The sequence below is a fragment of the Lepidochelys kempii genome, chromosome 4, assembly GCF_965140265.1.
Source record: "Lepidochelys kempii isolate rLepKem1 chromosome 4, rLepKem1.hap2, whole genome shotgun sequence".
NCBI lineage: Eukaryota > Metazoa > Chordata > Testudines > Cheloniidae > Lepidochelys > Lepidochelys kempii.
Genome location: NC_133259.1, coordinates 118306904 through 118551899, shown reverse-complemented (window position 1 = coordinate 118551899; position 244996 = coordinate 118306904). Strand labels below are relative to the sequence as shown.

At 41.5% G+C, this 244996-nt stretch overlaps 1 protein-coding gene across 14 annotated transcripts; it reads left to right on the top strand.

The window, feature by feature from the left end:
• The first annotated feature begins 26989 nt into the window (after positions 1-26989).
• ABLIM2 (actin binding LIM protein family member 2) lies at positions 26990-244234 on the top strand. Of its 14 annotated transcripts, none has more exons than XR_012158735.1 (22): positions 26990-27379; positions 81815-81958; positions 101167-101350; positions 111124-111239; positions 123164-123290; positions 127427-127520; positions 160134-160221; positions 162951-163009; positions 172269-172346; positions 177051-177197; positions 185145-185286; positions 187717-187815; positions 193733-193834; positions 194480-194533; positions 204139-204188; positions 204858-205005; positions 210876-210934; positions 217192-217246; positions 219608-219672; positions 219830-219910; positions 234221-234423; positions 242459-242525. XR_012158735.1 is itself a non-coding variant. In XM_073342614.1 (22 exons), the coding sequence occupies exons 1-22, from the start codon at positions 27364-27366 to the stop codon at positions 242570-242572; spliced, it is 2034 nt and encodes a 677-aa protein (XP_073198715.1). In that variant the 5' UTR covers positions 26992-27363; the 3' UTR covers positions 242573-244234. The 14 variants fall into 14 exon arrangements, 13 of the variants coding, with proteins under 13 accessions (XP_073198713.1, XP_073198707.1, XP_073198715.1 ...); XM_073342614.1 differs by lacking the exon at positions 234221-234423 and adding an exon at positions 181814-181846 and having other exon boundaries at positions 26992-27379; positions 185166-185286; positions 242459-244234; XM_073342606.1 differs by lacking the exons at positions 234221-234423; positions 242459-242525 and adding an exon at positions 235176-235850 and having other exon boundaries at positions 26991-27379.
• Positions 244235-244996: the final 762 nt, after the last annotated feature.

Genomic DNA, 244996 nt, shown 5'->3' with positions numbered 1-244996 from the left:
GCAGATGTGACAAAAAGCCAATAAAGTACCAATGTGAGATTTCTAAAGATAGCTACAGCACTCGTCCCAAGGTTTAAGAATCTGAAGTGCCTTCCAAAATCTGAGAGGGCAAGTTGTGGAGCATGCTTTCAGAAGTCTTAAAAGAGCAACACTCCCATGCGGAAACTACAGAACCGGAACCACCAAAAAAGAAAATAAACCTTCTGCTGGTGGCATGATGAAAATGAAGATGCGTTGGTCTGCACTGCTTTGGATTGTTATCGAGCAGAACCCATCATCATCACGTCCTCTGGAATGATGGTTGAAGCATGAAGGGACATATGAATCTTTAGCTCATCTGGCACTTAAATATCGTACAACACTGGCTACAACTGTGCCATGTGAACACCTGTTCTCACTTTCAGGTGACATTGTAAACAAGAAGTGGCAGCGTTATCTCCTGCAAATGTAAACAAACTTGTATGTCTGAGCAATTGGCTGAACAAGAAGTAGGACTGAATGGACTTGTAGGCGCTAAAGTTTTACATTTTTTACATTTTTGAATGCAGTTATTTTTTGTACATAATTCTACATTTGGAAGTTCAACTTTCATGATAAAAAGATTGCACTACGGTACTTGTATTAAGTGAATTGAAAAATACTATTTCTTTTATTTTTACAGTGCAAATATTTATAATAAAAAATATAAAGTGAGCACTGTACACTTTGTATTCTGTGTTGTAATTGAAATCAATATATTTGAAAATGTGGAAAACATCCAAAAATATTTATATAAATAGTATTCTATTATTGTTTAACAGCACATTAATTGCACAATTAATCATGATTAATTATTTTAATCGCTTGACTGCCCTAAGTATTAGCCTACTTGAAATTCTTCCAGTTACAAAATGGCTCAAAATCAGACCTTGTATATTTTCCACATTTTCCTTTTAGCTCCAGTGGTTTTAAAATGTAAAAGTAGAGACTCAAGTTCATTTAATACCCATTATTTATTTATTTATTTGTAGTGTTCACACCCTAGACATGGACCATTGCATACCCCAGTGTGCTAGGTGGTATACAAACACGGGGGGAAAAACCCCAAAATACTAAACCATCTTTGTTATGATACTTACTAATATCTGTTATTAAGAAGCTAACATTTTCTTCAGAACTTTGTAAGCTAGCTACAGCAGCAACATATAAATGAGTTATTTTTATTGTTATATACTGTGATAGTGTGCATTATAAACATTGTTATAATATGATAACAATAGGCATCTATATTCTGACCTTGCAATATGCTGAATATCCTCCATTCCCAGTGAAATCAGTGGAACTGGAAGCGACTTAAATCCTTGCACAGTCAAGACTACCATTCACCTGATAGTCTTTTCCATCAATAATGTCACTGTATGATATTGCATAATAATATAATATGAGATTGCATAACACACGTTGTGCTAAAGGCATTACATTTTAAATTAACTTGTAGCACTGTTGTGCTTTTTAGCAGGAAATAATATATTTTAAACTAACCATTTTCCCTTCAATTTTGTAAATATTTAAGCTTGTTGGCACATTTTTGTTTTCTTTGAAGATTTGGGAGCAGTTTCTCCCCTAATTTCAAGTCACATTATTGGGGATTCTAGGAAAGGACTGAAGAGATAATTGGTTCCTTTATTTGGATTAAATGTATCGTTTTCTTTTGTAACTGTGCAAATCTAATCCAAATTCAAATTTGTGACTGTTCTGTGAGTAACAGAAAAGTCTCTCACTCTCTTTCTAGGTTTCTTTTATGGCTCCAATCACTGTAGTATCTGAGCATCTCGTAAATTTATCCTCACAACACCATTGTGAAGTAGGCAACTATTATTATCCCTATTTCACAGACAGGGAAACTAAGGCAGGGATTAAATTACTTGCCAGATTTCACACAGAAAGTCTATGACAGAACCAGGAATTGAACCCAAATCACCTTAGTCCCAGTCCAGCATCAGAATCACCATTTTCTTCAGCCTTTCTTGTGGTTTATAGCCTAGAAGATAGTACCATTATAGTTCATGTACATGCCTGTAATTGTTCTTAGATTCCTTTGGGTGGACACCCTACATTGTGGTATTCTCAATGGAATTTAACCAGTGCCTTTTCACTCAAGATGCGCATCTGGAGGGACGTGGGGAAATGGAAAGGTTTGTGCCTAGGGAATGAACACATCTCAAACTGGCCCTGGCCCTTGACCTTCTGTAGCCTTTTTAAAACACCACTACACAAAGACAATTCAATACCTCTACACTGTGGACACCTGCCCTCATTAAATAACCCCAGAGACCAATGCACTGTAACAAACAGGAAAAAGCACAACTCGGGTACATTGTGGATACCACATTAGGAATTCCATATTCCCTTATGTTCCAGCTTGAAAGTCCTAGGAATTTGGTGCTGCATGACTTGCAGAAACTATTCAGATTCCTTCACATTGGGGCATAGATTCTGTTGGTGCTTTGATCTCTCTCATAACTATGAAAATAATTAGACGCAAATGAGATGAGAAAAAACCACTGTTTTTGTCTAGCTGTCCTGGATCTTTTCAGGATGATTGAAAGAAGCTGCCAGGAAGTTGAAAGACGTCTCATATGAAAACAAGATATTTCCTTTTATTTCCATTGTCTTTCTCTGGCATTGCTATTCAGCATCCTGTTTGCATGCTTCAATGCAGCTGCGCGTTTGGCTGAAGGCTTTAGGGTTTTCTTCAGCAGTGCCTCTCAAATATTATATAACGTGTTAATATTTAAAGAGCAAGTTCTACCCCAAATTACACCCAGGCAGTCCCACTGAAATTGGTGAGATATATATATAGGAGGGCAGGTTTTGGCCTTAAGAGCCCAATTTAAACCGTGAGAAGAAAGGATATTTTGAGTTAAGGACTCCGTGGGATATATAACAGCTGAGAACCTTTAACGCAAGTGCCAATCCTGGAGCTTCGGAACTGGGACTAAGGGGGCTTCTCCTGCCTGCCTTGTGTATGTTCTAATTTGCAGGGAAATGTGTGCGGTTCTAAACACCAATCTCACGGTATCTGCAGTCTCCAGACTGAACTTTGTCTGCCCCCAATGCACTGTGTAGTTAAATGAGAAATGTCATTTTAACGTGGCAGTCATGCTAGTTCTTTATATATATATATGCTGGACACGGTAGGTTTTGAAATGGGCTTAAGACGGTTTTGTATTCTTGCACAGTTTTGGTCTGATTAGTCCCTCAGATGCGTAATCCCCCAAAATACTGTAATCTGGATTGTAAACATTCATTAGCTAATATGCGTATAATGCTTTGAAGATGTGACATATTGCACAACTGCTAAAGACATGTCTATATAACAACAGTTGTGCATGGACTAACCTCTGAACAAGCCTGAATCCAGCTAACACGGATAATAACAGAAGCGGGGGCTTCAGTACAGGCTAGTGAGCAGAGTACATACCCAAGGTCTGTGCCAGGCTTAAACTACTTGTACTGAAGCCCTCATTGCACTTGTCTTTACTACTGTCATTATGTGCACTAGCTAGAGTCAAGCTAGCTCAGGTAGGCTGGCCTGTGCACAACTTTTACTGTTTCAGAGTAACAGCCGTGTTAGTCTGTATTCGCAAAAAGAAAAGGAGTACTTGTGGCACCTTAGAGACTAACCAATTTATTTGAGCATGAGCTTTCGTGAGCTACAGCTCACTTCATCGGATGCATACCGTGGAAACTGCAGCAGATATTATATACACACAGAGATCATGAAACAATACCTCCTCCCACCCCACTGTCCTGCTGGTAATAGCTTATCTAAAGTGATCATCAAGTTGGGCCATTTCCAGCACAAATCCAGGTTTTCTCACCCTCCACCCCCCTACACACAAACTCACTCTCCTGCTGGTAATAGCCCATCCAAAGTGACAACTCTCTTTACTGTGTAGACATACCCTAAGCATGCACCTGATCCTACAGCCTTTTATTCAGTGACTCACCTAAATAATTGCATTGATTTCAGTAGGATTCCTGGCACGCAGAAAGGTCTGCAGGATCATGGTCCTAGATTATCATTTTTACACTGGGATTACTCTAAATTTAAATTCCACTTTTTGAGAAGATTAGATTCCAGACTGTGCTTCACTCTAACAAGCATGTTACACCTGAACAGAAACTCCCAGTAAAATCAGCTCAGGGGTTAAAATCTTTTGGCATCAAATTGTGTCAGCATTTCCTCTTCCTTGTCGGAATCAAGATAGCCTAGCTTCCCCCAGCTCTTGCAAAATGAAAAACTGGCTCTGCAATCTGGGTCAGAATGTAAAAACAGAAAACACCAAGAGAAAAATATACTCTGGTCCAGTTCTAAGGAAATGCAGTCGCCCTGTAGTCTGCAGGGAAACGCTGACTCAAAGCACCCAGCTGTGACAATACATTGCTGTTGCTCTGAAGATGTTTACCTAGCTTTATCAATAATAGTTACATTTACTTGAGATTACTAGTGTTGCTGATGTATGTTGTTAGGCAGCTTGTTATTTCTCAGCAGGAAAGGCAACATGCTGTATGTCTCACAAAGCTTCCTGCTAGCTATTATGGACCCATACGGCTCACTTTTAGCACTTCCAGCCCCAAGAAGGCAATGAGTTCAAGTTGAATGCTAGGATTCAGGATCAGAGTCCAATTCTAACAAAGCAACACAGTACTAATAGAAGCCTGCATTGTTAGAGGTGCTAATATTCAGCTGACATTAAAATAGGGTTACAACCCTACCCAGGGTTTCTATTGTATTAGAATGGGTGAAGCCAGCTCAAGTAGCCTCAACTGACAAAGCTCAGGATGAAAATGAATGGTAGAGACTTACCCTTTGGAAGATGTAATGTCTTTTTTCCCCCTTTTGCTGCTCAGCAAAATTGTTGTCTGCTTGCTTTCTGGTATACTCCTTTCCTTTCCAAGGGGGATAACCTCCTTCTTTAAATAAACATGAATTCTTGGGTGGTACAAATAGAGAAAAATCTTTTATCTTTGGATTTTAGTGGAAAAGGAGGGAGGCTCAGTGTACTTGGGGGTTTTAATCTACAAAAAATAGTTGAGACATTCAGTTTTCCCCAGCTCCTGTAAAGCTGGAAACCACTGGGAGGAAGCTAAACCCCTTGTATCTTCTGGAAACTGGGATTATAAAGCCACCCAATGAAGCAGGAGTTTGGATTTATAGCATAGAGGGATGAAGCACAGTAAAACATTGGGCCAGTACTTCTCTGTTTAGAATAACAGAGCTCGTATAAATGGCTTTGGTGAAATAACAAAGGCCTTTCAAGAGAGGGCCAAACCATTCAGTATGGGAGGGGAGATACTATGAAATGTCTAAACACAGTTTGGTAGAAGTTTAAATGCTGCCATAATGACTGGTGGAACAATTTAAATACTTTTCCCCCAGTAGGAATCACTGTATAGTTTGTCATTATGTTTTATGTGGTTTAGGAAATGTAAGAGTCCATGGGGGTGAGGTAGTCATGTGACTTAGCTCTCCATTTAAAAGCTCAGCTTCTCAGCAGGCTTGACAATAAGGAAAGGATTTTAATGAAAGCACCTGCTTGGGAGTACTAATGGAGACTTCTAGCTAGTGGGGGTATATACCATTTTGGTTGAAGATTGTTTGGTTTGTTGTGTTTCTCAAATAAGCTTGGTATGCGAGTATCAAATTTATTGTTGTGAGAAATATGATTTAATTCCTGTATCCTCATTTTAAAAAGGGATGTTAACCAAGGCTCTTCCCTCAATAAGGCCTTTCATCTGGGCAATTTTCTTCAGCTCCCCAGAGTGTAGGGACTCGGTGTCCACCTGTGCCTGAGTGATGAATTGATAGGGCTGAAAATAGAAATAGAGAAGAGCTGGGTTCTGAGCACAGGGTGACCTTTTCTAGAATTTCATGGCTGCTTGATAAAAAGCAGCAGCCACTTAGCTCTGTGTCTAACTCTTCCTTCATATTGACAGTATTAGGCAAAATGTACTGTATTCTAGATTGTATTTTCCTTGTTAATGTGTTTTCTCCCAGAAGCAGTAGCTACCAACAGTCTGAACCTTGTAGGCACAAAGAGGTTCTGACATATACAGTACAGTGAGACCCATGCTGTGACCTCAAATGAGAAAATGTGGGTGGGATCCATGAAGGGACTTAAGCATTGTGTCACTCCGAGTGGCAATGCGCCAACTTCTAAGTGCTTAGACAATCCCAGGAACAACACTGTGATTCTCAAAACCTGAGTTAAAGTGCTTAGGCTCCCTATACAATGAATGGGGAGAGATAGGTGCCTTAGAATGCCATCCATAAAAGCCAGCATGCTAGGTGGGGAACGATCTAAGCTAGGTAATGGGAATGGGTGACAGGCCTCTCCCCTCTCTTGGAGTTGGGTACCTATTTCCTCTAGCAATGCACAAATGGGAACAAGCAGCCTGGAGCTAGGCAGCTTAGGTACTTAAGGCTGGCACCTGCTTTGCTTCACACAAAAAGGCTGGAGAAGGAGGAGGAAGTGGTGGTGGCAGGGCCACATAGAGGCTTTTGGGGACCTGGAGAAAAATCTGAAACTAAGGTTCCCCCATACTCTTCCCCAAAAAAATTATCACTGAGTGGAGTCTGAGGGTGGGTGGGAGACTAAGCATGCACCATACTCACCCCATAGCAGCAACTCCTGTCCCCATTCTGGCTGTTGTGGCCTGGCGTGCAGGGTTGCAGTGCTTCTCAGGGTTAGGCCGGCCAGCAGCCCTTCCATCATGATTGGGGGTAGGGGGGAATAATGGGCCAAATTTCAGTGAGTGGTGGTGACTGTTTCATTGTGGATAAATACTTAAATAGTCACTGGGCCAGAGAAAGAGAGAGCATGTGAAAGTCACTCTGTAGGTCAATGGTTAGGACACACAACTGGGTGGTGAGAGACCCAGGATCCAGTCCCCCTGCTTCAGTCACTGTCATTATTTATTCACAGTGGAACAGCTTCAGCAGAGTACAGTGAGGGAGCCCTGTAACGATGCTAGTTCTGGCGGGACCCAACTGAGAGTGTCAATTCAGGACAAATTGCTTAAAGCAGCCCAGTTACAGCCCAAGGCTGGGGTTTCTTGCACACCAAGGCAAACCAAACAGAGAAGACTTTGTTTTTACCCCACTGGCTAACCATAAGTCACACAAGCAATTCCCTTAGACTCTCCAGTTTCCCAGTATCACCACCAGTGCCACTCGTTATGGGGATGAATAGTTATGAAAACCAATACCCCTGTAAAAGAAAAGAGGTTCTCTCGATCCCAAAGGACCAAGCCCCAGACCCAGGTCAATATACAAATCAGATCTTACTCACAAATCACGCTATTGCCAATCCTTTAGAATCTAAAATCTAAAGGTTTATTCATAAAAGGAAAAATATATAGATGAGAGCTGGAATTGGTTAAATGGAATCAATTACATACAGTAATGGCAAAGTTCTTGGTTCAGGCTTGTAGCAGTGATAGAATAAACTGCAGGTTCAAATCAAGTCTCTGGAGTACATCCACAGCTGGTATGGGTCTTTCAGTCCTTGGTTCAAAGCTTCAGTGTAGCAAACTTCCTCCAGAGGTAAGAAGCAGGACTGAAGACAAGATGGAGGAGCTCCAGCAGCTTTTTATATTCTCTTGCCATGTGGTCTTTCTTTCTTTGTTTCAAAGACAAGCTGTCCATCACATGGCATGGAAAAACCTCAGAGTTCTGTCCATAGGTATGTTCCTGCATACCTTGCTGAGTTACAAGGTGTGTCTGCCTTCTCTCAATGGGTCAGTTGTATAGCTGATGGTCCTTAATGGCCCATCAAGCAGGCTAGGCAGAGCTGACACCAACTTGTCTGGGGTGTCACCCAGAAGCATAGCATAAGTTTGAAATACAGACAGTATAGAGCCAATATTCATAACTTTAAACACAAATATGGTACATGCATACAGATCGCATAATCATAACCAGCAAACCATAACCTTGTCTTAGACACCTTATTTGACCCCATTTATACAAGATTTGGTGCCACGACAGGACCTTGGTTGCAACAATGATCTATACGGTCCCAGATTATGTCAATAACATCATAAGCCCTATCTCAGAATATCCCATAGCTCTGTGGTTAGAGTGCTCTTCTGAGAGGTCAGAGATCCCTGTCCTTTCTCCTCCTCTAGCAGAGTTGTGGGGGATTAACCCTGGGTCTCCCACATGCTAGGTGTGTGCTCTAACCATTGGGATAAAAGTTTATAAGGTAGACACCTCCATCCCAGGCTGGATTTTGAATGGGCTCAGGTGCTCCAAGGTCGCCTACCAGATTGGGCCCCACACCTGCCTTCCCCTGGTTTGTGATTTATTCTGTGACTTAGGTGTCCATACCATACCTGCTTCAGGCTTTTGTAAGATTCCTTAGGCTCTCTGTACTGCCTTTGAAACATTGGGGGTGAAATCCGGCTCCATTGATGTCAATGTCAGAATGGGAATTCTGCCTTCAATAGGGCCAGGATTTCACCACAGGGCTTTTGGCATCACCATGGCTGTGCTTACCAGGACCCCAGGTGCCACAGGAATGGAAGTGATGTTGAACAGAGAAAAAGATCCTGTCTGGACAAGCCCCAAGGAAGGCTGTTCTTGAGCCCCACCATGGTTAAAATTCATTTAACATGGAAGACATCTTTCCCCTTTTTAAAAAAATTAAATTTTATGGCAACTGGCTTTTGTTGAGAAATCTCTGAGGCAAAATAAGTGATAGGATTGTGCACATGTGTGCATATGCATCATTGCAATCACCTCTGGGGAAGAGCAAAGTAGCTGTTGAACAATGAATCATAGAATATCAGGGTTGGAAAGGACTTCAGAAGGTCATCTAGTCCAACCTCCTGCTCAAAGCAGGACCAATCCCCAACTAAATCATCCCAGCCAGGGCTTTGTCAAGCCTGACCTTAAAAACCTCAACAGAAGGAGATTCCACCACCTCCGTAGGTAACCCATTCCAGTGCTTCATCACCCTCCTAGTGAAAAAGTTTTTCCTAATATCCAACCTAATCCTCCCCCACTGCAACTTGAGACCACTACTCCTTGTTCTATCATCTGGTACCACTGAGAACAGTCTAGATCCATCCTCTTTGGAACCCCCTTTCAGGTAATTGAAAGCAGCTATCAAATCCCCCCTCATTCTTCTCTTCTGCAGGCTAAACAATCCCAGTTCCCTCAGCTTCTCCCCATAAGTCATGTGCCCCAGTCCCCTAATCATTTTTGTTGCCCTCCGCTGGACACTTTCCAGTTTTTCCACATGGGAATGCAACCCAACCAATGCATGGGAATGCTATCCAACCCTTTTTCACAGAAAGCAGATAGTACTTTAGCCATTTAAAACTAAAGGGAGAGTTTCTATGTAGGAAGACTGCAATTACCGACATTGAAATTTGGCCACAATACTATGGTTTACACTCCTGTTCTTATGATCAGAATCTTTAATAACTAGAAATTGTCAATACCTCCTGTTTGCATCCTCTCCAGTAGCACAGTCCACCCAGCACTATGTTTGGGTATTGGTTCACTAAGTGACACAGACAGAAGAGTGACACCAACTAAATCGTCAGCACGACTTCCCGCAGCACTTGAGTTTTTTGTGTGAGCCTTGGTTCAATTCTATTTTTCATATGAGATCTGATAAGATCACAGTTTATGGTATTGCAGCAGATGTACTGCAAGTATCCTTCATTCAGGTGTTAATGAATCCTGGAGGAATAATGAATAGCTATTGTCAGTATTTTCCACCATGCATGAGTGTAATTTTTTCCATGTTGGTCAGAGAGAACATTTCAGCCGATCTATTTAGAGCATCTAACATAGTGTAGAACTTACGTCAAGGTATGGCCTATCCTGTTGTATCCAAAGATTGTACCAACAACTTCTTTCTAATTTTAGAAAAACACTGGAAGGATTATAATGAGAAAGAAAATCTTAATCCATAGTAGCATTTTCTGGGCTGTTTAATTAAGGGTATGCTAACATAACACTAGAATTACCTTTCACAACATGAAGATTGCTCATTCTTGCTTTGTGGTCCAATCATACAGAGGAATCTTAGTCTCCCTTTCTTTAAATGCACTCTTGAGGCTAAACTTTGTGTCCAATTTATTCTAGTGACCATAAAAGTATCTTCCCTTTGTGTTTCTTAGCTGTGTTCACTGGGAGGTTTTTCTGCAATATGTCTCATACACTCTTATTCAGAATTGCCCCTTCTCAGCCCAGTACACAGTCTGGTCCTCTTCTGATGTTGTAAAGCTGCTGATGGAATTGCCTAGAATTTGGATGATTGTCTAGCCACATATAACATTTTAGATGATGACTGAACCCTGAATTGAGCAACAGACACAGAAACTGACCCTCTACCCCATTACACCATTGTTTTTAATGAAGTTAAAATGGTCTAAAACTGGCGTAACGGGGTGGAGGATTGAGCCCACAGTATTCAGTTTGAGTTGCACAGGGATATGAGCTGATGTGCCAAAGTACTGTCCAAGCCTTTACTCTCTTAAAATTTATGTTCCTGATCCTGTCTCCTTCTGCACTGATGTGCAAGGTGGAGGTTGTGGAAAAAATGACTTAATGAGCCTTTAACTCCTTGGCCTGGGTAATCTCTATGCTCTGTTGGATAGATGCAGTTAAGTGTTTCTCACAGTACAGTGCCATGGCCAGTACAATTCTCTCAGACAATGAACTGGGTAGTGTGTCTGCTCCCCTTCTTTGCCTGGACCAAGCCAGCATTTAGGCCCATGTTCTATCCAGACCACCATTGTCTCTGAATGTTTGAGGTTTGTAAGATGTTTCCATAACTGGCTGCTGCAATTTAATTTGGACATATTTTCCTGAGTTGAGCTGCCTATTTTTTTAACTTAATCTAAATAATAGATAAGATTTCTTCTTTCTCTCATGGTGATAGCTTGGGTCACCCTGTCTTTTGTACTTTTTGACATTGCCCAATATATTTAGATTGAAAGTATACAAAGAGGAGGCTCTGGGTGTCATGTATTTCTATACCAGATATGGACTGGTCATAAAGCTAGCTTATGCACACCAGATATGTTCGCCATAAGATCCTTTAATGCTCTACCCCGGTATGGCTGTTGTGAATTTGAAAAAGGACTAACAAATTTATTTGAGCATAAGTTTTCGTGAGCTGTAGCTCACGAAAGCTTATGCTCGCATCCGATGAAGTGAGCTGTAGCTCACGAAAACTTATGCTCAAATAAATTTGTTAATCTCTAAGGTGCCACAAGTACTCCTGTTCTTTTTGCGGATACAGACTACTCTGCTACTCTGAAACCTAAAAAAGGAATGTTACACGCAGTGCCACCTAGTGGCTGAGCTATATAATACAGTTTGGCATTCCTTTACACTAGGGGCCTGACGAAATAGTACAAAGAGAAAAGGTGGGTGAGGTAATAGCTTTTATTGGACCAACTTGTGCTGGTGAGAGAGAAAAGCTTTCAAGCAACACAGAGCTCTTCTTCAGATCTGGGAAAGGTATTCAGAGTGTCAGAGGTAAATACCCCCCCCCCCCCGTAGTCGTAGTGACTACACTACCCCTCCATTTGGTCCTATGACTACATGAGTGTTAATGGACCACTTCACCTTGAATGGTCCCTAAGAATATGTGCTAAATACTGTTTGATCTTGTATTTAGCTTTAATGCTCTGAGATATTACCGCACCCACCTTGTCTCTCGAATATGCTGGGACTGACATAGCTACAAAGATTACTGCTTACAAAATAGTATGAATAGAGTCTTGAAACAACCAAGATCAGCAACAGATCCCACCAACCCTTCCACAGTAAACAAAACAAAAATCCCCATCCTTCTGTCCCGCCCTCCAAAAATACCCACCCCACCCTCCTCAGCCCTCTCCAAATGCCTGTTTTTAAAAATGTGCTATGCTGAGTACTTGAAGGGTCACCAGACAAAGACTCATTTGGACTGGGGGGCAGTCAGCGCCAAACTCTCTGGCATCTCATGGAGAACGCCCTGCCAGCAGCTCCCTCTCTTATAAACCATAGAAGCTCAAACCCCTCCATGATTTTATAGAGAATGCCGCTCACTTTGTTACCCAGGGACCCCTAGAGGCCAAATGGCAGAAGGCACAGGAAGTGCCTAGGGTTTTACAGGGATTCCTTGTGTCAGATATCTGCACAATAGTTTACCAAAGGATGGCATGTGAGTTCTGTGTCGAAATCCAGTAGCCACTGGTCAACATAATCATTACAAACTGTGTGTACAGATAAGATTTAAAGAGTTATGCATCTATACTAAAAATTATGGTCTTAAGGACTTGGAGTTAGGGCAGGTCTAGAGCAGGTGACATACAGTACTTTGAAAATGTTCCTTTCAGGCAGCAGGTAACAGACATCTAACCATTGTTCCGGCTAAGCTGTGCATGTGTGCACACAGATCCTAAACCCCGCACACACAGCAAAACACCACACGCACAACAATTTGCACAGAAGAAATTTTTTGCTCACACGGCCTGTCAAAAATTAGAGGGAACATTGCACCTAACTCCCTGTCTGGCCATTTGTGTACTGTGCGTTGTATGCCTCAGTGTATGGCTATTGGCATGCTGAGTCAGGTGCAGACAGAGATTGAAAAAACTACAAAAGAGGAAATCTAGACTACAGGAATAAACAAACAGCGGGGTGGGGTGTGTCCTGTTTATGAATAATGGCAAAGAATTGCTCTTGTATATCGTGGAGTGTAAAGCAACACACCGATTCCTTCACCAAGGAGGCAAACTGACAGCATAGCATGTTTGTCTCATGAGAGCGGGGTCACAGCCAGCCTGGATTTTGGGTGAGCAATACTCTACAAGACATGAGTATCTTGTTAATTAAATTTAGGCTCTAGAATGCATGTTATGATTTTATTTTATATGTAACCATTTGTTTCCAATACTACTTACTACTACTTGAATTTCTGTGCTTTGTTCAGTAAACTTAGATATGTTTATAGTAAAATCAAGTATAAGCGCTGTGTGTAAAACAGAGCTGTGATCTGAGATGGAATTGGTACACTGGGTGCACGGTTTCTTTGGAAGCAGCAAATCTGAGTGTCCAATGATCCAGATGCTGGGCGCTCCAGGGAGATGCTCAGAGGGCTCGGGACTTGGAGTGTCCCTATGGTTAACCTGCAGGGTGACAGCAAGGCCTAAACAGAGTTCCTGGTCTAATATTGCTTCATTGTTTCTTTGTGCTCCCCTATTAGGGTGACCAGATGTCCTTATTTTATAGGGACAGTCCAGATTTTGGGGTCTTTTTCTCACATAGACAACTATTACCCCCCACCTCCTGTCCTGATTTTTGACACTTGCTATCTGGTCAGCCTATCCCCCATTTATCTGTCTGTATCCACCCATCCGTTGTCTCTTATCTTATACTTGGATTGTAAGCTCTTTGGGGAAGGGGCCAACTTTTTATTCTGCGTTTGTACAGCACCTAGCACAACAAGGTCCTGGTCCATGACTGGGGCTCCTAGATACTCCCACAATAGCAATAAATAATAATCCTCATGTGACATAAGCCTATTCCATGAATATTATTATAAAAAGATTGGAAAAAATTAGGTTAATCAATTATTTTTATTTGTTTGACAATTGTACTGGTAGTGCCTAGAGACCTCATTACAATTGTTCAGTAAATGGCCATCTCTGGCCCAAAGTTGCTTAATCAGATTGAGATCATAGCATGGACTTTGTTTTTGCTCTTGTTTAGCTGTTTCTGCAAGTTTTCTTTGCTGCTGATTCACTTTTGTTGAACTAGATGAGAATTGACTGCCTTGTTGCAACAGTGTCTCTTTCTCTTTGTCAAAAAAATGCAGCTGCTCTTCCTCATCTTCACAATTACATTCATGAGTGTGTGCAGGTAAATGTTATCGAGACAGAGAAAGAGACGAGCCATAGACTCACACCTGTCTTCATGCTCCAAGGAGTTTTGCATTATCACATGCATTCGTCATTTGTTCCACCTTTGCTGATTACCACAAAGGGTGCCATTGCTCTGTCATATCTCAGAGTTTTGCTGGCAGTTGCTGCTGCCCTTGTCTAAAACAAGTCATAGCCCTTCTGAATGTTTCTCCTTGTTCTTATCACTTCCATGGTAAATTCTCAAATGAATATTATTTGATGTTGAATCTCACTAATATCTGCCTTTGGTGCCTCTTAGACACTTTAACGTGATGTACAGGGATTTAGGCATGTAAATCCCCACACTTAGAGATGAGGGTATAACTGTCTGTCTTGTAGAGTCTGCAGATTTATCTTGATCTGGGCATTAATGACAGTCATCTAAGTCAGTTTCAACAATGTAACAAGTGTGAGAGTTCTTTGTAGGGTGTTGGCATTTTGACTTATTAGAACAAGATCCATTTCAGTGCTGACACAGATTTCATACCCTAGAGTCACAAGGAGGGTTATTGTGGGAGCCTGGATGGAAAGGATAAAATTGACAGGAGGTGAAAAGCTTATCCAGATTTGCTTCATGGTTGTTCACTTTCTTGGGTGTGTAAATGAGCTGCCAGTAACTCAAAGGTTAATCTGTCAGGTCTAGACCTTTCATGTAAACCATGAAAAGTAAATTGCTGATGGCACATCAGATGGCTTCAGTCCTCAAAGTCTGTGCAAAAAACTGATTTTTGTCTTCATCAATATATGTCCTCAGAGATCAGGCTGCTGATGAAGTAGGGTTATCTCCAGAAGATGTTATGTAGAGTGATATATAGCAGGTTGGTAAGCCTGACTTAAGTACTAGACAAACTGGTTGAAACTATAGTTAAGAACAAAATTGTCAGACACATAGATTAACATAATTTGTTGGGGAAGAGTCAACATGTTTTTTGTAAAGAGAAATAATGACTTCCCAATCTACTAGAATTCTTTGAGGGGGTCAACAAGCATGTGGACAAGGGGGATCCAGTGGATATAGTGCACTTGGATTTTCAGAAAGCCTTTGACAAGGTCCCTCACCAAAGGCTCTTAAGCAAAGTAAGCTGTCATGGGATAAGAGGGAAGCTCCTCTCATGGATTGGTAACTGGTTAAAAGATTGGAAACAAGGGGTAAGAATAAATGGTCAGTTTTCAGAATGGAGAGAGGTAAATAGTGGTGTCCCTCAGGGGTCTGTACTGGGACCAGTCCTATTCAACATATTCATAAATGATCTGGAAAAAGGGGTAGACAGTGAAGTGGCAACATTTGCAGATGATACAAAACTACTCAAGATAGGTAAGTCCCAAGCAGACTGCAAAGAGCTAAAAAAGGATCCTGGGTGACAGGGCAACAAAATGGCAAATGAAATTCAATGTTGATAAATGCAAAGTAATGCACATTGGGAAACAATCCCAACTATACATATAAAACGATGGGATCTAAATTAGCTGTTACGTCTCAAAAAAAGAGAGTTCTCTGAAAACATCCACTCAGTGTGCAGCGGCAGTCAAAAAAGCAAACAGAATGTTGGGCATCATTAAGAAAGGGATAGATAATGAGACAGAAAATATTTTATTGCCTCAATATAATTCCATGGCACGCCCACATTATGAATACTGCGTGCAGATGTGGGTGCCCTATCTCAAAAAAGATATATTGGAATTAGAAAAGGTTCAGAAAAGGGGAACAAAAATTATTAGGGGTATGGAACGGCTGCCATATGAAGAGAGATTAATAAGACGGGGACTTTTCAGCTTGGAAAAGGGACGACTAAGGGCTATGATAGATGGCTATAAAATCATGACTGGTGTGGAGAAAGTAAATAAAGAAGTGTTATTTATTCCTTCTCATAACATAAGAACTAGGGGTCACCAAATGAAATAATAGGCAGCAGATTTAAAACAAACAAAAGGAAGTATTTTTCCATAATGCACAGTCAACTTGTGGAACTCCCTGCTAGAGGATGTTGTGAAGGCCAAGACTATAACAGGGTTCAAAAAAGAACTAGATAAGTTGATGGAGGATAGATCCATCAATGGCTATTAGCTAGGATGGGCAGGGATGGTGTCCTTAGCCTCTGTTTGCCAGAAGCTGGGAATGGGCTACAGGGGATGGATTACTTGATCATTACCTGTTCTATTCATTCCCTCTGGAGCACCTGGCTTTGGCAACTGTTGGAAGACAGGATACTGGGCTAGATGGACCTTTGGTCTGACCCAGCATGGCCATTCTTATGTTCTTATGTGATACTTTCTCAGACAAGTGTTGTTTCTCTGATAGACAACCTTGGAGACAAATGCCCACACTTACTTTCCTCTCTTGAATTACTTCCAGATAGGAGAACTAAGGGCTTATAGTTAAAGCACTGGACTGGGACAGAGGAGATCCAGGTTGAATTTCTGGCTCTGCTACAGACTTCCTGTGTAACTTTGAGCAAGCTTCTGAACTTCTCTGTTTGAGAAGCAAGCTTCTTAACATAAATTCTATAAAATGGGTATAGTTTTTCCTCCCCTGCTTCTTTGTCTTATCTATTTAGATTACAAATTCTCCAGTGAAGAGATTTTGTCTTGTACAATGTACAGTCTAGAAATAGTTGGCCAGATTTACTGCTGGCTTAATTGCATTGTCTTCAGTGGAGTTACACTTCTTTCAGGCCAATATTGAATTTGACTCGTGCAAATAATGAATTCTTGCAAAGCTTCATAGGATATCTGGCTTGTCAATGGGCATGAAAGGTCCCAGAAGTCTACCTTCCCATTATCATACGATGATTTTTATCAGCTCACTAAAAATGCCTACTTCTCTCATTCAGGAGATACTGTAATATTTAATGCAACATTTAATTTTTCTACATTTAGTAAAAGTTGAATGACTGTAAATTATGGTGGTGAGGGTGTCATGTAATCTTTCATGATGGCTCAGAATAATGTTCTCTTACTTTAAATCTGGTTTAACATCTCTATGGTCAACTAAATTTCCAATAGTAAAGACACTACCTTTCCTTAGTAACTTTGACTTCACCAAACACAGCGGACAACTCAGTCCTTTAAAACATTTCTCTGCAAGTCTGCACTTGAATGGAATAATTCCAGCCTGTTACTGACCTCTAGTTGAAACTGCAAGAAAATAAAAGTATTGCAATAAACGTAGCAGGTCTTATGCTTCAATACTCTGCCCTGCGTCTTCCCGGAAGGTCTCATAAAATATTTCTAAGGGGAAGAAAACTAAAAAAAAGATGATGCAGTCTAAAGTTATGTGAAATTGAACAGTGGTGGTGCAGAATAATTGCCTTGCCTGTTAATTCCCTCAAAGACATCAGTAGGACGAGTAAACATATCATCTTCCAAAAACATCAGAAAAAACTAGCTGGCCATGAGATCTCCACATCTTCCTTTCTTGCATAGACAATGCCACTTTGTGCAGTAGGTTTGATGGGGGTTCTGTCTCAGGGGTCTTAAGCAGAAGAATTCTGGGGTGGGTGGAAGACTGCAAGGTCCAGGAAGGGCATCCATAAGTATGGATACTTTAGAGAAGCATCCAAATTGTTGGACACAGATTTGAACTCCAGTTCTGGAGCTCTTTATCACTAGATTTATACGGATTTTTTTGCTCGGGTGGAAGCTGGTTTATTCTAGTATGTAGCTTGTTGTTGTGAGGCTGAAACTGCATAATTCTTATTTCCTTTAGCCCTATAAACAGGGCAAGAATTAGGTAAATGTGTGTATGTCACTTGTGCATAAATCAGACCTAGTAATGCATTCCACATGTATGAACAGTAATAGGAAGGGATCCTGGTGGGGAACCACTTATATTTTTTATCTCATTCCTGAAACTCTCTAATCTTGGCAGTCTGTTGTCTGAGAATCATAGAATATCAGGGTTGGAAGGGACCTCAGGAGGTCATCTAGCCCAACCCCCTGCTCAAAGCAGGACCAATCTCCAATTTTTGCCCCAGATCCCTAAATGGCCCCCTCAAGGATTGAACTCACAACCCTGGGTTTAGTAGGCCAATGCTCAAACCACTGAGCTATCCCTCCCCCCCAATCAGTAATGGTTGGGATTCATTGTGGAGATCAGGATAGCTTATTTGCTGTTGAGGCTCAAGATTGTTCCCTGTATGAAATTGCTTCCCTCTTTCACAACAGTGTTTAGGATCTTTTCTCATATTTTATAATCTTCAATTCTATAATCCCTTATGTCAGTCATTTGATATGGTATTGTACTCGACTTCTACTGAAGAACTCTTTGCGGCCATGATACATGGAATGGATCCAGTTCTGCACTTGAACAAAAGGGGGAAAGAGTGGCTGGTCTAATGGCTAAGACCCTGGTCTGGAGTGTAGGAGCTGTGGGTTCAGCTCTGCCTTTAGACTTTTATAATCTCTCTCTGCCTAAATTTGCCATCTGTAAAATGGGAGGATATTTCCTTTCTCTCACCCTGTCTTTGAATATAATCTTTTTGGGGTACCACACCTACTGTAGTGGGGGATAATCATTTTTGTAATACAATTTTGTGTTCTGTTAGAGCAGTGTAAATTTGGAGTGTTGTAACTCCATTGCCTGTAATTGAGCTACTCCAGATTTGCACCAGCTCCCATTGGCCTGGAGCAGCGAATCGCGGCCACTGGGAGCCGTGATCAGCCGAACCTGCGGATGCAGCAGGTAAATAAACCAGCCCGGCCTGCCAGGGGCTTTCCCCACACAAACGGCGGAACAGGTTTGGGAACCACTGAATTTTAGGTAAATCACAAAGGAATTAATTTAGTTGCTTTCAACCCTTCACTCCCACCCCCACCAATTTTAATGTGTTGTTATAGTGCAGTGAATGAAGTAATACTAGTAATTGTAGAATAGATAAAGTATCATAATTGTACCAAGGTTCTTATACTGCCTTCACCCCTGTAGTGCCTGACCACCTTCCAGTAGTTCATTAAGTGAGGTAAGTAAAATTCAATCTCTCCTCATCTCTCAAGGTGGAGGGCTCAGTGTGCAGTGTAATGTTTAGGTTTGGAAGTGGTTGTGTTTGGGTTTGGTATTTATTTTTTTATATATCTGCATGTTGACAGTTACTGGAGACAGGACAAAGAAGTGCATCATGCACTTGGAGAGGACGGGGGCAAGGTATGTGATGGTCTTCAGTTCCTGTGACAGTTCATTCCACAGTCTGGGAGCAGCCCCTGAGAAAGCTCTGTTTCCCACACAGATGAGCTTTACCCTTGTGGTAGAAAGTTCCATTGTGCCTGAGGAGCAGAGCTGTTGCCTACAGTATTCACTCTAGAGTTTTAGGAGATCTTTTAGAAAGCCTTGTCCCGGGCCCACTGAGAATGTTGAAGATAAAGACCAAGACCTTCCAGGTGAGTCTTTAATCTATGGGAAGCTAGTGTAAGGAGCAGAGGACAGGTTTAATGTGCTCACAGTAGCCCATGATGTGGAGGGGGTGCACTACAGCATTCTGTTTTGGTTGGATTATCCAAAGAACTGAGGTCTTCATGCCTTGGCATACTGTAGTCTAGCCAGTGGCGGATTAGCCACTGGGCCAATAGGGCCGGAGCCCAGGGGCCCCGGCCAATTGGAGAATCCCTGGAAAAATGGGTGCCCCCGAGCTTCGACCCACTCTCCTTACTCAGCGCTCTAAGCCCGCTTCCCGGCAGGAGCACCAGGTGGGGCAGGGAAAGTCCCTGTGCCCCAACCCTGCTCCCTGGCAGGAGCACCAGGCAGGGAGGGGAAGGCCCTTGTGCCCTGACCCCATTTCCCCAGCAGGAGCGCCGGGGGAGAGGGGCAGGAGGGGCTGCAGTGGAAGGGGTGGGGAGGGGCCCCCCACTTGCTTAGGGCCCCCCACTTGGTCTTGCTCAGGGCCCCACAAACCCCTAATCTGCCTCTGAGTCTAGCCAGGAGGCAATGAGAGCATGTATAACTGAGGCCAGGACCTCATCTGCTCAAATAAGGTAGCATCTACTAGCCTTAGGTTGGACAGTGCTATGTGAGAACCTAGCATCAGCAAAGAATCTAGGATCTGCTAAATATGGTAACCAGAGTGATGCCAGATACAGAGTATAGGCTAAACAAGAGGAAATTAGGACACCTGTGTAGGGAAATGTAGAGTTAAACCTTCTGGTACAATGAAAGTCCAATAGACTATATTCCTATCCATTGGCTAAAGAAAATTATGGCTTCATATAAAGAGCAGTTTTCTAGTGAGTCATATTTAAGGGAGGTTGCAATATATTTACATCACACACACACACAAGGGACAGCAATGCAATTATAGGGTGGTATTTACTATAGAAAGCACAAAATTGCAATACCATAGTTAGTATGATAGTCACAAACATTTATTGACTGACTGTATTAAGCATTTGCTAAAGTTTTGCACTATCTTGTCATTGCCCTGTCTCGTCTACCATTACATTTATTCAAATCTCATTTTTTTCCCCAACATATGATGTTTGGCTGTGCTTCGCGGACCAGCCATTTGTGAGGTTGCTCATGTTCTTACTGGTATTCCCCACAGGTGAGTCAGTGGTTTTATTTTTCTTTGCATTTCTATTGGTCTTTCTTGCTTACTGTTCTTTCTTGTGTATAATTTATACATAGCTATTGGTTAATACCTGTTATGCTTCATGTCACATTAAGCAACTGCTTTGCAGATATTAAGGTTGGTTTGTTTTGACCAACTTTCTTAAAGCTGACTATTGACAAGATTGAATAAATCCTGAGTGTCCCCTTCTAACAAAGATTTATTTTATTCTCCTTAGTTGTTCCCTTTGATGTTGTTTTCATTCTTTCTGTTTTCAAAGTTTGCTTTGGAATTGTATTATGAGCTATAGGTCAAACATATTTAGATGCCTAAAAGGTAATTACGGCAGCTGGACAATGTCTTAAACTTATAACTGCTGCTGTAATATTTATATATGAATCACAGAAAGAGACGTGCTTAACAAAAGTTTATCACACAGATGCACTCTCCTTAATATTACACTCTGGTACTATTTCAGTGTTACTGTAATGTAGCCATAACGATGTAACTGTAGCTCATGAAAGCTTATGCTCAAATAAATTGGTTAGTCTCTATGGTGCCACAAGTCCTCCTTTTCTCTTTGCGGATACAGACTAACACGGCTGCTACTCTGAAACCTGTATAATGAAATAATAACTCATTATTCATAGACAAATTGATAAATTGTTGGAAATTTGTTGCCATATCCAGAAGCTTACAGCAATTAAGATCTTTGGCATGTTATTCTTTTGAGAGCAGTCTTATAATTTTGTTGATTATATTAACATCCAAAAGCTTCAAGAAGGATCAGAGCTCCATAATCCAAGATGTTAGACAGAAGGGCAGGTACTGCCTCTTCCCCAAAGAGCTTACAATTGAAGGCATTGTGTCCATTGGGAATTTGCTCTGATTCCAGCAGTTGATGGCCATTTTCCAATGTAGCTGCCTGGGATTTGTAATGGTGCAGCTACATTGGTTGCTGCTTATTGATTACTGGAATCAGAGTGAATTACCTCTATAGTCAAGGCCTATAAAGATAAGCAACACATGACTGGGGGAGAGTAAGACAAATATATTCAACATATGTCTTTTCAGGGAGATTTCTTCATGCAAAAGGAGAGATGTGGAAGAAAGCACAGATATTTGTGGAAGGTTCAGACAAGTAAGTGTCCAATCACTGATAGGGAGGAAGAGCTGGAGCCTGATGGCTTCAGATTTTCAGACCCAATCATAGGGTCTTTATACAAATAAAACTCTCATTCCACTAAGCCACGAGATTCTTTTACATAAATGGCATTGCAATAGTTCTAAAAACATACCTTTTGTGTTCACACTGCTGCAAGCACATTTTTCATTCTGTCTCTGACGGCCTATTTGTTTAAGTCAAAAATGTCATTTGGATATGAATTCTGTACTGGCGTTCTTTTGCTAAATCCATCCCCAATTTCTCTACCATCAGTTTATGAGAATGAAGATTTCATTCTAAGCTTCATAAAAAGGTTCAAATATTAGGGAAAAGCAGGTAGATACATTCCAGGCCCAATACGAACTCTCCCCCCACCCACCCCTTATGTTTAATAGTACTTTGCTGGACTCCTGCCCAAAGAACTTCAGCATATGCTTAACTCTAAGGATGTAAATAGTCTCACTGATTTAGACAGGCATATTTGTGGGGTAAAATATCACTCAAATTGAGTAAGGCTGGTAGAATTCAATGACAAATATAAAAAATTGAACTTTATTAGGTTTAAAACAAAATAGTTTTCAAGTGATAATATTTACAACTCAGAGAATGTCAGTCAAGCTGAAAATAAAGAAGCTTTAAATAGAGATCTTTCAGTAACAGAAAAATTATATTGTTGTTGAATTGAACATAAATGGAGCAGTATCTCATTCTAAGCTCCGAATAGTTGTGATACAAAAGAATAATTGCCTTTCATAAAGAAATGAGAAAGTGATGATGCAGAAATTAAAAAATACATTAAAGGAATGGAGACAGATATGGAGAATGGGTTTCTCATCTAAATTACATTTTGTCACAAAAGGAAATGATTACAAACCACTGAATCAATAGTATCTTTATAAAGATGTACTAGTTGGAAAGGGGAAACAACTGGAGAGAATGTGAGGTGGGGATTTCAGGTAAAATTTTCTAAAGCACCTAAGTTCCATTTTCAAAAGTCACTTTTGCAAATGGGATGTGGGCTTCTAAATCACTTAGGCACTTTTGAAAATTTGACCTTTGATACGTATTTGGTAATGACCTAAACTGGAAACATTTTTTGAAACAAACATGCTAACAAGTAAAAGAAATACAAATTTTATTTTACCAATGGATTTATTGGCAAGACTGTTGGGCTTTTTATATTTCAAATAAATATTGTTGATTTTTCTATCAAGAAATAATATCCCCCTTATTAGTTGCAGCTAGCTTTTCTATAGCAAATCAATGGAAGGAAAAACAACCATCCAACATCTTTCTAGTTCACTATAATTTAGAAGTTTTGGTGATGGAAAAATTCATTAAACAAACAAAAGGGAAACCAAATTTCAAGACACTTTGATTGAATTCATGGGGGGGAAATAACTTTCCAGGAGCCTAACACACAGAGTTATGCCAGCTTCTCTGAAGCAGTTATGTTTGGTCAATGCAGAAATCTACAACCCACCTATTGGAGAGCAGAGCTGGATAAGTAACTGATTTTTCAGTTTGCTGGCAGTTCTGAAAAATTGACAGAAACAAAATGGGTTTGGTGCAAACAAACTGAAATACTGACAAATTTTGGTGAATCAAAAAAGTCAACATTTCTTTTTGAGTTGAACAAAAATGTTTTGCTTAATGTTGGTCACTTTTCAAAATTAAAGCAAAGGAAAAGGCTATATTCACAAATCAGGAGGAAGAGGTGATAAGTCCCTTTTAACCTTTAGCCCAACAGCTATAGCTCTTAGCCAAGATGTATTAGACCTATCTGTGTTCACTTCTCCCCTCTGCTTGATGAAGAGCAGGAATTTGAACTTGCATTCTCCTACATGGTAGGGAAGGGTCCTATGATTAGGGGGCTGGGGCATATTACTTATGAGGAGAGGCTGGGGGAACTGGGATTATTTAGTCTGCAGAAGAGAAGAGTGAGGGGGGATTTGATAGTAGCCTTCAACTACCTGAAGAGGGGTTCCAAAGAGGATGGAACTAGGCTGTTCTCAGTGGTGGAAAATGACAGAACAAGGAGCAAAGGTCTCAAGTGGCAGTGTGGGAGGTCTAGGTTGGATATTAGGAAAAAATATTTCACTAGGAGGGTGATGAAGCACTGGAATGGGTTACCTAAGGAAGTAGTGGAATCTCCATCCTTAGAGGTTTTTAAGGCCCGGCTTGACAAAGCCCTGGCTGGGATGATTTAGTTGGGATTGGTCCTGCTTTGAGCAGGAGGTTGGACTAGATTACCTCCTGAGGTCTCTTCCAACCCTAATCTTCTATGATTCTATCCACTGGGCTATGGGATATCCTGGGCCAGAGGTCTCGTGAACTGTTATAAAGGAGGAGCTCCCTCATCCTCCTGCTGTCATTTTGTGAATGACTCCTAAGCCTGAGGGGAAACATTGAGACCAAAACTATTTGGTGAACTTCTGTCAAATTTGCAAAAGGTTTTGGGTTGACCAGAACTTCATTTTTTGGCAAATAAACTATTTATCTGATACTTTTTGTCCAGCCCTAATAGAGAGATTAACTTTTCCCTGTATGATACTGCCACAGTTGCAACAACAGAGATTCTTGGAGTCCCTTTCCTTTAAACAAAATGGTGTGGATGGTGCAGCCTTCTCTTTGAGGGGCCCTCTGGTTTGGCAGTTACTTCCCCCTTTGCCCAAAATAGCTTAAATCTGTTGACCTTTAAGTCATGTTACAAGGTCCATTTTTCTGTATTAGCCATTGAGTAGGGAAGGGAAGGTTAATGTTTAGAGAGACTTTGGTTGGGGGTTGTGAGTTACCCGTTGCTCTTAGCTGGATTATTTTTCTAAATAATAGTCAAAGGGTCCTGGAGTAATAGGCACTTTATTGAGAGAGAGAGAGAGAGAGAGAGAGATTCTTTTGTATGCTCCAGCTTCTGTGTGTGTCTCCAGTAATGCAGAGCCAGCCAAAACCAAATTTAGTACATCTTTGTGTCACTGGAGCAGTGCTGAGCAGCCAGAGTGTAATGCTGAATCTGACCATTTGAATTTTTTGTTATAAAATCTAAATCGTTTTTGCTTTAGCATGATGTGGTCTTAATATATTCAATACAGTTAGTTGCAATGAGCTATTAACATGTCTTAGTCACAAATATGAAAGATTAGTCAGCAGGGTTCATCTACTTGTGGGAGAGGTTCTGACCTCCTCCACCTAATATGGAAACTTCGCTGCCTGAGATCTCTAACTCAAAGCAGGTGCTGGGTTTCAAGAAGCCACACTAATATAATTACAGGTTTCAGAGTAACAGCCGTGTTAGTCTGTATTCGCAAAAAGAAAAGGAGTACTTGTGGCACCTTAGAGACTAACCAATTTATTTGAGCATGAGCTTTCGTGAGCTACAGCTCACTTCATCGGATGCATGTGATGCACTTCATCCGATGAAGTAAGCTGTAGCTCACGAAAGCTCATGCTCAAATAAATTGGTTAGTCTCTAAGGTGCCACAAGTACTCCTTTTCTTTTTACTAACATAATTGAGTTGGTAAATAGTGTAAACTTGGTCGTTTTCCTTTACTGTGTTTTTATTACAGAAATGTGAAAGTGGTACATTAAAACAGTAAGAACTCTGCATTTTCTTAGCAGCTTTCATGTGAATATCTCAGAGGTGCACGTACATTAACTAACAGAGCCTAGTAGGAAAGGGCTATAGAGAGGGACCACAATATGTGTCACTGGAATGCAGTAGCAGCTGTTTAAACTCTACAAAACATCCGAGGGGGAAAAATTGAAGAACAAACCATGCCCACCTAAAATAAGAGGGGGATTTAGAGCCCAGTTCTGCAATGTGCTGAGTGCCCTCAACTGCCTGAAGCGTTCTGTGTGGCTCGAAAGCTTGTCTCTCTCACCAACAGAAGCTGGTCCAATAAAAGATATTACCTCACCTACCTTGTCTCTTTAATCTCCTGGGACATACATAGCTACAACTACATTGCATATGATGAATCCAGTGGGAGTTAAGGATACTTAGCACCTTGCAAGTTCAAACACTGGGGGAGACAGAATCTTTTATCCGTTAGAAATTGGAGTGATCAGTGAGTTAACACTACTATTCTACAAAATGTGCAATGGATGTCTGAGGGCTTGCTCCTGGGAGGTGTTGAGCACCCTTAGCTTCTATTGATTTCAGGGCGAGGTAAGGGCACTTAGCACATCACAGGATTTGAGGCCCCTGTTGATCAAAAATAAGGGTCAGTACCTGGGTTGTATGAGCTATCCAAAAGATAAATTCTGCTCACTGTTACGCAAGTGTCCATGAGTAACTCTACCTAAAAATGGAGTTACTCTGGAATGATAGTGGTGTAACAGGGAGAAGAATTTGGCTCAGAAGGTAGAATGTTTTGCCTTCCTATTATTTTTCCCCTGTGGTGGTAGTGTTTTTTTCATTGTTTACATTATAAATGAAGCACCCCTTAACAGTGTATTGAATCTTTCATACAAGCCATGTTCCAAGAGGCTTCTCAGGCTTGCTCTATACTACACTGTTAGGTTGACATGAGCTGCTTTGCGTGCAAGTGTCTTCACTGAAATTTGGCTCCCACTGCTGTAAGTGCCTCTATGACAACTGAAAAACACCACCTTCCCCAAGGGATGATAGAGTGGTGGTTGATGTAATGAGGTCGACACCATGTCAGTGTGGCCACTGCATTCCATTGACTATTCCTGCCTTTCAGGAGCTGTCCCACGCTAAGAAAACAATCGCTGCAAATGTTCCAGGGGAGGACGAGAACTGCCAACGTCAAGAGCCAAGTGTGCGCACCCACAAGCGATTGAATAACTGCTGCGGCTGTTTGCCCCCCTAAGGTAAGTCGACATAATTTTGTAGTGTAGACCTGGCTTCAGACGTGCTGAGCATAAATAAAGAGGACCAGCTTCCCAGCGCTTGGTGTCTACATCGTTTGCTGAGGTATCAGCCGCTGAAGCAGAGAGAGGGGTGCTCCCGGCATCCCTTCCACTCGCTCCCCCTGGAGTTTACAAGCTAGGTATTTTTATTTACTAGGCGGGATGCCGGATTAAAGCATGGGGGCTCTTAAACGGTGCTGACCATCGCTGCGGCTGCTTCTCTTAGAGGGTGTGGCCTTGGCAGAGAAGCCCAGTTCCCAGCGCGGCTCGGGTGTGCATCACAGAAGTTGGCATCGCAACAGGGCACAAGCCCACCAGCTGCCCCACCCGCTCCTTCTTGGGGCTCGCTGGCGCAAAGCATTGCGGGGGATGTAGTCCCTCGCCGCGCCTTAGGCGGCTGCTCTCTGGCGGAGCAGCCTACACTTCCCAGGGCCCCCCCCCGCCCCTCTCCCTCTGCGCCAGAGCTTCAGAGAGCCGCGGTGGTCACCTGGCCGGGGGGCAGGAGCGGGAGCCGCACGGCGGGGCAGGGCTGCGCCGCGCCGGGCTTGCGCTCTGCCTTGCGCCGCGCGCGGGGCGTTTGCAGGGCAGCTGCGGGGCCGGGACGCCGCCGCTCTCGGGCAGTCGGGGATGCGCCACCAGGGAGCGGGGCGTTGAATGAGGCTGCGCTGCCTGGGGAGGCGGCGGCGGCGGCGGCGGCTCAGGGGCGCTTCTGATGTGCACCGGGGGCAGGTGGCTCGGCCCGCCCCTGGCGCTGCGCGCACCATCCGCCCGGGCCGGAGCGGGGACTTGCGGCTCCCGGGGCGGCTGAGAGCAGCTCGCGCGGCCAGACCATGAGCACCGGCACAGGTAGGCGCGCGCCGGGGGGGCTGGCGTGCTCGGGGGCTCGCGGGGCAGGGTGGCTCTTGCTGCCAGCGTTTGGCAGAGTTGTCCCATGTTTATGCGAGAGGTAGACGAGCCCCCGGGGTTCTGGGAGTAGCGTGCAGGAGAGGGGGGCATCATGCGGCTAATTTCCTCCTCCCCCCCCCGCAGCCTGGAGGTTTGAACGCCAGGAGGCTGGGTGGGGGGAAGGGGTGCAGGGCATTAATTGCGGCTGCTTCCAGTCGTTTCATTAAGCTACTGAAAAAAGCTTCTGCATCATTTATGTTTTTTAGGCGGAGATTTCCCTCCCTTTCGGCAGGTTCAGTCACGTTACAATGCAGCTTTTCTTCGCGGGGGGGGGGGGGAAGCTGGTGCTGAAAAATATTCCCAACCGATTCCCCCCTCCAAACATCAAATGCGGGCATCCTCTTGCAAGCAGCCGGGTGAGGGTGGGAGCTTCTGCTGCGTCCAGTGCTGGATGCAAGGCGGGTTGCAGAGCCCAGCCGGCGCTGCGCTTCCTAGCGTGCTGGCAGCCTTGGTGTTCATCCACCCGCCGCCAGCCCTCGTGTGGGGGGCTCGTGAGGACTGAATCCCAGAGGTCTAGGTGCGAATCGAACTTTTTAAGGTGTGGTTTTGCTTTTTTTTGCGGTCACGATTAAAAGCAGGGTCTGTAAACTTTTGGCCAGCGGATACCGCAGTGTTGCTGGGAGAGGAGAGCAGCGCAGCCCCCTGGATAGATGGGCAGTGCGCTCAAACACACACACGCCCCTTGTCAGAGGCCAGTAATAAGGAGCCAGCCGTACGTGTGTAAAGCCTGCTTGTTGTGAAGAAGAAAAAATCCGTGTCAAAAGAGCGTCCCCGTTCCTCCTACGTGCAGCTGCTTTCTGCAGCAGAAATATGGGTCAGATCTATTGCTGCAAACTCGCTGCCTACCTTCCCACCCTGCAAGTTGCTTCTGGAAAGTGAACACATATTTGCAAAGGGAAATGTATGGGTTTAAATTCTCAGCCTTTGCAGACCTGGCCCAGACTATATGGTAGTGCACAAGATGAAAATTGGAATGTCTTCTTGGGATCCACAGAATTATATAGAAGTCTGGGTAGCATTCTGTCTCATTCCATGCAATGAAGAAATAAATTGCAATGCATTATATTCACACATGACACCTGTTTAAAATAATATATGCAGCTTCAAATATAGTCAGATATTTGTGTGGAAGAATTTAATTTGGGAGTCCACTTGAAATGTTATTTTAAAAAGATTAAGCATTCACCTGCTTTGCATGGCACTGAAGTACGGGTTAGTCTGGAGCAGAGTTGATTGCAAAATGTTACACAGCTTTACCAGAAAATGTAGGTTTGCAGGGGGGAAAAAACCTTTAAGAGTTGATTGGGGGTATTTCACTCCTGAGGATAGCAATGACTGCTAAATATACATTTTTCCCCCCACAATAATTATATGTTGAATAGTTACAATTAGATGGTGACTCTGTATGTCAACAGCTGAGTCTAAAGAGGAAGGATGGTGTAGTGGTTAGAGCACATGTCTAGGCATTGGGTGACCTGAGTTCAAACCGCTTTGGGGAAGTCACTTAGCTACTCTGTACCTCAGTTCCTCATACGTAAATTGTGGATGATTCTTTCCTATAGGGGTAATGTGAAGATAAATACGTTAAAGAGTGTGAGGTACTACAGGAATGGGGTCAGGTAGGTACCTAAAATTCACAGAGAATACTACGGAATTCAAGGGATGTCTTTCCAGTTATATTAGTTGGTTTTGGATCAAGGGCACAATTTCATCTTTATAATTTTAATATAAATTGAATATAATGATAAACAAGTTTTATATATATACCTACGTGTGTGTGTGTGTATACACACACACACACACATAACACTGCAGAAATGTCAGTGGACAGCAGCCTGGTGCAGATTAAATCTCAAAAATGTGTATCCCAGCCATATTGAAACAAACAAATTTCCTTAGTTATATTTAAAAAATCCCCAAACAAAAACAACCCTCCCAAAACTGACAGAATTTTAAAAAAACATTTTTCCCCCTGCATTTCTCTGTCTGGACATGAAAACAAACAAGCAAGCTTATAATCAGTTTCTACTAATAATTACATTTCAAGCCCAAACTTTTCTCCACTGAAGTCAATTGTTTTTTTTTTACACAGGTATTAATAATAATCATAATCTATTTTTATAGAAGGGGAAAATGCTGCTTAAAGCATCTGCCCCCTAGCCACTACCCTGCTTCACAAAGGGGACAGAGATAAGAGTGGAAACAACTTCCATTGCTTTGTTTGCTCCCCTTGCTTATTTCTACAGGATTAAGGTGCTCAGCAAAGGGGAGTATATATGCCTTTATGTTGTTGGACAATTTGTATGCACCCCTCAACACATCCTTTTGGGTGGATACTACCGAATTTCGTTTCTTCCCTATGTCAAGATGTATTAGCATTGTGTCAAGGCATTTAACTATTGTTCTTTGAAATGCTGGAATAGTTTTGTCACAACCTGTCAGTTGATATTCATGCTGTGAAATGTAGACAGAATATTTGTTTTGGATAAAGCACACTTATTTGTTGTTACATGTTTTAGAAAAGGGCATGAGATGAAAATTTGTATTGAACAAATGAAGGTTTTTATCATGATTTTTAGAATCGTTTCCATCTTCTGAAGAGCAAATGTTTCTTTCACTGGTATTAGAAACCACATTGGTGCATCCATTTGGGAGACTATCATAATTTCATATTTCAAGTCCTTTTATGTGTAGAGAAGGAATAAAAATCTAAAATGCAACCAAGTTTGCTCCAAGGAAACATGAAACTGCTGAATTAATTGAGAGGATATGATTCCTGATGTGTAATAAAAAGTATCATTTTAAAAACACTTTATGGATTTTTTTGTATGGATTTTTTCACTATTTAGAAGCTGTTAATTTTAGACTCAAGCACAGTGGTGGCCATTAAACAGTCAATATTTGGTAACATGTGTCTCATGAGACGTGTTAAGTATCTGAAACACCATTGTGTGATGCCTGTTGGCAGATGCTGAGGTTTCAGTGGTGACCCTCCTGCCTCCCAGGACCTAGTTACTTTTGTTGACAAGATGAAGATGTGGTCAATCTTTATGTATTTTCAGTAGATGAACTAGAGGTGGTTATGTAGTGAAAATCCTGATTTATGGTTTCAGTTGGGGGGGAAGGGAGGGTACAGTTTCATTGGATCTCATTACACACCAAAAGAAAAATTCACCCCTGTGCAGAGCACCAGCTTAAGGCATATGCATCATTTAACTCTTCAGAATAGGAGGAGGTAAGTAGTTCATTGCACGAAGTCCTGGCCCATTGCACCAGGGTGAATTTTATCCTATTTGCAAGAATTTGGATATTCATGGCTGTAATCAAGAATTCCAAACTTTAGCATGCATTATTTTGTCGTCCTCTTGTTGTATTTTTAAAAGTTTTGGCTATGCAATTTGAAAGGCTAAATACCATGTGAAGTCGATGACAACACAAATAACAGGTAGCAAACAGGTAAAGTGAACAGCTCAGAAAACCCACAGACTGAAAATCATTTGGTGCATACTTCTGAATAATGAAAATAATTAGCAGAAGTTGGGATCCATTTACAAACTATTAGCTAATGCCCAATGGGGCTAAATTAGCGATGAATATTATTTGTAATGATTGACTAATTCATGCACTTCTAATATGGACACAGATTATTTGGGTGTTTTTCTTTGACCATTGTCTGAAAGGTTTGAGAGATTAGAGCTTTCTAAACTCCTGCAAGTATTGCACTTATGCTAAGATGGTCTGGAAGTCATAAAAATGACTTTTAGGGTTTCATCTTTATTTTTTCAGTTTACTTACACTGTTAATTTTGCTCAGTTTACAAGCAAATCTACAAGTTGAGTAGATTTTTTTCCCCCCCTCCTACTATGGTTCCCAGCACTGCAAACTCAGCCTGGGATCTGAAAATGAAATTGAGGGTTTTTTTCTGCACCCTACATCCTGCTTAGTAATAAAGTTTCTTGCATGGGAGCTTAGCTGATATCTTTGATGTTGTGTGAAGTCAGATTCTTCACAGCTTATACCACCATGGCTTTGGTTTTTCAATACTAGCAGCTGTAAAAAACTCATTGGTAAAGTAATTAACTATAACTCAGCTGCAAAGGGTCAAATTGTGTAGACTATTTACAGAGCTGTATGAGGCACATTGTTAGCCTTCTTGGATTCTGGTCTCATTATACCCTAAGGAGATTACTGCACCCCTGGGGCTGCAATAAGCCCTGTAGACTTGCTGCAGAGGGATAGCAAGTACCAGTCTAGAGTCCCTTGCATGACACTGTTTCCCATTCAGTCTCCTTGGTTGTGATTCAGCATTACCTTCCCATCTCAGGATGCTGGAGATGCACTGCTTCCTTTGCTCCATATGTGGAAGTTATGAGCTTAGCCATGGCCACAGCTTATGGGGAAGGGGCAGAGTTGGTCAGTCACAAAGTTGTTTCACAGTGGCCCCTAGGGCAGTTACCCCTCTCCACTTGGAGTACGGGGTAGAGCTGTATAGTCAGTGAGCCCATACATGATGTGTGACTTCCACTCTACACCGAGGGGCAGGTGTAGATAACCTTCCTGAATGTAGACATTAATCTCTTGGCGACTTCCACCTTTATGTTCTACCCATGATTATTTTCAGACTGGGAGATCCACAAGCTCCTAGGCCAAGATTGTTAAAAATGGGTGTCTAAAATTAGGCTCCTAAATAACTAGCCTGATTTTCAAAGGTGCTGAGCACCCACTATCTCCCACTGAAGTGACTGGGGGCTGCTCATTGTGCAGCACCATTGGAAATCAGGCTAATTATTTAGGTGCCCTTGTATGAATTTGGGTGCCTAACTTTATGCACCCATTTCCTTAAAATCTTCGTCCTAATATCTATAGCTTTTGTGGTATAATAACACAGTAAAATTAATCTGGAAGACCACTGGGATTTTTTAATGGGTCACATGTCTGTAACAACCATCACCACTCTCCCAAGGCCTTTTGTTAGGTTTTATCTGCAGATGGCATTCAAAATATACCACTTGATCTTTCCTAAAGTGCGCCCCCCCAAAAGAAGTATTGTGACGAGTGGCCCAGTGCTCCTGTTCAAGTGAATGTCTTTGAAATACAGTTTCACTACCTTGGGACCCAGTCCTGATTGTTTTGAAGTCAGTAGAAGTTTTGCCATTGACTTCAACAGGAGCAGAATTGGGCCCTTGTTCTCTTGGCAGAAGTTATATGTTGAATAGTTTTATTTAAGACAGCTGGAGTTTCCTTTTGAAGTAGAATGATTTCCATGTGAGATTTGCTCCATAAACAGGATTATAATAGACAGCATTCCATACCAAACATGAGACATTTAGTAACAGGCATTAACATTTTAGTTGCAGTTTGTCATGCTTATTTTCTACTCAATAATTTTGCTTTTGTTTTAGTGGGCCAGGGTTCCATGTATAGTCCCGGGGAAATATACAGGTAAAATACCAGTTAGCATTATATCCACTAGTAAAACTCAATATGGTTTGGTGTGCTTCCCAGTGTGAATGAAAATTATGTCTACAAAACTATTCTGAAAAGCAATTACGTTGCTGTTCAGTGCCACATTTTATTTTCTTACTGATGGTCTTCAAGTTAAATGAACTAAGACATGATCCTGGGAAGTGCTGAGCTTCTCCAGCTCCCACTGACTTCAAAGGCAGTAGGATCAAACCATGACTCCTTTTTAAAATGAAATAATTGGCTAGTTATGTGCTTCATGGAGGAAAAAAAATAGTAGAAGTGATTTGTTCCAAGTTCATATTAATTAGCTGTAAATTTCAGTGAGTAGGAGCAGGCGCAGGATTAGGCTCATGCTGCTAATCCAAAGGTATTTTAGATTACACAAACTTTTTGCCTGAATATTTACTTGATCCCAGATTTATCTGACCTATTTTAAAGTGAAAAATAAAATTCTCAAAGTCTATAAATACATACTATGTAGATTAGTGCAAGTGTCACTTACTGGTCAGTGAGTGTTACTGCCCCCCACTGGGCCAATCCATGGGGGATATGGGGCTGTCATCTCCTATGTGACAGGCAGGGATACTTACCCCATCCCTAGCAGGGGCCGTGGTAAACTCATGTCCGCTGTGGTTTGGACATAGATGGGGCCTGAAACACACTCCCACCTGTAGATTACACAAGTTGTTAATTTTGGAAACATAGTGTTCAAATGTTAAAGACTGCTTCAGGGCCAGTCATTTTGGTCTTGTATGAGTCTTTAGTACATATTGAAACAAAACATCATAACAGCACTAAAGGTGGTTTAAACGTTCTAATAAATGTTTCCAAAATTGATATTTGCATTAAAATATGCATCTTCTTGATAACACATTGCAGTCTGCCAGGTAAATATAAGTACAGTAGAACCTCAGAGTCATGAACACCTTGGGAATGGAGGTTGTTCGTAACTCTGAACAAAACATTATGGTTGTTCTTTCAAAAGTTTAAACTGACCATTGACTTAATACAGCTTTGAAACTTTATTATGCAGAAGAAAAATGCTGCCCATAACCATCTTAACTAAAATGGAACAAGCACAGAAACAGGTTCCTTATCAAATCTTTTTTTTAATTTTCCCTTTATTTTTAGTAGTTTATGTTTAACACAGTGTTTGTTTGTTTTTGTCTCTGCTGCTGCCTGATTGCATACTTCCTGTTCCAAATGAGGTGTGTGACTGACTGGGCAATTTATAACTCTGGTGTTTGTCACTCTGAAGTTCTACTGTAATCCACAAAACTAAAGAGTCTCATCTTTCTGATTCCATGTTTACAGCCAATTTTTGGATGTGTATATCAAACCCTTCACAAATTTCAGTTCTGAGACTCAGCCCCATCTTCGTTGTGGAAAAACAGTGCCAGTCACTTGGTTGAATAATGTTACCCCTTTTGACCTGAGCAGTTAACCAAAGTTTCGGACTGTGCAGGTTGTTAGGAGGAGAAATTGATGACAGAGTCAAGCATCTTTGATGCAGTCTTGTTTGTTTACAAGGAATGTACAAAGTCCCGTTTCCCTGAACAAAGGAGCAATCCAGCAGAAGGAGCTCAGAGCTCTAGGCCCGTTCCCTCAAAAGCTCCCTCTGTAAGGATTTCTCACATTGCTGGTTCAGCCTGTGTTTGGCTTTCTGCTCCTTCTCTATCTCTGTTTTTGTGCATTTCTTTTGCTTCTTTCTGACTCTCACACACGTGTACATCTCTGCTAAAAGCCATACCCAGCCAAGTCCTTCTCCCTCATCATTCAAATTCCTGAGCAGCCTCACCTGTGCTTTATTTTGCATGGTGACATGTGCCTATGTTTGGGGGTGTAGGCTGTTATTGTTTCACAAAGGACCTTAAGTGTTTCTTACTGGTATCTTAAATGAAGGGCAGTGATTATATTTCCCCCCCCCACACCATTTTCAATGAGGTTTAGTCCAACCTATAACAATAGTATGTACTGCTTCACTTTTGCTAAAACATTTCCTTTTCCTTCCCAGAAATATCAATAAATCTGCAAATATAAACAAAAATCTGTTGACACAGTATTATGCTATTGTGAGCCCAATACTGCACTGAATCTGAGCGTTACCCATCCCACAGAAGCTACATTTTCAAGGTCGAAAGTATTAAGGACGTTAATAGTCACTGACCAAAAAAGAGGTCATTGCACCTATTGTATTCCTTGATGGTGCAGAAGATATCCAACAACCCTATTACTCAGCATTTGTTGCAGGGTTAAGGTTTAGCATTCATTCACTGAATCTTCTGGCTTTTTTTAGAGTAATGCCTCACTATTTTCCAGTAGTGTGACAGCATTGATTTGTCAAATGTTAGACACAACTGTCGGGTTGAAATACCAAATAGCTTGCTTCATATAACAAATCTGCGACTGCTAATCTTGCATATTTTAATAATGTCCAAGTCTTATGGCTGTTTGTGAACTCTAAAAGTTACACTTATGGAAAAGAGGCATCAAGATAAGCCATAAAATTCTTTCATGCCCTCCACCTACTCCGTCTCCATAGTGTTGTCTCCAGGACTCCTCCTCTGTAAATCAGTGTCAGGAGTCTGCACCCAGCCTCTGATTTTGTTGTCCTAATTTCATTCTCCCCTCTACAAATTAGTCCAGAAAAGAGACTCATTCCTAAAGGCCTGTAAAACCTAGTCATGTCCTTAAGGAATTATTAACAAAATACCCAATAAACTCAAATACCCCCCCATTAACAAAAATTGTGCAGTTAATAAGATGGCTGTTAACATCATCTGCGTGTGGTCCATTTAGTCTGTAAACTTTTAGGGACATGGATATTGCCTTTCTCTTCATCTGTGAATCTGGTGCGTTATAAACAATAATACTGTTATGTTTATCCCCGAACAAAACCCCCCCTAAGATAGAACTTTCTGTATGGAAATCCCTGCTATACTTTGCAAAATTTGCTATATTTTGCTACTCTTCTCCCACTAAAACTCTAAAAAATAAAGTCTGGCCCATAATATGACCAAAAAAAAAAAAATGGTGCACACAAACGAGCAGTAAATGTGAAGAGTTTACTGCTGTAAAATCAATGGAGGAATCCTGGCAAATCTAGATATTCCACCCAAGGAGTTTAGTTTCCTTTCTGGATCCTATCTATGATGCTATTTCATTCCAAATAGAAGTCAAGATTGTATCTAATGTTACCAGTTAGGTAAGGGGGGGTTACAGATTTGAAATATAAACAGAAGCCCCAGGAAAATGCTTATATTTTTATATGGTATAAAAAGTTACATGTACAAGTGTGCGCTATCTGCAACAATGCAGCCCCGCCAAGGAATCTCTGTTTAACATATATTAAAGCTCTCCCCATCAGACCTCAGCCAGCAGCTGTTACTGTCAATTGGGGAGTTGTTTAAAGTGGTATGTGACCTAATGGTCCAAAAAGACAACAAGGGACTCGGTCATTCTAGAAGCACTGACTGGGGCATGTTCTCAAAAATGCAAAAAGGCAATATTTACATATTTTAAACAAGGCTTTCTAGTACTAGATGGACGTGTTATTGCCCCACTCCCTGAGCACCACCCACATTTATAACTATGTGGGAAAGTAGGGGTCCAGGCCAATAAACTGGTTGAGTAGCCACAGAAGCATTCCTCATTCCCAATATCATGGTGACTAAGGATTAGCAGTAAAAGAGAGGTGAAGCCAGGGCTCTGCTGCCTGGTGCTGCATATCTTAAGGGCTTTATTGATCCAACTGAAATCAGTGGCCAGCTATCGAACCAGTTGCTGTGTATTTTACAACTCTGATATCTGCAATATCTAACATGGAAAATATTTCTGATAGATTCCAGGCCTGACTAAATAATGCTCCCACTTCTGCAGCCCTCAGTGTGCGTCAGCAATGTGAAAGCTTGGCAATGCTTTATTGGTGCGAAAATCATCCCAGACCTGGGGGCCTGCACACAGGTTCAGTGTACATATTATTTGTTAATTAATTTTGACTTGCTACATTGGTCAGTTGGTCAAGACACACTGGTCATCTTTGTTACAAACCCATAGAAATAACTAGATCCAATCTCTGAAAGATAAAATCTCCATTTTTTGGTCCCTCGTTGGCATCTCCCTCTTGAATAACCATGGGAGCACAGGTCAGCTTTACAGCTTGATATGAGGGTCCCCACTGATTCTGCAATGGAGGAAGTGAATGTCATGCTTAAGAACCCTCTACTGAATGAGGAGATTGCCAGAGTACCTCACTTGAGCTTTACTGCCACCGTTTCTCACACATTGTTATTCTATGTATTGTTGGTAGCTCGTATAAAGTTCTGGCTTATGAACCTCTCCCTAATGACTGACAGTTTCATGATTCCAGAGGAACATAGCTGTGGATGGAGGTTGTGGCTGTGGAGGGAGACCTAAGCTCTGTGAGGAAGGGGAGGTGGCTAGGCCCTGTCAAATGAAGGGCATGACGTTTCAGATTTGGACCAGGCTCTTTAGCCGCAGGGGAGCCAACACAAAGCAGAGTACCCGGGTAATGTATTCAGAGACCTGTGTTGCTGAGCAGACATTCTTCTGTATTGTGTGTCAGCTGAAGATTTTTCTGGTTATTAGGTTTTGCTCCTAGATAGGAGTTGCAACAATCGAGTGTGGAGGTCACAAATGTGTGGATTCCTGCATCTGATACAAATGGGGTGCTGTCATTTGGCCATTCGTAAATGAAGAGGGTGTTTTTTATAACTTTTGACATTTGGGCATCCCAATGCAGGGGAGAATCCAGGAGTCCTTTTCCCTAACTAGTGCTCATTCATCTCTCTCTCTCTCTCTCCCAGGTTTATTTTCCATATCACTGGGGTTCTCAAGCTTTTCATAGTGTGGCTCACATCTCCACCTATTTGCGTTAGTGGAGACCGTTTCCCCTCCCATTGGGTGATGAAATGGCATTCTTCTGGCAACTACAGCAGGTGCTTACACAGAAAAGGGATATTGGTAAAGTATTTAATTTAGGTATAGTTTCTTTTAATTGCAAATGAAAACGAGGAGGAGGAGACAGCAGTATAAGAGCAGCCAGCTATGCGTTGGTCTCAGATAGTTTGTGGTTTGGGAGCCGTTACTTATCATATCCACTCTCAGTCCATTTTCTCCCACTTAGCTTCCTTTGGTTCCCTCTCAGCCCCAATACCCCATCACAGTACCTCTGGTGCAGGGGAGATGAGCGGAAACACGGACATCAGCTTCCAATCTGGGCCAGTAGCCAACTGCATGCAGCTACAGCTGAGCTGGCCTTGATTCTGTGGGTTGGGTTGAGGTGAGAGCTCACTAGGACACTTCATGGGAGGAGGGGCAGAGGAGCAACCACATTATATGACAGGCCTGGGAGCTGTACTTGAGCTCACTCAGTCTGATGTCAATTTCATCAGCTCTGTTGCTTGATAGTTCCTTCCGCTGCCAGTCTACTGGGTTGTGTAAAACCCAGACAAAACACTATTTTCTGTTTTGTTTTTAAAGGGGGCGGGGGGAGGGGGAATATGGACAATCCCTGAAAACAGCTTTCAGGGAATCGCAGTGACTCTGTTCATTTATTATAGTGAGATTGTGGTGTTTGTTCACATTGATGCACAGTGGGATGTAGGCAAGTTGGTTAATTTTTTTTGTGGGGACAGGTAATAGAATAGGATGAAAACATTCATGGAAAATATTTTACTGGCTTGGCAAAAAAATGCTATAGGGATGTGTCCATAATAATTTACATGGTTAATTTATTTCCATCTACATTGGTACTATTGATCAATTTTGAAGACAGAAAGCTTGTTCTGATCTTACTTATACTAGTGTCAGTCAGGAGTAACCCAGCTGAATTCATGAGTTAGACTGGTGCAAAATTGCTGTGACGGACAATGGAATCTGGTGTCAGTGAAAATCAGGGCCAGTTTTGTTTTAATAAATATATTTCAAATAAACTGTAATTCTGCAGGCTTCATTAGAGACTTACTATCCCTCATACTAAACGATAGTTGAATTTCAGTGAGAACATAAGTGTAATTTTCAAAACAGATGTCTTGTAGCATTTCTTGTCTCTAAAACACAGTTTAATGCATCCGATGAAGTGAGCTGTAGCTCACGAAAGCTTATGCTCAAATACATTTGTTAGTTTCTAAGGTGCCACAAGTCCTCCTTTTTTTTTTTTCAGTTTAAACTCAGTTTATGTTAAGAAAGTCTTGAAAGTTATTTTCAGAACTGTAGTAGTGAACTCACTGATGAAGCACTTAGCAGCTAGTCTTAAATCCTATGATCCCCATAGGGAATGCCTGTTATAATACACTTTGGCAGAGCTTCAGAATTAAGCTTTGACAAGCTAAATTTATCTTGCGCATGTCCAGAGACCCTTGGGGAAACACAAGTGCGAATGATATGGAGGCCAACTTATCCAAGAAATTCAGCTACACACAAGAAGATTAATTTGACTAATACATGCTTATATTCCATCAACCTAAGGAAGCTCCTCAAAAATTTGATGAAGAGTGACAGCTGAGTTTGATTTAATAGCTATAATGATATAAGTTTACTTTTGAAATAAACATGTCCTGTTTAATGACATTGAAGCTGTTTGCCTTTGGGCCTGACTCATTCAAGGAGGTCTGACTAATATTACCAGTGTGATTCTAAAACAACTTACAGGAACCAATCCTGTAAACCTTTAATACTTGATGTAGTGCTTTCCATCATGAATAATCCCACTGATGTTCATGGGACTACTCGCTTCATGATAAACATGAAGTCCCAGCTACAGCAGCAAGCTCTGCTTGGGGCAGAGCCCCATTAAAGTCAGTGGAGCTCAGTATGGGGCAGAGGTCTACCCATATAGAACTCATTGCAGGATGGAGACCTAGCGTGATAGCAACTGTTTGCTGGATCAGGCCCCGAACGATTTTATCCCCAGCAAAGGAACCTAATTGCACCTAATTTCAAGCACCTAACTGCATTGTGGGTGATTATTTAAAATATATAAAAAATAAAATCTCTTTACCAATTTTTGATTGGTACTATACATAAATAAATAGTACTTAGTGTAAACCAGTTAAAGTCAATGCTGATAAATAAATAAATAATAACTGTGACAGGATCGGGCCAGATGGTTATAGGAGAGTAATAGAAAGCAGATATATTAGCCCCAGGCTAAGTAGGTCCCTTTTTCCTGGGTAAGGTAACAGGGAAGGTTCCAGAACAATCAGGAACCTTCTGGAGATAATTAAGACAGGCTGATTAGAACACCTGCAGCCAATCAAGAAGCTGCTAGAATCAATTAAGGCAGGCTAATCAGGGCACCTGGGTTTTAAAAAGGAGCTCACTTCAGTTTATGGTGTGCGTGTGAGGAGCTGGGAGCAAGAGGCACTAGGAGCTGAGAGTGAGAACGCAGACTGTTGGAGGACTGAGGTGTACAAGCATTATCAGACACCAGGAGGGAGGTCCTATGTTGAGGATAAAGAAGGTGTTGGGAGGAGGCCATGGAGAAGTAGCTCAGGGAGTTGTAGCTGTCGCACAGCTGTTCCAGGAGACACTCTAGACAGCTGCATTCCACAGGGCCCTGGACTGGAACCCGGAGTAGAGGGCAGGCCCGGGTTCCCCCCAAATCCTCCCAACTCCTGGTCAGACACAGGAGGAGTCAACCAGGACTGTGTCTTCAGAAAAACGGCCAAGCTGAGGGTTGCCGTGAAGCTCCAAGGCGAGCAAATCCACCAATAAGCGCAAGACCCACCAAGGTAGAGCGGGAACTTTGTCACATAACATAAAATAAATACTAAGATAAATGCAGATAAATCACAGATAAATACGACCCATTACACCTCAGTATTTTCACCTAGAAACTTGTAAAAATAGCAAATATTTTTGTGAAACTTTATGAAATAATTTTTGCAATTTCATTCCAAATCATTTTTTAGGCTACACATTTTATTTTTTTCTGTGAATTTTTTGCAAAATGGTAACTTCCGAAACTACTTTATGCATTGAAACATGTAGAAATGCAGGTGTTTCCATGCAAAAATTTAGCTTTAGCTAAAATTTCAAAAAGTTATATTTTTTTAAGAAGTTGAAAATAGGATCCTTTTAAAATGAAATGAGCCCATTATCATACAAAAGGTCCTGTTTTTAGTTTTAAAAACTGAACTTTTTGAAGTTTTTCACAAAATTTGACCAGTTTGGTTGAGCCAAACATGTATATCTCAGATTTCAAAGCTTGTTGTATTTTTAATGTAACCCACAAACTTATTTCGGATATTACTTTGGACAACATTCTCTTACAGAGATAAGCAAATATTACAATAATTTCCTGTAAATTTCACTGAAAATAACTCATTGCTCAGCAGCAATGCAGCAAATTATTCAATAGAGTGTATTCTAAATATTTACTGCTGTTTGTGTCATTTAATGTAAACTAAGCTAAAATATGCTGGAAAATTAAGTATTTTAAGTATTCATTTGAGATAGTTGGGTTGTACTTACTCAGCATCAGGAGACTGAAGATAAGGATTGGGGTATTTAAAATAAATGCTATGTATGAAAAGCAGAGAAACAGAAGGCTTCAGCTCCCATCTAGAGTAAATTCTATATGCTAAATTGGAGTAGACTATAATTAAAAGGACTGCTTTAGTGTTCTCAAGTAGTAGTTCTCAATGCATCTGATGAAGTGAGTTGTAGCTCCTGAAAGCTTATGCTCAAATAAATTTTGCTAGTCTCTAAGGTGCCACAAGTCCTCCTTTTCTTTTTTAAAGTAGTAGAGTAACATACTTAACTGTTTTGAGTATACCACATTTTCCACATCAGAATAAAAGAAATATCAGTTCAATGAACTAAGTCATTTCAGTAACTAAGTACTATAACAGTACATTGTATTAGTAGGTGAGGGAACCCAGGGCTTAATAATGGATTGAACAACCCATGTTCTGGGTCATTAGAGGCTAGATGCATGGAACAGGTGACCTAATATGCAACAGTTACTCTTCACATCTGTTTTTTTTTTCCTTCTGCGTCTAGGTTACTGCAGTGACTGGTGCTATATAAATACCTTGGTTAGATATTGTAGCTCCTCTAGATGTCTCAAAAAGGTTCATTGTTGTTTAAACAAAACGTGTGTCTGTCATTCTCAGCATGGACTCAAGGTGCTTTAATAGTATCTATAGGGACCTGACAGGAGTTTTTAAAATAATTATGATTTAATTTTATTTGTGCTCTACAAATGGGTATGAAGGCATGCACTCTGCCCCAGAGACCAGGACAATGTGCAATTGAAGAAGGGGAATGGGAGACCGTGCCAGTGAGTGTGCAAAATGTAGGACAGGTCTTGGTAGTTGCACAGGTATGACTACAGAAGAACCCCTAATAAAGTAACAGTTTCAAGTTGTCTAGTATGTTCCATGTCTCAACCACCATTTCCTCAAAAGTCTGGGAGAACAGCAAGGCCTTTCAACGTGCCCCGGTCAAGAAGCTCTGAATCTGTCTGACCAAGGGCACAAGAGTATTGCAGAGATGAGGGCTCCTTGCTGAGAATGCCTAGCCAGCAGTCCACTTCATATAAACACGTTGATGTGCCTCAACTGATCTCAACTGCAGGGAGACTTGGTTTCTCAGGACTCAAACCATTTAGAGCCATTCATGCTCTCAGAGGACAGGAGTAAGGTAGAAAGGCCTTTTTAGAAGAAGCCTGTTTCAGTGGCAGTGAAAGAAAGGGTGAGTGTGAAGGCTTCACAGAGGAGGGCCAAGAAGGTCATCCATGTATAGGGGGTACACATGGAAAACTATCTGGAGCAAGAGTGTGAGAAAGACACAACATTGTAAGCTAGCCTTGAGCCTCAGGAGGAGCAATGGAGCAACATGGGAAGTTGAGAGAGAGAGAGAGAGAGATCAGAGGGGAATATCAGAGGCAGGTTGTGTAAGGTCGCAGTCGCAGCTGTCAGCATCTTTATTTCCATTTATTTAGAGTAGAAAATACCTTGGAAACTAGCAGAACTAATTCCAGGAGACAGCCCCCTGTAATAAATAACCACTTAAAAGTCTCTGTAAGGTATTCAGTGGGCTGTTAGCTGAACACTGCTTCTGCACTAAAGACAATATACATAATAAAAGAGATCTGAGTTGCACATACCCAAAACACTGGATACCAGGGATAAAATCATGCCCCTATTGAAGTAAATGGGAGTTTCATCATTGATTTCAAAGGTGCCAGGATCTCATCCCCAATATTTTAGGGTATTGAGAATATGAACATCCAATAAACATTACCATTCAACCTTAGATACTGGTTACATTGCCCAGGACATCATCTTTCCAGCAGTACACTGCATAGAACATAGTAGGACAATATGATTTATTTAGTGGCTGGAGGAAAGCATCAAAACAGTTTAAAACAAGAGCTGAAACATTTTAAAAGCTACACATGACAGACTGTTCTGGCTCAGTGAACTGCAAGCAATGTTCTGCCCATCATTTCCTCATGATGGGGAGAGGCTGACTGTTTTTACCGATATTTGTTACATATCTAAACCTAGAAATATTCCAAATTATGCAACACAGAAATTAGAGTAAAAGGGCCACATTATCACTGGTTTAAAGAGGCACAACTCTATTTAAATCTGCTTATGCTAATAATGAATTTGCCCCTGTAATAGTAGCGCACATTTGGCTTTATTTTCTAGTCTACTTTCATGGGAGCCGGAGGGACTGAATTTCAAATACTGTAGTGGAGAAGCACCAGGACTCCCCTCAGAAGACTAAGTGGGGCTAGGAAGAAGACAGGATGGAATACAGTGCATAGGTCCATATAGCGCATTATGTAGGTCAATCACTGATTAGGGCACAACATTAGTCGCATATTTTATATCAGAAAAGTTAAAATATTTCAATCATTTTATTGTTGGTACTTGTATTTTTTACAGATTTGTACATTTTTCCTCAAGATTTGTCACTCTCCTGTGTAGTGTGAGGACATAAACCTTTGGAAACAGACAGCCTGCTCAACAAGAGAGAGTGAGAAAAGCTGTGGCTGCAGTGTAAAAATAAAGGGCTAGATCCTCTGCTGGGATAAATCAATCCATGGAAATCAATGCTCACCCCACCTAACAATCTGTTCTTTGACAAACTTTGTATCCCATGACCCATATGTGACAGAGCGCTGGCTGTAGCACCCTGGTCACTGAGATTACTGCCCCACAGAAAAGGCTGCAGGCTCAACTGGGAGCAACTGAACATTTCTGCTGGGGGATTATGAACACCTGGGTGGTAATTGCTGGGCTAAATGATACATTAGTAGTAATTAGGAGGATCAGAGGGGGAGAGTTCAGAGGGTGAGCTGGGCAGAAAAGTCTCCTCAGGTAGTATACACGTGTCATGTCTGTTTGCAGGAGAACCGAGGAATACCAGTACATGTGACGAAAGGGACACAGCCTGGGGGTGTTTATCACCGTGAGGTGACAGAAACAGGCAAGGCAGCGCAGCACACCGGGTAACCGAAGAAGCACTCTGTAATGCAACACTAATAAGATGACTGTGTCAGAATTGCCTATTTAAAATCTCAAAAAATCGTCTGTCAGACCATCCCCCAAAATCATGAAAAATCATGAGATTTTAAAAATGTAATAGGTTTGGGGTGTTTTTATTTACCCTCTGGTTTTTGAACTTTTAAGGGGCGGGGGGGGGATGTCACATTTTCAAGCTTTTCTGGGCAAACATGAGAGCTGGAAACATCACTTTCATGTAAAAAAATGAGTCTCCTGTGCTTTGGCTAACGAGAGATAGGTGAACTTTAAATAAAACACCAAATATTGCAAGACTCACCATATAATTGTGAGAACTGATAACACTACTGTATTTCAAAGAGTCACAAACTCCTGTTTGTGGAAGAGTCAGACAAGTTTCAAAATTCACCCAGGCTAACAGTGATAGTCAGTTTCCTTGTTGTTTAAATTGTGAGGCATCTACACAGTCTGTCAAGACTGGAAACTGGATATCCATACAGTAATGTACGTGCCTGAGAATCTGACTCATAGGACATGTGGATGAGTAGGATTGGCATTTACTCATGACAGAGTGTCAGCATGCAACTTTACTAAGATTAGGCTCTGAATGTTGTATATGCAGGATATGTATGTATGTTTACATAGGAGCCCTTCTTTCTGTGAAATTTTATGGAATATCAAGCTCATGCCAATTTACTCCTGGTACTTTATTTGTGGACTTACAGTAAAATCTCTATTGAAAAATAGAAATAGTCAAATTGAACTGTACTTCTCAACTCTTGACATGCTCCCTGCAGCAAAGAGATTGAAAATTCAAGGGAAAAATGTTTAAGTGGAAATAGGCACGTTTGGTATTTTGTCATGATTGGCAGCACAGCAGGGGCACAAAATAGCTCTTGATCCCTGACAATATTTGCAACAAAGAAACAAAAACTTAGTTTTATCTACTCAGGCCAACATTTTCCAACATGGTTTCCTAAAATTAGGTGCCTACATGGGGAATCTAGGAGTCTAAAATAAGTCTCTCTCTTCAGAAATGAAAACCATCCAGCAGCTCCTGAAATGACTGTCACTCTTGCCAACTGCAGAATCCATCTCTTCAGCTTAGCTTTTCCACAATTTCAGTTATGCCAGTATCCTCACCCCAGGCACGTACTACCACCCGTGCTGCTGATGCTACACTATATTTTTAGCGCAATAGCTTGATCAGAGCTAACATGGTTATGTCTCCTCAAACAGAGAATCGCACCCCCAGCTCCAAGTGTAGACAAAAGGATTTTTAGGTTCCGAGCCACATGATGGCTTTTAAAGTCCCAGCTAGATCGCTGGGTGTAGGGAGCAGAAGTGCACTTTGGCAGTGGCTGGACTTAATTCCATGTGTCATGAATTCATCAAACAGATTCAAGACTTTTCCACTTGCCTTTTTATAACAGATAATTAAAAAATCTAATCTCTTGTACAGCTGGCTTGAAAATAAGGCCAGTGCATTTCTGGGATTCTTTGTGTCTTTTGCAAACCAGAGTACACAGCAGCTTAGTTTTTGTTTAATATGTCATAATTACAAGTAAGCCAATTTTAACATGGTTTCTTTATTTAAAGTTTAAATGCGGAACTCTTATGAATTGGGAATAAAATGATATTTAGTTACCTAATAGATGTCTGTATATAACAATTCAGATAAAATATCATTAATATGACCTGTAGGAAAGTAATTGTCTGTAAAAAGATAATGCAGGAAAGAAGCTAATATATTGTTTCTTAAGATCCACTAGTTTCTTCCAGTTTCTGATAAGAAGGTTTATCTTTTGAAAATATTTATTTTTATTATATGCAAATATAATTAAAAGTCAGGATACCTTCCAAATAGTGGGGAATAGGATAAGCATAGAATCGTGACAATTTAAAAACAGATCTGGAAGAGCCTAGACTTTTTTTTGGTGTACAGTCACCTTTAAAAATAAATATATTTACAGTGGTGTATTAATTTTAAACTGATGGTTCTTAGTCTACTCTTTGTTATACAGATGTAACCTCACTGATTTAAGTGGGATTGCAGTTGTGTGAATGAAAGAAGACTTTGGCTCAATAGATCTAAAATCAATTAAAAGTTAATTTCTTTTTACATCTTTTTGCCTGTTTCTAAAAATTACTATACTTATTTTATGACCAGTTTTTTCCCCCTCTTCTCCTTGCCACTGCTGTTCTGACCTTCTGAAATATTAGGCTTCTGGTTCTATTCCTTCTGTAGGGCTCTAGCAGCGCAAAAGGGATGGCGAGCCACCTTAGCAGGGCAGCTGGGGATGCAGTTGATGTAGGGGACATTTGAAGGTAGTGCAGAAATATCGTAGTTGGGTCTATGCCACACTCTCTGCTCCCACTTCAGGCTGTAAGGGGCATTGTTGGATAGGCCAGAAGTCACGCGGGGTTGGGGAGCCAAACTACATTGCACTCCTCAGCAGGTGGAATGGTTCCTAGAGGACTGTTCTATCCAGAGCAACTTTGAGCAGCTAGGGTATTTGTTAGGAGAGCAGAAAGATGACTTGCAGCCACTTTCCTTCGCCGCCGCCAGAAACCACCACGAAGCAGAACTCAACTGGACTGATGGAATTGGCCAATAACTTTGTAAAACTTTGTTGCTGACATCATTATAGGCCTAATCCTGCTAGCTTTCCATGAGTAGTCAGACTAATCGTGTGAGTGAGGTGAGCAGGGTTTGACCCGCCCTTTGGTAAGAGCTCCATGTATGGAGCTGCACAGAAGAAGCGATTTGTATGTCACAAGAAGTAGTATTGGTCCTAGAAACCCAGGAACTGTGCTACATATTCTTGAGCACCATCTACTGGCATATTACCTATTAACTAAGTTTGTACATATGTAGACAACTCTTATTTATAGACCACTTCTTTGACACTATCTTGCCATAAGAATGACTACTACAAATACTTCTAGGTATAAGGAAAAGATGGATGACAATACAGAATGACTCTTACAGTGTATACCATTGTCCCTTTTTGCTCGAGTGACTATCCAATATTTGGAGACTTGTGAGTTGTTTCCATTAGGAGAAGAAATTGATGAGTTAGGAATTTCTTTGGTGCAACTTGTTTATTTACAAAAAATGTATACACAGTCCTGTTTCCCTTAACACAGTAGGAACAAACAACAAGAGGCAGTTTCCTTGTTCAGATATCCAAGCCTGTTTTCAGCCATCATTGCACAAATGAAGCTTTCTTTCAGGGTTTTAGTTTACTACCTGTGTGTCTCTGATTTTAGTCCTGGCTTTTCTGTCTGCTTTCTGTTGGCTTTTTTCTTCTCCCACACACAGCTGAAATCCAATCAATGCCACAGCCCCTGCATTTGTAATCAGTTGTCAGGGAAATCCCTCTTATTCTCCCGGAGTTAATTCTTGCACAGGCCTTCCATGTGGCCAGTGCTTTGTGTGGTGGCATCTGTTGTTCCATCTATCTTCAGAAAGCACCTTAATTGTTTCTCCCATTTAGCCAAAATAATGGGTTTCTAGCATGCTCACAAGCTTCAACAAAGTCAAAGATTGCCTATAGGTCAAGACATGCCTACTGACAACAACCATCAACCCCCAGCAGAACCATACAAAAACACGATGATGTGACTAATCTATGCTGTATTTATTCAGATGTTTAGATAGCTGAAATGCTTTGGAGGTTCAATTTAATATGACATTTATAAAGTAAATTGCTGTACTACACCACTAATTATCGCTAAACAGAAGGGGAGCTTTCCATTTGTTCAGATCAAACACATTCTGCTCTATTTCACTGTTCATTTTAATAACTAAAGAAAGTGTTTTGAAATGTAAATGGTCAGTCTTTTCATAAATGTTTTCTGTAATCTTATTCTCATTATAAAAGTAAACCCTTTAGGTTCCTAAAAGATGAATGAATCAGTCATCTGATTTTATATTTCAATTACAGGCCTGTCACAGGGCGTGGCTTCTCTACTGCCCTCTTTGCCTTCGCCAAACCCTTTTAAGTTCCCTCCAACATTTCCCCAACAATCCCTGTGTAACAGTCTATATATACAGCACCACCATGATTTTTGGCCTTCTCCCCAGGACCTAAGGGGAAAAGAGGTTTTCTTCCCCTGAGTCCTCCGTGTAACTGGGCTCAACTAGCTCTGGTCCCCCCTCCCTCTCCTCTTGCCACTTTCTTCCTGCTTCTTTATCAGCCTTGGGCAGATAAGGTAATTGGTTCCTTATTTCATCCAGCTGGCCAGCCTGATTGTCTAATTACCCTGTCAGCTTTCTCAAGGGGAGCTAATTAATATTTGAGAGATCAGAGTGCAGGCTCACTGTTCATCCCCTGCACTTAGTCACAAGGCCCTAAATGTTGTGTGAAGTAAATGTTGAACACTGTCATATCCATCTGTCATAGGTACTTACATAGCCCCATCACCATAGTATCTGAGCACCCAGTATCTGAGCATCCCATAGTCTTTATTTATCCTCACCACGCTCCTGTGAGCTGGGGAAGTGCTGCTGTTCCCATTTTACAGATGGGGAGCTGAGGCACAGAGAGACAATAGGTAGGATTCACAAGGGGGGACTTAGGTGCTGCAATGCTGTCACTTTTTAGGCGTTCTGCCACCTCATGGAATTCACGACCCTGAGTTAGGGGCGTGGGCTCCCTATACAATGCATGGGGAGAGTTAGGTGCCTAAGAATGGGATGCACAGAAGCCAGCAATTTGGGCGGGGAGTTGCCTATGCTAGCCAGTAGGAAAAGCCATGGGGAGGAGTGTGCCCGCCCCTCAGAGGGACTTAGTCACCTAACTCCAGACTGAGGCCATGTCTACACTACAGATTTATGTCAGCATACAGCCACTGCAGTTACTACATTGCTTGTGCATGTGCTCACCTGGCTCCTTGTGCTGGCCCTGCACCTTGTCAGGAGCACTTGTACTGATGCAGAGTGCAGTGCACCATTGGTAGCTATCCCACTGCGCAACTCGCCACTTCCCAGCGTAGGGTCTTTTGGAAAGTTTTTGCAGTGCCTGATGGGGCTGAAATGAGTTGCGCAACGGGGACTGGGAGCAGGGGTCAACTTCCCATAATGCATTGTTCTCCGTACCATAATTGCATCAGCATAATTTCCACACTTTTGTTTTTTTCCAAAATCCCGCAAACCTGCCTGTCCCTCCTCGCTGTCCGCCATCTCTGACGGAAGCATGGAGCTTGCACAACTCTGCACTATTGTCACGTGTGGTGCAAGCACAGGGTGTGATCCTGCAGTATTTATAGAGCTACAAGAGAAGCTGCAGGAAACATGATGATTCCTTGGAGGCTAGATTGCTCTGGGACATGGGAAAAAAAATCAAGGTTGTTGATGGTGTTCACAGAGCAGCTGGAGATAGTGGAATGCTAGTTTTGGGTCTGAGAAACAAGCACTGACTGGTGGGATCGCATCGTCATGCAGGTTTGGGACAATGAGCTGTGGCTGCAGAACTTTCGGATGAGCCAGGCGCCACTCCTGAATCTGAGCAGGGTGATCAGACAGTAAATGTGAAAAATCGGGACAGGGGGTGGAGGGTAATAGGAGCCTATGTAAGAAAAAGACCCAAAAATGGGGACTGTCCCTATAAAATTGGGACATCTGGTCACCCTAAATCTGAGTGCTGAACTTGCCCCAGCCCTTCAGCACAGGGACACTAAAATGAGAGCTTCACTGACAGTTGAGAAGTGAGTAGCGATCGCTGTGTGGAAACTTGCAACACCGGATTGCTACCAGTCAGTCAGGAATCAGTATGGAATCGGGAAACCCACCGCAGGCGCCATTAATCATCTCCTTCTACACAGGGCTGCGACTCTCAGCAATGTGCAGAACACAGTGGATAATTTTGCACCAGTGAGTTACTGAACTGCAGTGGAACACACACATCCGTATTTTGGCCCAGATCACCTTGACACGGAAGACATCAACAGAAAGGGTTACTTTTCTATGGTCATGCAAGTGCTGGTGATCACCGGGAATACTTTACTGACATCACTTTGGGCTGGTCAGGGAAGGTACATGATGGGTGAATCTTTAAGAACACAGGACTGTTGAGAAAGCTGCAAGCAGGGACTTTCTTTCCCAGGCAGTGGATTACCATTGGTAATGTTGAAATGCCACTAGTGATCCTGAGCAACCCAGCCTACCCCTTGCTCCCATGTGTCATAAAGCCATACACCAGCCACCTCAACAGCACCAAGGAGTGCTTCAACTACAAGCTCAGCAGGTGCAGAATGACCGTTGAATGTGCCTTTGGTCATTTGAAGGGTCACTGGCATTGTTTACTTACAAGATTGGACCTCAGTGAGAAAAATATCCCAGTGGTTATAGCTGCCTGCTGTGTCCTGCATAATATCTGTGACGCAAAGGGGGAAAAGTTTCTGTCAGGGTGGAGGTGGACTGACTGACTGCTGAATTTGACCAGCCACACACAAGAGCTATTAGAAGAGCTCAGCGTGGAGCTATATGGCTCAGGGAGGCTTTGAAAGACTATTTTAATAGTGAGCCAGAATAGTGTGTTTGCTGTAGTGTGCTCTACCTGGCCTTGCTCTTTTGCGGTCCAGTATGAATCTTGTAGTGATTGCTGCGTACGTTGGTGTATGTAACATTGTCAGTGCACCTATTAATATTGTCTGTGAATTATGTTCTGGGTTGTGTGACTCAATGCAGTAACAGGTAGTTGATCTCTGTCAGGCCCTCTCATCACCAGCCAGCATATGTTGTGAACTAATAAAGATGAATTATCTTCCAAAAAATAGAATTTTATTCTGTAACATGAAACAGAGAATTAAATAGAACATTTAAAACTTAATTTATTAAGGGAACAGAACTTATGAAGGGGAAAGAACAGACATTTCCATTTCAGGCACACATACACCAACCAGGGCTTTCACAGGTCAGTGTGCGTGATGCTATAATTGTCTTTAATGTCCCCCGGGGTGGACAAAAAAGTGAAGGAGGGGACTGAGGTTGGGGTGGGGAAAGGGAAGGAAAAAGGCAGAGAGCTGAGGGGGAATGGAAGTCTGGCATTATTTGGACCATCTCAGCATTCTTTATCCAAGTGTGTCAAGAAATAGAGTTCAAATTTCTTTGAATTCATATAATTTCTTTCTACGTTGATCAGCTATTTTTTGTTTTGTGGCTAACTTAGGACAGGCATACGCCTACTCCTCCATTTTTGACACATCATGTGCTTGATAATCATTGCAACCCTCAAGAACCAAAGTCTTTGTGGTGGAGTTAAACTCAGCATAGTAGGTACCTAACCTAGGATGTAATTTTCAGCTGCTGAAGTCAGGCACTATTTTCACCCCCTCTTTCCGTAGTTTGTGCCCCTTCTTTCCATAGCTGCCTGACTGTTGGACAGTATATGCACCAGGGTTCCCTTTTCTTTATTTCTGCACAAACAAACAAGCAGAGGACAACACCCTCATCTTGCACAACCTCTGTGGCATCCAGTACATTTTAAAATTAATCTTTTGCTGTATCAAATGTATCCTGAGATCCACAGAAGCATTTTTAACATTCCGTAATATGCTCTGCCATTGGGTTCTTTTATGGGCTATGATAACCCATGCCCCTTCCTGCACTTTCATGCAGAACTCCAAACCCAGTGAAGTTCATCGTCCTTAGTAAAGTATATATAATGGGCATGGGGAGTTTATGAAGCATTTCCAAGGTCCCCACAGTAGCTCTGGGACCTCTGGCAATATTAGGGCATCAGGACCAAACTGATATGTTAGTAGGTGTTTTAGTTGTAAGTACTGCCACTCTGCTGAAGGAGACAGGTGATATCATTGTTTTAGTATTAGAAAAGAGACAAAACCCTCATCCTTGACTAATTTAGAAATCCATAGGATGCCCCATCTCAGCCAGGTCTTCCAAATTATAGGGTTTTTTTCCGCAATTTGCAAGTCTGGATTGCCCCAGTGTTGGATCATATTAAAGAAGTTCTGTATTAAAATCACAAATGAGTTTGATTCCCCATAGTTTAAATTCCAGGGTATTACTAATTAAGAGGTCTCTTGGTTTTTGGTACTGTTTCTCTCCCTCTATGTGTGAAACTTGCAAGCTGCTAATTGTGTTAGTACATTCTAAGACAGAGTCTGTTCTCAAAGCAATTCACAGAGAGAGAGACTCAAAGCAATACTCTAACAACAGAAACAGCACCCAGAGACTCCCTGCCCTTTTGTTGTATTAACAATTGTGATTAAAATAGAGATAGAGGATGTATGTGGATGGATGCTTGGTGTGGATAATAACTGAATGATCAGGGAGGTGCCAGCCTAAGAATCCAGTGTCCATCGGCTGAAGAAGGCGTCAAGTGGAAATAACCAGAGGACCCCCGGAGGGCAGACTGGAATCCACCCAACAGCCGCAAGAATGGGAGAACCAAAGAACAAGATAACATCTAGCAGCACGGAGCCGTCAGGAATGTGCTATCTGCTGATTGATTCAGAAACAGCATGATGAAGCAATTCCCATAGACTGGCATAGGAAGAAATTCCTATAAAAATAGACTCTAAAAAGTGAGAACTTCGGGGTCTGATTCTGCAAACCAACTTCCAGGAGCATCAGATGAGCATCTGACAAAGCTCTGCTCCCTCCTCATGTCCAGGCCACCTGGCCAGTGGCTTGGCATGAGCAACTCTAAGGCTGGTAACTATGATAACAACCTTGCAGACAACCTGTGTGTGTGTGTTTGTATGAATGAATGTGTGAATAAATATGAGATTGAGTGGAATGTTATAGCTATCATAGAATATCAGGGTTGGAAGGGACCTTAGGAGGTCATCTAGTCCAACCCCCTGTTCAAAGCAGGACCAATCCCCAATTAAATCATCCCAGCCAGGGCTTTGTCAAGCCTGACCTTAAAAATATCTAAGGAAGGAGATACTACCACCTCCCTAGGTAACGCATTCCAGTGTTTCACCACCCTCCTAGTGAAAAAGTTTTTCCTAATATCCAACCTAAACCTCCCCCACTGCAACTTGAGACCATTACTCCTTGTCCTGTCCTCTTCTACCACTGAGAATAGTCTAGAACCATCCTCTCTGGAACCACCTCTCAGGTAGTTGAAAGCAGCTATCAAATCCCCCCTCATTCTTCTCTTCCGCAGACTAAACAATCCCAGTTCCCTCAGCCTCTCCTCATAAGTCATGTGTTCCAGACCCCTAATCATTTTTGTTGCCCTTCGCTGGACTCTTTCCAATTTTTCCACATCCTTCTTGTAGTGTGGGGCCCAAAACTGGACACAGAACTCCAGATGAGGCCTCACCAATGTCGAATAGAGGGGAACGATCACGTCCCTCGATCTGCTCGCTATGCCCCTACTTATACATCCCAAAATGCCATTGGCCTTCTTGGCATCAAGGGCACACTGCTGACTCATATCCAGCCTCTCGTCCACTGTCACCCCCAGGTCCTTTTCCGCAGAACTGCTGCCTAGCCATTCGGTCCCTAGTCTGTAGCTGTGCATTGGGTTCTTCCATCCTAAGTGCAGGACCCTGCACTTATCCTTATTGAACCTCATCAGATTTCTTTTGGCCCACTCCTCCAATTTGTTTAGGTCCCTCTGTATCCTATCCCTGCCCTCCAGCGTATCTACCACTCCTCCCAGTTTAGTATCATCCGCAAATTTGCTGAGAGTGCAATCCACACCATCCTCCAGATCATTTATGAAGATATTGAACAAAACCGGCCCCAGGACCTACCCCTGGGGCACTCCACTTGACACCGGCTGCCAACTAGACATGGAGCCATTGATCACTACCCGTTGAGCCCGACAATCTAGCCAACTTTCTACCCACCTTATAGTGCATTCATCCAACCCATACTTCTTTAACTTGCTGACAAGAATACTGTGGGAGAGCATGTCAAAAGCTTTGCTAAAGTCAAGAAACAAGACATCCACTGCTTTCCCTTCATCCACAGAACCAGTAATCTCATCATAGAAGGCGATTAGATTAGTCAGGCATGACCTTCCCTTGGTGAATCCTTGCTGACTGTTCCTGATCACTTTCCTCTCATGTAAGTGCTTCAGGATTGATTCTTTGAGGACCTGCTCCATGATTTTTCCGGGGACTGAGGTGAGGTGAAGTAAACTATAACTAACTGCTTACTATGATTCTTTCTGTATTCACAATAAATGTGGTATTTTGCCTTTTTCCCTTTAATAAAGATCCTGCTCATTTTTATTTTATTGGTATAACACAAGCTAGGTGCTTTTGCATGAGGGTGAAGAAGAAATTAGTACCTCTTAACTAGAATAGCCCAGACCCTTCACGCAGCCACCACCATAGATACCTTATTTTTCTCCATCAGACAGAATGAAATCCCAAGGAGACCCATAGTGGGAATTGGATGTGTTAATACTCATAAATTTTCCACCATGTGAACATAAGGGTGTTAGCATGCTGGAACCAGTTTGATATCTGTGACATGATAAAAGTGTAATAGTAATTGTCTAGGTCTGGGAGCCAAAGCCCCCTTGGCTGTAGGTGGTTGGAGTTTTTTAAGAGATAGTCATGGGCATTGACGAGGGTCCCACAGAAGTTTCTTAAAATCAGATACAGGCTGCTTAGAATATAGAGGAGCCTAGGCAGAATATTCATTTTTATTGTATTAACCTTCCCCCACAGAATAAGGGAGAAAGAATGTATCACTAGTTATTTGAGAGAGTACAGGATCTAAATTTATCTTCATTGGTTTGTTAATTGGTCTTGGAACTTTTATACCCAGGTCCTTAACTGCATCTGTTTGCTGATGGAAAGTCCATTGAGAAAAAGCCCCCCTACATGAAAACTGGGAGATTTCCTCTAGTTCTGATTTTTCCCAATTTATTTTGTAACCAGAGATTGCTCTGAATTTTAGAATTAGTGACAGGAGGGCTGGAATGGTGGTTTCTTGTTTGGACATATTAAAAAGGGCATTGTCTGCATATAACATCAATGTATACATCCTGGAACCAAGTTGTATGCCTCAGCTATCTGGATGAGCTGTTGCCAGAGGCTAAAGATCCAAATAAAAAAGTAATGGTGTGAGAGGCCACCCTTGCCTAGATAGGCAGAAGGTATCCGAAGTCACATTGCTGGTGGTGATGTGAAAGTTTAGGTGGGAATATAGTAATTGGGTTCAAGAACTAAATATGGATCCAAATCTAAATTTTTGCAAAGTATAAAAGATATACATCCAGCCCAGTCTATCAAAACCTTTTGCCTTGCTTATTTCTAGAATTAAGAGTCTAAAAAGGCATGTTATAACCCTGCTACATGATTTTTAAATCTTTGTCCAAGATTCATTCTTGAATCCTACAAGTATGATATATGTACCATAGTTCCATTTGACATGGTTTAGCTAGATGTTTGAATTGTTTGAAAATAATTTACCTTGTTACCCGTGTTTTGTGTTTACTGTGCGATAGTAGCAATAGTAGGCAGTAGTATTTAGGCAAAAGTGTGTTAACCACCATACAGACCCACAAAAGTAGACACTATCCCTACTCCAGAAAGTTTTTACAGTTTGAGCCTACAAACACCTATGCAGGTATTTAACTTTACCCAATCAATTGATTTCAATGTTACTGAAACATAGATCCCATACTGGCACAGATCACAAACTATAGTAAGAGACTTAGGTCTTCAGTGTGTAGAATTGAGAAGAGAAAGTCCAAAAGGATGAAACATAGTCTGGCTAAGGCACAGTTAAGAGAGTTAACTATCTACAGATACTTGACATATAGCATGGAGGGAAAGAATTATATAAGTTGCTACAGGGAAGTAAAGCTTGAAGTAATGGGTTAAAGTTAGTAAAGGAAAATATACATTAAATTTCAGGGGAAATGTTGTGAGTGCTGTATTTAACAAAGCCTGTGATTTTCATATATTCGTGTTACTCCTGCAGCTGTGACTTGAAGACAAACTCACAACGAAAATCGTAAGAGTTGACAATAGTGTGACAATAGCGTGACAGCGAGATCTGTAAGATTGTGGAATGGTCTAACATGGGAAATAATGAAACCCTCAACCCAGACGACTTTTGAAACCTAGTACAAAAAACGGAACTGTAGGGAACAATTGCACACAGGCTGTCAAATGGACCAAATTATTTGATAACTTTGCCCAACTTGTGTTCATATTTGTATGAAACCTGTATTCTCCTATGGTAAAGAATGAAAACCCATTTTTATTGTCACACCTAGATAACTCAGCTGCGGCTTTGATGATGTCAGGGCAGGACTCATGGTAATTAGTTAATGTTTGTACAGTATTTTGAAACTGCAAAGCACTCTGTAAGTGTTGAGAATTATTATCAAGTGAACTCAAGCCTCAGGTGCATAAAGTCAAAACTTACCTGCCTCCAAGCAACAGTGTTTTTTCACCCTGATGTAATTGTGACAAGGCGCATTTTACAAAGCCAGCTGCCCTGGGGTACAACTTAGTGAATTCAGCTTCAAAACGTGAATTAGGGCCTGCCAGCCTATTTAAGCCAGTGGAATCAGACACTTAGTCCCTGGGATCAGCACGGGAAGAGGTGTTAAAAGAGATGGAAAATGGGATTCATAGGAGCCAGTGATCCACAAAAGGGGTCTTGTGTGCTTTCTCCTCTTACACAAGAGGAACTGTTTTCCTGGGAGTGTGGCTGGTCAGTCAGTTACATTCCATCGTTTTCCACACCCTCAGAGGACCTCAAAGGATGTTATGTTTTCAATAGGAAATTGAATATTCTCTTCTTACAGAAAGTTAGAGCAGTTGATTGAACGTTAGACAATGTGCGTTTCTTAAAGAGCTTTTTTATGATTAGGTCCATGTCCAAGTTTTAAAAAAGCACAGAAAGAAAAATGACCTTTTGGAAGTTCAGATCTTTTCCTACAGTAAGACTAATGGGGGGGGGGGGGAAGGGAACGGCAAGATAGAGGCATCAACAGTGCTTAGCAGTGCAGAAAAAATTCCCTGGGCGACAGTGAATGTTGATTTCATTCATTGCAAAGCAGAACCATTGCAGCACTTTTCAATCAGTGAGAGCAACAGTGTCACTCTAAATAATGGAGAGAAACAGGATGCCAGAGCATGGAATTTAGCATCTGAGTCACCATGTACTTTATGAATGTTTGGATGGGGAGAAGAATTGTCTTTGATTACTTTCTATTTTAGAAATAAATACTGGAAACATGCTGCTGTGGGTGTAGATTGCTAAGCTTTTTGTTTATTGTCTCTATCAAAAATTATGGCTAATTCTTATTAAAGCCAATACCTTTGTGAGATATTTTATGAGAAAGACACCTTAGAAATATCTAAAGGCCAGATCATGTCCTACTGCTCCCTGGGTCCATGGTCTGGATGGGGGTAGGGTATAAGGAGTTCCCCTCCTGTACCCCTACAAAGCAGTCAGGCATGGTTGCTTCCTCCTGGGGCACATAGCACACCAAAGTGGGCAGGGAGGAGACAGAGCCATGGCTGTTCAGAGGGAGGAACTCCGTCCCCGGAAAGGAGTATAGCATTGGGTGAACTAACTTTGGGGTCCTGTGGCTTCACACTTCCCCAGATGTGGAGCTGTGTCCCTAGTGGTCAGATTGAACCACAAAATAGAGAGGAAGCATTTTGCCATATTTTATTTTTGAATTTTATGAAGCACATCTTGTAAGATTGGATTATTTGCGCAGAAGACTGATAAATTCTGACTGTCAGATTGGTATTTACTTATCAGCCATTCATGCCAACAGTGAAAAGATAATGAAGAAGGAAGGTTGAAATAGCGGAGGAAGGATGGACTTGAATTGGAAAGTCTTGCTGTCGGCCACAAATCCAGCAATAAATAGATTCATTGAGACAAGCTCAGGCAGGGAATTGCATACACTGGCTCCTTGAACTAAGCAGGCCCCATCAAGATCGGATCTTAGATGGAGAGCAAGAAAAGGTTGGCTGATTCCAGCTGTCTTGGTAGGACAAAAGTCAAGGACTAGGATGATCCGAGGAATGGAAAACTTGTTTTATGAAAGGAGACTCAGGGAGCTTGGCTTGTTTAGCCTAACTAAAAGAAGGTTGAGGGGAGATATGATTGCTCTCTATAAATATATCAGAGGGATAAATACCAGAGAGGGAGAGGAATTATTTAAGCTCAGTACCAATGTGGACACAAGAACAAATGGATATAAACTGGCCACTAGGAAATTTAGACTAGAAATTAGACGAAGGTTCTAACTATCAGAGGAGTGAAGTTTTGGAATAGCCTTCCAAGGGAAGGAGTGGGGGCAAAAGATCTATCTGGCTTTAAGATTAAACTCAATAAGTTTATGGAGGAGATGTTATGATGGGATAACATGGTTTTGGTAATTAAATATTCATGGTAAATAGGCCCAATGGCCTGTGATGGGCTATTAGATGGGGTGAGATCCGAGTTACCCAGGAAAGAATTTTCTGTAGTATCTGGCTGATGAATCTTGCCCATATGCTCAGGGTTTAGCTGATCGCCATATTTGGGGTCGGGAAGGAATTTTCCTCCAGGGCAGATTGGAAGAGGCCCTGGAGGTTTTTCGCCTTCCTCTGTAGCATGGGGCACGGGTCACTTGCTAGAGGATTCTCTGCTCCTTGAAGTCTTTAAACTACGATTTGAGGACTTCAATAGCACAGATATAGGCGTGAGGTTTTTTTTGTAGGAGTGGTGGGTGAAATTCTGTGGCCTGCGTTGTGCAGGAGGTCAGACTAGATGATCATAATGGTCCCTTCTGACCTAAATATCTCTGAATCTATGAATAGTCACTCATATTTCCTAGCCATAAGTTATTGTGAGCTTAATATGCTGCTACCAAAATATTGAATCAGATCTGTAGGCTTATTGGCAACTGGCACAGAATGAAGGAGTCTGGAACTTCCTTGCCCTTTACACAAAATAGTGATGACCTTTATCTGTCTATATGATCTATGTATATCAGACTATCAAAACTTATATAGAGGATAAGAACAACCTGCAGCATAAGAAAAACTGGTTAGCTGAAGCCCTCTGGGTGCTATTGTAATAGAAATAAAAAGAGAAGCTTCTGTGGTGGGTGGAAAAAAACTTTGTTCTCAAAGACAAACCACTGAAATGGCACAGGTTAGGCTCACTGTATTTTTTCCATGTGATGATAGTGCTAATCTGATTCAGTCTCAGTGAAACTAAATGCCATTTAGATTTTTCAAGAAGGGTCCCTAAAATAGAATACCCTTTCCTTGTGTTCGGACTTTATTTTCTTTTAATACTTATTTGGTCTTATAAAACTGTCTCAAATACCAGCTCCTCTTTCCACCAACCATATGTTACAATGTTCCCTCCTGGTGAACAAAATGCAAAATATATTCTTTCTGAACAGCGTTTATCAGTGTTCTTCCTGAAATATATCATGCACATAAACATTTTTTCAGTGAATCCGATAAAGTTGGTATAATAGTAATTCATTTCTGTTTTTAATGTCACGGAAATAAGTAGAGTTACAATAATATAGAATTTGGTCTAGGATTTTGATCTAATCCTGCAACAGACAGAAATGGAGCAGTATTAAAATATCACTCATATATATGAAAAATAGTGTGTATCTTGTTATTATTAGGCTAAATCTGCTTATTCCTGGGCTTTCTGCTAAGGGTTAATATGAAGTTTCTTTCTGTCTAGAGTTATTCTGGTCTGACCTGAAATTGATTCAGCTTTTGAAGAGGATGTCAGGTTGCAAAGTGAACAGAGCAAAATTCTTTCCCATCTGTTCAAAGAATTTGCTGTCTGGGCAGTTTTAAATGTTATCTGCTGCAGATAAATGGAGGTTTTGGTTACGGAGATCTGCAGAAAGTAGCACAGGAGTTCCAGGTTCAGATCTGATGCTTATGTGAATATTACACATTTCTCTGATGAAAGTACTTTTGAAGGACAGTTGATTCCTGAAATTGTATAGCCTGTATGTGAAAATGAAAACTGTGTGCTGATGTGTTCTATAGGGATAAACAATAGCTTCATTTGTACATATATAATAAAATTATAAGTGTGTATTGCTCCTGGTTGTATGCAGTCACAATTTCATTGAAATCAATTAATTTGTACCCACTTATCGCAAGGCTCAATTTATTTCCAACATGTTTGCAAGTCCAAGACAAGCAAGCAATTGAAGTGACTAAGTGAATGCAACAAAACAATGGTTAATCCCTTCATTTATGTCAGAATTAAACACAGAAATAAAACCTAGGAAAAGATCAGACCCACATTCTTGACTTTTTTTTTCCAAACTTTTTCACTGCAAACTGTAAAAAAAGGGCACACACTTCTGGAAGATGAGATTAATGTTTGTAGTGCCTGCTGGTGCAGCATAAATCTGACATTTTATACGGGTTTAGTGGCAGATTAGCAAATGTTTAAATAGTGTTTGGGGCAGTTCATCATGATTTAGCTAGCAGTATAAAAACATTCTTCAACTTGATTTTATTTCTCTTTTGCTTTTGGAGTTACTATAACACATAGGCAGTATTATTGTTTTGTTTTCAGCTGGGAGAGGATGAAGAGCTTAGCCATGGAAATTCCCTCTAAACTATTTTTTTTTTCCCCTGGCTCTAAATGTTTGTTCGGTTCCTAGCCAGGGAATGTGTTTTTTTCCCCCTCTGTTGTCTGACCTCCATTCAGTAAGACAGATGGGAGCAAATACACATAATTAGCATGAAAACAGGGCCAGGACTGAAGATTAGAGGAAAGAGAAATGAGGCACACAGCCCTTTTTTCCCAAGCTGGAATCAGTCCTCCACATAAGCAAAGGACATTTTCATGGAGAGGCTGAGGTGAAGTGCAAACTATCCAGGCACCATGTTCCCAACACAATTTAAGGCAGCATTAATTTCTGCTCCATGGCATATACTGCTCTCTGTATGTGTAGGTTAGTGTGCTTACCGTGCAGCAGAACAGAGAACCAACAAGAGAGTGACCACCAAGTCAGCTGTGCTGCTAGGAGCTACATGTCTTAGGACAGCAAGGAGTCTGCTGGCACCTTAAAGACTAACAGATTTATTTGGGCATAAACTTTCATGGGTAAAACACCACTTCTTCAGATGCATGGAATGAAAATTATAGATGCAGGCATTATATAATGACACATGAAGGGAAGGGAGTTACCTCACAGTGGAGAACCAATTTTGACAGGGCCAGTTTGATCAGGGTGGATGTAGTCCACTTCCAATAATAGATGAGGAGGTGTCAATTCCAGGAGAGGCAAAGCTGTTTTTGTAGTGAGCCAACCACTCCCAGTCCCTGTTCAAGCCCAAATTAATGGTGTTAAATTTGCAAATGAATTTTAGTTCTGCTGTTTCTCTTTGAAGTCTGTTTTTGAAGTTTTTTTGTTGAAGTAAAGCTACTTTTAAATCTGTTATAGAATGTCCAGAAAGATTGAAGTGTTCTCCTACTGGCTTTTGAATGTTACCATTCCTGATGTCCGATTTGTGTCCATTTATTCTTTTATGTAGGGACTGTTCGGTTTGGCCAATGTACATGGCAGAGGGGCATTGCTGGCACATGATGGCATATATAACATTAGTAGATGTGCAGGTGAATGAGCCCCTGATGGTATGGCTCATGTGGTTGAGTCCTCTGATGGTGTCACTAGAGTAGATATGGGGACAGAGTAGGCAATGAGGTTTGCTACAGGGATTGGTTCCTGGGTTAGTGTTTCTGTGGTGTGGTATGTAGTTGCTTGTGAGTATTTGCTTCAAGTTGGGGGGCTGTCTATAAGTGAGGACTGGCCTGCCTCCCAAGGTCTGTGAGAGTGAGGGATTGTTTTCCAGAATAGGTTGTAGATTGTTGATAATGTGCTGGAGAGGTTTTAGCTGGGGGCTGTACGTGATGACCAGTGGCGTTCTGTTATTTTCCTTGTTGGGCCTGTCCTGTAGTAGGTGATTTCTGGGTACCTGTCTCGCTCTGTCAGTCTGTTTCCTCACTTCCCCAGGTGGGTATTGTAGTTTTAAGAATGCTTGATAAAGATCTTGTAGGTGTTTGTCTCTGTCTGAGGGATTGGAGCAAATTGCATTAGGGACTGGGAGTGGCTGGCTCATTACAAAAACAGCTTTGCCTCTCCTGGAATTGACCCCTCCTCATCTATTATTGGGAGTGGACTACATCCACCCTGATCAAATTGGCCCTGTCAACACTGGTTCTCCACTTGTGAGGTAACTCCCTTCCCTTCATGTGTCATTATATAATGCCTGTATCTGTAATTTTCACTCCATGCATCTGAAGAAGTGGAGTTTTACCCACGAAAGCTTATGCCCAAATAAATCCGTTAGTCTTTAAGGTGCCACCAGAGTCCTTGTTGTTTTTGTGGATACAGACTAACACGGCTATGCCCTGATACTTGACACCATGCAGGGCCTTAGGACGGATATGCAGATGACCAGTAATCTATAAAGTTGGGTCACAGTTCCCAAGTCCCTCAAGCTCCATGCAGTTCCATGCCATGACCATCTCTTTCCACAAGACCACTGAGCAGAGAGTGAGTCAGCATTTCCACACCTTTATCCTGGGACTCCAATTACATAACTTTTGTACTTTTGCCATGGAAAGGAGTTATTTGATTCCACATTTTTATGTGGTTTGCATTGTTAGCATTTGCTATATTAGGACATATTGCAAATGTTAGTCTGTAGCTTCAGGGCTTTGTGTGGCTTCCACATAGGCTTTTACAGACAAATTACTGGATGGTATTAGTATCTTTCTGTAGTTCTAATATTTTGATTATTTCAGGTTCACCTTGACCTCTGTGGAGACACCAATTAGTAATTTAAAGAGATCATGCCATTTTACCTCTATTTCTAATTGGTTCCTAAAAAGGGAGAGCTAATAATTCCAGAAACTAGTCTGTTTGAAACTCATGCTTATACGGCTGGAATACTGCTTTATTTAAACAGCTATGAGGACAAATATTTCTAGATTTTGTTTCTTTGTACTTTAGTGTGCCCATAGGCATTATTTCACTTAAGATGGAGCTGAGGGAAAATAGTAGCCACGGCAAAATAGGGAACAGTTTAAACTTTGTAGCAAAGTAATAAGAAAATACAACTACTGAGATCAGAAATGGTTTATATTTTAAAAATTATTAGGGCGTGGAGTTGCTCCCATTGGAACAATGAGATTTTTGCCATTGATTTCAATGGGAGCAGACTTGAGTCTGCCCAACATACATACTTGGCCATTTCCTCAACTAGAGTAAATCAGTGTTGCTTCAGTTACACAAATTGAGGATCTGGCCTGCTGTTTTTCACATCCGATGAAGTGAGCTGTAGCTCACGAAAGCTTATGCTCAAATAAATTGGTTAGTCTCTAAGGTGCCACAAGTACTCCTTTTCTTTTTGTTTTTCAGCTGTATCCCTTTATAAAGAAAGAAGTTTTGCAAAACAAGCAGTGTGCTGTGTCCTGACTTTGCATTTGTCACCAGGTCTCTTAATCCACAATTTTTCTGATTTATTGATTGATTTGTGTGCTCTCTTAAATTAGTTTCTAGAAAAAACCCTTGAGGGGGACAATGCAATTAGATGCTTTTTGTCTGTAGAATCTGGTACTTACGAGCATCTGCTATTCTTGGGGCATGGGTAGCTCAAAACAGCAGAATTACAGGAATATCTACATAACATTCAAGGACAGAAGAAGGCTGCAAAGTTTATTTAAGTCCATCTGATTAGTTAGCTAGTACCTTGTTTTTTATTGTCTATTTAAGGGTCCTGACTTGCCATTGACTTTTTTTTCAAAGGCAAAACTCCAGTTGACTTAATGTGTGTGGACCAATGGAGAGCTAGCATCTAGTTCTTTATGAATAATCACATTTGCTTCTTCAACCGTACCCTTTAACCATCTATTCTGCACATTAATTTCCCTCCATGTAAAAAACATTCTCAAAATAGTCTTACTGTTTTTACAGAGCCTGCCACCTTTTCTACACCCTTCATGATCACATATATACCAAAGTCATACTGGTTTTTAACGGATGCAGATTCCTAAATTCTTTGCTTACTGTGTAGAACTTTGAACATCCCAGCTGACTGCCCATGTGCTCACTCTGGCTCTTCACTATCTCGCTTATAAAATGGAATCGAAGTCTGTGCTCATAACTATAGATATTATTGCACCAGTGCTTTGAACAGTGCCATTGCAATCACTTATGTTATGCCTTCCATTAACACATTACATCCCATTAGCCTGTTAGCTTTGCTGATTTACTGCCAGATATTCAGCAGATGGGTTTAGTTTCTCTCCTGCTATTGCTGTCAAATCCTTTCCCTGATTAGTGTCTCGTAGTGCCTGACCTTTTAGGAAATAATCTCTTTTGTTAATTGTTTCCCTTATCCTCATTACTTGGCACTAAATTGCTCTTGTCAGCCCATAACCCCATTTGACCAGGTCTCCTTTGATCCAATCTCTTTCCTATTTTGTACTGACTATCCTTCTCAGTTTCATAGGTTCAGCAAATTTCTCCTTGCAGCATGTGCATTTGTGAGGGTTGTTGATATGCTGTATGTAGCATCAAAATAAAAGGCTCTCTAAAGGCTAAGCACGCCGTAACTTCACCCTATCATTTCTTCCTACTGAATCACTTTTAAGCTAGGTTGTTTTCTTATCCTATTTAGCCACTCAGTTGAGTAAAAGGGCATTCAACTCTCCCCTCCTTCACTCAGCCAAGTAAGACCTTCTTGGGTAAAGTGTGGAGAACCACTCCTCCTCTCTGTTTACTTCCCTCTGCACGTGAGTGGGAGTTGGGAGTTCGCAGAGTATTGGCTCCATCCACCCTGCTTGCCAGCAGAGAAGGGTCCACATAATGGGCAAGGTAAACTGCACCCTTAGGGGAACTGCAGTAGGTTCCTTTTTCCCCAACAGTAATTGCGGATCAGGTAAGGAATTGTGACCTGCTGAGTCACAATTACTTCTGAGGTCAGCACAGCCCCTTACTCAGGGCAGAGAGTAAACTCTCAATCTAGTCCCAGATTTTAAGATCTACTGCTTCATAAAATTATGATGCAAACTATGGTATACTTACACTGGGCCCCCATATTGCAAAAGCCACAGGTGATTTCAGTTTTCTGTAGATGAGTGGTATGCAAATTATAATTAACACAGTTCCCATATGTTTCATTGTCGTGTACATGACGAGGAATGCTTCTCTGCAGGTGAATTTTCAGAGCTTACCTATTTGGACAATCACAGATGCATTTTTCCCTTCAGCATGAGTGCTCTCTTCTGTGCAGACTGGCTTTTGACAGGGTCTAATTGTTCTGCTATGGTATTTTCAACCTACTCTAGAATGACTAGTAACTTTCAGATGTAAACTTTCTTGGCCTAGTCTTCAAGGGACACTGTTACTATTGTTGGACCTAACATATGACTTGCAAGACTTTTACAGTCAGTCCATGTGGGTGGGCTTTTAGCTTGTATGCCTAAGGACTAAGCTTATTGGCAAGGTTGAACACCACTTTGCAAGTATGGTAGGATAACCAAATGGATCTAAGCTCCAGAATAAATAAGATCCTTGTCTGATGCCCTCAAGAGAGAAAGTATAGTCTAATAGATAAGTCACTGGGAGTCAGGAGACCAGATTGTGTTCCTGGTTCTGCCACTTACCTATTCTGAGACGTTAGGCAAGTCACTTACCCTCTCTATGGCTGTGTTTTCTCTACCACAATTGTCCATCTTGTAAGCTCCTTCTGTCTCCTGTGTGTGCACATGTCTAGAACAATGGGACCCCAGTTACTGAATGGTAACTATAACAATGATAACTAAAGAGGAAAGATCTTACATTCCAGTAAATCAAATTGAAGATGGGAACAGGAACCAGCATAAAATGATTAAAGAATTAGAAAACATGCAATAAACTCCAGGAATTCAATCTGTTTAGCATAACAAAGACAAGGTTAAGGGGTGACTTGATCACAATCTATAAGTACCTACATGGGGAAAAATATTTTGATAAAACAGGCCTTGTCAGTCTAGCAGACAAAGGTATAACAAGATCTAATGAGTGGAAGTTGAAGCTACCCAAATTCAGATTAATAGAGGTAATTAACCAATGGAACAATTCACTATTGGGTGTGGTTGATTTTCCATCCTTGGCAATTCTTAAATGAAGATTATTTTTTTTTTATCAGGGATAGGGCATGTTCACATATGCACACATACATACACACACACACAGAGGCAGGCCTATGACACTTCTATTCATTTATTTAAGTGTCAGATTATCTTTAATGCAAGAAAAGAGCAAGGGAAGTAAAACTCAAAATGATAGTGAATCTGAAGCAGTGCAGTGACTATGGAGGGAAATGACTTAAAGAGCACAGAGAGAAACACCTAATAAATACAGCTTCAATGTGTTCTCCAGCTGATACAGGGTGAAATTCACCCCAGAGCTGAGGCTCTGTGAAAGGCACCATCAAGATCTGTGGAAGAAGTAGCTGCATCTGGTGGGAGGGACTCTGCAACAGTGTGCTGTGTAAAGAGTATACACACCAGTTTTGAATAGGCTGGAGAGCTAAGGAAGTTCATGAAATCCACGGCTACACAGACTCAGCTGCTTAAAAAGACACAGCCTCCTGCATAAGAGGACATGGGGGCTATTTATTGCAGAGGTGCTATGACTTAGCTCTGTTCAAAAATACCTGATAGAATTTCTTTTATTTCTTTTACAGTGGGGAAAACAAGCTTACTTGTTTCGCTCTCCCCCAGCTCAAGTGGTGAAGGAAGTTTGCTTTAGTGTAAAATAACTAAGCAGGGGCCAAGGATGGAAAACTTCAGTTCACAAATGGATATTGCAGAAAGCTCTGAACATGTGAACACAGGGTTACATTATATTTTGAAACCTTAATTATTCCCTATTTTTGTTGAGATGGGGAATTGCATGTGGTGAGTGTGAAAGATATAATTTATTCAGAGGTGAAAGTAATAATAAATTCTTACTGGCACGGGGTCCGGCTCCTTGGGCGGAAGGGGCAGGGCTGGGGGGGCACTTTAACATCATTCCCCTTTTGGCTCACCCGTCGGCAGCCCGACCGGTAGGGTCCCTGCCGACAGAGCTGCCAACGAGGGTGGGGAAGGGGCAGCACTTTAACCTTGGTGCCCCTTCTCCTCTCCCACCCCCCCGTCGGCCATCCTGCCGGTATGGACCCTACCAGCAGGGCTGCCGACGGGTGAGCCAAAAGACCGGCAGCACTTTACCATGGGCTGCATACGGGTCAGTACCGGCTTCTTACCGGTACACTGTACCGGCCCGTACTGGCTCACTTTCACCCCTGAATTGATTTCAGAACAGACTTAAAAAAACCCCTACATCATTTAAAACCACTGCTGCCATGACAAGGAGTTCCCATCAGTCAATTGCATTTCAGTGTCCTAAATTCATTGCTAAACTGTCTACTGATACTTTTGCAAAAAAAGAAAATTAAGGCAACGAACTGAGCAATGTAACCTTGGTTAAGTGAATCCTGCAACAAAGATGGGTAAGGGATACAGCGAGGCCATTACTGCAGTGCCCAGGATTTGACTGCAAATTGGAAAATGAACTGAGTTGATTGTCCTTTTTTGCAGTGTTGATTATATGGCAGGTGTTCATCATACCTGTAAGTTGCTATCATTTTTAATGTCAGGATGTTAAAAGTGTCTGGCTTGGTTGGTTTGAAAAAGTCTTTTCAATGAGTGAAATCAGTCTAAGTTCATAACCCTGACTGCTTGCTTTTATGGTTCATCAAATGCAGGAATGTTGTCCCTGTGTCTTGAAGAACTTTCTTGTTTGTGTCGTTGGCACTGTTCTTTCCTATCAAGTTCAGCTGAGTCAGTGGCACATCTGCCACACCTGTGCTCCTGGAGAGTAATAACTTCTGTGGCATCGCTTTCCTGAAACCGCACTGACAGCCCTAAAGCTCTTGAAGTATGATTTGCCTTTGCAATAGCCACACTGTGAGATTGCGGGGGAGGCTCCAAGATTACATACATTAAATGCTGTTGTAAGTAGAATTGTAAATACAAATTAGCTCATTATTTGACTGCACCATACATAGTATAATATCTAAATACAGGTTATTTACTTACAGTTCAGACTTTTGATAGAGAATGAAGCTGACAGCAGAGGGAAGAGCTGTGATTTTTTTCCTGAAAGCTCATACACGTTTTCTGCTTATTAATTTTTGTTCTTTTGAGTGTTGCTCTTTAGCAGAGTGATTTCTGCCAAACTGAAAGTGTCTCAGGGAAAACTGAATGGGCCAAATCCTGGAACCCTCTGCAGTGTCCAACCAGAGTGTCTTCAAAGTGACTTCAAAGGGACTACTCATGTGAGTAATGGGAGGAAGGATATGGTCCAGTGCCGGTAGCACATAAATATTTAACACAATAAAGTCATACTGCCTTAGAATTTTAAAGTCAATTACATCAGCTGCATTTACTACCTGCTAGTGTGTATATAACTGGAAATTATAGTTTAGAAATTGAATAATTCTAAAACCAAAGAGATGAGGTAAATTATAAATGTCATTCAGCTGTTCCTGGCAGTGAGTTCAGTTACTCGCTGTGTCAATCAGAAGCAGAAGTGGTCTCAAGCTACAGCATTCTGATCTGGTCCTGAATCTGGATTTTGAACACCCAAAAATTCTGGGTAGGAGGTGGGATTTTTGGATCTGCTGCTCTGGTTTCAGCCCATTGTCAGTCAGAGGCTGGCTCAAGTTACAGATGACAGGTCAGTCTTGTTTCAGTTTACTGAAGTGTTCACCACTGAGAGATTGATTTACAGCAAGACTTTCTTTATCATTATTGTAAAAGGAAGCTTACAAGAAGTGGAAGCTTGGACAGATGACTAAGGAGGAGTATAAAATTATCGATTGAGCATGCAGGGGTGTAATCAGGAAGGCCAAAGCACAATTGGAGTTGTGGCTCGCAAAGGATGTGAAATGGTAACAAGAAGGTCAGGGAAAGTGTGGGACCCTTACTGAAAGGGGGAGGTAATCTAGTAACAGATGATGTGGAAAAAGCTGAAGTACTCAATGCTTTTTTTGCCTTGGTCTTCACAGACAAGGTCAGTTCCCAGACTGCTGCACTGGGCAGCACAGTATGGGGAGGAGGTGAGCAGCCCTCAGTGGTGAAGAACAGGTTAAGGACTATTTAGAAAACTGGACATGCACAAATCCATGGGGCTGGGGGATGCATTGGTCCTGAGGGAGTTGGCTGATGTGATTGCAGAGCCATTAGCCATTATCTTTGAAAACTCGTGGTGGTTGGTGGAGGTCCCGGATGACTAGAAAAAGGCAAATATGGTGCCTGTCTTTAAAAAAGGGAAGAAGGAGAATCCGGGGAACTACAGACCTGTCAACCTCACCTCAGTCCCCGGAAAAATCATGGAGCAGGTCCTCAAGGAATCCACTGTGGAGCACTTGGAGGAGAAGAAGGTGATCAGGAACAGTGAGCATGGATTTACAAAGGGCAAGTCATGCCTGACCAACCTGATTGGCTCTGTGGATATGGGAAAAGCGATGGACATGATATATCTTGACTTCAGCAAAGCTTTTGATATGATTTCCCACAGTATTCTTTCCAGCAAGTTAAAAAAGTATGGATTGGATGAATGGACTATACAGTGGATAGAAAGCTGGTGAGATCGTTGGGCTCAACGGGTAGTGATCAACGGCTTGATGTTTAGTTAACAGCCGGTGTAAAGCGGTGTGCCCCAGGGGTCAGTCCTGGGGCCAGTTTTGTTCAACATCTTCATTAATGATCTGGATGATGGGATGGATTGCACTCTCAGCAAGTTTGTGGGTGACACTAAGCTGGGGGAGAGGTAGATATGCTGGAGGGTAGGGATAGGGTCCAGAGTGACCTAGACAAATTGGAGGAGTGGGCCAAAAGAAAGCTGATGAGGTTCAACAAGGACAAGTGCAGAATCCTGCACTTAGGATGGAAGAATCCCATGCACTGCTACAGGCTGGGGACCGACTGGCTAAGTGGCAGCTCCGCAGAAAAGGACCTGGGGATTACAGTGGACAAGAAGCTGGATATGAGTCAACAGTATGCCCATTTTGCCAAGAAGGCTAATGGCATATTGGGCTGCATTAGTAGAAGCATTGCCAGCAGATCGAGGGAAGTGATTATTCCCCCTATATGGCACTGGTGAGGCCACATCTGGAGTATTGCGTCTAGTTTTGGGCCCCCCACTACAGAAAGGATGTGGACAAATTGAAGAGAGTCCAGTGGAGGGCAACAAAAATGATTAGGGGGCTGGGGCCTATGACTTATGAGGAGAGGATGAGGAAACTGGGCTTATTTAGTCTGCAGAAGAGAAAATTGAGGGGGGGATTTGATAGCAGCCTTCAACTACCTGAACGGGGGTTCCAAGGAAGATGGAGCTAGGTTGTTCTCAGTGGTAGCAGACGACAAAACAAGGAGCCAGGAACCCTGGCCGGGATGATTTAGTTGGGGTTGGTCCTGCTTTGAGCATAGGGTTGGACTAGATGATTGCCTTCGGCCTCTTCCAACCCTAATCTTCTGTGATTCTGTGATAACAGTTGTTCTATTCCCTGCAGTCAGTATTGGACTAACAAAACAATATGCTTTACTCTGTTTCCATTAATAACTGATGAAATCATGGATATTTCCTGTAAATAATATATCAAAGGGAAACATTTTCAAGGGGCTTCTCCCTTTGTTAGAATTTCTCATTTCCATCTAGTGCACTGGGATTTCTGCAGTATCTAAGAACTATCAGCTGTTCCTACCAGGACGTCAAGAAATGTCCTTTTTCTCGATCACACATTCATAGATTAAAAGTCCAGAAGGGACCACTGGGATAATCTCGTCTGACCTCCTGTATTACAAGTCATAGGATTTCCCTGAATTAATTTTTGTTTGAACTAGAACATGTTTTTAAGAATAACATCTAATCTTGATTTTAAAATTGTCAGTGATGAAGAATCCACCACAACCATTGGTAATTTATTCCCAGTGGTTAATCATAATTATGTAGGTACTGTGTATATATGAAGGATGGGGGTGTTGTTTTGTTTTTAGGTTTTTTTTTAAAGGCTATTCATTCATTCATTGATAAAATAATGTCTAGAAACTTACCAAGACAGATTGACCTAAATAATAATGGCATATATTTTGTCCTCTGGAATGTCCTCTGGAATGGTGGTTGAAGCATGAAGAGACCTATGAATCTTTAGCGCATCTGGCACGTAAATATCTTGTGATGCCACCTACAACGGTGCCCTGTGAATGCCTGTTCTCACTTTCAGGTGACATCGTAAATAAGAAGCAGGCAGCAATATCTCCCGTAAATGTAAACAAACTTTTTTTGTCTTGGCGATCGGCTGAACAAGAAATAGGACTGAGTGGACTTGTAGGCCCTAACGTTTTACATTGGCTTGTTTTTGAGTGCAGTTATGTAACAACAAAAATCTACATTTGCAAGTTACACTTTCACGATAAAGAGATTACACTACAGTACTTGTATGAATTGAAAAATACTATTTCTATAGTACTATTTCACACATAGTACTATCGATTTCTGGTTGCCAGACGATTTTTGAACACAACCTCCCTCTAGAATTCTAGGAATTATAAAGAAAAAGCAACCTTTACGGCAAGATGCCACCACTATGCTAATATTCAGTAGTTAGTTACTCCGCTAGCAGCTCCATTTATTTCAGAGGGACTACTCATGAAGTAAGGTACTGCTCATCATGAGTAAGGGTGTCTGGTGTGTGTGTGTGTGTGTGTGTGTGTGTAGAGAAAAGGGAGTTCTACCAGCTTCCCTAGCAGGCCCTTTATACCAGGTGGCTCCCTAAAGAGTCTGCTGGAATGGAATGGCACGGAGTACTGCTTGAAGAGTTAGTTATGCATCCTGCCCCCTGAGTACATTAGGGTGGTTCCTACTGGGTGTTGGGAGGTAGATGTGTACATGTTTGGAAGAGGCAGGGATACTGGCTAACAGGAGAGGTTTTGCAGGTTTCCCATTCATGCCAACAACCACAGCCCATGTTGTCTTTGTGGCCATGAATTTCACAAACACAACCAGTCCCAAGCTCAAGTTGATTAGAGGTTTAGTCCAAGTGTTCTGCTCCTCTCTTTTTACTTGGAGCTCATTATCCTTGTTGTTCTTTGTCTGCTGTAGAGAGTGATCTTGGTGGATACGCACAGTACTATGGTTTGCATAATGCTGTGCTGTTATGAGTTGGGTGAAAGCTTCTTAGTGGTCAAGTTAAAACCTTGCTGAGTTTGATGAGGGTGTATGTACCCTTCAGTTAACTGTAGGAACAAGTTAGTCACAGGCCCCCACCTGAGACAAAAGGGTTATGTGAATGCACTGAAGAGTTTTGGACTGTGTGGACGGAAAGGCTTTGCTGCGTATTGTTTTGGATCAGGGTGGGTAGGTGTGTGTATGTGTGGATAAAAGGTAGACCATGGAGGGCAGGGAGTAACACAGACAGCCTGAAGGAGCAGCTGTAAGCATGATGTATGGGCCGGGGTGCAGGCGAAAAAGTATATATATTTTTGGTGCTGTGAGCAAAAGAAGCTGTTTCCTGCTCTTTGATTCCTTCTGTGTTCAGAGACACAGGACTTTGTACATTCTTTGTCAGTAAGCAAAACTGCATCAAAGAAATACCTGACTGTCACCAATTTCTCCTCCTAACTGGAATGACCAACTAGATCCTGAATTTTTGGGTCAAAAAAGGATAACAACACTAAGGCCAATGTATATTTGGGCCTGTTTGTAAGAGATGGATGTCCTGTGAATGTGGGAATTTTGAGGTCTCTGTAGAGTTCTGTTTTTACTAGGCAGTAAGTTCTTGGCTATAATCCTGTTTATGTGTGGGAGCTGCAGGAGTCAGATGACCCTTGCCACATTTCTCTCAGGAAGGAGCTCCAGTGGGAGAGCCCAGCTGCAGTTTCACTCGGCTGTTGAAGTACTCTTCAAATTCACGTGTTCAACAGCTGCTTTAACTGTGCTCCTTGCAGATTATAGGTACTTGGAGTGGTGATATGCCTGGCAGTAGTTCTTGTGTCACCGACTGAATTAATGCTGGAATGCCGGATGATACAGGTACAGTGTGACGACTCCACATTTGGGGGATTTACACAAGAAATGACTCGCCTCTCATATGGAATTTTCTGTGATTAAATTGTTAAGTGGATTGTCATCAGAATGTACTATTGCATGTAAGTGTTGCAGAGTGCAGAAGGATGGTTAAATGTGAACTGCTTTATTTTAAATTGTACTAAGTATTCTTGTTAATTGGAAAAATACTGAGTTACAAATTAGCATGACTGTCATTCTGTTAACTACGTTTCATGTTGGTAGTTGAATGGGTGATCCATTTTAAAACTCCATGGCTTTAACATATTAGATGTTTTTAAATCTCATATTAAATCCTATTGATGAAAAGTGTTGTACTTTATGCAGCTACATTGGGAGTGCTGTTCAGTATCCTTATGCAGTGCAAACTCACTAAAATGTACAAATCCACAATTTATGTTGAAAACTAGCAGAGGGTCGGTCATATGAACTGAAATGATGAATGTTAAAGACATTTATTTAATCATAAATATAACAGGCTTGCTTGCACTAGCCTCCTTGCAGTGTCTTGTGTATCTTGCATGTGAACATATTGGCAGATTTGAAACTGTTTGGCACTGAGCACTTTGCATTGTATCTGTGTCTTACTGTGTGTGTTTGCACGAGCCTATTTTGCATTGTGCAAGGTAACCTCTCTCCCTTTTTTCTGCCATCTCCCGTGCAAGGTATTCAGGAATCAGTAGTAGTGTCACATGGTGTTTCAGGCTTACAGTTTTAAGAATCTGGTCTCCTATGCCAGACAACACTGTAAATCTACGACTTGATTTTGATCCTTCGGCAGTACGGAATGAGACTTCAAAACCTTCTGTTAGTGCCTTTGGAAGAGATACTACAGTCAATTATTAATAATAAATATTTAATATATCTACATAGTGCAAAGATAAAAGATTGCTAATCTGGACTCTTGGATTAATACATTAAATTACTGTATTTTAGTTTTAGAAAAGAATTGGAGACTTCATTGAACATGAAGTTTGTTTGGGCTTTTTTCTACGTAATTCATTGGACTGCAAAGAAATATGTCAGATAAACTGCAAAACAAAGGATAATGCTGCTTGCTTCACTGCGGTGCAGTGTAGGAACAACTGACAAGAATTCCTTGGAAGAACTGTACCCAGCACTTCAGAAAGTACACTACTTGAACGTCAGTATAAAAGATCTCTTTAGGAAGTCAGTAGTTAGTATGCAGCAAAGTAGTCAGATTTCAAACCCCCGGAGAACTGGATGCAATTTTGAGGTCTTTTTGTGGATGGGTCATTGCCAAGTGGACAAACTTCTCTAACCCTTTATTTTACTGTCAAATTTAAGATGAAAAGATCTTTTGAGGGGTCAGTTAACATGAGAGGGTTATCTTGAAAAAGACTGTGAACATAAACCTCTAGCTGATGGATATGTTCTGGGGCTTGAAGGGGAGGGATGGCGAGGCCTGGAGGAGTCACCACTCTGTGATCCCTTAGCCCTTCTGTCTTCCTCCTCCCTTCAGTGGAGAGGGAAAGGAATCACAAGGGCGATGAAGGCTGGAGGAGCATCTATGCAGGGGCTCTGCTCTGCAGCCCCCTGCAGGAAAGTTAGAGGGACATCCCCAGTACCCAGCAAAGTTCCAGAGGGTCTCAAGGATTTTTAAAGGAAAAATCTATTTTGGGTGCTTATCTGGCCGCCATTACCAGAGTATGCACCTCACAGTCTCTAATGTATTTATCCTCACAACCCTCTGATGAGGTAGGGAAGTACTGTGTAGTACTTTGCTTTGCAGATGTGAAATTAAGGCAGAGAGAGGCTAAGAGCCAGATTTCCAAAGGTAATTTACATGTCTAAAGATGCAGATAGGCACCTAGTGGGATTTTCAAAAGTGCAAGGTGTTTACTTTCCATTGGTTTTTGTTTTGTTTTTTGGTGTTTAAGACACCTAAATAACTTTTGAAAATCTGGACCTAAGGAACGTGCCCAAAGTCACACAGGAAGTCTCTGGCAGAGCTAGCAATTGATCTGAGGTCTCTCACGTCCTAGGCTAGGGCCCTAAGACATTTGTCCTTCTAACGTTTAATGAATGACTGGCATTCCCATCTCTCATTTATCTGCTTTGCACTTTCTATGCGTCCAGGCGTGTGCAGTAGTAGTCCTCACTAGAGCTGCTCATTGGTGTTCAAAGCTGGGAGTGCCGTCTGTGTCTGTTTTGTTGTTCATATATGAACTAGGGAATGGCCATTGATTCTTTCAGACCTCGGTCATTGCTTTGCCAGATTATCCCATATCCCCTCAGCTGTGGCTCAGCCATATTGTAAATCAGTACCTCAACTGCTCTAACAACGTACTTCCTCCTGTTCATCTTTATATTTCCAGTATTGAGGTGTGCACAACTCAGTGCAGTATTCCAGGGTCAGCCTTATCAGGGCCATATAGATGGTCATCATATTAATAGTTGTATGTGAGTGAAAATCTTACTTCTTTTCAATGAGTCACTGCTAATTCAATAAACCTTATTTAATACTAGAATTAATTGGAGCATCACCTCACTCCTGCTGGGTGCTCAGTAGGTAACCTGTGATTCCTCTGGCTGTCTTGAGTTTTCGTATCAGAAATATGTTGATACTGGATTGTCACAGGACATCTCCATTGCTACCCAGTGAACCTCACTGTCTGGCCAGTTCAGATGGTTTTCCAGTCACAAATACGCACACTAGGCTGTTTATCTTACACCAATGTGTATATTTATTTCCCTCTTACATAGTAATACTTGTGCAATACACGCTTACAGCAAGGTAGGCTTCCTTACAGCCCTCACTTCCGAATCCAAGGTTCTCTCTGAGCTTCCTCCTGAGCTCCTCTTGAGCTCCCCTTGCTTCCTGTTTCCTCCCCCTCATATTTTCCCCAGTTACCTTGTTAGCCCAGTGATTGCCACCCAGGTGCTCACAATCCACCCCCCCGAAAATGTATAATTGTCCTCAGCCTTCCCCAGGCTGCAGCACTGTCAGTGATCAAGGTGTCCTGTCACATGGATATTTAGCAAGAATATCAGCAATAAAGTTCCCGACACCAGATAGTGCCCATGTGGCAATGCTATGGAAATGTGTCCTACTCTTACTCATTTCTTTATAATCTGTTGTTTTTCTTGTGGGAACATACATGCAATAAATTCTTCGTTGGGCTTTGAAGAAGCAAGTAAGGATGCAGGAACCTTCAGTGACTTTCTAATATGGGTAGTTATAATCTGCTTCCTCATCCAGACCTGTGGAGGTACCAGATCCAGGCACAGCAGAACATCAGCAAGATTTTGGGCTCCATGCATGCTATCGTCACCAACACAACAAGGGCTCCCTCTATATTTCCATTCAGCAGAGGCTATTTTCAGTGTAGAGTAAATAAAGGCGAATTTCAAATTTCATTCAGTTCAGTAATCTAAGAAAAGTATGTGATCACTCAAACTTTAAATGAGAACTTTAATCAGGACGATACTACGCCAAATGCCCTAATATACTGTATAATCATTAAATTCCACAAAGGATGACAGCATATTGCTAGCAAAATATGTTGATATTTTGAAGCTAAACTTTGACACATAAAGACAAAAGTAAAATGATCAGAATTACTATATAAAGAGACTAGATTCAAAATGTTATTGAAATGCATGTAAGTTAAAAATGTATTAGGACTTGAATAAAAGAAGCGTTCTCTAGTCTGAAGGAGTTATTTCTCATGTTCTATCATTATGGTATTCCAGATGAAAGAGACAGTGTTTAAACTATATGAAGAAACATAAAAGCGGCAAAGAGTCCTGTGGCACCTTATAGACTAACAGATGTGTTGGAGCATAAGTTTTTGTGGGTGAATACCCACTTCGTCGGATGTATTCACCCATGAAAGTTTAGGCTCCAATACATCTGTTAGTCTGTAAGGTGCCACAGGACCCTTTGCCGCTTTTACAGATCCAGACTAATCCGGCTACTCCTCTGGTACATGAAGAAACATAGTTTTATTATGACCTCACAGAGGTTACATTTCTACTCTGATCCACAGAGAATGTTGGGTGAAACACTGATCAGTTTTAATGTAGTAAATTAATTAATTCCTTTTGAATTGAGAGGAAAATAAAGCACCCTGTTAGTTTTTGTTGTTTGTTCATTCATGCTTGTTTAACATGGTTATTTTTGAATGTCAAATGCATCCTTGTGAGATTTAAAAAATGGAACGCAAGCAAAAAGTTATAGTTGTTGTACAGTTTGTTGCATATCTGTGCTTTAGGCTAAATATAATTCTTTACTTTTCATTTCCACTCATGGCTTGGAAACTGTTGTTAAACAAGATATGCTAAGACATCAAAAAGATGGCAAGAACATGCCAGATAGGTTCCCCCCGCGCCTTTTTTTTTGAGTCCTACTGTAACAAAAAAGGCTTCTGTGTTGATTTCCAGATACATTGCAGGTTAGGTATTACAGGGAGCTATGCAGAGCCCTTGGCCCTAATGCACGTTTCTGAATCAATGCTAGCATTCAAGGGAAACCATCTGCATGCAGTAAGTCTTGCTGCCCCGAAGGAGGTGGGACTGTAAGCATGGGTGCAGTTGACAACAACCTTTCCATAGTGTTTCTTTTTAACAAACATGACATGAAATTTCCGTGTAAGCATCCAGAGTTCAAGCAACAGCTACAGCCAATTCCAAATGAGGAAACCCTTTCATAAAAATCTATAGTTATTTATGAGACAAGATGTTCATAATTTTCACGCAGAGGAAACATCTGCATGGTTGGCTGCATTAATGTCTTTCTGCTCTGAAAAACTGCTACATAAAAAGTTACTTGCACAAATATTTGGAGGATCGGAGCATTAGAGTAAATACAGGGAGACAACTTTTAGCCCTGAAATAGTTATAAAGGAAAATTAAGGGGTAATTGGCTGATAGCACTTTTACTAAATCTCTAAAAGGAAATACACCAAATTCCCTTTCACAGTTAATTTATTGGTCAATCTGAGAGGACATAACACCACTGATTTATTTTTATTTTTAAGTTGCATTTGTTTTCTTCTTGTGAGACTGTACGGAAACCGGAAACCTTTTTAAAGCTGATTTGGAATCACTTTGGGGGAAAAAACCGCAACTTTAGAATGATGTGCTGAATCCCCCGAGTAAGAAGAGGGACATTCAGTATGTAGTTTACTCTCCCTTGTTCACTCTATTAGTTCCCTGTATTAATCTGTTGCTGGGTGGAAAAGCTACTATGGGTGTGGCGAGTCATGATTCAAGCCTGTTACAATTTGATTTAATAATTCAGCCCAAAGACACTGTTACCTAACATATTAAAAAGTAAAAATAAAAAATGTACTGTAGCAAAATAACAAGAACTAGAAAGTTTGTGTTCAACATTTCATACAATACTTTGGAATGCCTTTTTGCATAAACAACCTAATAGGTGAGGTGCAATTTCTATTTTATATCACAAGATGGCAGCAAATTTTTAATTTGCTCGATATTTTGCTAGCCTAAATGAGCTCAGTTCTGCAGCCTTCATATACTTGCATCTCTTGTGGAAGTCAATAGGCATTTGCTTGCAGAAGGACAGCAGGATTAGAGCCTTTATTTGTTACCATGATGCACAGGATAAAGACCCTTAGAATACCTTTTTGACACTAACCTAGCAACTCTTTTTAACCTGGAACATACACAGAATAAAGAGTGGGTGGGGAGTTGCTTTTGGGGGGTGGGGTGTTTGTTTTTATCACAATAAGATTTTACTTAGTTTAAAATGACATTTACCTTCAGTGCTGACAATCTTGAAAGTTCCCAATGTGCTATTTACTAAACGTAATAAAAAATATCTTTGGCTGGAAGTCACAAAACGTAGAAAAACGAAGTTTGTGCATGCATCCCTAGCATATTACACATGATTTCTTTTAGATGTAAACTTAAAGCTTGATCATGAACATCCTTACTCAAGTGAGTAGTCCTTACATGAATACTTGTGTGAGGCTTTGGCTTTTAGAGTTGGCAGGCTTTGGCTTTTAGAGATTAGAAATAGAAAACACCTGTTAGATCATCTCTCTTCCAGTGCAGGATCCTTCCTCCAGTATTAAGTATTTGCAGTACAAATGGCTAGTCGGTTGCATGTTTCATAATAAATGCCCTGCTCAACATTTTGATATATACTGCTGGGAAAGCACAACAACATCTTACCTTTGTTTTTCCTATTCTAAAAGGGTGACTGTGTCTGGGAGTCTGAAGAAAGTGCCTGGATAGGTTGTTTAGCATAGAATCTGATTTGTAAGATTACATGATACTTTATATGAGAATAAGTATTTTAACCATCCTGGATCAATTCCAACATAAGTGGTTGTAATCTTGCTTGCCAGAAATTCTGCCATAGGTTCAGTTGGCTAAGTCCCATTAACTTTTCATGAGACGTAGGCCCCGAGAGAGTTAGGCACTTGTGAAAATTTTATCCTGGTCTTTATTTTGGCAAATTTTGTGATAGAAGAATCCATATTTGTTGTATGTGGCTATGATGAGCAAAGTTACTATGTAACTGTCTTACTTTTCTGCCACAGAGTTGTCAATGAAGTTCTGATTGGAGACTCTTTATCACTAATGATGATGTAAGGGGCAAATTGCACTGTGATTTTCCTCCCCACACCCCATTTCAATTTGAGTTTGCAAACTATTGGTCAGAAGCAGTCATATTTTGACTTCTCAGCTGAGAACATTTGCTCTGGATGTCAATAAGTGAGATCAGAGCTCCACTCACCAAGTCATATTTATTATAGTTATTCCTTTAGTGGCTTCAAATGCATTTTAATGTAGTAATAAATTAATCACTATCTTGGTGCTTCAGTGCCACATACAGAAGAAAGCGTCTGCTGACTAAGCACAGTTATATAAGTACCAAGGTTACCAAGCATGTACCAGACCAGAACTCTGTAGTAATGTCATAGTGCTTAACATTCTTTAAAATTCCCAAAACTTTCTGTGTCTCCTGGCTGGAAATTTGCGATATACAGTATATTGGTGTTTTCCAAACTGTGGGATTAACATGGGCGAAGGACTAGCTGGGAGCACAGGCCTCTTAGTTCTTCTCCAGATTCTCAGCCTTAGTTTGAAAAAAGTCTGTCATGGTTACAAAGAAACCTTCAAACATAAAGTGCCACTGATGTAGAGACATCTCTCTGAGTTTGCAGAACCCACGAAAAATAGCTGTGAGCCCATTCATAGCAATGGGTGCTAATGTTGATGCTAATGATGGTGCTTTATATGTCAACATTTTAAGCTATTTCAATTCTCATCAAAGCATGTAACAAAGGGGAGGAAGGGTCATCTGAAGATCTATGTCAGTGTTTTCCAAAGAGTTGTGTTTAGGGGGATGTGGAGGGAAGACTAGCCATGAGAGGGAACATGGAGGATGTATAATTAATATGTGTAAGCTTTTAACAGCGCATGGTGAGGTTGCAGGAAAAGGAGGAGTGCATTTGGTTTTATTTTGCTGAGGAGGAGCTCAGCATTCAAAAGTTAGAGAAACCTTACAATATCTTTGTAATATCTTCAGTATCTTTCATTGCATAATAATATTGTAATAAAAGTGGAACCAGAACTTAGATCCTCTGGTTCTAAAAGCATAATCACTTACCAGTTGAGCTAAAGGAAAATCTTTTGTAATTTCTTACAGTCTGGGGTGGAATCAGGTGCTTGAGATCCTATGAGACATTAGTTTCAGCAAATAATTTGTAACTAGAGCTGGTTGATTTGATTTTTTTTGTTTTTTGAAATTGACAGAATGTTTAAACTTGTAATTAAACAGTGTGATGCAAACTGTTGAAAAAAAAAAAGGCAGTTGAATTTTCAAAAAAAAGTTTTACCATTTTTTTGTACAGTTCTCTTTATACAACCCTTGATCCAAAATGTTTTTGTTCAAGTTGGTTGTGAAATTCATAAGCCATGTACAATTCTTTTGCATTATTGCAGTGGTAACCTATATGGAAATGAAAATCAGCAGCGATGCTTACATTTGTGAGCAGACTGTTTACACTGACATATAACTCTAAAGGGAATTCAATTAAAATAAAGTTTTAAAAGACCACATCAGGAGCTGGCCAATACCAGAAAGTGAGACCATTTTGGCCCAGGTGTCATGTTCATGGCATGTTTTGACTGAAATGTCAATTTTCATTATTTGTTTCTCTGACAAGATTATCATTTTATCTAATTTGTCCACCAGAAGTTTTTAATCTACTGTATGTTCTTATACAACTTGTCTTTCTTTTCAGTTTCTCAACCACAGGCTGTACATAGCAACCTGGACAAACCATCAGGTACAGCAATTCTCTGCAATAACTGTGGAAACCCATGCAAAGGGGAAGTTTTGAGAGTTCAGAACAAATATTTTCATATTAAGTGCTTTGTTTGTAAAGGTAAGTGTTTACTATTTATTACTGCTGTTATTGATTTTATATATATATATATATATATATATATATATATATATATATATATATATATATATATATATATATATATATATATATAAAAGGATACAGTAACTCCCTGGAGATTGTGGCCCCATTGTTTTGGAAATGGCACAGAACTATAGTACAAGACAGTCCTCACATCAAAGAGTTTATGGTCCTAAGACCCTGACATGCAGTGAGTTCCAAGTGCAAGGGTTCACCCAGATGGAGCTTTTTGTAAGACTGGGGCCTAAATAGGGACAAGATGGGAGAGGAACACAGCGTAGGGGGAGGAAGTCAAGGGTAACAACAAAGAAACACAAGATTCCATAGATTAGCTATGTCCAATTTGCAGGATAACTTTGTAGACTTTATGGGTCTGTTTTGTTTTAAACATATAAGTGAACAAATTGATAATTAATCTTTAATAGGCCATTTGCCTAGCTATTGCCAGTCAGCAGTTTACTGCAACTTTACTTCCAAACACCACATACAAAACAGGTGCTCTATTCTTTAGGCTGTAAGTTATAGAGGCCCCAACTTAGATCTGAAACCCACTGTGCAAGGCAATGTACAAACTCATTGTAAAAGACTATCTTCCTAGAAGAGCTGACAGATTTAGGGTGAAAGGGGAAATCAAAACACAGAAAGATGAAGTGAATTGCTAAAGGTCACATGCTGGTTAAAGGCAGAGCCAGGCTCAGAACTCAGGTCTCCTAACTCCTAGACCAATTCTTTATCCACTAGGCTATGTGTGCAGTTTGTTTAATTTTTAATTCTGCTCAAAATATAGATGAGCGCATTTCAAGGGCCCATTAAATGAGTATCTCCTTCATATTGTTCCCTCTGTCAAATACAATTACGTCTTTACTAATCCTGTGGAACAAAACTTACAGCATGTAATATTCAATACCTGGATGAATCTTTAATGAAATAGTGAGAGTATTAGATATTATAATGTGACTTAATTCAGTTTGATGATATATCACTCTGTGGAGGGATTATACAGGAAGACATGTAAGCAATAATACAGTGTTCTAAATGGAACAAATATTTTAGTTACATACTCAGAGCTAGAGGAATAAAGGTCAGAACTTAAAGTATTTAAATTGGACTAAAATCGGTACATAATTTTCCACGTTAATATAATTATAATATGCATTAAATAGTAATACTACTATGATAAATTTCACTTTCAAAACACTTTTCAGGCATTAACTAATAAGTAGGCTTAGAATAGTTGTTGTTCAGAGTGAAATTCTTGCCTCTTACATAAAGCCTCAGTAATGTATGTGCTCTACACTGATGAAATCCAAGGCCTTACCCTGGAGGCCCCAGTGCTGCAGTAGGGAATCACAGCAGACCTTCACAATCACAACTCGAGCAGAAAGAAGAACCAGTAGTGATTGCTATTGCTCAGTGTCTTCATTGCACAGGCGATTTCCATGTAATTTCCATGGATCTACTGACACTTCCACCTGCCTGTTCCTAATGCTCTCCTCAATCAGTTCATAGCTAGTGCAGAACCCATGTCTCAGTGGGATGCTGAGACCCCCTTACATGGCCACCTACATCCCTAATCCCACCTCATGCAAGTGTAACGCCAACAGACCTTGGTCGTCATCGGGCAGGATTGAACCGGGGAACTCTGAAGCTTAGTCCTGGTCTACACGAGGACTTTAGGTCAAATTTAGCAGCGTTAAATCAATGTAAACCTGCACCCGTCCACATGATGAAGCCCTTTTTTTTGACTTAAAGGGCTCTTAAAATCGATTTCCTTACTCCACCCCTGAGAAGTGGATTAGCGCTTAAATCGGCCTTGCCGGCTCGAATTTGGGATACTGTGGACACAATTCGACGGTATTGGCCTCCGGGAGCTATCCCAGAGTGCTCCATTGTGACCACTCTGGACAACACTCTCAACTCAGATGCACTGGCCAGGTAGACAGGAAAAGAACCGTGAATGCGGTGCTTGTTTCCTGAGCCCAGAATCGGCATTCCACAGCATGAACCTGCCCCATTAGCACCATGATGCATGCATTGGCAGGGCCCATGCTTTGAGAGAAATCTGTGTCCATGTCCTGATCACTCACGTGACCGCGCTGACGTTGCCTCCTCGCCCGGTATCGCTCTGCCAGGTTCTGGTGCTGCATATACTGCTGGATAATGCGTGTGGTGTTTAATGTGCTCCTAATTGTCAAAGTGAGCTGAGCGGCCTCCATGCTTGCCGTGGTGTGGCATCCCCACAGAAAAAAGGCGCGGAACGATTGTCTGCCATTGCTCTGATGGAGGGAGGGGCGACTGACGACATGGCTTACAGGGTTGGCTTACAGGGAATTAAAATCAACAAAGGGGGTGGCTTTACATCAATGAGTATTTCAGGCAGGACTTCACGGAGGGTTCCAATAAGAAATGGTGCACCTAAGTAATTGTTCTTATTGGAACAAGCAGGTTAGTCTGGCCTCTGATTGATACGTGGCTAGATTTACCTCGCTGCACCTTCTCTGTGACGGACTGCAGTGTGACCTAGAGAAATAAGTGCCCTGATGCGGGAGGGGGGGAAGCAAATGAGTACAAAACAAATCTGGTCTATTTCTTGTTTTGATCCATTCCATCTATCTTTTACATCTTTGGCTGGCAGCAGACGGTGCAGAAGGACTGCAAGCCATCCACATCTCATGGCTGCTCGGCAGAAGATGGTGCAGTAGGACTGCTAGCCATCCTCATCTCTTGCCTGCCTGGCAGAAGATGGTACAGTAGAACTGCTAGCAATCCGTATTGCCTGCCTGCTCACCATAAGACAGTTCAATAGGACTGACTGCAGGACTAAAGAGAATGACCTGGTCAAGTCACTTCTAATGTAGTCCCTGCACCCATGTCTGCCCAGGCGCTCCTGGCCGACGTGGCCGGGAGCACCTTGGACATGATGATGACAGCTACCAGTCGTACTGCACCGTCTGCTGCCACAAGGCAAGGGGCTGCTGCTGCTGTGTAGCAATGCAGTACCACGTCTGCCAGCACCCAGGAGACATACGGTGACGGTTACCTGAGCGGGCTCCATGCTTGCCATGGTATGGCATCTGCACAGGTAACTCAAGAAAAAAGGCGCGAAACAATTGTCTGCTGCTGCTTTCACGGAGGGAGAGAAGGAACGGCGGCCTGACGATATGTACCCAGGACCACCTGCGACAATGTTTTAGCCCCAGCAGGCATTGGGATCTCAACCCAGAATTCCAATGGGCAGCGGAGACTGCGGGAACTGTGGGATAGCTACCCACAGTGCAACGCTCCGGAAGTCGACGCTTGCCTTGGTACTGTGGAAGCACTCCACTGAGTTAATGCACTTAGAGCATTTTCTGTGGGGACACACACACTCGAATATATAAAAACTATTTCTAAAACACCAACTTCTATAAATTCGACCTAATTTCATAGTGTAGACATACCCTTAGTGCATGAGCCTCTACTACATCAGCTTAAAGCTGGCTGGCTGGCTGTAGAGCAGACCTCACACACACACACACACGTCTCGGTGTCACTAGATGGGTCAGAATACCACACCCAAAAGGTGTGTGAGTTATACAAGGTTACTGTGAGTGTTTTGTGGTGTATGTAGGCGACCTTCTGCCAATGGGTGAATTTCACCATAGGTGATTTATCGCATTGCTAGAGTGTCCTGAAATCAGAAGAAAACATGTAATGGTACCTTATGACTGGAGTATTTCAGATGTCATGTACAATTCAGAAAACTCTCAACTAACAGACATTGCTGCTGAATTGTAACTAAATTATAGTTGAAATAAACTGATTAGAGAACAGAACACATGAACCTGGGCTGAACCAATTGCCAAAACCACCCTAAACTGGCAGTTTTCCTTGTGGACAGACCTTCAGCTGGTTTAAATTATCATAACACCAGTGAAGACAATGGAGGTATGACACTTTACTCCAGCTGATAACCAGTCCCTTGGTGTTTAGACCCTTCAAATACTTGTAGACATTTATCATATTTTACCTTAGTCATCATTTAGCCCAGCTTATATCTATTTAGGTCTTTTAATCTTTCCTCATAAATCAAATTTCATGATAATTTTGTTGCTTGTTTGTGAACTCCTTCCAATTCATTGACATCTTTCTGGTGTCTAGTTTTTCAGAACTGTAGACAGTATTCTAATGCAGACTTACCACTTCAGTATGGGATGGAAGGTAAAGGAACCGTTGGCTATAGGTAGCACAGGCTAAATAAATAAATAAATAAATAAACTTTACACAAGTTGTTAGGCCAACTTCGAGTGGTCATTTTTAATAACGTGACAAACTCAGTGGATGAAGGGAACACAATAGACTTGTTAGGATTTAATAAAGCATCTGATAACATTACTCACAAAATCATACCTGAAAAAGCTCATTCAGGTAGCTTTGGACACGAACACTGTCATGAAGATTGTAAACTAGCTAAAAGCCCACGAACAAAGGGTATAACTGAATCTATACTGAGTTTAGGGGAGGTGTGCAATGAGGTACAGCATGGTCTTATCGAACTACTTTTTTTAATGGCAGATGATGTTACATTGGGAGGAGTTACAGTTACTTGTGAGCACATAAGTGATATATAGAACCAATGTATTTGATAGAGTGTTAGTTGTGGGCAAGGGAGGGTAGGAGGTTTGAGTGGGGTGGAATGAGGTATATTCTGCTGCCTGGCTTACTAGCTATCAAAACAATTGAATGTAGTATCATATTGCTACATGTTATCCTTATGTGGATTGTGAGTTTCATAAATTATCCAGGTGCCAACAGCTTGCTTATAGACGTCTTTTGTTTGAAATGACACATATAAATATATAAAAATAATAAAACTGGCACCAAAGGTTCAAAGTCCCACCCTGTCTCTGTCAAGTTCCCCAGATAAAGCTCCGCTATGTTCCAAAACAGAGAGAAGTGTCAAGAAGATAGGGTGGAAAAGCTAATAATCAGTTAATGATTTCTCCGACTTAAAACTGTGAGGAAACAGATCCAGGTTAAAGATAATAACAACAATGCTATGAATGCCAGGAACTCTCAGTAAAATCAGTGGTGTCAGTAATATGTTCCAGACTGATGTACTGAAGATGCAGCAGCATCTTTTGTAGACCAAGTAAAAAATCTAATTTCTGCAACTCAGCCTATCAGTCTGGAACTACGGAACATCTGTCTACATGTCCCTTGCACTGGGCCCAGTACCTAAGTCTTTACTCTGTTTTTACTCCGACAGAGTCCCATTCAAGTCAGTTTTAATAAAAGGATAATCATAACAGGATTTAAACTTTGTGCCATTGAAATATAAGGCAATGCTGTTTTCTTTAGGCTGTAAATCCTTTGGTTAACAGCTATGAGAATGCTGTTTTATTTTTTTCATTAAAGCAGTAGAAAAATATGAAAGAGAACGACAAAACATGATAAAATATTGACTATTACGGCTATATCCGTTTTCTGGTTCACTCCTAGGGCATCTGTCACAATAGCTTTTCATACGGTATGTGATGTTAGAGAAATTCTGGTCCTCTGGGCCAACTGCAGGACAGATTGTTAAAGAACAGGGCACAGACACCAAATTGGTTTTGAGTTCTAACACTTAGATTTCACCAACCAACTGTACCAAGTGCAAACTCCTGAAGCACTTTAACAGCCTTAACATGGAGTCACAGACAGTCCCCTTGGGTACTCCAGTCTGTCTTGCCCCCGGGGTGAGTGTATCTCTGTGGTAGGTGATCCCTTACACCAAGAATCACAGCAATATTCAGGTTACTCCTAATCCCAAAGGACCAGTCACTTACTGCAGGTCAGTTGCATTTCAGGTCTCACACCAGAGACAATGCTTTTAGCCAATTCTATGATACACTATATGAAGATTTATTAAATAGGAAAAGGAAATTAGAGAGTTATTTACAAGGTTAAAGCAAGCAAACACAGATACACAATTGAGTTACAGTCTTAGGTTTTCAAACGTCTATCGGCTTCTATAATCATCAAGCTCTATTTGTCTTTTTGGGCTAACCCAGGCTAAGCAGCTGGGGAATCTCTTGTTTATGCCTAGAAGCAGCTTGCTGACCCAGCATCTCCAAGCAGCACAGAGATACCTAGTTGCATTTTATCCCCCTCCTGCTATGTGATGTGAGGTGCAAACTCATCTGATGGGATGAGTTCACTTGCATGACTCCTGTTTACAGGGAGCAGAGCAGAACAACAATAAGTTTTAAGTCCTTTTGTTGACAATTCCTCAATCCAGATGTGGGGATTTCCAGCTGTAAGAACCACTCATAGCCTGTCTGGTATTGATGGGTCTCCTCCTTCAGAAGGGGCATAATTTCTGTTGAAGAGCAGCTCTTCACACTAATTAATATCCCTCTTCAGTATGGCGATTCACACAGTCACAAAGGCTCACAATACAACCGTTCAAATATTACATTACAACATGGAGCACAGATATTACAAGTAGGATTAAAGCATGCAGCATCTCACGAGCATTCAAATGAATCTAAACACTAAATTCTTTCTCATAATTCTAATACCTATTTTATCAATATCCACCCACAAGTGAGCCAGACAAATGACAGCTATGTATCTGTTTGTGTCCAGCTGAGACACGGGGACCTTGGCATGAGCTGGCACTTGGCCTGCCAGTGTCATGGTGCCATTACAGTACCCCGGACAACTTAAGTTTGATCCCATACAGATAATAAAGATAGGGATCATCTTTATTTTGGCTCTCAATGTTTATGGTATGATATCTTTCTAACAATTACAGCATAACATTGAACTGCATCAAGCATTACTATTTAGGAAATTGTTCAGGTGCATATACAAGCCCAATGTATCCGTGGTGCACAGAAAATTTGGTGATGACTGGCATAGATTTGACTATAAATTAAAAAGAAACAGAGGGCGTGACTCTTCTGCTTTAAATGATCAGCTCTAGCATGCTGTGGAAGGAACAAATCCACACAACTTCCATGAACGCTGCTCTGTAAACTTACAGTGGCTGTGTGTGGAGTCCTGCCGTTTCCCTACCAAATAAATAGGGCCATGCAAAACCCTACTATAAAGTTACACAGATGTAAGTGGAATGTGCTGTGCATTGTTTCGCTGTCCTTAGCCAGGTTTCAGTCAAAGACAAGGCAGTGAGCTTCCAGCCTGAACCTCAGATGTGGAAAAACAAGGCTGCTATACAGGATCAGCTTTACCATATATCCACCCATCTTTTCTTTAGGTCTTGCTGCTCAATCTTTAATCAAAACCTATTGGACCCTGGATTGCTGTCGTGCTGTATGTGCCTTGGAAACAGTAGCTCTGCTCCTCCATGGTGAAATAGTCCGCTCTTTTGTATATGCATCCTCCTAGGTATTTATCCTTGCACGCTGGGTTTAACTGATCAAAGTGGGTTAGATCGTCAACTTGTGTAAATTGGTGTAGCTCTGTAAGCCAGTGTGCCTGTTTCACATTTGCACTAATGCCTCCTTTATACAACTGTGGCAGTGAAAAGGGGGTCTTGGAGTGGGTATTCATTACAGCTTCACCCATGTTAAGGCCCCTTTAACGTGACTGGAGTGATGGAAAGCACCCTTAGTGTAAATGGGAATTGGAGCCAATGATTTTAACTGCATTGGATTCAGATGAGAAGATGGGCAGAGCTAGGATAGAGAGTATTCACTAGAGAAGGAAATAATTAGAAGGTATCTGTAACTTGGTAACAGGGCGTAGTTTGTTTATGACATCAAACCCATCTGCTGGGCTATAAATAAGCATGTTAAAAGCTCCCATGTGAAATGTGAGGGATTTGCATTTGAACATAGTGTAAAACCAAAGAGTCTCAGGTTGCAGGAGAGGAGCCATTTACAAAAAACTTGAAAGTAAGATTAAAGCCCAAAACAAAGTTAACAAAGCAGGTGTGGTTCATTACCTTGCATTCTTGGTGACTGCCATGGAATATCCGTAACTGCTGTTGTTCCATAGACAACACCAGCAGTATGTTCATCACTGGCTAAATCCTTCGGGCCCTGTAGGGCCCCGAACGTGTTAAATAGATATACCAGGAATAAGTGAGCAGTGGACATGGCACTCTCACAATCTGTCTTGAAGAGTTTAGTGGCTTTGGGCCTGATTTACCACTCTGTCGCACCAGATTTACAGTGGTGTGACTCTGTTAATTGATTTCATTGGAGTCATGCCAGTGTAAAACTGATGTAATACAGTGGTCAATCAGATCCTGTGCTGGGATTTTCAGATCATTTTTAGACCATAGCTTTTTAAAAATTCTATAATGTATATCAGGCTGAAAGCTTATTTATTTCTCTGATTTGCCTTGTTTCTTTCCTACCTTCACCTTCTTTGTCATAAGTTTTCTTTACTAGTGCACAAGTAATTGTTGATGATGATTAGGTACAGCGTTCAATATAGAGCCCAGCAAATTCTAGTCATTACTCAAGTAATATCACAAAACTCCTGATCTGCCAAGCACTTAAGCATTTGCTTAACTTTTAACACATAAATAGTCCAATTCAAATCCAACTGAAAATTAAACACATGCTTCAGTGGCTTGCTGGACTGGGACAATGGACTATGTGTAAAACTTTCATAGGTAAATACATAAAAAAATAAGAATGTCCATACTAGGTCAGACCAATGGTCCATTTAGCCCAGTATGCTGTCTTCTGACAGTGGCCAATGCCAGATGGTTCAGAGGAAGTGAACAAAACAGGGCAATTTATCGAGTGATCTGTCCCCTGTCATCCAGTCCCAGCTTCTAGCTGTCAGAGGTTTAGGAACATCCAGAGCAAGGGGTTGCGTCCGTGACCGTCTTGGCTGATAGCCATTGATGGACCTATCCTCCATGACTTATTTAATCCTTTTTTAAACCCAAGTATACTTTTAGCCTTCAACATCCCCTGGCAATGAGTTCCGCAGGTTGACTGTGCATTGTCTGAAGAAGTGCTTCCTTGTGTTTGTTTTAAGCCTACTGCCTATTAATTTCAATGGGTGACTCCTAGTTCTTGTGTTATATGAAGGGGTAAATAGCACTTTTTCTCCACACCATTCATGATTTTATAGTCCTCCATCATATCCCTCCACAGTAGTCATTTTCCAAGCTGAACAGTCTGTCTTTTTAGTCTCCCTTCATACAGAAGCTGTTCCATAACCCTAATCACTTTTGTTGCCCTTCTCTGTCCTTTTTCCAATTCTGATGTATCTTTTTTGAGATGGGGCAACCAGAACTGTAGACAGTATTAAAGGTGTGGGCATACCATGGATTATTATAGTGGCATTATGATATTTTCTGTCTTATTATCTATCCCTTACCTAATGCTTCGTAATATTCTGTTAGCGTTTTGACTGCTGGCCCTTTGAGCAGATGTTTTCAAAGAACTGTCCACTTATGTGTCTCTTCATTCTATTCCTTACTACAGTTTCAATTTGCCTAATACTAAAGTTAGGTTTACTGGCCTGTAATTGTCAGGATCATGTCTGGAGCCTTTTTAAAAAATCTGTGTCACATTAGCTATCCTCCAGTCATCTGGAATGGAGGCTGATTTTAATTAATAGGTTGCATACCACAATTAGCAGTTCTGCAATTTCATATCTGAGTTCCTTGAGAACTCTAGGGTGAATACCGTCAGGCCTGGGTGGCGGTATCAAAGGCAAGGGAAGGCTCAGCCTACCCAAACTGCCTGCGTGGCCCTGGCCACGCTCCACCTCCAGACCCCCTCCTCTTCCCGCCATGGTTCTTCTTTCCCATGTGGCGAGCCCTGGGCCAGTGGCACCAGAACATGGGGAAGGGCCAGGGGGCCATAGCCCTCCTACTTTTTGAAAGTGAAGAGGCCTGACCTGTCCACTTTTCGTCGGGGCAGACCCCGCCCGCTTCCCCTTCTCTTCCCCCTGAGGGCTCACCCCCAGGCCAGGCCAGCATGGAGCCTGGCTGGGGAGCCTGGGCAGCTTTGGGGAGCCGCGGCGGACCCTCCACCTGCCCAGGGTGTGGGGGGGCTGAAAGCAGCCCCTTGCTCATGTCCCCACCCCTTGGATTCCCCAGTCTCCTGGGGCAGGAGGAGGGTCTGTGACTCCATGCCAGCTGTCCATGCAGCTCTTCCCGACCTCGCTCCGGCCGGGGGGAAGGGCCTCGGAGCTACAGCCCGGTGATGGTAAGAGCCGTGCAGTTGTGGGACATGGGACGGGGGCTGCTCTGGCCCCCCACATCGCGGGCAGGTGGAGGGTCTGCGGTGGTTCCCCACAGCTGCCCACCTGGCTCTTACCATGGCTGGGCGGTGGAGCCGGGTCAGGAGAGCTGCATTGGCAGCTGTGGGGAGCCTGGGTCCCTCCACCTGCTGTGGGGGGGGGGGGACCTGGGACACGGGCAGTGGGCTACCTTTGCCTCCACCTCTGGTGGGGGCCCCCTGCTCCTCCCCACTTTTGGGAGGGTTCTGGCACCCTTCCCCTGGGCTGGGGCTAGTGGGGGCCGGCCTGCAGCCAGGAGCTCTCGGCGGTTGAAACCGGTGCTTGCGCTGCCCGCCCACCTGGCGCACCGGGGCTGGGGGCCGTGCTGCCCACCCACCCGGCACTCCGGGGTTGGGGCGGGTGCACTGCGGTGCTGGGGGAGGCTCTGGGCTCCAGCCGGGGAAGGGGGGCAGGAGGGGTAGGGCCCTGGGCTGAAGGTGTGGGCCAGCCAGGAGCTAGCCTCCCCAAGACTGCTGGTCACTCACTGCCCATGCCATCAGGTTCTGGTGATATATTACTGTTTAATTTATCAGTTTGTTACAAAGCCTCTACTATTGGCACCTCAATCTGGGACAGTTCCTCTGACCTGTCACCTAAGAAGAATGACTCAGGTGTGGGAATCTCCCTTGTATCCTCTGCAGTGAAGATCGATGTAAAGAATTCATGTAGCTTCTCTGCAACAGCCTTGTCTTTCCTGGTCGCTCCTTTAGCATCTCAATCATCTAATGACCCCACTGATTATTTGGCCCATGTGCTTGAGGGCCAGATTTTTAAAGGTAGTTAGTTTCCTAAAAATGCAGGTAGGTGCCTAGTGGGGTTTTCAAGAGCATCTAACCTTGTTTGCAAGGGGAGTTAGGTGCCTAGCCTGTGTAGGAGCTCTTGAATATCCAATAGGTATCTATCTGCATCTTTAGGTGTCTACATCCCTTTGCAAATCTGGCCTTTAGTCCCTGAGGGTGGATCTACACTGGAAAAAATATACCCTACAGTTGCGAGTCTCAGAATCTGAGTCAATTGACTCAGGCTTGCGGGCTTGTGTTACGGGGCTAAAAATAGCAGGGTAGAATTTACTACTCAGGCTGGATGCTGGCCTCTGAGACCTTCCTCCATCACCAGCTTTCAGAGCCTAATTTAACTCGAGGAGGAACATGTACATTACTACGTTTAGCCCCATAGTGTGAGCCTGAGACAGTTGACCTGGACTCTAAGACTCACTGCCAAAGCGGGGGTTTGGCAGTGAGTCACTTCAAAATGAAAAGTCCAAGATTGTTTTTTGAGCTGGCTGGTTTGTAAAAAAACAGAGAGGAATAGCGAGAGGAATGGATATCTGTTATAATCCCCAACCAGTCCCTCGTTGCCGACCCCACAATTTGCCCGCCTGGTTTTGACCTGCCCTGTCGCCAATGGTCCCTGTCGAACAGGTTCCGGACCTGGCAAGGTCTCTGTGCAGTCAACCAGTATCGCTGGGGCCTTCGTGACAGCCCTTTGTGCAGCTGCGGTGCAACACAGCCGATGACATACATTGTCAAGGAATGCCTGCTAACTAGGGTCAGCGGTGGCCTAGAAGAACTGCACCACACCAATGAAGATGCCATCGTTTGGCTAGACAACTATGCACACGAAAAATAAATGTAAAAAAAAACTATAATGAGAAATGTTGCTATGTTTTTACCAACATTTGACAAGCATTGACCGGTGGTTGATGTTTTTTGAAAATACATATTCATATTTTGACCAGTGCTAATAGGTTTCTTGTTGGAGGTCATTTTATCTGAAGTTAAAAGATCCTGTGGTACCATGGAAGTTTTACTAGACTTGGAGCTGAAGTACTGTGTATAAATAGCTCGTAAATGACAAGATACCAGAATTAATGTTTCCATTCACTAGGAGGTGAAGAATCTTCGTGTGGCTGACAATATATTCCTTAGAGAACCCCCCGGTCATTAAATTATTTTTAATTTTTCTTCTACATTTATCGTCTTCTCTAATTAGTCTCCTCTGTTGTTTGGGGGCATAAAGAACATTCTGCAACTTCTCAAATGTCTTGATCAAATATCACTTATCATATAGCTATTCTAGCTGGCGCTTTGTTAAAGGGGGCATACACTTCACCTAGAGTCTGCTGGATTGAATTTTAAGAACACCTGCTGCATAAATTTGTGTGATTAATAAAATGCAAAGGGGAGGGTGGGGCTTGCAGTGTAACTATATGTGGGAAAAGACTATCTGCTTGAAAGCAGAATCCAAACATTTTATTCTTTGAAATTCACAAATGGATTAGTTTAATTTTAAGAGGTAAAGTTTCTGTTTTGATAGGGTTTTTCTTATAACTTCCTTAGTTTCCTGTTAAATGTGCATCAAAAGGTGTATAGCAAAACTACGGTTGCTTAATGTAGTCTTCTAAACTTCTACACACTTCATAAAATGAGAAGCATACACATCTCTCCTTAATCTTTCACTGTCTAGCTTTTAGCTTATGTTACATCTTCTTGGTCCATGATGGAGGTTTGAACCTTCATTATAGTAAATTAAACACATATAGAACAGTGGGTGGGATTTTCAAAAGAACTCAGACTTGGCCCAACTCTTCTCCCATTGGAATCAATGGTGTAAAACTCACTGACTTTGTGGGAAGTAGAATCATAGAATCATAGAATAACAGAGTTGGAAGGGACCTCAGGAGGTCGTCTAGTCCAACTCCCTGTTCAAAGCAGGACCAATCCCCAACTAAATCATCCCAGCTGGGGCTTTGTCAAGCCTGACCTTAAAAATATCTAAGGAAGGAGATTCCACTACCTCCCTAGGTAAAGCATTCCAGTGTTTCACCACCCTCCTAGTGAAAAAGTTTTTCCTAATATCCAACCTAAACCTCCCCCACTGCAACTTGAGACCATTACTCCTTGTTCTGTCATTAGCTACCACTGAGAACAGGCTAGATCCATCCTCTTTGGAACCCCCTTTCAGGTAGTTGAAAGCAGCTATCAAATCCCCCCTCATTCTTTTCTTCCGCAGACTAAACAATCCCAGTTCCCTCAGCCTCTCCTCATAAGTCATGTGTTCCAGTCCCCTAATCATTTTTGTTGCCCTCCACTGGACGTTTTCCAGTTTTTCCACATCCTTCTTGTAGTGTGGGGCCCAAAACTGGACACAGTACTCCAGATGAGGCCTCACCAGTGTTGAATAGAGGGGAATGATCACGTCCCTCGATCTGCTGGCAATGCCCCCACGTATACATCCCAAAATGCCATTGGCCTTCTTGGCAACAAGGGCACACTGTTAACTCATATCCAGCTTCTCGTCCACTGTAACCCCTAGGTCCTTTTCTGCAGAACTGCTGCCTAGCCATTCGGTCCCTAGTCTGTAGCGGTTCATGGGATTCTTCCATCCTAAATGCAGGACTCTGCACTTCTCCTTGTTGAACCTCATCAGATTTCTTTTGGCCCAATCCTCTAATTTGTCTAGGTCCCTCTGTATCCTATCCCTACCCTCCAGCGTATCTACCTCTACTCACAGTTTAGTGTCATCTGCAAACTTGCTGAGGGTGCAATCCACACCATCCTCCAGATCATTTATGAAGATATTGAACAAAACCGGCCCCAGAACCGACCCTTGGGACACTCCACTTGATACCAGCTGCCAGCTAGACATGCAGCCATTGATCACTACCCGTTGAGCCTGACAATCTAGCCAACTTTCTATTCACCTTATAGTCCATTCATCTAGCCCATACTTCTTTAACTTGCTGGCAAGAATACTGTGGGAGACCATGTCAAAAGCTTTGCTAAAGTCAAGGAACAACACATCCACTGCTTTCCCCTCATCTACAGAGCCAGTTATCTCGTCATAGAAGGCAATTAGATTAGTCAGGCATGACTTGCCTTTGGTGAATCCATGCTGACTGTTCCTGATCACTTTCCTCTCCTCTAAGTGCTTCAGAATTGAAGTAGTTAGGATAGTGGTGAGTTCTTTTAAATATCACACCCATTATTGCTAAGTAATGATAAGAGTTGGGTGGAAATGCACAAATTCAAAGACATTAAAATTTCTTGCTGATCTAAGATAAGCTTTAAATACACAGGGCCAAATTTAGCCCTCAGTTAGATGTGTGCAATCCCACTGAAATTAGGTCCCTTGGTTCAGATGAATCATTCAAGTTCTGCTTTTGAGAGTCAGATTTTCCAATCAGCTAAGGCCACTTTAGATTCTATTGAATGCTTGTGAGTTGCTGCCTGCTCTAATCTTACTTGTCATGTCTGTTCCATGTTGTACTGTAATATTTGAGCGGTTGTGTTGTGATCCTCTGTGATTGTGTAAATTGCCATGCAGAAGAGGGATATTAGTGTGAAGAGCTGCTCTTCTACAGAAATTGGTACACCCCTTCTGACCCATCAATGCCAGAGATAGCCAATTCTGTTTATATACAGCTTAACTCTCTGCCTACATCAGGTTTCTCCTCCCAGCCATATCCCTATAGCTTGGGGCAGAGTGTGATTGGGTCTATGGGGAAGGGGCGTGATAGAGTGAAGAAAGAAGGCGATGAGAGAACTGCTCAACAAAAGCCACCACCTCTCAGTAGATCCATTATTTGCCACTTTTTTCTGGGAATCATTGACACAATGGACCATCTGTCATGTCAGTGTATAGTTAGAGCGAGTCTTTAGTTTGCAGATCTTTTACTGTGTTGTAACTGGGTACACAAAACTTCTTTCATGAAAAATTAATCTGTGGAATGGTATATGACTGCAATATTTCCTTTCTAAAGGCTAAAACCATGATTAGATTACAGAACTGTAAAATTCAACACCTGGACGCACAACACTTTGTTTTTAAATTCTTTTTAGCTCCTTTGTAAATTACAAATTGCCATTGTTTGTTTTGGTTTTAAAGCAAGAAAGCAATCCTGAATGGAGGCCAGATTTTTATATTTTTTCCCCAGTGGGCTGTTGCAGCAGCCTAGAATAGTCAGTGTGCAATGTGCTCTGACTACATGCTCTCCCCGCTTCCCTTCCAATATACCCAGTGTGCTGCATGGGAGGGGCTTGTGTAGGGCTATAACACTGTCCTTGAGCCACTGGGAAATCCTCTTTGTTCTGGGGGAAATTTTGCAGTGCCGTTCAATAGAGCCGGCCTACAAGGTACACAGGAAACACACAAATCAGCTCTCAGAGTAACAGCCGTGTTAGTCTGTATTCGCAAAAAGAAAAGGAGGACTTGTGGCACCTTAGAGACTAACCAATTTATTAGAGCATAAGCTTTTGTGAGCTACAGCTCACTTCTTCAGATGCATATCGTGGAAACTGCAGCAGGCTTTATATATACACAGAGAATATGAAACAATACCTATTCCCACCCCACTGTCCTGCTGGTAATAGCTTATCTAAAGTGATTTCCAGCACAAATCCAGGTTTTCTCACCCTCCACCCCCCCACACAAATTCACTCTCCTGCTGGTGATAGCCCATCCAAAGTGATAACTCTTTACACAATGTGCATGACAATTAAGCTGGGCTATTTCCTGCATAAATCCAGGTTCTCACATCCCCCCCACCCCCATACACACACAAACTCACTCTCCTGCTGGTAATAGCTCATCCAAACTGACCACTCTTCAAGTTAAAATCCAAGTTAAACCAGAACATCTGGGGGGGGAGGGTAGGAAAAAACAAGAGGAAACAGGCTACCTTGCATAATGACTTAGCCACTCCAAGTCTCTATTTAAGCCTAAATTAATAGTATCCAATTTGCAAATGAATTCCAATTCAGCAGTTTCTCGCTGGAGTCTGGATTTGAAGTTTTTTTGTTTTAAGATAGCGACCTTCATGTCTGTGATCGTGTGACCAGAGAGATTGAAGTGTTCTCCGACTGGTTTATGAATGTTATAATTCTTGACATCTGATTTGTGTCCATTTATTCTTTTACGTAGAGACTGTCCAGTTTGACCAATGTACATGGCAGAGGGGCATTGCTGGCACATGATGGCATATATCACATTGGTGGATGTGCAGGTGAACGAGCCTCTGATAGTGTGGCTGATGTTATTAGGCCCTGTGATGGTGTCCCCTGAATAGATATGTGGGCACAGTTGGCAACGGGCTTTGTTGCAAGGATAAGTTCCTGGGTTAGTGGTTCTGTTGTGTGGTATGTGGTTGTTGGTGAGTATTTGCTTCAGGTTGCGGGGCTGTCTGTAGGCAAGGACTGGCCTGTCTCCCAAGATTTGTGAGAGTGTTGGGTCATCCTTTAGGATAGGTTGTAGATCCTTAATAATGCGTTGGAGGGGTTTTAGTTGGGGGCTGAAGGTGACGGCTAGTGGCGTTCTGTTATTTTCTTTGTTAGGCCTGTCCTGTAGTAGGTAACTTCTGGGAACTCTTCTGGCTCTATCAATCTGTTTCTTTACTTCTGCAGGTGGGTATTGTAGTTGTAAGAAAGCTTGACAGAGATCTTGTAGGTGTTTGTCTCTGTCTGAGGGGTTGGAGCAAATGCGGTTGTATCGCAGAGCTTGGCTGTAGACGATGGATCGTGTGGTGTGGTCAGGGTGAAAGCTGGAGGCATGCAGGTAGGAATAGCGGTCAGTAGGTTTCCGGTATAGGGTGGTATTTATGTGACCATTGTTTATTAGCACTGTAGTGTCCAGGAAGTGGACAAATCAGCTCTTCTTTTACACTAGGGCACCTGAGTCTTAGACTCTTTGTGAATTTCACAAGACCTTCCTCAACCACTAAGATAAGGTATTGAGGGAAGAGTAGCAGCCGTGTTAGTCTGTATCCACAAAAAGAAAAGGAGTACTTGTAGCACCATAAATAACAAATTTATTTGAGCATAAGCTTTCGTGAGCTACAGCTCACTTCATCTTCTAGCAATTTTAAAATGTAACATTAGCGTCATTAATTTAAAAAAGTCCAGAACGGCAGTTCCTATTCACACCTTTAAATCCGTATTTGATTTATGCTTCTGTCACGCTACTGTATACATAACAGAAAGCTGATGTGTAGCTAGCCATGCGCTATTGCTCAAAAAATATGTTCAGGAGTGATACATACTTCTGAATGAACTTAAAAGTTAGAATGAGGATTTCATTGTTGACCTTAAGTGAGACAAAGAACAAGGCTAATGTAAATCAATCAATATACTGTAAATGCTGACTTAAAAATTAAGCCACACTGGATAGCTCTGCTGTTAATATTACATGCACACAACTCAGTGAAGTTTATGAGCATCACCTGCACTTTCCTTCTGTGGGCTGTGTGACTGGTAGCATTGCCTGGGTGACACACTTACCTCTTCCATCCTTCTTACATCTTGAATTTCAGCCTAATTTGACCTTGAACATTGTAGGTTATTGCAGGTACTGCTCCTAAAAGTAGTTCTTCCAGAAGTGGCATCAGAGCACGTGACAACAAGGATGCTGCGGTGACTCAAGATAGGTCTGACAGTCCTCCTAGCATAAGAACCAATTTGAACATCTCCCCTTTCTCTCAACCAAATCCAAGCCTTTTTGAAGGTTCAGAGCAGACATTCCTCTCTTCCTGTGATTTCAAGCAGACAGCTTTTGGCTCTCTCCTTCCCCTCCTCCCCTGTAACCTCAAAACATGATCCTGGCTCCGTCCCTGTTTGTACTGATGAACTGGCGGGAGCTCCTGAGGTTGCACATGCTTTTTGTTAGCAGGGCCAGCCTTAGGCTTTGCGAAGGAGAATCTCAGCTTGTTTTGTTTTTTTAAAAATGCCAGTCTCTAATCCTTTTCCCATGCAGTCGTAGCCATGGAAAGCTGAACTGATTGCTAGAGTTGCAAAAAAACAATCGGCTGGGCTCCACTTCTGCCGCAGGCGGTTTGGGGAAGGCTGGCCCTAAAGATCCCTCTCACGCACACGCTTTGTATGTAGTGTGTATCAGTTACATTGAGAGTGCCTTCCCAAGACGTCATCTTGCTCACTCTCCCCAATGTCCTTACACCATCCTTGTACACAGGAACACAGGAATTGCCGTACCACAGCAGACCAGTCGTCTATCCAGGTTGCTGTTCTGTCTCCGTCATTTGCCAGTACTGGATGCCTCATAGGAATCCTGTAATGGGCAGTTATGGAATAAACAATAGGAAAAGTTTCTAATCTCTAAATTACTGACTGGTTTTTGCTTTGGAGAATGAGGGTTTAAATCCCTTCCTTTTGTAAATCTTGTTGACGGCAATGGTGGGTGTTGCATGTGGTGGTCAAGGGGCATCTCCTAACAGCATCCCAAAGTAGCCCCTCATCTAGAGGCTTATCTCTCTGCACTCAGGCCATGTTTATGCTACAAAATTATGTTGACCTAATTTATGTCTGCATACAGCCACTGCAGTTATTAAACCACTTGTGTGTGGGCACAGTTGGCTCCTTGTGTTGGTGGTGCGTGTCCTCACCAGGAGTGCTTGCATCAGTTGTATTGTCAGTGTGGGGCATTGTGGGATGTCTCCTGAAAGTCAGTAACAGTTGATGTAAAAGTGCAGTGCCTACCATGACTCAACACCGCTCGGGGAGGTGCTGATACCAAATGGGCATAGAGAGGCATTTATGTCAGCAGAAGCCAAATTTAAGCGAAGACACTTCCACAGGTAGGTCAACACAAGGCAGCTTACATCGACCTAAACCTGGAGTGTAGACCAGGCCTCAGGCTCTCTGCTGTGATGTTAGTTTTTCTATATGGAATAAAACAAGCTTATTTAATGTAGATCACAGATGAAAACCATAAGCGTAGCAACCTTCTGACTCATTGGTGTCTTGTGTTCAGGAGCCCCAAATATTAAGATGCCTGTGCTTGAAGATCTGATATATATATATATATATAATATATATATATATATATATATGTGCTGATCGTGAATGAAGATTCATCTTATTATAGATACAGTTCCACTCTTTCAGTCCTCTAAATCTTTTCCATTTCTCTCCATGTAGCTTGTGGATGTGACCTGGCTCAAGGAGGATTTTTTGTGAGACAGGGAGACTACATCTGTACTTTGGACTATCAAAGACTCTATGGCACACGGTGCATCAGCTGTGATGAATTCATTGAGGGGGAAGTGGTTTCAGCACTGGGGAAAACCTACCACCCAGCCTGTTTTGTGTGTGCTCTTTGCAGGTATGTGTTCCAAATAAAAAAAATTATTTTTAGACTATAAAAAAGTATATTTTGAAAGAGACAAAAGCCAGGAATCCACGGGGAGGCTCATAAGCAAAACATCTTCCATAGGCCATCAAGGAGGTACCCCTCTTATTCATTTGGTTCTACCATTCTGCCCCCGTTACATTTATGGGGTTTTGAACTGAAATAGTTCAGCTTTTCTACACCATCTACTAGTGCTACTTAATAATTACTTAATTAATTATTGCAGCGACACTTTTAGAAGTGTTTACTAATTCCATGTGCCACAGTGTATCCAACTTTGAGATATCTTATTCCCAGTTTGCTGAGGTACTTGGGATCTGCAGCTGCTGTTGTAGTCAGACCTCTTTTCCCCAGACACGACTGCTGCCTGACCTCTCTGGTGTCCACTGGACTGCCCTAGAATGTCACTCTGCTGCAGTTACAGTTAACAGACTGTGAAAATCAATACATTAAAACGTATTTACGAAAGCAGATGAATACTCTCAGAAAATATGGAAATCAAAAATACACAGTGAAGTCTTGATCCTGCACACATTTAAACATGAGAGTAACGTTAAAAACGTGGGGTTCATATACCTGTGAGCAGAGAACAAGCACTGGTCTGTGTACCACCAGAACCTCCAAAATAGATGTTCAGTTGAACTTCAGTAGCCAAAAGGCCTAGTGCTGGCCCTCTTCGCAGTAGTGAGTTTTACTCATGAGTTCCATTGAGTTCAATGAGACTATCCACATGCATGTATTTGCAGGATCGGGACCTAACCCTGTAACTGAAGTTTTTTGTGGGCGGTGCTAGAGTAAGACTGATACTGAATTGTAGCTTGATTCCCTTTTGTGCAAATAACTAGATGCCTATATATCAATGGTTTAAGACTTTAGTGAGAACTTGTAAGAAATACCGTTTTATAATAACAATTCAAAGTAAATGGAAATACAGTATTATTCTTTACAACTAATTATGAACATTTACTGATAAGATAAGAACAGAGAAAGCCTTATGAAGAGAAAAAACAGAGAAAACCAGAACAAAAACAGGCAATAATATCAATCCAGAGATAACTGAGCGGACAGATTAAAGCGAAGTCACTTTTAAAACCCTCCTTCCATTGAATCCTGTCTCTTTAGATTTATCTCATTTATCCCAAACCATATTCTCTTTGGAGACTGTAAATAAAAAGGACAAAAGGGAAAAAGAAAAACATCAGAAAAACTTAGAAAGAAACAATTTGTATCTCCAGTCTATTATTAGTAACATAAATAAGTTCAAAGGGTGGATGGAGGATATCACACATTTGCCCTGAGCCTTCTCAGTCTACACATACATTAATGGCTCCATCTATAAACAAACCTACTAGATACCAAATTTCTGGTGCCTTTCTTCTTGGCACCAGTGTTATTCAGACCCAGAGTCAATTAAGAAAAGAAGAAAAATTCCTTGAGATTATTTTCTCATCAAGTAGGATTGACTTCTGAATTAGGATTTTGTTAGGATTTTGTTTATAATTGAAACCTAAATTATTTACCAAGCTGTACTTAGCCCTTTATTGTGGTCTGGATATTTACGGTTCCAGCTGAAACAATTCCCTGAAAGTTCAGAATAAGCTTCTACAATGAGTAAACTACTTAACTTCTTGCTCCCTAACAAAGCAAACTGAACCACAGCACTGAGAAAACCATAAATATAATCTGCTACATAGATTACTATTAAATGCAGACATTCAAAAGTGGAATTGCTCTTTAAAACATCAGATCTCTACACGACAGTACTTCACCCAAATAAATTCTGTCAACCTCCCTGCTCAGTTCTTTATCTAGCATACCAAATGGTTGGATTAAAAAGGAGTCAAGGCAAAACGTTTATTTGGCTGAGCCTCCCAACTGCTATTGTCTCAACAACAGCGCAAGCTTGCTATAGTCTTCCCCTAGGATGGCACTTCACCTCATGTTGCCTCCATCCAATTCAGCCCTCCAAGTTGCAAGCAGGAATCAATTAGCCTTCACCGGCAAGGTTCTAGCATCTGCTTATCAAGTCGGCCAACAGAAGAACCCTGTCGTCCTGTTACATTAGAAATACCAGGCCAGATCCTCAGCTGGTGTAAATCAACATAGCTCCATATGGCCCAGTCTTTGCAAACCAGGCATGCTTTATACTTCCTGTAAGAAAGAGTGTCTTTATCAAAACACCAGGAGACTTTCTTCATCAATATTTGATTTTCTACTAAAGCTCAGTGAAAGTAATATGAAGTAGGCAATAAGTATAGTATATTCAAATAAAGATGGGTTTTGGTGTAAAAGAAAATGGCTGGAAATAGAATAATTTTTCAACAAGTTGATTCAGGGCCAGGATTTTAAAGTCATCTTTACCTTCAGAAAATCAGATCTCTTTTTAGAAGTCTGATTTTGAGGGCACGCTGCACTCCTTCAAGATGTGTTCAGCACATTCCAGGATTAGTCATCAAATAAACAGCTTTATAATCTGTGCTCTCTGTAACTGCTAAAGTGACACATATTGTTTTAATTGTTAATACGTTGAATAGCAAACCAATGATTTTTGAACCAACACTTCTAATAGTGGCACTTCCAACAGTGTTTTCTCAGCTTCAGAAAAGACAAGATTATAATAGCAAGCAGTGGGATGTGGAAGCATTTCACTCAAATATTTCTCTCAAATAGTAAAAGCAGGTAGTAAACCAAAGCAGATGTAAATCAGAGCAAGGAAAACAAAAAGCAACGGACAAAAAATTTGGTCATATGCTTTTTCTGGCCCTGTTGACAATGCTGCTATTGGAATATCTTGTCACTGGATGTCCCAGAACAGGGGCTGGATTATCTGTTGCTCCCCACTTTTGTGTTGATAAGCCTTGGCTTCTCTATAAAGCAGGCATGTCAGTAAACTAAGTCTTTCATGAGGTATCCAACTGGGATTAGTATGTCACTACCATGGAGTGCTGGTACTTCAGTGAGTAGAATAAAATGAAGTAACAGACATTGTATATGTGAAAAGTGAGAATTAAACCTGAAATAGTGCAGTAGGTAATACATTGGCATGTTAGGGCTTTGAGGACATTTAAAGGTTGTAGATTTGGGTCCTTCCAGGCTCAGGTTTTTTACTTGGTCCTTCCATAATGAAAAACAGTATAATGGAATTAATGTCTTGCATCCTTGTTTCCTTATATCTTGCTCTGACCACATGGCTCTTAATTACACAAATGCAGGTTCTAAATTGCATATTTTCTCTGACTGCAAAAAATGATGGCTTATGCTATTGCTATAGTCCAGTCCAACTATTCCCTGCTGATGTTATTGCCTATAACTAGGAATGAATGGAAGAGTAAGAGAATAAATTCAAACATTTGCAGAACAACTGATTCCATTGAATTCCAATGGTGTCTGAGCAGCTTTATTTTTATGGCTGCTCTGATAAATATATCTGGCTCCAATCAGTAGCTCTCAATTCACTTTACAATCTTTTAAGGTATTTATCCTCTCAACCACCCATGTGAGGTTGGGAAGTACTGTTATCCCAATTTTACAGGTGGGGACCTGAGGCACAGGGAGGCTAAGTAAATTTTTCAAGATTGCACAAGAAGTCTGTGGCGGACCAGCGAATAGAACCCAAGTCCTAAGCTAGTGCCCTAACCATTGGCCCATCCTTCTTTCCATTAGAAGGGGCTGTAGGCCACTGAAGCTCCCAAAGACATTTCCCCTGAGGGGAGGAGGCAGGGCATCAAGCTGTTAACAGTCCATAGTAAAAGCTATGTCATCTGTGCCACTAGAGGTTGAGATTTAGTGAAGCCGTTCAAAAGATTGCTGTGGGGCAGGGCTGTGAGACAGAGCATTGAGAGAGGCCCCCAGGGGGAGGGGATCCCAAAGACTTATCTCAACCTCTGCCCCTAGAAAAGAAAGACAAAAACACTACCTGTGGTGATCTGTATTCTCTCTGTGAAGACTATATGTATATAGTCACACTTCCTCCATAAATACTAGTAACTAAAGTCGTGGAAGACAATGCTTTCTGTGGAGAGAAAAGAAGCAGTTAACTTGCCCTTAATTGGAGGATAAACTATGGTGCAGAGACCCAGGTGCAAAGACAAAGACAAACAATTCCATGTATGGTTTATAGGACTCTGAATTCTGAGTCTTCACATCTCATCAAAGATTAGGAAGCCCCTCTGTAGGTGTATAATAACAACAGAAATGGAACAAAGCCACTGTGGAAATGAATAGAGCCAATGTTCGAGATGGGCCAGATGTGCAGTCACTCATTAATCATTATTATTAGTGCCAATCCAAATGTAAAGCAAAAAAGAGGTTTCCTTTGTAAATTAAGTAAAGAATGCCCTCCCTGAATTAAGCTGTTAGACTAATACTACCTTCTCCGCCTTCAAATTTCTCCTCAAGACCCACTTTTACTTCTAATACCTACAAGAAATTAACCAACTCACCATGAGTAGGCAGAGGGGCAGTTAGACATACACAATTAGGCAGCAGTGCACCTTGTAGAATGGAGTCGCTTGTTTTTGTTCATAGAAAATGAGTGAACCAACCTGGGGCAGGGGAGTTGGCATGGGCCTTGTTTATAATGTTCTGCTGTTTCTAGGAAAAGCCAATTCTTTTTTTATGGGAGCAGGAGACCATGGGAGGTTTGAAGTCAAAACTGAAGCTATCCGGAGCATAAAACGTGCTCATCGTGCCAAAATCATACTGAATTGTAAAAGGGCTTAGCTCCCATTCAGGAAGCTCCCAGCTGCTGAACACTTTTACAGATCTGGCTTCTTAATTTGGGTGTCTGCATAGAAGCTGTTGGATGCACTCTTGGAAAATCTGGCCATTAGTTTTTGTATGGGCATTGCCCATATTTCTTACAGAAATAAAGATTTTTCTGGAGTTCAGGAAGCAAAGGACTTGTGTATTTGGTGTGTGTAGTGAAACACCCAGATATTTAATTAGTTTCCCTATAAACTACTTGCGTGATGCATGCTAAGAAATAAATATTATTGTTTGCTGTGCCTCTTGGGGAGAAGCAAGAAGCCTCTGTCACTTGCATAAACTGTGTACCCCTAGGTACTCAGGCTAAATATGCCCAGCCACAACTGGCTTGATGGCTTAGGGGTCAGCTTCAGTGCCGGACACTAGCGGTGCCCTGCCAATGGGGGAACTATGACTCCTTTAATTCTGAGGTCAGACTATATGATCACGTTGGTCCTTTCTGACTTTATAATCTATGAATATCTGGATACCTGGTGCATCCTGTGTCAGGCAGTCTTCGCTGCGTTCTCATAGTTCCTTTCAATCAGCCTGTCTAGGATTTAATAATGTACAGAGGCCTGTAGCAAGCAATGTTTGCCTCATTCGTTCCCAGTATTCAATACCCTGGGCCAAATTCTGCCCTGACTAACATCCTGTGCAACAGCTTTCATGTCTGTGTGGTTGTACAAGGCATAAATCAGCACAGGATTTGATCCCTGGAGTCTTACTTACTATTAAGCCTCCATCAGAAATGTACGTTGAGCAGTGCTTGAGTTTGTGTTGAGGGGGAAAATAGAATAATCTATGAAGTTGGTTTAAAACCAAAATCCATTGGTAAGGAAAGTGACAGTGATAAAATATGCTAATAAAAGACACTACAAGTCATCTCAGAGTGTTGCATGGACCAAATCAAGAATCATTGGCTTAAAAATATATTTAACCCCTTGCCTCACCATGAAATCACACTGAATGCTTAAGTGCGAATAACTAATGAAATCCTGTAGCCAAAGGCATTTGGTAGGTAAGAGTTGTGTGGAACTGTCAAGAAACAGCATATCTGCATTTGTGCATAACCTACAGTTCTGTACATGTTGCGGACTTTAAGCTAAAGAGCTCAAAAACTAAAACGTTGCTAACTGACCTTTATCTCTTTCTCATGAACTATCATGCTTGCTGGCTTGTAAATCCATGAGCCTAGTTGCTTGTGAAAGAAAAAAGATAGTCAGGTATTAAAGGGATACTGTCAAAGATGGTAGATATCAAATTTGGGCTCCAATTCAGCAAGGTACGTAAGCAAATGCCCAAGTTTAAGCAAGTGAGTTTTGTCCCATTGAAGGCAAGAGCCTTACTGAATCAGGGCCTTGCTGCCCACCTTTTCCCCTTTATATCTGCAAACTCCTTTTTATGTCTTCTCTCAACTTTCAAACAATTTTGAAGGCTTTTTTTTTTTTTTTTTTGGACGGAAAAAAAATGGCTTTCTGTATCTTTGTCAAAATCCTACAGAGCTTCGTTGTTTCCTGCTTTTCAACCCCACCCTTGAAGTCCCGTTGCTTGTCCACCATCCTTCGGCTCTGAAGAAATGAATGAAACTTCTTTTGGAGATTGTCCTCACCCCTCTTTAAAGGAAGCCTGCTGTCATTAGTTACTGCACTTTAGAAAGTTTATAAATATTTACTAAATTAGAAAAAAAATATATATATATATATATATATGGAGTGTTTCTTTGTAGGAATTTTTCAAACCAATTTATTTATTATACATGCCTGCTACTACCTCCATAACTGTAACTGGTGCTGATGCCACTCAGAGAGACCTGCCATTTTACTGAAACTCCCAAGCAGAAAGTTCAGTTAGATGATTTAACTTTGTTTATGGTGTGAAATCATGATCTCCTTAAGTCAATGGCAAAGCTCCCATTGTCTCCAATGGGGCCATGATTTTGCCCCGAAAATGTAGCTGTTCATATGAATGCAAGAATAAGACAGAAAATTTTTTGTGTAATTGTAAAATGGGTTCTGTTATCTTTGTTTGTTTGTAAGGGTGGGGGGTTAATTTGGAGCAGATTACCAAGGACTGTAATAAATTCTCCTTTATACAGAGTCTATAAATCAAGCTTGGATGTCTTCCTAAACAATATGGTCTACCTCAGCTAGAAGCTAGTGAGTTTGATGCAGAAAATCTGGGCGAAATTCTTTGATCTTCGTTTTACAGGAAATTTAATTAGAAGATCAACATGCTGACTTCTGGCCTTAATGTCTGCTATTTTATTAAAATAATAAAATTATATAGTGGATTTCACATTTACAATGGTACTGCAGCTCAGTATTTGAATTAAACTAAGGTACATCATTTTACAATTAAGATGGCACCTTTTTTGTAATTAGTCATTCCTTTGCATTATATGTAAAACATGGAGATGTGGTTAGTGATTTCTCTTCCTATTAGATGCACTGTTTACAATATTTTCTTATTATTTCATATTGGTATTGCAGCACGTCCTAGGAACCCCAGCTAAGATCATAGCCCCACTGTGTTATACATACTATACAAACACATAGTAAGAAACATTCCCTGCCCCCCAAGAAGGTTTTTATACTACTCTGGGAGCAAACCAATCTGTCTACTGTACTTAGCAAGGAGTGTATATAAAGCCTTTATATGGAAAAAAATCTTTCAGAGAGCCTTTTATATTCTGTTTCATAATTTGTAAAAAAAATTTGGGGTGGTGGTGAATATAATGCAGAATTTTCTTAATTATATTTCAGTGAAATACACCCCTCAGATGGAATTCACCACTGGGCAGAAGGTATGCATTATGCCGATGCACCACTTAATACCCACTACAGTTATATTTTGATGTTTCATTTGGGATTTAGTGGTACATAAGCCTTCTATGAGGTGAATTTCACCCTGATAGAAATGTGTTATAAGCCCTCTTCATCATTCCCTGCAGTATAAAGTGATTTTCCCAGCTCTTCCTTCCCAAACCTCTCTAGTTTCTGTGCACAAGCAATTTCTAACAAAGGTAGCCTTTTAGTTGACAGGTTTCAGAGTAGCAGCCGTGTTAGTCTGTATTCGCAAAAAGAAAAGGAGTACTTGTGGCACCTTAGAGACTAACCAATTTATTAAAGCATAAGCTTTCGTGAGCTACAGCTCACTTCATCGGATGTATAGAATGGAACATATAGTAAGATAGATATAGATATATACATACAGATAAGGTGGAAATTACCATACAAACTGTAAGAGGTTAATTAATTAAGATGAGCTATTATCAGCAGGAGAAAAAAACTTTTGTAGGGATAATCAAGATGGCCCATTTAGACAGTTGACAAGAAGGTGTGAGGATACTTAACATAGGGAAATAGATTCAATATGTGTAATGACCCAGCCACTCCCAGTCTCTGTTCAAACCCAAATTAATGGTATCTAGTTTGCATATTAATTCAAGCTCAGCAGTTTCTCGTTGGAGTCTCTTTTTGAAGCTTTTCTGTTGCAAAATTGCCACCCTTAAATCTTTTACTGAGTGGCCACAGAAGTTGAAGTTTCAGAGTAGCAGTGTTAGTCTGTATTCGCAAAAAGAAAAGGAGTACTTGTGGCACCTTAGAGACTAACAAATTTATTTGAGCATAAGCTTTCGTGAGCTACAGCTCCTACCGGTGGACATCAGGAATCAAGGAATCATAACATTCAAAAACCGGTAGGAGAACACTTCAACCTCTGTGGCCACTCAGTAAAAGATTTAAGGGTGGCAATTTTGCAACAGAAAAACTTCAAAAACAGACTCCAAGGAGAAACCGTTGAGCTTGAATTAATATGCAAACTAGATATCATTAACTTGGGTTTGAATAGAGACTGGGAGTGGCTGGGTCATTACACATATTGAATCTACTTCCTTAAGCTAAGTATCCTCACACCTTCTTTCAGAGTAACAGCCGTGTTAGTCTGTATTCGCAAAAAGAAAAGGAGTACTTGTGGCACCTTAGAGACTAACCAATTTATGTAGCTCACGAAAGCTCATGCTCAAATAAATTGGTTAGTCTCTAAGGTGCCACAAGTACTCCTTTTCTTTTCACACCTTCTTGTTAACTGTCTGAATGGGCCATCTTGATTACCACTACAAAAGTTTTTTTTCTCCTGCTGATAATAGCTCATCTTAACTAATTAGCCTCTCACAGTTTGTAACTTCCAAGGTATCTGTATATGTGTGTGTGTGTGTGTGTGTATAATATGTTCCATTCTGTGCATCTGGTGAAGTGAGCTTTAGCTCACGAAAGCTTATGCTCTAATAAATTTGCTTTTAGTTGAGAAGATGTTAATAGGTGGAACCATTTAATTAAATGTAAAGAGAGCTCTAGTTCAATGGAAAAGAAACTTTATGCACTTGCATCCGGTTCTTTAATTGTGGTATATTTCCTCCAAGGAGTATTTGCAAGCATTTGATTTCTGAATAAATCGATTCAGCGGAGAACTTTGATATGATCAGAGCTGGTCAGGATTACATTTTTCAAAAGTTTTTTTCAAAAAGAAAACTCATAGCTTTCTTCAACATTTTAACAGCCTGGTGTAGTCCTGCAAAAGCAATTACACTTGTATATATTTAAAAACAAATGATTCTAGCTCTCCCTCAATTCCAAGACTGATATTGGTGGTTATCAGTCACCAGTCACCGCGTTTCCAGGAAACACCGGACTTTGCCTTGGCTTCTGAGTATTTTCTCCTGTCTTGGGCAAGTTTTCTCTGCGTAGCTTTAGCTTATGCATCGAAGTTGCCAGTTTGCTACTTACCTTTGATATTTTAGCCTCCCGGTGATGATGATTGGATGTGTGAACGAAAAGTATGTGTGAATGAAAAGTATTGGATACGTGAATGAAAAGACACACACACCCAGCTCCCTCCCCACCAAAAAATGATTGGTTCCTGTAAGGAAAGTGATGTCTGACCTCAGTAAGGGAAGTGAGGATTTTCTGTTTGTCATGTTTTCATTTTTCCTGCTGCAGGCTGCCTTTTCCTCCTGGGGACCGGGTGACTTTCAATGGGAAAGAGTGTGTCTGCCAGAAGTGTTCACTGCCCCCTGCTGGCAGCAATAGCACTTTCCTCGTCCAGGCCCTGCGAAGTAAGTAGTTCTTTTTAGAAACAATCTATTTGTCGTTTAGTGAATAAAGCCACGTGGCTGTACAATTCCCTTAACTTACAGCCTGTAAGGAGTTACAGGTAGGAACCTGCCCTGGGAAGAAGCTATAAAAGCAAAAGGGAATCTACCATACTGGTGGATACCTAGGGGAAAGGGCTTATTGTATCCCCTCCCAACTAGCTGGAAGCTGGGAAACCTCTTTTGGTTGTTACCAGTGACCTTTGTTACTTTGATCCTGTCTTAAAATCTTTATATTACTAAAGTTGACTTGGAGGAAAGAGAATTGAACTGAACTAAAGTTCACTGTCATGGGCCCTGACATAAGTTGGCTGAAGTCATTGTAAACCAGGAGTGAATCTAGCCCATCTTTTCTACAGTTCTCATTAAAGATAATTGGAAGACACACATTTAGTGAATGGGAGTTGGATCGGGCCCAAGATGCCTGGCAGAACAAGTTCATTTAATTATCTATAAATAAGTCAACATGATTGAATCTACCATGCTGTACATGTCATTGAGAAAATCTCTTAGGGGCCAGCCCTTACACAGTGCTCACTGTACTGTCATGAGTAGGCCAAAACACTGCTCGATTATAAGGGTTTGCAGGATTGAGCATGAGAAACAGTGTCTTTTTGATGCAGTCTGGATTTGCCTTTTTACTTTTCAGACAAACTGGTTTTGCAGTATGCCTGCCTGCAGAAGGGGTTCACTATTGCCATTTGCAGGATATTATGCAGATCTCAACAAACGTGATGTCTGTAAATGCAATAGGCCAGCCAGCAGTCCTGAGCGTTCCATGCTGGTTATTTGTGAAACCTTAAGTATATCGCTTTTCTGTGCAATTGGGAATTTTGCCAAATCCTGCCTCAGTGACCGTTTACCTGATTTTGCCCACTGTGGTTATTTCTGTATTGTTTTAAAAGGCACAGACCATCAAAGCATATTCTCTTTTGATATTAAATCTTTCCTATTGAATTGCCTTTGTATTTTGATTTTTCTCAATGTTTTTGCCCAAGGCTGACCCTCGGGGTACTATGTGTGTGGCATGGATCTATGATTGCATTAAAATACTGCTGTTTTCAGATCTTTTCATTTCCATTTCCTTTATGACCATTTATCTTTATGTAAAGCATATTTCATATGCTGCTGTCAAATTACCCTCAAAACCATATTTTAATAGGTGACATATGGTAGATGCAGTTGCATAAACTTGCATCGCTTACTACTTTTTATTTGTTCTGAGCTTCATTTCGTTTACCATAAATCCTGTAGCATTTTACTGAGCAGTGACATCAGCTGAACACAGTGTGCTGAGTGACTTTTACTCAGGATGCTGTGATTCTCAGCAAACCTCCTTGGCAATATATTCTGGGCCAGACCCTCTGCTTGCAGAAATCAGCACAGTGCCATTGATTTCAGTGGAATTTTCTGCTTGTAGAAACTTGGTGAAAGGGATGTCCACCATTCCTCTGAGTACTTTTCCAAATCCCTATGTGGACAGTGGTGGTCTCCTCCTGCTCCAAATAAAATCTACCCAGGCTGTGTAAAGTCAAATTTACCCCCTTTCCTGCTGTTTGGCTTTTCTGGTAACTCAAATTATAACAGAACATAAATTTTAGCCAAAGCTTATTCCCCAGAATTGGCTGTTCCTAGTATTTACTGCAGGGTCTGTCCATTCTTGTTTCTAGTTCCCTCTGACCGGAGCGTCGTCTCTCCTTTCCATATCTTGATGGAGTTCAACATGCCATGTCTTTCTCAATAAGCCACCAGAATTTGCATAGCAGTTTTTAGTAGGGGTCTAGCTCTTGCTGAAAGGGTTGATTGACAGAACAACCCTAATCCCCTAGGGTTCATAAATCCTGCCACCCTTCTCCTCCTTTTCACTCAGAATTCATGTTTTACTTCCCGTTTTATTGAAATTGCTTCATGTTCCATAAACTGAGTGTTTTACAGTAATTGTTGAGGTTTAGGACTGTGTTGTACCTTTGACGTCCATGGATCCTAGGAGCAAATTCCGGGGAAAATTTGGCCTTTAAAAACAAAAGTGTCCTTTCCTTGACTATATCCTCAAACATGTGCAAGTATTAAATATCCAAATATAGGCCTGAGCCAGCTCCCATTAAAGTCAATGGGAGTCTTTCCACGAACTTGACTTTGGGAGTTGGATCAGGCCCTATATGTTCAAATTTTCAGACATTCTCTATCGCAGGGAGTTGGTCTTAGACCCCAGTGGATACTGTGAGGCCAGGGATCAGGTGATACCTTGAAGATCACCTGGTCTTCATAAGAGCCAGTAAGTACATTAGTTGTTAGTGAAAAATTCAGGGAATAGGAAGGCTCCTGCAGGAGTCCCTGGATCAGGGGACAGAACCCATTTCATATGTGACTCTCAGGTAGATGGAGTGTAAGAGCTGCAGGGAAATAGAGCTTCTGGAGTGAAACCTTCAGGGAGCAGGCTAGGATGGAGTGTAAGAGCTGCAGGGAATAGACAGGCTTCTGCAGAAGACCCTGGGTCCGGGGAAGAAACATGAGTGAGATGCTGAACTTGTGTTAAACAGTTTTATTTAAAGAAATAAAACTGAAGTTCTGAAGGAAAGAAATTGAAATCCTGTGGCTGGAGAGTGTACTTTTGTGCACAAGCTGGTGAGGTAGCCTGCTGGCTTTCATTGCCCCTCACAAGATCTATTACACACCAGTCATTTTGAGAGTAACAAAATTGGAAAGAAACAACTAGGGAAAACCACAAAAACAACAAAAGTTTGAAAGTTTTATAATCCCATGTGTTACTTTCATATCCTCCACTTGATCTTATAGTTCATATTGTAGGGAAATACAATCTAGGATGGAGATACTATACGGTGGGTGTATAACTGGTTGGAAAACCATTCCCAGAGAGTAGTTATCAGTGGTTCACAGTCAAGCTGGAAGGGCATATTGAGTGGGGTCCCGTAGGGATCAGTTCTGGGTCGGGTTCTGTTCAATATCTTCATCAATGATTTAGATAATGGCATAGAGAGCACACTTATAAAGTTTGCAGACGATACCTAGCTGGGAGGTGTTGCAAGTACTTTGGAGAATAGGATTAAAATTCAAACTGATCTGGATGGTCTGAAGAAAATAGGATGAAATTCAGTAAAAAGAAATGCAAAATACTCCACTTAGGGAGGAACAATCAGTTGCAGACATACAAAATGGGAAATGACTGCCTAGGAAGGAGTGTTGCAGAAAGGGATCTGGGGGTTGTACTGGATCACAAGCTAAATATGAGTCAACGTTGTAACACTGTTACAAAAAAGGAAACATAATTCTGGGATGTATTAGCAGGAGTCTAAGCAAGACATGAGAAGTTCTGCTCCATTAGGCCTCAAGTGGGCCAAAAGAAATCTGATGAGGTTCAATAAGGATAAGTGCAGGGTCCTGCACTTAGGACGGAAGAACCCAATGCACAGCTACAGACTAGGGACCGAATGGCTAGGCAGCAGTTCTGCGGAAAAGGACCTAGGGGTGACAGTGGACGAGAAGCTGGATATGAGCCAGCAGAGTGCCCTTGTTGCCAAGAAGGCCAATGGCATTTTGGGATGTATAAGTAGGGGCATAGCAAGCAGATCGAGGGACGTGATCGTCCCCCTCTATTCGACATTGGTGAGGCCTCATCTGGAGTACTGTGTCCAGTTTTGGGCCCCACACTACAAGAAGGATGTGGACAAATTGGAGAAAGTCCAGAGAAGAGCAACAAAAATGATTAAAGGTCTAGAAAACATGACCTCTGAGGGAAGATTGAAAAAATTCGGTGTATTTAGTCTGGAGAAGAGAAGAATGAGAGGGGACATGATAACAGTTTTCAAGTACATAAAAGGTTGTTACAACCAGGAGGGAGAAAAATTGTTCTCCTTAACCTCTGAGGATAGGACAAGAAGCAATGGGCTTAAATTACAGCAAGAGCGGTTTAGGTTGGACATTAGGAAAAATTTCCTAACTGTCAGGGTGGGTAAGCACTGGAATAAATTGCCTAGGGAGGTTGTGGAATCTCCATCATTGGAGATTTTTAAGAGCAGGTTAGACAAACACCTGTCAAGGATGGTCTAGATAATACTTATTCCTGCCATGAGTGCAGGGGACTGGAGTAGATGACCTGATAGGAAAACAGCTCAACATCTGCTGTAATAAAGATGTGTATATATATAACTGAAAAGGAAAAACAACAGGAACTTAGTCAAAAGTCTGATAACAAATATTATAAAGACAACCACTAGATCAAGTAGTAATAGAGAGATTGTAAAAAATAACTTGGAAAATCTGAGCGAGAAAGAAGGCAGCATGCCATTTGCTTTAGCTACTTCTCCAGCATTTAGTAAATATCAGGAAGGAGCGATTCTTTCCAAAATGGCAGAAATGGACAAACATATTCAGAAATCTGTTAGCTGAATTTGAAACTGAAAGTCCAAAATGACAAATTGTAGTTATGCTTCATAAGGCAATAAATGGCACTTAGGATTCACTGTCTAAAAAACAACTGAAAGAGTTTCACCATGAAAAAGGCTTAGTGTTTTAACATAAGAATGGCCATAGTGGGTCAGACCAAAGATCCATCTAGCCCAGTATCCTGTCTTCCAACAGTGGCCAATGCCAGGTGCCCCAGAGGGAATGAACAGAACAGGGAATCATCAAGTGATTCATCCCCTGTTGCCCATTCCCAGCTTCTGGCAAACAGAGGCTAGGTACCCCATCCCCGCCCATCCTGGCTAATAGCCATTGATGGACCTATCCTCCATTAATTTATCTAGTTCTTATTTGAACTCTGTTATAGTCTTGGCCTTCACAGCATCCTCTGGCAAGGAGTTCCACAGGTTGACTCTGCATTGTGTGGAAAAAATACTTCCTTTTGTTCATTTTAAATCTGCTGCCGATTAATTTAATTTGGTGGCCCCTAGTTCTTGTGTTATGAGGAGTAAATAACACTTCCTTATTTACTTTCTCCACACTACTCTTGATTTTATAGATCTCTATCATATCCCCCCTTAGTTGTCCCTTTTCCAAGCTGAAAAGTCCCCGTCTTATTAATCTCTCCTCATACAGCAGCCGTTCCTACCTGTAATAATTTTTGTTGCCCTTTTCTGAACCTTTTCCAAGTCCAATATATCTTTTTTGAGATGGGGTAACCACATTTACTCATAGTATTCAATATGTGGGCGTACCATGGATTTATATAGAGGCAATATGATATTTTCTGTCTTATTATCTATCCCTTTCTTAATGATTCCTAACATTTTGTTAGCTTTTTTGACTGTCACTGCACGTTGAGTGGATGTTTTTAGAGAACTCTTCACAATGACTCCAAGATCTCTTTCTTGAGTTGGAACAGCTAATTTAGACCCTATCATTTGATATGTATAGTTGGAATTATGTTTTCCAATGTGCACTAGTTTGCATTTATCAACATTGATTTTCATCTGCCATTTTGTTGCCCAGTCACCCAGTTTTGAGAGATCCTTTTGTAGCTCTTCGCAGTCTGCCTGGGACTTAACTATCTTGAGTAGTTTTGTATCATCTGCAAATTTTGACACTTTACTGTTTACCTCTTTTTCCAGATCATTTATGAATATATTGAATAGGTCTGGTTCCAGTATAGACCCCTGGGGGACACCACTATTTACCTCTCTCCATTCTGAAAACTGACCATTTATTTATTCCTACCCTCTGTTTTCTATCTTTTAATCAGTTACCACTCCATGAGAGGAGCTTCCCTCTTATCCCATGACAGCTTACTTTGCTTAAGAGCCTTTGATGAAGGACCTTGTCAAAGGCTTTCTGAAAATGTAAGCACACTATATCCACTGGATCCCCCTTGTCCACATGCTTGTTGACCCCCTTAAAGAATTCTAGTAGATTGATGAGGCATGATTTCCCTTTACAAAAACCATGTTGACTCTTCCCCAACAAATTATGTTCGTCTATGTGTCTGACAATTTTGTTCTTTATTGTAGTTTCAACCAGTTTGCCCGGTACTGAAGTCAGGTTTACTAGCCTGTAATTGCCAAGGTCACTGCTGTAGCCCTTTTTAAAAATTGGCATCACATTAGCTATCCTCCAGTCACTTGGTACAGAAGCTGATTTAAATGATAGGTTACAGATGACAGTTAGTAGTCCTGCAATTTCACATTTGAGTTCCTTCATCACTCTTGGGCGAATACCATCTGGTCCTGGTGACTTATTACTGTTTAGTTTATCAGTTTGTTCCAACAACTCCTCTAATGACACCCCAATCTGCGACAGTTCCTCAGATTTGTCACCTAAAAAGAATGACTCAGGTTTGGGAATCTCCCTCACATCCTCAGCCGTGAAGATCGATGCAAATAATTCATTTAGTTTCTCCACAATGGCCTTATTGTCCTTGAGTGCTCCTTTAGCATCTTGATCATCCAGTGGCCCCACTGGCTTCCTGCTTCTGATGTACTTAAAACATTTTTTGCTATTACTTTTTGAGTCTTTGGCTAGCTGTTCTTCAAATTCTTTTTTGGCCTTACTAATTATATTTTTACACTTCATTTGCCAGAGTTTATGCTCCTTTCTATTTTCCTCATTAGGATTTAACTTCCATTTTTTAAAGGATGCCTTTTCGCCTCTCAGTGCTTTCTTTACTTTGTTGTTTAGCCATGGTGGCCTTTTTTTTTTTTGGTTCTCTTACTATGTTTTTTAATGTAGGGTATACATTTAATTTGAGCCTCTATTATGATGTCTTTTAAAAGTTTCCATGCGGCTTGCAGGATTTTACTTTTGGTGCTGTACCTTTGAATTTCTGTTTAACTAACCTCCACATTTTTGTGTAGTTCCCCTTTCTGAAATTAAATGCTACAGTGTTGGTAGTTACAGCCGCTGAGGTGTTTTCCCCACCACAGGGGAGTTAATTATATTATGGTCAGTTATTACCAAGCGGTCCAGCTATATTCACCTCTCAGACCTGATTCTGTGCTCCACTGAGGACTAAATCAAGAACTGCCTCTCCTCTTGTGGGTTCCAGGACTAGTTGCTCCAAGCAAGTGTCATTTAAGGTGTCAAGAAACTTTATCTCTGCCATCCCTTCGTGAGGTGATATGTATCCAGTTAATATGGGGATAGTTGAAATCCCCTGTTATTATTGAGTTTTTTATTTTAATAGCCATTTTATTTTGACTGAGCACTTCTCTCCATAAAAGAAAATGGTGTATGAAACATTTGTTTCTAGGCAAGTGAGACAAGGACCAGGGAAAATGCTGACCAATTTTTATTCCAGGTTACCCCATCTAGCACAATGACGTGAGTTTGACTTGGCTCTAGGACCAACATGCCAACTGTGCAGCCTTATTCATCAGTCTATTCATCTCTGAATCCAGCTTAGGGATGCTCTGTTTTCTTTCAGGAAATCTCTGTGGACTTGCTGAACTCTAATTCTCTGACACTGTATCTACTAGTATCCCTATGTGTTCACTTAAGTTCTGGCCTCCTCTCCTTCTCTATTCAGTCCCCTCCCCCCGACACTTAATGATCTGGAGGAAAAACGGGAATCTCCCTTCTCTCTCTCTCTGCTCCCATCCTGAGCCACTGCATCTTTAATTGTTATATGAATAAACATCTTCCTTTTCTCTTTAGTTTCTGGTGGACTCTCTCTGTAAAACTTTCTGACAATGTGTATTAAGGTGAATATATCAAAATATATCAGAAAATTCATTTGTATCCTACACAGACCTATTGGTTGAAGAGAAATGAGTCAGCGAAGGATGTTTCCTCAGAGACAAGTAGACAAGGACTTACATAAACAGGCATAGTTGGCATAGCAACTGCAGTATTTGTTTTTAATTGTCCAAAATTTAATAGGAAAAAGAGCTGTTAAAAGAAATACACCAAAAATGCTTCACAGCCAGCCAAAAGCTCAAATAAGATGTAGAGTGAATGACAACCAAATACACTGTATTGTACTAAGTCTGTAAAAATAAAACTCTACAGATGAGATCAAATTAGATTACCAAATAAAACTCCTGGCACATGGAGGTTCCCAAACAGATTACTGCTTTCTATTAGGAGAACCTATACTGAGGTGTGTAGTGTCTTGTGGGAGTAGGTCTGGGCACATACCCAAGTGTGGGATTAATTTATTAGCAGAGGTCCAGCAATCTGCTTCAGACTGCAAAGGCTTTTGCCCTAGGCTGATTTCCAGCTCTGCTGGGGTTCAGCATAATGGTCTTAAAGAGACACATTATAACTTCCCTCACGCTTCACAAATCCACCAAAAGCAAACAAACGTCACCTGCTATAATTCTGTGCTCATTAACATGCTGGTACTGTTACACTTCTTTAGGCTATCATATTTGTAGTCTTATTAATACCACATTTAAGAAACTAAATGCACCTTTTATTTTAAACAGAAATTACGCTAAAGAAGTCAGTTTTTCAGAAATTTATAATGGACTCCTCTGATTTGGAATCACTTTACCAGCAATAATAATCTTGGATCTTGTGTGGCTTTGTGCATCTTTTTTCCTCCTCCTTAAAGGACTTGTTTGTTTTCCTTTCTGGCGTCTCTAAATGACTCTGGATGTCTCAGTGTTCCTGGTTCTGTCTTTTCTCCATCAAACTGTCATTATGCCTCCAGAGTTCTTCCGATAATAATGGAGCTCAGATAGAAGAGAAGAGAGATGACTGTGACTCTGATGCTAGTATCACTTTGTTTATAACTAGATTGTTGCTTTTTCTCACAATCTCTGCATATTTTAACACCTTTTTAAGCTTCTCTTTTGAAAATACATCAATATATTCTTGTTCCTTCTTGACTTATTTTCAGATCCTTCCTTTTTAGACTGCAAATGCTTAAAGACTTGAGTCTGTCATTACACCCTGGATTTTATGCATTCTTCTTTCTCATTAATATATCCCAGATAATACTGCTGGTAAACCTCCAGATCTCCCTTCTTTATTTTTCCTTCCAGTTCTGCTTTCAAGGCACTGCAGGTTTGACAGGCTATAGTAGGCCATCATTTAATCAAGGAGATTTGTGCAGCTCCTGAGTCACTGTTGATTGTCTTCTTTTATAGTGGTTACTTAACCAGACTGATTCTTGCTACTTAGTTGGAGGTCTCTCTTGTCATTATTGATCTAGCTGATCAAAACATGGGAGTGGTGGGGGAGGGGAGCCGGAATTGTGAAAATATTTGCCACTTTTTCTTCACTGAAATACAAAATTTGCATTACAGTTTTAAATATTTGACACATTTTGACCTACCTGGATTATTGTGCAGTAGCACCTGTAGACCCCAGTCAGGATGATAACCCTTTTGTGCTGAATACTATGCAAACACAGACAAAGATACAGTCCCTACACAGAAGAGACATTGTGAATGGCTTTTTCTTTTAGTGTCCTGAGTTTGAATTCTGTCATCAGTGATGGGCGTTGTTGCAGGAATAGTTTAACTTAGAAACGCAGGCATCTTTTCTCCAACCCACATGATCTGACCTTCCTGTAGCACAGCCAGCAGTAGTAACCACTGTGAAAATACCTTTAATTGAATTCATGTCTTTTTTTTTAAGTTGGTGTACTAGGGCTTGAATCCAGCATTATGTGAACTGTCACAGTATGACTCTGAGTGCCAACCTCATGGAAATCTTCCTAAACCCAGTGGAGCACCCAGAGAGGATAGGACTGGGAGCTGTGAACTTCTGTCTCTGAGGCTTTGGGAAAGACCTTTTCACCTTTCTGCCTAGTGATAATTGCCTATTGCCTACAGCACAAGGATGGTGTTATGCATTAACTGATGAATGTTTGTAAAGTGCTATGTGACAGCCACCATCTTGGCCAACATGCTGGGGATTGAACTGGGGACCTTCACAACTAAATGAAGGAGCCACTACAGCTTTAGCTGAAGCTCCATAACTGGGGAATGTAACAACTCGTGTTGTCTGTGGGTTGGCACCAAGAGGGACTTGTAACACACACTTACCAGTGGGTTACACTTCAAAGATGAGACATGTTCTATGAGCATACTGTTATAAGTATTATTGTGATCCCAGAACTAAGCACGAGCATTACGCTTTGGGTATATTGGAGTCCTGTTACCACACTCTCAACCGTGAAAGTAGTCCCCTCTGAAAATAAAAACACACCACTCATGTATCTTCTCTGCCTCTTAAAAAATTCTACTCTGAGCACCACTGCTTCTTGAATCCATTTAAATCCATAGAGACATTAGTGTTTTAATAGTACTGACCTGAATACAAGATAACTGGGAACATCTAGTCCTCTTTTAATTTATTGCACTCCTAAGCAATGGAAGCTTTCATTAGTTTGAGACTTTTATGGGACTCTGAAAGTAGTGAATGAGGAAGAGTACCTTGTATTTTGCATGCTAATTAGAAGTGACGGTGTTTTTCTAGGTTGGTATCATTCATGAGATTTGCCCTGGGAAGAGCTGAGAGTGCTCTCCAAGGCAACATGTTTGCCCAGTTCCATTCTTTCGCAAATTGTTTTTCTTTTATACAGCTCTTCATAGTGATTATCTACTTATATGTATGTTGTTGCTTTTAAACTTTTATGGCAAGTTTCATCTGCTCCTAGGGACTTAAAGCAAAGTTTTTCTTATTTACTCAGTGTTCAAACTGAGCTGGTAATATCAGAAGAGGGCTGATTCAATATAAATCTTCTTACTACTTCACTTAGGGTTTGTCTACACATATAATGCTGCAGCGGTGCAGCTGCACCGATACAGCTGTGCTGCTGTAGCACTCAGTGCAGAAGCTACCTATGCCGTTGCCGTAGGTACTCCACCTCCCTGAGAGGCGGTAGCTATGTCAACAGGAGAAGCCCTCCCATCGACTCTGGTGGTTAGGTCAGTATAACGGCATCACTGTGGATTTTGCACACTCCCAAGCAACGTAGTTATACCGACGTAAGTCTGTAGTGTAGACCAAGCCTCAGACAAAAAAAAATGCTTCGTATTTTTCTTCCAAATTTGAGTGATGAATTTGCTTAGTGGGAATTCAGTGGGAGCAGCTGGATACTCCGCACTTAAGTAAATCAGATTATTTAGGTGCCTAAATAAGGCCTTGGAAGCTTTAAAAACCAACTTTTGAAGTCTTACCTGAATCTTTGTGCTGGAATGAATGAGTGTAGGTGGGGTATGGTACTACTTGGACATAGTCTATTTTGCTAATATTAATAAGTTGTGTGAGGCTGTAATTTTTGTATATGTGCTTAGAACTTTGTTATTGTTGGTAAGTGCATTTTATAAATAAGTAAAAAAATATGTAGTTAGTGATTAACTTTTACATGTGGTACATTCTGTGTTACCAACCCTCATGTTTTGTTAGTGAGCCTTATGAAACTTGGTGTTTTTTCTTAAAACCCCAGCTCCTGGAGGCAAGCTATTACATGAAACTTTCAGCTTTCCTATTCTAAATAAGTTTCTGACCCTCATGGTTGCAGAAAAAAGCCTGAAAACATGACCCGAGTGTAACCTAAACACTCAAAAAACAGGGCAAATAATAAGAACCTGAAATTTATTATTTTTAAAAATTGGATTGTTTTTCGGACAATTTCATGACTTTGAGGGGACCTGACTTAGAAGTTTTGAAAAGCTTGGAGTTGGCAATACTGCATATTGTATACATACACTGCAAATGTATTAAAGTACCTTCAAAATCCACCTCATTAGAAAAACTAATGTTTCTTTTAAGTAGTCACCCTGTCAGTGATATTATATCTATCCAACTTGCCACCCCAGAATGAAGCACACATGGGTGGGCAGCAGGTAATGAGATTCAAAATTTCCTGTGAGAACACTAATGGATATTTGTCTTGCAGTAACCTGTACTATTGCACACTCATGATCAGTTACGCATAAAGCATATGATTAATTTTACAGAGGATTTTTCTTTTACAGATTGTGGGGGCTGTGGTTCAGAAATAAGAAATGGACAGTCGTTGGTAGCTTTGGACAAATATTGGCATTTGGGCTGTTTTAAATGCAAGACATGTGGCAAACTTCTGAGTGCAGAGTACATCAGCAAGTAAGTTGGAATGAGAGAAGCCAACCAATCCTTGTACTCTCTGGCAAATTTTCAGCATTTGTTAGCAAAAAGGTGTTTGTTTAGCCTGTGGTTGCATGTTCTTAAGACTGTACTTGCATTCTTTGGTAATAATAAAAGCATAGATTTTTCTTTCTCAAATTTTCAAATTGTTAGTGAAAGTGAAGAAATAATACTGCTAGCTTCAGCCAGGCATACTGGAGAAAGGGTAAGTGAAATCTTCTACCCAAAACTTTGCCTATGCACCTAAGTGATTTAGGACCACAATATTTAGGACCACAATATTCATGGGTCTTATGCTGCTATGTTACTTTGGTGCTATTGCAAATCCAGCCCCTCAGTCCTTACCTAGACCAGTCCTGCTCTTCTAGTCCTGGCCCTCTTTTCAGCAGACTCTGCTATCCATGTTTGACAAATTATGCTTGTGCTGGGATGTGAACAAAAAGATTGTCCCTTCCCACAGTGTTTCCTACTAGGAAGAATATCCTAAAAATGTTCATTAAGGTGATACATTTCTGGTTTATCTTGAGTTATGAGGAGAGGCTGAGGGAGCTGGGATTGTTTAGCCTGCAGAAGAGAAGAATGAGGGGGGATTTGATAGCTGCTTTCAACTACCTGAAAGGGGGTTCCAAAGAGGATGGCTCTAGACTGTTCTCAATGGTAGCAGATGACAGAACGAGGAGTAATGGTCTCAAGTTGCAGTGGGGGAGGTTTAGATTGGATATTAGGAAAAACTTTTTCACTAAGAGGGTGGTGAAACACTGGAATGCGTTCCCTAGGGAGGTGGTAGAATCTCCTTCCTTAGAGGTTTTTAAGGTCAGGCTTGACAAAGCCCTGGCTGGGATGATTTAACTGGGAATTGGTCCTGCTTTGAGCAGGGGGTTGGACTAGATGACCTTCTGGGGTCCCTTCCAACCCTGATATTCTATGATTCTATGATTCTATGGTCTTTGTGTCACTCCAAATCCTTGTGATCACAGAGGATTTGACTGCTTATACTGAATTTAACAGCTATGCTGAGAGGCATCTCAAAGCCAGTTCAAGTTCCACTGAGGCCCTGTTTTGAGGGCTTAAGTGGGACATAGTTCTTTTACTGGTCTTCAGAAGAGGGGTTAATTTCTCCCTAAGAGACTGAGGTACATAATGAAATGATTTGCCCAAGGTTACCTGGGATGTCTGTGGTAAGCTTGGGCAAGTCACTTACCTATGTGTTTCAATTTCTCCATCCGTTAAAATGGTAGGAAATATTTGCTGCATCACCTGTGTTAGGGGATTAATTTGCTAATGTTTATAAAGCATTCTGAGCTTCTTGGAAGGAATTTAGGTACATGACTATCCTTTCCCCTCAACATGACTAACTTATAGTGCAGAGGTAAATTAGGAGGTTAGAAGAGGGTGACATTTACCTAACTCCATAGTTAAAATGAAGCAAGATTACTGTAGGACTAATTCTTTCTAATATTTTCTGTTCACCAAGTCAAAAATAGTTTTTTGAAATACGCAAATGAACAGTAATTTTGGAATGTGTTTATTCGATAAACAAGAAAGGCTTCTGGTGAGATTAATTGCTAAAAGTCTAGTAGTAATATGAAATGACTTTTTCCTGCCGTATGGACACATAAAATATGCAGGGGGTGGGTTTGAGCAGGCTGTATTCTACCATTCCGACTCATAAATACCAGAAATATGTTCACCTCTCAGGGTTTATCTTTATTTAATAAGAGAAAAGGGCCAGACCCAAGTTGACTAGTGATTAAGTATTTCGTGTCCCCTTTTATCAAAAATTCCAATGAGAGTGGGTTGAAATATGGAGGGTAAATTGTAAAAGTGTATCCTTTTCTTGTCAAAAATCTTTAAGTTTTGTAATTTTTTGAATAGCTCTAATTCCAATTCGGGTGTCATAAAGTTTGCATATGTCAGAATGCAGCTTGTTGTTTTTACTGTAAGGAGCAAGGTGAAATGTAGTCATGGGTTGAGCTAAAACCCCACTGAGATTGATAGGTGTGAGCTCACCCTTCAGTTAACATAACTAACTATGCATAACTGTAACTATGCATCTGATGAAATGGGCTGTAGCCCACGAAAGCTTATGCTCAAATAAATGTGTTAGTCTCTAAGGTGCCACAAGTACTCCTGTTCTTATAACTATAAGCAGAAGCCCCTACCTAAGACAAAAAATGAGTGTGAACCTGTCCAGGAGCTTTTGGCTGAGAATTGTTTTGGGTAGAGGAGGGTAAAGGGACAAAAAGACTGAAAAAGACAAGAACAGCGAGAGAGAGAGAGAGAGAGAGCGCAAAAATCATAGAAGCCTACTGTGCCCACAGTGTGAACCTGGAAAAGCTAGACAGCTTTTGGGTCAGTTGCCTAAAGAGGCTTGGGCCTGTAAGTTAAGAAACTGCTCCTGTTGTTCTTTGTTTCTCCTGCATTTGTAGAAGGAGGATTTTTTTATATTCCTTGTAAACTAATATGATTGCATCAAAGAAAATACCAGACTCCATCAATTTCTGTTTCCAAGGGGAACATCCCCAGCGCCCTGAACTTTGACTAGGCGCTCAGGTCTAAAAGGGGCAAAATTGCTGCAGTTTAGCTCCATGCATGCCTCCCCTAAATTAATTGATTTTTTCCTCCTCTTACCTACATTCTGGGTATGTCTACACAGGAAAGAAAAACCCATGGCTGAGTCAGGCTCACGGGGCTCGGGCTCTGGGGCTGTTTCATTTCCCTTCTGGACTGAGGCTGGAGCCTGGGTGCCAGCCCGAGCTCGGAAGTCTACACAGCAATGAAACAGCCTCAGAGCCTGAGCCCTGCAAGGCTGAGTTGGCTGGCACTGGCTATTCGGGGGGGGGGGGGGTTCTTTGCTGTGTAGACATACTCTCTGGGGCTAAAACTCTTCCCTTATCCATGCCATTCTTCATTTGGTATGGATTTTGCACTATATGTTTGACAGAGAAGAACATCTTAAGCAATTAGTGTAAGGCCCGTAGGCTGTGGAGGAACCTTCAGGGATTTGTCTCCAAACTTGCTATGGGGATGAGAAAGTAGGAAGCACAAAGAGTAATAAAATAATATCTGCCTACCTTACAGGGGTTTGGCGAGAACAAATGTAAAATGCATTGAAAATGAAAGGAGCTTTGTGTTACCTCATGACATTGTATTGTATAAAATAGCTTCTATATATTTCACACACAAACACTCCCTAACCTGTGAAAATAAGGCTGTTTGGTCTTAGTTTAGGTGTAGCACAATGGATGGAAATGATCCAGAGATTTGCCTCTTGTATGAGGTTATTTTAAACAGTGGTTGGCACTCTTTACTGTAGATCAGTTAGGATCCAAGTAGATTTCTGTTGAGTTATTTGCAGTGTAATATAATCGGTTTTCATTAATTAGGGTAACATAAATGGCTAAGATTTATTTAGAGCCAAAAGCTGAGATTAGAGCTCCCATTGCATGTCTTTGTAAGTTTGGATTGTTCATAATTTTAAATCCTGCAAATAAAACCACCCAAAAATCTGCTGTTTACTGCATGCCTTGGGCATATTTCCAAGACCTTTCTGTCACTTAGATTGAGCTCTGCATAGTCACCTTCTACAGAGAAGACATTGGCATCTTGATGCACTTTGAAAGTTCCTAACTCAAAAGAGTGTCCATGGAATTAAGCATTAGCAAATGAGCAATTATTCCTGTGCAGTTCAGGCTCAAAGTGAGTTTAGATGACAATAAAAAAGGATAGAAAAGTAAATGGAAATTGGGACTGAGTTATTTCTCAGAGTGGGAAACACATGGAATAAGTTAATGAGAAAGTCCATCAAAGTAAGTACTGTAATATTTGAGCGTAAGAGACGTTTGATCTTATTATGGAGAAAGAGGGAACTGCTGAATACAGTGAGGAAGAAGGAAAGTGGGATTGAGATCAATTTGGCAGAGTCAGATTTGGATGAGCCAAGTGTAATTTCCTGTTCATCAATTATTGAGGTCTTTACCACATTAATAAATGGGAGGGAAAAGAAGTCTGTAATCAACCTCTCCTGAAATGCCAACAAGGTTTAGCTGTGTAATCTGCTAGCGAAACCATAGGCATCTTTGAAGCTATCCAAGTATTGTCTGTTTTTTCTCCAGGGATGGCATTCCATACTGTGAAATGGACTATCATGCTAAGTTTGGCATAAGATGTGACAACTGTGAGAAGTACATCACTGGAAGAGTGCTGGAGGTAAGAATATTCTGTCAAGCAGACAGACATCCATTCTCAAAATTTGAGAGAACTCCTTTGTTTAGGTTATTCATATGCAAGAGCTAAATGTTAACATTTTTATTAACTGCTTTTCTCTTCCCATTTCACTTCCAGAACCATTGTGTTAAACGTTAAATCATTCATGTTATTTTTTATGAACCATCAGGAAGTATTTCTATAACTCTGTGCACACCTCTTTGCTTGATGCTTTGCTAAAATATATATTTTAAATGGAGTATTCTAAGTTATTGCAAGGTGGCAAGGCAGCAGAGTAAAGGTCATATGGGGGCTGTCTGGCATGTAACAATGTAAGTGTGTTGTGAAGTTATAAATTCCATTATTTCATACGCAGTTATCTGTTCTGTATTTTTCAGAGTTCACAGTGAAGCTATTGGAAAACTAAAATGAATCTTTCAGTACTTTTGTCTCTGGTCATAAATGAGCCATGTTGTAGTTTCACCAAGCCTGTTCGTTGTTCTGAAAAAAGTTTGGGAATATGATGTGTGTGTGCATATGCTGTACGCAAAAATCTTGTTATGGGCCCCACATAACTAAAGACCAAACTGAACCAAGATTAAATTCAAAACAAAGTCTTTGGTTCTGGGTGGATGGTTATCCAATTGATCTATAAAGGTGTGTTTTTCTTTCTGTTCCTCTGCCATATCTCCAGTTATATGCAGTCTTGTTGTAGCCATTTTGGTCCCAGGAATTAGAGAGACAAGTTGGGTGAGGTAATATCTTTTTATTGGTCCAACTTCTGTTGGTGAGAGAGACAAGCTTACACAGAGCTCTCTCTCACCAATAGAATTTGGTCCAATAAAAGATATTACCTCACCCAACTTGTCTCTCTACTATCTCCGGTTTGTTCACTCAGCACTGAAGTCAGGAGGAGTTCTGCCCATCACTCAATAGTGACCCCCTTCTGGTAGATAAGAACGAGTAATGAAAGGTTGTGAAGGAAGTCTCCTTCTTCCAGCTGAGGTGCTCATGAGGCAGAGTTTCCAGTATCCAAAATAGGCGCTGATGGTTCCAGCAGGAAATATACAGTACTAGTACTTGAGCAGGAAAAAGTGTTCCTGTGCATTATATATACTGCATTGTCAAGCAATATATGTGTTTTTTCCCTCCAGCAAATCTTCCCCATCCTTCTGAACAAAGAAACTAGAATTTACTGCACATGAATTAGCAGTGCTTTTCTTGCATCTTTGTTAATCTGGCACACACATGTCTCAGAGTGTACTGACTTGCTAGCCAGCAGAGGAGAATTCCTACTTATTGCCCTATGGCAGTAGTAATATATATTTTTTCCATAACAGGATCAGTGCTTGAACCACATCCACTCTTGTTACCCCTCCTTGGTTGAGTTTGTATCTCTCTCCATGGCAGGTTGGGGAGAAGGGTGACAGAACAGACCCCTGTTTTCACACCCAGCACACTATTGTAATAATCTTTGTACAAGGTATGCTATGTAAAGTATCATTTAAAAACTCAGAATTTGTTGGTCAGTATTGTCCTGATAAAATGTGAGGCAACATTGTATGTGAAATTACAAGATTTCCCTGTATGATGTTATTAAAACATGTTCCAAACCCCACAGTCCTACCCAAGCAGTAGTCAGCAAACAGGTCTGTCCTAAACAAAGGAATGTGTGCTTGCCTTAATTTGCACTTAAGCAATAAACAGAGTCATCAAGCAGGAAGGGAAAACAAAGAAAGCTCAAACTGAAAAAAGCCAGCAGGGAACATCCTTCCACATGGACTGTTTGCCTCTTGGTTCTCAGCTGGAAATGTTTTTCAAGTGGGGGACTGGAACTATAAAAAGGAGGGACAAACACCCCCAGGCACATACACGCCTTCTGTCTCTGGCATCACACCTAAGAAGACATAGGACCTCTGTGAGGGGTGGGCGGTCCTGACCTAAAGGGTTTTGTCAATAATCTTGCTGGAAGCATGTGGTGAGAAATTTTGCTTGACTCTAATATAGTTTAAGTTAGGCATTTTATCTTTATTTTTTTTAATCATTTCTGACTTTTATGCCTCATAACTTGTACTCTGTTAAACTCTCTCTCTCTCTTTGTAGTTAATAAACTTTTTTTACAGTTTTATCTAATCCAGTGTGTTTAAATTGAAGTATCTCACCTCAGTCCCTGGAAAAATCATGGAGCAGGTCCTCAAAGAATCAATCCTGAAGCACTTGCATGAGAGGAAAGTGATCAGGAACAGCCAGCATGGATTCACCAAGGGAAGGTCATGCCTGACTAATCTAATCGCCTTTTATGATGAGATTACTGGTTCTGTGGATGAAGGGAAAGCAGTGGATGTATTGTTTCTTGACTTTAGCAAAGCTTTTGACACGGTCTCCCATAGTATTCTTGTCAGCAAGTTAAGGAAGTATGGGCTGGATGAATGCACTATAAGGTGGGTAGAAAGCTGGCTAGATTGTCGGGCTCAACGGGTAGTGATCAATGGCTCCATGTCTAGTTGGCAGCCGGTATCAAGTGGAGTGCCCCAAGGGTCGGTCCTGGGGCCGGTTTTATTCAATATCTTCATAAATGATCTGGAGGATGGTGTGGATTGCACTCTCAGCAAATTTGCGGATGATACTAAACTGGGAGGAGTGGTAGATACGCTGGAGGGGAGGTATAGGATACAGAAGGACCTAGACCAATTGGAAGATTGGGCCAAAAGGAATCTGATGAGGTTCAATAAGGATAAGTGCAGGGTCCTGCACTTAGGACGGAAGAACCCAATGCACAGCTACAGACTAGGGACCGAATGGCTAGGCAGCAGTTCTGCGGAAAAGGACCTAGGGGTGACAGTGGACGAGAAGCTGGATATGAGTCAGCAGTGTGCCCTTGTTGCCAAGAAGGCCAATGGCATTTTGGGATGTATAAGTAGGGGCATAGCGAGCAGATCGAGGGACGTGATCGTTCCCCTCTATTCGACATTGGTGAGGCCTCATCTGGAGTACTGTGTCCAGTTTTGGGCCCCACACTTCAAGAAGGATGTGGATAAATTGGAGAGAGTCCAGCGAAGGGCAACAAAAATGATTAGGGGACTGGAACACATGAGTTATGAGGAGAGGCTGAGGGAGCTGGGATTGTTTAGCCTGCAGAAGAGAAGAATGAGGGGGGATTTGATAGCTGCTTTCAACTACCTGAAAGGGGGTTCCAAAGAGGATGGCTCTAGACTGTTCTCAATGGTAGCAGATGACAGAACGAGGAGTAATGGTCTCAAGTTGCAGTGGGGGAGGTTTAGATTGGATATTAGGAAAAACTTTTTCACTAAGAGGGTGGTGAAACACTGGAATGCGTTCCCTAGGGAGGTGGTAGAATCTCCTTCCTTAGAGGTTTTTAAGGTCAGGCTTGACAAAGCCCTGGCTGGGATGATTTAACTGGGAATTGGTCCTGCTTTGAGCAGGGGGTTGGACTAGATGACCTTCTGGGGTCCCTTCCAACCCTGATATTCTATGATTCTATGATCTGGTTAACTCTATTTAAGACAATAAACTGGCATATTTTCCCCTTAAAGAATAACAGATTTAATATAGTTGTACTGACCAGGAGAGGGAAGAGCTGTACAGGACATACATTTCTGGGGAAAGATCTCGAGCTAGGGGTGTGTTGGGGTCACTCTGCGGTATAACCCAGGCTGGTGAGAGCCAGCATGTAGCTGGCAGGCTGAAGTTACACAGCGACACTGAGGGTGTAACTTGCGTGTGGGAAGGCTGTTTGTGCGGAGCCCAGGAGGGAGCTATTTCAGCAAGGCATTGCAAGGCAATCAGGGTTGCAGGGCAAGGATAACACAGCCCCAAACTGGTCTGAATTGTAGCCGGGTATGTCACAGGGGGTTGTTGGACAAAAGTGGCACCACCTGCTTCCTGAATTCGTGTTGGCTCTGCAATACATAAAGGTCTTTTTAGGGCCTGATTCTCTCTCAGCATCGGTGAAAAGTGAGTTTAAATTTCTTCTGTTCTCATTTGATAGCATTTTACACCCAATTTTCACAGAAGTCAATGATGACACAAGGTGCCAGGCAGTTGAGAATCAGGCTCTTAATGTTTTGGTTGATGAGGAAAGGTTGAAAAGAGCCTTTGATGTATAGCAGCAGCAGCACTGGTTTTGGTAGACTGGGAACATGGGTGCATCTACCTCTTGCAGTTTGCTGATGAGAGCAGATACATCAGGATGAGTCCATTCTCTGGCACTATTTTATTGGCACGTATTGGCCGTAATAAACCTGCGAAAGTGTCACACTTTTAAGATGTTCTAGGAGTTTTGCCGTGATCAGTTGCACGTGGCCTTTCCAAAGAAGCTGTAAAAGTCCTTCCTTTTGTTTTTAGTTTCTGTTAAGTTTTTGGGGGTGTGTGTGTTTGTTTTGTTTTGTTCTTTTGTTTTTAAAGTGCTTTAAAGAAAATACAGCAGGGCTGATTTGCCTCTTGTCGATATCAGTGTAAATCTTGAGTAATTCTGCCAAAATCAGTGGAATTACACTGGTGACAAAAAGAAAAGGAGTACTTGTGGCACCTTAGAGACTAACCAATTTATTTGAGCATGAGCTTTCGTGAGCTTCAGCTCACTTCATCGGATGCATACTGTGAAACTGCAGAAGACATTATATACACAGAGACCAAGAAACAATACCTCCTCCCACCCCACTCTCCTGCTGGTAATAGCTTATCTAAAGTGATCATCAAGTTGGGCCATTTCCAGCACAAATCCAAGTTTTCTCACCCTCCGCCCCCCCCACACAAACTCACTCTCCTGCTGGTAATAGCCCATCCAAAGTGACCACTCTCTTTAAAATGTGTATGGTAATCAAGGTGGACCATTTCCAGCACAAATCTAGGTTTTCTCACCCCCCCCATCCCCCTCCAAAAACCACACACACAAACTCACTCTCCTGCTTGGTAATAGCTCATCCAAAGTGACCACCAATGTGATATATGCCATCATGTGCCAGCAATGCCCCTCTGCCATGTACATTGGTCAAACTGGACAATCTCTACGTAAAAGAATAAATGGACACAAAACAGATGTCAAGAATTATAACATTCATAAACCAGTCGGAGAACACTTCAATCTCTCTGGTCACGCAATCACAGACATGAAGGTCACTATCTTACAACAAAAAAACTTCAAATCCAGACTCCAGCGAGAAACTGCTGAATTGGAATTCATTTGCAAATTGGATACTATTAATTTAGGCTTAAATAGAGACTGGGAGTGGCTAAGTCATTATGCAAGGTAGCCTATTTTCCCTTGTTTTTTTCTACCCCTCCCCCCCCCCCGACGTTCTGGTTAAACTTGGATTTATGCTGGAAATGGCCCACCTTGATTATCATGCACATTGTAAGGAGAGTGGTTAGTTTGGATGAGCTATTGCCAGCAGGAGAGTGAGTTTGTGTGTGTGGTTTTTGGAGGGGGGTGGGGGGGTGAGAAAACCTGGATTTGTGCTGGAAATGGCCCACCTTGATTATCATACACATTTTAAAGAGAGTGGTCACTTTGGATGGGCTATTACCAGCAGGAGAGTGAGTTTGTGTGTGTGTGGGGGGGGGGGCGGAGGGTGAGAAAACCTGGATTTGTGCTGGAAATGGCCCAACTTGATGATCACTTTAGATAAGCTATTACCAGCAGGAGAGTGGGGTGGGAGGAGGTATTGTTTCATGGTCTCTGTGTATATAATGTCTTCTGCAGTTTCCACAGTATGCAGCCGATGAAGTGAGCTGTAGCTCACGAAAGTTCATGCTCAAATAAATTGGTTAGTCTCTAAGGTGCCACAAGTACTCCTTTTCTTTTTGCAAATACAGACTAACATGGCTGTTACTCTGAAACTGGTGACAAATACTCTTGAGAAAGGAGATGGGGGCCTAAATGCTTTAAAAAGTAAGGGAGAATGATTCTTGCAGTACCTAAAAAGCCCAGGAATCCCAGATGAAAAAAAAACAACAGGCACAGTGTTACCAGGAAGCAAGCAATGGATTTGAACAAGTAAATTAATCTACAGAATCTTTGCAGCAATGATCATAAATAATATCCTCAAAAGATCACATTTTTCCACGAGGATATTTTAAAAATTCCTGACAAAAGGCAGTAAAAAAACATGAATACAAAAGAAACCTGAATCCATATCCAATGTAAACAGCCTTGTATTCTGTACTTCTGATGTCTGACTGACCTAGAAGTAGCACAGATATCTCAATTCCAGTTTAGTATCTAATCGCGTTTGTTTTCCCCCGCCTATATAGATGATCTGTCATGTGTTTACATAGTTCTTAGATAGATACAAAAATGAAGCAGCCAAGGCTGCTTCTAACGTTTGTCATCTTTGAAAACGTTAGCAGCACTTCCGTTTTTTTCAATACTCTTTTGTTTTCTTTTTATGATCTTGAATATATTGTGAGGATTCACAATGTGATCATGGACAATTGCTGCTAAATAGGGGAAATGCAGAATAGTTTCCCAAGGGAAGTGCTGGAAGATATCACTTAGGTCATACTAAAATTAGACTGGACAACCTACTGGAAATGTACATTAGGGAACAATCCTGCACTGACAAAGGAAAGGACTAGATGACTTTAATATAATTTTTTCCATGTCTGATTTCTGTGGTAATTAACAGTCAGCAGGACAGCTGTTTCCATGCCTAATCTCTGTGGCCAGATTATATAGTTTAGTCTCCCTCTCCTACAGTTCTTGGTCCATGTTAAGTATTTATTCAGAAGAGAAGGAAGAGAGAGATTAGTAGTGCAAACTGCTGATAACTTATAATATTATAGTTGTTTTCTTATGCTGGAAGCCAAATATCATGCATGATTTGTTTACTTAAGTTCTTCCTGTGGCCTATTTTCTGAGGGTCAAATCCTCATTCCCTATGTAAAGTCAGAGCAAAATGGATCTCGGACAGGATATCTCTGTGTAGATAAGGGGAATAGACTCCCCCAGGATGTGGAGTATCAGAGCAGCCTGTCTGTGTACTGCCTTCACTTTTATGCAGTATTGTACGGGTTGTTGTCGCTGATTGCAGAGGTCTGGGCAAAATGTTTGACAGGCATCTTTTGAAATTGCATGGATTTTAGCAAGACATAAAAAGTCATTTACTCACACAGAGATCATTAAAGAGTGTTTTCTGGCTTCTGTGGAAATCCCGTGTGCAGGTTTCAATAGCAAAAATGCAATCCTAAAGCAAATAAAAAGGCTGCAACTGTCGGACACAATCATAATGAGAAGGGTGGAGGAAATTGGAAAAGAAATCCGACAACAGTTAACTGCAGATGTTTTGGCAGCACCATGTTTTAGCATAGCATGAAAGTACAGATATATGAAAGTATAGATATATGTGACATCTCACAATTGTGTGTTTGGGTTCGTTTCCCCAAAGAAGAATTATTCTGGTAAGAACTGCTGTGTTTAATATCTTTGAAAGGTCAAACAAAAGGGGAAAACATTTTGACTGCCCTACTCGATTTTTTTGCTGAGAATAACTTGGACTGGACAAAGCTAACTTCCGTGTGTACAGACGGTGCACCAAATATGTGAGGGAAGGAGACTGGATTGATTGGCCAGATGATGAAACGAAAAGAAATACCCAAATTTGCCATGTTTCATTGCATTATAGACCAAGAAGCAATTGTGGGTAGACTAGCAAATAATGAAATGCGAAGTGTCATGCAGTTGGTTGTAAAGGTGGTCAATTTTATTGTTTCAAGAGTGCTGAATCACCGGCAGTTTCGAGCATTACTGGAAGAATATGAGACAGAATATGGTGAGCTAATGATGCACAGTGAAGTGAGATGGTTATCTTGTGGCAGGGTCCTTGAAAGATTTTTGGGTCTCCTTCCTCAGATTCGTGAATTCCTTGAAAGCAAGGGGTAGAAGGAGAAAGACTTAGAAAATCCAGAGTGGATAATTAAGGCATTTTTGACTGACATCACTTTCCATTTGAATGAGCTAAATCTCCAGTTACAAGGGAAACAGAAATGTCCTAGTAACATGTTGCGTGTTGTAACTGCTTTTCAAAACAAGATTACAACATTATTCATTCCCATCGTGCCGTTTGTTCACTTTCCGAAATTCAGAGCAGTGAGCTCAGAAAATCCCGAGCTTTTGAAACACTTCAGTTACAATTCATTTGTACAAGTATTGGGAGAATTGAGGGTGGAATTCAAGTCTCGATTCAAAAATGTAATGGAGTACAAGGAGTTTTTTAATTTAATTGAAAACCCCTTCCATGTATCAGTGACATCTCTGTCACCAGTTATCACAGACATTTGTTCTGACCATGCTAAACTGAACAGTGAAATTGTGGAACTTCAGACAAATGGCATCATGAAGTCTGAACTTAAGACAGGTGTTTATAATTTCTGGAACATGGTCCCTGATACACAATACCCATCTCTGAAACATTGTGTGCAAAAAATGCTGTCATTTTTTGTCAGTACATATACTTGCGAATCCACATTTTCAACAATGAATATTGTGAAAAGAAAACAGAGGAATAAATTGACCAACGAACGTTTGGACTGCTTTACTACGATTGTGATGACAGATTACAAATACTGCATGAACAAAGTCAAGGAGGAACAGGCACACTTTCGCTCATCCAGCTTTTAAAGTAAGTGTTGCATTATTCTATTCTTAAAAAGTTTACTCTCATAGGTGCCTTTTTAATTTCATACATGTCAAGGGAGTGTCAAGGTTCCTCCCCCACTCTGAACTCTAGGGTACAGATGTGGGGACCTGCATGAAAACTTCCTAAGCTTACTTTTACCAGCTTAGGTTAAAACTTCCCCAAGGTACAAACTATTTTACCTTTTGCCCTTGGACTTTATCGCTGCCACCACCAAACGTCTGACCGGTATATTACTGGGAAAGAGTCCATTTAGTAACGTCTTTCCCTCCAAAATCCTCCCAACCCTTACACCCCCTTTCCTGGAGAAGGCTTGATAAAAATCCTCACCAATTTGCATAGGTGAACACAGACCCAAACCCTTGGATCTTAAGAACAATGAAAAAGCAATCAGGTTCTTAAAAGAAGAATTTTAATAGAAGAAAAAGTAAAAAGAATCACCTCTGTAAAATCAGGATGATAAATACCTTACAGGGTAATTAGATTCAAAACATAGAGAATCCCTCTAGGCAAAACCTTAAGTTACAAAAAGACGCAAAAACAGGAATCTATATTCCGTTCAGCACAGCTTATTTTCTCAGCCATTTAAAGGAATCAGAATCTAACACATATCTAGCTAGATTACTTACTAAGTTCTAAGATTCCATTCCTGTTCTGTCCCCGGCAAAAGCATCATACAGACAGAGAGAGAGGCTTTGTTTCTCACTCCCCCCAGCTTTTGAAAGTATCTTGTCTCCTCATTGGTCATTTTGGTCAGGTGCCAGCGAGGTTATCCTAGCTTCTTAACCCTTTACAGGTGAAAGGGTTTTTCCTCTGGCCAGGAGGGATTTTAAAAGTGTTTACCCTTCCCTTTATATTATAAATATATTATATATATAGACTTTGTTTTAGTTACACGACTGGCTCTGTACCATTACCTTATTAAGGAATAGTAAGCAATGTGTTAATTTAGTAGTTGATGTGGCTCTCACATTGAAGTTTTTTTGCCCAAGTGGCCCCCACTTCAAAAATAGTGAAGAACACTGGCCTAAGGGAAAGAGGCAGGGTGGGGCCTTGAAGGGGGAAGAGGTGGGTGGGGGGTCCGGTTGTCAGACATTGGAAAGTTGGCCACCCTATCTGTCACCCTTTGGTTTCTTCCCCTCCCCCACCCCCACCCCCCACTGCAGAGATCACTGTGCTGTTACTTGAAAGCTTTTGCACATCCATGCTGGGCCTGGTAAAATTAGGCCCTTGCAATGAATAAGAAAAGGCAGCAGTGTCCAGTACAGTATCAGGGCTGCCCTTGTGGAAATTGCCGTGTGGTTTCTGTATGCATTTGTTCCAAGCTGCTATCTTGATGTGGAAGCCCAGAGTGGATGGAGGTTGCTTTACAACAGCTGAGTTTGGTTTAAGAAAGGAGTGCTAGAATGGTAAAACTGCTTAGAAAAAATTTATTTATTTTAGTATCTGCAGAATGGCCTTGCTCCCAATACAGCAGCAAACGACATCAGGGAAGAACACAGAAAATAAACATTATAATCCCAAGCTGTTAATTTTTAGAATCAGCCATTTTGTTTCTGTCACAGTGCAGAAGGCTTCTCTGTGTTTTGGCACCAAGAAAATGTTGGTTTCTGTTTTTATGTCCCAAGCAGCTATTTGTGAATTTAATACTTGAATTTGCACTAATAACGTATCATAAAGACAGACATTAAACATAATTAAACTTTTTAAACAATACACAGTGTTCTGTATCAGGGTCTAATCCAAACCCCATGGAAGTTGATGGGTCTTTCCATTCGCTTGAGTGGCTTCTCCTGTTCCCAGCCAGAATAGGGGCAGATTCTCCATTCTGACCACATTATGCTTGGTACAAGAATGGAAGGCTGAGGGTCAGCAGCAGCTTTGAGAAGCCTTAAGATTACTCAGAGTCCCAAAGTGCCATTCTAGCAGCAGGGGATTGTTTGGATGCAGTAGTGTCCTGCCCACATCTCTGTTTGCCCTGCCACAATCCCTGACCAGATCTGGAAGGTGGTGGCATAGGAGCAGCTATGATGGTGCTATGCCACTGGAAGATTCAGTCATACAACGGGAGTCCTCTTTTTTTTTGGATTTGCTGGAAACAAGGCAATTGTGCACTGCAGACCAGAATAAATAAGATGTATTGTATTATGGCCATGAATTTGGCTCATAATGCTCATTCTTAATTGGGTGACAATTTGACAAGGTCCTTCACCAAAGGCTCTTAGGTAAATTAAGTTGTCATGGGATAAGAGGAAAGATCCTTTCATGGATTGAGAACTGGTTAAAAGACAGGGAACAAAGGGTAGGAATAAATGGTAAATTTTCAGAATGGAGAAGGGTAACTAGTGGTGTTCCCCAAGGGTCAGTCCTAGGACCAATCCTATTCAATTTACTCATAAATGATCTGGAGAAAGGGGTAAACAGTGAGGTGGCAAAGTTTGCAGATGATACTAAACTGCTCAAGATAGTTAAGACCAAAGCAGACTGTGAAGAACTTCAAAAAGATCTCACAAAACTAGGTGATTGGGCAACAAAATGACAAACTAAATTTAATGTGGATAAATGTAAAGTAATGCACATTGGAAAAAATAACCTCAACTATACATACAATATGTTGGGGACTAATTTAGCTACAGCTAACCAAGAGAAAGATCTTGGAGTCATTGTGGATAGTTCTCTAAAGACATCCACTCAGTGTGCAGCGGCAGTCAAAAAAGCAAACAGGATGTTAGGAATCATTAAAAAAGGGATAGAGAATAAGACAGAGAATATCTTATTGCCCTTATATAAATCCATTGTACGCTCACATCTTGAATACTGCATACAGATGTGGTCCCCTCATCTCAAAAAAGATATACTGGCATTAGAAAAGGTTCAGAAAAGGGCAACTAAAATGATTAGGGGTTTGGAACGGGTCCCATATGAGGAGAGATTAAAGAGGCTAGGATTTTTCAGCTTGAAAAAGAGAAGACTAAGGGGGGATATGATAGAGGTATATAAAATCATGAGTGGTATGGAGAACGTGAATAAGGAAAAGTTATTTACTTGTTCACATAATATAAGAACAAGGGGCCACCTAATGAAATTAATGGGCAGCAGGTTTAAAACAAATAAAAGGAAGTTCTTCTTCACATAGTGCACAGTCAACTTGTGGAACTCCTTGCCTAAGAAGGTTGTGAAGGTTAGGACTAGAACAAAGTTTAAAAGAGAACTGGATAAATTCATGGAGGTTAAGTGCATAAATGGCTATTAGCCAGGATGGGTAAGGAATGGTGTCCCTAGCCTCTGTTTGTCAGAGGGTGGAGATGGATGGCAGGAGAGAGATCACTTGATCATTACCTGTTAGGTTCACTCCCTCTGGGGCGCCTGGCATTGGCCACTGTCGGTAGACAGGATACTGGACTGGATGGACCTTTGGTCAGACCCAGTATGGCCATTCTTATGTTCTTATGTTGGGTGAGTAGAGTCAAATAAGATGTGTATCAACAGAAAACCCCCCATCTATGGGCTATCTCCTCTTCTTTGGGATTGTTGATGCTTTAAGAAGCAGTTGCAAAATACTCCATCTCACTGAGAGGAGCGCAAGTTACTCCTGTGCTCTGTTTAGTGAGAAGAGCCAAACAGCATTATACACACACACGCACAAACACTTTTTTCATTGCTTCATTCAGACAAACTTCTGTTGATTTCAGGATTTGTTCCCATAATAGGAAGAAGGAGACATCCTAGTGGAAGCAAGCTGTGCTGGTTCCCCCTCCCCCCCCGCCCATGTCTGCCCTAGCCACTGGACTGTGGAGTGATGTTTGCCTTTTCTCTGGACCAGTTAATAATTAATTATTCAATTGAGGTAGCCCCACATCAGAATTTCCCCTAACCCAGACTTCAGGGCTCTCATCTGAGAGGTGGCAGATCCCTGTTTAAATCCTGTGCCATGTCAAGCAGAGGGAGGACTTGAATCAGGTCCCCCACATCCTGAGTATCCTAACCAGTAAGCTAAAGGCCTCCTTTTTCCCCTCCAGCTACCCCCTGCTTTGTGTAGAGTTAAGTAGTCTCTGACCACTCCTGCCAGATTGAGCCCAGTATGTGAGTAAGGCACTTCTCCAGCTATCTTCCTCTGGTTCATAAGAATGGCCATACTGGGTCATATCAGTGTCCATCTAGCCCAGTATCCTGTCTTCCAACAGTCTCCAATGCCAGATGCTTCAGAGGGAATGAACAGAACAGGGCAATTTATCGAGTACTTCATCCCGTCATACAGTCTCAGCTTCTGGCAGTCAGAGGTTTAGGGTCACTCAGCGCATGGAGTTGCATCTGTGACTATCTTATCTAATCACCATTGGTGGACCTATGCTCCATGAACTTATCTAAATCTTTTTCATACCCATTTATACTTTTGGATTCACAACATCCCATGGCAATGAGTTCCACAGGTTGACTGTGCATTATGAAGAAGTAGATCTTCATGGTTTTTTAAACCTGCTGCCTACTAATTTCATTGGGTGACTTCTGGTTCTTGTGTTACGTGAAGGAGTAAGCAACACTTCCTTATTCACTTTTCCACACCATTCATGATTTTATAGATCTCTGTCAACCCCCTTTCCCCCCTTAGTCATCTCTTTTCTAATCTGAACAGTCCCAGTGTTTTTTAATCTCTCCTCATATGGAAGTGGTTCCATACCCCTAATCTATCATGGATTGTCCTGGGAATTAAGCAGAAGCGAGGTGTCCAGACACCTGGAGTGAGGCAGCACTTTGCATGCCTAGAGGCAGAATCATAGGCTTGGAAGGAATGTTGTGAGGATAAATGTATTAAAGATTGTGAGGCGCTCGGATACCACAGTAATGGGAGGCCATATAACTACTTTAGTTTGATAGCAGGGGTCCACAATAGCATGATAGTCTGAGCTAAGTGGTAATAGAGCCTCATGTGTGTTGCCAGTTATCGAGAGGCAAGTCCGAGCCTCCTCCAGTGGTAAACACTACAGATGGATTGCTTTGTCATTCATCTGAATAAACAGCTTAAGCAGTTTTGCATGGATGCATTTGAAAGGGTTTACCTGGACCTGTTTGCACCACACCCCAATCCTTCTCTGATGATGATAAATCCTTCTCTCAGCAATGGGTCACTTTGTTTTCCACTCTGGATTAGCCATCTATAGATTCCACATTATTCACAAATACACTTAGGGCTCAAGTATGCCCCGCAGTAGGTGGTGTACATTGTCCTGCAGTGTCCACATGTGTCCCGTGGCTGTAGATGGCTTCCTAAAATATGCTGTACTCTGGCAGGCAATATGTCTTTCATCAAAAGGAGTTAATAGTTACGTAGTAAATCTATATTGTTGGTTTTTTTAAACATTAACGAATTCGGGAAATCAAAGCCATAAGGTCTAATAAAAGAAGAGAAGAAATGCATGAGTTACCAAATGGTGATGAGACAGGAAATGTCTGAAGTTGCAAAAGAGAAGTAAAAATTATAATCAAATGATTTATACACTAAAGAAAAAATTCCCCTGGCTTGGTAGCCCAATGTTTTTGCTTTGCTGTGAGCCTATGTTGTTTTAGTTTACAGTCTAGTTTGTAAATCAAATGCTTTCCCCTTTTTCAAAATCTTTGTATAGTACTGAGATGAGACTAATTCCCTACAGCAGGGTGTGCAAATTTCTGCCTGCAGTGTGGAATAATGGTTTATTCTGAAATGTCTATTATCCTGCTGTTTCACTAACAACAAAACCTAGTGATGTGTAAAATGTACTGGAGGGGGTTATAATACAGATGATAACACTGAATAATGAAATAATAAAAGCAAAGGTTCTATATGATCAAGGCATTTCCTATAGAATGGCCAGCCTTTGAAAAGCTGGCAAGAAAGGCAAAAGGACTCAAGTGTCAGAATTAATCATCAGTTACAAACTGCTGCCAAAGCCAGTTTTCTCTATCACGAGAGAAGGAAGCAAAACCTGTTGGGGAAACGATATGTCTTAATAAATCAGCATTAGCTTTTGCAAGAGGAAAACAGCTAAGGTAGGAAATATTAAACAGCACTTGCAAAGAGCATTATGTACGGAGGTTCAGTGCATTTTGCAGTTCGGGAATGATCCTTTGGTTTTGGTGTTTTGGGGGCTGCTGCTTTACAAAACTGTGTTAATCTGTAGTGCGTTCCACCTGAATTTGGCTGGTTAAGTGTACATTGGTACTCAGAAGCCTTAATTTGAATATTATGATCACAATTCACAGTCACTTGTTGCTTTTAAACAGGCTTCATCCAAACATAAACACATAAATAGCAATGAAAATGCCTTTAATCATGGCTTTAGCCTGTTCAGTGCTTTAGCTAATTCTGCTATTTTGGATTTGTTCATCCTGTGTTTCTTTTTCTTTCATGTATTTTTAGTAGTCTCTTCCTTCCAGGATCCAGCACTATCAATATGCATTATCTTTTTCTGTAAGGTGACATAAAAAACCATCAGAACTGTCGAAAACCTGCTGAATGTTAAAATGAGCTTTTGCATAACTGTTACCCTACACATCAATTACGTGTTTTGTTTAGCAAGCAGTTTGGCTTATAACATTTACTGATATCTTAATCGTCTACATTTTTTAACCAGTGTGCTAGATGCTGCTGAATATTTTGAATAACATGAAACTATATTTGAAACTTAAGAGAAAATGGTTTCAGAGTAGCAGCCGTATTAGTCTGTATCTGAAAAAGGAACAGGAGTACTTGTGGCACCTTAGAGACTAACAAATTTATTAGAGCATAAGCTTTCGTGAGCTGCAGCTCATCTGATGAAGTGAGCTGTAGCTCACAAAAGCTTATGCTCTAATAAATTTGTTAGTCTCTAAGGTGCCACATGTACTCCTGTTCTTTTTAAGAAAAAATGGAATCTCCATGAGAATGGTCATTGCAGTTCTTTGCAGTTGCTTGCTTTTGTTTTACATGTGGTAGAGGTCACTGATTAGAGGTCTGTGCACTATTTTGTGTGTGTGTGTGATTGGTACATGGTTTGAATTGTGGGGACAGGTGTATATCATCTGCTTTGCATCATGCAAAAGTGATGTATTATGACAAATTAAGACAGTTCTGCTACAAAATGAATTATTTCTGGTTTTAGTAGCCGCCTTGTTCCTTCTAACTTTAAATATAAACTGCTTACAGTTTACCAGGTAGGCTGCCTTTCTTAGCTCTGTGTTGCTGTGGTGATGCATCAATATTGTCAGAGCATTTAGTGCTTCTTTCCACTTAATGAATGTCTCAGCTAGATAAAATTTAAAATTGGGTATTTTTAATCCCTCGCCCTTCTGCTTTACAAAATTCCCTTCATTTCTGTTTGGCATCTGACTGACTGCCCCTAGAGTCAGCAAGGCTGCTTCACTGCAGTGCCTGGCGACGTAGCAATGGATCCAGCCAACACTGGAACATCCTCCCTCTAACTCTCTGCAGTAACCATGGCCGTGGTGTAGCATTAAGCTTTGTTTTGCTTTAACTTCAGTTAGTGGCACTTGGTTTTGTTGATAAAATATCTCCAGTATGTTGTGATCCTCTGAAGTATGTATTGTGTATCTACTGCAAGCAGGAAAACAGGCTCCGTGGGGTAAAATATTGTATGTCTTATTCTGATTTTCCTCCTTCCAGCCTTCAGTCTATTTTTGTTTTATTTAGGTTGTTTTTAAACTAAAATAAGAACTTTGAACTTACGCTTTGCTGTAGCAGCGCATTAATGCAACTGAAACTGGAAACTTGCCACTGGTTGGCAATATTATTATAAAGAAGAAGTATTTGTATTACGGTCGTGCCACAGAGTTAGCCCCTGTACAGACACCTAGTGAGAGACAACCCCTGCCCTGAAGATCTTGCAGTCTAGATCAGGGGTTCTCAAACTTCATTGCACCGCGACCCCCTTCTGACAACAAAAACTACTACATGACTCCAGGATGGGGGACTGAAGCCTGAACCCACCCAAGCTCCACCAGCAGCGGGGGACAAAGCCAAAGCCCAAGGGCTTCAGCCCCAGGCAAGGGGCCTATAACCTGAGCCTCACCGCCCAGGGCTAAAGTCCTCAGGCTTTGGCCCCGGGTGGTGAGGCTTCGGCTTTGGCCGTGTGCCACAGCAAGTCTAAGCCAGCTCTGGCGACTCCGTTAAAATGGGGTCGTGACCCATTTTGGGGTCCCAACCCACAGTTTGAGAACCGCTGGTCTAGATCGACAAGGCAAATAAAGGGTGTGAAGGATAACAGAGGCACAGAAAGGATAACAGATAAGTGACTGTGGGCATGTCTATATTGCAAACCAAAACCAAAAAAAACCCAGCCCTGCAGCAATGAGTCTCAGAGCCAGAGTCAACTGACTCAGGCTTGTGCTATGGAGCCATGGTGTGGGGTGAAGGTCTCAGTGGCTAGGCTCCAGCTCAGGCAGGAAGGTCTACGTTGCAGTTTTTAGCCATGTAGCATGAGCCCTGCAAGCTGCTGTCAGTTGACCCAGGCTCTGAGGCTGGCTGACGTGGTTTTGGGAGGAGTTTTTTGGTTTTGGGGTTTTTCTTGTTTTTATTTTTGTTTTGTGTTTTGTTTTGGTGGTGGGGTTTTTTGTTTGTTTTGCTGTTTTTTGCAATGTAGATATACCCAGACCTAGCAGCCAGAAATCGTACTTCAGGCCTGCTGACTCCCATTCTAGCCTCCAATCCAGTGCTCCGTGCTGCCTTTCCAGTACTGTTCAATATTATTTCCTGTTTCAGTAATTTCACTCTGCCTCCCGAAAATTAATGGGCTAGATCCCCAACTGCACTGGAGCAGAGCTTGGCACAGCTGAGGTGAAGAAGAAAAAGTGACTCTCTGCCACCTTTATGCCTTGTTCCATCTTGGATGTGGCAAAAGTTAGAGAAGCTGGCAACTCTAACTTGCTGCAGCTTGTATTGGCCCCCAAGAGGATTTTAAGGAAAGCTGCACAACAGCCCTGGGGCCAAAGCCTCTGCTACATTGAGGTCAATGAAGCTGAGGCAATTTGCACTAGGAGAGAATCAGGCCCATGGAATTTAAGGGTGGATTGGGAAGAGGTGAGAGCGATTCGTTAGCAAATGGGAAGCAGAAGTCTATTCCAGGCATAATGGGTGGCACGAAAAAGATGGAAAGCCAAGAGTGGGAGAAAAAGACAAAGGTTGTAGGTCATTTATTGTGAAATATATGCAACCGAGCGACAGAACCAGTAACTTTATCCAGACTATTTTAATAAATAGAAATATGGGCCAAATTCAGCTGTGATATAAGCGGACAGAGCATAATTGACTTCATCCAAGTTACACCTGCCTCCACCCAGGCTAAATTTGGCCCTGCGAGTCAAAACTTGGCCCTCGAAGTCACAAATTAAGATCTGAATTATATTTATACTATTTTCTTTTACATAATTCCTTTAACCGTTGTTTTCTGTGGCTGGTACACAGTGAGCTACTTTCTTTAGAAGATAAATCTCCCCATTTGTACATCTGTCTCTGCACTCTATACCTGGAAGAATAAAGAAACTGTGGGAGGCAGTAAGTATGACTCAGATGTATCCACCGTGGGTGGGAAAACTCAGAGCTTTGCAAAGCACATGGGGATGAGCCAGAGCTCACACAAAATAAAATAATTGTACATGTGAGCTCGCTGAAGTGGTGCTGCAGGTGCACATGCAGACCATTATAAATGACAGATTCTTGGCTTAGTGTGGGTTGACAGATGACTCCAGTGAAGAAAGGGAGGGGGAGTGTCAGATTCAGCACTGTGTTACTCCACTTTAACGCTGGTGTAACTCCACTGAAATCAGTTCAGTTCCACTGGCATAAAGCTGGAGTGACACAATGGTGAATAGGGTCACTGAGGCTATAGAACAGTTAGTAAGAATTGCTCCTCCACATATTTCTCCTGGTACCTACTCTTTCACAGATTTTTCCTCCTCTGATTTATTGCCTACTGTACAAAATAAATAGTTCTTAGAATTATAGGACTGTAGGGCGGGAAGGAGCCTTGAGAAGTCATCAAGTCCAACCCCTTGCATTGATGCAGGACCAAGCAAAATCTAGACCATCTCTGACATGTATTGGTCCAGCCTGTTCTTAAAACCTCCAAGGATGGGGATTCCATGACCTCCCTTGGAAGCCTATTTCCGAGCTTAACTCCTCTTATAGGTAGAAAGTTTTTCCTAATCTCTAACCTAAACTTCCCTTGCTGCAGATTAAGACCATTACTTCTTGTCCTTCCTTCAGTGGACATGGAAAACAGTTGATCACTGTCTTTCTTATAACAGCCTTTAACATATTTGAAGATTGTTGTGAGGTTCCCCCTTCCCCCCCCACACTGTTCTTTTCTCAAAACTAAACATGCCCAGTTTTTTTAACCTTTCCTCATAGGTCAGGTTTTATAAACCTTTCCTTATTTTTATTGCTCTCCTCCGGACTCTCTAGTTTGTCCACACCCTTCTTAAAGTGTGGGGCCCAGAACTGGACTCACTACTCCAGCTGAAGCCAAGTAGAGCGGGACTGTTACCTCCCATAGCTTATATACAACAGTCCTGTTAATACATCCCAGAATGATATTAGCCTTTTTCGTAGCTGTATCACATTGTTGACTCATTCAGTTTGTGGTACACTATAACCCACAGATCCTTTTCTGCCGTACTAACATCTAATTAGCCAGTTATTCCCTATTTTGTAATCATACATCTGATTTTTCATTCCTAAATGCAGTACTTTGCACTTGCCTTTATTTAATTGAGTCTTGTTGATTTCAGACCAATTCTCCAATTTGTCAAGGTTGTTTTGAATTCGAATCCTGTCCTCCAAAGTGCTTGCGACCCCTTCCAACTTGGTATCGGCCACAAATTGTATAAGCATATTCTCCACTCCATTATTCAAGTTATTAATATAAATATTGAATAGTACTGGATTCAAGACTAACCTCTGTGGGACCCCACTAGATACACCTTCCCAATTTGACAGCGAAATATTTTGTAGCCACTCTTTGAGTATGGTCTTTCAACCAGTTATGCACGCACCTTATAATCATTTCATCTAGATCTCCTTTCCCTAATTTGCTTATGTGGGACTATGTCAAAAGCCTCACAACAATCAAGATATCACATTAACTGTTTCCCCTTTATCTACTAGACCAGTAACCATGTCACAGAAGGACATTAGGTTGTTTTGGCATGATTTGTTCTTGACAAATCCATGCTGGCTATTTATACTATAAATGTTTACAGATTGATTATTTAATAATTTGTTCCAGCATCTTTACAGGTATTGAAGTCTAGCGTTCCTCTGATCCTTCCTCCCCCTCCTTAAAAATAAGTACAATGTTTGCCCAACACAACTAATTGGGTGATCTTACACCACTTCAAATACAGTAGAAGCCATTATAAATGTTTGCTAGTCTAGCCAGTACCACCTGCAAGTTATTGGTTGATATATAAGGTTGTTGCATTCTAGTTTGTGTGACTGGAGATTCCATGTGGCTTCAAATAGGGTTAATGTCTGGGCATAATCCTCTGCTCTGACCAGTGGTAGATATTCACCCCCCCATGCACCCACTCCCTTAATTGCAAATACAATTACAAATGGAGAGCAGGGAATGACCACGTCTGAGTGGCCAAGGATTTACATGTAAATCTGTATATTTGGAGAGGGGCTTAGCTATGCATCCCCCCCAAGGCTCAGTTCCCACACTCATTGAAATCAATAGTAAATGTGACTTCAATGATTGCAGGATCAGGACCCAAAGTGTTAATCCTGCTTCTAGGTGGAGTAACTTGATGGGCCTGCAGCAGCTCACGTATTAATGGAGAATGATCTCCCTATGCTACTCATCACTTTTTATCTTACACGCTTCTCTGCTCAGCACTCCATACCTTTACTATGGAGGATCAAGCCTATTATCATAAATATTTTCTGTTCTGAGAACAGGGGGAAATGATGGTTATCCCGGGAATTGTAGGTGGTGTGAGCTAGCTGATCACATGTCTGCATTTTAGTGGTGAAGGTTGGAAATTTCTGTCTCAAATAATAGTATAATGAGTCTGAACCTCTGCCTAAGTTTGATATGGGTTAGAAGATGGTCTAAGAATCACATTAAACTATGTAACAAAACAGCTGTTACTTCTAAGATGCTGAGTGTCAGTTCCTTAGCTGATGTAAATCAGCGTGGCTCCATTAAAGTCAGTGGTGCTTCACTAACTTATGCCACTTGTGAATTTGGCCCTGTGAGTCAATACAGTTTTGATAATGGCTTCTCTTCAATTACATTGGATTCCTAGAAGTTAAGTGCAGCATGAGATTCAAAAATGATTAGAGTTTATACAGAAAAGAAACCAATGTGTTCAAAACACACAATTCAGCTATCTTGGGGGGGAAAAACAGTTCACCCACGTAAAGATGTTCTATCTATAAAAAACAACCATTTTAGAAAAGGGACAATGATCAAATTTAAACAAGACACAGTGAAAGGTGCATATTATCTTATAGGCTAGATGATGCATGTTTCAAGGGGTGATTTTTAAAAATGATATATCTATTTTATTATGAATAGCTTCAAACTTTTCTTGCACTTATTTCAATCTGTTTTGTGTACGTTTGATTTGTTCTCTATCTTTGAGTAGATAACATCTATTTCAGTGTGGCATATATTTGCACACTTTCTGAATTTTAAACCTGAACAGCATTCTGTCTATAAGCACTATGTAATCAAATGAAACTTGAGAAGAATACATTTTCAGATGAAAAGTTGAGTTTTGTTTTGGTCTGAACTATTAAAAGGAGACAAAACCAAGAAAAAAGAGGAAACCCAGAATCTATTTTAGGTTTTATACTGCCACCCATCACCATAGCGTCTGAACTCCTTCCACATAAAATAGCAGTAGGAAGTCGCTAGTGGACTTTATGGAGTCTCTGCTCTTCTCAAGATGGAAACTCTGCTTCGGTTAGGATTTTTAACTGGTTGGTTGATTTGTTTTCAGATGTTTTTAGGAAGGGAAGGTCTTGTGTAGAAAAGAGCCAATATTGGAGCACCAGTCTTGCTGTAGTGGAAAGGCCTTTTTGAAGACGAAGGTTTTGCAGTGTATCTTGAAGCTGTTCTGGCTCTGGGTTTGCCTGATCTTCTCTAGATGTTCATTCCTTCTACCTAGAGCTTTTTGTCCCCAGCTTTGATGGGCTTTGTTATCTGCATTGTCCTAGAGGAGCTCAGCTGCCTCAATATTTCATATGTCAAAATTCAATTACTGCAGACTAACGCCTGTAATCCTTCCTCGAGCAGTCAATAGGAGTCTTGCATTAGCAAAGACAATAGAATGTGAATCTACCTGAACAGATAAGATTCAGCACTACTGGTACTCCTCTACAGCTACCTACATTTGTATTATGTCAGCTGAAATGTAAAATATGCAACACTGTAATGGAATCATTGAATCAACCTGAATTCTCTTCTCGTTTCTATGAGCTTGCTGCTCTCAGCAGAAAAAGATTTCAGCCCTTATTAGTCATACCTATATTGTTGTTAGTTATGGTCAGTGTTCCCTCTAATTTTTTCCATCTACGTGTGGAATGAATTTTGTTATGTGCACCATATCGAGGTAATGTGCGGATGTGCACCACGATTAGAAATGGATATTTTTTTTAAAAAAGTTAGCGTAGGGACAATTACTCCAGCCAGGACAGTTTAGGCATTTTAGAACTCACTACTCAAAGAATTAAATTTAAGTGTGTAACCCTTCTGCCAGGTCAAGTTGATAGCAGCAAGGGCCGGGTTCAATACACAGGGGTTCCCTCTCATCAAAGCAAATGCAAAACTGGCTCGAGCCCCCACCCAGTGACCTGGGAAAATCTTACACACCCCATGGGTGCCTCAAAGAGGCCATACTTCCCCTCTTGCAAGCACAGAGTCTCGGTGTAGCAGAGAATCTTTAATAACATGAGGTAAACGACATCAGCATTAAATTGGGAAAACACCACAACTAGTGTTCATTAACCAAACCATGAGCAAAGACTCACCCCAACAAATTAGGCCACATCCTTTCCCTCGGGTTCTTGAGTCCCACAACCCAAACGTCTATTGAGTCCAGCAATCCAAAAATCACCCAAAGTCCAAAAAGTCCAGCCCCAGAGTTCAAAAGTTCATCTGCAGAGTGTTACTCCCCAGTCTGGGTAAAAATGTGCCTGTGTAGGCGGGAAAGAGGTAAGGGGCACCTTACGTGACCTGAAGCTGACTGTCCCACAGCTCTACAGCGCTCCACTCCGCTTGCTGTCTCACGAACGGCTCCGCTCCGCTCGCCGTCTCACGAATGCTCCGCCAGCCTATCCATGAACAGCACCACTGAACTCTAGATCTTCAGGCTCCCCCCTACTTGACACAGCGCTCAGTGATTTCAGCTCGCAGTAATTTTAGCTCTTTAGTGATTTCAGCTTGTAGTAGTGGGAGCCTTAGTGCTGGTGCACCATACGGCCAAAGTGAATTCAGCACAGTACCTGTAGGGAGACTCTTAATAGACCCAAAATTAGCTCTGATATTCCACAGTGGAGAGAGACAGAGGTGCAATTGGTGTTTCAGGCCCTCACAAAGGGGCCCACACCACCAGGTACTAATACCTGTCTCAAGCCTCTCTCAAGTCACAGTTTTGGAACCCATGTCCCTTGCCGAGTGAGTGCTACTTAGTTGATGGTGAGTCCCTCCATCATACAAAAGGCCAAGTACAATTCCACTGTCCTTGATTCCCATAATCAGGGTAATAACAATTTATTCTTCCTGCCCCAATAACAGAGACACTGGGGATCCCACATCAGCCAAAGTGACCATTTGGGCAGCTGTGGCCTCATTCTAGGCGGGGTGGGTATGCCTATGCAAATGAGATCAGCCCCTGAAGTTCTTTTCCACAACTTGCCACACCTCACCACCAGATGTCAGGGTGGAGCTCATCCTGACTCTGCTTACAAGCGTAAGAGAGAAATAAAAATTATGAAATGCATAGATCAGTCAAAAAACTAAAATAACACACTTTGAAAGAAGTAACAAGAACAACAACAATACACATATGGGTTGGGAGGTGAGTGTGAAATCCAGTATGTGTGTGTGAGTGACAAAGATGTGTGTGGCCCCTTTAAGTATGATGATCCCACTTTAAGTACACTGCCCTTTTAAGTAGATCAGCAAGTTCAGACGCAGCAGCAGCTGCCAGAAAGCTCCCTCCATCTTGAGGACTGTCCTGTCTCCCCCACACCCTGCTCTGTGGAGATGGAGTACAGGAGCTGGGGGAACGGAAAACCCTGATATCAGCAGCCCTCTACCTCCCCCTCCACTCTGCGCAGCAAGCAGGAGGCTCCTGGGAGCAGCTCCAAGACAGAGGGCAGGAGCAGCACATGGCAGTGCGAGGAGGAACACATGAACTGCAAGGCACTTGATAGTGCAAGTTCCCAGCCACACAGCTTACAGGGAACTTAGGTTATAGTCATGGGGGAAAAAGTGTACTAAAAAGATTACGGACTTGTCTTCATGGTGCGTTAGTGTACATCAGCTTCAGCATAAATTCTCATGCCCACCAGCTTGTCATCCACTAACTTTCTGTGTGGACCCTGCTGGCATGCACTAAAAATTCCCTGATGCACCTTGACATAGTACTGGTTGAAATAGGACAACATCAGTGCACCCTAAGGAACTTTCAGTGAGCATCACCTAGTGTGCACTAGAATTTATAGCCCAGCTGGTTTGCATTAACGCACCATCTAAAAAAGCCTTAAGTCACCTTTCCATTGTCTGTGCCTGGGAAACAACTCAGTGTATCTGGGATCTAAACACATGTAGTCGGGTCTCACCCTTTAATGCACCCCTCATGTTGGGTGTAGTGCTGTAGGTGAGCCTGCCTCAGTTCCCCTCACTTAGGGTATAAACAAGTCCAGCCAGGCTTTCAGGTTCTAAAGAGAACCCTCTACAGGGTCTAATTTATTTAACAGAAAAGAACAACCTCTGGGTTAAACAGTCTTATGTCCTGGCCCTTTAGCCAGGAAGCACTCTCCGGCTGAATTCCTTGTCTGGAGCTTGGGCCTCGGCAGGGCCTCCTGTCACTGCCATTCTTCCCCCGACAGTATGTTTCTTTGCTGAGTAAATGTTTGGTAGCTCCTTGGGAGGTCCCACACCCAGTTCCGTCTCCTTGGCTGCTTTTGTCCCTCCCTGGGAGAACTTTCTCTCTGGGACTGCTCATCTTTACATCAGCCCCTTCTTTCTAGAAGCACCTCTCCTTGGGAGGAGCTTCCGGGGAGGCTGGCTTTCCTGGCATAGTTTTGCTGAGAGTAGCCCTTCCTGTATGCCTGCCTTCTGAAGCTCTCTCGTTAGGAATCCCCAGAATCCAGGAGCACCTTCTGGACTCCCTGCTTGGGGGGGCTCACTGGAGAGTTCCCTTTCTCCAGGAGCACACCTTCTAGACTCCCTGATCTGATGAGCTCTTCTGGGAGCCTCACTCCTCAGGAGCTCCCTATCTCCTTGGCAATGCCTTCCCTAACTAAGCTCAGGTAGCCTTTTATTAGATCCAGGTGCTTATTGACCAATTAACCGTTAAGTGGCCACCTGGGACAGTCAGTTACCCTCAGGTGGACCTTCAAAAGGCAGCGGCAGGCAGACATGAGCCTGATTCCCCTTAAAGGGCCCGTCGCCCTGTGACACAACACCGTGGGCAAAATTCTTCCCTTGATTTAGGGCCTAATCCTCTGAGGTGTGGTGCTCCACTGCAATAAGAGTTTACTTCAGTCGGAGTTATAGCTACAGGTGAGGGCATGCCAGTGATTCATATAATGTCATTATAATAGCTCCAGTATTACCTTTATCCATCCTTACACTTTATCCATCTGCTACTGCATATTTAGCAGGTGTTTTCACTGAGACATCCATAACGATACCAAGGTCTTTTTCCTGAGTGGTGACAGTTAATTTAGAACCCACTGATGAGAAATTCAAGTTACTCTTTCCAATATGCATTTTGCATATGTCAACATGGAATTACATCTGCCGCTGCATCTAGTCTATTCTATGCTATTCCTTTCTAGTCTGTATTCAACACAATTTGTTGTACTACCATCATCATTACCTTCAAGTAGTACATTAAGTGACGTAATTAACATTTTTCATATCTGATTAATTATTTTTCTCGCCTACTCCCCAAGGGAGAAATTGTATGAGTAGGGTAGGCATTTTGTTGCTTTGTTTGTTTTTATAAATTAGATGTGTTGAGCTGTCTGGAGTAGCTCATGAGCATGAGTGCCAGCCGCAGGCAAACTGTCAAGAAGCAGGGCACAACCCCCAAATTGGTTGTGAGTTCTATACTTAGATTTCACCAAGAAAGTAACAAGTGTGAACTCCTCAAGTACTATAGCAGCCTAACCATGGAATCACAGACAGTCCCCTCGGGTACTCTGGTCTGTCTTGCACCCAAGCAAGCTTGTCTTTGTGATAGATTGTCCCTTACACAAAAATCACAACAATATTCAGGTTACTCCCAGTCCCCAAGGACCAATTACACATCACAGGTCAGTTACACTTAAAGACAATGCTTGTAGCCAATCCTATAATAAACTAACAAAAGATTCATTAACTAAGAAAAAATTAGTCATTTACAAAGTTAAAGCCGGTCAACAGACACACAAATGAGTTACAGTCTTAGATTCCAAAAGGTAATAGAAACTGCTGCGATATGCAAGTTTTCTGTGTCCTTTAGAGCTAACCGAAGCATAGCACCTTGGGGATCCCTTGCTTATGCTGAGAAATATTGCCCTCTCCAAATTCCAAGCAGCATAGTGATGCAGTTCCTTCTGGTCAGGAACTGTGTCACTGTACCAGCATTTTTATTCCCTTCCCTTAGACTTCAAACTGATGGGACAAGAGTTGGTGCCCATCTCCTCTTCCTGGGCACAGGGATAGGGGCAATCAGCTAAGCCTTTGTCCTTTGATGTCTAAAAAGGCTCATTTGTTTTCAGTGGGCCTTCATGTGTGCAGGACCAGCACTTTACACTGATTAATGGTTCTTTCCTGTTTGGTGTGTTACGCAGTTACAGAGGTTTACAGTGCAAACACTCAATATAACTTTTTACAATGGGATACAGATGTTTATAAGTGAGATCAATATATGCAGCATCCTACAAGCGTTTAATCAAATCTAAACACATTCTAACAAACTTAATATCAGTTTTAAAAATGCTAACACACAGGTGAGCTAAACTGGTTTCCAGCTATGCACTTGTCAGTGTCCAGTGAGGTCTTGGGGCCTTGGTGTAATCTGGCACCTGGCCTGGTAGCGTCACAATATGTACCCTGTGCTGTGCATTTATATTAAAGAAAGCAAGATCAGAAAAGTGCTCCATGCACTTGGAGCAGAAGGCGATGAGATTTGTGGTGGTTTTTAGTTCCTGTTGGAGTTAATTCCACAGCCTTTCACTAGCCCTGAGAAAGCTCTGCCTACTGCACATTCAAACTTTTTATATTTACACTGAACAGTTCGTTTGTGCCTGAGGAGTGCAGTTGTTGACCATATTCCTCTTTAGATGATCTTTTAGGAATCCTGGGCCCCAACTATTGACTGACTCAAAAATAAAAACCAAGCCCTTGACTCTCTGTTCTATAAGAAGCCAGCGTAGAGAATGAAGGACAGGTTAGATGGGCTCATGGTAGCCTGTGTTGCCTAGGAGAGACATTGCCATTCTACATGGCCTATTGCCCTCAGACTAGGAGGATTTAATAAATGCTAGTCCCACTTATTCCTGCATGCACAGGTTGCTGGAGTAGGGTATTAGAGGGTCAAGCTCAAAAACAATAAGGGATTCATGAGAACAACAAATTGTCACTTACACGCATTGCATGTGTGTTTGTTGTCCCAGTGTTGCCCATTTTATAAAATACAATCTGGCAAACTAAGCTTCCAAACTGCAATGAAGAAACAGCCATATGGTTAGGAATTTGTTTGCCACATTAGACACCCTCACATCAGTGCAACAAACAGAAATAAGGAAAATCACAAGGCCATCTTTTCAACTTAAGCTGATAATACACACAATTTACGTTTTAAGGTCACAAAATTTCTAGGTTCTGCTGGAACTGGTAGTCCAGCTTTGGTTCAAGATGTGGCATCTGTTGAGCAAAGTCTTTTTGAGGTAGTCCTGCCTCTGCCTCAGGCTGCTCTTGGAGAAACTGGTGGTGCATTTTTGTTATCCCTTTTCTCTAATCAATAGGGCAATAGATTTACACTATAAACCTCAACTCCAGCAGGTACACTTCGAAGTGTCATAAAAATACACAGTGCTTTTAATCATTATGGGGTAGATTCCTGATTAATATAACTTGTCATAGCTCCAACTAAATGGAGCTATGACAGCTTACATCAGATGAGGTCTGGCCCTATATCTCTAAATGATTGCAAGGATTCTTACGTATGCTGAACAAATTATGATGGGCCAGATTCTGGGACACTTATTCTGCAAGCACTTTAGTACATTATTCAGTGAGTATTTCCATCTGTTTCGGTGGGGCTACATAGAGAGAAACATTCTACTCAACACGAGTAAGGGTGAATCTGGTCTGATACATACCTCACACCGTCTTCTCAACTGTCTAAATGGGCCATCTTGATTATCACTACAAAAGGTTTTTTTTTCTCCTGCTGATAATAGCTCATCTTAATTAATTAGCCTCTTACAGTTTGTATGGCAACTTCCACCTTCATATATATCTTCTTACTATATGTTCCATTCTATGCATCCGATGAAGTGGGCTGTAGCCCATGAAAGCTTATGCTCTAATAAATTTGTTAAAGTCTCTAAGGTGTCACAAGTACCCCTGTTCTTTTTCGTTAGAGTTTAGTTATTGTACATGTAAGTGGTCTGAAATGATGGACTTAGGTTGTCTTTTTAAAATTTTTGGAAATCAATTCTAGTTTAATGATGCTGCCAAGTTATCATTTCAGAACTTTTTTAAACAGTTTCTTTGGGGAAAAAAGTCATTGAATTCCCCTAGATATTTTTAGCCAGGGTTTAAATTGTACCTGCTAGACCAAATCAATCAAATTTACTGAGATTTTGCTCTGCATTAGCATTTGCCCATATAATACCAACCTCCCAAGGGAAATGGTCCTCTTTTTTTTTTTTTTGCTTTTAAATCCCAACTTTAGGTTTTTCTGATTTACTTTCTGTGTCCATCTATGCTAAACCTATGGACACAAACAAGCAATATTAGACCTAAAGGCCTGATACTAAGTGCTGAATGCCTTCAGTCCCTAGGGTTACAGGAGTCACTCAGCATTTTGCAAGACGGAGCACTAAAAAAGAAGTAGAAGGTCTCATTAGTGTAACTATAGGGACCTCCATCGGCCAATTTATTATTGTATATTTGTGTATATACAAAGTTCTGTATGTTTTTGTTATAAAAGGTATAACATTAAAAGAAATACAAATATCTGAACTGAAAAAAGCTAAACTCTATGATCAGATATTGTGATACCACACCGATGAAATAAAAAAACAGAATTGACCTTTATATCTGTTCAGTAGCTAAGTGATACATGTAATGTCACTACTCTGCTTATATTAGTGTTTTCTCCAGATGACATTGTTCAGCAAAAAGGTCTACCACCTGACAGTGCCATTGTCTTCTTTTATACCTGATTCATTCTATGGCTTAAATTGTCATTTTGCGTCAGGAAACATATTTTTAAGGGCTGTTATTGCACCTCAGAGTTATAGTAACTCTCTTCTATAGACACAAGTCTTCCAAACATTTCAGTAGCACCTTCCTTATCAGTGTTGATGTAATTCTCCCATATCCGCTGAAAGGATCCAAAGCATTCAGATAATGGATTGTTTTCTTTCTTAGCACTAGTGTTACACATCTGTATGGTAATAGGTTTTCATGGGTTAAACAAGGCCTACATTAGTGAAGTAAAAAACAGAGACTATTTAAACTTGAGTTCATCAGACCCAAGTACTGAGTAGTTAGAAAGCAACTACTGGACCAGGATTATGCTTTGTGGTACATTTGCTGAACCCTTCGACTTTGTCAGTTATAAGTAATCAGGCAGATCCTCCACCTAGTCACAGTTACATTTCTAACAGCATGCCATTATTAGCATTGATTAATTATTATTGCCTGGATGCTGGAACTGCACAGAATAAAGAGACTTACAGACCATGTTGTAATGTAGTACTGTAGAAACACTTCAACAGCAACAATACTTGATACTAATTGTATTAGTTTTCAACCACACTTTCCCAAGGAAACAGGATATGAAACACTTTACATAGAGCCAAATCATGTGCTCACTCCTAATTCAGAGAAAACTCCGTCTGAACTCATACTTGACTTCAGCAGACTCACAGACTTTAAGGTCAGAAGGGACCATTATGATCATCTAGTCTGACCTCCTGCACAATGCAGGCCACATAATCCCACCCACCCACTCCTGTAACAAACCCCTGACCTATGTCTGAGCCATTGAAGTCCTCAACTCATGGTTTAAAGACTTCAAGGTGCAGAGAATTCTCCAGCAAGTGACCCATGCCCCATGCTGCAGAGGAAGGCGAAAAACCCCCAGGGCCTCTGCCAATCTGCTCTGGAGGAAAATTCCTTCCCGACTCCAAATATGGCAATCAGCTAAACCCTGAGCATGTGAGCAAGACTCACCAGCTAGACACCCAGGAAAGAATTCTCTGTAGTAACTCAGATCCCACCCCATCTAACATCCCATCACAGGCCATTGGGCATATTTACCGCTAATAGTCAAAGATCAATTAATTGACAAAATTAGGCTATCCCATCACACCATCCCTTCCATAAATTTATCAAGCTTAGTCTTGAAGCCAGATACGTCTTTTGCCCCCACTGCTTCCCTTGGAAGGCTGTTCCAGAACTTCAGTCCTCTGATGGTTAGAAATCTTTGTCTAATTTCAAGTCTAAACTTCCTGATGGTCAGTTTATATCCATTTGTTCTTGTGTCCACATTGGTACTAAGTTTAAATAATTCCTCTCCCTCCCTGGTATGTATCCCTCTCATATATTTATAGAGAACAATCATATCTCCCCTCAGCCTTCTTTTGGTTAGGCTAAACAAGCCAAGCTCTTTGAGTCTCCTTTCATAAGACAGGTTTTCCATTCCTTGGATCATGCTAGTAGCCCTTCTCTGTACCTGTTCCAGTTTGAATTCATCCTTCTTAAATTTGGGAGACCAGAACTGCACACAATATTCCAGATGAGGTCTCACCAGTGCCTTGTATAATGGTACTAACACCTCCTTATCTCTACTGAAAATACCTCGCCTGAGGCATCCCAAGACTGCATTCGTTTTTTTCACAGCCATATCACATTGGCGGCTCATAGTCATCCTGTGATCAACCAATACTCCAAGAACCTTTTCCTCCTCGGTTACTTCTAATTGATGCGTCCCTAGCTTATAACCAAAATTCTTGTTATTAATCCCTAACTGCATGACCTTGCACTTTTCACTATCAAATTTCATCCTATTACTATTACTCCAGTTTACAAGGTCATCCAGATCTTCCTGTATGATATCCCGGTCCCTCTCTCTATTGTCAATGCCTCCCAGCTTCATGGCATCTGCAGACTTTATTAGCACATTCCCACTTTTTGTGCCAAGGTCAGGAATAAAAAGATTAAATAAGATTGGTCCCAAAACCAATCCCTGAGGAACTCCACTAGTGACCTCCTTCCAGCCTGACAGTTCACCTTTCATTGTGACCCATTGTAATCTCCCCTTTAACCAATTCCTTATCCACCTTTCAATTTCCATATTGATCCCCATCTTTTCCAATTTAGCTCATAATTCCCCATGTGGAATCATATCAAATGCCTTACTGAAATCAAGGTAAATTAGATCCACTGCGTTTCCTTTGTCTTAAAAATCTGTTACCTTCTCAAAGAAGGTGATTAGGTTGGTTTGGCACAATCTACCTTTTGTAAAACCATGGGGTTTTTTTTTGTAAAACCAGTAGTGTTTTGCCTGAGTCAGGTCTGCTGTACTCGATGCATAATGTTTCATGTGGTCCATGGCAAAGCCTTTTTTTACACTCGTACTTCACTTGTCAATATTTAGTTGTCTCCCTTCATGTGATGTAATTGAATGGGTCTCTTTTTGTGGATTGCTTCTCTGTAGTTCTCCCCTGTACTTTACCAACTTCTATCCTCCGCCCTTTACTAGGATATAGAGTAACCTCTTTGAAAAGTGTCTCCCAAGGAATGTTTCTGTCCAACCCATGTGCTCCTCTGCACCTGTCGGCTATCTCCCAGTCCTTAGTTTAAAAACTTCTCGGTGACCTTTATAATTTTATATGCTAGCAGTCTGTTTCCATTTTGGTTTAGGTGAAGGCCATCCCTCTTGTATCAGCTCCTCCTTTCCCAAAAGGTTCCCCAGTTCCTAATAAATCTAACCCCCTCCTACTTACACCATTGTCTCATCCACACATTGAGACCTCGTTGTTCTGCCTAACTGGCCCTTTGTGTGGAACCGGAAGCATATCAGAGAACACTATTATGGAGGTCCTGGACTTCAATCTCTTACCTAGTAGCCAAAATGTGGCCTCCAGGACTGCTCTCCTATCTTTCCCTATGTCACTGGAACCTGCAACCACTGGCTTCTATCAACAGTTTGGAGTATGTTATGGTCAATTCAAGTCAATGGGAATTTTTTCATTCATTTAAATGGGGTCAGATCAGACCTACTATCAAAACTATATTTCATTTTTAAAGGTGTATCTTCTGTAACTAAAATCAGCATTGCGGTTTTAATAACTTGATTTAACTGATTAATAATAATTTACTTAATTAAAAGTTTGAAAGAAAATTACCTGTAATAAAATATTTTCTTCAGAAACATAATATGAAATCTGAAGGTGTAATCACTGAATAAGCTGCAGTGCTGTCTAGAGTTTGCATTATCCATAATTACCTTTTCTTTTCCCCAACAGGCCGGAGAAAAACATTATCACCCAGCTTGTGCACGATGTGTCAGATGCAGTCAGATGTTTGCAGAAGGAGAAGAAATGTATCTGCAAGGTAAACAAACAAAAGTTATTGTTAGTATTGATCCTTAATGTATTTATTAAAACAATATCTTGCATTTATAACACAGCCCCCTCTAGCATAAACATCTGGGCACAGCCGCTCTGGCAGTACATTTTTATGGCAAAACAGACAGAGAAACTAAGTGGGCAGAGGGAACTAGCAAGTTGATGTATGAACCCAAGATTAATGTTTTTTACCCAGCTTGGTTCTATAACCTGCAAGTATCAGTAGTACACTTAAATCGTTCTTTGTGTTTATTCTTTAAACAGAGAAAATTAGACACTACCTACATAAGATTTGCTGTTACATTATTTAAAATCACAAATGCCGCTATTCTAGTGTCACATTGATTTAGAGCAAATTATAGTAGTTCACTGAGTGCCAATGTGATCCATGACTTTACTCACTGCAGAAGCCAGGGAATGTTGTGATTCCTTGGTTAATGACAAGCCAATTTGCTCAGCAGTAGTAGGAATCTGTGAAATCCTGTAACAAATCAATGCTAAAACCAGTCTTGGAGATGATACCAAACCACAAAATTTGAATTTAGATTTCAAACACTCCAGTTGTGTCTGAATCCAGATTTTCAGTTTAATCCTTTATAAAGACATTAAAAGATGGATGTTTGCTGATTTTTGTTCTGATTCAAACAGTCCCAAAGTTCAGAGTTTTGCTTTTGGACCCATCTTGTTTTCTGCAGTTACTGATATATTCAGTATAGTTATCTGTATACAGCTTACCTCTAAATTCTGAACATACTGATGTTATGTTTGACTTTTCAGATTTTACTTTGTTTTTGACTCTTAAGTTTCTGTGCTAATTTTCTCTTTCTCTCTCCCTTTCTCTTTGTTGCATATATGTTTATCTTATTTAAATTTTAATTTTCACCCCCACAGACACCCAGTCCTCCCTCTGAAAATGCTCTTCATGAAACAGCACTGAACAGTTTTACCAGCTCAATTTCATTAACCTGCAATACCCCAAAAATACTTTCTCCACAGTATTTCAATGATCTTCATGCCCAGAAAGTCTGTGAAGGTCACATTATTGTAACAGCATTGCTTCCTGTTCCTATTTGGAACATAAATATAAATCAACCCTGATATCCTGTTCCCAAATTATTAAATTAATGTAGCCAAATTCAGGTGAAATATTCCAGACCAAATGTGGTGCATAGGGACACAAGATTGTCCTGTCTTGGAAACCTCATTGACTTGGATTCTGCACGTTTGGGTTTTTTTACTATTACTGTGCTACTGTTTATAAAACAGAGGTAAATATAAAACATAAGTAACACAGCAGCACTTCATATTATCCTTATTTGAGATAATGAATTTGGCCTGTAGTCTGTTTCCTTAAGGAAGCTCACTCATGCTGACATTTTATTGAAACACTTGCACCCTTTTAATTGTTTATAGGTGATTTGTTGTTGTTGTGTATATCAAGCAAATTGCTCTGGTTCAAATGGTCGATTCTCCTGTTCTCTGCAGATGAAGCTTTTCCATTTTTCTGTTTGATAATGTGCTTGCTATAGCAGTTATATTGCTAGTTTAGTTATTGCTCAGAGAAAACCACACACACTTATTTAGCTAAAAGAAAAAGACCATAACAGTCTAGCATCTTGTGTTAACTTCATGGACATAGTTTTTAAATTTAAATTCTCCAGGTAGAGTTATGCTCTTTTTTGAAGTTTGATTGCTAATATGTTACAAAATAAGACTACTTTGTGTAGTTTTTTTCTAATGTCTACTGCACCATGGCCTTCTGGTTTCAATGTATTGTATTTCTAGGCTGGCTTCATTCTATATTTGTTTGCTGTTCTCTTTGCCTTATTCCTGTGATACTCAAACTGTGGCTTGCGAGCCGCAAGTGGCTGTTCAATGTGTCTCCTGTAGCTCTTTGCAACACACGATATTAAAACACTGTGTGATTTAATTATTAACCAATCAGGATGCTTTACTATTTTATTAATCAATCCAAGTTATCAACTTGCACTAAATTATTAACTTGTTTGCTGTGAGAATATGTATATATATATATGTATATATAAACTAAATATTTCCCCATCGAACTGTTTAAATATGAATACTACTCTAGTAAATGAAACAATGAATTCACACTACTGTGGCTCTTTTGGGTAATGCTGATTGATAATTTGGCTCCTGAACCACTGAGGTCTGAGTGTCACTGCCTTATACAATCTCCCTGAATTAATTTCGTGTGGTAGTATTTAACTTACGTCCCACTTATAAGTAGGGAATGCAAGATGAATGTTAATTTCATGAGCAATTAAGATAGCAGGCCAGATTATCTGCTAATGTAAATCAGCATAAATCAATAGAACTATGGCATTTTACACCAGCTGAGAATCTAGACCAAAGTGTGTACATTATTCGGAGGATAATGAGGAACATAGAGAGTTTTTTTGTTTGTTTTGATGAGTAGGGGGTTGTTATAGTTTAAAGAATTTTCAAAGAATTTAAAAAAGAGCTAAGCCTGTTTAATGATTTCTGAGTATCCCAAAGTTGTCATATTTTGACTTAGAAACCATGGGTGAAATCCTAGCCCTGTTGAAGTTAATGGCAAAACTCCCACTGACTTCAGTGAGGCCAGGATTTCACCCTGGTTTCTATGATTATTGGAGATCAGTGTTCTGCCCTTCATGCTGAAAGCTGCATTTACAGGACAGAATTCACCAAAGTGCTGGCTTTTATTTTCAGGTACTTCCATCTGGCATCCAGCCTGTAGACAGGCAGCCAAGACTGAAGAAAAAAGCAAGGTAAATGAAACATCTTTTAAGCCAGTTTTAATTTATTACATTGTCTTATTGTTCTACTGGCCACTGAGATTGTTAACCACAGTACTTTAAATGACAATACAATTGGCGCAGTAGTAATTTATTTATTAGAGTCTGTATTTTAGCTAGTCGGTGATTAAACCTATCCTTTAAGGAAATTTTTGGCCTGAGGTATATGAATGAACTCTTTGTCATTAGATTAGTATGTAACGAAAGATTAGTGCACTGGCAGCCTCTCTGTTTAGATGGCTATAAATAAAACATCATTGGAATCTCGCTATATTTTCCTTACATAAAAATCTCTTTCTAGCACCTTTTTTTTGCTTTTTTAGAGCTGTCACACTTACTCAACCTAATTTAACCTCTGATATTAAATAAATACTAACTACGATGATTTGTGTGGTGGAAAGGGGATGATCTCTCTCTGTGTGTAGTGGAAAGAAGAAGGAGTTCTGGGAATCTTAATAATTAAAAGAACAGTTGATGGATGAGCTGACTCTGAAAAATGGAAAATTAATCAATAATTAGGGACATGGTCTGTCTCAAGTAGTGGGACTGAGACACCACCGTCTTGCTTAATGGAGTGAGGCCAAATGTGGGGTCTTTTGGATTGTTTTCTCTAGATGCATCAAGCGGTGGTCTTGTTTGAAAGAGCTTTGATTTGGCTTGAGAAAAATTATACTCCAAACGCATGGGACAGGACAGGACAGAATTCAGGGCAGCAACTATGAAAGGAGAATGCCCACACATCTGGTGTGTTAGCAATTACATCTCTGACCGAAGTACAGCTTTGAAAAACATTATTTTCGGCTTCATCCTAAAAGGTCATGGCCCCATGTATTGTACCCATGTATTTAGGAGAGGTAAATGATTGCTCTGATCCATCATTTTTGGAGAGCTCTGAACTCAAGTGAGTGTTTAAAATGTAAAGTAGCCAATTAACCTTTTGCCTCATAAATTTCAGTCAATAGCAAGTGGTATTTCAGGATAGAAAACAAAAACAAAAAAATTTCCAAATGACCTTTTTTGACAACCAAGTATTTTAGTTGGTAGAAGAGCTTTTGATTCAGCATAACAGTATATCCTACATTTTCAGACTTGCACCTCATTTTACTCTCAATTCATTAATGGAAGTTGCTGGCTAAAACTCCATGCAACTTTTTGAAAATGTAGAGACTGATAAATTTAGGAGTGGGATTATATGATGGGGCGCCTGTGATAGCAGGGAACTGGACTTGCTTACATAGGATGTGCTTCTAGTAGGGCACCAGGAAATTTGTGCTTCTCCAGCCCCCGCCCTCTTCCCCATGCCCCCGCCTCCGTCCCAGCTCCACCTCTTCCCTCCCCTGCTCTGCCTCAACCCCACCCCCACTCCACTCCTTCCCTAAAGCCCCAGCCCTGCTCCGTCCACACCCTCTTCCCCGCCCCAGTCCTGCCCCGACTCCCCTGAGGACTGCAGCAGGGTCGGGCCTGCACTCAACGGCAGCAGGAAGTGCAGCAGCCCAGCCCCAGTCGTGCTGCTGGGGAGTGCTGGGGTGTGGTTCCCCGCTGCCCCCCAAGCCAGCCCCACCCCTCACCATGGAGGCCTGCCCGCCTGCCCCCCCGCGGGGGGGGGCCTGCATAGGACCCCAGAAGAGCTAAGGATGGCCCTGCTTCTAGTCATATGTTCCTATGTAGTTAAATATTTTTTCCTCTTTAAAAGAACAGTAGACACTGTTGTGCTGGCCAGGTGCTAGCTGGGCTTCCCCCTAAGGCACAGAAAGCACCCTCTTAGGACTTTGTTTAAAGACTGACGGATTAGCCACACATCTCAAGTGCTATGCAAGTGCCCCTAATCTTGAGCAGAGTGAAAGAGGCTCTCTATGAGTAAACCTCATAAAAGTCAGGGCGAGTTTTGCTTCAGTAAGAAATACAGAACCGGACCAAAAAGTTGTTCAGCACTAACTCTCATTTACTTTGCTTTTTGTTTTAATTTACCAGTGCCTTTTTATATAGGAGAAACAAAAGAGAAGGAGGGAATTTTATAAAGGGTAGGGGTGAACCGTTAGCACAGCTTGTGAAGGTGACTGTGTGGGATGTGGCAATTGATTGACATTCTAGTACAGGGGTAGGCAACCTTTTAGAAGTGGTGTGCCAGGTCTTCATTTATTCACTTTAATGTAAAGTTTCGCATGCCAATAATACATTTTAATGTTTTTTAGAAGGTCTCTCTCTATAAGTCCATACATTATATAACTAAACTATTGTCGTATGTAAACAAGGTTTTCAAAATGTTTAAGAAGCTTCATTTAAAATTAAATTAAAATGCTGATCTTATGCTGCCGGCCCGCTCAGCCGACTGCCGGCCTGGGGTTCCGTTCACCTAGGCTGGCAGCAGGCTGAGTGGGGCCTGCGGCCGGGACCCTGGCTGGCCCTACTGGGATCAGGGAAGTGGGTGGGCAGGCAGCCAGAACCCCAGACCGGCAGCCTGTCGGTCTGGAGTTCCGTCCGCCGGCTCCTGCCAGCCCAGGCAGCTGCCGGTCCCGCTCAGCCCACTGCGGTCTGGGGTCCTGGCTCTGTCCCCACAGAGTAGGTACCTACCTTCTCCCTGGTTCTAACCATTCTCTTCCTCTCTCCGCATTGAGATGAGGGTGGGAGTGTGCTGAGAACAGGGCGGGGGGTGAAGGAGCAGGCTGGGGGTTGGGGTGCAGGGTCTGACCAGGAGCTAGAATGAGGGAGGGGGCTCAGGGTTGGGGCAGGAGGTTTGGGTGTGGAGTGCTTACCTGGGCAGCTCCCATTTGGTGCGAGGGGTGCAGGTGGGAATGTGTGTGTGTATATAGGAGCTCCCGTTTGGTGCTCAGGGTGGGGATGTGTGGGGTGCAAGAGTCAGGGCAGGGGGCTGGGGGTGTGTGAGGAGGGTGCAGGAGTCAGGGCAGGGGACTGGGGGGGCTGGGTATGTGTGGGGGGTGCCGGAATCAGGGCTGGGGTTGGGGGGGGTGCAGGGGTCAGGGCATGGGGCTGAGGTGTGGGGGGGTGCAGGGGTGAGGGCAGAGGGCTGGGGGTATGTGAGGGGGGTGCAGGGGTCAGGCCAGAGGGCTGGGGTGTGTGGGTGGGGTCAGGGCAGAGGGCTGGGGGTGTGGTCTGGGGTCATGGAGGTGCTCCCAGCCCCCTGCCCTGAGCGGCTCACAGCAGGGGGCTGGAGGGAATATGCCCTGATTCTACCCCCTTCCCTAAGGTCCCCGGAGCAGAGAGCGCACTGCAGCTCCGCTTTTACCTCTCCCCTCTGTAGCAAGGGCTGTCAGCTGATCGGCCGCAGGGAGAGAGAGAAGGAGCAGCAGGAACCCAGCACGCTGGGGGAAGAGGCCGGGGGGTGGGGTGGGGGGGGAGCTTGCCTGCCCTGCAAGGAGAGAGCGGGGGGCGGAAAACAGCGGGCCGGGCAGGATTTTTAGTGGCATGATACTGTCCGGGTCCGGCAGATAGCAGCATGCCATTAAAAATTGGCTCGCATGCCATGTTTGGCACACATGCCATAGGTTGCCGACCCCGTTCTAGTAGATGAAGGAGAGCATCCTCAGGGTGATCGTTTTAAAAGAATGGTTATTTTCTATGTACTGAGCACAATAAATGTATGTGAAGAAGGCAGAAAGAGTATCAGAGGGGTAGCAGTGTTAGTCTGTATCCACAAAAACAATGAGGAGTCCAGTGGAACCTTAAAGACTAAGAGATTTATTTGGGCAGAAGCTTTCGTGGGTAAAATACCCACTTCCTCTGATGCATCTGAAGAAAGAGTGGGTGGACGCATGCTCCAGGGCTTTAGAGAAGAAAGAGTGGAGGGGAAAAGGTTGGGGAGAAACAGGTGGAGCTGAGGGATATTTTTTTCCTCTAAGAGATATAAGAACAAGCTTGCATGCAGACAGGAAGGAGCCAGAAGAACAAGAAAAATTGCAAATAAGGGAGAGGAAGGGCAAGAGTCATCACAGGAGGGGTGGGGTTGAAGGCTGGCGGATAGATGAGTGGGCAGAATGCTGGAAGCAGGGAGCAAAAAGGTCAAGTATATAGAGGAGCAAAAAGTAAAAGGAGCAGGAGTACTTGTGGCACCTTAGAGACTAACAAGTTTATTTGAGCACAAGCTTTCGTGGGCTACAGCCCACTTCATCGGATGCATGCAGTGGAAAATACAGTAGGACAATTTTATATACACAGAGAACATGAAACAATGGGTGTTACCATACACACTGTAACGAGAGTGATCAGTTAAGGTGAGCTATAACCAGCTGGAGAGAAAAAAACCTTTTGTAGTGATAATCAAGATGGACCATTTCCAGCAGTTGACAAGAACGTGTGAGGAACAGTAGGGGGGAAAAATAAACATAGGGAAATAGTGTTACTTTGTGTAATGACACATCCACTCCCAGTTTTTATTCAAGCCTAATTTAATGGTGTCCAGTTTGCAAATTAATTCCAATTCAGCAGTCTCTCGATGGAGTCTGTTTTTGAAGTTTTTTTGTTGTAATATTGCGACTTTTAGGTCTGTAATCAAGTGACCACAGAGATTGAAGTGTTTTCCAACTGGTTTTTGAATGTTATAATTCTTGACGTCTGATTTGTGTCCATTTATTCTTTTACGCAGAGACTGTCCAGTTTGACCAATGTACATGGCAGAGGGGCATTGCTGGCACATGATGGCATATATCACATTGGTGGATGTGCAGGTGAATGAGCCTGTGATAGTGTGGCTGATGTGATTAGGCCCTATGATGGTGTCCCCTGAATAGATATGTGGACACAGTTGGCAATGGGCTTTGTTGCAAGGATAGGTTCCTGGGTTAGTGTTTTTGTTGTGTGGTGTGTGGTTGCTGGTGAGTATTTGCTTCAGGTTGCAGGGCTCTCTGTAAGCAAGGACTGGCCTGTCTCACAAGATCTGTGAGAGTGATGGGTCGTCCTTCAGGATAGGTTGTAGATCCTTGATGATGCACTGGAGAGGCTTTAGTTGGGGGCTGAAGTTGATGGCTAGTGGCATTCTGTTATTTTCTTTGTTGGGCCTGTCCGGTAGTAGGTGACTTTTGGGTACTCTTCTGGTTCTGTCAATCAGTTTCTTCATTTCAGCAGGTGGGTATTGTAGTTTGTAAGAATGCTTGATAGAGATCTTGTAGGTGTTTGTCTCTGTCTGAGGGGTTGGAGCAAATGCGGTTGTATCGTAGAGCTTGGCTGTAGACAATGGATCGTGTGGTGTGGTCTGGATGAAAGCTGGAGGCATGTTGGTAAGTATAGCGGTCAGTAGGTTTCCGGTATAGGGTGGTGTTTATGTGACCATCACTTATTAGCACTGTAGTGTCCAGGAAGTGGCTCTCTTGTGTGGACTGGTCCAGGCTGAGGTTGATGGTGGGATGGTTATAATAGTATCAACTGAGAGGATTGAGTTTTGGAGGAGAGAAGTGGGGGCTAAAAGTGACAGAAATCAGAGCTTGATAGAGAAGAGATTTCAAGAAGAGTAATGGACAATGCAGAGAGCAAGGGAAGTTTGTGTGAGCAGATACTGATCAGAAAGGGGGAAAATGGAAATGGGAGAGTATAGTATCGAGTAAAGAGCGGGTCACAGGAGTGACTGAATCGGCTAGTAGAATTAACCGCATTGGAAGGAAATCTACTGGGATTGCTCCTCAAAATGAGGAGCCAGAGGTTGCCTGCAAAAGGCAGGAATTTAATAGATCATCCTTCTCTTAGGGAAACAAGATAGCATCTTTAAAGTCAGAAAAGTCACCAACGGAGGTGCCCAGCTGAGTTTTATTAAATATATTCTACCCAATTTTTTGTGCTCTTAATTTAGTCAAAGCAGATTTGACTATGTACACACAGACTGGGGCTTCATTCAAAGCTCACTGAAGTCAATCAGAGTCTGTACATTTGACCTCAAAGGAATTTGGATCAGGCACTTCTTGCATGCTTAATTCCTTTTCCGACTAGAACTGAACTTTAAACTCTGCAGTACTGGAGCTTAAGCAAAAACCTAATGGCAGTTGAGGTAAGAGGAGGCCGTAGAGTATATGGGTTACATGTTGGCGACACTTTCAGGCCCCTTACCCAAGTTGGAGAAAGATGTGATGTACCCAACAACACAGGTTGAGAAACTTTCAAATACAGAACTGTACTGCCACTATTATAGGGTCTTTTATGTCACCACACTCTCCAAACATTATCTAATAATACTCTACTTACATACCTGTTTTTGGAGTCTTTTTAGCCGTGTAATGGAAATATCCAATGATGCACACCCTTGTGCTGATGTCCTGGTGAGAAAAGGCTTTCAGTATAAATTTGAGAAGTAAACAGGGTGATGAAACTCCTCTAAAGCACTTCATAATCAGCCAGATATTCCAAAATAGATCGATTGTTTCTTTTTTATATAACTGTTTGTTTAGTGATCCGTTACTGACACTGAATAGTGCCTTACTCCACAAGTTGTCCCAAAGTAATGAGACTACTTGTGGAATGAGGCACTACTTAGTGTGAGGAAGGATCTCACAATCTAGCTCTTAAGACATATAAGAAAATCATAGAAGCGGCAAAAATGCAATATTAACAATGACAAATAGGAATGTATCACTATTTTGGTAGAGACACATTATATAGAGCCATCAAGTATTTTCTCTTTGGTAAGGTAATGTCATGTTAGAGATCAAAGATTTATTGTAAAATTCTTAATCAAATTCTATAAATTATTTAGTCAGGGCCTTTTTGAAGACAATTATACTGGATGACTCCTACAGACAACTGTGAAATTAGACCCATTCTGTGGTTGTACCTATAAGGTAGAAGCTACTATCAGTAATGAACAGGGATAGCTCGGACAATAACTAGATCTGACAGCTTAACACTACTAACAATATGTCACCCCCAGACAAGACATTTCTGGCTTTAGGAATACTGTGCATGACTATCACTGTACTCATGGCAAAATTCACATCCACTTGCAGTCAAGCACAGGTTTCTCCATACAAGCAGAAAATATTTTATGAGGAGCTAAGGTACATGGCTGAAGGATAATGTAGGGAATAAATGTTATTTTCATTCTTTTATCATTTAAATGTGGATCCCACAGGTTGGTTTCAATTTGAATAACAACTTCAAGATCATTCATTTCTAGTTGTTCTTGTGTCTCGCTGACCTTCTTTTTTGTTTATAATTGATGCTACTTCTCACAATAAAGGAAACTACCAAAAACATTGCAGTAAAGTTCTGTCATGACTTAGATGACATTCTAAATGCAGTAACTAGTTTAAAAAAAACAGGGAATACGTGCCATACTAAGATTGGCATGAATATTAATCTGTTGTACTCAAAATAAGAGAGCAAAAGAGACAGAGTCCCAGATCCTCGAAGGTGGTTAGGCCCCCAACCCCCATTTTTCCCTGGAAAAATCATGGAGCAGGTCCTCAAGGAATCAATTCTGAAGCACTTAGAGGAGATGAAAGTGATCAGGAACAGTCAGCATGGATTCACCAAGGGCAAGTCATGCCTGACTAATCTAATTGCCTTCTATGACGAGATAACTGGCTCTGTGGATGAGGGGAAAGCGGTGGACATGTTGTTCCTTGACTTTAGCAAAGCTTTTAACACGGTCTCCCACAGTATTCTTGCCAGCAAGTTAAAGAAGTATGGGCTGGATGAATGGACGATGAGGTGGATAGAAAGTTGGCTAGATTGTTGGGCTCAACGGATAGTGATCAATGGCTCCATGTCTAGTTGGCAGCTGGTATCAAGTGGAGTGCCCCAAGGGTCGGTCCTGGGGCCAGTTTTGTTCAATATCTTCATAAATGATCTGGAGGATGGTGTGGATTGCACCCTCAGCAAGTTTGCAGATGACACTAAACTGGGAGGAGAGATAGATACGCTGGAGGGTAGGGATAGGATACAGAGGGACCTAGACAAATTAGAGGATTGGGCCAAAAGAAATCTGATGAGGTTCAACAAGGACAAGTGCAGAGTCCTGCACTTAGGACAGAAGAATCCCATGCACCGCTACGGACTAGGGACCGAATGGCTAGGCAGCAGTTCTGCAGAAAAGGATCTAGGGGTTACAGTGGACGAGAAGCTGGATATGAGTCAACAGTGTGCCCTTGTTGCCAAGAAGGCCAATGGCATTTTGGGATATATAAGTAGGGGCATTGCCAGCAGATCAAGGGATGTGATCGTTCCCCTCTATTCGACATTGGTGAGGCCTCATCTGGAGTACTGTGTCCAGTTTTGGGCCCCACACTACAAGAAGGATGTGGAAAAATTGGAGAGAGTCCAGTGGAGGGCAACAAAAATGATTAGGGGACTGGAACACATGACTTATGAGGAGAGGCTGAGGGAACTGGGATTGTTTAGTCTGCGGAAGAGAAGAATGAGCGGGGATTTGATAACTGCTTTCAACTACCTGAAAGAGGGTTCCAAAGAGGATGGCTCTAGACTGTTCTCAGTGGTAGCAGATGACAGAACAAGGAGTAATGGTCTCAAGTAGCAACGGGGAAGGTTTAGGTTGGAGATTAGGAAAATCTTTTTCACTAGGAGGGTGGTGAAACACTGGAATGCGTTACCTAGGGAGGTGGTGGAATCTTCTTCCTTAGAAGTTTTTAAGGTCAGGCTTGACAAAGCCCTGGCTGGGATGATTTAGTTGGGGATCGGTCCTGCTTTGAGCAGGGGGTTGGACTAGATGACCTCCTGAGGTCCCTCCCAACCCTGATATTCTATGATTAATTTCAATAGAAGTTAGAAATCTAAATACCTTAGAGCATCTGGGCCTGAGTCTTTTTTGCAGTCTGTCTGCTTTATTTGCAGTGCTCTAAGTGCTGTTTGCTGGCTGCCAATTAATTACCTAGCACCATGAGACATTGTGAAAAACAAATACGAAAATTTGACAACATACACATAGGGACTCAAACTCTTCCCTTATGCACCCACATGACCCCAGCCTCAAAGCTGCTGTAACTGCAACAGCATTAGCAGCCCTCTGGGACCATTCTGGTAGCCCAGGATCACACCACTGGGGCTCATTCTGGTGGGGGGAAGGTAAATGGTACATGAGATAACTTACTGACCTGCGCAAAAATTAATTATTTTGATGATTGACTAGTGCTCTTTGATGTTTATGTTAGTTTTAGCTAGAGTAGACCATAGCATTTTATTTTTAAGTTGCAAAGCTGAGCTTAAATGAAAGACCTTTTACACTCTTTCTTTCTTAGGAAGCCATGGATAAATTTCCTTTTGATTTTTGTCCTAGGAAACTAGAACTTCCTCTGAGAGTGTTATTTCCATTCCTGCTTCAAGTACATCAGGTTCCCCAAGCCGTGTGATCTATGTAAGTATCCCCTTCTGCAGTCCCTGCTATAAGACAGAAAGAAAGGTGTACCACTTTTTACTAACTGTTGTTTAACATATTCTGTTATTGCACAGAAAGTTGATATCTTCAAAACCTCTTCATTTGTTGATTCTTGCAAATCAGAATTGACGTTGTCCCATTAAATCTTTTGAATACCATAGTTAAAAATAACAGGATATTGGCCATTTTATTCTTTTCCTTTGCTGTATATTTTTAGGTCTTAGATTACCACTTAGATTTAGATTGTACCAAACATGCAAAGTATCTACAAAGGAAAGAAAAGTTCAAGTAAACAGCAGTCTCAAAGCAGATTACAAATTTAGACTTGAACACTACTGATTTAGCAGATCTAATTTTGACATGGTGAGATTTTTACAAACATAGGTCCTGATTCTGCAATTGATTGCATGCAAGTGCACCTCTGCATGCACATGTTGCGTTTCCAGGATCACACTCTTTCTAACCTGAAAGGAATTAGGGACCCGCTTCTAATGTCAGTGAAGTCAGTGAGAGATTTGCCTCTGAGTTCAATGGGAACAGATTTGGGACTTTTTACTAATAATGCAGTTGGAAGGGTCTCAGGCGTGAACATGATATCCTAAGGATATAAAGAACCAAGGGGTTCCAGCTGAGAGAGTAGCTGTAATGAGTATTAAAATAGTTAAATAAATGCTGAAAAAGCTTCTATTGCTTAATTTTTCCAGCCCATGGTGGGTGTTACTCTCAGTACCTGCTGTGACAGCCATCTGGAGATCATGTTCATAAGCACGTCCTCAAGGTCACAAAACGGTCAAAGCAGCAAATATCAGCACAGCTGGCACTCGCCAGGCCTGTGCCTCTGGGAACGCTGCAGGATTCCACTTCCTAACCTGCCTGTCCCATGCAGTGTCCCTGAGGCACACAGGTCTTGCTCATTGCACACTAGCAACCCCAGAGCGAATAGCTGCAGACAGCAGGTTACCAATTTATAACTTGACGTTTATTATACGGAGCGGAGGTGTCTGTACTTATCACACAGAGACCAACAGAGAGATACCTTGGAGCCAAAGGCTGCTGTCTTTCCTGAGGTAAAATTTCTATTCCTATGAATGGGAATTTTGCTTGACTAAAGCCTGTGTGAGGACAGTAGGGTTTGGCTCATGTAAAGGTGCCTGCTGGTATTTCCGCTTGCCTTTCTGGCAGGAACTCCATAGGGCTGCAGACTGACATGTTTTTGAAACGTTGCCTGTAATAATGGCATGGCCACAACCATCATCAGCACGGACATATTCACTGTACATTGGGACTGTTCTCTCCTAAGCATATTTTCCTTGACTAGATGTGAGATATTTCTCTAGCCTTATGCCTTTCTCTTACTTTTTTACATTCTTCTATTTATTTATACCTGTAGTGGCAAATATGTAGCTGTGGTACAGTACTTGCTTTCAAGCATTTTTCTTGAAGCATATGATTACTTTAAGTATATTTCATGGGCTGCTAATAGTCTAGGACAAACCTCTGTTTTCATTCTCTGTCTAAACTATGTTTTTCAAAATGTCTCATTAAGTCAGTATCTGTGACATAGCTATTTAGGGGGAGTTGATACTTCAAAAGAAGCAAGCTTGCTGTGTCAGTCAGAAAAAAAGATTCCCCTGGGGAATGCCACGTCTCTCATTCTCACATTATTAATTGTCAGTAAGCTCTGAGATTGTATAACTCCCATGTAGATATCCAGGAGGAGAATTCAAACCAGTTGTTATTGAATTCAAACGTTATCTCAGGGTATTCCCTACACACTTCTTACAGTGGCGTGTAGAATATATACACTGCATTTCTCCCTAGCACAGGTATAAATAGCAGTGTGGATGGTGAGGCACTGATTAGGCCAGTAGAGTAAAGACACGCTTGACCCCTGAGGGTATGTACCCTACATGGCTCTTTACACACCCAAGCAGCGTCTCCCCCATCTACACTGCTGTTTCTAGCCGTGTATTGTCCTGCTGCTGGAGCTTTCCATTGTCATGGGTAGCTGCACCCTGCAGTGAGGACACAGCCTTCTTCTCCCTGCAACGTACAGCTACATGCACCCTGCACGCTGCCGCCAGTAGTGTGCAGTGTAAACATACCTTAAAGGAGTAGTCTCTACCACTCTCATACTCCCTTCCAGCAAAGGATTTAGCATGGCATGCATATATTCCACTTTACATGCAAAACTCAACTTAGCCTGAACAACAGAGCTGTGACCAGTACCTCTGTAATGTGTCAGAGCAGAAGGATGGCATGAAAGAAAGAGTACAGAGAGAAGATTGGGAGGTTAGAAGCTGTGAACTGATAGTTCTCACACTTTTGAATGTGTCACATTAAAACAGAACAGTAAATCTTAACTATTTAGGGACATGGGGCTATATTATGGCTTTTGAGGTACAGTCCTTGAGGAGGTGCACATAGGCCATGAAGCAGTGAGAATCCCCAGACGTGTTGTAACTAAGACTGGATGCCCGTGGAGTCCCTGAGCTACCTGTTAAAAGAATGCAACAAGCACCATCCCTTCCCTAAACACACATACTTCCCTTCCCCCTTTACTGACACTAAACTAAACTTCACTGGTTTCTTGCACTCACAGAGGGCTCGATCAAGTGCCCATTGAAGTTAATGGGAATCTTTCCATTAACTTCACTGGTCACAGGATTATGTCCAGAGTGAACTGCACTCTAGTGCAGAGGGTCCCACAGAGCACCCTGTGTACCACTTAAATACCGACTGCCTTCTGCATTAATGTCTTTGGTGGTGCGTAAGTACAAAGTACATTGTTGGGGTGAATTTCACAGAGAGAGAATTAGGTCTGAGCTCTGCTCAGAGATACCTGAACCTGGAAGACTGCTTTCACGCTGCATAAAGCCTCACTCAACATGTCAAATTTTAGCATACTAGGAGTGGAAATCATAATACACAATTGTAAAATAACATATTCCAAAATAATTTTATGTGAATCGTTTAGTACTTCTGAACAGTGGGGATGATTTTTGAAAAACCTAATACTCTAGATCATTAATGAATCTTATTTATGTTGTATTTTAATATCTATGCCTTTCAGCTTGAATCTGAGTTTTTCCCCCACTATTTTAAATATCACCCACACTGTTAGAATGGGTAATCATTTTGAACTGAATGATTGCAGAAAATAATGGAATGGTTTTAAAAGGTATTGAGAGCAGAGCTGAGCCATGTTGTCTGTAACAAAATGTGTTTTCATCCACATTTCCTATATTTGGATGGGCAGCGTAGAAAGAATTATACTAAAATATAATATTTTCCAATGAGGCTTGGTATCTTTTGGTTCATAATCAGGAATGAGGACTCTGTGAAATAGATAGTGAAGGAGCTAAAGGTGGGACACATCTGGAGTAGTGTGTTTAGGATCAGTTACTCATTGAGATAGCTTTATGGAAGGAAGAATAGATATTTGTTTACCCCAGACTCCGGATATACTCACCAAAGAGAAGACCTGGAGGTGGGGAGGGGGGAAGGAGGGTTTGAGAAGCAGCTAACAGCTGTAAGGGTTAGATTACCTGAGACAAAATATATTCTGTGTGAGTCAAAGCAGTGGGAAGAAATGTATTTTCTCTTTCAATTGTTTTAAGTGATTTTTAGGAGGATGGTTGTTTTCCATTTTATCTGCAGTTTCTTCCTTTCGTGGATATTGTTCCTGGGATTTTGTTTTATACAGTGTTCCTGGAATTTTATAAGGTGTTTTGTATGTTTGCTCCAGTACAGAAATAAATTCTTCTTTTGTTCTGTGTTCTCCAGGGTGGTATTGCATACAGATAAGATGTATAAAAAAATAGAGAAATTGCTTGCTTACATTGATCCACCTCAAAATCATGCTCCATCCAAACTGAGGCATAAGAGGGGTCAGGGCAACCCACTCTGAGTTGTGTAGCTACAGCTATGGAGCGTTGTGAAAATCACAGGTTTTGCGGAAGACTTATAGCCAGAGTCTCAGCCCTCGTTTAAACTGGTTTGGCTTCATTGGATTCCATGGAGCTACACCAGTATTTACAGGCCAAGGATCTTAGTTTGGTGCCTTTCAAATATAAATCTTGATCTTGCAAAGAGCTCCATGGAGGTGGAGCCTAACTTCAGTTGCAGGGTAGGGATCGTACACTGTAATGCAATTTTACTGCAGATCAGTTATGCGGGAACTGTAGGATAGAATAAGCAGCTCTTTTGAATGGGAGAAATTACTGACTAGCAGCATTTCAGCATCTGGACAGGGGATAGTTAGTATTGGAAATTAGTTTATGATTATTCATTACCATCTGTAATGAAAAAGAAAACAAACACTGCAATCCAAAATCACCTTAGAAGAAATGGACTTTTGCCTGGCCAAGGATTGCAAGATTAGCCCTGCTGTCTCTTTGCATAGCTAATAGTCAGCAGGATGTAAATGGAAGAAAACTAGGATTATCCAACATTACAACTATACACTAAACTTGAATGGCAGAGAAGTCATCAACATATATAAAGAAAACAACCATGTGCATTTAAGATCTTGTGGTAAGCACTGAAAAGATATTTACATTCTCAGTCATAAAAGAGTTAAATATTTATTGGTTCTTCTGCCTATATGGGTCTGTCCTTTTCTGATTTTATCCTGATCACATTCCTTCTTATCTTTACTGCTTTCTTTCCTCCTTTTCTTAGGCAAAGCTTGGAGATGAAATTCTTGACTACAAGGATTTGGCTGCTCTTCCTAAAAATAAAGCCATCTATAACATTGACCGCCCAGATATGATCTCCTATTCTCCATATATCAGTTATTCTTCAGATGACAGGCATAGTTATGGGGAGGTACTGAAACCTACGATTTTTTTAAATTTGTGAATCTAAAAATTAATATGCATCATTAAACACATCACTGTGTCTAAGTTGTTAGACACACTTGCAATTTTTGTAATTACTTTGTAAACTTGGATTAATGGGAGTTATTTTATGCATTCACAGTCACTTGAATTGTTCACAAAAAAAGTGGGATTTACATTTCACTCTTTAGTTCATGGGAAATAAAAGGATAGCTTTTTGTGATCAAATATTTTTTAAAAACAAATGAGATTAATAAAAGTATGTTTTTCTGCCAAAGAAATAATACTTGCATGTGGTAGGAAACAGGAACCATTGCTAATTATAACACAAAGATCAGAAGCCAAACCAAATACCCTTCGTACTTTTGTTATATGCAGCATGTTATTTTGGTAACAAAAAAAAGGTATCATTTTTCTGTGCACAAATGCCTTTCAACCACCTCGTGATAAGGTTAATTTTCATGCCATGCATACATATTGCCCTTTCCATTTGCAGAGCTAATGTCATAACATTTTTGCTAATGTCATTTTATATTAATGCTGTTTTATGTGAAACATATTTTTACATAACTCCTGCCATAAAAGGTAGGGTTTCTTCTTCACTCATGTCTGCCTTTCATTTCCTTTTCTAATTTCTTTTATAGGTTTAGATTTTTTAAATTAAAATCTCTATGAAAAATTAATTGCTGTGAACACTAGCTTAACTTGGTTATAAATAGATGGGTAAAAATAAATGCTTGAAATAATAGCAATAGAATAATAAAGTCCTAAATTCTGCGAGCATTTATGTTTGTACGTTATGCACATGACTCTTAGTTCTGTTCAAAAGGGCACAAGTAAAGGTACTGTAGGGAACAATCCGGCATTGACAGGGAACTATAAGCACCGTAACTGGCCTTTTCTGCTTTGTTTCTACATAAGAAGATTTCTTCAAGATTTACAAAATGCTGACCTCTCCCCGAATTCTAGACAAGCTCATTTAGCCCTTTTCAGTTTCACATCAATTCCAAACAAAAATATGACTTGAAGGATAATTTCTATGCTCCTAATAATAATCCACCTGGGAAATGGGCTAGCAGCTCTGGAACCATCGCTTCATTGCTGCTGTTCCCCGTGATCCCACCTGCTGGAGGTCTTGCTAGTGGGAATGATGTTGCTACATTGACAGTTTGGCTTTCTAGCATCTGCCCAGGTATTTTAAGGGTGCCTATGAATAGTGGTGATGAATGGGTATTTTGTTGCCAACCCATAACTAAGATATAACCCTGAATAGCCCTACATGAGTGGTTCAGCAGTTGAATCATAGAATCATAGAATCATAGAATATCAGGGTTGGAAGGGACCCCAGAAGGTCATCTAGTCCAACCCCCTGCTCGAAGCAGGACCAATTCCCAGTTAAATCATCCCAGCCAGGGCTTTGTCAAGCCTGACCTTAAAAACCTCTAAGGAAGGAGATTCTACCACCTCCCTAGGTAACGCATTCCAGTGTTTCACCACCCTCTTAGTGAAAAAGTTTTTCCTAATATCCAATCTAAACCTCCCCCACTGCAACTTGAGACCATTACTCCTCGTTCTGTCATCTGCTACCATTGAGAACAGTCTAGAGCCATCCTCTTTGGAACCCCCTTTCAGGTAGTTGAAAGCAGCTATCAAATCCCCCCTCATTCTTCTCTTCTGCAGGCTAAACAATCCCAGCTCCCTCAGCCTCTCCTCATAACTCATGTGTTCCAGACCCCTAATCATTTTTGTTGCCCTTCGCTGGACTCTCTCCAATTTATCCACATCCTTCTTGAAGTGTGGGGCCCAAAACTGCACACAGTACTCCAGATGAGGCCTCACCAATGTCGAATAGAGGGGAACGATCACGTCCCTCGATCTGCTCGCTATGCCCCTACTTATACATCCCAAAATGCCATTGGCCTTCTTGGCAACAAGGGCACACTGCTGGCTCATATCCAGCTTCTCGTCCACTGTCACCCCTAGGTCCTTTTCTGCAGAACTGCTGCCTAGCCATTCGGTCCCTAGTCTGTAGCTGTGCATTGGGTTCTTCCGTCCTAAGTGCAGGACCCTGCACTTATCCTTATTGAACCTCATCAGATTCCTTTTGGCCCAATCTTCCAATTGGTCTAGGTCCTTCTGTATCCTATCCCTCCCCTCCAGCGTATCTACCACTCCTCCCAGTTTAGTATCATCCGCAAATTTGCTGAGAGTGCAATCCACACCATCCTCCAGATCATTTATGAAGATATTGAATAAAACCGGCCCCAAGACCGACCCTTGGGGCACTCCACTTGATACCGGCTGCCAACTAGACATGGAGCCATTGATCACTACCCGTTGAGCCCGACAATTTAGCCAGCTTTCTACCCACCTTATAGTGCACAACATATTCAACATGAAAGAATTTGCTCTAATGGGAAACTGGGACTCTTTTTATATGCATCAGACTTAGATTAATTCATTCAGCATCTTAACCTAATTTTCTCCTCAGGATCCAAATATTTCCAGTATCACATGCCCAGATTCTGCCATCCTTGCTCACAGTGGATAGCACCTTATTCCATGAACTGGCCTGCTGAAACTGTGGAGTAAGGTACTGTTCGATGGCAGTAAGGGTATCAGACTCTTCCCATTAAAGAGGGCACTGAAAGGTGTAGATGGAAGGTATAGTACAGAGGTGGCCAAACTGTGGCTCGTGAGCTGCATGCAGCTCTTTTACAGTTAAAATGCAGCTTGCAGAGCCCCTACTTCCACCCCCATTCTCCACCTATCAGACTGCGGGGGGGAGGGAGAGCTTGGGGCTTCTGCCCTGTGGCAGTGTGGGGGGTTTAGAGGCTTCTTCTGCCCTGCAGGGAGGTGTTCTCAGGGCTTCAGCCCCATGGGGCATGTCAGCCAGGGCTCAGGGCTTCAGCAGGAGTGGGCTTGAAGCTCTGAGCCTCAGAAGGTGCCTCCCGAGTGGCTGAAGCCTTGGCAGGCGCTCTCCGGCTCTCAAACTTCTGAAGATCGGAGGGTCAGTAAGTTTGGTGACTCCTGGTATAGTAATCTAGGAAGAGAGTGAGTGTTGTAACAGAAAGCATAATAAAGCAGTAGGCAGAAGAGTGTGATTTTAATAATAAGCATGAGAATATGCATAAAATCTGTAAATCCCTTGTAGGCATTGAATAAGATTAAAGGTCGTATCCTGGCTCCCCTGAAGCCAGTGGCAAAACCCACATTGTCCGCAGTAGGGTCAAGATTTCACCTTCAGTGTAGCCTGGGTTACTGAAAAAACACAGGGCCCCTTAAATTTCTTCCCATAGGGAGCAGTTCTTGCTAGGGGAATTGGGGAGGTACTTCATGTGTGGAGCCATAATCTGTTCAATGACACCTTCATTCACCATTAATCATTTGACATGCTATCACCTAATGGTAGTCCTGCTTTTTACCAATACAACAATGCCATTCCATAGCTTTCGTTGCCTTATAAAACTGATACCACTTGTTCTTTCCAAGGTTAGGATGTGAGTTGTATGTCCTTGTCCCTGCAAACATCCATGTGTGCCCCTTTACCTGATGGACATTATGCATCCTTAGCTATTGAAAAGGGTTTTTAAACAGACTCCTTTTAGTTTCAAGACCAAATAAAATGTTTTTAAATGAATAGAAACATTTCTGTGAGTGCTACAGTTATTTTTAGACTGGTGTTAGCCAAACTATTTAGTCATAAATGCCCTTATAAACTGAGCTGTCAGTCAGAACCTTCTGTTTCAGAGATGATATGTAGAGAAAACAAAAGAGCATATAAAATGTTTCTAAAAGTTTCTAATGCTAAAATTCTTCGCTATCAATATTTCCTTGTAGTGTTTTACTCAGTTACATTTGGGTATTATTAAGTTACCTTAAACTAAACCAACTATGCCAATGTCAGCATAGTTTAGTGCTAGGCATAAGTAACATGTATGCTTAATTGCCTGTGACTTAACTAAGATATTTTAAAAATAGGGTCTAATTATGCTCTGTTGTACCAGTTTCTTTATTGGCTTCAATAAAATTACTCTGGATTTACAACAGTGTAGCAGAAAGCAGAATTTCTCTCTCAATTGTGAATGAAAAATGAGGGAACAGCAAAAATTAGTTGCCAAGTAAAGATGTTCTTTATTTAAAGATTAGGGGGGGGGGAAATGTACTGATATGTTGAAATACTTTAAAGCAAAGATGGGCTGAGCTTCAAAATTCCAATCCAAACTTCAGCTGTATTTAGACAGAGGGTTTGGCATAGGCTTATCTCTGTTTTAAAGTGGTTGCTTTAAACAAGGGTTTTTTTTCTATTAAAGGTGCAGTCCTTAGTGTAGGATTCAATAGAGTGCAACCTGCCCATGGGATTCTCTTTTAACATGAAATAATTTTACAGCTGTGTAAGGAAGATGTTTCCATTTTACTCCTCATTTTTATTTAAAAAATCTAACTTAGTATTTTTGACCTACTTGGTGGAGGTCCTGTTTTAACTGTATATGTCATATGTGTTACACATGGATGTTGATACCGTTAACATAGCATTTCTCACAAATAGCATCCTGCATGAATTTTGTATGACTAATTTGTTACTTTGTGTGTTGCCGTTTGCAGTCACCTCAATTGCTCTCTTCAACACCTACTGAGGTAATCCCCAGTGCCTTTGTTCTTTTCTGATCTGTTTCATGATGCATTAAACTTGTTTATAAAGATAATCACCAGAGCCTGAAATGGTGGTGGTTTGCCCCCTGCGTCTGCAGAGCCATGTTATCTTTATAAAGAGGTTTATTTAATACTGTTACTTATACCAAACAACTGCTGTGCTTCTATATTGTCATCTGAATGCATCTGTCTCATTGGCTGTCATCTGCATTTCTACTTCAGAAATAGTTACTTCACAAAATAAAGTTTAGATGATCATAACTTTTTCAAATGTTACCAAATAAATTATATTCTGAATTGTAATCTGCTTTTACATTTACAACTAGCATTTTTAATTACTTGGACTAGGGCCTTAATGTGCCTCTTTCTGTCCACTTTTTCCCCGGTTCAACTACCTGTATATACATGTAATTATATTGCCTATATGTATATAGGCACACAGCTGATCTGTATAGTTCCATTGACTTTAATGGAACTATACCAATACCCAGGACCATCATTGTTAAAGATGCCAGTTCAAGAATTACCACTTTGGAAGCAGCACAAGGACATCACACCCAAGAAATACCACTTTCAGGAGCAGTAATTCCTAGTTTATGTAGTTGGAAAATAAATACAGCAGGCCTGACTCATTACTCCATTACACCAGTTTTATGTCCTCATAACTTCACTGACCTGAGTGGAATTACACTGTTGTAAAATTTTTGTAATAAATTGGAGATTTGGGCCCAATAATTAATTGATAGTTTCCCTTAAATATCAAAAATTGCAAACTGTCACTAGAACTGTTGGTTCAGAGAAAAAAGTAGAGTTCTCAATTAGAAATGAAATTTATCTGATATTTTTCTTTTAAAAGGAATATATCACTCATTGTGTTCCACAGATTTAGCTTGCTGTTTCTTACAGAGACAAAAACATGCAGAAACATGCATGAGATAGTCAAAGTGGAAATACCAGTGTTTCAGAAATACAATAACTTCACTTACTGCCCATCTGTTATGCTGCATAATAGTAAACTCCAGAGGATACATTGGTACTGTTCTTGGAACTGCTGTGATTCACAAAGTCACATGAATTCTTTAAGGATGTTCAGATATGCCCACAGTTTGCCCTCGCTCTGCAGAGTGTATTTTCTGTGCTAAGGATGGTACTTGTTACTTACAAAGCTATTCAGCCTGCTTAGAAATGAGCGGCGCTACAGGACTTTTCTCAATATTAATAAACTGCACTGTCCTGTCCACTTTTTATTTAGCTCATTAAGTGACACTGTTTTGGTCTATAAAGAACTGTACTTATTAAGATTCTACTTCATAAAGATTGCCTTCCAAAGACATTATGCTCTTTTGCCTGGAATACATTATGCAGAAGTAAGAATGTAGATGATATGTAGCTAGTTAGGAAAGGACATGCAGAAGTATTTCAACATGACCATGGGATTTAAGTGAACATGGAGTAGTTGGTGGCAATCAGAAGTGAAGGCTACGAAATGCCTACAGTGTGCTACCTGTTTAGGCAGGCATAAATTATTCTCCCTTTTTGTTTGGACAATTTTGAATTCTTATACAGGCGTTTAAAAAAAATTGCAGATAGCTCTTCTCTTAAGGGCTTGGTTCTATCTTCAAATACATGGTCGTCCATTGCCATGTACCGTCATAAAAATCATTTGCTCTGCATGACCATGTTTTTGATGGCACAATAGGCCCCTAAATCTCCATGTCATGCTCTTTCCGGGTCAAATCTTCAAATGCTTATTCAGACCCTGATCGTTCTTTACTTTCCCATCCCGGAGATACACCTGGAGGGAATCCATTGGACACAGATCACCTTCCATCCATGTGGAAGGGAGCAAAGGTGTCCCTTTGGCACTGCAGCCTCTCTTTTGGCCCTACAAAGGGTATTCTGTGAGTCTGGGGTCTGCCCGGGGGAGAGAGAATAGGGAATACGTTGGCTAGGGGGAAAGGAATTGATGGCTGAACTGGGGCCAATGATACATGTTGTCCCCACTCTGGACCCTGGAATAATATTAGGACTCAGGACAACTCAGGGGACAGCTGTGGCCAGGAGTCATCCTGGCTGTGTTTTTGTGATGGAGCGGCACTGCCTTAAACTTAGGAGAGGATGTTGGGGCAGGGTGGAAGCAGATATGGAGATGCAAGGCCTCCATGTGAATGTTCCTGGCCATCAGCTGGTCCCCTAGAATTCAGACAGATCCCTGGGGATCTCCCAGGTTTGGAGGGTGGCTCTGTGACATTCCGTAGAGGAGCACTCTCTCCCCCTCCCACCCCAATGATGGAATATTGGGGGAATAATTCTGCAAGGGTATCTCTCAGGACTCCCTCCCACAGTGTTTTCTGCAGGAGAGATTGATCTGAGACTGTTTTCTTTTTAATTCAACCTTACTCAGGTAAATTCTGATTTTCCTATATAAGGACTGAGAAAAATGAATTCCAAAGTGATGCTAGTTATCCAAAGGTGATTTCTACATAATGGGGGCTTTTGCTTCCTAAGAAAATAATACTTTTTCAGTCACCAATTTGTAATTTTCAGTCACCAACTTGCTACAAAACGAATTAAAATCTCGGCAGTGATTGTGGGAGAAGTGGCCTAAGTCTGCAAAAGGGAACAGCCCTGTGAGGTATATTTGCAGGAATTAAAGTATTTAGGATATAGGTTTAAATAGAAAGTGGTAATGCTAGAACATTAAATCTAATGATACATATTCATACATAAATTGATCACCTGAGTATTATAGAATGTGTTTTGCTTATAGTACAGCATGTGTTGTACAGAGAAGGCACAACAGATCTGCATAGCATAATTAAACAGATGAGGCCTGATTCTACACTGTCTGGCACCTTGTCTGACTATTTGCACATGTACATGTACAAAATGAATGTAAAATGCTGTCATCTTACATTCATTTTGCTTGTGTTTAAACAAATAAAAGGTACAAACAAATTGGGAATTCTGCCCATAGTGCTAAAACAACATTTCAGATATAGTACATTCTTTTCAAACTGTGTTTTCATTTTAGACGCATTTCTTATATGCTGCCTCCCATGTTTATATGACTGTTCTCTGATATGATGTCTGGCAATTCCGGAACTGCTCTAATCATAACCGATTTTAGATGTTTATGGTTGTATTCTGCCCTCATTTCATTATGATTGCACGGAGCATGAAGACAGAATTGGGCCCTTTGCATATAGGGCAAAAAAACAACAATGGATATGGATAACTTCTGAATATCTTGTAATTCACTCTGTCTTTGCTATTGATTTAGGTTTTCCCCCTTTCCTCTCAGGGCGACCAAGATGATAGATCTTTCAAACAGTATAGGACATCAAGTCCTAGTTCTACTGGATCTCTGGGTTATGGTCGCTACACTCCAACATCCCATTCTCCTCAGCATTATAGCAGACCAGGTAATCGACAAGCAGGCTCATTTAATCTCTCTTTCCCCTCCTCCCCCTTTGGCCTATTTAGTAACTGTAGAAGATACCAAGAGAAAGGTTTACAGTGTGGAAAGCAATTCCAGCCTCCCTTTTCAAGTGTATTACAACATGCTGGTTAATGTGAACAGAGGTGCCCAGGGGGACAAACAAACAAGTACTTTCGATTATGCACATGTGGTGATTTTTTTTTTTCATAAAACTTAATAGGCATCAGGAAATTATGTGTTGGTGGTAGCTGAAAACAGAAAATGTAATGGAGTAAGGTCTTAATCCTGCCCCTAGCCTTACCGATCATGGGAATCTAAACAACAAAACCACAATTATTCCACCACACGGTGTGGGAAGCGGACATGCAGCCAAGAGACTGCACAGCTGCACTTTGTACCCCCTTTCAACTGCAGAGTAATGTTTCATGGTGGTTCTCTTCGCTGCTTTGGGTGGGCTGAGGACCAGGCTGGAGGAGTGGCCAGTTTGCTGGTCAAAACTCTCCTATAGTAGTGGCTGCAGAAGCCTCTTTTACGCCAAGGGTCACGGTAGCAGCAGTGATACGCCTCTGGGCCCCTTCTGATTTTTGTCAGGATACCCTGCGTTTATAGTGGGGCTTTTGCAGGATTTGACCCTTTAAAAAATAGGTAATAAAGCTCCTCAATAAAGAGTTATATAATTTCCTGGGTCACTCTATCATCTTAACAAAAATATTGATGAATGACTGGGGCCTAAAAAGTGTTTTACTACAAGACCAGAAACTCATTGTGAAAATCAATAAGCTTTCATTCAAATGGAAATCTTAATGCAAATGAAAGTTTTATGGGTTACAGAAATCATTTACAGAAGATTGTGTCTCATAATTCATACAGTCTTTGATGGGGATGGAAAAAAGTAAAGTATCGAAGATCTATTGAGGAGAGTAAATTAGTCTCTGCTGAGACTCTAGCAGTTCCATCAGGATTCTGCTTGGTTGCACGCTATGGGAGTAAGATGGGGAGGGGAAGGAAAACAAACAATTCCCAACCCAAAGTGAGCTATAAAGCTGTACAACTTTGGTGGGAGGGGGAGACTGCAAGAATTTTTAACCTGTATTTGTTGTTTTGACAGTATTAGCCCTCAGAGCGAGGTGTTGCAACAAAAAAGGGCTTCAGTGGGGCTCCTCAGATGCTTAAAGTTAGGCATGTGCTTAACAATGCATTTTCCTGCATTGTGGGCTTGATCCTGTATCCTTTAAACTAATAGCAAAATAGCAACTTCAGTGGGAGCTGGACCTTGCCCTAACAAAGTTCCTAGCAAAGAAAGAGATGATGTATCTCCCCATTTCATTCCACTGTGACCCTTTATAAACACGTCATCCCTTTTGCAGCTTTTGAAAACACTGATTTTCCTCAGTGTGCTTTATAGTAAGGTTTTGCTCTTCTGGAATATTTTCTGATGTTCCACCTATTAAATTCATAGGTTCCAAGGCCAGATGGGATCATTCTGATCATCAGGGCCAGATTTCCAATTAGGCACAGTAGGCATGTGCCTAGGGGTGCCTAAAAGTTAAAAGTGGGTTAAAAGTTAATACATACCGCTCTCCTACAGGCAGCCAGGCTCCTGGCATGGGCTGGTAGCCGCCCAGTTGGAGCAGAGTGGGGTGGGCCAGAGTGAGCGTCCAAGTCAGTCCGTCTGGGGGGTGCTGTGAGCTGTGGCTGGGTGGGGAGGCTGCTGAAGTAGCTGGGAGTGTCCCAGCCCCTTCCTAATCTCAGCCACCCCACTCCCTCCGCCCCATGCCGTGGAGGAAGAGGGAGGGATGTAGCCAGCACCCCATTCAGTTGCACGGGATGAGCCGGAGCATGGCTGCCATGCTGGGCTGCAGGAGGGAATGGAAGACACTTGGGGACCGCTCACTGTGGGGAGAGGAACAGTCCTCCCCTTACGCCTAGCCTGGGGCGGGTGGGCTGTGCCCTGGTTCAGGCTGGGAGCGCTGTGCATGACGGAGGGTCTCGTGCCTTCCTGGGGAGGCTGTGTTTTTTTATTTATTTATTTATTTCATTTTTTACGGCAAACACAAAAGTCAGCTGTAGGCAGGGGGGTGCTGAAGATGTTGTGCCTAGTGGCATGTAAGGTGTAAATCTGGCCCTGCTGATATCTAGTCTGACCTCCTGTGTAACCCAGGACATAGTTATCAGTTGTGTGTTGTTCTCTTTCCATTCATGGAAAGTCTCTGTCCCTTACCAAACTGTGTACTATGACCTGCGTTATTTTGGAAACAAGAAGACAGACTGGAGCTAAAATATACTTTCCAAATTCGTATGTCATCAAGAGAAAACTGCTCCTGTGAGAAGGATGTTGTTGCTAGGAATATTTTGTGGCTTTCAGTAAGTGAACAAAATAGTTTATTTTCACTTACTCTTTGTTGCCCCCTAGCTGGTACTCAGACTCTTGGTACCAGTAGCTGCATCTCCCTGCCCCAACACCCAAGCCCTACATCTGCATTCAGACATCATTACATCCCTTTCTTCAAAGGTAAGGTCCAGGAATGCCGACTGTGCTGTGATAACTGTAGACCTCTCCAAATGTGTTTTGACTTTCTTTGTGCAAGCATGGCTTCCAACAGGATAGTCTGTCTTAACTTTGTGTGAGTGCTTTCTTGACATACCATGTAAGTCTCTGGGACCTGCTGTGTTTTTTTCAATCAATGTTCAGTGTTTTTTCCAAAGGGAAAAAAAAAATCTGAAGATGGGGGAGGGGAGAATAATTGTAAATTTTGTTTATTATCGTTTACAGAAACATTTAACCTTGTTTCCATGTTTTAGTGAAGCTAACTGGATATTGGAATAAGGGACATTAACACCCTAGAGGATCAAATATCCATCCATCTTTTTTACAAAACATTTAGAGATCTAGTCCATTTTTAATACTGTTAACATCTATTGGGCCAGATCCACAGCTGGTTAAATCAGCATAGCTCCACTGATCAGCTGTGAATCTGGCCCATATACTTTAAAGCACAGAAACTTTATTGTTATTTATTTGAATAAATTAATGCTCATTCCTGTCAAACTATTTCACAAAGGCACATTAATTGTTAATGTTCTGCATGCTGGAGACAGGCCACTGTGATGGGGGAATCTCTGGAACCTTTGAGGCAGAGTGTACTTTTGCTTGGCATGTTGTTTAAACGTTAGAGAGGAAGGCGGGGTGTTGAATGATCACAACAATGTCCTTCCACTAGGATTAATGTGGGGAGGAAGGGGAAGCAAATGGGCACAAATCACAAGCATTTTCAGTTACTTTTGTATCCTCTATCTTTGTGTCCTATTTGAGTTGAAGAAGCAAAGCTTTGTCATCGGAGCAGTGCAAAGGAAAGGATGTGACTCCCTGCAGGTGCATTGTACATTGGTGTAAATAAGAGCAGAATCAGGTCCATACCCTGCAAATGTGACCCCCAAAAGAGAATTCTGGAGAAAAATAATAAGTTTAAACAAAGTGATGCCATTTTAACAGACAATCTACCTACAAAGATTCTGTCCCCCAACTTCTAGGAGGGCTGAAGCACATTCTTGTATCACATGAGTCTCTGCTTGGATACAGTTTTATGTGTACTGTAAAGCTGGACAGTTTTATCAGAAGTTGATGCATTTAGCTAGAAAACCTCTCTGTGTACTGCACTGCATGATTACACAGTGTGGAATGTTCTCATTTGAAAGTCAATTGACAGTTGCTCAGCCGCACTTCTATTTGATCACACTTAAACCAGTATATGTTCACGGCTACCTGTCATTGCCATTTGCGGCAGCAATTATTTGTTGCTGTTGTTTGGAAAACAATCCATCAAGCAGTAGCCTGTTGTTACAAAATAAAAATTAGTAAAACAACCAAAATAATAATATTTTGCACTTCTGTAGCACCTGTTATCAAGGAGCTTAGAGCCCTTTGCAAACATATATTAACTAAGCCTCACAACTCTCCTATGAGGTGTCGGTAAGTATTTTTATACAATTTACATATGGGTTAAATAAGTATTACATAGTTTCCCCTTGTTGTACATTCAATTAGTGTCACAGCAAATAATAATAAAAAAGGAGATCTGAGATCCCCAAGTGCCTTGTTCTAAATACTAGGATGCCCTCCTTCTTTATCTTGATAAATGTTTGACGTTACCTTCCCTGTTTTTAAAAATGTAGGCAACGCTATGGAGAGATCATAGTGAGAAGAGCAAAAGTCATGGGAATATAGATAAACTATTGTCAAATGCCATGTGCTCAAAATAAGATTTTTTTTTTTTTTTTTGCCATTTCAGTTCAAAATAATTAGAGATGTGCTTGGCTGATAGACTTGAACATGTCTGAATGTAATACACTAGTTACAGTACTACACCTGAACTTTTTAAACTCAAAATTAACTCTCCACATTTATTTAATAATATTTTTCTTTAAACTTCTGAGTGAGAGAAACCTCACCACACCAATAGGCTTTTCTCTTGACTATGGGCTTTGCCATAGGCCCTCACTGACAATTCACTGGGTTGGCCCTTTTTTTAGCCATAAGAATGTTGTCACTGAGTTTCTGCTTTCCCTCTTTACCACCCAGAGTTTATCTTGGCGGGTGTAATATGTTTGACCCTCCACTATCACATTTACTCACACACAAAAGTCCTCAAATCATTTGGATATGTCTAGGCTTGGTGTTTTTTGTTTGTTTTTAATCAGAAAAGTGACTTCTGTGACAGCCTAGGTAAGAATGCAGCTTTACTTATCTCACAGTTAGTGCCCATCACAATTCAGAAATGTAAAGATTTTCAAAAACACTTGGGATTGGTCTAACTATGCTCCCATTGATGCAATGGAGTCAGTGAGAGTTAGGCCAATGCTGAGAGCTTTGGAAAATCCCACCTTCACAGTGCAGTGGAGAGTGCCTTGCCTTTTTTAATTTAAGAACCAGATTTTTCAGGACATGTCCTTTTTATTCCACTTTAGTACTCACTGGCTTTGAAAGCTTGGAAAGAATCATTGCTGTTTTCAAGATTTCAGATAAAAAACAAGTTCATGTGCTTAACATATGGATATATAAAATGACCCAATTTCAGAAATAATTTCTGGAATCGCCATTTTTGGGCCAGTGGTGACTGTGCGTGTTGCAGAGTTCCAGGGCAGGAAGGATTTTCAGGCATATTGCCCTTACAATAGCTTTCTAACTGCTTTATGAATCTGCAAAATTCTTGCCAGACCCCCCATCCTCTAAGACAAAAATACAATTCTGCAGTGTCAATGGCTAGATTGGAAATGTAAGGGACTGACAATAAGCAGCATGCTGCTGAGAATGAGGAGCTACAAAAAGACATTCTATTCTTCCTGACCAGCCATGTAACGGCATGAGAGAGGACGATGTTTTGAGGTCTGGTCATTACAGTGCAAACATACTAGGTTAAAAGGGCAGCCTGTCTTGTTAAGAGCCAAGAGACATGAGTATGTTTCTGTGGTTGGTACTTAAGTTCAAAGTAAGCCTTTCAGGATTCTTTCCAAATAAATTAAAATGAAATCCAGGAAAGAGTTCATGATTCTATTTTTTCATCCTGCTAATGGCAGAGAACCAAAGCAAAACTTTGTAAAACTGCTCTCTCCAGTAGTTGTATATTCTATGGGATCTGACATGGAGTCTTTACTCAGTTTTTACCCAGGGAAACTTCAGGCAAGAGACAATTATATAGGATCTTAGGGGTTGTTGTAAGCTAGATAATGGGACCTTTTACTTTGCCCTTCAGTTTGATTTATTGCTAAATATTCATAATTTTGCATGTAAATTGCAAAATCCAGCTACACTCTCTCAGAATCAGTGGCAAATTTTTGACATAATTTTAATAATTTAAATGGTGGATCAGCTTGTATGGTATAATGTGCCCCAAGAATAGCTTGCCTCCTTCTTTTCTTTTAATAGAAATCTAGGCCGTGATCTTAAAAACTACTCCACACAAGTGGATCCCACACAGAGCAGTTGGCAGAATTGCAGCCTTCAGTTCCATGTGTTTGCATTCCCTGCCTCTGTCCTCTCTTCCCAAGTTCTCACCTCCTGTTCCATGCTTCCTTCTGGTCCCTTGAACGTAACAGGAAAATAATGCCTGCCTGAAAGATTTCTGTCTCTGTTTATGATTCCCAGAATGATGGGGCCCCGATCCTGTCTGGTGAGGCTTTTATCCACGTGGACTATTTTAAGTGCCCAAAGTATGTGATGTATTAAGGGCCATGCCTTCCAGTACCCCAATTATAAATGTTTAGTGATACAGGAATTTTGAGCAAGCAAAGGACAGGCATTTTTTGAAAACAACATAACTTTAAAACGCCCTTTCTGATTTTTTCGCAACCTTTCCAGGCAAACTCTACCCTGGGATGTGACATTCCAGGGGGGTGGTAATAACTGGGATACAATGGGGTGCATAGACCTTAACCAGGAAGCAGCTATTTCCCATGCCATGCTCCCACTGCAAGGGGGTCAAGGAGTATAAGACACTCCCTGGCTATCTGCATTGTGTGTAAAGGGTAGAGGTGTTTCTACGGGGCTGCTACTCCCCATCCACTGCATAGGTGGGTTAGTAGTGACAGGGAGTGGGTGAAGTGCAGCAGGTGAGCTGGCATAGAGGGGGAAGTAATCTGATCCTGGTAAATGGATGGCACACCTATCTTTCTCCCTGGAGCAGGATGGGAACCAGAAACCAAACTGTGATTCTGTCAGTCACGGTTTAGCTTCTGGTTTGCTCCTAGGGCAGCATGTTGATACTTGCCCCTTACTCAGGGCTTGCAGTAACTCCACAATCACGCCCTCAGTTCTTGGTAGTACTTGAAGAATATCAACTAATGTTGTTCTAATTTCAGTCTCTGAACTATGCAGAATACTTTTTTAAAAATTGTTACCATCTTATCAAGTCATTGCTACCAGAGAAACAATGGCAGTGACTCCTAATTTTGTAGTTTCAATGATCTTCATTTAAATCCGCACTGTACAGGGAAGTAACACTCCCACAATAAAATGGATTAATTAGCAGGAATATTCATGGGATGCACAGCACTCTCCTCTGTTCTCATGGGGCCTTCTCCTGCTCCTATTAAGGTCAATAGCAATACTCCCATCAGCGGCAGGCCCATGGTTAAAATGATGGAATATATGACATTCTCTGGGGCTGTATTTAATGTCTCTCCAGTACTCCTCAACAGAGGCTACCCAGCTTTGTGAATGGTTAGCAATCCCCTGTTCCATCCCCAGTTTACCAGATTTTTCACCTTTGCTCTGGGCTTTCTACTAACTCAAAGTTACCCATAAACCCCTCTCTCCCACATGGCAGTGCTAAATGATACATCTAAAGCTATACTCTGGGCTGCTGGCCTTTCTTCAAAAGAACTGCTGTACTGTCATCATTAATATCCATTAATTCTGCGCTCCATCCTCTCTAAAATGGTTACTGCAAATTGTCAGCAGCTCTGTGTTTTGTAAAAATATCATGTTTAGCTACCAGTGGCTTAACAATGCTACACATGAACTGGATTTTACAAGTCCCCAAAAAGTGCTTTACTTTTTCGTTTGCCAAGCAGCATTATAATGCCATAGAGTACGCCCTGAGGATTAATTAACAGGAAATAAATGGAGTATTTGAAGAGTATTTTACAAAATAAGAGTATAAATGGGTACGGATCAATAGTATATTCTGTACCTTTAAATTCTGCCAAGTTGGCTATGGCATTATAGATCCATGACTTGATAATCCAACCCTGTCTGCATATAAATAAAATCCTGTGGAGAGTTATCGGGGGGAAAGTTAGAATAAACCTAGTACAAGATCTCAACAGCAGTCTATTTTGTAATTTATATATCCAATAAGACATGACTCAGCTATAGCAGCTGCTTTTTGGTGCAGTCCTGCTTTGAACTAACTTAACATCACTGAATGATTTCACTGATGGTTTTAAGGGCAGGCTATAATTTAACACCATAACCTTAAACTTTGCTAAAATTCCCTAATATATTTGCTCAGTTAAGGCTACGAAGGAGCCGTTTGAAAAAAAAGGACCTACAGATTCCTGAAGCTGCTTTTGTTTTATCTTTTTAACAGCATCACATTCTGAGAAGAGAATGTTAGATTTCAAAGCAGAGCTACAGGGCTGATGCTTGTACCTGATGTTATCCATCAAGTATGCGTTATTGCTGATATAGCACACTCCAGTTCCTAGATCTGTTTATCGTTTGACCCACTGTTCGGTATTGCCTTTGCTAAGAGAGTCACATCAGAAACCAGACATGGTGCCAATAAGGAAGTTGAGGTTTTACAAAGAACTATTTATTTTAAAATGTTGGATTAACAAGTCATTTTGAGTAAGCTTTTTATGCTTGAAGTACTCTACTTTGCTTTCCATTTTTTTTCTTTTATCTGCTTTCTTTGCTCTTCCCCTTGGAGGCAGTGAAAGTGGTCGGAGCACTCCAAGCTTATCCATGTATTCAGACAGCAAATCTTCGCCTTCTGCCTATCAGCAGGCTCCTAGACATTTCCATGTTCCAGGTAGGCATTCACAGCTTAGTTTTTAATCTTCAATTAAAGATGGCATATGTTCATTTTCTCCTAAATTGTCAATGGATTTTGCATTGCTTTGTGAACTGTAGAACAACAATAACAAAAAACCTTATTTCTTCTGAAGAGTGAAAATATGTTAGCTGTTAAACATGATCTCAGAAGTGAATGAGTTACACGCTTCACATTTTTCTGTGTATCAACAAGTTTGCACTAGGAGAAGCCCAAAGAGACAACTTTATTTTATGTTAAACCTAGAAGATGTTGTTGTCTTAAATGTTACTGCTGGTTGCACAGGCCTGTTCAATTTATGGATATGATGTAAGGCTGAATTTTTTAAGTACCCATCTACTAAATGAACTGATGGGTAAGGAGCCATATTAATGTATCCCTTTAGGATTGATAGAAAATTTTGGGCTACCATGCAGCCCAGAATGTTTTAAGTGTGTACTAATGATGAGAAATGTTGCATTGTATTGTAATAGCAGTTACTACACATTAAAATGAATGAATGGTCTCTGCTCAAGTGATTTTTTTTTCCTTTTTTTTTTTTTTTTTAAGAATTAAACAGAAGAAGCACAGTCTAAACTGCTTGCTTACTCTTTTGTTCTTTCCTTTTTCTTTCCTCTTTCTCAGACACTGGAGTAAAAGATAACATCTATAGGAAACCCCCTATCTACAGACAGCATGGTACAGTCTGCTTTTCTCGGCTGCAGTGTTTTCTACGCATGCCCTTGTTAAGGAAGTGCATATTTACCACTGAACTAGTTGTGCTATTGTATTCTCATTTAATTATGCCAGAATCCCTATTATCTAAAAACAAAAAGGAAAAGAATTAAGTAACACAGAAAATTGATAACTCTCTGCATAACATGAAGTCTGAAGACTCAGTAAGTGGCTGGCATAGTGATGTCTTGCTGTACATTATTAATTTAAAGCTAATACTGATCTTAAAGCAATTTGTTTATTATCAGAATGATACAATAGCATGTTAAATATAGTACATTACTATACTGCTTTCAGGTGATCCTGGGGAATATCTAAATTTTAAGGTAATTTTTGCGTCTATATTACAGCAAAAAATAAACTTTTAGGTTCATTGATATATGGTGCATATTGAATATCCATCTTTCATCAGCAAGATTTTTTTACTTTATCATAATATCAGAACAATTCTTTAATGAGGTTATATCCGCTGAGGACAAATTCCTTTTTAAGGCAGTAACCTGACTGAAGATGGCTTCTGATCTGCACCATACAATTGGAACTGAATGGGCAGACCCAATTGCAAGATTGGCACCTAAGTCACTAAACAACAGAACTATACAGAAAATGTTTTTGTGGCACATAATAATCTGACACAACACATGACTTCGAAAAGAACTGTATAAATCATGAATGCTTCAAATGAAGCAGTAAAATAGAAATTCCCCATGTTTCTTTTCAGGGAGAGCATTGACTCTTCTGGTTTGTATCATGTTCTGCCTCACACCTGACTGATTTAAGGATGTGGAGAAATAAATAAATAAATAAGGGCTTCTCTCTGGATGCTGCTGATTCATAGATTCCAAGGTCAGAAGAGTGTGATCATCTAGTCTGACCTTCTATAAAACACAGGCCATACAACTTCCCCAAAATAATTTCCTTTGAACTAGAGTGTATATTTTTTTTAAAATTTCAGTCATGATTTTAAAATTGCCCGTGATGTAGAATCTACCACAACCTTTGGTAAATGACTCCAACTGTTAATTACTCTCACTGATAAATATTTATGTCTTCTATATTAAGTCTGAATTTGTCTAGCTTCAACTTCCACCATTTGGATCTTGTTATACCTTTGTTATTTACTCCTTCTCATAATACAAGAACAAGGGGCCACCAAATGAAATTAATAGGTAGCAGGTTTAAAACAAACACAAGAATGTATTTTTTCACGCAACGCACTGTCAACCTCTGGAACTCCTTGCCAGAGGGTGTTGTGAAGGCCAATACTATAATGGGGTTCAAAAGTGAGCTAGGTAGATTCATGGAAGATAGGTCCATCAGTGGCTATTAGTCAGGATGGGCAGGAATGGTGTCCCTAGCCTCTGTCTGCCAGAAGCTGGGATTGGGTGACACGGTATGGATCACTTGATGATAACCTGTCTGTTTATTTCCTTTGGGGCACCTGGCATTGGCCACTGTCCGACGACAGGATACTGGGCTTGATGGACCTTTGATCTGATCCAGTACGGCCATTCTTATGTTCTTTCCCTGCTAGACTGAAAAAGCCTATTATCAAATATTTTTCCCCATGGAGGTACTTATAGACTTTGATCAAGTCACCCCTGAGCTGAATAAATTGAGCTTCTTGAGTTTGTCATTGTCAGGTATATTTCTAACCTTTTAATTGTTTTTATGGCTCTTATCTGTGCCCTCTCCAAATTTTTCAACATCCTTCTTGAATTGTTGACACCAGAACTTCATAGCATATTCCAGCAGCAGTCACACCAGCACCAAATAGAGAGGTTAAAAACCCTCTGTGCTCTTGATTCCCCCTTTTATACATCCAAGGATTGTGTTAGCCCTTTTGGCCACAGTATCACATTGGGAATTCATATTCAGCTGATTATCCACCATGATCCCCAAATCTTTTTCAAGAGTCACTGCTTCCCACGAATAGAGTCCCCTATCCTGTAAGTTCTTAGTTCTTACATTCTTTGTTCTTAGATGGATACATTTACCTTTAGCTATATTAAAATGCATATTGTTTGCTTGTGGCCAGTTTATTAAGCGATCCAGATTGCTCTGAATAAGTGACCCCTTTTCTTTATTCTTTTCCACTCCTCCAATCATTGTGTTGTCTGCAAACTTTAGCAGTGATGACTTTACGTTTTCTTCTAGGTCATTAATAAAAATGTTAGTGTAGGGCCAAGAACCATCCTGCAGGACCCAACTAGAAATAAACCCGCTGGATGATGATTTCCCACGTACAGTTACATTTAGATACCTATCAGTTAGCCAGTTTTTAATCCATTTAATGTGTGCCATGTTCATTTTGTATCATTCTAGTTTTTTAATCAAAATGTCATGTGGCACAAAGTCAAATGCCTTATAGAAATTTAAGTATATTGCATCAGCACTATTGCCGATATCAGTCAAACTGACATTGAGTACAGTGAGTCAGCGTGCACACATTCTCCATAACTGAAGTGTCTGATGCTAAGCAATTGCATAGACAGGTTTAAATCACTGACATTTAAATAACCTATTAGACTGTTCTGGTTAAGCTTCAGAACAAAGCAAGGTCCAGTGGTGCTTTAATATGCTTTATCACATACAAGGGTCACCTCGGTGTCAATGAGATGGAATCCATTTATATGAGCACTTGGCTTTAGGATAAATAGCAAACATTAAAGTCTATCCAAAGCCTTTAATTTCTCCTCCTCTGCAGAGCTACAAATCATTGGTAATAAATAGTCAAAAAAAGCAAAAAAGCTACTGACAAGGCAAAAAGGCCTAAATCATTAGAGAGAGTTTTGGGAAAATCACAAGCAAAACAGAAAGCCAAATCCTCAGCTGTTGTAAATCGGGATAGCTTCATTGACTTCAGTAGAACATTGATTTACACCAGCTGAGGATCTGGCCCTAACATCCTGTTCCCTGAGCATGTCATCCTTAATTATTTTATAGCTACCTCTGGTTTGCCAAAATGACTCTGAAAAAGGGAGTTTTTCTTCATGGCCATATGTTTTCTATGTCAGCCGCCATGCTGATGTACACAACCAAGGCCCAGATTTTCCTCTGTCAGTTTTATACTGGTGTAACTACACTGACTTCAGCAAAGTTATTCCTGATATACATTGGTGTGAGAGGCCCTGTATGTTAATATGCAGGTCAGTCAGACATCTCTGCGGATACCCTGAGGAGATGTATTTTAATACATCTGGCTGGGATTCTACAGGAGTGCACCTACTAATTTATTCTAAATGAAAACAAAAATTGAGAGTGATGAAGTATCCATTTCTGTGTAGAGGCTAATGGAAACAACCTTTTGTTCCCAGCAGAAGTTGTGTAAATCTTTTTGCTAAAGAAGAAACACATTAGCAACTGATGATTCAGCTTCTTAAGCTAAAGGGGCATTGAAGTAGGACATTCAGGAGTTGGAGCCAGAAAACATTCTCTTGTTGAAGAAACGAAGTTTGAACAAACAAGTGCAAAAATGTTCTCTAAAACAAAAAGTGCAAGAAACTCTTCCAAAACATTTGACTTTGAAAGGTCTCAATTACAGCGGTGCCCAGCAGATTTCTTGTAGCTAAGAGCCTCTGTGTTCCTGTTATAAACTCCTAGATTCAGAATAAAAATGAGCTGGGAAAATGTCACATGCATGATTTCAGGCTGTGAATTTGGATGGGAAAGCTGGGGAGGGTGGTATTGCATTTTTCTTTTTTAGTATCTTCATATTTTCAAAACATTTGATTCAATATTAAACCTTTTAAAAAGAGTTTGGCCTTCATCAATTTTATCACTGATCCAAACAGAGAGCTCAAATGGTTGAACTTGGGTTCCTGGAGTCCATATTTAGACATCCATATAAAAAGGACCTGATTTTCAGAGGGGTTGAGTAGCCCAATTTTCACAGAAGCCAATGCTCAGCAGCTCTACAAGTCAGGTCACTTTGATGTAGGTGCCTTAATATAGATTTAGGTGCCTAAGATTCAAGGAACGCTGCATGTGCAGACCCTGGCATTCATGCTTTGTTCCATTGATTTTGACTGGATTCCTAGCAAGTGCTGGGGTCTGCCCACTGGAGTTCCAAGCAGCATCAGACCCTATGTTTGAATATTTTGACCACTGTTTTCAAGGTTCAGGTTAAAATGTATGGATTCTTTGCTTAGAAATATACTGTAAGATTAAGCTCCTCCTGTTCTCTGTTAGCATTTCATACAGCATTAATCTTGACAAAAGGCTCATGTGGGACCGCTAAACACTGAGGATGGAGTGGAGGTCAAAGATAATCTAAGCATGGCCCAATATTTAAACAAATACTTTGCCGCAGTCTTTAATAAGACTAAAGAGGATCTTAGGTATAATGGTAGCATGACAAATGGGAATGAGGATATGGAGGTAGACATTACATATTTGAGGTAGAAGCGAAACTCAGACAGCTTAATGGGACTAAATCAGGGGGCCCAGATAATCTTCATCCAAGAATATTAAAGGAATTGGCACAAGAAATTGCAAGCCCATTAGCAAGAATTTTTAATGAATCTGTAAACTCAGGGGTTGAACCGTATGATTGGAGAATTGCTAACATAGTTCCTATTTTTAAGAAAGGGAAAAAAAGTGATCCGGGTAATTATCTGTAGTATGCAAGGTCTTGGAAAAAATTTTGAAGGAGAAGGTAGTTAAGGACATTGAAGTCAATGGTAAATGGGACAAAATACAACATGGTTTTACAAAAGGTAGATGGTGCTAAACCAACCTGATCTCCTTCTTTGAGAAAGTAACAGATTTTTTAGACAAAGGAAACGCAGTGGATCTAATTTACCTAGATTTTAGTAAGGCATTTGATACCGTGCCACATGGGGAGTTATTAGTTAAATTGGAAAAGATGGGGATCAATAGGAAAATTGAAAGGTGGATAAGGAATTGGTTAAAGGGGAGACTACAACGGGTCCTACTGAAAGGTGAACTGTCAGGCTGGAGGGAGGTTACCAGTGGAGTTCCTCAAGGATCAGTTTTGGGACCAATCTTATTTAATCTTTTTATTACTGACATTGGCACAAAAAGTGGGAGTGTGCTAATAAAGTTTGTGGATGATACAAAGCTGGGAGGTATTGCCAATATAGAGAAGGACAGAGATACCCTACAGGAGGATCTGGATGACCTTGTAAACTGGAGCAATAGTAATAGGATGAAATTTAATAGTGAGAAGTGTAAGGTCATGCATTTAGGGATTAATAACAAGAATTTTAGTTATAAGCTAGGGACGCATCAATTAGAAGTAACGGAGGAGGAAAAGGACCTTGGAGTATTGGTTGATCATAGGATGACTATGAGCCGCCAATGTGATATGGCTGTGAAAAAAGCTAATGCGGTCTTGGGATGCATCAGGAGAGGTATTTCCAGTAGGGATAAGGAGGTTTTAGTACTGTTATACAAGGCACTGGTGAGACCTCACCTGGAATACTGTGTGCAGTTCTGGTCTCCCATGTTTAAGAAGGATGAATTCAAACTGGAACAGGTACAGAGAAGGGCTACTAGGATGATCCGAGGAATGGAAAACTTGTCTTATGAAAGGAGACTCAGGGAGCTTGGCTTGTTTAGCCTAACTAAAAGAAGGTTGAGGGGAGATATGATTGCTCTCTATAAATATTTCAGAGAGATAAATAGAATCATAGAATCATAGAATATCAGGGTTGGAAGGGACCCCAGAAGGTCATCTAGTCCAACCCCCTGCTCAAAGCAGGACCAATTCCCAGTTAAATCATCCCAGCCAGGGCTTTGTCAAGCCTGACCTTAAAAACCTCTAAGGAAGGAGATTCTACCACCTCCCTAGGGAACGCATTCCAGTGTTTCACCACCCTCTTAGTGAAAAAGTTTTTCCTAATATCCAATCTAAACCTCCCCCACTGCAACTTGAGACCATTACTCCTCGTTCTGTCATCTGCTACCATTGAGAACAGTCTAGAGCCATCCTCTTTGGAACCCCCTTTCAGGTAGTTGAAAGCAGCTATCAAATCCCCCCTCATTCTTCTCTTCTGCAGGCTAAACAATCCCAGCTCCCTCAGCCTCTCCTCATAAGTCATGTGTTCTAGACCCCTAATCATTTTTGTTGCCCTTCGCTGGACTCTCTCCAATTTATCCACATCCTTCTTGTAGTGTGGGGCCCAAAACTGGACACAGTACTCCAGATGAGGCCTCACCAATGTCGAATAGAGGGGAACGATCACGTCCCTCGATCTGCTCGCTATGCCCCTACTTATACATCCCAAAATGCCATTGGCCTTCTTGGCAACAAGGGCACACTGCTGACTCATATCCAGCTTCTCGTCCACTGTCACCCCTAGGTCCTTTTCCGCAGAACTGCTGCCTAGCCATTCGGTCCCTAGTCTGTAGCTGTGCATTGGGTTCTTCCGTCTAAGTGCAGGACCCTGCACTTATCCTTATTGAACCTCATCAGATTTCTTTTGGCCCAAACCTCCAATTTGTCTCGGTCCTTCTGTATCCTATCCCTCCCCTCCAGCGTATCTACCACTCCTCCCAGTTTAGTATCATCCGCAAATTTGCTGAGAGTGCAATCCACACCATCCTCCAGATCATTTATGAAGATATTGAACAAAACCGGCCCCAGGACCGACCCTTGGGGCACTCCACTTGATACCGGCTGCCAACTAGACATGGAGCCATTGATCACTACCCGTTGAGCCCGACAATCTAGCCAGCTTTCTACCTACCTTATAGTGCATTCATCCAGCCCATACTTCCTTAACTTGCTGACAAGAATACTGTGGGAGACCGTGTCAAAAACTTTGCTAAAGTCAAGAAACAATACATCCACTGCTTTCCCTTCATCCACAGAACCAGTAATCTCATCATAAAAGGCGATTAGATTAGTCAGGCATGACCTTCCCTTGGTGAATCCATGCTGGCTGTTCCTGATCACTTTCCTCTTATGCAAGTGCTTCTGTACCAGAGAGGGAGAGGAATTATTTAAGCTCAGTACCAATGTGGACACAAGAACAAATGGATATAAACTGGCCACTAGGAAATTTAGACTAGAAATTAGATGAAGGTTTTTAACCATCAGAGGAGTGAAGTTTTGGAATAGCCTTCCAAGGGAAGGAGTGGGGGGCAAAAGATCTATCTGGCTTTAAGATTAAACTCGATAAGTTTATGGAGGAGATGGTATGATGGGATAACATGGTTTTGGTAATTAAATATTCATGGTAAATAGGCCCAATGGCCTGTGATGGGCTATTAGATGGGGTGAGATCCGAGTTACCCAGGAAAGAATTTTCTCTAGTATCTGGCTGATGAAACTTGCCCATATGCTCAGGGTTTAGCTGATCGCCATATTTGGGGTCGGGAAGGAATTTTCCTCCAGGGCAGATTGGAGAAGAGGCCCTGGAGGTTTTTCGCCTTCCTCTGTAGCATGGGGCACGGGTCACTTGCTAGAGGATTCTCTGTTCCTTGAAGTCTTTAAACTACGATTTGAGGACTTCAATAGCACAGATATAGGTGTGAGGTTTTTTTTGTAGGAGTGGTGGGTGAAATTCTGTGGCCTGCGTTGTGCAGGAGGTCAGACTAGATGATCATAATGGTCCCTTCTGACCTAAATATCTATGAATCTATGAAAGCACCTCCAGGAAGGGGATGATGTAATGGAATGCTAAACTGTATTATACCCTTCAACCACTAGGCAGTGCTCTGTGTAATATACCTTATCAGCGGTACCATGCAGTACATTAAAAGATCTTATAGTGAAGTGCATCTGGTGTGTATCTCTGAGAAGGAAGTTCTGTGGCCAGTCCATACCTGGTACAGAAGCCTGACCAGCCCTGCATCCTATTGTGTAGAAGGTGCACATGACAAGAGCTGTCTTTCAAACTTCTTTTCCACTTGCCCTGTGCTGCATGCATGGGACAATATAATGTTCACCGTTTCCAACTTTTAGGGGTAGGAGTTTCACTCCGCTACATACTGATACAAACATAGATCAAAATTTTGCCTTTATGTGGGGGTTTAGGGGGTGCAGAGGTATAGCAGCTGAGTGCTAATGGCAGATGCAGTCTGCCCAGGAAGGGCAGAAGCTGTATGAAATATCTGCAGACATGCTGGGTCAGGGGCCGAAGGCTAGGTAGGGAAGAGTTGCTGCCACCCCACAGTGACCCTTATGACACCTTTTAAAAGGTGCATCCATCAATGTTTTAAAACGCTGAATCTCACGGGCCCAAACTGTGGCAAGTTGTCTGTGCAATTTGGCGTGTGTATGTCTGCAAAATCTGCTGGTTGTGAAATCATTTTTGGGGTGCAGATCAGTATCATTTACAGGCACATCTGTACCTGTCTGGAAATAAAGGGCACAAAATGGCCAGAATAGCAGGGGGAGAGGAGAATGCTGGGACCTTCTAGTGGCAAGATTTTTTTTCTCAGCAGACTTGGTAACTCAATACAAAGTACTACATAGTGGCACGTTAGTGTCAGCAAAAAAATTTCATCAGACAATTCTTTAGCAAATAGATAAATTCAGAAAATACGGGCTGCACTTTGGTTGTCTTTTTCTGCAGTAGTGTTGGTAATTGCAACCCTTCTGCAGACCCTGCTCTCGCTAATGCCATGATGTTGATTATTAAGGGCTGGACTGAAATTTTTGTCTCTTCCTTGTGTCAGGGTAACACATAGCCCAGGAGGAGCCTGGGGAAGGAATTGTGACTCAGAATGTGACTCTGCTCCTGATGGTGAAATGATTTACTGCAGCCCTTTATAGGGGGACAGCTAACTCCCTACCCCTAACCCTCCCACAGTGGTTTAGCTTTGCTGGCTGACATTTTGAGGTGGCGGATCCATTTGCTGTACCCTCCCTGCCTACCTCCTGGGGGAGAGGAATGAGGACCAGGTGTAAAACCTGCTTATATCCAAGATACCATGTGGAGAGCATTAACATGGCAACAGAGGAAAGGAGGGACTTGCTCCCCTGGACAGCTGTGTTAGGCTGAGTCACAATCTGTTTCTAAGGCTAGGTCTACACTACAGCTTATGTTGGCATAATTTATGTCACTCGAGGGTGAATAAATCACCCCCCTGAGCAACATACGTTACACTGACGTAAGTGCCAGTGTGGAAGCGCTGTGTCAGCAGGCATGGGGGCTGGACTAGTTCAGCTGATGAGAGAGCTCTCTCTCGTCAGCCCAGAGAGGCTACATTAGAGAGCTCACAGCAGCACAGCTGCATTGGTGGAGCTGCACCACTGTCAACTCTGTAGTGTAGCCGTGCAATAAATTATGGTTTTTTTCCCTCCAGTCAAGCTCAAGAAAGTAGCATCTTTCCTAGAAAAATGGTACTTTAAAATGCTTGGAAGAGTAGATTTTATGCATATACTGTGTATTTACAGCATTAAACCATTTTAATAATTTCATAATGGCTTAAATGGGTCGATGATATCGTACCAGTACACTTCCAACTTCTCATATCCCTTTGTTTGTGTGGATCATTTTATTCTTTTAAGAAACCTGCAATATGATGACAGTCAAAATGGAAACAAATGATATGATGCTGTTTTAACTCTTACAATGCATTTTATATTCTAACAGTAAGAAGATCAGAGGGGGAGGATGGAAGTTTTGATCAGGACAATAGGAAGGTAATGACCAGAATGCAGGAAAAACATGCAGGGTGTTAATGTTTCTCAAGGGTACCATTTTAAAATCTCTCTTATTTTTTAGATATTTTATTTTTATTTATCATTATTCTAGTTAGTTAATAGCAGCAAATGTGTGTTTGGTCCTTCACAGAAGATATACCAGTCTTGCACCTCCCCCCAAGTGCTTACAATCTAAATTTTACAAGTGATGGAACTAGTAGGGGAGGCAAAAAGTAGGGAGAATTGAACTAATGCAATAAGTGCATGCATTTACTCAATCTAGGCATGCTCCTTGGTGGTTCAGTGGAGGTGTTTTTATTCCATGTATTTATTTTAAAATGAGAAAAAGTAATAAAGTAACATTGATTCACTTGTGGGCATTAATAGCTTAATTTTAAAAAATTCACATATTCTGAAACAAGGACAGAGTAACAGCGGTAATTAAGAGGAAACCCATTCTCAACTAGCTGGATCATGTTAAGTATCTGATACTAGAACTTCGAACAGACAGTCCCATGATGCATTGCATAGGATCTGTCTTCCACTTTTGTGACTGAGTGGATGATTGGTATAAAATTACAATAAATAAAAATTGATCATAGAATTCCCATGTGGGGGAATTTGCAAGAATAAATCCAAACGTTAAAAGTTCGGTTTTGTTCTGTTCAGCTAAAGACCAGTTGGCTGATTCTGAAGGGGGAGACAGACACCAGAGCTAATTCTCCAGATTTGGATACTCAGTCACTATCACATGGTCCTGGAACTGACAGAGAACAACTCCAGCAAATGCAAGAGAATGCAACCACCGTATATTCAAGTAAGTATTTACTTTACACAGTTAGTCGTGGATGTAGGATTGCAGCTTGACTGAGAGAGACAGCCATGCCACAGGCTTCTCTGCACATTTTCATTCTTTGCCTTGGGCCTCCACCCAAACAGTCCATATATGTAAATTGGAATAGCCAGCAGATCATTGTTTTGAAATGCCGCTCTCACTAGCTGTCAGTACTGAAAGTGTTCTCCACATTCTCTTCATTTAACTTGACAGGAAGTGGGGGAGTACAGGGACGTAGTCATCAGGAATAAAGGAACCTACATTTTGCTCTTAGTACATGAATCACAAAATGATAGATAACTTTAGAGGAAAATACCTTTGAAGAGCAGCTGTCCTAAGAGAGGGTCCCCTTCTACACCGTGCTGGAGATACAGGTCAACTGGGGTAAACAATTTGGCGAAGCAGTTTTTTCAAAAGCTTTCATCCCACTGCAAGGCACATCTGGCAGCAAAGGTAATGTGCCAGTCATTGGTAATATGATAGCTGGTTCCATCATCTTTATATTAAGGAAATTATGACTCAGCAATACAAGAGAGGGGGAAAAACTGATGCAGCAGAATCTGTCACTAGAGTGAACCAAGTGGAAAGAAACAAGTAGTTTTGGATCCTACTGAACCAAAGCAAGGGGATTTCCCTTCTCAAATACCATCAGACTTTTCCCACACAGGGAATGTTTCACAAATGCCCTTGTACATGTGAAGCTGTTTCTGAATGCCACAAACTCCTCACATCCAGAAGCAACTGGCAGAAATGAGCATAGACTATGCAAATAAATGGTGTAGGCACATGCGCCATGAGAAGGCTGACTGATGGGTTGATATGCCGCTTATCTATACGTGTTTTGAGATAACAGGCTTTATTTGAAACCCTTATGAGGCAAAAACCTCTCCCATAAAAATGTTTGTAACATACAGTAAACTTTTTTTCTATACAAGCAATGTACTGTGACATAGGTTTCTCCATGTGACATAGGTTTCTACCATTCTGCTTCCACTCACTCATTTATCTTATATTTTCTAATATCACACACACAAATTCAGAGCCACAGAAGTCAGAGATAGAAAAGACCCTGTGGGTTATGTGGTGACCTCCTTGCTGATGCAAGTTGTTCCTTATGTTACATTTTTAGATGTTTTGCCCAGTGTAGTTTTCAGTGTACCCAGTGCGGGTTTCCACCACTTGTCTCAGAAGGCCATTTAACAGCCAAATTGTTCTGGCTTTGAAAGTTTTTTTCCTGATATTCACTCTCTTTTATTCCCTTCCTTAATTTTATCCAGTTACTCCTAGTTCTATCCCCCATGCTGTCCTAAATAATTCCTTTCCTTCTTTATTGTTTACACCTTTCAAGTGTTTGTAGGCTACTGAGTGCCCCACTGATCATTCCTTAGCTATTCTCCCTTTCACATGTGGATGGGGAGCGAAGAGAACCTTAGCCCCACCCCTATACCCGATGAGCTGGTCAGTGCAGTTTAGTTGGCACAGCAAGGGAAATTATGTATGTCAGGTGTAGGTCTGGCACAGATTATTTCCCCCACAGAGCAAGAGGGGACTGCAGGTGGCTCGCTGAATCACAGTCTGGTTGCAGATCTGCTTCTGGGGCAGTGCAACAATGCCTTGGCCATTACAGAGGTCTTGTGGCAAAGCCACAATTGAACTCTGTAGTAACTAGACATCATAGTAATGGTCGCTCCACCCTAGTTCATTTTTTTTTCTGTCTGGTATTAATATTGTAGGCTAGGTGTCGAAATGTCTTAGGGCTTGTATGCCCACTGAGCTCTCTTAGTGGGAGAGATTTTATTCATGGATACCATTTCATGCATCACCTTGTCAAGTTGAAAAAAAGGCTAGGGCATTAAGATGCTGAACTCACCTTCCCCTCCAACCCTTGTGTATAATTTGGAAAGTGCTGAATATCCAAATACTGGTACCTTATCAACTCTATTTGGTTGTGTATGCGTGTGTAAACATTTATCTGGAGAGAGGCATATATTTAATGTCAGTAATGATTATCTCTGTTCCATGCAAAACATTTCTCTCATTCAAAAATCATGGGCACTTTGGGCACCAATGGTGTATCAGACCACTTCATGTATTGGTGTGATCTGTTGTATTCAAGACTCAATCATTGTCCAAAGTTTTGTTTCTCTTTTCTTGCTTACATACATGTCTACATAAATATCTTGCTCTATGTAACTGAGATATACATCTGTATATTATGGTAGGCAGGTTTAGTAACTGGTGTTTATAACATTTCAGAATAACATAATAGTAACTGAATATGATTCCTCGGTGCATTTAAACTTTTTTTTTTTTGAAGGTTGATTGCTACAAGTAGCTCTTCTAAGAAAATCTGTACTGATTTACAAAAACACAGTGTCTGTAAATGGTTCGACATAGATTTCTGGTGCATTGTACTGCCACTCATTTAACATGAGAAGTTAAAGGGAATTCAGCAGTTACTATTTCCTGAACCACAGACATTCTTGAATTTGAGGTCTGAGATAGTGCAAAAGAAGCTCTACAAATGATTGTATAACCTACTTCCCAGAGGACCCTTCAATGCTTAGCTTGTTACTATTATTACTTATTCCTTGTATTGCGGTGGCACTTAGAGGCCCCAAAACAGAATCAGGGGTCCACTGAACCCTGACATAGTGAGAGACAGTCTCTGTCCAAAAGAGCTTACAGTCTAATCTAAGGCAAGATGAAACATACAGTTGGAGGTGATAAAAGAAGAACAAGAGTAACAGTGTCAGGAACACGTGGATACATACACTCGCTGGGCATAGAGTTAGTTAAAAGACAATACTACTATCAAGTTTCTGTAGTTTTCAATGTTTTAATAGTTCCCTTTCTTCAGTGACATGCTGGTTACCATGTAGCAGGAAGTATACATTGTTCATATATAAAGCTTTTTTGCTTTGTGGTTATATTATTGGACCAGGACTTGGGATACCTGGTCCTGGTTCTAATCCTGGCTCTGCTTCTGGCCTGTTGGGTGACCCTGGACAAGTCGCCTCTCTGTGCTTCAGTTTCTCCATCTGTAAAATTGGCTCTTGTGTAAAGCGCTTTGAGATCTGTGATTGAAAAAAGCTATATAAGAGCTAGATGCTATTATTATTTATTTTTATTTTCTTGTGGTGTAAAGTAGTCGTGCCCTATATTTTCCTCTCAAATAAAGCTGTTGAATATTTTGGCTGTCAAATATACATTCACTTTTTTATTTATCATCTATAAGTATAGATTGTTTCTGTTATTCTTTACCATAATTCTTCATTTTAAAGACCAAAGGCCAGATTTGCAAAAGTATTAAGGTGCCTAAAGATGCAGATAGGCACTTCTGAAAATCCCGTTAAGTACCTATTTGCATTTTTAGACACCTAAACGCCTTCGTAAATCTGGCCCCAATTAGCCTATGCTGAAATGTAGTCTCATCACATTTCAAATTAGCATGAATGGCATGAAAGGAGCCATATCAATTTACAATATAGCTGATGAGTCTGTAGTATCTTCATTGGTAAGAACAGATTGTCACATATCAGTCAAAAAGAAAAGGAGTACTTGTGGCACCTTAGAGACTAACCAATTTATTTGAGCATGTTTGGTTAGTCTCTAAGGTGCCACAAGTACTCCTTTTCTTTTTGCGAATACAGACTAACACGGCTGTTACTCTGAAACATATCAGTCAAGTACTCGAAAACGGAAGCATTTAGCATATGATGTTTGCAGGTGTTACAAGTATGTTGGCTAGTTCAGTCTAGATTGTTTCATTCAAAGAAGAGCAATCAGGAATAAGGTAATATACCTGAGAACTTCCTATGGAATGAAGACCTGGGTGAAATGCTGTCCCCGGTAGAAGTCAGTGGAAGTTTTCCCGTTGACTTTAATTAGGCCAGGATTTCACCCCTGGAAGTTTTCCAAATGGCCACAAGATGTCGCCTGTACTTTACTTCTCTGATTTTCACACACAATTCATCATGTTCATCCTGAAATGAATGTTTGTCCTCATTAAAGTTTAGGATATAAAACTCCCAAACTGTTAAGTGTTAAAGAAAGTTTGTTAATTCTAAACTGTTTCCTTTAACCCAAAGTCTTTGGTGCTATAATATTCTACCATTAACCAGGAGCATGGTGGGAAAGTCCCACTGGAAATTTCACAAATCAGAAGAGGCCACCTTTAGAAGCAGGAAACAGCATGAGACAGACCTTTGATCCCCTCTGACACTGCAATTCCTATGATCCTAAATAATTTGAATATAGGACTTTACACCTTTTCATTATTCCTATTTTAACCTATCCCTTTAGATATGCAGTAAAGTCAAAATATTTTGAGATAACACTAAACCATGTCAGCCATCTACTCAGTGTCACTGCTCTGCAGGGCAGAGAGGTCAGAGGAATTGGTCTCCCCAGCAGTGTTCTTCACTAATCTGTTTGATAGGCCAGGACAGGGACTGTAATTTTATTATTTGCATGTTCAGTGCCTAATGCAGTGTGGTCTGGATTCCTGATTGGGGCCTTTAGGTGCTACTGCAATACAAAATAGTAGCTAATAATAAATAATGCACTTTGTTCTTTAAGTAGGAACGTGGAGTTTGCCATATTGGATCAGATAACTGGTCCATAGAATTCAATATCCTGTCACTAACAGTGGCCAGTACCACTTTCTTCAGAGGAAGGTGCAAGAATCCTCCATAATGGACAATTATAGTATAATTTCTTCCTGATCCCATGAATCAGTAGCTAGTTTATACCCTTTTTTTTAATGAACCCTGTCTACTGTACCTGTGGATTTTCACATTACTCATATAAATGCCTTTATCTTTCTGGCATCCTGCCAAGCTTCTGGTCACAATGAGATCTTGTGGCAATGAGTTCCACAGGTGGTGCAGGCACCTTTTTCCTTTTATCATTTTAAAATATTTAGCTTTTCAGTTCCATCGACCATCTCCTCAGTCTCATATGAGAAGGAAATGTAAATAGGCGTGCCCAGTTTATTTTCTCTTACACCATTCATTGTTTTCTCTACCTATAGTGTGTCCCCTCTTATTCATCTCCTCTCTAAACATACAGGACTAGATCTTCTGCTGCTGTAAAGTGGCAAAGAACTAGTGAAGGGAGCTGTACAGATTTATACCTTCTAAAGATCTGGCTAATAGTTTAGACTGATTATTTAAGAAGGAGGTTTGAAAGTGGCAGTTTAAAGAGATCAGAGCATCTCTAGTGATGCCAGAGAATCTGAACAGTACCTGAAGATCATTTTACCCACCGCTGAAATGCAGTCACCTCGGGGAGAAATGAAACACAACACTATTCACCAGTTTAAGACTGAAAATAGAAAATACCTTTTCCAGTTGAAACTGTAGAGCAAATTTATAGATGGCAAAAAGCTGTTCTTAAACTGGAATTTCACCAGGACCATAGTCTTACAAAAGGTGCCAGGAACGCAAGTTGACAGAACCTCTGAAATAATGGCATGTTTATTACCATTCTGGGGTAGTAGCTCAGCACTGAGCCAGAGAGAAGGTTACCTCTTACTGAGTCCTCAGTACCACTCTCTACTGCACCAAATTGTTCCTTAGAGGTCTTCCCCATCACCGTCTGCGAAAAGCATGCAGTCTTCTGAGATATCGGATGATCCCCTCCTGACGTGATATGAATTATAGATGCGGACATATTTCTCTTTTTAAAATCCTCCTGCAAGACTGAGATAAACCATACACAGCTCTATGTATCTCAGAGACCGGGCAAAAGTTCTTGCAAATTGTTTCTTGTATTCTCTGCTTGTTTTTATTAATTTGATTGTAAAGGTTTTTGCAAAAATCTCTTGATACATATTGTGTCTTTTACAGGATTCCCATATGCCAAATCTGCCTCTCTTCCTGGCTACGGAAAGAACGGATTGCACCAGGTAGGTATTAGTATAGAATGTGTTACACTTGCTGATATTGTACCATAAATACAGCTTAGTAACCAGGTAGATAATCACAAATAACATAGAGCTCTTTAAAGATTTTTGGCTATCAGCTATGCATAACATATTCATATGCCAAGGGAGTTCAGCCATGTCTGTCTTCAACAAGCAGTCAGCCAGATTGAGGCTTCTCTTTAATTGTGTGTCCCATGAGCATTAAGAGTCCTATTTTTCTCCGAAAACAAACACAGATCCAAAAATGTAGTCTTGATATATTAACAGAACTCAGTAAGTGTTAAATCATAGAGAAAGGCTGGCATCTATTTAAAGCAAGCTAGCTCTCCTATGTTAGAAGAAAGGGGGAGCAACCCACAGATGGGTTGCATTTCCTGAAGTGGGTAATCTGATTTTTTCCAGTGTTCATATATGTAGGTTTCCCAGATTTTGTTTTATTTTCTTTTTTTTTTGTCAAAAAAAAGGGGGAGGGATCGGGGGAGGAGGAGCGAGAGAAGAACAGGTATCTAATGATAGTTATTGTAGGTTCTTTAAGGCAGTGACTATCTTGTTGTTTTGTGTTTGTACAGCACCTAGCACAATGGGTTCCTTGTCCACGATGGGGCTCCTAGGCACTACAGTAGAACCTCATAGTTATGGCCACCAGAGTTACAAACTGAGCACTCAACCACACACCTCTTTTGGAACCGGAAGTATGCAATTAGGTAACAGCAGAGACAACCCAAACCTCCGAATACAGTACAGTGATCTGTTAAACATAAATACTAAAAAAATAAAGGGAAAGCAGCATTTTTTCTTCCACATAGTAAAGTTTCAAAGCTGTATTAAGTCAATGTTCAGTTGTAAACATTTGAAAGAACAACCCTAACGTTTTGTTCTGAGTTACGAATAACCTCCATTCCTGAGTTGTTTGTAACTCTGAGGTTCTACTGTACAGTTGACAATGATAGTCATTACACGAGTGTCTCCAAAAGGAAGTTTGAAAAGAGATACAGTATGTGATCTAGGCTGTATTTTATTCAAGACAAGAGAATGACCTCCAATTAATCATGGGGAGCAGCAAGAATGCAAGTGCCATAGCCTGGCTGAAATGTTGAATATGTTTGTATGCATTTTCTGAAATGTACATCCTGTTAATATAAAATGACTAGCAGTCTTGGTGTTGATCCCAGCATCTGACACACTGAATTCAACCCCAAAGAGAACGGTGGTGTTGTGTCATGTGCAAGGTCACGCCGGCTTGGGTGGAGCAGTGTGCTCTTCAAAATGACATCCCCATATGATACTGGACAAAACCACATCTGGTTTTGCCTCAATACCAGATGGGGAACAAAACATGCAAAAAGAAGGCTGTCTGGTTTAAAATTGGACAAATGGCCTAAATATAAAAACATTAGAATGGCCATATTGGGTGAGACCAATGGTCCATCTAGCCCAAAGGTCCTCAAACTGTGGGGTGTGCCCCCCCTGGGGGGGTGCGGAGGAATGTTCAGGAGGTTATGGCCGAGCCTCCACTCCTGGGTCTGCCCACAGCTGTGGTCCCAGCCTCAGTCCCCTTACCCATAACTGCATCCTCCCCTTAAGCTGCAGCCCTGCCCCCGGCTCGGGGGAACGGGAAGGGTATTTGGACAGGATGCAGGGGCAAGACCCTGAAAAGTTTGGGGACCACTGATCTAGCCCCATATCCTGTCTTCTGACAGTGGCCAGTGTCAGCTGCTTCCGGGGGAATGAACAGAATGGCAATTTTGAGAGATCCATCCCCTGTCATCCAGTCCCAGCTTCTGACAGCCAGAGGTTTAGGGACACCCATAGCATGGAGTTGCATCTCTGTCCATCTTGGCTAATAGACATTGACGACCTTTCCTCCAGGAACTTATCTAATTCGTTTTTGAACCCAGTGGTACTTTTGACCTTCATAACATCCCCTAGCAGTGAGTTCCACAGGTTGACTTTGTGTTGCATGAAGAAGCACTTCCTTTTGTTTGGTTTAAACATGGTGACCCCTAGTTCTTGTGGTATGTGAAAGGGTAAATAACACTTCCCTATTCATTTACTCCATACCATTTGTAACCCTTCTGCTCATCAGAGTTAGCAGCAACAAGGGCCGGGTTCAGTATCTAGGGGTTCCGTTCCAATAACACAATGCAAAACCAGCTCAAGCTCCACCAGCCATCCCACAAACTGCTCCGCCAGCCCCCCCCCAACTACTTAACACAGCACTCAGTGACTTCAGCTGTTAATAATTTTAGCACTTTAGTGATTTCAGCTTGTAGTAGGGGAGCCTCAGTGCTGGTGCACCATTGGCCCAAAGTGAATTCAGTCCAGAAGCCTGTAACTAGACTCCTAATGAAATCAAAATTAGCTCCGATATTCCACAGTGGAGAGAGAAGGTGCAATTGGTGTTTCGGGCCCTCACCAGGGACCCATCCCACCTGTTCCCAATCTCTCTCAGTTCACTGACCCATGACCCTTGATTAGCAAGTGCTGCTTAGTTGATGACGAGTCCCTCCATCATAACAAAAGGCCAAGAACAGTTCCACTGTCCTTGATTCACATAATCAGGATAATAACAGTTTATTCTTCCTGCCCCAATAACAGAGAAACTGGGGCTCCTACAGCAGCCAAAGTGAGCATCTAGGTGGGGTGGGTGTGCCTATGCAAATGAGATCAGCCCCTGAAGTTCTTTTCCCCAACCCACCACAACTCGCCACCAGATGTCAGGGTACAGCTCATCCTGACTCTGCTTACACATTCATGGTTTTACAGACCTCTATTAATTCCCTCCCTTAGACATCTCTTCCCTAAGATCAGCAGTCCCAGGCTTTTTAATTTCTCCCCGTATGGAAGCTGTTCCATACCCCTAATGATTTTGTTGCCCTTCTCTGTACTTTTCCCAATTCAAATATATCTTTTTTGAGATGGGATGACCAGAACTGTACACTGTATTCAAGGTGTGAGCGTACCATGATTTTATAAAGTGGCATTATGATATTTTCTGTTTCATTTGTTACCATTTCTAATGGTTCCTAACATTCTGTTCGCTTTTTTGACTTCCACTGCACATTGAGTGGATGTTTTCAAAGAACAATCCATAATGACCCCAAGATCTTTCTTGAGTGGTAACAGCTAATTTAGACTCCATCATTTTGTATGTATAGTTAGGATTACTTTCTCTAATGTTCATTATTTTGCACTTATCAGCATTGAATTTCAACTGCCATTTCGTTGCCCAGTCACCCAGTGTCATTAGATTCTTTTGTAACTCATTGCAGTCAGCTTTGGACTTAACTGTCTGGAGTAATTTTGTATCATTTGTGAATTTTGCCATCTCACTGTTCGCCCCCTTTTAAAAATAATTTACGAATATGTTGAACAGCACACATCCTGTACTGATCCTTGGTGGAACCCACAATTTACCTCTCTCCATTGTGAAAACCATTAATTCTTACTTTTTGTTTCCTATCTTTTAACCAGTTACTGATCCATGAGAGGACCTTCCCTTTTATCCCATCCCTGCTTACTTTGCTTAACAGCCTTTGGTAAGGGACCTTGTCAAAGGCTTTCTGAAATTCCAAGTACATTATATCCACTGGTCCACATGCTTGTTGACTCCCTCTAAGAACTCTAATAGGTTGGTGAGGCATGATTTCTCTTTACAAAAACCGTGTTCACTGTTTCCCAAAATTTTATGTTTATCTATGTATCTGGTAGTTCTGTTCTTTACTACAACTTCATCCAGTCTACCTACTACTGAAGTTAGGTTTACCGGCCTGTAATTGCCAGGATCGCCTCTGGAGCCTTTTTTAAAATCAGCATTATATTAGCTACCCTCCAGTCATCTGGTGTAGAGGCTGATTTAAGCAATAGGTTCCATACCACGGTTAGTAGTTCTGCAATTTCATATCTGAGTTCCTTGAGAACTCCAAGGTGAATACCATCTGGTCCTGGTGACTTATTACTATTTAATTTATCAGTGTGTTCCAAAACCACCTCTATTGACACTTTAATCTGGGACAATTCATCAGATCCATCACTGAAAAAGAATGGCACAGGTTTGGGAATCTCCTTCACATCCTATACAGAGAAGGCCGATACAAAGAATTTATTTAGCTTCTCTGCAAAAGCTTTGTCTTGAGTGCTCCTTTAACACCTTGATTGTCCTGTGGCCCCACTGATTGTCTGGCAGGCTTCCTGCTTCTGAGGTGCTTTAGGAAATATTTTGCTATTAGTTTTAATGTCTTTAGTTAGTTGCTCCTCAAATTTTTTCTTGGCCTGCCTAATTATACTTTTACATTTGACTTGCTTCTTTCTATTTTCCTCAGTAGGATTTGACTTCCAGTGTCTGCCTATACATAATACTTTAGTTAGGGAACCAGTAGTTGATATCTGACTAATTTGTTGGTAAGAATTATTCTAATCTGAGGCAACAGGGAGATTAGGAAATTACTTTGAATTAGTAAAACTGGGGAGTTCTTACAGCTACTTAGACTGTAAGCTTCTTGGGGCAGGAGCTGTCTTTTTCTTCTGTGTTTGTAGAAGACACCTAACACAGTGGGGTCCTGGTTTGTGTGTGGGGTCCTGGTTTGTGGATCTCTTGTGTGGACTGGTTCAGGCTGAGGTTGATGGTGGGATGGAAATTGTTGAAATCATGGTGGAATTCCTCAAGGGCTTCTTTTCCATGGGTCCAGATGATGAAGATGTCATCAATGTAGCACAAGTAGAGTAGGGGCATTAGGGGACGAGAGCTGAGGAAACGTTGTTCTAAGTCAGCCATAAAAATGTTGGCATACTGTGGGGCCATGCGGGTACCCATAGCAGTGCCGCTGATTTGAAGGTATACATTGTCCCCAAATGTGAAATAGTTATGGGTAAGGACAATGTAATAGAACAGTTTACTATTCAGAATTAAACCATGCAGTAGACATTTGTGACCAGCCGGTGGCAGTATTTATTCCATCTATGCAATGCGAAAGTTGAAACGCACATGTAAACTTCGTGAGTTGAAAAGGTCGTGCACGGTCAAGTCCTTTAGGCCAAAACTGTGGCATTCTTTTCAGCATAGCTGTTCTCGGTTTGGAATGCAGGCTTGTACCAACTTTTGAGGTTTGTTATTTTTAATCAATTTTCCCAATGCTGAATAATAAAATAAAACCAAAAAACGGGGCCTTGCAGGATCTGTAACCATGGCTGTGCATGTGACTCATCCCCTAACAGACAAGAATGAACCTCAGGACTTAAAACAAAAACACTGGTTTTCCAGTGTCCTGTAATGTCAATCAACTCATCATAGGACTTGTCAACCAGAAGGAAGACAAAGAATGCTGTGTCCTGTGCGCACAACTCTTATTGAGTTTATTGGCAACTGCAGCTGAGGGCAGAATTTGGGCTGGGAATTTTTATTTCAGTGGGATTTCGGTGCCTAACTCTGTTAGTCTATTGTGAAATCTCCAGTCTTCGCCCATAGTGCCAGGTCTTCAAAAACCAGGTCCAACACACCTGTTGGGAGGGAGGGTGTAGGTGACTTTCTGTTACTTTTTCACCTCTTTGATCCTGGGGGATGCTGGGAATTGGAGCTCAAGTTAGAGCAGCCTCAGTTACCTGTGGAGTGAAGCAGGGGGAATACATGAGGGATCGAAAATCTGGCCTTAGGTGTCTGTCTATCTAATCATCTGCTTGATGCTGCCACTGATCATTGTAGAATCTGAGCACCTTCAACATAAAATAAATAGCAATAGTGCAGTCCCTCATTAATTTCAAGGAGTCTCTAGCACTTCTCTCTTTTAAGGGATGAAACTCTCCTTGTGGGAGGGGTTTTGGGTTCAGTATTTTTAGTAGAGGTGCAGAGCAAGAACGGGAGTGTCAGTGTTAGTCTCTTATGGTGAAAGGAGTTTTTCATAGAGGAAGGTTTTGCAGCATTCCCTAAGGCTGATGCGCAGGCTCTGGATTTGTGTTATCTCCTCTGGAAGTTTGTTGAAAAACATACATCCATAGCTGAAGACCATTGATTTGACAATGCCTGTGTTTCTGTTTGCACAACTAGCTCTCTGCATTTGTACGCTGCGTTATTTTGCAGCTGCTTCAGTTGCCTGCTTTGAAAAGATAGACTGTGTTATAACAAAGCTAAAAGGATTTGTGCTTTGATTATGCAGGTAGGCTTTCTTATTTTCATCTACAGTGTTTTACCTACTGTTTTGTTTGTTTTAGTTTCTTGCTACATTCTTTGTTTCCTTCTCTTTCAGACTGCGAGTATGGGCCAATATGAAACAGACCAAGATGCCAGTTGGGGGATGAGAGGTACTTTGAGTGATGATTCTCAGTCACTCCTATCTTTCATGTGTTTTGCTCCTTGGAGGGGTTTGTTAACATGCTGTTACTACTGTTACCCTGTAAGATCCTCTCATGGCTCTGTTAACGATGGCTAGATGGTAGCACAGCCCAGCAATTTGTCTATCACAGAGAATCAGCTGCTGTTGTTCTTTATTTTTACCTTATTGAGAAGGTAAAGTGTAGAGTGCTACCATCATACATTGGATCAGACCCAGTACCTCCCAGCACTTGGCAGTGGCCTCCATTGTGCTCTTTTGTTAGCCAGTGATATTCTCATTCCAAAGGCAGAGAGGAAATTCAGTCCAAAATCATAGAATCTTAGGACTGGAAGGGACCTTGAGAGGTCATCTAGTCCAGTACCCTGCATTCATGGCAGGACTAAGTATTATCTAGACCAGCGGTGGGCAAAGTTTTTGGCCCGAGGGCCACATCTGGGTATGGACATCGTATGATGGGCAATGAATGCATATGAAATTGGGGGTTGGGGTGCAGGAGGGGGTGAGGGCTTCATCTGGGGGTGTGGGTTCTGGGGTGGAGCTGGGGATCAGGGGTTGGGGGTGCAGGAGGGTGCTCCAGGCTGAGACCAAGGGGTTTGGAGGGTGGGAGGGGGATCAGGGCTGGGACAGGGTGTTTGGGCGGAGGAAGGGGTCAGGGGTGCATGCTCCGGGCAGCGCTTACCTCAAGTAGCTCCTGGAAGCAGCAGCATGTCCTTCCTCCAGCTCCTATGCGGAGGTGCGGCCAAACGGCTCTGTGCACTGCCCTGTCCATAGGTGCTGCCCCTGCAGCTCCCATTGGCTGCAGTTGCTGGCCAATGGGAGCTGCGGGGGCAATGTGAGGAGCCCCCTGGCTGCCCCTATGCGTAGGAGATGGAGGAGGGACATGCTGCTGCTTCCGGGAGCCGTGCGGACCCTGGCATATGCAGAGTGGGGCAAGCCCCGGACTCCACTCCCTCATTGGAGCTCGAGGGCCAGATTAAAATGTCTGAAGGGCCAAATGTGGCCCCTAGGCTGTAGTTTGCCCACCCCTGATCTAGACCATTCTTGACAGCTATTTGTCTAACCTGCTCTTAAAAATCTCCAGTGATGGAGATTCCACAACCTCCCTAGGCAATTTATTCCAGTGCTTAACCACCCTGACAGTTTTTAGGAAGTTTTTCCTAATGGCCAAGCTAGATCTCCCTTGCTGCAATTTTAGTCCATTGCTTCTTGTTCTATCCTCAAAAGTTAACAAGAACAATTATTCTCCCTCCTCCTCGTAACAACCTTTTTGTCTAATCACCAATCACAAAGTGTGTGCATGGTGCTTAATGGCTATATTACAATGGAATTTAAACCTTAGCAGGATCCAACAAGCAGTATCTCTCCGCATTAACTTCCCTTATTATGAGTCGACCTGATTGTGATCATGATGAACTAGACCTGGGGTGGGCTTTTCCAAAGAGCTCAAGTGGGAACTTCTGCTCTTAAATCACTTAAGCTCTTTTGAAAATCCCACCCTTAGGCTTTGCTCTAGGGCTTTGTGTTGATCCTTAATTTATTCTCAGTATCTGAGTAGATAAGGGAGCACAGCTTTAAAGAAAAGTTTCGTCTTTGATTTTAAATATTTTCGGCAATAGCGGTTCTACAAAAGTCTCCCCACTATCCTGGTGGTCCTTCCAAGCATCAAAGTACTATGGGGATTGGTGGCCGTGTGGTGGTATATCCAGCAACATTGACCTAACTAGACTAATCTCATGCTAATTTAGGACCAGTAATCCTAGAAAGAACAGAAAAGAAACCCTCATTATTCTCATTGCAGTCATTCTTTTCACTTCAGTTGGTCCAAACATCGGGTGTTGTCACTTTGAAACGTTCTGTTCACATGATGATTTTCATATGTTCCAAGATTGTAATGTGTCTAGTGATCTGTATGTTTTAATGATTTTCAGTAAAGAGCAGGAAGGGAGGAGCTTTCAGACAAGAGGCTGAGTTAACTCACACACAAGCCACTTGAGAAGAAAGATTTCCAATTTCCTCCATAGGTTGCTTTTGCTAAGGACGCCCATTCTTTAACCCCATGGCACCAGGATGCAGACGCCTCTGTCATCAGCCTTTGATGCAGATTACCAGCATCGTTGTTTCAGCAATGGATAATGTTAGGGCCATACAGATCACCAGGGTCAGAAGGTTACCTGTAGATAACTGTACATGCAGTTATCCAGCAGCTAGTCAAGGAACTGAGAGAAATGCAGTCATGTGAAACATTCATCTCTGCTAACTGTGCACTAATGCAATCATGAAAGAACCCTACGTATTCTAAACTATCAAACCATTTCCCATTTTCTTACAGAATACAAGGTAAGAAGTGCCATGCCAACACTGGGAGAATGCTCAGATTCACCTCTTCCTAGCAAGGTTAAATGTGTTCCTTTTTCCTTATTGTGTCCATGTGAAATATGTATGTCAAATATGGATACAAGTATGTACCATTTAAATTTGTAAGTTACACACGTTGCCATACAGCAGAAACACATTTTGCTAGAGTTCATGCCTTTGTTACTTTTTGTAACAGATTTATCCTTATGAAACGCTTATTGTAACAAACCGAATTCGGGTGAAACTGCCTAAGGATGTGGACAGGACCAGACTGGAGGTAGGAAACCATTTGCTTTTGAAATCCTTGTTCTGTTCATTCATTAGCTGACTTAGTTATTTCTACTGTTGCTCATTGGTGTAAATGAACTCGGGAGAAGTCATATTCTCAACAGGGGTAAATGGGCATAGCTTTTTTGACTTCATTGGTGCTAGACCAGTTTACACCAGCTGAAGAGCTGGTCCGTAGAGGTTTGTCCATTAACCAGATGTTGGTTGTTTCATAGCAATCATTTATTTGGGCAGCAGTGCTTATCAGTCTACATTGTTCACTGAGAGCCCTATCCTGTGAAGCGCTGAGCAAAATATGTCATCCTCTTAGCATCCTCTGAATTGAGTGGAATTTGAAGGAACTCAGCCCCTTGCGGGATTGGCCCTGGGAGATCTCACTCATTTTCAAGTTACTGATCTCTTAAATAAATGAGTTAGTTAATATAACATGAGTGAATATTGCAAGTGAAAGACTACCGATTAAAATGATACGGGCATTTTCCAGGGATGGTCTGTGCCTCTCATTATTTTTGAAAAAAAAGAGTAAGTTATTTAGTACTTTGATTATTTGTACAAATTGAGTACAAATATTCTGATAAAATTGACAGAACGGGTCATGAATGGAGAAAAAGAAAAGTTTACAAACTTTCAGGGCATTTATACATGGTGACAAAATTGAAGATCTTGAGAGTGAAAGAATTTGCTCTAATATATCAAATATTTAGAATTCCAGGAGTGCTTCCCATAAATAAAAGGCCTGAATCTGCAATCTCTTTATATAGAGAACAATTTCTGAAGCCAATAAAAGTTCTAAATGTGGAAGTCTTGTGGGGTGAACCCAAGTCTTGCTCAGTTTAATTAGACATATTAATCAACATGGAGACTTCATTTCACAGGCTGTAACTGTTACTGGTTTAAGGGGGCTGTTTTATAGAATTGTGTGCATGCAAATCTCACCTGCAAAACAAAAACAAAGAAGTGCTTGAAAATCATAATGTGAATGTATATTTTAACTGCATTATGTCAGAGAGTAAGACAAACAGAATTGCTATTACATTTTGGGAAGTGTTGGCTAGGCTCTGAATCAGTCATTGGGGTTAGATTATTAAATCTCATTTTTAAGTACCACATCCAATTTTCATTAAATGTAAGTTGAAGCTGCAAATTGCCACCCAGGCAAATATGGAGGTTTATTAAGTTTCCATCTGTGAAATCACTCTGGCAACTTCTCAATTATGACTGTTTTGTTGTTAATTAAGGGCAGTGCTTTATTTCTAATGCATGCTAATCAGGGACATTCTGTATGTGCATGCTGTTGAGCTCCGCACTGCTAGGGACTGAGCTTCTGAACAAAATGACATTATATGGACCAACTGCCATCCCCTCAGGAGGGAATTTGGTATATTCTAATTCACCTGATAGATCTAATAATCACTCAACTAGCCCTGAATGGATTATTTTTGAAGTTCCTGGAGAGCCACTGGCTACCGGGTGGTACCGCAAGAGATCCAATGTTGCTGGACAATTTCTTGGGTTTGATTTTATTACTTCTTAGATCAGCAAGAGCTGGGAGCATTAAAGAGCAGCATGCTCAGTTCTACGTGTGTTGCTTGAGTGTCTTTCCAGTCAATTTAGAGTGTGATATTGACAGGCTGCTAATAGAATCCCATTTAGCCTCCCCTAAACAGAAATATGTTGATCATGATAGATGCCATTAGATGTGAAAGGGGCAGCCAGTAGATGAGCAACAGGCAGGGAAATGGAAGATTTTTCTCCCCGCCTTAAAATAAAGACAGTAGGAATAATTTTTGCATTTATATCTGATTTGTCTATATCCCAAAGCACTGCACAAGCTAAATATATCTATAGACGATATCAGAGAAACGCAGCCATTCCTGGGTGTTGAGGGTGACAGCCAAACAGCACCCTTCACAAATGTGTGGGGAGAAGACTTTTTGACCATGATACTATTGCAACTCACTACTCACAAAAAGTTCCAGGGGATCTTGAATATCCACATTGAGCAGCCAGGCCCTTGGCTTTTAAGATCCTATATAAAAGAACCCCACAGAGTAAAGTGCATGTTACTAAATTACCTATCCTGAACATATCAAAAGTCTGAGTTTATCTTGCTAGAATTTGAACCTGTGTTTCCATGGAGTCTAGGGATCTGATCCTGCTATCACTCACTCTGCTGTAAATCAGAAATATCTCCTTCAAAGTTGATTAAGTCACACAGGTGTCAGAATCAGGACGTGAGTGAACCCTAAACCATGAAACCTCCCCTTTGGCTCCGTGATCCATAATATCAACAAACCAATCTTACCATTAATGAATTACTGAACAATTAATTTCTAAGGGCCAGTTCCTGAAGTCCACTGTCAGCCAAAATTCACTGCATCAATGGAAGTTTTGTCTGTGTAAGGACTGAATAATGAATTCAGGATTTGACGTAAATGATTAACTAATTATTGTAGATTAATTTTATGATTAAGTGGTCATTCAATACTTGTGAAATAAAAATTCAGTGATTACCAGCCTTAGTCCTTGAAAAAGGTTTTACGTGTAAATGGGTTAACAGGAAGGTCAAAAATATAATATTTGCCAATAAAAGGAGAGAAAAAGCCATTAATCTTTAAGCAAAAAAGAAAGGAAAACTGTGAACTAGTTGCAAGTTCCTGATTAAAGACTAAACAAGGGTAAATTTTTTAAAAGATCCATAGGTATTTATTGGAATTGGTGTTTGTTCTTCAAATGCTTCAATGCGCTTCTTGTTTGATTATCCAGCAGGCAATATTGATTTGGTTGTAAGAAACAGAATGTCTTAGATGTGTGCTGTTTTACGCCCAGGGTATAGCAAAGCACCAGAGGCGGAATAAAAAGCAAGAAGAGTCCAAGAAAAGGAAAAACACATCTGGACACATCCTATACATTAAAGCATTCTTTTATCTTTTTTTCACATTAAAGAACACAGTCTTTGTTTCAACTCATCAGGCTGGTCTGAATAGCAGGCACTGCACTAAATTGCCTTTTTTAGACAATGTATAGTTTGCTTTGGATGGATAGTGTATGTTCTGGCTGCCATTATCAATAACTCATACATTGTCCTCCGCTGGGGCTGCTGTTTGTTTAACATTAAAGTTGCTCAGCCTGCTTCACACCAGGCGCAGGCCTGTGCCTAAAGTCCCGAAAAGCCCAACCACTTCAAAGATCTCACAGTGAGTTCCAAAAGAACAATAAACAAGATCTGCTTTAAACCTGCAGTAGGAAAGCGATAAGGGGACCAGACAACTGATCCTCTCAATTGCTGCGCTATGTTAAAACGTGCATCTGAGAAAAGGAGCTCTTTGTGCAGCATCTTGGAATTATTAGGGACTGGTAGTTTTAAAAATAATTCAATTAGCAGCATTTTAATAGGATGATAACGACTGGCAAAATAGAGGTGATGGATCTGCACATTCAGACCGTATGCAAAGCTGAGTGACAAGAGCAGACTGATGGCAGCTTTTCTTTTCTTTTTCTGTATTAGAGAACTGCTGGGATTAAACAGCTTTGCACAGAAAGTCAGTTCATCATTATTTCTTCTCATAGCAAAGGTGGAACCCTGTGACTGAGTTACAAAGAAGGGCAAATGTGGTGCGTAAGCTCAGTAGGTTTTGGGGATGGAGGGAGACCAGCACCCAGGAAGCCCCTGACCCACACCTTCACAGGAGCAGAGCAGGATTCCAGTCAAACACCATAGGAGCAGGAAGAGGGGGCTGGGTAACATGTTTGGCCCCCCTGCAGCATCATAGGGGTGATGGCTAGAACCCCAGAAGCAGAAAATACAGGAGAGTACAGGCTAGAGTGCAACACTGCAGCAATGTTAGTATTTGCTGCAGTGTATTGCCACCAAATTGGCAGGATGGCTCTGAAAACCCTCCTCTTGTCTGAGTTCGCTCCCCTCCCCCATCTGTTGTAAGGGCTGGTGTGGGTGGCAGCAGGAGTAAGGGTAGATAATCCATCTATTCAGCAGTCTAGCTCAGATTATATCTTCTAAAACAACCTACATTTTCTAGCGTCCCGGCTTTCCTGCAGTAAAATAACGAGGCCTGATTTTTATCGCACTTGCACCGCTGTAGATCAGCACTAGCTCCCAGGACATCCGTGGATTTGCACCAGAGCAAAACTGGCGTAGGTGAGAGGAGATTCAGGCCCCATTGTGTTTTCTGCTAAAGGTTGGAGAGGCAAACGATCTCTCCTTGTCCAGTGGGATTAAGGTCTGTAAACTCACTACTTCTGATCCCTTTGACAGTCTTCAATATGGCTGATGCCGGAGATTCTGAACAAGCAGCGTTCGTTGAGCAGTTCTGACTTAAATTGACTTTAATTCTTTTTTAGGGAAGAGGAATTTACTGTTAGTTTTCAGTTATCTCTGGTCGATGCCATAGAAATCAGGAATTGTTCATCTCTCCTCAATTGTGAGGGGAAATCTGTTGTATTGGATATTTCCCAAATGACCAATAGAATCTAGTGACAAAAGTTAGTTCTTTAGGGTCCAGTTAAGAGAAGTTGCAATGAAGGGCATGTTAAGAAGGATAACTGCTTTGGGGTGGGGCTTTCAGAAGGGTTCAGGGTGTGCCTTATTATGTTCCCATTGTGACTGATTTTGAGAATCCCACCTTTCTTGTTTAGGAAATCTTTTTTAAGTTATATTTAAATGTGTGCTTTTCAATGTATGGATTTAGCCAGAGATTAGATAGGTGCAACTGGGAATAAATGTAAATAAATGCATTAAAATAACATAAATTCTTTCTTCTGAGACACATACATCTGAGAAGCATAATTGAGGCCTTTTATTTTTCTTTGTTTGTTCTAAACCAGCAGTGAGGCTGATGTAGCTCAGTTCCTGATGCTTGCAGAGAAGACATTATTAATGCCAACACTGAACTAATACACTGACCTATTAGAATTGCTTAAAGCAAATGACCTGCTGATGCACAGATATATTGCAGGCTCTCTGAGACCTTGAATTCAAATTAATGGGCCAGAGCCTCAGCTGCTGTAAATTGACTTCAGTGAGGTATGTAAATTGACAACAGCTGAGGAGCTGGCCCAATAATTTTTGAGCTATTTCTTACCATATTGACCTTTATTCTAATTTAAGATGAATGAAGCAGCATTCTCAGGAGTGATTCTGAAAGGAAATGTGGAGAGAGATAGGAATGAGCTTAAATAGTATTTCAGTACAATGAAGTAGTAAGACAGCATTGGCTTGTAATAGTATAATTTTGTTTGGAGTTAATTTTTAATACACAGTGCTTAATACAGTAAAAATAATCCTGGTCTCTATATTCGCATCTTTCAGCCGCCAGTATTTGAAGTTTGTTTGTATTTGTGCTCAACAATGACACATGGATTTAAATTATAAAGAAGGCTGACTTCATAGAATAAAGACAGTCAAAGTGAGCGTATGTAATTCCAGTTATTGAACAGCTTTTTAGACTTGTCTTCCTACTAGATCAAAGCATATTGATTGTCACACATGCATATTCTTGCTGGGGAAAAAAATCATACCTCTCAAGTGGCAAAACAGAACAGTGCACATGGTACATACTTGTATAATCCTTAAGGGTCAGACTCTGCAACCCTTGCTTACTCACGTGAGTAGTCCCCATTGACTTCAGTGGAGACTGTTTACAGGAGAGTTACTAAAGCTGTATCTAAACAAGTAAATTCCAGCAATTTAGGTAAATTGTTTTAGAAGCCAATTTACTTAAATAGGCACAACCTCCTTGTTTAGATGCTCATGTTTTTGGTTGAGTGCCCCAAAACAATTTACTTTAAATTGATTCCTTACTGACTTAATTAAATTGCTACCACTTTTTTTGTAGACAAAGTCTTAGTCTAAAGATTGTAGCATATAGTCCTAAAATGTTGCCAGTGCTGTAGTTTTGAAAGAAAGGTAGTTTGTTCTGCAGTGTTAGTAAGATTGGTAAGAAGAATAAGTTTATTACAACAAAGTTGTAGACATGCATGTTCTAGAGGAGACATGCCCATTTTTGGAGAGCTTACAAGCTCAAGTTTCTAAAGACTAAAAGATTCTGTATTGACTACATAAAATTAGCACATTCATTAACTGTTACATTCCCAAAGGTTTTCCTATCCAGTCTTCTTTATTGATGGAAGCCATTCCTCAGCTTGGAATGAAACAGTTTTTAAAGATTATATAATCTAATTAACTTTTTGGCATCTTTAAATATTATAGCATTATTTTTTAAAAAGTCAACCTGAACCTTGACAGCAAGGAATAGATTTTCTCACTCTGTAGTTCTCTAGAATAAGATATTCCAGGTCACCTCTGTGATTTATGAGGGGCAAGATTTTTTAAAATGCATTTAGGCACTTAAAGATGCAGATATAACACCCATTGAAATAAAATGGAAATCAATGAGTGTTAGGCACTTAATCTTGCTTAGGTGCTTTTGGAAATCCCACTAGGCATCTGTCTGCACCTTTAGGCTCCTTAGAGTTCCTGCATAAATCTGAATGGTGGGCTCCTAAGTCAGTTTGTTACTTTTGGAAAATACCCTGGTTATTAATTTTGTCTTCAAGTGATGGTCCCTATGAGTACGTGGGTTCGCATGTGTGCCATGCATCTGAGTCCAGAAGTTCTTCAAAGCAGTGTCGGTCGGCGCGCACCCATGGTTCCTATCTATACTACACATGTGGGTATGCATGCGCCTGAGTCTGGCTGTTCTTTAAAGCAGTGTCCGTTGGCCCACATATGCAGCAGCTCGCCTCGTGCTCCCAACCAAGGGTACAACACCTCTCCAGTTTCTTCTCACAACCGCATGGCCTGAGTTGGAATTGTGTCCTCCTGCACTTCGTTGCATAATCTATATAGAAACCATGTGGAATTAGTTATTTTCTTAGATTAGTAGTTAATAGTTAAAGAGTAGTTTATACTATAGCATAGAGTATTTTTTTTTCCGCAGTTGGGGAAATCTCCACCCCCAGCTCAGAGTCCTGGAATTCAAGAATTGCATCTTGACCTCAATCCTTCTCCATCTGTGACAAGCATCAATGCTGCATTACTGTCTGGGTGAGGCGCATATCTCTGCAAAGTGCCGTGTCTGTTGCTCCTTCACACCCAGACCTTGAGAAGCCCAAGAGCTTCGCCTACGGAAGCACCTGTTGGAGAAGGCTATGAGGCCCCTCTCTGATCCGGGCCAGGGAGACCCCCCCCTCCCCCCGCTGTACATGGGCCTCAACTGCATCAATACATTAAGATAACGTGCCTTGGAGAGGAGCCATCACAACTAAGCCCAAGGACTCTTCTTCCCGGGCTCCCCATGAGAGCAGAGGGCTCTCTCATGGGCACAAGAACAAATCCCCGGTGAGGACCATCCATAAGAAACATGCTTCTTCCCTGACCCAGTCCAGGTCAGGTGAGATGTCGCGAGTGGAACCTAAGGAACTGCCTCAGATGAAGAGCCCCAGATCCGAGGGCAAGACACATAAAAAGAAAGATCTGTTGGTCACCTCAGTACCAAAGCATAAAGATAGACGCTCGATGGTTCTGACTACCAGTGCCAGATCCAGTGTCAGTGCCACCTAATCCATCTGAAGACTGTCCAGTTGCTGCAGATGCACTGGATCCATCAGACTCATGTGAACCCCTCAGATACCAGGGCATACAGAGACTTATATAACACCTCCCTTACCCACAGCCTCCATTTCTTTCCGGCCTGGCCCTCCCCAGGGATGTCCTTACTCTGGAAGAGGAGCCTTCATCACTGTCCCGGGAGCTGTCTCACCTCTGACCATCCAGCAGGAGTGCCCCTACTAGTGCAGCAGTTCTTAGATTCAGAAGAATCAGAGGAAAAGGCTACACTGGTGTCTCTGCAGCGGCCGTTGAGCCCTGATAGACAGTCAAGGGGTTACTCTCACCATTCTGCGAGGTACGCCGCTGGTACCAATTTCCTTGGGGTCCCCCACAACCAATCAATACTTATTACTGGCCTTACTGGGATCCGCAGGATCCTTATGGCAGGCGTCTGGGGCCCCTCAGGAGTTGTACTGCTCCCTCTTGTCAGCCGGTTCTGTCAGTATACGAGGAGCAAGAGGTGGAACCGGATCCTCAGGTACCGACAGGTTCCAATGGGTGCCTCTTCATCTTCCTCAGATGAAGTGGTCACTCCTCCTTCACCTTCTCTGCCAAATGACAATCACCAGTACCAGGAGCTGTTACGAAGAGTGGCCAGTGATCTACAGATCCCATTAGAGGAGATCTAGGACCCTTAATACTGGCTCCTGGGCACCTTGAAGCCCCAGGGACCGAGTAAAGTTTCTCTACCCATCAGTGAGGTCATTACTAGAACTGGCTAGAGCAGTATGGCATGCTCTAGCATCTTGTGCCCCTACACTGAAAAAGGGACAAGTGATGAGATGTTGTTCCTGCAAAAGGGGCTGAATTCTTATTCTTTCATCCTGCCCCCAACTTGCTAGTAGTGCAGGTGGCTCCTGAAAGGGCTAGATCATGCTGTCAAAGGGCCACCCTGGCAAATAAAGGCTCTAAAAGACTTGACCTCCTGAGGAAGGAAATTGTCTCCTCCACCGGGTTCCAATTTTGTGTCACTAACTACCAAGCATTGTTAGCAAAATACGATTTTAATATCTATTTCAGGCTTGTGGACTTCACAGACAAGCTTTCCACAGAGGACAGGGTGCAATTTCAGCCCTTTTAGATGAGGGGAAGCTAGGGGCAAAGGTGGCACTCCAGACTTCAGTGGATGCTGCAGACACAGCTTCCAGTGGTTTGACTGCTGATCTAGTCACAAGGAGGAACTCCTGGCTGCAATCATCAGGGTTTCCCAGGGAGGTCCAAAACACCATCCGGGACCTCCCTGTTGTCGAGTCAAATCTCTTTTAATGAGCAATCAGATGAGTCCCTGCACTCACTAAAAGACAAGATTGACTCTGGGTTCCCCGGGGATTTATACTCTGGCCCCAGGAGGAAACACCAGAGGCAACCCTATAAACGCAGGCCACCCCCTCCTCCTGCAGCTTATTACCAGTGCATAAGCCACTGCACAAACATCAAAAAGATTCAGAGGTCTCACTTCTCAGCCCCCTGTATTTCCTCAGCCTCTACTCATTCTCAGTCATCAGCCAAGAGCTACTTTTGACATATTGGTCAAGACCTGTGTACCACCTCATCTTACATTCTTCACCCACAAGATCACTATGGACAGCTGGGTTCTAGAGATTATCTGCCAGGGATACTTCATTCCCTCCTCACAAACCCCCTTTCCAATCCCTCTTCAGGGACCACTCTCACAAGGTAATTCTTCAGTGGGAAACAGAAAGCCTCTTACTCCAAGGGGCAATAGAGTGCATCCTGCCTTATTACCGTGGAAGAGGATTCTACTCCCCATATTTCCTAATTCCCCAAAGAGGCGGCGGGGGAGACCCCTCCTGGACTTTTAGCAACATGTGACCTCCAGAAGAAGAAGGGGGAATGTCCGGGTTCCAGCAACGCAGACACAGGTAACTAACCGCTTTCATGTTCTCTCCACAGGTACCATTGTGGAGAGTGGACCAGATGATATGTCTGGGGGGAGAAAGCAGAAGGAGACTCTGCTGGTTGGAAGGCATGAGATGCACTGTCCTGAGATTGGGGGTTCCACGACCACCACTCCCAAGAGAAGGAGGCGGGTAGTGGTGGTCGGGGACTCTCTCCTCCGGGGGACTGAGTCATCTATCTGCCGCCCTGACCGGGAAAACCGAGAAGTCTGCTGCTTGCCAGGGGCTAAGATTCGCGATGTGACGGAGCGACTGCCGAGACTCATCAAGCCCTTGGATCGCTACCCCTTCCTGCTTCTCCACGTGGGCACCAATGATACTGCCAAGAATGACCTTGAGCGGATCACTGCGGACTACGTGGCTCTGGGAAGAAGGATAAAGGAGTTTGAGGCACAAGTAGTGTTCTCGTCCATCCTCCCCGTGGAAGGAAAAGGCCTGGGTAGGGACCGTCGAATCGTGGAAGTCAACGAATGGCTATGCAGGTGGTGTCGGAGAGAAGGCTTTGGATTCTTTGACCATGGGATGCTGTTCCATGAAGGAGGAGTGCTGGGCAGAGACGGGCTCCATCTTACGAAGAGAGGGAAGAGCATCTTTGCAAGCAGGCTGGCTAACCTAGTGAGGAGGGCTTTAAACTAGGTTCACCGGGGGAAGGAGACCAAAGCCCTGAGGAAAGCGGGATACCGGGAGGAAGCACAGGCAGGAACATCTGTGGGGGAGGGCTCCTGCCTCATACTGAGAATGAGGGGCGATCAGCAGGTTATCTCAAGTGCTTATATACGAATGCACAAAGCCTTGGAAACAAGCAGGAAGAACTGGAGGTCCTGGTGATGTCAAGGAATTATGACGTGATTGGAATAACAGAGACTTGGTGGGATAACTCACATGACTGGAGTACTGTCATGGATGGTTATAAACTGTTCAGGAAGGACAGGCAGGGCAGAAAAGGTGGGGGAGTAGCACTGTATGTAAGGGAGCAGTATGACTGCTCAGAGCTCCGATACGAAACTGCAGAAAAACCTGAGTGTCTCTGGATTAAGTTTAGAAGTGTGAGCAACAAGAGTGATGTAGTGGTGGGAGTCTGCTATAGACCACCAGACCAGGGGGATGAGGTGGATGAGGCTTTCTTCTGGCAACTCGCAGAAGCTACTAGATCGCACGCCCTGATTCTCATGGGTGACTTTAATTTTCCTGATATCTGCTAGGAGAGCAATACAGCAGTGCATAGACAATCCAGGAAGTTTTTGGAAAGCGTAGGGGACAATTTCCTGGTGCAAGTGCTAGAGGAGCCAACTAGGGGGGGAGCTTTTCTTGACCTGCTGCTCACAAACCGGGAAGAATTAGTGGGGGAAGCAAAAGTGGATGGGAATCTGGGAGGCAGTGACCACAAGTTGGTTGAGTTCAGGATCCTGACACAGGGAAGAAAGGTAAGCAGCAGGATACGGACCCTGGACTTCAGGAAAGCAGACTTCGACTCCCTCAGGGAACGGATGGGTAGGATCCCCTGGGGGACTAACATGAAGGGGAAAGGAGTCAAGGAGAGCTGGCTGTATTTCAAGGAATCCCTGTTGAGGTTACAGGGACAAACCATCCCGATGAGTCGAAAGAATAGTAAATATGGCAAGTGACTAGCTTGGCTTAACGGTGAAATCCTAGCGGATCTTAAACATAAAAAAGAAGCTTACAAGAAGTGGAAGGTTGGACATATGACCAGGGAAGAGTATAAAAATATTGCTCGGGCTTGCAGGAGTGAAATCAGGAAGGCCAAATCGCACCTGGAGCTGCAGCTAGCAAGAGATGTCAAGAGTAACAAGAAGGGTTTCTTCAGGTATGTTGGCAACAAGAAGAAAGCCAAGGAAAGTGTGGGCCCCTTACTGAATGAGGGAGGCAACCTAGTGACAGAGGATGTGGAAAAAGCTAATATACTCAATGCTTTTTTTGCCTCTGTCTTCACTAACAAGGTCAGCTCCCAGACCGCTGCGCTGGGCATCACAGCATGGGGAGTAGATGACCAGCCCTCTGTGGAGAAAGAGGTGGTTAGGGACTATTTAGAAAAGCTGGACGTGCACAAGTCCATGGGGCCGGACGAGTTGCATCCGAGAGTGCTAAAGGAATTGGCGGCTGTGATTGCAGATCCATTGGCCATTATCTTTGAAAACTCGTGGCGAATGGGGGAAGTCCCAGATGACTGGAAAAAGGCTAATGTAGTGCCAATCTTTAAAAAAGGGAAGAAGGAGGATCCTGGGAACTACAGGCCAGTCAGCCTCACCTCAGTCCCCAGAAAAATCATGGAGCAGGTCCTCAAAGAATCAATCCTGAAGCACTTACATGAGAGGAAAGTGATCAGGAACAGTCAGCATGGATTCACCAAGGGAAGGTCATACTGACTAATCTAATCGCCTTTTATGATGAGATTACTGGTTCTGTGGATGAAGGGAAAGCAGTGGATGTATTGTTTCTTGACTTTAGCAAAGCTTTTGACACGGTCTCCCACAGTATTCTTGTCAGCAAGTTAAAGAAGTATGGGCTGGATGAATGCACTATAAGGTGGGTAGAAAGTTGGCTAGATTGTCGGGCTCAACGGATAGTGATCAACGGCTCCTTATCTAGTTGGCAGCCGGTGTCAAGTGGAGTGCCCCAAGGGTCAGTCCTGGAGCCGGTTTTGTTCAATATCTTCATAAATGATCTGGAGGATGGTGTGGATTGCACTCTCAGCAAATTTGCGGATGATACTAAACTAGGAGGAGTGGTAGATACGCTGGAGGGTAGGGATAGGATACAGAGGGACTAGACAAATTGGAGGATTGGGCCAAAAGAAATCTGATGAGGTTCAATAAGGATAAGTGCAGGGTCCTGCACTTAGGATGGAAGAACCCAATGCACCGCTACAGACTAGGGACCGAATGGCTAGGCAGCAGTTCTTGGAGAAGGACCTAGGGGTGACAGTGGACGAGAAGCTGGATATGAGTCAGCAGTGTGCCCTTGTTGCCAAGAAGGCCAGTGGCATTTTGGGATGTATAAGTAGGGGCATAGCGAGCAGATTGAGGGACGTGATCGTTCCCCTCTATTCGACATCGGTGAGGCCTTATCTGGGGTACTGTGTCCAGTTTTGGGCCCCACACTACAAGAAGGATGTGGATAAATTGGAGAGAGTCCAGCGAAGGGCAACAAAAATTATTAGGGGTCTGGAACACATGACTTATGAGGAGAGGCTGAGGGAACTGGGATTGTTAAGTCTGCGGAAGAGAAGAATGAGGGGGGATTTGATAGCTGCTTTCAACTACCTGAGAGGTGGTTCCAGAGAGGATGGTTCTAGACTATTCTCAGTGGTAGAAGAGGACAGGACAAGGAGTAATGGTCTCAAGTTGCAGTGGGGGAGGTTTAGGTTGGATATTAGGAAAAACTTTTTCACTAGGAGGATGGTGAAACACTGGAATGCGTTACCTAGGGAGGTGATAGAATCTCCTTCCTTAGAAGTTTTTAAGGTCAGGCTTGACAAAGCCCTGGCTGGGATGATTTAATTGGGGATTGGTCCTGCTTTGAGCAGGGGGTTGGACTAGATGACCTCCTGAGGTCGCTACCAACCCTGGTATTCTATGATTCTATGAACTCAGTGTCTTTATTCTAAAACTGAAGTTCCGGATGATTGCACTGGCATCTATAATCCCCTCTGTTCCAGAAGGGGTTCATAGTTCTTGACATGAAGGACACATATATTTCCATGTGGACATTCACACAGGAATTTCCTGCATGTTATAGTAGGCCAGGAATACTTCCAGTTTTGAGTCCTCCCCTTTGGGCTGGCTACAGCACCCAGAGTAATTACAAAGCTTTTCTCTATGATTGCAGCCCAGTTGACATGCCAGGACTATACCTGGACGATTTGCTCCTGGTAGGCCAATCTCATCAGGAGGTCAGGTCAGTGACAAGCATTCTGATACAACTTTTAACAGCCCCAGGTATTTGCATAAATGAAGAAAAGTCTGTTTTGTGACCCACAACTTTTCAGTTGGACTCGATTTCTGCAGGAACGTTCCTCCCCTCAGAAAGGTTTCATGCACTGAGCACCCTGATTGACCACATCACTCACAGATCACAAGCCACAGTGCACAAGTGCTTCTCACTGTTAGGCCACTCAACCTATCAATGAAGCAAGGACCATATCAACTCCAGACTGCACTTACGGTACCTGCAAGTACAAGCAAGGACCATATCAACTCCAGGGTAGTCGTTCCTCCCAGAGTTGTCTCCTCTCTAACTTGGTGGTCAAAACAGGAAGAGGTCATGATGGGAATACCCTTCAGCCCTCCCAGCCCCAGGGGCATCACTGGGATGGACATCTCCCTTCTGGGGTAGGCTGCTCACTTGGACAATCACACTGCTCAGGGTACCTGTACCCCATGAGTAGCCTGGCTACATATAAATTTACTGGAACTGAGGGTGGTCTTTCTGCTTATATGCTTGCTACATATTCAGATAATGTCAGACAATATCACCACTGTATAAACAAACCGGGAGGAGCGAGATCTCCTCCCCTCATCCAGGAGGCAGTCAGGCTTTGGAACAGGTGCATCAGGAACTGTGTCATAATACAAGCTGTGTACCTTCCCAGTATTGACAGCTCCTTGGCAGGCAAACTAAGCAGAAGCGTCTCAATAGCCTATGAGTGGGAGATTCATGACAGAGTCCTGAACAAGATACTGTATATATATACTATCTGTATTCCACTACCTGCCCTCCATCCTCTTTGCTTCAGATCCTATTAGATTGTGGTAAGAGGAACTGGAGAGGGGTCGACCCACATTGCCTCTTATGCCCGTAGTTGGGAGTACGAGGCGAGCTACTGCACACGTATGGACCAACGGGCACAGCTTTGAAGAACAGCCAGACTCGGGCGCGTGCATACCTCCATGTATAGTATGGATAGGGACCACACATCTCGAAGAACTTCCAGTTACAGTAAGTAACCTCCACTTACATGATATCATATGTTGTTTGCCTCTTCCTGTTCTATCACAATGATGTTAAAGGTTTTCATTGTATCCACTTTTAGAACAATGGTGTGTTCATAGATTTCATTTCTGTAGTTAATTTTATCACAGATGTGAGGTCATGTTAATTTCTGCAGTTAATTTTATCACAGATATGTGGCCATGATTTGTGAGTCTCACAAGCAAACGTGTGCTTAGAGTACCTCATTTTAAATTTATCTTTTCAGTTTTATCATTTAAATTTATCGGTATGTATGTATTTCTTTGTTTTTCTTGGGCTTTTCTTTTGAATATCATAAAGAGTTAATGAAGACACATTATTCAGTCATTCCTATGGAATGCAATTGAAAAGTGTAACTCATTTCACTCTTGTCTGTGCCTGCTAATTGTTGGTTTCAGAAGGATATACTAAAAAAATAATTGTTAATAAAAAAAAAACAGGAATGCAACTGAGCGAATGCTTTGCACAAGACTTTGCCTGCCAGCCGACTCTGGCAAACAGAAATCAACTGTTTATATATGGGTGTGACCTTGTTTGAACAGAATCCACATAGTGATTCAAACATGTATATTCCTCCTAAAAGTGCTTACTTGGATCTGCTTTAAGGATAAAGTTTTCTGCCCTAGCTTTTATTCACTCATGCTGGGTTCTAGCCACTTTTCAAGAAAATGTTGGAATGTTGCATGTGTTGAGATCAGAGAAATGGTTTATCGTTTCAGGCTGGAGTTTTCAAAGGAGCCTAAGGAAGTTAGGGACCCAACCCACATTGAAATTCACAAGTGGCATGAAGAGGACACAACTCATTGACTTTAATGGAATAGTACCCTTTTAAACTTGCAGAAAATGTGTTTGCTTATCCTTAGTGTATGCTTAGGCTGCTATCGGTGTTGGGTATTTCTTCATATCAGTTTTCAGAGGCCTTATGAAGGAAGCCTTTGTCAGATGAAAATTATTCATTTGGAATGATGTGAAGCATGAAAAAATGCAATTCCTACCAGGATGGGAACAGTGTGAGAAGTTCACAGCGGGTAGGTAGAAGATGCTCAGATGGACACTATGAAGCCCAGACCCAGGACAAACTAGAAGACATGTTTTAGGAACAAGCTCAAAAGCCCTGTTAATTAAATGGCAACTTTTTGGATCAGGTCTAAAGAGCTCAAGTCCAAGTTTGCTGAGATCGAGCCTCTGAGCATCAGCTGTCGGTTTGGAACCACGCGTGAGCATTAACATTCATACTAACAAAATAATAAACGTCTTTGGATTCCACAATTTAACATTATCTGCCTTTTTTAAGGTAAAGCAGTGGTTATAAAACTTGAAGTGTTAAAACAAACAGTCTTCTTTGCATGCACAGTACACACTTTCCATACATTATCATAACATTTTTAATTACAGATCCCATGCAGGGACCAATTATGTAATTCCCAATAGGAACAAGTTCATTTTGTTGAATAATAATGTGGTTATCGTCAGAGTTACATGATGCTATATCACTGGATAGGAGAATAGTTCCACTGAGTGAAATAATTCCTATTTTTTTAATCCCATATTAGAAATCTTTAGCTTCTTGGGTAATTGCCTAATTAGGGGGAAATAGTATAGGCTTAGTGGTGCTGCAAATGGTTTTGCTAGAGCCTTGTGATACATCACAAGGGGTTACGAGACGTCCCACAGTAACATCACCGAGTAAAATGGAGCTCCTCTGTAATCTCATAATGTCTTGAGATATAAGGCAGGGCACATCCAAAGAGCCAGAGGCCCTGTGCAGGGGGCTGGAAGGGCAGGAGAGAGGTCATACGAATCCTCTTCCTATTGCACATCTTGCACCAGGGCACTCAGGAACTGCTCCCTCTGAGCCTCTCTGAGGACACAAATTGCCTAAAGGGGGCAAGAATAAGGCAGGGCCATGGTTCCATCTACCTTTCCCCATCTGCTACAGCAGCAGCTTGAAGATCTGGCCAGGCATGCTGAAGGGGAGTAGATTGTGTGAGTGAAGCGTTCTCACTCCCCAGGGGTTGTGGGATGCTGCCACTCCACTCCATGGCTAAATGCCAATGTCTAGCTCGGTGACAGCTGTAGTCACCAGTTATAGCCGTAGTCAATGGAGTTATTGTATATTGTGATATCTTTTAACATTCCTTAGAAGGCAGCTTGTGCCACCACTTAAGCATTTTTTCCAATCACATAATTACTTAATAGACTGAAATATTTATCAAGTGTGCAGCCTAATTACCCCATAGATGAGAATAACCCTGAATGCTCCCCTGGGAGCCTAGCACATGGCTAATTACAGTTTTATAATTAGCCATGTGGTAGGCTTGGAAGAAGCATCCAGGAAGCCTGCTAAGCCACAAGCAGCAAAGTAGAGAGGGGGGAAGGTTAGACAACTCTTGTAGCAGCAAGGTAGGTAGTCGGTAAGGCAGTAGAGTGAAGCACAAAAGGGCCAGATGGTGTCCAAGTAATGATGGTTGAACATGATAAGGTTAGGGCCAGGGTTAAGTCATGGGGGGAAAGTTATTTTTAACCCAAATTCCTTTTATTAGTGAGCTATTTAGAATGGTGAAAGTTTTATTATCTTTACACTCAAGAAATGAATGATCACCTACCCAGGACAGAGCAGCAACTTACTCACGTTGGAGAGCTGAAATGAAAGTAGGCTACTTATGTGACTATCTGCTGTCCCATGTTCGTGAGGGGCTGACAGTCTGTCCCAGATTTCTCTGACAATTTTTTATATTGGGAGCTGGATGCTAGCACAGGGCCAGATTCTGCAACTGTTACTCCCAGATTCTGTTGCTCAGAGGTTTGGGAATGTCAATAGCAGTCCTGGCAGAGATGGATTAATGGGCAGAGTGCAGGTGATATGATCAGTGTGGTCCCCACTGAAATGAAACAAAGCAACTGTTTAACAGCATACTATATAAATATAAATAATATTTTAGAACAAGTGTGTCCAACTGAAAGCACAGTATGGATTCAGGTTGGCGTAATATAAAGCCTAGCTCTAATTTGTTCAGGACATGGGAAATAAACAAACAGAAATAAAATTATACTTTTGATGACAACAAGTGAACAGGACCTTGTTTTTTCTCTTCTTAAATTCATCCTCTCCAGCCATGCAGTACTTTGCATTACATTGGATTGTTGGTTCACTATTGACTGACAAGGATGTATAATACGTACTGAATTTCTAGTACCTGTTCCCTTGAGATCTCTCATCTAATTACTGACACAGCAAAAGCCTGCTTTGGTTGTGCAAGCTGACATGACCACAGCTTGAGGCAATATGGGTGTAGGTTAATTACAGCCTTCCTTTACCATAATTTATTCACATTAATGTGATGTTGCTAACTATTAGTTTTGAAGATCTCTGGATTTCATTACAAGCACAATTCTTCTCAAAGAAAACAAAGTTAACTGAACTAAATAAACATTATAAATCTATTTAAACTGCTTTGTGTTTTTTTTAAACAGGCCACAGAAAAACAGAGACAAGCCTCATTAATTTGCAGAGAAAAGCATCATTTAAAACATTATTTATGACTGTTTGACTGTGCAATTAATTACCTTTCTTCTGGCAGGCAATGTAATGAGCCCGTATCTGTAATACTCACTTTAATGAGCCTGTATGTTGGAAAATGAGGATTTCACATTGTAATGCTTGCCTTCCTCCTTGCTTTAAAGAGATTTAGCACAACTTTTAATTAATGATACAGTTTCCAAAAGTGGTTGGCGTTTACTGTAATTCTTGAGAATAAGCTCTTGTGTTCTAATGCTTCCTCTGTGTGTGTGTGTGTGTGTGTGTGTTAATGGGGGTTACTAAATTATGATAGCAATATTTTGGTGACTCCTTTTTTTACAGTAGCATGAACTACTATACTCTAGTGTTAATATAGACAGGTTTCAGAGCAGCAACTGTGTTAGTCTATATTCGCAAAAAGAAAAGGAGGACTTGTGGCACCTTAGAGACTAGCAAATTTATTTGAGCATAAGCTTTCGTGAGCTACAGCTCACTTCATTGGATGCATTCAGTGGAAAATACAGTGGGGAGATTTATATACATAGAGAACATGAAACAATGGGTGTTACCATACACACTGTAATGAGAGTGATCACTTAAGATGAGCTATTAGCAGCAGGAGAGCGGGCGGGGGGGGCGCGGGGGAGTGGAAATCTTTTGTAGTGATAATCAAGGTGGGCCGTTTCTAGCAGTTGACAAGAACATCTGAGGAACAATGGGGGGGGGCGGGAGGGAAATAAACATGGGGAAATAGTTTTACTTTGTGTAATGACCACTCCCAGTCTTTATTCAAGCCTAAGTTAATTGTATCCAGTTTGCAAATTAATTCCAATTCAGCAGTCTCTCATTGGAGTCTGTTTTTGAAATTTTTTTGTTGAAGAATTGCAACTTTTAGTTCTATAATGTGCAGGTGAACAAGCCTCTGATAGTGTGGCTGATGTGATTAGGCCCTATGATGGTGTCCCCTGAATAGATATGTGGACACAGTTGGCAACGGGCTTTTTTGCAAGGATAGGTTCCTGGGTTAGTGGTTCTGGTGTGTGGTTGCTGGTGAGTATTTGTTTCAGGTTGGGGGGCTGTCTGTAAGCAAGGACTGGCCTGTCTCCCAAGATCTGTGAGAGTGATGGGTCATCCTTCAGGATAGGTTGTAGATCCTTGATGATCCGCTGGAGAGGTTTTAGTTGGGGGCTGAAGGTGATGGTTAGTGGCGTTCTGTTATTTTCTTTGTTGGGCCTGTCCTGTAGTAGGTGACTTCTGGGTACTCTTCTGATTCTGTCAATCTGTTTCTTCACTTCAGCGGGTGGGTATTGTAGTTTTAAGAACGCCTGATAGAGATCTTGTAGGTGTTTGTCTCTTTCTGAGGGGTTGGAGCAAGTGCAGTTGTATCGTAGAGCTTGGCTGTAGACAATGATCGTGTGGTGTGGTCTGGATGAAAGCTGGAAGCATGTAGGTAGGCATAGCGGTCAGTAGGTTTCCGGTATAGGATGGTGTTTATGTGACCATTGCTTATTAGCATTATAGCGTCCAGGAAGTGGATCTCTTGAGTGGACTGGTCCAGGCTGAGGTTGATGGAGGATGGTTAAGAGGTTAAGAACAACGGCAGCTCCAAGCAATCAGTTCTTTACACTGCTGTACTCCCATTGAAATCAGTAGAGTTACAGTGGGAGAATGCCAGTGTGGAGAATCAGACCCTTAGTCTCACAGGCCTATGCTCTTAGAAAAACGTGCACTTTTTGGTAAGGGCACATGCTCTGACTCAGAAGGTGGGGAAGGGAGGTCAGGAAATTTACAACCAATGTGCATCTGTACAACCACCTCTGCCCTCCATGGATGCCCTGAGATCTGCATAATTTTCCCCTCGATCTCAGGGAATCTGCATATTTTAGTGGGCTTTGCCTCCTTGCCTTTCAAGAGAAGGCAGCCCACCCCAAGAACAATCTGAAGGAAGCCAGATTGTTTAGTTTTCTAATCTTTATGCCGGTTTTTCCCATTTGATGTCAGCATGGCCCTTAGATTGTCACTTTGGGAAAGGGAGTCAGTCTTCCTCTGTATTCGGTACAGCACCAAACAAGCTGCGAGTGCACAAAAATGTCATTTGTCACTCCGTGTGCCACGGTGCAGTAGCCAGTGCCAGTGACATAAGATACAATAGCAGTGATCACACAACTCTGGTGTTTAGATTAATAAAAGATTGCGAGCATGTATGGGATAAAAACGATACCATTAAGCAATATTTTATGATACAACTGAAAATGACTAAAATACTGCAGTTCTGACAAAACCAGCCTGCGTTTCTTTAATGGTGGCTGAGTCGCACAAAACAGGGTTGGAATTTTTAACTTGCTTTTCACTGAGCCATTCCTACAAGGACTTCAGAGTCATATCACAGCCTTATAAAATACACACACACACACAAGTTTACATTCTCACTCCCCCTCAGACATCAATTTTCAATTCCCCTTCTTTGGTTTGGCTATTGAGGCCAGAGAATTTCATTGAAGATAATTAATGTTCAAACAGCTGATGAGAGAGAAAATTCACTCCTAGATTTCTTTGGGACTTGTTCTCCCCAACTTCATTAGTGAAGAGCATTAAGTTCTCAGCTATAGGTAAAGTCCAACAAAATTAAAATCATATGTACTGAGAAAAATATGAATAATTTGCCATAACCTCTCTCAGTGGGTCTTTTCCCTTGGTATTTAGATCCTTCAAACTCTTGTAGACATTTATCATACACCCCCTTAGTCATCATTTGGCCAAGCTGATACATTGTTAGGTCTTTTAATCTTTCTTCATAAATCAAATTCTTCAGCCCCATGATTAGTTTTGTTACTTTTATCTGAAGTCTCTCCAGTTTGATGACATCTTTTTGGGAGCAAGTTTTTCCAGAGCTGCAGACAATTTTATAATCGCTGCTGCTGCTAGGGGGGAGCCTGGGGTAGGAGCTGGTGTTCATGAAGGGAGGGGCCTGGCATTGCTGTGGTGGAGGGACTTGGTGATCCTGAGTTGTAGGGGATAGTGCTCCAGTGGGGTGTGGGAGAATAATGCTGGGCTGAGGGGCCATGGGTATCCAAAATGGGGGTTGCAGCCAGGTTAGGCTGTTGGTGTGCCGACACTGTCATGCTGACCACTATTGTCTCATTGTTTCCTTGTACTCCCCTGTCTGTATCTTTCTGTTGTCTCTTGTCTTATACTTAGATTGAAAGCTCTTTGGGGACCATCTTCTTGTTCTGTGTTTATACAGTGCATAGCACAATGGGGTCATGGTCCATGACTGAAGCTCCTAGGTTACAGTAATTATTATTAATACTATAATAATTATTACTAATAATAGCAATAACAGGCAGGGGGAGGGAGGGTGTTCCCTTGCTCCCTTTTTCCCAGCCACACAATACAGAGTAGCAGGGTTGAGGAGCACAAGTGCAGGGGGCTGTGAAGTTAATCAGACCAACGTTTCCAAAAAGCGGCCTTTGATTTTGTAAACCTTTGTTTTGGGGAGCACAGCTTGAGACACTGAGCGGCTGATTTTCAATGTGCTGCACTCCCTCAGCTCGCAGTACTTTCAGTAGGAGTTGGTGAAAATTGGGTCTCAGTTGGGTACCCAAAATTGTCACTCTTGGTAATTGTGGATTATATCAGTTTTAGATGGTATAATCTCTACTTTATAGATGCAGTGAGCCTTAATATTTGTAAAATGCTTTGACAGAATTGAGTCCAAAATAGCTAATGGAGAATCTAAAAATTATTTTTCATTTATAGTTGAACTGTACACCTTTAGTCTTTGCAGACTTTTCTGTAAATATAATAATTAGGTATTAAGCATAACTTTATCACAGAGGTCCCCTATGTTAGCCCTATTGGCAGTATTATTTTTGTAATTCTCTCTTTTTTGCTCTGTATCTCAGTTTATGCTGAGAAAACTGGAAACATCAAATAAAAGCCCAGCTCATGTCATTTCAAATCAGCCTTATCCAACATCTCATTGTGATATGATTCTAACCCCATGTAGAAATACATTTTGCATGTAAGAGCTTAGCAGCATGGTCTCTCGTTTGTTACAAGGCTACTATTAGTGAACTATGATGGTGTCTGTTGGACTTATTATATAGATCAAGGGAGGGAAATCCAGCTCTGAAATTAAATTGATAACAATCTCTTTAAATTCCCAGATTGGCTTAAATAGGTCTCAGTATGTTCTATCATCAAGTTATATGTAGAAATATCTAAATCTCTTTCCCAAAGCCCTGGCATCTACTCAGTGGGAACTGTATTGGAAAAGTTCTCTTTTTGTACAAGTAAGCCACTGCTGTCAATTTCATTTCCCAAGAGATCTTAGCTTATTTAATTTTGATGCAGTCTTTTACAGAAGCAGTTTGGGAATTCAAATGAAAATCCCAGTACATTGTTTCATAGTGCAGGAAAGGGAGAAATAGTCCTTCTTTATGAAAGCACTTACCGTATCTTTGTATTTTCTTTTTCAAGAGGCACTTGTCCCCTGAAGAGTTCCAGGAAGTCTTCAAAATGAACATTGAAGAATTTGATCGTCTGGCACTTTGGAAGCGGAATGACCTAAAGAAAAAGGCCCTGCTTTTCTAACCTCGCTCAGACAGAAAAAAAAACAAATGTGGTTAATCAAAACAAAAATTGTCTTGCCAGCACTATCATATGCAGTTACTGTTGAACCATTGTCCAGCTTCATTGTGCTAGTGTATGTGGGAGGGAAACGACGGAAAAGATTAAATGGTAGTGCATTGGTATAGAGGTAATTTGCTGACATTGCATGACTGGCTGGTTCTGTCAGTAGCTCCTGGTCCTAGCCAGTTTACAACATACAAAGATCTAGCTTTAAATTAATTGTTGCTTGTGGTCATTGCTTGATGCAAAAGGAGATTTTAAAAGGGAAGAGAAAGAAATGTAGCTGTGACAAAAGAAATCCACCTAACATTTCATTTCAATAAGTTTTACAATAATGATGAAACTTAGAAATCCCATGACTAATGAACAGTTCTCCTACGGGGGGGATAATAGGCTATTTTTTAAAAAATGTGGTAAAGGCCAAAGAAAAGCATTTCAGCAAGTTGCAACTGTTTTTGTGTGGTACATTTTAGGAATGAAAGCAAAACTATCAAAGCACCTTAAATCTAGTTCTTACACTTTAGATGGAAGTTACTCTCTAAAAGATCACATACATCTAAATGGTAACTAGTTATGTTCAATTACAACACAAAGAGATTTTATTTTATTACAAAGTATATTGTGACAAATTACAGTTATAATGACTAAAGCATATAAAGAGACCTACTAAGAAAAGTTTTATGTCCCATTCATCAGGAAAACTAAAGCCTTATACAAAACTGGTTCAAGGGTGTAAAGTACCAGTTACTTGTGTTTTCCTAATCTTTTGGGGATTTTTTACATTTCGTGCTGATAAAAATACCATGAAATCTTAATTCTCTCTCTAGCTACATATAAAATAATATTGTTTTGTAAATATATGTTAAAGCATAAAGGCATACTTATTTCCTCCACTCTTTGGCTTTATACTTTTTAAGCCTGTAGAGCTATGGTGGCAATTCGGTAGCTGTGGAATCGTAGCGTTCAGCATAAAATATAACAAAAAAAAAAAAACAACAAAAGCTTGATGTACTCTCTCAATAATTATCAAATGGTAACCAAATAGATCTATTATCAAAACCCTTGTTCATTAATATTTGCATGTTTCTGTACAAATCAAATCAAAATCCTATGTATTATTGGTGCACCTTGAAACTTTATCTTAAATAACAAGTAAAGTTAACAAAATCTACATGTTTGATATGAGCATTAGATATTAAGATCTTTTCCAGCTGAAAGACAGTATTAAATTTAATAATTTCATATGGTCAAAAATACAGTTGCTGATGAAGAATGTTTTTAAAGTGAGTTGCTAGTTTTATGTGATACTTTTTTTTAAATGCTCTTTTAGTACATTTTTCAGCCATATGTCAGCATTCTGCATTTTTACTGTCTTGAATGTTTGTACTCATCTTCTACATCACTCTGTCTTTTTGCATTTCCTTAAAGTAACTTTAATATATGCACTGCTTCACACTAGTTCAACTGGTCCAGTGATGGAGAAATTGTAGCGTTGAACATGCCTTCTTCCAATTAACATTCAAAATTCATGCTGTTGGAAATAAATATTTTCTCATGACCTAAATGTTTTGTCTGATAATACGTATGTCTAGAGAAATCATTAAAAAGGAAAACATAGCTTGATACATGTGCTAATCGTTTTAATGTATATAATTTCAAGTTGTAATGTTGCTATAGGTCTTTTCATCCCTTGATACTGACATGTAACTCTCATTAAACTTACAGGAACATAACTCCATGTTCACACATTGAGGAGAGAGGATTACTCATCATATTTAACACAGAACTGAATTCTTCAGAGTTTTCCCACTGAAGTCAGTTGAAGCTATAGATTTGCATCTCCACCCGTTGGGTGAAATTCACTCCTGTTCAGAGTGCCCACCCAACCCCTTTGCACAAATCCTCAAAATAGGGGTTAAATGGCACTTATGTAGTGCCTGGGCCCCTGCATGCCTTCTATACTTGTGTGAATTTCACGCATAGTGATACTGTAAGTCTTTAAATATACTGCCTTAATAAGCATTTCTGACACTTTCATTACACAGCTACCCTGCACATATATTTTAGTAAAGATGTTTTGCGTACCATATTGGTTAATCACTCAGTTTCCAATGAGCCTCTGACTCGTTCACAATAAGGCCATTTTACACAGACAGAACTGTTAAACCAGACTTATTGTGATGGAAGTTATGTCTACATTGCAATCAGAGGTATGATTTGCAGGTTATTTAAACATACCCATGCTTTAATCTAGCTAGCTCATTAAAACAGCAGTAGAGATGTGCTGGTAGGCTGTGCAAGCTGATCCAGTCCCCCTGGATATGTACTTGCATTGCTAGCCTGCACTACAGTCCATGCCTGTGATGTATCATGGATCTCAGACCT

Excerpts from the sequence above, each read along its gene's own strand:
- ABLIM2 (XM_073342614.1), top strand. Across the intron at positions 172,347-177,050 it reads CCCCAAGCCGTGTGATCTAT|GCAAAGCTTGGAGATGAAAT; the intron begins GTAAGTATCCCC and ends TCCTTTTCTTAG. Across the intron at positions 219,911-242,458 it reads TGGACAGGACCAGACTGGAG|AGGCACTTGTCCCCTGAAGA; the intron begins GTAGGAAACCAT and ends TTCTTTTTCAAG.